The sequence below is a fragment of the Canis lupus genome, chromosome 3, assembly GCF_048164855.1.
Source record: "Canis lupus baileyi chromosome 3, mCanLup2.hap1, whole genome shotgun sequence".
Classification (NCBI taxonomy): Eukaryota; Metazoa; Chordata; class Mammalia; order Carnivora; family Canidae; genus Canis; species Canis lupus.
In genome coordinates this window covers 71,832,129-72,120,486 of record NC_132840.1, presented here as the reverse complement: position 1 = coordinate 72,120,486, position 288,358 = coordinate 71,832,129, and the positions used below count along the sequence as shown (strand labels likewise).

The 288,358-nt window shown below is 47.4% G+C and overlaps 1 long non-coding RNA gene and 1 pseudogene across 3 annotated transcripts; one reads left to right on the top strand and one right to left on the bottom strand.

The window, feature by feature from the left end:
* Positions 1-43,184: 43,184 nt before the first annotated feature.
* On the bottom strand, positions 43,185-43,809 carry LOC140625166 (small ribosomal subunit protein uS9-like; annotated as a pseudogene).
* A 35,814-nt stretch (positions 43,810-79,623) lies between these two features.
* LOC140631017 (uncharacterized) lies at positions 79,624-286,148 on the top strand. Of its 3 annotated transcripts, XR_012028691.1 has the most exons (4): positions 79,669-80,066; positions 262,927-263,101; positions 278,636-278,743; positions 279,381-286,148. It is a non-coding gene; the product is annotated as an uncharacterized lncRNA (long non-coding RNA). The 3 variants fall into 3 exon arrangements; XR_012028690.1 differs by lacking the exons at positions 278,636-278,743; positions 279,381-286,148 and adding an exon at positions 263,740-263,916 and having other exon boundaries at positions 79,693-80,066; XR_012028689.1 differs by lacking the exons at positions 278,636-278,743; positions 279,381-286,148 and having other exon boundaries at positions 79,624-80,066; positions 262,927-263,916.
* The last annotated feature ends 2,210 nt before the right edge of the window (positions 286,149-288,358 follow it).

The following is a 288,358-nucleotide window of genomic DNA, read 5'->3' as shown; positions in this document are numbered from 1 at the left end:
TGTGAGCACACAGAAGAAACCAACTCTGCCCACACCTTGATCTTGGCCTTCTAGCCTCCAGGATATAAATCTTTGTTAAGCCACCCAGGCTATGCTTCTTTATTGTGAAAGCCCTGGCAAGCTCATACACCCTCTTTCCCCTCCAGCCAGAAGGAGGTTTCTGGAATGCAGTGCTGACTCCTGGCACCTACAAGATAAAGTCTAGTAAGGCCTGTAGTCCTTTCATCATCTGATCCCTCCTCTCCAGCCTCATCTCTCCCTCATACTCCAAACCAACCTCAGACATCAAGGCCAGAGACATCAAACGGATTCTAGTTCCTCCAACAGACCAGGCCCCTTCACACCACTGTATTTCTGTTTGGCCCTTTGGCTCTTCTGTCTGCCCAGCTAACTCCTGGCCAGCTGCACAGCCAGCTCAGATATTACCTCCCCCGGGCAGCCTTTTCCAGCTGCTCCCTCTCCTGGGCACTTGGCACCTCATTCATCTGTTCTGCATGGCTCACACCCATATGATAATCCCTTTTCCTATTCCTCTTCCAGAGTGTGCGTGTTTGGAAAGTCTTACTCTTTATCTCTGGGCTTAGACTGACTGAGCAAGAGGTATCAATAAACATTTGTTGAATTGAGTTGAATTTTGCATCTACAGAGATCATGGGCCTATGCTCTAAGAAAATGAAGGAGAAGGGTCTGGTTATAATCTGGCTCCAGCCAAGCCTGGCGTTAGCAGGTGTGTCTCCTGAGAGTGACCAGTTGCTGCTCAGGATATGGAACAGGGGTGTTTGTTGGCTGCATGCACAGCACAGCTGCTCAGATGAATGTTGATCTCCATGTCAGGTAGAGTGATGTGGGCAAGGACATTTTTGGTTCCTAGTCACATCTGTCATGGGGCCCAGCACAGTTTAGTGAAAGCACTGAACAAGTTTAAAGGACACTTCAGGGCAGAGGGTAGAGATTTGAGAGTACTGTTTTTTTGCTTCACAGAGATGTGGGTTTGAATCTCAGCTCACCACTTAGTAGGTATGTGACTCTGGGGCAAGTCACTTAATCCTACTAAATCTTATTTTTCTCATCCATCACATAGGGATTGTAACACCTACCCACTAGAGGTATTGAGAGATTAAATGCAATAATGTCTCTTTAACGGTTACCAACCTACCAACCTGCTCTCTTTACCTACATCTATCAATTCATCCATCCAAAAAAAAAAATTCATCCATCCATTTATCTACCCAACTATTGACTCATCAATCTATCTAGTGCTTTGTTCAGATCATGGCACATACCAGGGTTTCACGGTTGCTAGTTTCATAAGCAAAGAAGGGAATATTTTCATTTCCCTCAGCTTCAATGACAGGGTTCGGGGTGGGGGTGGAGCTTTCCCAAAACTGTTCAGATTTTTAACCTGTGCTCTTACATCATCCACAGGCCCAGAGGAATAATAATAGCAATGGCACAGTCTGTGGAGCACTTGGTAGCTCATAGAAAGCTCCTGTTCACCATCATGTGATATCACCAAGAAATGCACTCAATCCCATGGCAAGAAGACCCTGGCATCCAAATAAGAGATGATGAGAGCAGTGGGAGCAGTGGTTTCGCATCCCCAGCCCAGCTGTGGTTCCTCTTGTCCATCATATTGGACTCTTTTCCTTGCCAGGAGGCCTGAACAAAGAAAGCTCTTTCATAAGCCACCTGAGCTTTTAGGAGTGTTTGACCTTGAGGGTCCTTCTCCAGGGTTTGGAAAGAAAGCAGGGGTGGCTGGGACCCTGAGCTCCCTCTCCCCACCAGCCTGCAACAGTACCTGCCTGCTTTGCAGAGGTCGGCTCTCCCTGGCAGCCATCCCAGGCAGCCAGCCCCTCCCGCGTGCCATCCCAGAGGGCCATGTCCTCGTTCACGGACCATTGGGTGCAGGCTGCTGCTCTCTCCTGCCTAATTGCCGTTGTCCTTGTTAACACCCTCCCTCTGCCTTCATGCCTCACACCCACCCACTGCTCTGGCTCCCCCAACGAGTGCCTCCTACTTGATGAACAAGATGTAAGTATACAAGTTATTAATCTTCCTACCAAGGCAATTACAGCCCTGCAAAGTTCCTCCTTGGCCACGTTGGCTCTTCTATGACAACCTTATCAGGTTAGCAATTTCAGATCTGCATTAAGTGTTCAGAAATCAATTTTCAGCTTATTTTGTGTTGCAAAGTTTGCCATGCCTGAAACCGCACTGCTAATTGAACAAGAGCAATTGATGTTTTAGCAGTAATTAAAGATGGTAATTATGACCAAATCTCCCCCATGGCCCTGCCGTGTTTGCTTTTGGACCTGTCAGAATGGTGGGCAGGCCAAATCAATCTTAATAAAGTTGGCACTTCAGAAGTCTCCCCAGAAATGGTGCCACCTTCAGGATGGGGATGATGGAGCCATGGGGAACCAGGGGGACAGCATACTTGGGACTGTAGGGTGACCAGTTAGCTGGATAGTCAGGCAGTCATTAGGTATGACCTGTTTGGCCTCTGAGTGGTTTTTGAGGGAAGAAATGGACAAAGTAGGGTGAGCAGCTTGGCGTTGGCTAGTTTGAATAATTTCACTGGGCTCTGGGGCATGGGGGCTGTGCCTAGTTGTCTGACACCTGGCCTTGCGGAGATTAGGGGAGAGTGCTAGTGGCCTGGAGTGTAAGAGCCTTGTGAGGGCCCCATAAAGGAGGGCTATGGTCTCTGGACTGGTTTGTTTGCATATGACAGGTGTGTTCTAGGTGTTTGCTATTTCTAGGAATTACCTAGCACTGGGAGAGGCAGTCTCCCCAGAGTTAGCAAGGCAATAATAATCCAATGTCAAAGCATCAGAATAAGAAAATATGCTTACTACATGCTTGGGCTGAGCATACTGTATGCATCATGGGTTGTGCTCCAGAAGAGGAACGCCATGCACTGCTATTGTTCCACTGTTTTAGAGGGAGAATTTGAGAGCAACTTTGCAAAACAGTCTAAGCATGGTGCCAGCTGCTTAAGGGAATGCATACCAGAGCTGGACATGCCAGGTTCCCAGCATTATAGCTTCTGGAAACCATGAAGAACCTGCAACTTCACCCAGCTCATTGCAAGGCAAACTAGAGAGAGCCATCAGGTCATTCAGTGGGCATTCCTGTCTGCATCTCCACAATGACTAGGATGTGGTGCCTGGCTGCAGGAGCTTTAAAGTCCAGCAGGGAAGAAAGAGCATAAGCAGATAATGAGGAAATACAATACAGTGTCTTGGCATAGTCATGCTGGGTTTATGGAACTACTGAAGAAGAGCCTAGATGGGTGAGAGAGGGATTCCTGAAAGCTGGCTTTTAAGGCTGAGTAGACCTTGAACCAGTTGAGGTTGGAGGGGTCTTCCTCAGGCAGCAGAGCTCAGCATGAGCCATGTCATGGAGGATAGAAGCATTATGGCATGTCTTGGGAGGTGCTGGAGTATAGACGATGAGGCAAGAGGCACAAGAGAAGAGTTTGGAGAGGGAGATATCCCATCAGGGCATTTGGGTCATGCAAAGCCATCTGGGGAGTGGGAAGCCACCAAAGGAGTAACACAGAAGATGTCAAGTTTGCTTTTGAGAGAGTTCATTGTAACAGTTGTATGTGAAAAAAAAAAATAACAGTTGTATGTGGATGGCAGGGTGGAGCCAGATGTAGCCCTAGAGGGCTCAGAGATACACAGTCTGGCAGCTCTTAGCGATTCCTGGATCTCTCTAGAAAGGCTAGATGGATTCCTTGGACAATTGCCCTCCCCACTCTTGTATTTGGTCACATGTAACAGGTCAGTGGGATTGAGTCTGGCTCACGGCCAAATGATCCACAGGTCTGTACTCAAAACTGCCTCATTCAAGCCTCTGCTTCAGTAGGGTTGGGAAGAAGCAGGCACAGGTTGGTGGCAGCCTGCCTGGCAGCAGTTTTGGGAAACACTGTGAAAAGGACTCTACCAGATGAGCAAGATCTCTGGCCACAGAAATGCCCACCATTTCCTGCCTAGCAGGCAGCCTATCCTAGCCACAGGAGGGTTTGAAAGCATAGTGATGTAGGCCCCATTTACACACACAAACCTGTTGAAAGGCACATGCATACGTGTATGTAACAAACATGTCTGTAACAAATACATAGACCTGCCTGAATGTGAACACACTAAGCAGCAGAGGTCTGCACATTTATAGGCACACAGCACTACACGCAGGTATGCTTGAAGTCATGCATTTATGTGTGTGCTCTGAAACACCACCCATGTGTGTGCCATCTGCATACATGCCCAGGCACCTAGGGTGGGTATGTGTGCACACTCTCAGCCCTAATGGAAATATTTGCCCTCTGGTCCAGGTGGCATCAGTTTAAAAAACGAGGTAATTTGGGAGCCAGACAGGTCTTCAATCAGAGGGCTTACCTCTTCCAGGGGAGGCAGTGGGGGTGAGTGGGGAGCGAGTGCAGAGGGAGGGGTGGGAGAGGAGCTAAGCGTGGTTCTTTGGGTTCCTCTGGGGACATACACCACTCTTCCCATATCTGGGTTACTTGGTGGGGAGAAGGGGCATGTTTTGGCCCTTCAGACAGGCCCACCTTGGTCTTCAGACTCCAAATCCTCAGTGTTCCGTGGCAGGGTCAGGCCAATCTTTACTGATGGCCACAAAGGTCTAGCAGCTGTAATGGGAGGGTACTGGTTTCACCTCCACAAGGGTGGGGAAATCGGGATGGAGAATTTTTGAGTTTAGGGTTCATTTTGCTCAACTCTTGCATTGTCTAGATTGAGTAGACAGGATCGCAGAGGGGACAAGTGACTTGCCCAAGGTCACACTGAAGCTGTGTGAGGATGCACCTCACCATAACTCTGAGGTCCCTCTTTAGCAAACCATCCACCATGGGCTGAAGAGACACTATACAGTCTGTGCATCCAAGGCTTGGAGATGTGTGCCAGGGGAGGCTCAGATGTTATTTGCCAGAATGATACCCCTAATAACACACCTTAGTACAAGCTGAGGACCTATGACTATGTGGCCAGCCCCTTGCCACCAGACACCTGCACCTTGCTCATCAGCTACAGCGTATATTTGGGTTCCTGTTTTAAAAGCTCTTCCCTGGCAGGCCTCTTCCCTGTCCCCTCAATACTGTCCCTTGAGTCCTATTTCTTTCCCCTAGCCAGGACCCTCTCCTAGCAGACAGGAACCCTCTCTCTTCCCCAGCTACTGAAGCTGCCTGTTACCGCTTATGCTCCTCTATTTTTGGTGCCATCTCAGGAAAAGAGAGAACACCTGGTCATTTCTTCCTTATGTTTCCTGATGCTAATCCTCCAGGCCAGTCCAATTTATAGACTTAAACCTTGCACGAACTTTTTAATCTTTGACTTCTCTAGGAAACCACATCCACGGGGGAAGATGTTGGGGGTGGTGGGAGTTTCAGCCAGGGGGCTGGTTTCTTAGCACTGGAGCTGATTTTTTGCCTTGATGGGACCCTGTCCCCTTTCTTGGGCAGGGCTACTGTGCAAGACCCTGTGGGGGCCCATTTAGGTGAGGTGGGTGGGTGGGAGGTCAGGTCAGGGGCCCAGGACCAGATGTGCCCATAACTTCGGGTTTGTTGACCACTGAACATCCTCTGTCACCTTGGACCCCACATTCTCTCTAGCTCCACTCTCTCAACCAGCCTGTCTGCATTCCTGAAGCTCCTTCCCTGGATGGGTGATTGATTAATTGATTTACATATTTATTAAAATGTATTTTAGTAGCGTCTTTGCCTTTGATGCCAAATCTCATTTCCTATTGTGGGGCTGCTGACAGCCGGCATTGTAAATGCAAAGACACTTTACAAAACAATTTAAATAGCAATTGCCACCAGCTTAAAAATGAGCAAAACAGACAAATAAAATACTGATGAGGAAATTGGCAGCTTCAGGACAAGAAGGGCCAGGGGTTTCTAAGCAGCCAGCAGCTCTGGGTGCTGGGATGGTAAAGGCTGTGTAATTGTGTCTTTGGAATGGCCCAGATTTTAGGTGTGGATGAAAGGAGGTTAACAGTTGCTGCTCAGGGAGCAGAAATGCCTTGCCCTTAAAGGCAACCCGTCTTTGGGGAATTTTTCTGAGCAGAGGGGATGTATGGAGGCAGGGAGCAGTGAGGGCTTCAGCCCCCGATCTTTGCCCTGCAGTCGCAACTTGTGAAGACGTGTCTGCTTGTTGTAGGGAGCGCTGTGGGCACTGAGTCAGGTCTGAGGATCTGGGAGGTCAGTGGGCAGCTGACCAGCCCATGGAATGGGAAGAGTGTGGACAGGAAATTCAGTCTCTGGATTCTGGTCCCAGCCTGGCCCAGCTGTGAATCTTGGGCAGGTTATGTTCACCTCCCCCCACCCCCCACCCCTACCCCAGGGTTTCCGTTTCTTCTGTAGCAGGCACTGTGCTAGAAATCCAGGAGCACTAGCTTGGGACACTTGAGACCTGGCAACTAGTCTACTTCCTAGCTGCGTGACTTCAAGCAGGTTGCATTCCCTCTCTGGGCCTCATCTGTGGTGTGAGAGCAAGGGATGTGATGCTTCGTGAATCCTTCTTTTTAAATCTATGATGCGGTAGGGGCCCATGACACCATGTGGTCCCACTGATGGTCTGATTGGAGAGAGGGAGAGAGGGGAAGGTGAGTGGGTGTGTGATGGGAGGAGCAACCTGCATCACAGGAGGCCAGGACCAAGCCAGAATTTGGAGCAGGACATGATTGTATTGCCCCTGAGAAAAGGCAGAGATGAAAACTGTCAGGAAAGAGGCTAAAATCTCCAAGGGCGAGTCAGATATTACTCATCCTTCTCGTCCTTTTATCCATCACTGGCCTCTGGTTGCTTCGCATCTCTCTGGTTATGCTTTCTCTGTCTCCATGGTATCATTTCCTCCCCATCCTTGGGGCTGTCCCCCGAGGCTCCTCCTGATGCTGCCTTTTCCTGCTGCTAGATTTACTTCCTGCATGAGCTCATTTTGCAGCTATCCTCTCTTTTTCCAAGATGCTCAGATTTTCATTTCCAGCCTTGACCTCCTACCAGAACTCTAGTCTCATAAATCCAGCAGCCTGTAGGACATCTCTCCTTAAATGTCTTGCTGTCACCATAAAATGTCTAAAATCACATTCCGCATCTTCTCTCATAAACCAGTGCTTCCCCCTGTGACCCCCAGCCTCCTTGTCCTCCTCATCTTCCTTCTTCTTCCTCTTTTTTTTTTTTTTTTTTTTTACTGCATTCTTCTCATTTTAGTTTCTTATATACAGGCAGTAATCAAAATAAACCTTTGTATGGTGTTTCCAGATTTTAAGGCACCTTTCTGTGCATGGTCATAATTCTTACAGCAAGTGTGCATCGAGTAGCTATTATCTGCCATGGTGGGGTAAAGGAGTGAACAAAGCAGACCCAGCTCCCTGCCCTCATGGGGCTTAGGTTCTAGGGATTTCTCTTTGCTCCAGGCCTCTGACTGGCCTGCCTTATTCTTGAACACAGAAACCATGCTTTGTTTGTCTTGGAAAGCTTCCAGAGACTTCAAGCACAGATTCTGGTTCAGAGCACCAGATTCTTTGATCTGATCCAGATTCATTCTTTCTTTCTTTCTTTCTTTCTTTCTTTCTTTCTTTCTTTCTTTCTTTCTTTCTTTCTTTCTTCTTTCTTTCTTTCTTTCTTTCTTTCTTCTCTTTCTTTCTTTTTTCTTTCTTTCTTTCTTTCTTTCTTTCTTTCTTTCTTTCTTTCTTTCTTTCTTTCTCTTTCTTTTTTTCTTTCTCTCTCTTTCTTTCTTTCTTTCTTTCTTTCTTTCTTTCTTTCTTTCTTTCTTTCCTTCTTTCTTTCTTTCTTCTTTCTTTCCTTCTTTCTTTCTTTCCTTCTTTCTTTCTTTTCAGCCAAAAGCATGAGAAGCACTTTGTGTAAGCATGGCACTGTACTAAACAGGATTTAGTAGGTTTAAAGGTCCAGTCCCCACCTTTAGGGAACTTGCAAACTGGAGGAACACTGTACCCACAGGGAGTTTAGTAGCAAACCAAAATAATATGCAGGATATTCACAAGCCATTCAGGGATCCATTCAATTAACAGATAATTCTTAAAGACCCCAAATGTGCCAGACACCATGCTGGTTGCAGTGAATGACCAGAGAAAAAAAGTAGTTCCTGCCCTCAAGGAGCCTGTGTTTTGGTGGAGGAGAAAGATTCATCCTCAGGGATCAGCACAGAGAGGGGCAATGGAGGCAGGAAGCATGAGCAGCTGGGGGGACAGAGATGGCTCCCTGGGGAAGGGAAGGGCTGAGCGGGGGGTGGGGGGGGTGGGGGGTGGGGGGGGTGGGGGGGGGGCCCTGAGGATGAGCACACATTCATTAGCAAGCAGAAGCTGAGTGGTCGGTGGGGCAGGGAGGCCAGTTCAGAGGGAACGGCACATGTGCAAGGCACACTGGTGACGCAGCAGTTCTGCAAGGCTGGTACAGGCTTAAATATCAAGGGAGTGGTAGTACCTGGAAGGGCAGATGACCTCAGCTGAAGAGAGAGCTCTCCTGGAGAGACCAGCAAAGGCTTCCTGGAGGGATGTGAGCCTTCTGCTCCTCGCTGAAGGGTGAGGAAGATGTGGACAGGTGGGGATGAAAGAGAAAGGCCCTGAGCTTTTGGGGGCTCCCCTTGCACTGTGGTGGCCAAGCCCTCCATGTTCTGGCCCCAGTCCACCTTTGGCTTTCTCCCCCACAACCCCCTCTGCATGGCATACTCTGCCCTGGGCAAACGGGATGGCCCGTAACTCTCGTGCTTTCCAGCAGCTCACTCAGGCAGTCCCTCCTCTTGGAAGAGCCTTCTCTGTGTTGCTAAATGTCAAGATCATAACCATTCTTCAAGATCAGGAATTCACAGACCTCTTCTTCCATGAAGCCTTACCCCCCCCCCCCCACCTCCCAATGGACAGTCTCTCTTCTGCTGAGCGTGCCCAGCTCTTTTCTCTGACAGCTGTGGCTCTTCTCTGCAGCTTGTACAGACTATCTGTATCCTTGTTATTTAGAGCGTATCTCACCTCTTCTGGTGATGCCCTGCATGGCAGGGCAGGGTTTCTGTCCATAACTCTGCTGGTTTGCCAGTTGTGGTTGAAAGAGAGAACCCCAGATGCAGAGGCCACAGTGGGCCAAGGTGTGGTGATGGGAGCTGAGTCTGGATTGAGGGGTCTTGGAGGGTGTCTGAATCTCTTGGCTCAAATCCAGAGAGGGAAGTAACTGTGGATTAATTATTACAAATGTGTATGAACCCTTCTTATCTTCATGGTTCAGGGAATGTATGGAGAAGATACTACACTGGGTAGCTCTCATGAGGAAAGCCACCTCTGACAGTGGGGAAGTGGGATCTTGTTGGATAGGTGAGGGCTTTCCTTGTGTGCTAGTCGGTATTTGCCATTCTATCTGTCCCAGTGCACCTGGTGGTGGCCTGCTAGCCTGGAATCCAGCACCGAGTGGATGACCCAGCTGTGTAGGAAACTTAACCTGTGCCTCTTTTGATTTTGTCTAATGAGCAAGCAAGCTCTTCATCCATCCATCCATCCATCCCTCCATCCATCCATCCATCCATCCATCCATCCATCCATCCAACACTTGACTAATGATAATACGTGCACAGGTGCTGAGGTGCAGTAGGAAATCAGGAGGTACTTGTCATTTATATTTGCTGTCATTATTTAATTTTTGTTTCCCCTGAATATTAAGAAAAGTCTTTATTTAATGCCAGCCTGCCTCAGCTGTGCCATGGAGAGGAGAAGGAGGTCCAGGGTTCAGCTGGAGTTTTAAGAGCATGAAAGCAGGGGAATCCCAGTGCACCAGGGAGACTGTGAAAGACGCGGCCTTTAGAAGGGTGGAAGTCAACTGCTTTGTTTGCCCATCTTCTTGTCAGAGATTCTGCTTCCTGAGGTCTTGTCTGTCAACCCCCTGGACACTTTGGGTTTGTCTTCCATACGAGTCCTTCCTTTTTACGAGGCAGTGTCATGGAGTGGTGAAAACACAGGCCCTGAGGTGGCATGTCCGGGTCTGCATCTTTCCATGAGCCAATTCTAGGGGCTCTCTGCAGTGACATCTCCCTTGGGGGGGGGGGGTGTAAGAATGACAGAGATTGTGTGTGACCTACTAGGACCTAGTGCATACCATAGTATGCAATTTAATACTGATAACTGTCATTGCCATTACACAGAGGTGCACAAGACTTGGGTTCTCTATTGTCAAGCAGAAGAGAGAAGTAAATAGGCAGGTGGGTTTGCATGCTCTCTCCTGTACTCTCCCTGTCCCATCCTCCAGTGGCCTTAGTCATGGCACAGACAGCTTAGTCAGGGTGATAAGTTCACACTGGGGCCCTGAGCACAGTGAAGGAGCTAAGTGACCAGTGGGCGGATCAAACCCACACCTTGGCTTTGTTAGAATCCTGGCACACAGAGCTGGTGCGCAGCCCCGATACCATCCAGCCGCGTGGGCCTCCCTGAGTGGGAGGTGGCTCAAGTTTCACAAATGACCCCCCCACCCCAAGGAGGCCTCCCCAGTCTCCTCTCTCCAGAGTCCCCAGGCGGAGCTCCCTCCTGCTCCCTTCCCAGGGAGCACCATCCATGGCTATCCCCATGGCAACTGCAATGGAAACCCCGATGGGGGGGGGGATAAGAGAAGGATGAAGGAGAATAATCAAGAATGACTTGTTTGGGAAAAGGCAAAAAGGAGCGGAGAGGGAGAGTGGGAGGGAGAAAAGACAGGAAGGCAAGTAGAGACAGAGGGGAGAGAAAAAGCAGAGAGAGAGAGAGAGAGAAAGAGAGAGAGGGAGAGAGAAGAGTCTTTTCTTTGGGGAAAAATGGAAATTTAATCAGATCAGTTTTTATAGTGCAAATAGAAAATCAGTTTTAATAAAGCCAAAAGGAAATGCAAAACAGCCGCTTGAGATGGAGATTGTGTTAAACAGACAGCTCTTTCGGAGTAGCCGAGTCTGGGATGTTTATTGTGCACACACAGAGCAAGGAGGGGGATTTCTGGCTGAATTTCAAATAGGCATTTGATTTGGCTTTGGGGGTGGGTGATGAGCCCCTCCCCGCTCCCCTCCTCCCTATATTCAGGCCCATCTGTCCAGGAAAGAAACTCTCCCAAAATAAGAGAGAGAAAGAAGGGGAGGGTGGGGAGATGGGGAGCACCATCCTGACCCTCCTGACCCAGTGGAGCAAGAAGGGTCACCCTCCCCTTCCAGAGGGATGCTGCTCCCTGCAAGTCTGACCCACTCCTGCCCAGAGACTGGACTCTGCCCTCCATGAACACACCCACTGTTTTCAGCTCCTGATTCTTAATTATAGTTCTGGCCCAGCTCTTGGTTTTATTGCTTTCATTTATTATAAAAAGACCAGTGTCTGTTTTTTTTTTTGAAACGGCTATCTGGTCAAATCACGGTTGATAAGCAACACTGAGCTGTCTTTTTAAGACAGGCCAAATTTATCACACTTAAAAAAAAGAAAAAAAGGCAAGCCTTCGATGGCCTATTAGAAAATTTCCCCCCCTTTTCCCAGAGTGACATTTTAGTAAAAGGCTTTATTTTTCCCCTCAGCTTTCACAAAGCCATCGCCTTGAAAAAGAGAGAGGGGGAGGGAGAACGAGCCGCAGAGCACTTTTGAGGCTGTTCCATAAAATATATGGAGAGGGCACAGAAGATAACAGGATCTGTCCTAATGGGGCTGTTAGCTCAGGAGGAAAAGAGGGGGCCTTTGGCACGTGTTTGTCAGCTGTTATTTTTGTAATTAGAAAAGAAACTGCACTTTACATTTCAGAAACTCAACGATTTGAGGCTACAAGGAAGATATGGGGTCTGGGCCAGAAAGATAGGTTGGGAGGAGCGGGGGATGGGCAGGTCAGCTGTGGGGCTGGGCTGGTGGTTCCTGGGGTTAATGAGCTCATCTGTCACCTTTGAAGCTGGCCTACAATGAGAGAGGAGCCCCGCAGGCCTCTGTCCTCGCTGCGCAGCTGCCACCACCCTGCAGTGCCCGAAGCAGGTGAAGTCAAGCAGTGAGTCCACCGGGCAGCTGCGGGAAGGGGCAGGGTCCAGGCAGCAGGTCCAGGCCCTGGAATCCTCTCACCCTCTGCTGGGACTAGGACTGGAGCTGCGGAGAGGCCATCCCATGGGCCCAGTCTGAAGTAAATAATCACCCCTCGTGGCTTGCAGAGTTGGCTGTAGAAAGACAAGAGGTCCTGGAGATGAGGGCAGGTCCTTGGTCCTCTTGAGTGGGTGGGGGCATCCTTGGGGCTAATTCATGCAGACGAGTGGCAGCAGCAGTAGCCATGGAAGGGGTGGAGGATGGATGAAATCGCCAGGCAGGAGGAGACCCGCCTCCTGGACACCTTGACCTCCGTACCCCTCCTTACTGCCATCGGATCCTCCAGCCAGGGGAAGGCTGCTCCATTCCTCCTCTGCCTCTTTCTCTTATGCTTCTCTCCCTAGTGCTATTTCTCCACACATCATTTTGAACAAAGGAAGCTTTAATTGTTAAAAAGCTACCTTCCTTTGTTCTTCCCCTGAGATCAGGGCTTCAGAGGTCACTCCTCTGCACTCTGCTGAGGCCCGGGTGCCCGTCTCTTTCCTCAGGGTCTCCCTCTTCTCCCTGGCGCTGAGCACCTGACCCAGCAGCAGTGGCACACCTGACATCTGCTGCCTTGAGATCCAAAGGAGGCAAGATTTGGAGGAGCCTGGACCACAGAAAGCAAGGGAAGGGAGCGGAAGGGGTCTGGGCTCTGGTGCCAGAAAAAGCTGGTTTGAAACTGAGCACTGCTATCAGCTAGGTCAGCTTGGAAAAATTCTTGGACTTCTCCAGGCTTCAGTTCTCTCATCTGTAACATGGCAGAGGCTCATTAAATAAAATGGAGAATTAAATAAAATGGTGAATGCAAAAGTTGTGTGCCAGAGTCCAGGACTCAGTAGGCACTTAGCCTGCATCTCCCCGCCTTGGTAGGAGGTGGGTGGGAACTGGCATGTTCTGCATCTCAGAGGCGAAGGTGTAGGCTGGGCAGGGCAGCATGCGTGTCCCCGGGACTAGAAGGTCTAAGACTCTCTTCTTGTGTCACTTCTGTCAACCCATGGTGTCTCTCAACCCCCCGCACCCCCAAGGCCATCTCGGGTAGGCCTTTCCAGTTCACCAGGCCTTGGTTTCTCCATCCCAGATTATCTCTGAGGTGGTCCAGTTTGAAAAAGTCCAAATCATATGAATCCATTCTGGAACTCTCTGAATGCTTAGATCTGTATATTGAAACCATGCCCAGAGGCCACATGGCTGAACTGTGTTTGACCCTTCCTTGCAGACATCACAGACTTGGAAAACACAGCCTCGAAAACAGGCTTCATAGTGTTGGACAACTACAACTCTTGGCTCCCAGGGAAGAGACACAGAGGAGGGCCACCAACCTGCCCATTCATCAACAATGATGGGGTTCTCCAGGACATGGGACTTTGGTGCTAAAAGTAGGGGAAGTCCTGGGCAAACTAGGATGAGTTGGGAACCCTAGGACAGCACTTAAATTCGATTCTACAATGTTAGGTGGTGCCCTACTATGGGTAATAATAATGACAAGGACACAATAATGACAAAAGCAGCCCTTACCTTGAGGGTGCTCAGAGTGCAGAGGAGGAGCAGCCTGATGGACAGATGAATTGCCCTACAGTGTGTGAGAAGGAGGCCAACTGAAGCCCGTACAAAACCCAGGAGGCCTGGAGAAGGGGAGGTGAACTCCGGTTTGGTGGTGATGGGGAGTAGTCACGAAAGCTTCCCAGAGGAGGTGGTAGTGGAGGTTTTGAAGGCTGAAGAGGTGTTTTCCAGGCAGAGTAGAGGGAGGGCTGAGGATGGAGCTTAAGAGGCAGAGCTTGAAAAGGTATGAAAGGACATAGTTAAGCTTGGGAGCAAAATGGTGCGTGATGGGGGTGGCAGGGCAGGAGGCTACAGAATGAAAAGTCACTCTTTCCCTTTCCTTGCCACGTGAGGGATGGGGTGGAATGTGGTTTGGAAGGAAGAAGTCCTCAGGACCAGGGAAAGATTGGGATGCCCTCTCTGCTTAAGGATGGAGACATAATTTCTACAGAATGTCCTGGTTCCATCTCTGCCTTCCAAGGCCTAGGAGAATGTTACAGAGTTCCCCATGCCAGCGCTGCTTGGCTCCCTGGCATGGCTGGGTGCCTGGCCCGTGGCTGGAGGCCAGTGGCCCAGAGCCCAGGGAAGCCAGCTGGTGACAGGATAGAGTTGTCCTGGCTTTGGCCAGGCAGACCAGTGGGCTCTGACCCAGGCTGTGATCCCTGCAGGACCTCCTCTTGGAAATTTTTAGCTCTGCAAAGAGGCAGAGATGCTGTTTTAAGAGTGCTCCCTTGCCACCTAAGTCACCAGCATGGGGAATCTGAGGACCCAGCCTCTTTTGGGGGGCTGAGCCATGCCATCTGAACAAGGCTGATTCCACTCTCTTTGCCCCTGTGTCAGGGGGCCTGGATAACTAAGAAGCCGTAGGTCAGAGTCCGATGGTGAGCTCTGGACCTTCATCTGAAGACCAGACCTGGGGATGGGAGTGTCTAATGAACATACCAATGACTCTCAGCCAACCACACTCCCCTCATTCTCGTGGGAGAGAATGTCTTGTCCTGGTCCACCTCGAATCCTTTTTGGAATGAAACAGGGTATTACCACCAACTAATCAGTTGGTTACAATCAGTCAACCCTGAGAAGTTGACCAGAAGCTTCCACACAGCCCCTCACAGGAAGGAAGCCCAGATGTCAGGTGCGCCCAGTGAGGACCAGGATCTGGCTCCACTGGTGTCCCGTGTCTTTTTTTTTTTTTTTTTTTAATTTTTAGTTATTTATGATAGTAACAGAGAGAGAGAGAGAGAGAGAGAGAGGCAGAGACACAGGCAGAGGGAGAAGCAGGCTCCATGCACCGGGAGCCCGACGTGGGATTCGATCCCGGGTCTCCAGGATCGCGCCCTGGGCCAAAGGCAGGCGCCAAACCGCTGCGCCACCCAGGGATCCCGCCCGTGTCTTTTTTTATGTGGTGGTAGTCCACTGGGTCTCGAGAGATTCAGTGTTAGAGACTCCCACCCTTTTCTCTCCTGACCCACAATCGTTTACCAATGTGGATAATTTTGGGGGCCCAGAGCTAGAAATCGGTTTATATGGGTACTTAGAAAAATGGACCAGATGAAGACAGTGATGGCAATATAATAACAAGTGAGAGTGTGTGTGTTTGTGTGTGTGTGTGTGTGTGTGTGCGTGTGCGCGCGTGTGTTGTGGGGGAGGGCACACGTGGAGCCCAGTGCAGCAGGTTGGAGCCCATCCCGGCCCTGGCCCCCAGCTGATCACCCTTCTTCCTAGTGCAAAGGGAACACCTATCCACCTAGGCCTTAGAATTTTTCCGTTCACTTAGTAGGTCTCCCGAGTAGTCTGTGAATTCCTTGAGATAGGAGGCCTCCTTTTTTCTTGTCTTCACATCCCCGGGGCCTGGCACAAAGTAGAAACTCAATAAATGTTAGTTGAATGAATGAATAAACGTTTGAATAACAGAACTACCTGCTCTAACGACCTCTCTCAGGATTATTGGGAGGATCAAATGAGATAATGCACATGAAAGCACTTTGTAAATTGCAGAGCTCTATACAAATGCAAATCATTCACAGCTTTGGTGGAAATTATTATTCAAATTATTATTATTATTTTCACTGTGAAGGAGGACAGGAAGGAGAGGGCAGTGGGATGGGTCCCCAGTGGTGGAAGCCCGGGGCTCCGCAGCGGGCACTGGGGCAGCACCCCCAAGCCCATCTCCTGGCCCCTTCAATCGTCCCTGAGCCCCGCTACCTCCCTCCCGGGGGGCCTGGCAGCAGCTGCCTGGGCGGGGGCAGAAGTTGCCGCTGGAATCCTGCCCAGTGTGGGGACGGAAGCTACAAGCACATCTTACCCTGAACAAAATGAATTAAACGCCAAGCTCGAAATGAAAAAAGGTTTTCTTTTCTCTACTGTTTCCTTTCCTTTCCTTTTTTTTTTTTTAAGTAAAAAAGGTGGTGTGCTAGAAATAGGGTGATAGCAGAGAGAGACACGGGGCACCCCAAAACCCGGAGTTCACCGGGTCTCCAGGCGGAGCTCCTGTTTCCAAGGCTATTACCCAGCCTCTTCAACCCCTGGCCGGCGGGAGGGAGGGCTCCCCGGCTGGGCAGCCAAGAGACTCAGAGCAAAGGCGTGATTGATAATTGGCGACTGTAATTCTATAATTCATCTCCCTGCACCGCAGTGAAATTAAAAGAGTTTAGGTTCCCAAGCATAATGATCATCAATTAAACGCCGGGGAGATTTAGTGTCCTCATTTGAATTTTGTTTTATTTATTTAAATGTCTCTTTGGGGGGAGGGGGGAGGGGAGTGTGGGGAGCGGGGGAGCGGGGGAGCCAGGAGCTGGGGCGGGCGGGGGGAGGCAGGTGCCAGGCAGGGGGGCCTCGGGCCGCGCCGGGCTGCCCGGGGGGCGGCGGAGGGTGGAGCGCGGTCCGCGGGGCGGCGGGCTCGGCCAGACAGGGGATCCATCATCCCGGGCCTAATCAGTTAATACTGATAAACTGCCAGCAATAACTGCCAATTGCGCCGCCGATTTGGAGCTGCCAGTTCATTCATTCAGGGAGTGCGGTGGCACGTCGGGGGACCGCGGGCCCGGAGGCTCTGTCGTGCCCGTCCCCCGCGGGGCGGTGGTGCATCTGGCGGTGGGGCCAGGCGGGCACCTGTCGGGGAGAGGGTGGCCGAGCGCCCTGCGGGGCTGGATCTGGCCCGGGCCGCCCCCGGAGAGGCCTGCCTGGGTCCCCTTTGGCACCCGCAGATGGCACCGGCTTTGAGGATGAGTCCCAGACCAAGCGGTGGGCGCTCCTGGCCCAGGGCACGACCCAGAAGGAAGCCTCAGGAGTCAGGCTACTTCTGGCCACCCTGCCCTGCCCTCCACCTGGTGTGTGGGACTCAGTGGAAAGGAGGGGGCTGGGCTAGGTGGGCCTCTAGGGGTCCTTCTGTCTCTGTGGCTTTAGAGACGTGACCTTTCCGTGCTTGCTGGTCAAGAGGAGGGGTGGATGACACACCCTCTGCTCTCCTTACCAACCCTGGTAGTTTGAGATTCCGGTGCCTCCTCTCCACCTCCACTCTGAGCCCCCACCTCCCTCCCCAGTTGCTGTCCATTTTTCCGGGTTGGTTACCACTGGCAGTTTCCTGGCATACTCTGATTCTGACTTCTCACTTGCAATCAAGTAACTAAAAATAGAGCATAAAGGAGCTCTCTGAGGGGGGTAGGGGGTGGTGGGGGTGGGCAGAGGACGAGGAAAATGCTTGGTTCCTCCTGGGAATGAGACCTCATCAGCTCTACATAGAGAGTTAGAAATCCAATCCAGACCATGGGCAGGAGTGGGGAGTGGGATGGGGAGCCTTTCTGATCACCAAGTGGGGAGCTTGAGAGAAAATTGAATGTGTGTGTATGTGGGGGATGTCATGCCTGGAAGTAGGGGAAGAAGGAGGGTGAGCCCTTTAGATTGTTGGGGATGAGGCCCATAGCATGTCTTGCACAGTGGCTCCCCTGGGATGAAAAGAACTGAAGCGCCGCAGACCCTGGGGGTTTACTTGGATACCCGAGACCTTGTGCTGTGATTCATAAGCCAGGAGGGGGCGCCCTATTCTAATTTTAACAAAGACCTCTTGTGTAAACTGAGGCTCTCAGAAGGCTTGTGGTGACTGGTTGTATAGTTGGCTTATCTGGCTTGAGACACACAGGACTCCCCCTCCACCCCATCAGAGATTCCCCCCCTGGGAAATGGTGTCTTTTGACTTGCAAGGGATGACTGTTCAAGCTTGACATAATAAGATTGGAAACTTTGCAGGTAATGGGGCAGTGCTGGGTATTCAGCCCACAGGAGGGAGTGCGGACCCTGAGGGGGAGCTGGACCCTCAGACAGCTGGTCCCAGAACACAGGCGACCCCTCTCCCTGGTAGAGGCCCCGGGAGCTCAGAAGGGCAAGTGGATGTGTGTAAATGCCTCAGCAGGTACTGGGGGAGACAAGTCTGATTCTGGATCCAGAGCACTAGGCTGCAGTCCTAGCTGTACCACACCATCCCTTGTGCATGAGGTTTTCCCTCTGAGTCTCAATTTCCCCTCCTGTCTAATAGGATGTATTGCATTAAAGCTCTGGGAATGGAGTAGTGCTGTGTAAATGCAAGGGATCCTAGCTATAGCTTTCACCTCTCATGCGTAACAACAGGCAGCAGCTCAGCCTTATCTTCCAAGGGGCAATGCAGAGGGAGGACTTTATCTGCACCCCTGTCTGGGGCTGCCTTATAGACCCCTTTCTCTCACGGGGCTAACTTTAGGACCCATGATGTCTCCCCACCAGAGGGAGGAAGCAAAATGGCTGATATTAGAATCCAGAGACTAGCCATGTTTTGGTACCACTGATTCGAATCAAGATACTGTCTTTCAGTCTCCCCTCCATCTTGCTGAACTCATCCCAGCTCCCTTACCGAGCCCATCTAGATAGAGAGACAGTTGGTCCTTGAAAATGTGGCGATTTCTCTAGTGAGGGAGGGCTGAGCTGCGGGGAGCCAGGCCCTGCTGGGGGCACCCCTACACACCCTGATGAGGCCTCCCCTGGCTCCTTGCAGATGGATGTTGTCTCCTTCTAGTTCCTAAAAGAGCCCCATCATCGCTCCTCCCCAACTGTCCAAGTAAGCCCCCAGGGTCTGTGCATTTCAGGCTGAAGGTGTTCTGGGTTGATCCCAGGAGAGATGAAGGTGACTCCTATCCCCAGGGAACACCCACTTCTGTTTCTGGATCCATAATGTTTCATCCTGTGTCTGGACCATCCACCCCAGCATGGCTTCTCTGCCCTGACTGGGTCTGGTTTGAGGGCTGTTCGGCATTTCCCCAGAAAATGTCTTTAGCCCTTTGGGAGGACCAGCAGGTATAGTTAGGATGAGGAGCTCCAAGGGGCAAAGATTCTATAATTTTTTGTGTGGAATCTGTAAGAGCACCAAGCCCAAGTGGGCATGAAGCCCAACAAAGGCTTTTTAAAATTACCATGTGCTGTCCTTTCTCTGATTACAAAAGTAATACATATTCATGGTCAAAAATTTGGAAAATACAGAAAAGCACAAAGAAAAAAAAATTCATCCATATTCTACTACCCAGAAGCAACCACTATTAATATTTGAGGTGTATCACCTCGCTGTCCTTTTCTTTCTTTCTGACTCTTTATCTCTGTCTTTTAATAGGAATCTCATGCAGTAATACTTTTTTGTCTCCAAAATACTTCATAACAGCGTGTGGGGAGCCTTTCCCCACGCAGCAAACGCTAGGCAAAAAGTGTAGCCAGGTGTTTGGTCTGGGAACTGTGGGAGAACGGGCTCTCAGAGGGGATCTCAGCTGCCAGATGGGGATCTTTCCTGGTTCCAGTGAAGGCAAAGGACTATACAACTCAGGGGTTGGAGGGGTAGCCGGAGAGGTGGGGTAGGGTGCAGTTCAGTGTCCCATGGCATCTAGGGAGTGCACCACGCTGACCATGTGGCCTCACTGAAGGTCCCTTCCACTGCATTAGCTTCCTTCCTGTGTGGGCTCTTACTCCAGCCCCAGGAGGCCAGCGGGAGGAAGGGAGAGGACTGAGATGTCCGTCACTTGGAAGCTCAAAATAACACTAGAAATGTAAGGCACTTGGAGTGCCGGTGGAGTCGAGAGCCCTCTCTCCAAAGAGACATGCTTGAGAAACAATAGTGACAAAGAGGCCAGTCCCATTTAACTGCAGAGCTTTACTGTAGCTAAGGGCTGGGGCAGGGAGGAGGTGTGTGTCTGTAGCCCTCGGACTCTCCAGATGCCTGACAAGTGGCTTCAGGATCTTGGTTTGGAGACTCGGCCCATACCCATTGCCCATCTGGTCAGCACAGCATGCCCGGATTCACCTTCCTTAAAGCATTCTGCCTGGGTCATCTGATCCCGATCCAACAAAAACCAGCCTCCTTTCTACGAGCCCAGATGTTCTTCTGTCTTCCAACCCCACTCAAGATGCTCTTCCTTTAACAGCAGCAACAACAACAAAAAGCCCTAAATAACCTGATTGAAAAATGGGCAAAATACTTGAATAGATGATACACAGATGGCCAACAGACACATGAAAAGATGTTCAACATCACTAATTATTGGAGAAATGCAAATCAAAACCACAATAAGATGTCACCTCACACCCATCCATTAGAAGTGTCACTATTAAAGCAGAAAATGACACGTGTTCAGGAGGATTTGGAGACATTGAAATTCTCGGGCACTTTTAGTGGGATTGTAAAATGGCACAGCCACTGCAGAAAACAGTATGGTGGTTCCAGAATAAATGGATCTATCTAGATAGATAGATAGATACATCGATAGATACATAGATAAGTAAAATAGAACTACCATACGATTCGGCAATCTCACTTCCATGTCTACATCCAAAAGAACTAAAAGCTAGATCTCAAAGAGATATTTGCATCCCCGTGTTCCTGGCAGCATTATGCCCAGAACCCAAGAGGGAAGGAACCCAAATGTCAATTGAGCAATGAATCACTAAGCAAAACGAAGTATCACATACAGGAGAATATTATTCAGCCTTCAAAAGGAAGGACATTCTGATGCATGCTGTAACTTGGGTGAACCTTGAGGCTATTGCGCTAAGTGAAATAAGCCAGTCACCAAAAGACATGTACTGTGTGATCCCACTTTTGTAAGGTATCCAAAGTAGTCAGATTTCCAGAGACAGAAAGTAGAATCGTGGTTTCCAGGGGCTGGGGTCGGGGAAGATGGTAATGGGGAGCTGTGGCTTAATGGATATAAGGTTTGTTTTGCAGAATGAGGAGTTTTGGAGATGTATTGCACAACAGTATAAATGTACTTAACTACTGGATTGTACACTTAAAAATGTTTAAGATGGTAATTTTTTTAAAGGATTTTATTTATTTATTCATAAGAGACACAGAGGGTGAGGCAGAGACAGGCAGAGGGAGAAGCAGGCTCCATGTGGGGAGCCCAATGACTTGAGCCAAAGGCAGACGCTCAACCATGAGCCACCCAGGTGCCCCTCAGATGGTAAATTTTGTGTTACTTTTTTTTTTTTTTACCATAATTAAAAAGAAGAATAAAGAGAGATTTTTCTCTCTGCTATCTCTGGCCAGTCTAGTGAGGAAAGAGCTGCTCCTTTGCAGAGCTTCTCCTGTGCTTCCACTTTTTCCAGGAAAGCCTCTAAACTGACCTGCTACCTTGGTACATGGCCACGTTAGAGCTTTCAGACAAGTTCTTTGAAGCAGGGGGTAAAATCTTCACCTCTTCATTCTCCCCGTGACATCTAATGCAGGGCCTCACGCGTAAGGGCAGCCCGGTTAATGTTGACACACCGAACTGTCACTTCCCTCCATAAACTCTGAACTGTGGGCTGGAGGGTGATGGCAAGAGGAGAGAGGAAAAAGACAGGGCCTGGGTAGGAGTGGGGTTTTCACACATGCCTTTAGCCAGCTGCTTCCTACCCGTGGCTCAGCTCACACGCACTCACACTTGTGTTTTCCCGTGTGCACAGACAGTGCCGTTGTTGGAATGGGGAGAGACTTGAGTGAAGGTTACACCTACAGAGATGGGCTTTTGGAATCCCCCAGATACTTTAGACTCAAAGTGTTTGGAAGGCGTTAACCTGAACCACCTGGGACATGTACCCAATTTTCCTTTTCTTTGGAATGCCTAGAGCCGCAGATTCACTGCTGTCTCCAGGAACACAGGGCCGTGTCTTACAACTCTTCTGCGGGGGAAGCTCCTCCTGACCTCTCACCTCCCTCCCTCCGGCCGCCCTGTCCACGTCTCCTCAGCTGACATCGAGAACATTCCCCAGCACTGGGCCCCTTGTAGGCACTCTGAAAAAGCGGCCCTCGACCAGAATAAAGATGGCCTATATTAGGTATCTGCAATGTTCCCTTTGCAGGGCGGTTCCTCTGCGAAATTAATTGTCTGGTTCTCTCGAAAAGCAATCTTTTCCCCCAGTTCATGTTCCGTTCTTGACCTAACATGGCCATGCTTGGCCTTTGGAATGGGATTTGCTTCTAGTGGGGAATTAAATTTCCATAGCAACGCTGGCAGCCACCTTCGGAGGACTGTCCCCTATCCCGAGTGCGGGCCGGTGCCACCGCCGGGTGGCTTGCTGGGTTCTCGGTGGAGTGTTTAGTCTCCTGTTTGTCAGGTAGGACCACAGCCGCGGTGACTCAAGCTATCAAGGGGACCAGCAGAAAACAGGAAGGATCTGCCTGCTTTTCATGCCTGGGGACCCTGGGCTCCTGAGGAAACACGGGCTGTTTACTTTGTAGCCTCACAGCATTTTTTTTTTTTTTCAACTGGAGCTTGGAGATTTTCATCTTATTTCTGAATCAACTGGGCTTTTTTCTCTAAAGCAGGAGAAAGGCCTGAATCCTAGCTTTGGAGATTTGTTTATTCGTTTACAGTTTATTCTTTACAGCTGTTTTTAAGTGAACCGTAGGCAGTGTGAGGGTTTCTCCCCATTCCCTCTCTTCCCCCAAAAGTACTATTCAGCTCCCCAGCAGTTTGTGGAATCACTTCCAGAATCACTAACACGGTGGTCAAGTCCTCAACCTGCTTCCCTGGTCTTAACTGCACCCCCCCCCCCCTTGGGTCCCTACCCTCCTGCCAACTGGAGCTTAGCCTGCTGTCAGAACACACCCAACATTTAATTCCCCTCTGTCCTGCACCTGTGAGCTTGCAAACAAATGCCTTTTCTCCCAACCCCCCTGTTGAAGTTCTGGTTCCTTCTCTGACCTGGGTCTTCTCAACCCACGTGTTGGGAGGGACTCATTCTCCTCAGCCCTGAGGACAGCCAGATGGGGCTGCTGCCACCTGAAGCCCTGCTGGCCAGCGCTCCCATCCATGGGGAGCGCCGTCCACTTGTCCTGGCAAGCCAGCCATTATCTGGGTGTGCCCAGTCGGGAAGAGATGGGAAGCATTGCTTGAAAGCCTAGCTCAGGGCTGCCTCCCCCGCAAAGCCTCTCCCTGACCATCCAGCCGGAAGTCCCCCTGCCTCCCTTGGATGCCACCCCCAGTCCTTCTGGAGTGTCTTCTGGTCTGCTTTGTATCATGGATATTTATTGCTTTTCTATAGGCATCTTTCCTGCTTCCCTCCCCCAAAGGATTGGAAGTTCTCTAAAAATTGTGTTCTCGTTTAGTTACACAGTGTCTAGAACTTGTCTTGTGCATACTTGGGACTCCTTAAATGTTGATTCGAAATCTAGAGCTTCGATCACCATAGGTTGCCCTTCAAGCTGACCCCTCCTTGATATGCAACTCCTGTCCCAGTGACTCTACCGCTGTTGAAAATACTTTGGAATTTCTTTCCTAGAATGACTTTCAAAGAAGGTTTATGAGCCAAAGAATAAAACTAGTCTCTTTTCTTTAGAATCAAACAACTTGTATTTAATTTTCATTTTGTTGTCATTGCTAGTCAACAAATATTTATTGAGCCCCAGGCACGTAGTTGGTTTTTTTTTTTTTTTTTAATTTAATATAAACTACTTCTCTACCTTATTGGCAAGATTTGGCTCCAAACAAGTTTGGTCTTCTTCCAGAAATCGAATCTACCCTCAAAACATGAAAGGCTTACTGTCTTGGAGCAGATTCACAACAGTGAAAGCAAAGAATATAAAATTGCAAAGAAAAACCAAAACCAAAACAAAACAAAAAACAGAATAGTGAGTGTCAACATCATTGGGATTGATGCAGAGCCTCTCAAGGTCCCACCTTACAAGGGACCACATTGACTTGGATTAACATGAACTCTGGAGTGTTTACTTAAAGGACGCAGTCTCTCTGGCTTATGTCACAGCTTGTACAGGAATATGTCATTCAGTGAACAATGAGTCGATACTGTGTGTGGTTAGGTTATGGCATTTGAAGCAAGTGGATGCAGTTTATGTTTTTGCTGCGTCGCCAACCAGCTGAGCTACTTTGGGCAGTCATTTGACATTTCTGGTAGTTTACTCACCTTTATAATGGGATGGGTGGTGGTGGTGGTATCTACCTAATAGGGCTGTGGTAACAATGAGTCTTGGCTCTGGCATCCAGATATTCTGATTTTAAAGAAAATACGTATCAACATGTTGGATTATTATCCCCCCAAAGAATAGAAGGGCTAGGGAATAAATTGCTGCCTTCACACTGTTAGAGACTTAGATTACAGACTGGCTTTATGATACTCTGGTTCCCCTTTAGAAAACGGGTAGAAGTCCTGGCATTTTGGTTGCCGTAGAAATGATATGGGTGAGAACTCATGAAGAACTTCCTCTGAATATCGTTAGGCAGAGCCAAGGGGAAGTAAAGAAGACCAAGAAATCATTTATTAAGAAGCAGGATCTGGGGCGCCTGGGTGGCTCAGTCAGTTAAGTGTCCACCTTCGGCTCAAGTCATGATCTCAGGGTCCTGGGATAGAGCCTCCAAGACTGGGCTCCTTGCTCAGCGGGGGTCTACTTCTGCCTCTCCCTCTGCCCCTCCCCCTAGTTCTCTCTCTCTCTCTCTCTCTCAAATAAATAAATAAAATCTTAAAAAGAAAAAAAGAAGTAGGACCCTAGCTTGGCCAAGTGCATCAAAGTAATTCCTGACTTCTTTCAGCAGAGTAGTTATTTGGAAGACAGTTGGGACCTTTTTCCAAACTGTGGTCTCTGCTTTAGGTAAACCAGCTGCTCTCCTTCAGACCTAGGGGATTAGGACCTGCTGAGCAGAGCTCAGCTTCTCCAGAAAGCCTTCCCAGATGATTGTGCCAATAGAAACGGTGACTTCCTATGTGCTGGGAATTTCACACAAACCCATTTACCTAACTCAAAGAGGTAGGTACCATAATGGTGCCTATTTTATGGATAAGGAAGCAAAGGCCTTGGGCTAGCAAACTGACCGTGGTCACATAGCTCTAGGAGCAGAGTCAGGGTTTGAACTACCTAAATATCCCAGCATTCACCTCACTCCTTGGCTCTACCTACTTAAAGAATTTGTAAATTTATTTAAATGAATGAATTACTTCTTTATCACATTTATTGTTTGCCCTCTTTCCACAGTGTTTAGGCTCCATGAGGTCAAGAATTTTTGTCTTTCTTATTAACTGCTGAATCCCTGGTACCTAGAACAGTGTAAGCATGCATCAGGGATGCTTACTTAATAGATATTTCTTGAATAAATGAACTTATTCATACATTTGTAACATATTGCTTTTTTTAAACCTCCCTCCCGGGCAGCCCCAGTCGCACAGCAGTTTAGCACCGCTTGCAGCCCGGGGTGTGATCCTGGACACCTGGGATTGAGTCGGGCATTGGGCTCCCTACATGGAGCCTGCTTCTCCTTCTGCCTGTGTCTCTGCCTCTCTCTCTCTCTGTGTCTCTCATGAATAAATAAATAAATAAATAAATAAATAAATAAATAAATAAATATAATTTTTTAAAAACCCTCCCTTTTTTTTTCAAAGATTTTATTTATTTATTTGAGATAGAAAGAGTGAGAGCATGAGCAGAGGGAGGGGCAGAGGGACAAGCAGACTCCCCGCTGAGCAGGGAGCCCCATGTGGGGCTCCATCCCAGGAGTCTGGGATCGTGACCTGAGCTGAAGGCAGATGCCTCACTCACTGAGCCACCCAGGCACCCCTCACCCCCACCGCCCCCCACTCCACCTTTTTAAACACATTGCTTTTTAGGAATTCTGATCTGTGTGTCCCTGGGCCTTCTGAGAGCCCTGCATCGTACAGGTAGATTTCAATCAGTGTTATTAATCAATGTACCAACTGAATTCCAGGGAAAGCATAGTCCCAGCCTAAAGCTTGTTTTCTGTGGGCACTTTTCTTCCTTAGAGGTGATCATAAGCCTCTGAAATCAACTTGTCTCAGAGTCGTCATGATTAATAAGGCCTGCAGACGTGATGTTCTGGTGTTTAACTCTTGTACTCTACTGTCTGCCCAATCCCTGTTGTTCAATGCATAGCTATTCAGTTATTCACTTGCCATCCTGGTGCCTAAGTGGAGTTACGTGGTTCTAGTCCAACCCCCTTGTATTACGGTGGCGGAAACCGAGGTGTGAGATTGTCTACTTGCCCGTGGTCATGTAGCTGGCAGAGCCTGGCGTCAAATGCCGACCTGCCCTCCAGGCTGGTGTACTTTTGCTGTCACCGTATGCCCTGGGCAGGAATGCCTTGTAAGGACAGGGATGAAAACAGGTGTCATTGGTCTCAGGGATGTTGAGTTTGGGATGAAGGGATGACAGAGGCAACAAGCACCTCTCCTTGCTCCCCGCCACCACGGGGTCATTGGCAACCCCTTCAAATGATGGCATTTTCAGCAAATGGAAGGGAAGTAGGTCCTTCTCCTGCCCTCCCCCCACCCCCATTGTAATTAGTTGTCAAAAAATTTTAGATGGAAGGGGGAACGCTCAGGTCCTGATGAGATGATACAGCAAAGATTTCATTTCATCTTGAATTTGACATTAAACTTTAATAGTCTCAAGGACAAGAAGCCAAGAGATATCAGATGTAATGAGATAAAGCAAAGTTTCTCTGACAGCAAATTTGATCACAAATGGGCTCCGAGATTGCTTCTTTGATATAAATGAAACATAATTCATCTTCCAGCGCCCCGAATGGGCTTTCAGGCTGGGGATGAGGCTGGCATCTCTCTTGCCTGGCTCTGACAAGTGGCAGCACAGGGAGGAGGCGGAGGGTTCGCTGGACCCAGCCTGGGCAGTCCAGCCAGCCTGTCTGGGAAGAGCTGGGGCAGGCAGCTGGCGGAGTAGGAGCCGGAGCGCATCGGGCTCCAGCTGGTGGCTGTACACACCCTCTGTTCCAAGCTGGGTTTTGACTTGAAGGAGGTTCTCCTCAGGCTCAGAATGGCAAAGAGGGTGTCAAGGACAGGATGCCCTTACACATCGGGGCCCTGTGGGAAACTGCTCTTTGATCATTTCCTGGTGTGGACATGAGAGGGGCACAGCAAGTTTATTTTGAACAACCCCATTCATCCTCTTCTGATGTATCTTCTTGAGACAGTTCCTTTCCACACTTCCTGTGGCTGCCCAAATTCAGAGAGGCTGGTGCTAGGTGGAGGTAGGGTGGAGGGCCAGGGTGGAGGGGCTGGGTGGAGGACTCCAACCTCCCAGTCTCCAATAGCCCCCTACTGGTTTTCTTAATCTTGCATAAATTACCATGTTAATGCCCACAGGGCCTGTTCCCTACTTTCAGCAAAGTTGTTGCCCTCAGCCTGTCTTCCACAGAGTACCCACAGATGCTGCTGGGTCAGCTGCTCAGGGCTGGGCAGGTCCACTGCCGCAGTCTCCTACCTGGCCTGTCAGTCTCCAGACTTTGCCCCTTCTGATACTTCCCCCTCAGGTCACAAACCTGCAGATACTTTAGGATAGATGCCTTATTCTGACGCCCCAGGCCCTCCACAATCTGGTGGCCCTTGCCCTTGTGTGTGTCTCCAGCCAGTCTTCCATTGCCTGTCCAGAGCATCCCCATCATGGCCACAGCGGAGTCAAGCACTTTCCAAGCAAACCATAGTCTTGTCATGCTTTTGCTTTTGAAGTCCACTCAAGAAGCTCTTCCTCTGGTCAAAGAGTGCTCACCCTCCTTCAGTCCTGAGGTCACATCTTGTTCTTTCTTTTTTCTTTTTTTTAGATTTATTTTATTTATTTGAGAGACAGAGCGGGGGCGGGGGGAGAGAACACATGTAATGCAGGGCAGAGGGAGAGAGAGAATCTCAAGCAGACTCTCTGCTGAGCATGGAGCTCAACAACATGGGACTCGATCTCATGACCCTGAGATCATGACCTGAGCCAAAATCAAGAGTCGGATGCTGAACTGACTGAGCCATGCAGGCACCTTCTGAGGTCACATCTTCCGAGAAACCTTCCCTTTCCAGTTCTGCTAGAAGACAGCTCCCCTTCTCTGGGCTTCTGGACCATTATAACTCAGGGTCTGTCTTCCCTGTCTTACTAATACTATTCCTACACATTTCTTTCTCTAGACTGAGAGCTCCTCAAGCCATGTTTCATTGATTTTTGTATATCCCTGGGTATATTATGGTGCCCAGCTTGGAGCAGGTACTCAGTGAGGGCACATTAGATGAAAGCAAATCCTGGCCTATATAGCTTGGTGTTCAGAGACATGCAGGCTCAGTTTGGACAATAACCCTTCCCAGCACTTGAGAGGATCAGAACACTCTTATGCTTATCTGTCTTCCTCAAGTAGAACAAATACACCAAGTATAGTAGTTCAACCTAGATCACTTTGTCCAAATTCTCCTTGATTGAGAGTTTGGGATTGCAAAATTGAGACCAGACTGCAGGCAGCTCTGCATTTTCCCTTCTTTCCTAGAGGCCCAGAGTGAGGGCTCAGGTTGAGGTGTCTATCTTTTTCAGCTGAAGACAGCATGGACATGTGATGGGAAGGGAGTTCTCCTTGGAGTGAGAGTGGCGGCAGAAGAGAGCCAGGAAGCAAAGGCTGGTGCACTCATTCTGGGGGCAGGTGGCTTTGAGAACTCTGAGTCCAATCAGAAATATAGATCTAGCCCAAATGTCCATAGACACATAAATGGATAAACAAATTGTGGTATCTCCAAACAATGGAATATTACTCAGCCACAATAAGGAATGGACAACTGATACACATGCTATGTGATGAACCTCAAAAATACCATGCTAGCTGAAAGAGGCAGACCTAGAGGTCCTACACTGTACACTTTTATTTGTATAAGGTGTCCAGAATAGTTAAGTCTGTAGAGACAGAAAGTAGATTGGTGGTTGCCAGGAGCTGGGAGGAGGGAGTATAGGTATAGGGTTTGCTTTGTGGGGGATGAAAATGTTATGGAACCAGACAAAGGTAGTGGTTGCATAACACTGTGAATGTATTAAATTGTCTATTTTATATAAATTTCATCTCAATAAGAAAAAGTTAAAGATAAGCAAACACGAAAGAGAATGTAGGCTTCATTCTGGGGGATCTGGGGAAATTCTGCTGGACATCTTTGCTGTCATCCTGAGTTGTCTTATGAAGCTGCCTGCGTATGTGTAGGTGTCTATCAGAGCTGTCACTCTGTGGAACTCCAGGGGACACCACTGACATGATGGTCCATACACATGGAGCATAGTGGGCCTGTGTCCCCCCTGGAGTGTCGTGGGACTTCTGGCCAAAAGAGGGGGATGGCAGAGGCTCCAGGCCAGACTCCTTCATCCACATCTCCTGATTACATAGTCATGATATGATTTACTTCCCTCTCTGCAGCTGCCAACCAAAAGGCCTGACCGCTGATTAGCAGGAGCCAGTGGGTAGAAAGAGGGTTTGCTTCTCGGAGACTGATGTCTCCATCCTTGCCATCCTGCCTGTCTCCCCACACAGTGGTCATTGCTAACACTCTCGAGATATAGTGGCAAGGGAGGGGGGAAAAGACCCCAGGTGATGACAGAAGAGACCCAAAGTCATTATTTTTTTTTTCAAAGTCATTATTTTAATGGAGTCATTGGCTGTGCTTCCGCATCTCCTTATCAATGTCATTAGAATTAATTTGATTGCATGCTCTCCCTCTTCTCTCTTTCTCTCTCTCTCTCTCTCTCTCTTCTCATCACAAATGACTTTCCTCATGGATATGTGACTCTTGGGCATGACAAGCCTCCTGTTGGGACCTTTGAGGCCATGATGGCAGTATGCAGGAGCTCCAACTCACTCAGGGCTGGTTGCAAAGGCCTCTCGCCCCTGGACACTGGCTTCTCTTGCTCTCAGGGCCCTGGGGTTGGAGAAGATCGTAAAGTACTTTTAGCCTTCTGTCCTAAAGAAGTATGATGTCCAGTGTCCTCTTCCCATTCACCACAGCGCAATTTAGGGACAATAGCTCAAAGAATATTGTTTTGCTCCTTAATGAAGAATTCTTAAACCATGTGGATTTCTCTACCCTGGTAGTGGACTCCCCTCCCATCTACTCCGGGCCCTATAGACCAGAGGCTTGCAAAACAGTTTCATAAGGGCTGTGGGGTGACCTGATACTGTGGAGGGGCAGAGGTAGGCATCAGGGGGTTGGAGACTTTGGGCACCCTACCAGTGGCCTGGCCTCAGAGGGAAGGATCTGAAGGTCAGGGGGAGGATGGCTCTTCATTGGCAGATATTGTCTCCTGTGTGAGCCCCCAGTGGTCCTTATCACAGTGAGCGACTCTACCTCTCTGTTTTCTGCATGTGGAAGAATGCCTTAGAGAGAGCATTTTCTCTGCATTTCTAGACAGCTTGGGGTCATGCCTTAGAGAGATGAAGGGTGAGAATGAGACTATGTATGTGGCAGTATGGTGGCAAGAGATGACCTCGGGCAAGTCACGTTCCATTCTTTACAACATCTGTGTATATCAAAACATCAAGTCACACACCTTACATAGATAGAATTGGAACTTGTTGATTATACCTTGGCCAAGATGGGCAAAGAAAAAAATACCACCATGCGTCTTGGTCCAGCCTCAGGCACTGTCCTTACCTAGGAGGTGGAACAGAGGTTCTGGAAGGGCCGGCTAGGGGAAGAGCAATCTGAGCTCAGCCCCTGACACCTTGGATGTGCTGCCTGGGGCCTTCATTACGGTGCCACCCGGAGAGACCTGTGGCAAGGGGACGCTCCGCACCACACCTGCTCCCCCGGGTCTTTTCTCAGGCCCCAGCCAGAGAATCACGGCCTTGGGAACCAGGCAGAGGCCCGTGGGACAGGCAGGCAGTTCCTGTCACCTCAGGGCCTGTGACAAACACCTTTCATTTTTGGTGGGAGGAATCAGCCACGTTTTGTGGTCCCAGATATCTTTCCTTAATTGGTGAGACGGGGCTGATTTATTTGTTAATTAACAGATGGAGACGCACGCAATAATGTGGTTTGCTTTATTTATACTTGACAGTGGTGGGTTTCTGGAGAAGCGCCTGGGGATGAGGGAACTGCCTGAAGTACCGGGTGTGAGGGGAAGATGAGTCATCCTGGGGGAAGATGCGTCATCCTGGACCGGGGACTCTACTGACGAAGTCTCTTCCCCCAGGTGTGTCCCACTTTCCTCTTCTGACCAGGAAACCATTGTCACTGCCCCATGGCGTTGGCAAATGTGTTCGGTCAGGTGAAAACCAAAGGTATTACTTATTGAAAAGCTCAATTTTTCCACCTTTCTTTGGTTATTTCTTTATTCTCTCCTTCCACAGATACTGAAAGTTGAGGCACTGCGTGAGGAGCTGGGGAGCCGGCACAGCTCTGACTTTCAGAGTAGTTGGCCTCTTTTGTGCAGTTGGGTAAGCCCCAAAAGGGCTGCTTTGTTGACCCTCTTCCTTTGTAGGAAGCTTTGTAGCAGCTGGGCCCTGGGGCAAACCCGACCCTGTGAGCCACTTGACAGACACCTCCTCTGCACTAGACAGTCCTTTTGGGGAGAGGGAGTATCCTCAGTACAGTTCCAGAATGAATGATCACAAGGCTTCCCCCTCAAGCAGCTCACATGGGGATAGAGGCCCGGGGCTGCCCACACTGAGCGTGTTTGCAGGCCTCCACCCTGGCATGCGGGCAATCCTGGACACGCCGCTCACCCGGGTCCAAATCTTTTAATTCCAAAGGTGGGACCAGGCTTCCAGGGCAACCTTTCCTTTGACCTACAGCTCTAACTCTCTTTAAAAGACCTTGGTCATGGGGCACCTGGATCTCTCAGTTGGTTAAGCATCTGCCTTCATCTTGGGTCATGATCCCGGGGTCCTGGGATGGAGCACCACATTGTGGGCAGTGGGGGGGGGGGTCCTGCTCAGCAGGGAGTCTGCTTCTCCCTCTCCCTCTGCTCTTCCCCCTGCTGTGTGCAAGCCTCTCTCTCTCTGTCAAATAAATAAATAAAATCTTTAAAATAAATAAATAAATGAATGAATGAAAGACCTTGATGAGACCATGGCCTCACCAAGTAACCTCTGGCCGAGTACCAGAAGTCAGCCATGTCTCTACATATTTTGTAATTTGCAGAGTTGAGAGGTGTTCCTATGACAGCGTGCCTTAGGGTGTTTGATCCCAGTACCCTGGGAGGTGGGTACTATGCTCCCCTTCCTTTTACAAAAGAGAAAACAGAGGTGTGAAGAGGTAGAGGTCTCCCAGGGGGCAAGGGGGTGGAGTGAGGCTTCAGTTCTGGGTGCTCTCCATCCCCTCTCATACCGTCCTCCCAAGATAAAGCCTTGTCCACGGCCAGATCCATTTGGGCACCCATTCCTAATATACCTTCTCTTTGTCTTCCTCTCTGCACACGCTCACACCTAGATGAGTATCAGGAAGCAGCCTGGGCTCATACAGACATGCCGCCTGTGGGAGGCCAGATTGGCTCGGTACAGAGCTATTTGTCCTTTCCACTCTGCCTTGCTGTTCCCCCTTCTCTGTGGACTGAGGGCCATGTTAACATTTCAGATACACCGAAAGAACAGGAGCCTCCAGAGAAACAGCAGTTGCGGGCAGGTGGCATAATGGCTGTGAGCTCGGGCTCTGGAGCCAACCTATTTGTGTTCATAGTCCTGCTCTGCTGTGTGCCAGCCATGGGAGCTCAGGCAACTTACTTGACCTCTTTGGGCCTCAGTTTCTCCCTGGGTTAAATGGGGAGAGCATAGTTCCCGTCTCATATAGTTATCGTGGAAATTAAGTTAGGTGATGCCCATCAGGCACCCATCACAGTCGCAGGCAGATAGCATGAACAAACCATGATAACAAACGATGATGTGGATGAAGGAGGAGAATTGGGGGGGAGGAGGAGAAGGAGGAACAGAAGGACAGGAAGAGGTCAGGCCTGTTTTGAAGAGCGCTGTGAATGTCCTCATGGCCAGCGTTGGGGAGAATATGCTCATCTCTCTGGCCCAGAAGACTGCCTGACAGCTATGGGGGAAGCGTCCCTTAGCAGATGTGCAAGCGTAGGAGCAGCTTCAAAGTACCCCCTCATGGGGGTCAACCACGTGCTCACACACATGCCCACTCCCCCTTCACTCTGGGGAGCACCTTGACAGTGAGTCATGCAGAGTTGCAGTGCCAGCTTCCAGCTCCTTCTACTCAACTCTGCAGAGCCCTTTGCTGCAGTCGATGGAAACAGATGGTAGAAGTAATTAGGAAGCCAAACTGCTCTGCTAAGACCCCCAAGAAGGTAACTGTTTCTGCTGAACATTTGTAACAGCTACCATCGTGCCCCAATCGGGTGGCAGGTCCTCCACACAACAGTCAAAGTGACCCCATCAAAGGGCAAATCAGCCCTGTCCCCTGCTCCTCAAAAAGAATCCCCATTTCACTAAAAGAAGAAAAGAAAAAAGCCAAAGCCATACTGTGTCCCATCAGATCCTATGGGGTCTGACCTCCCATTTTCCCTTGGACCTCATCTCTAGCTACTCTTCCCTTCTCTCTTGCTGCTCCAGCCACACTGAATGAATGGCTTTGTGCAGCCAATGTACCAGGCATGCTCCAACCCCAGGGCCTTTGCACTGTCTGTTTCCTGTGCCTGGAATGCTCTCCCCTAGATGTCCTCTCGGCTCACTCCGTCACTCCTCCTTTGAGTGTTCTCATCTCTGTAAGGATCACCCTGACATTTTGGAATCTAATATCACTTTCGAGCTGACGCTGTGGTCAATTAAACTATGCTGCCGCCTCCAGCCATCTTGCTACCATCATCCACCCACCTCTCCGACCTCTCCCCCTCTTGCTGTCTCTCTGGCACCCTCTAGCTTGTACCAAGCACCCTGATGGGCTTATGGATTCAGAGAAGAGATGACACAGAACTGAGTGATCATTGCCTTCAAGGGGTACACAGCACAGCAAGGCAGACCTCTAAAGGGCTACATTCAGGTTTTCCAAGAAAGGAAGCTGGTTATAAGCATGACTAAGCTGAAAAATTTGGGATGGTTTTCTTTGTGATCTGGCTTCTAGTGTTATTAATCTGTTCTCATGTTGTCTGTGTACCACAATAGCCACAAACTCTTCACAGAAATCTCTACATAGGAAGGCCGAAGTCTTAACATGACTATTTCATTGGGTGCCTAGCACAATATTGGGGCCGTGAAAGCTCCTGATAGAAATGACAGGGGGTGGGGATGCTTGAAGTGGATGATCATCCTATTGCTGCTTTAGTTCAAGATCGACTTGGCTGAAAATCACAAGGCAGGAAAATAAACAAATTGTTCTATTTATGTGCAATCCCAAAGGCTAAAGGTTAGGTTATCCTTTAAAGTCTTAATCAGTCAAGTGTCCACATAGGAGAATAATTGAACCTAGTTTCTTTCTTTCTTTCTTTTTTTTTTTTAAAGATTTTATTTATTCATTCATCAGAGACACATAGAGAGAGGCAGAGACATAGGCAGGGAGAGAAGCAGGTTCCCTGCAAGGAGCCTGATGTGAGACTCAATCCCCAGATTGGGGATCACACCTTGAGCTAAAGGCAGATGCTCAACCACTGAGCCACCCAGGTGTCCCTGAACCTAGTTTCTTGGTAGGAGATGCAAGTTTTATGAAATTCTCTCCTACTAGTGAAATGTCAAACACGATTCCATGTGTAATTTTTATTTCCAGGAATAATAGTTAACTTACGTTGAGCATGAACACTGTGCCAGGCCTACGTTAAGTGCCTCATCTATGTTATTTCATTTCATGATTACAACCCCCACCCCAATAGGTGGATGTTAAGAGTTCTTTACCTAGAAGGAAATAGACTTGGAGAGACCAGTTCTACAGAGTTGTTCTGTGTAGCCCAGTGCCGGGAATATAGTGGGTGCTCAAACAATGTCAGTGGCCCCCTTCTTGGCTACTCTCCTCAATAATACGCTATGGTTGTAGAAACCTTGAACTTTCCTAGACACACCTGGAGTCCATTAGGATTTGCCACCCGTACCACCTCTGGGGTTAATGAGTTTTATAAGCTGACAACCAGCTGTGCCAAGCAGTAGTTCTCCCTTTCATTTGTTTTAAATTACCTATTTCAGGCTTCAAGTGGTGCCTCTGTGGGTCCAGCAATTCCAGAGCTGATGAGCACATTCATGTTCATCTTTGATAACCTTTAATCTTGTGGCCACTTATTGTGTACGTGCTATGTGCCAGGCCTTGTGCTGCTCTCTGTGGGCACTCAGAAGAAATCTTCCCTGACCTTCAGAAGCTCTCACTTAAAAGACTCTGATGGTTGGACTCCAGCATATAGCTGTGAGGAAATGGACTTTGGAACCAAGTGAGCAGAGGCTACATCAGAGCACACAGGCTGTGCGCTGCACAACTCCAGGTAGTGTCATCCACAACCGATACAATTATGCACTGTGGAGTTGTGCAGTGCACGACCTATACATCCATATGTGGTGAGCTTGTCGCTGCTGGGGGCGGGGTTGGGCAGGGAGGCAGGGTGGAGGGTGTCATGAACAACTAACTAATATTTTCTTTAAAATTCCATTTCCTTATCTGTCATATGGTAATCCCACTACCTTCCTCACAGAGTTGCCTTGAGGATTAAAGGAGATCATACATGCTGAGTGAAGATTATAGTGTCTGGCACACAGGGGCTGCTGAGTAAATAGGAACCTCTATCGTGGTGTCTTTCCAGAGTCAAGAGTGTGCTTTGCTGTGGAGTGAGCTCTAAATGGGTCTGATCTTATCTGGGAAGGCTCAGGCCTAAAGTCCTACCTGAGAACAGGCATGTGCTTTATTGAGTCCTTGGCTCTAATCAATAGAAATAGTGCTCTCGACTGCAGCTGGAGGTTAGAAACCTCATCTGAGATCCTAGTGATGAAGCGGCTGCAGAGTCCTCCCCAACCCTTTCCTGCAAAGCTTAGACAAAATGATAATAAAAATCACTATTATTACTGCTATCTTATAAGCATTTGACATTTTTGGTTTGCCAGAATCTTTGAACACCCTTCCTGGATATGGGCAGTTCACACAAATTTTGGATGATTCTTCCTCGAGTAGAAGACTTGCACAGTCAGCCTCCCTTGCTGGTGGTCAAGTGTGTACTTGATCCCACCCCTACCAGATTTCCAAGGGTGTTACTCCGCAATTCTCCCTACGGTCTCCCCTCTCATCCACACTCCCACTCTCTGCTGCATTATTTCTCTTAGAATAAAACATACTTTTACCTCTCTTACCTTGAAAAAAAGTTACCTTGACCCTTTGTCTCCCTTTAGCAAATCCCTCCAAAGAGTTGTCTATGCCTGTGCCTCCAATCTCTCTCCTCAAGTTTGCTCTTCAAGCCATCCCAATTAGGCTTCACTTCCCCTCTGAAGCTGTCCTTGTCAAGGTCACAAATGAGCTTGGAGTTGCTATATCTAATGGTCAATTCTTTGTGTTCATCAGATTTGGCTCGTTGCCAACATTTGATAGCACTAATGACTTTCTCATTCCCTAAACATGTCCCCCATTTGCCTTTCAGGATATCACCTCTCCTGGTTCTCCTCCACTCCTCAAATGCTTTCTAACTCCCTGTCCTCTTAATGGTGGAATGTCCCAGAATGGAGTCCTTGTACCTCTTCTCTATCTGCCCTACGTGATTGCAGCCAGCGCCCCAGCTGTAGGTTTACAGCAGAAAAGATGACTCTCAAGTGCATGTGGCCAGTTCAGTCCTCATCCCTCAACTCCAGACTCCTGCCAAGTTGTTCATTCCACATCTCCACTTAGATGTCTGAAACTGAGCTGCTGACCCTACCCTCCAAACCTGCCATAACAAAGTACCACAAATGGAGTGGCTGAAGCAACAGAAATGTATCATCTCACCGTTCTGGAGGCTGGGAGTCTGACTCAAGGGCAAAGTTGTCAGGGCACTGATCCCTCTTAGGACTCAGGGAAGGATCTGGGCCATGTCTCTCTCTCCCTGCTTTGTCAGTTCCTTGGCTTGAGGCAATGTAACTTCATCCTTCTCTCCAACTGCAACCTGTGTGCATGTGAATCAGTGTCCACAATTTTCATTTTTATAAAGACATCAGTCTTCTTAGATCCCTCTCTAATCACCTGATCTTAACTTGACTACCTCTGCAGAGACCCTATTTCCAAATAAAGCCACATTCCAGGTATCAGGGGTTAAGACTTCAACCTACCCCTTGTGAGGGTCATGGTTCACCCCAGAACACCTGCACCTCCTACTTTATTCCATTTGGGTAAGTGGCAGTTCCCTTCTTCCATCTGCTCGGGTCGGAAACGCTGGAGTCATCAATGACTTGTCGCTTTCTTACACACTGACATCCAAATCCATCAGCATATCTACCTTCAGATATATTCAGAATCCAAATACATCTCATAATCTCCTCTGCTACCTTCTGGTTCAAGCCACCATGTTTTGTCATCTAGGTTAGTGTCACTAGCCTCCTAACTGGTCTCCCGTCTTCTGCTCCTGCCCTCCTCTAGTAGCCATAGTGACCCTTTGAAAATGTAAGATTATGTCACTGCTCTGCTGAAACCCTCTCATGTTCCATGTATCCTCCAGCACACAGAGTCAGAGCCAGTGGCCCACAAGGCCTTACATGGCCCACCACCCGCTTTACCTCTGGACTCATCTCTTGCTTCTTTCTCCTCCCTCCCTCTGCCCATCCACTCTGGCCTCCTTGCTGGTTCAGTCACAGGGTCTTTGCATTTGCTGTTCCCACTGCTCAGAATGCTCTTTCTCTATAACTGCCTGGTTTGCTGCCCCCCTCCCCACCCACCCACATTCCCTTTAACCTTTGTCCAAATATCACTCACTCTGTGAGGTCTTCCTGACCAACCTATGTAAAATTACAGCCCTCTCACCCTCCTTAGGCCACCTCCTCAACTTTATTTTCTGTCTACTATTAAGCCTCATTTGATTGATTGTGTATTTTGCTTGTTTTTGGTCAGTTTTCCCCACTTGAATGCCTCCTGGGAGACAGGGATATTTATGTTTTTTTTTTTCCTTAAAGATTTTATTTATTTATTCATGAGAGAGAGAGAGAGAGAGAGAGAGGGACAGAGACACAGGCAGAGGGAGAAGCAGGCTCCATGCAGGGAGCCTGATGTGGGACTCGATCCTGGCACTCCTAGATCACGCCTTGAGCTGAAGGCAGATGCTTGACTGCTGAGCCACCCAGTGGTCCCTATTTATCTGTTTTTATCACTGTTGTATCCCCGGGGCCTAGAACAGGCCCGGCACATAGTAGGTGATCAGGAAATATGTGTACAAGGAACTGATTAATTGAATTAATAATTACCATTATAATAATGGTAAATCAGCAGTGATTAGCAGCTGTCAGAGGATGGTTACCACTGATTGTATCCTTCGGGGAGCCTGATGAAGTAGATCTTATCCTCATGGTGCAGGTAGGGAAACTGAAGTTTCCTGGGATTACATGCTAGGTCCCGGGCCATGCTGCTGGTAACAAAGCAAGAACTTGACTTTGGAATCAGACCATCTAGGGTTGAATGCTTACTTTGACTCTTTCTGTATGTGTGTCCCTAAGCATTTTATATCATCTCTTGAAGTCTCAGTTTCTTTTTCTTAAACTGGGGCCAAAAATTCTCATTTCATGGAGATACGAAGAAAATTAAATGAGCTCATTCTTGGGAAATGACTGGTAAGTAGTAAGCACTTGATAAATGTTAGTTTTTATTGCTATTATTTCGCCCATTTGCTCCTGTGACTATTCCCCACTGATGAAGCAAGGAATAAAATTGTGGGCAAGGGATTCTCTTTCAACACCTTTATTTTCTTTTGGCATCTGCTCAGGGCCCAGCTCCCACATTCTCCTGAGATCTGGAAATTAAGAATTAAAAAAATAATAATAATAGCAGCTGTATGCTCGTGTGTTAGTGTTAGGGTGTATGCGGGCGGGTATGTTGCTTGTGCCTGTGTGTCTTTATTTTCCATTTACCTAGAAAATTGATAGATTTCCAATTTAGAGCAAGGGGGGACCGGGAGGGAGAAGGAAAATAGAGCTGCCCATCAAAATTAGCAGGGAAGTGGGTAAAGGTCATTTGATCACAGCTTGGCTGCGCTCAGAATTAACCTGCATAACAGAGACTTGTTGGGTTTGCAGCTCTTTAAGGAGCATATTAACACCGGGAGGGAGGCAAGGAGACACCCAGAGAGAAGGTCAATTTGTGGTTGCTCAGAGCAGCAGGGCTCCTGCACACAGTTGGCTGCAGAAGACAGCTCTGGGCCACTGGGGTGGGGAGCAGGGGAGGAAAGCCTGGCATGTGGAGGAGGCCCCGGAGCCCTCCCAGGGCTGCCTCCGAAGTCTGGCTGGGCCTGGGAGAGTCCTGGCATCCGAGCAGGAGCCGTGGCAGAAAGAATTAGGGAAGTGAGCGTGGCATCCAGTTGTGGCAGTTGCAGACTCATTAATTGTCTGTGGGGAGAGGAATGGCAGCATTTATATGATAAAGATGCTGGGAAATTAGAGGGAGCAGCAGTGCTGTTTACTGTTTTTATTTTATTTTTATTATCATTAAATTGCTTCAAGTCACCTGTAATTTTCCTAGGCTGTCACAATTACAAATCTTTGAGGATTACACGAGACACGCACATTCCGAAAGGTATAATTTAAACTTTCAGAGGTCTGAGGGCCTCAGCTCTTTTTCATTACCTCGCTGCCAGTTGGCCCTGATGGGTTGAATGCGGTAACGGTAACGCAGCCTCTCCCCACCAGCACCGGGTTCCGGTTCCAGCCCCTAAGCTTTGTGTTTTTACCAATAACTTGGGGGCCTGGTAAACCTTGAGGCAGCTGTGCCCTGCAGGGAAGAGGCATGACCTGAAGCCAGGGACCTAATTGCATATTCCTGCTTTGCTCCAGGATAGCTCTCTGCCCCTGGGTAAGAGGGTGGCTTACCCTCCCTCCCTGGGTCTCCGCATCTGTAACCTGAGGATACTGATATGTAACTTGCAGCATCATGGTTTGACTTAGACTATGATTCCTTTGTTCTGACACCAATTCTCTGACACCAACTGAGTTTCCTGCAATTCAATTTAATTTTGACACTACCCAGAGTTCCCGTCAGATCCCAACGTGAAGGCCAAGGTCCCCAACAAGACTGTCCTAACCTCAGATGCCTGCCACAAATGAGGTCCCTGTTCTACCCGCACTTTCGTCTGACATGGCTACGAATTCAGGGGTTCCCACAACATCCCTTCAGGTTTGATAATTTGTTAGAACTCACTGAAAGGACCATACTTATCACTACAGTTTTATTATAAAGGATAGAACTCAGGAATAGCCAAATGGTCGCAGAATGGCGGGGAGGCAGAGGCTCTTTCCTCAGGTCAGGTCACCCTCCCAGCACATCAATATGTTCACCAACTAGGAAGGTCCACTGAGCTTCAGTATCTGGAGGTTTGATGGTCTCATTATGTTGGCATGATTAAATCAACGGCCATGCAATGGAATTCAATCTCCAATCCTTCTGCCCTCCCCACAGGTTGTGGGGTAGAAGTGAAAGCCCCATTCTGGCCCTGCTGGCTGGCCATAAGGGCTCACTATTAGCATAAACTCAGGTATGGCCCAAAGGAGCTCATTATGAATAACAAAAGACACTCCTATCGGGGAATTCCAAAGGTTTTTGAAGCTGTGCCAGAAACTAGGGACAAAGATCTTTTTTTTTTTTTTTTTTAACTGTATCTCCAGTTGCCAAGTTAGAGTTTTCTTCAGAATCACCCCAGAGCATATTAAAAGTTCAGCCTCTAAGGCCCTGGATCTCCAGGTAATTGATAATAATAGGTCTGGGCTGAGACCTACAAATTTGCATTTCTAATGTGCTCCCAGGTAATGTTGATGCTGGTGGTCTATGGATCATACTTGGAGAAATGCTGGTATGATAAAATATACGGTAATATGCATGAAATTGTTGAAAACTGTGACATTCATCACCAACATTCGGCATTATCGTGAAGACTGTCTCCCCCTTTGAACGGATCTGATTGTTGAATGTGTTAAATGTAATTGTAATTAAATATCAGAGCTGAAGGAAGCCTAGAAGCCTTAGGGTGTCTAGTTCCCTGGAACTCCTGGAAAGTTTCTCAAGGATTGGGGAAAGTTAGAAGATGAGGTCAGAAATGAAGATGTGCAGGCCTCATGGAGATTGAGAGTCAGGCCATTTGCAATGCTCCCTTAGTGATGCCTGCAGCAACCCCCTCCCCTCCCCTGCTCTTCCCTCAGTGCCACAGTGATGGGGAACCTCATGCACTGCTCACATACTCTGAGGCTATGAAGTGCAGCCTGGCTCCGCTACATATCTGGAGCCTCAGCCACGACCCCAAAACTCTCACGAACTTTCTTACGCAGCTTCTCCAACTGTAGTCTCCCAAAGAACCACCTCAAGATTGATCCTGGACTGATCTTTAGGGGTAGACCAAGGACTTGGCATTTTTAAGAAGTTCCCAAGGACCCTGCAGCTGCCCCCATAGCAGCTGTCCTTGCCTCTAACTTGCTGGGGAGGCTGATACAAGCTCAGAAGGGCTGGCTTTCTGAATGGCAGATAGTAGGCACTCAGTGATGATTGTGGAAAGAATGAGAATATTGATGAATAAATTTGTTTTACCTTCTTCCCAGCTTAAAGTTCTTCTGTGTCTTCTTTTGTCTTGCCACTCCCCCACTCCTTGTCTTGACCTAGGGCCCTGAGATGGCTTCTGGCCTCATATAGGATCTTACTCTACCAGTTTCTCTCTCCTGCATCTGCTGTGTCTTACTTTCCACAGCTCTTTCTACATTACCAGGTCTCCCTAGCCCTTCTTCCAAGGTAACCTCCTGGTCTTTCTCTGCGCCTCTGATCAACTTTTGCTACTTTCCCACTTGGATTCCTGGCATCTCCATTTCTTCCTTTCCTCCTGCCCTCCCTTGCCCTCATTTCTACATCCAGTCTGTGATTCAGTCCTCTCTCTTTTACCTCTGATCTTTGTCTTGTCTTCATTTTTATCTTTCCCTTCCATGTTACACCCCATGTCAGGCCTTCATTTGCTCAAGTTGAATCCATTGCAATAGCTTCTACTCTCATGTCTGCCCTCCAAGTAATGCTAGACATTTGGCCTAATGAATCATTTTAAGTCTCAGCTTTTTTCATACCATTACCCTATTTGAAATGTTTTTCTGACTCTGCATTGTCAGCAGAATAAGATCCGCAATCTTTAGCATCACAAATTGACCCCTATTTATTTTTCCAGATTTATCTTCACTCCCTTAAACTTCCAGTCTTCCCAAAATTCTAGGTCCCTATGCTCTTGGAACTAAACACTTGCTGCATTCTCTTGCCTCCTCATCCTTATCTTTGCTCTTTTCTCAGCATCACTGCTTCCCCATCAATCTGTGCAACTCTTTCAACTACTTTGGCACCTGTTCTGGGAAACCTTCCATCATCCCCAGATGTATGGGCATGCCTGAAACCTCCATGGCCCACTGCTGATCTCTTCTCTGCTTTGCTTTGTGGTTATGTATTTATGTGTCTTAACTTCTGAGATGATCGGCCTTCAAGGAGCTGATCAATAGCAGCATGTTCAATGACAGGAACTGCTATAATTGGCTGAGCACCTACTATGCATAAGAGGTCCTTCACATACAATGACTTTAAAACTTACCACCATACTCCATTAGTTATTACCTCCGTTTTAGAGATATGACAACAGAGGCTTAGAGAGGTAAAGGCCAAAAAGCTGACAGGTGGTAGGTAGGGATGAGGTTCAAATCCAGACAGATTCTAAATCTACTCTCTCTACTCTGTCCTCAGCTCCCAAGACAAAGAGGAAACTTTAGAGCAACTACTATGTGCCAATGGTGATGGGAGTCCAACACTGAACAAGACAATCCCATGAAATAATATACACGAAAGTCACTAGCACAGTGTCTGGCACACAATAGATGCTCAATGTAAATCTCACTGAGAAATGGATAGACTCAATGTCGACTTCTGTGCTAGTGTTTGCTTGCTGAGTAACGGCTGAGTCTCCCCCCCAGGGAGCTGTGGAGGGAACCCTTCGCCAAATGCAGTTCTGATGACCTTGGGCAAGTCTCATAGCCACTCCAGTTTCATTTCCCACAGTGAAACCAAAAAGCCAGACGATTTTTTCCTAAGGTCTTTCTAGCTCTAAGAAGTAAGGGGTCAATGAGTGGTAAATAATAAAGCAAATAAAACCAGAAGTGATTATTTTCAAACTTTAGGTTTTTAAGTCCCATGACAATAGTTTATTATAGAGATAAACCCTGATCCTCCTGATAGGCTTATTGGTAGGATTTGTGGTAGCGAGCCTGGGCACCAGGACCACCAAATTTTTTGGATTTGCAATGTGGGGGACTAGCTACCAGCAGGGTCTGGTTGTACTGGATGAGGAGGTCTTTGATCTCCTTCTTAGAAGCTTCATCCATGTATTTTTTTTTTAAGATTTTATTTATTTATTCATGAGAGACAGAGAGGCAGAGACACAGACAGAGGGAGAAGCAGGCTCCCTGCAGGAAGCCCGATGTGGGACTCAATCCCAGGACTCCAGGATCGCACCCTGAGCCAAAGGCAGATGCTCAACCGCTGAGCCACCCAGGCATCCCTCATCCATGTATTTCTGATAAGGGTCCACCAGGACTTTGGAGATGGATTGGCAGATTGCATAAATCTGGGCATGTGACCACCACTCTTCACAAGGACTCAGAAGTCCACCCAGGCAACTTGCTCCTTGCCCAGAAGCAGAACAGTTTCCAGTAGCTTCTATTGCTGTGTGTGTGGCTCCATCATCTTCAGGGGTTGCCCATTCACCTCGTTGAGGCTGTTGCCCTGTTCACAGTGCACCATGGTTGTGGCAGTCTTCTTGCATCAGAAGACCTGCGTGGACAGCAGAAGACCCATGGACACCATATCTGTGAATGCTGATTATTTTCATACTTTGATCCTTCCCTCAGCAAGGGCATTTCTCTGTTGTTTTTGTTTTAAAGATTTTATTTATTTACTTGAGAGAGAGAGAGAGTGAAGGAGAGAGCACGAGTAGGGGGAGGAGCAGAGGGAGAGGGAGACGCAGACACCCCTCTGAGCTGGGAGCCTGATGCAGGACTTGATCCCAGGACTCTGGGATCATGACCTGAGCTGAAGGCAGATGTTTAACTGACTGAGCTACCCAGGCACCCCCATTTCTCTGGTTTTTAGGAAGACAGGATAATTCCCTTCTTGGAGGCTGAATTTCTGAGGCCAAAGTCGCCAGCTCTCCTGGGCCCTCAGAGGATGCAGGGGAAGAGGACAAAAAGCTACTCCTCCCCAATGCATGAAGGGGTGGTACTTGGGGACCCCTCTGTCTCATGGGGCACTGACTTTTGCAGGATCTGGCCATGCTTGGTAGAGAGTTAATTAATGTCTGCAGGGTGAGTTAGCAGAAACAACAATTGCTTTGATTAAGGGAGAGAGATGGCTATGAGCTTTGATTTAAGCAAAATGGAAAGAGGGAATAGGAAATCATCCGCTCAGCTTCCTTCACTGGGCCCACTGACCTGGCCTTCCTCTGTCCTGGGTGCTGACCCTGGGAAATGAGCTCCCCTCCCCAGTTGTGCTTTACAAGGACTCTGGGTTTTGTTGTTGCAGATAAGGAGGATTGGTCCTGCTGTGGGCTTTGTGAGTGTGAATTTGGAGAGGGCCCCAAGATGCCCTGGAAGAGGCCATGATGGCAGAGCTGGTGAAGCTGACCACAGGCAGGAGAAAGACATTCAGCAGTTAGTGTGGCTCACCTTTGAGAGGTAAGTACCTTCCCTGCATTTTCTCATTTAATCCACCCACCTATTCTAGGAAGAAGGGTATTGACCATTGAGGATGGAAAAACAAAAGAAAGGGGAATGAAGAATGGTAGGATTGAGAGGGGGAAATCCTGAGCCCAGTGGTGCTCAAACTTGTTGAGGTTGACTGCCAGAAGCTTCTGATGCTAACATGGGCTGAGACCTACTAAGTGAGAGGCATGGTGCTAAGTAAGGAGGACCATCTGTGCCTGTTCACTGGATCATCACAGTGATTGCACATGGCAGGTGGTATTTCTCATAGGAGGATTTTGAAGCCTGGAGAGGGTCAGTTCTTTACCCAAGTCACAGGTCTGATGAGAACTGCCAGACTTTGAACCCAGTTCTGTCCCCTAAAGTTCATGTTGGTTCCACACTCCAGCCACTGTCTTCCTCTCCATAGAACATCGCAAAAGGCTGATAGGTCCAGCTTTGGTATGAAGCACACTTCTCGCCCCAAGGCAGGGAAAGGAGTGGGAGATAGATATTCTTGAGACCTTCAAAGTGCCTCCACTTGGCCAGGCACTCCACATTTGTTTGATTTGTTTGAGTTCTTCTAGCACCTGGATGGGAAAGGCGTAATTGCACACATTTTGCAGATGAGTGTATTGAGGCCCAGAAATGACCACCGATTTGCTGAAGGTCACAGAGCTAGTACATGGTAGACCAAGGATTCCGATCCAGATGAGCCCGACTTCAAAGCCCAGGCTCATTAAGAATATAATTTTGTATGAAATCAAGTAACGTCACATACAAGATTCTATTAAAGGCAACCTGCAGCAGGGGCCAATGTTTAAAAATAAATTTGTAGTTGAAAAATTTATAATTAAGGGAATCATCAATTAACTTATTTTTCTGGGAATAGAGAAAGGTTTGCTGTTACTGAATCATGGCTACGTTAGAATCTGGAGCCTCATTTAAGAAATGTGGAGTGTGTTCCATAAAGCAAGAGTTAGAGAGAGAGGAGTTCAGGGAAACTGACCCAGGCTGCATGCCCAGAAAGGGGACTTGTTCAAGAGCTTGGAGAGCAGGCAGGAAGCACAGCCAGGTTAGCCGCTGCCTGGGAGAGTAGTTTGGCTTCCGTCTAAAGCTGTTCATAGTATCTGCCAGAAAGGATCATATGATCTCAGAAAACAGGGACTGGGAACAAACTAATTTGATCATTTGTCTTCCCTGCTCAATAACCTTCAACGGCTCCCCATTGTGTCCCAAATAAACCCCATAAGCCTTACCTTGACATTCAAAACTCAGCATAATCTGGTCCCAATTTACATCCCCAATGCTAGCTCCCACTCATCACCCTACATAAACTTCATGCTCAAGTTAAACTGGCCCACTTTTCATTCCATTAACCCAGTTCTGAGTCTTTCTTCTTTCCCTGCTGTTCCCTCCAAATCGACCTAGTAAAATCCTGCTTGTTCTTCAACTTCCTCTCCTAGGAGACTCCTCCAGGAAGTCTCCTCTGATTGCCCACCAGGAAGCAAATGCTCCGTTTCCTTTTTCACACTGTACACGTGGCACTGATCACCCGGTGCCTTGAACAGAGAATATTTAGGTACATGTCTCATCGTTCCTACTAGGCCCGACGTCCTTGTGAGCAGAGGCAATATTTTACAAGTGGGAGGGTAAGAATAAACCAGTAACTAATAAGCTAAAAGGTTCATATCTTACCTATGACATTGTTATAGTTACATAAGGGTAAGCATTTAACAGTTTAAAAGGACTTAATTCCACATTGAGACTTGAAATATTTTGAGAACTAGATTTTTTTTTCTTGAGTTTACAAATGATAAATCTTCATTCATTCAATATCCTCAGATAATTGTAATTGTTCTTTTCTTCTGAAAACCTCGTTTGAGGGTTTGAGGGTATAAGTCTTTCACTGAGACTGAGTCAATGAGGAACCACGAATGCCATGGGGCCCTAGCACCGTTAGGACTGCTGGGGTGTGTGTCTGCGTGTGCACACGTGTCCTGCAGCTGCGTCCTCATGATTGCCGGTCACCGTACCAGGCTCTTGATTCACACGGCTCCATTTACAGCTATAGAGAGTGGCTTTCTGAGCAAGATTCATGGCTTGCCAGGCATCCATCTCCTCCTGTGGTTAGGTCAAGCCCAGGGAGAGAAATTGAAGGATGTTGCTATTAAAAATACTTGGTAACAGGCCAAGTAATTTCTCCTGCTTTCAGCTCCCACACTGCACTCCATTTACGACTGGAAGGGATAGAAATTCCTAACCAAGAAAAACCTCTTGCTAGCCTGCACATCGGCACTGGCACCCACCCTGTCTCTAGTACACTTGTGAGTTTGCAGAATTAAGTCCGCAATGTCCCAACTTGGATCAGTCACAGTCGGTGGAAAGACAACCACACTGACTGGCTGGAAGCCAGGTGCTGCTCAGCTTCATCATTCACGGCATAAATCTGGACTTACCTGAATGAAAAAAAAATCATTCTTTCTGGCTCTTTCCTTTTTGGAAAGTTGGAGAGTGGTCTCATTTTGAGTAGAAAGTAAGAAGACTTTTGCTCTGCTTGCTGTATCCGGAGACATATTACACAGTGGTCAAGAAGATGGGGCTTCAGGGCACCTGGGTGAGTAGCTCAGTAGGTTGAGCATCTTCCTTCAGCTCAGGTCATGGTCCTAGGATCCTGGGATCAAGCCCCACATCAGGCTCCCTGCTCAGCAGGGAGTCTGCTTCTCCTTCTCTCTTGCTCCCCTTGCTTGTGTTCTCTCTCTCTCTCTCTAATAAATAAATAAAATCTTAAAAAAAATGTACCACCCCAACACCCCTCCCCCCCAGTAAAAGAGAACATGGGGCTTCAGAGTCAGTGCAAACCTCAGTCACCCTTTAGTAAGCTATGGGTTTTGTTTTGTGAGGACGGGGTGGAATCAAGTTTCATGACCTTGCTGGGCCTTTGCTTCCTCATCTGTGAAGCAGAACTACTCATTGTACTGTATACTTATTGAAAGAATGAGATGAACTGAGCATAGCATCAGACAAAGGAAGTAAGGTCATTGAGTATCATCTGTTGGCATCACAACGGCCAATGGTGAGGTGGCAGGCTTGGCTCACCTGCCCAAACCACCTTACCCCAAAGACATCAGCCTCCTATGTTTGCTTCTTTCTCCCAAAGGATCCCTCAACCAAAACTCAAGTCTAAATGTGTAATTTTTAGTGTTTTTGTTGAATGTGACCCTCATTCAAGCTTCCTTTATGATTGAGACTGAGGCAATAAATGCACCATTTCCTTCCAGCGAGGTGCTGTGCTGAGGCCATGGTGAAAAGGTACTAGAGACACCATCCTTGCTTCAGGGAAACCTGTAGTCTGGCTGGACTGAAAGGTGCCTCACTTCTATAAAACACACCCCTCCCGTGTGAACGCTGTTGAAAATGAGAAGCAAACCCAACAACCAGGTTATTGGCACTAAACCATGTCACTGTCCTGCCTTATTTTAATTATGGTTTCCCTTCTCTGCTATCACCAAATTAAAAAATCCTTGACATGGTAGTCTAGTAACATTGTTATATTGTCACTCTGCAAATTATGTGGAAAGAACAAATTGTTTTCAGGGAAAGTTTCAAGCAAATTTATGAGCTTATGGACAAATTGCCCATTATTGCTTTCAAAAAAAAAAAATTTAAACACAGTCAACGGACTAATTTTCAACCTTCAAAAAAAAAAAAAAAAAGAATAACATCTCCTATGTTTCTGGAGCTTTAAGATTTAAGATTTATAAATCTTGCTGCTGTGCATTTTCTCTCCAAATGCCTGTGACCACAGTGATGGTGCAGAGTGATCCTCAGACTCAGGTTGGCAACAGAGGCAGAGGCTCAGAAAGGTCAAGGGTCTTGCCCATGTTCGTGTTCTGAACAACTGGTGAGGTTTTGGAACCCAGGACCCTTCGAATCCAGCATTCTTCCTGCTACATTACTCTGTAGTCAACTAGTTATGCACCATTTCACTAACTGTTTAATTAGCTAAAAAGGGGAAACAGATAACCTTGAAATTCATTCAAGTTAATGCTAAATGTTGCTAACTTTTTATTAGTTGAATGTTTCCATTAACTTTTCCGGTGGCTGCTTTTTTGTAACCCCTCACAGCAATGAACAAAATGGAACAAGTGCTCAATAAGTATTTATTGGATAAACAAAATAGTTTGGCGGCGGGGTTTGGCTGCAGGGTGGGGTTAGAAAGTTGGATGGCTGAAGACAAAGTTGAGCATTCAACTCACTTTTTCACTTGGCAAGTATTTATGGTGTCTCTGCTCTAGGTACTGTGCGCCATGGAGCCGAGCGTGGCACAGAGGTGGCCCTTGGCAAGTTATTTAGCCTCTGTGAGCCTCGGTTGCTCTAGCTTTACAAAAGTGGGATAATCATAATACCTATACTCGAGGGATTGCTGTTAGGATCAAGTAAGGTAATATCTCTAAAAAGCCGGGAACAGAGACTAACTCGTGCTCGTGGGTGCTCAGCCAATGGTAAGGATAGTAATCATCCATGTCTGTGCCACATACGTCTATTGGGCCAGACCCCACAGTTCCAGAGACTCTGTAAAGCGCTTGGCTGCACTCTCAAGAGAAGGCGCACGATGTCACAAGTGATTTGTTTCAGAGCAGAGGTGAGCAGAGACAAGCTGTGGAAGCCGAATTGGTTTCCCATGGTCCCCACAGAAGCAAGGGGCCTTCCTTCTCCCTTAATTTTAGATGAAGAGGTGGGAAAGGACCCAGATGGTGTGGGTGCTGGTCACATACCACTCACCACATGGGGCCTCTGCTTAGCCTCCTTTTGGGAATTCTGGGCCTGTTGGCCCCTTGGCCAATGTCTGGATCAGATGCAAGGATAGGGCCTGTAATACCAACAAGGACCACAGTGGGTTCATGCCATAGGAAGACAAAGCTGGCAAAGCAGGGTACAGATAGTTAAACCCTCTTCTGCAATCCTCTGTCCCCTCCCTATGGTGGAAGGAAAGAGTCCTCCTGCCTGGGACCCTGAAGTGCTCCTGCCTCAGCCCTCCCCTTGAGCACGACTCTCCTAGAGCTGAATACTGGGAGGGCAGGGAGATGGTCACAGTGTGGCAGGGAAGAGGGGACTGTAGGCCCAGAGACCCTTCGTTTTGACTCATCCCAGCCCCTGCTGCCGTCTGGGCCTGAGGCACTGCATTGAGTTGCTCTAATGAATGGAGCTGCCGGACAGCTCATTTACAGCCTGACATTCTGCTGACCCTGCCAGCAGCCGCCTCCTACCATAAGTGGGGGGAAGCCACTTTAGGAAGACAGCAAAGCAACCTGCCACCAATTCATCAGCAATTGGCTTCCATTAGGGATAGGACGGCCTGTGAGGTGGTAGAAGGACAGGCTGGGATGGAGTCAAGGGAGCAAAGACAGCTCTATTTGTTTAATCTAATCAGGTTTCCAAATCCCTTGGGGATTCTAGGGGGAGCCTTGGTAGACAGGACAATGGTTGATTGTCTCTTTCACGGTGGCCACCAGGTTCACACGTGTCATCACCTCTTATTCCCATTAAAGAAAATAAGATACCAATTTGCTGATGGTATCAATCTGCAAGTGTCTGTGAGGTTTATCATAAATTGTCTGGGCTGCACCCCCCTCCCTGATTGTCCCCATTTCTTTCTGATCTGTGGTATCTGTCCATTCCCAAGTCCGTGTCTCTCAGATGGCTGATCCTTCATGACTGGTTCCATGTTTTTCTTCTCGAGTTGTAGTTTGAGCGGTGGTTCCAACTAAGGAGGCTGTGTTACACACCAGAGAGGTGGTGCTTAGAGCTGTGGGGACGTTGGTTGTGCTGATGACAAGGACAGCTTCTGGGTCTCACTCCGTGGATAGGCACCGGGGATGCTAAATACTCTGCAAGGAGCAGGAAGGTCCCATACAACAAAGACTCATCCCACCCCAAATGCCAGGAGTGGCCCAGTGCAAAGGGTAGGGCAACAGGTACAAGAGCGCTCAGAGGCAATTGGGTTCAAGGGGAGCTGATTCATGCTAACTCATCAAGAGACTGAGAAAGAAGGATTGGCAATGGAGTGATTTGAAAGGGGCTGCTCCTTGCAGTGGATGGAGAATTTCTATCTGCTATTTGGAGCTTTTCCTGGTTCTAGAATAAGAGAGAAATGACCCAACAGCCCCAAAGAAACATGGACTGGGGAGTTATGGAAGCCTGTGAACAGTGAGGCCAATGAATCCATGATACCTCATCATTGTCACAACCTGCTCTTCAAAACCTGGAATGCTGGGTGGGTCTGGGTCTCTTTCTTTTAGCCAGTGCAGCAAAAACCCCAACAACACTTGTTCGTCTGGCTACTACCATCACAGACCTAGGTAATAAAGCCCTTGCCCTGAGCTTGTGCCTCACAGGGTGTCTGGCCCTCCTCTCACCTGGGACCTTGCAATTCCCTGTCCAAACAGCCCGAAGCTGGCTCCCAGGGCCTCTACCCCAGACCCTGTGCCAGTGTGCACATCCTGAGGCTCATGGTGGCCAGGGAGCAGCTGTTTTGCATTCGGCGGAGGGGAGACAGAGCTTTGACATATGGCCTGGGCACAAGGATAGAGCCAGCTAGGAAGAGAATGGACAAGGCCTACTTTGGGCTTTCTTTCCCAGGATCCAAGCCTAGCACCTTCTCCTGTTATTGCAGCCTGTCCATCCCATGGATTCCCAGACCTTAACTACCAGCACAGCCAGTCCTCCTGGATTACTCTCCACTCACTCAGATCTTTGGTTTCTCTGCAATGATTTCTCAGAAGGTTGATCACATAACTTTTGTTGGCTTCTATAAGTATGCACGTCCCCCCCTGAGATTCTCTGGGGGCAGGTCAGGGGTAAAGTGGAACTGGGTCAGTGCAACTCCCCACAGTGACAATGACTGACCCTGTCATTACCCCAGCTCCATTATTAGGTCTGCTCCTGTCTGTTGGCCCCAGTTTATCTATTATGTTTTCTTGAAAATTTTACCTTTTGGGGACCAGGGTACAGGGCTATAAACTCACCCCATCGAGTAACAAATTTGCATGGTTGGTGTAGCTTCCCTATAAACATTAGAGGTTTTGATGTTTCAGGCTGCAGTTCTAGCAGTTTCTTTGATCTTTTACTGACCAGTAAATTATTTATTGGGTCTGTCATAAAGATAAACCAAAGCCTATAAACTATATTTATAGTATCACAAAAATCTCCTTCCTACCTGGCATCTTCAGAGGTAGACTGTGCTCCTGATAGTAACGAAGTTTCCAGGGCTGGAGTAGCGTTAGGCCCTTACCCACTTTTTTTCCTTTCTTATACCTTTTCTTCTTTCCTTTCCTTTGAGCCGATTGCCTTCCTTCCACTATTGGCTTTGTTTTCCCTTCCAAGTTAGGGAGGTCCAGAGCTGAGATGTTTGTGAGGGTTGTTCTTAAGATCCCGTTGGCCCTCCCTGGCCTCCCCAGGCCACATTCCTTCTCTGCCTGAATCTGAGGCCAGTCTCAGCGACTCCCTGGGGAAACGACATCCCCAGGTGTGAGCGCCCTGGCGCCAGGCCCAGTGACCGATTCCTTCCTGCGCAATCCATCTGCCTTGAAGCCCAGAACACCTGTCAACCCCTGGGAGAATGAACTGTGCCCAATCAGTGGCCGGTTCCAACTGACACTTTGGGTTGTTGTGAGCATTTATTCCAGAGAGCACGCGTGTGTGTGTGTGTGCGCGCGCGCGAGTACATGATTGTGTGTGCATGGGAACAGATGCCTGCCAGACATTAAGCACCTTCTTTCATTTTATTTTTCCTTTGGCTTTTAACTAGCACCTTCCTCAATTAAAGTGGCAGGCAGAGCAGACAAGGAAATCAGTGGATCTCTTCCCGAACATCAATAAAACAAATTTCTCTCTGGGATACCTATTTGTTATTTGGATATCAGACCGACTGTAATCTGTTTCCATCTTCCTTTTACGTGTCCCCCGCCAGAAGCTAGAGGCTCAGCCATGGATATCCTGCTGTTTCCATTTGGCTGAACGAGGGGATAGATTAGATTCCTATTTGCTATGCGGACGTTCCCATCTGATATCCATTAGATGTGTCAGGGGAGAGCCTGGAAAATGTGTCTCCCCTATTTACTTTGGGTGTGGCGGGTTGGGATAGCGGTGGGGGGGTGGCTCTGGGAGGATGTCCTCAGCTGCCTCAAAGATACCGACATAGCTTGGTAATAAATCATGGCCCACAGTTTTTCGATTCTGATAGATAGGGACACCGGGGACGGTTCCCAGCTGCTGCAGGGGAACGAGAAGCTAGACCCTGGTTGAAAGCTGGGGACAGTGCCTTTGGTGCAGTGCCCCAGGGAGCGCAGGGGACAAGGTGCTCTGTTGTACAGACGAGGAAACTGAGGCCCAGAGAATTTAAATAGATGGTTTCCATGGAATCACCCAGCTCTCTGGGCTTCTTTCCTGTTGCCACGTGTCCTGAGGGGCGCCCTCCAGCCTAGCCACGCCCTGCCCACCCATTCCCTGTGAGCCCTGAGAAGTCAGGCAGGGTCATGCCATTTATATACGTATTTGCAGCCAATCCGGAAGGCAGGGCCACATCCAGTATTGTGCTGTCCCTACAGGCTGCCTAGCATGGGGCTGGGCACCAGGTGGGCTCACGGTACATCCTGGTCACTTGATGGCCCTGGGAGGCACCTCTGAGGTGGCTGTCCTCTATAGCAATTGCTTGTTGAGCCCTTGCTACGTGCAAGTTTACCCAGATCATCCGGCCCCTGAAAACTCAGGTCCTGTGGGCCTCATTCTGGCATTTCTGACGGGCCCATTCTTCGTGCCTTAGCCAAGCTGCTGTTACAGGACAGCCTCCTGCCACTGCATGATCCCACCCCTGCCCCCAGCCCCACCACCGGCTACTCTAGTTTGGGCTCCCCCACTTCAAGGGGACGGCTCCTTTTTAAAGAGACTGTTGTTTCCTGTGACACTGACAGTCCTTCAGAATTGACAAGACCTGTCTCTGCATCTCATAGTCTGCCACCGGCTCTCAACCCCGGGCCTAAGTGACTTGTCATCTTCTCTTGGCTGTCTCCAGCTCACGCTGGCGCTCCTGCTCCTCCCTCCCTGCCGGAGCCCTAATCCTCTCCTTTTGATATCACAATTGTCTCCATGGCACTGAGCAGCCCTCCAGGGCTCTGCGGGGGGCTCTCAGCCTGGAAGAAAGATGGAAATTACAGCAACAAAGACCCTCTTAAGAATGGTGTCCATCTCCACCCTCTGGTCCCCCATCTCTCCCCCCTGCCCCCAGAAGCATTTCTAGGAGAGAGGATCCCCAGGAACGGGGAGCAGGGCAGAAAGGCCCTCCGACCAAAGGCTCTGTTTGCTGCTGCTGTTCCAAGTGGGACAATTTATTTTCCTGCATAAGCAGCACACCCAAGAGAGCCTTACCTTGTCCTTGGTGCGACAGGGGGAGCAGGGGGGAGCTGTTCTAACAGCAGGACAGGCCAAGTTTCCAGAAGCTGATGAGAGCAGCTGGGCCTCTGGGAGGCCCCATGGGTACACCCCCTTAGGGTGCCATAGGACCCGAGTCTGGGAGGCAGGATGTGCCAGGAAGGTAGTGCAGGCCTTGGAATTCCCAGCTGTCTTCGTGTGGTGGTAATGGCTTGGCACGGGCGGTGCCCACGCCTAATCAAATCAGGCCCCAGTGTTTTGTGTGTTGTAGGGGTTCTGCTTGATCCCCCCAGACTCCAAGCAGGGTGGTTTCGGAGGTTTCTTTTGCTCAGCCTGCCATGCCAAGGGTGCGGGGCCAGCTCTCAGAACCTTGGAAGTCCACTCCTGGCATGGCCATTTGCTCCTTCTCTGCAGATGTGAAAATAGGGTGTAAAGATGCTCCGGCCTGTGCTGTCACTCCCTGGGGGTGAGCGCTGGGCCCCTCACCCCAGCTGAGGCCATCCATAATCTATGTTACAACGCAGTGTTAGGCCAACAGGAAGCTCTCCATGAAACTGTATTTATTATGCAGTTTCAGATGAGTTGTGTTAACTTCTGAGTCTCAGTTTCCTCATCTGTAATATGGAGAGTGATCTTACCACCTTCTCACAGAACCACACGAGATGGGCATGAAAATCCTTTCTGAAGTATGAAGTATGAGGGACAGTGATTCAAAACCTTCTTTTATACCCAAGTGGGTCTCTCAGGTAAGGAAGGAATGGGATAGAATTTTCCATAAATGCTCAGAAATGGTTTCCAGGCTGCCAGAACTACTTATTGTCCCCGCCTTGCCGATGCCCTCCTCCCTAACTTGCTTTGGCCTCAAATATCTCCTGAGCCCTGTGGTTACTCCCTGTGGGACACCCCACCTCCCGGTGGGACACCCCACCTCCCTGGAAGTGCAGATTCCATGCCTGGCCCCCCACCCTCCTCTCTGGCCACCCTCCCCTTTACAGATCCAGCTAGTCTGAATTTTGATGAGTTGGATGGTGCCATGCTTGCTCTGGCTGCCAGGTCTGTGCTTGAGCCTTGGCCCCAGCCCGCTGAATCCTACTCTGGTTTACTTGCTAGGTCCTCCAGGAATTTTGATCAGGTCGGGGTGGGAGGGGGGCTTGATTTTGCACCGGGCGGTGCCTTTACCTTCTTGTTTATATTTCCCACTTGACCACAAACTCCTTGAGGCAGGGGCCATGCCTGTTCTGGCATGTTCTGCACCCAACACGGTGCCTGCGGCATGGCAGCTGCGCCATAAGCAATGGCTACTGGAAGGAATAGTGGGCTGGTCCAGAACAAAAGAATGAGTTCGCTTCCACCCTAGCCACCTTGCGTGGAGCCATTCAGTTCCTGGAGCATCCATGGAGAACCACTGTGAGCTCAGGCTGCTCCGGGGCTGCACACCTGCCTGCAGCGGTGTAGTCACTGTGTGGGCAGGCATCGGGTCAAGCAGGCCACGACGAAGCCCTCTGCACCCAAGGCCTGACCAGGGGGCGGGGGTGGGGGCAGCCCTTCTCCCACAGCCTAGCCAGCTGATTGGTCCAAGGCCAGTCTGCCCTTGGTAATCCCCAGCAGAGGTGTGTGGGCCGCAGCCTAGACTTTAGCCTGATTGCTATTTCCCGTAGCAGTGCGGGAGGAGAGGCAGGACCACACCCAGCTAGCCAGCCAGGGGCTCCAGCCTGGCTCCTGGGGAAGGCCTGTTGGAAGATTAACATTCTGAGGAGGAAGCCAGTGATTACATTTTAGACTTGCAAATGGGTTTGGTAAATAGGCTTTGCTGAGAGGTGGGGCAGACAGCTGGACGGAGTGAGTGGTAGCGGAGCAGCAGCACTGTGGTGATTAAGGAAGAGATTTGCTCCCCTAGAAAGGGGACTCTCTAGGGGCTGCTTTCTGGTGAGAGATCTTTTAAGTGAATTCATTTTGGCAGTTTCTGCCGTCCTTCAGAGAAGTCCCTGGGCATTGCTTTTGCTGTTTCTCTCTGAGGACCAGCTGGAGCAAATGCACCAAATGTTAGGAGACACCCATGCATTCCTCAGGTGTCTGTTGAATCTGTCCATCCATCCATCCACCCATCCATCCCCTCGGCTCACTTGTATTGGGCATCCTTTTTGTGTCTGTTGCTATGCTGGGTCCTAGGGACAGAGCAGGGAGAAAGACATTCATTCCCCACTCTTTCCTCCACTCCAGGATGTGATCAGGGACCAGGGTGGAGGTTAGAACGCAGTCAGCTAGACGCTTTGCCTCTGTCTCTATCTCAAATCAAAGTGAACACAGGCCACAGCGGACATGTTATCAGGACACAGGTTGGGACGGCCTGGCCTTCTGACTGTTTTTGTACTCTGAGTACCATTTCTCTAAAGAAAAGTGCCCAAGGTCAAGTAGGTGAACCAAACACTCTGGGTATTACAGCATGGCCTCTAGCTTAGACAGTGCTTGGTACAAATTATAGTAAGGGCTCCTTCCTCAAGACGCATCACTGCCATCTGCTGGAAAGTGGTCACAATGAATATACCACTCTACGTGACCAGGGCATGAATGGCGCCCCCTTGACTTGGTCAGTGTGTCGCCTGCCTATCCATGTGGTCTTGGTCTGTTGTTTAGTGGGAATGGCTCTGCGGATCCGCTGGGCAGTGGCCACTGTCTGATATCTCAAGAGAAAGATGCAATGCTCTGTCCAGTCCCAAACAGCTGAGATGCCAAAATCCACCTTTGTTTGCTATTAGCATATATTTCTAAAATTCTATTAGGTAGAGGGTGACTAGGGGTGGAAATTTACATGATTCCAAACTATTTGAGAGAATCTGACTAATGAGGAAGTGGACAGTTATCTAAGAGGGTCAAATTTCCTTTCCCCTCTTCCTTATCCATTTCTTATCCCTACTCCATACTGGGAGTAGCATCAACACTCAGGCAAGTGCCAAACACTTGGCCGGAATAACTCCCCACTCCTTGGCTCCAAGTACTCGCACATTCTTTGGAGGAAATCTTGAAGTATTTTTGTTTAAGATCCATTGTTTTATTGTTTAATTTAAAAGATAAATCTCTGGCCTCAAACCCCTTCATCCACAAAGAAGGTAGATAAGCAAAGTAATATATTTAATCACGAAGAAATGGAAACCAAGGTTTACCTAAAAGAATACAGAGGTCCTCTATTTCCAACCCCATGGGGGCTTCAATACACACACACACACACACACACACACACACACACTTGTCTGCACCTGTGTATGCAGGGATTCAGAGTCGGTGAGCCAGTATCTAACTTAATGCCATTTACCAATGTCTCAACAAATGTTGGTTGACAAACATGGTCGTGGTACCACTAATGAATGGAGCCTTCCCTTCCTTGAGCTTTGAGTTCAACAGGTAAAGTAAAATAAAGATGTTAGCACTCTGTGATCTTAATTTGTTAGGGACGCTATCACAAAGATATCACAGACTAGGAGGCTTACACAACATTTATTTCCAACAGTTCTGGAGCCTGGGAGGTTCAAGACCAAGGTGCTGGCTGATTTGGTGTCTAGTGAGAGACACTTCCTGGTTCATAGACAGCTGTTTCCCTACTGTGTCCTCACTTGGCAGAGGGGAAATGGAGCTGTCTGGTGCTTCTTTCACAAGGGCACTAATTCTATTAATGAGGCTCTACCCTCACGACCCAAGCACCTCCCAAAGGCCCCGTCTCCTAAAACATCACACTGGGGGTTAGGATTTCGACATACGGACTTTGAAGTCTGTAACAGTGTGCTCTTATTGCCTACTCTGACTTCTATGGTTTGGAGAATTGTTTTGGGTGAGTGTCCAGGAGCATATTCCTGGGGGCTGCTGGTGCCAGATGCAAAGGCACTTACCAGGCCCTGAATGGCAGGAATAGGCTGACCCAGGAGGCTGAATCAGTCACAGACCACACATTCCCAAAATGAGCATCTTTGCCCTGCTTTTTCCCAGCCACGTGGATGCAGGGACAAGAGCTCATCAACCTTGAATGCCTCCTCACCTCACCTGCTTTCTGCCTTGAATTCACCATCCCTTCCCTTATTTATGCCATCTGTTCATAAGAGCCCAAGCTTCAAGTGAAAGCAGCTCACTGAGCTTGGCTGTAGGCGTAGGTCTGGGGCAGTGCAGCTGCATTGGCAGTGAGGTACAGCAGGCCCTAGGCTCCACAGGCCCTAGGGAGGACCAGTGCATTCTGGGGCTGAGATGCAGAGGATGCTTTACCTGGGTCCTGGCATGTGTGTATCCATTGATCTACTTGGGTGCTGAATAAACACCAACTAAGCCCCTGTGTACAAGGCTCTGTGTTGTAGGCTGTGGGGGCTACGCAGATAAATATGATTCTTGCCTACAGAGCTTACACACACTGCCCCCATATAAAACTGATGTGATACCCAAATGCCATGGCAGCGGTGGGGAGCAGAAAGTACCCCCAGCTACAGATTAGGAGAGGTTTTACAGGGAGCTAGCATTTGAGCTGGCACTTAAAGGATGGCTGGGATTTCAATAAGTCTTGATGAGGAGAAGAAGAGGTGTTGCAGCAGAGGGTGGTCATGGCTTTGGGGAGGGCAGAGATGAGGAGGGGTGGACAGCATTGTTGGTATGTTGCAGGCTGTGAGTCCTGGCTGCAGTGTCAACTGTGGGAAAGGAGTGTGGAGAAAAGGCTGGGGAAGGGTGACTGGGGACAGATCAGCAAAGCCCTTCCACCTTGACTGAAGGAGTCATATCAGCCGGAGTGGTAGACAGAACAATGGCCCTCAAAGCTGATCCTCAGGAACTGTGGATGTTATCATACATGGTAAAAAGGACTTTGCAGCTGTGATTTCTTTTAAGGTTTTTTTTTTTTATTGTTGTTGTTGTTTTGTTTTTAAAGATTTTACTTATTCATGAGAGACAGAGAGAGGCATAGGCAGAGGGAGAAGCAGGCTCATGTCCTGTCAGGGAGGCTCAGTCCCTCCCTGACATGGGACTCGATCCCAGGACCCCAGGACCACGCCCTAGGTTGAAGGGGGCATTAAACCGCTGAGCCACCCAGGCTGCCCTGCAGCTGTGATTAAATCAAGTGTTTGCCTTGGGGAGATTACCCTGGGTCATCCAGCTTGGCTCAGTGTAATCACAAGGGTCTTCATAAGAGGGAGACAGGAGAGTCAGGGAGATGGGAAGGGAGACATCCACAAGCCAAGGAATGTGGGCAGTTTTCAGAAGCTTGAAGCAGCAAGGGACAGATTCTCTCCTAGAGCCCTCAGAAGGAACACAGGCTTGCCCACATCTTGATTTTAGCCCCGCAAGACTCCTTTCAGGCTTCTGATCTCTAGAACTACGAGATAAATTTGTGCTTAAGCCACTAAATCCATGGTAGTTAGTTAAAGCAACAGGAGCAAAGTACTTAGAGTTGGAAACTCCAACTGGCCCTTGTGGTTTTTCTAACCTCAGGCAAGTTATTTAAATTTTCTATCAGACACCAGTCTTCTGTGTTTTGAGGAGTTTAATTTTAGTACCCACCTCATAGGGTTTTAAGGATGAACTGAGATAACACATAGACAGCATGCAATAAATTGTCACCATCAGGATTGTTATTCTTGCCAGCTCTGTGGGGTTCAACATCCTGTTCTTGCCTTCCCCTCTTCTCCCCATCCTGGCCCTTTCTCAGTCTTTCTTGCTCTCTCTCCTCCTCTGACCCAGTGATTTGGGGTTGTGTTTAGGTGATGGTACTCATCTTCACCAACCACCACACCCTGCCCTGCACGCCTGTCCTTTCCCTCCTTCCTGCCCACCGTATCAGACTACAGATCATTGAAAACCTGTAATGAGAGACCACTTGTCTACTGATGTACCTGCCCCAAAACTCACAGATTTTAAAATTAATGGAAAGATACTGACATTTAAAAAATTAGTTTTTTATTTTCTTGTAAACACAAATTTAAAAATGTTCATTTTATGCACCACATTATAAAGAGGTCAACCAGCGAATCTGAGAGATCTCCATGGAGTTTTATGTGACTATGCTCAGGTTTTGAAAGGTATGTATGGATTGTGCTAGAAGTCTACAATGTGACAGACCCAGAAACACATTTTGTTTTTATAAACAAATCTTTTTAACGGCTTTATTGAGCTATGATTGACATGCAAGATGTTGCACATACGTAAAATGTACAATTTGTTAAGTTTTGATGTGTCTATATACCTGTGAAATCATCACCATAATTAAAATGGTAAACACATCCATCACCCCCAGAATTACCTCACGCCCCTTGGTAATCCTTCCCTCCACCTCTCACTGCCCCCTCCCTTCTGGCATGCTTTCCCCACAGGCACCCACAGATTTGCTTTCTGTTACTACGGATCAGTTTGCATTTTGATAATGTTATATACATGTGATCATAGGAATCATATAGCATGTGTTCCTTTTTATCCAGCATCCTTCATTTAGCATAAGAGATTCATTCTGTCACTGAGTGGAATTCCCTTGTATGGGTGGACCACAGTCTATTAAGTTCCCCAGTTCATGGTTCAACAAAGTAGATCTTTGGGGCTATTACAAATAAAGTGCTAGGAACGTTAGTGTGAAAGTCTTTGTATGGATATAGGCTTTCATTTCTCTTGGGCAAATACCTAAGGGAGGAATGGCCAGGCCAAATGGTAGGTGTGTTTAGCTTTTTAGGACACTGGCATGCTGTTTTCCAGAGTAGTCAAACTACATTTCCACCAGCAGTGGATGAGAGCTCCTTACCATAGTCAGCCTTTTTCATGTCGGTCTTTCTACTAAACATGAAGTGGCATCTCATTGCGGTTTTTTTTTTTTTTTTAATTTTTTTTTTTAATTTTTATTTATTTATGATAGTCACAGAGAGAGAGAGAGAGAGAGAGAGGCAGAGACACAGGCAGAGGGAGAAGCAGGCTCCATGCACCGGGAGCCCGACGTGGGATTCGATCCCGGGTCTCCAGGATCGCGCCCTGGGCCAAAGGCAGGCGCCAAACCGCTGCGCCACCCAGGGATCCCTCATTGCGGTTTTAATTAGCATTTCGGCAATGACTGAGGATGCTGAGCATCTCTTCATGTCTTCAGATCTTTTGCTCCTTTAAAAAAATAGTGTGGTTTGTGATGTAGGAAAATACTTTAGGATTCGAAGCTGATGGCCAAGAAAGAATTCTTGAGATATCTTTGGAGCAAAAAGGTGATTTTATTAAAGCATGGGGACAGGACCCCAGGGGCAGAAAGAGCTGCCCTGGGGTCATGAGGAGTGGCCTGTACTTTCAAATTGGGAGAGGGTTAGGGACATCCTAAATCTCTAAGGAATTTGAAAGCCCGGTTTCCAGGACCATAAGAGGGCTAGGCTAGCTATTGTTGGGAAAAGGTCATTTATTACTGTCTAAAAAAACCTAAGTCATGAGACCCTTCAGATGTATATCCATGGGCCATATGCTTGGGGGATGATCACCAACATGTACCTTGGGGAGTTTAGAGATAAAGGACATTTCTAAAGGATTTTTATATGTTAAAGTAGACTCACAGGATCCTGGGGGTCGGGCTAAGATTATCTCTTGCCCTTAGCGAAGTATTAATATTGAGGCAGTTGAATCCCTAGACGAGGTCGCTCTGCCTGTTTCAAAGATTTGTCAATGGACTGTAGATAGTAAGGAAATTTAATAATTTTTCATCTGTCTTTTTGTTTCTCACATCAGTTTGTTTTATTATTGAATCTTAAAATCTTTTTATTTATGCTGGATCCAAAATTTTTTTTTAAATAAATTTATTTTTTATTGGTGTTCAATTTGCCAACATACAGAATAACACCCAGTGCTCATCCTGTCAAGTGCCCACTCAGTGCCCACCATCCAGTCACCCCCACGCCCTGCCCACCTCCCCTTCCACCACCCCTAGTTCGTTTCCCAGAGTTAGGAGTCTTTCATGTTCTGTCTCCCTTTCTGATATTTCCCACTTATTTTTTTCTCCTTTCCCCTTTATTCCCTTTCACTATTTTTTATATTCCCCAAATGAATGAGAACATATAATGTTTGTCCTTCTCCGATTGATTTATTTCACTCAGCATCATACCTTCCAGTTCCATCCACCTCGAAGCAAATGGTGGGTATTTGTCATTTCTAATGGCTGAGGAATATTCCATTGTATACATAGACCACAGCTTCTTTATCCATTCATCTTTCGATGGACACCGAGGCTCCTTCCACAGTTTGGCTATTGTGGACATGGCTGCTAGAAACATCAGGGTGCAGGTGTCCGGCATTTCATTGCATCTGTATCTTTGGGGTAAATCCCCAGCAGTGCAATTGCTGGGTTGTAGGGCTGTTCTATTGTTAACTCTTTGAGGAACCTCCACACAGTTTTCCAGAGTGGCTGCACCAGTTCACATTCCCAACAGTGCAAGAGGGTTCCCTTTTCTTGGATCCAAAACTTTTGTCAGATATATTCCAAGATTTCTCCTTGTCTGGGGGTGTCTTTCAAAGAGCAGAAATTTAGTTGTGATGAAGTTCAATTTATCAAAAAAAGTTTTTTTTTTTATGGGTAGTGTTTTTGATGCTACTGTTTTTGAGCTCTTTATTTTGATAAAAAGTTTTTGCATAACCTAAGGTCACATCTTATTCTTATGTTTTCTCCTAGAAAGTTTATGGTTTCAGGCTTTACATTTAGGATCATGATTCATTTTGAGTTAATTTTTGTACATGGTGGGACACATGGATAAGAGTTAATATTTTTAAAATATGAATGTCCCAATTGTCCCAGCACCGTTTTTTCTAAAGATCATCCTTTATTCACTGGCTTGCCTTTGTACCTTATCACAAATTAGTTTTCCAGGTATGTGTGGACTCTTATAAATATTTCTATACAGTCTTTCAAGTATAAAATAAACATACATTTAAAGTTACCCATTGTAGAAACTCCAAGGTTGTTTTCAAAAGGTTTAAGTTAACAAATGCTCCCAAATGAACATAATAAATTTACCTGTCAACTATTTGTGTCAATATTTATCATATTTATTGTTCATTTTTATTAGTACTTTTGCTGGAATGAGTCCTGAAAACCACACCTAGTGAAGCCTCGGGGAAACACCTCAGCATTTTATAAATGCCTCGCAGTCAAATTTTGATGTTAAAGGGGCTCTCGCTACTCCTTTAACCCTCTCACTGCTGGCTATACCTTGTGGTGTGCGGCAGGGCTTTCTCTGGCATTGCCCTGAGGGTAGGGACCATACAGAGAGAACAAAGAGTCCCTTTCCTGGCTTTTGAGCTCTTAAGTAGCCTTTTGTAAATCTATTGTAGAGGCAATGGTATTGAGAGCCACGGATTTCAATTCTAAGGGCAAGGTGCTTGAGAGAAAAAAGGGTATTTTTGAATTTCTAAAGCTTGGCTTTAAATATCAAAAGCCAAAGCCAGAGGGCTCAGAGCACAGATTTTATATCATGAACCAGACTGTGGAGAATAACAGTCTCTTTCTCAGTCCAAAAAGAGATAAGATTTCAACCCAGGGCTGCGGTGGAGTGAAGGAGGGAGAAATGGAAAGAACTTGATTATCAAGTTTAAAGTGGTGGGTCCCTTGGCAAGAGTCTTCACACTCCAGCCTGCTCGGCCCAGGCTGCAGTGTTGGCAGGAGCACAGACAGGCCTGAGGGGGTCCTCGAGGACCAGGGTGATTGCCTGGCCATCAGGAGTGTAACCTGTGTCCCCGGGACCACATCTAAGTGGTGTTGGAACAGAGGGTGAAGATGTGTAGGTAGGCCTGCCAGGGCCCCTGCCTCTCAGAATCCTCCCATTCCAGCATGGACTGGGCACTGTCGCAAAGGGCCTGGTGGTGGCCGTGGGGGCCTGGTGGCCTGGGAGAGGCACTTTAATTGGGAAGAGAAGGATGCAGTCTATGGCTGACAGGGACTGATGCCCTTGCTCAAAGGTGGGAATCTTGCTCCCCCTCCCACTGCTAGCACTCCAGAGGCAACAGGGTCCTACAGTAGGGGAAAAGGGACTTGACACCAAACCAAACTGAGCGTTGTGGGTGCTTCCAAACATTCAGATTTCTGAATGGAGCTCCTGACATGGATGCCCTCAATTCTGAGAGTGGCAGACTGAGGCCTGGGAGTCAGAGTCCCTTTGGGTGGCTTTGCCCATTTATCTCACTGTCTTATATAAATATTACTTTCCCTGTATGATTTCATAGAAAGAATGCCAGTAAGCTATTTTATTACAGTTGACACTTGAACAATGTGGGGGAGTTGGGGTGCCAACTTCCTGCCTAGTTGAAAATCCACACAGAACTTTTGACTCCCCCACAACTTAACTAGTAATAGCCTACTGTTAACTGGAAACCTCACCAATAACATCAACAGTCAATTAACACATATTTTTGCATGCTATATGTATTCTATGCTGTTTTCTTGCAAGAATGTCAGCTAGGGAAAAGAAAATGGTATTAAGAAAATCGTAAGGAAGAGAAAGTACATTTGCAGTACTGTACTGCATTTATTGAAAAAATCTGCATTTAAGTGGACCCGTGCAGTTCAAATCCGTGTTGTTCAAGGGTCAGCTGTAGTTTCTGGCTGCTGTGTAACACATTACTACAGACCCAGTGGCTTGAAACAATACCCAGTTATTATCTCCGTTACCATAGGTTAGGAGTCTGCCCCAGCTTGGCTGGGTTCTCTACTCAGTGTTTCACAAGGCATTGAAATTAAGGTATCTGCTAGGCTGTGCTCTCATCTGAAGCTTGGGAACCTCTTGCAAACTACTGACAGAATTCAGTTCCTTGTGGTTGTAGGAATGAGGTCCCCATTTTCTTGCTAGCCATAGGCCTGGGGTCCTTAGGACCTAGTAGGAGAATCACCATCTAGTCTGCTAGGAAGGAGGCTTACGTAGTGTAATGTACTCAAGGGAGTGACTATCCCAGTCTATTTACAGGTCCTGCCCACACTCGATGGGAGGGGATACAGGATGTTTGCACCAGGGGTGGCAATCTGGGTGGCAATCTGCTCTTCGTAGCCACCAGTCTATGGAACATGTCCAGGATCAAGATTATAACCATGGACAAAGGGAAAACTAACCCCATTAAATAAGTCATTAAAGGGATGGTGGGAAACAAAAATAAATTATGATACATCCCGTGAATTATTCCTGGGTAGTGATCCAGTTACGTGCAAATGAAACACTTTCACTTGAGCTTGGTTTTCCTGAGATTGCTCAGGCCAGTGAATCACAAGTATCCAATGACCCTGTGAAGACGGTGGGGGTTCCCGAACTCCGGTATTGGATGGACTTTAGGGAGATAATTCGGTTGAAGAGAACTGACAGGAAACCTTTCTTATGTTGCAGCAGTTGTTATTTAGAATGCATGCATGCTTAAGGCAGATGTTAAAGATGTCTCCAGTTATTTTTTTGATTTCCCATCAGTGAATGTATTATTTGAACTTTGGAAAAATATGCCTAACTCTTCTGGAGGCTTAGGTTGAGTTCTGAGTATCCTGGTATTTGACATCTCTGAGGTTGACACAACAGCATAGTGAAAACCAAAAAGTGCATCAGAATCACAAACCTTGGCTTCTAGTTCCAGATCTGTTCTCCTGTAGTTGGCTGTGTGACTTTGAGCAAATTGCTCACTCTCTCTGAATCTCTGTAAATTAAGGGGTTAGGGTAAAATGCTCTCTAGAGCCTGGCTTGTTGGATCCTTCTCTTTGTCCTTGGTATCAAGGGCATCCTAGAGCCCCCAAAGATCTGGAAAACTCAGGAATAAGAGATCTCTCTGACTATTGGGCCATTCGAGGATACTTGTCTCTAGACACATCAATATTCACCCAGAATACTGACTGGGCTTATAAATGTCTCTACAAAGAGATGCCATGGCCTCTTCCTCTAATCTACTCAAGTGTTCCACCCTATGCTCACCCCTAGGATGATTTCTCATTATCCCCCCAGTGCCACCTGGCCACATATGACACTGCGATAGGATGCAAGTTGTACCAACATTTGAATTAGTAGCTAGAAATGCAGTCAAATTGGCAGCTGCCCAAGGGAGTTGGCAGGTTGGGAACAGGAGAGAATATTTACTCAACAAAGACAAAATTCTTCCAACCAACATTCCTTGAGTACATCTCTTCTATACAAGGAACACTAGGTTAGGTGCTGCTAGATACAAATATAAAATACAAAATCCTAGCCTTTATTCTTAAGGAGCTGCTGATCTTAAAGAACAGTGGAGCAGAGCAGCAGAATTGGCTTTGTCGGCTCCTTAGACCCATTTAACTCCACGGAGTGGGCCGTTCTAAGAAATTGTCATCTACTCCAACATGTACAGAGGCTTGCGACAGAGGACTGGGTCCTTAGTGAGCCACCTCATCTGTGTGATGGTCTCTTTGACACATCTACGTCGTTAGGCTACGGCTCCCGCTTATTCCATCAAGCACTCATCTAGGTGTTGCTGTGAAAGTACTTTGTGGATGTGATTAAAATCCATAGCCAGTTGCCTTTAAATAGGGGACAATATCCTAGATCATCCGGGTAGGTTTGATCCTGTTGAAATATCTGGAAGACAGGGTAGAGACCAACCTGAGAGAAGAGGAAATTTTGCTCACCAACAGCAGCTTCAGTCCATTCCTGAGCTCACCCTGTGGATGCCAGACTTGCCCAGCCAGCTCCCGCGATCCTGTAAGCAAGTTCCTCGCAATATATCTCTTAATATATACCTCCTGCTGATTCTGCTTCTCTGGCTGAACATTGACTGATACGAATCATGGTACCAGAAGTAGGGTGAATGCATTAGTATTTTACTTGTAGGATGGACCTGTATCTTTGGGGATCAGAGACCGAAGAGAATAACGTCCATGCGCCACCAAAGATATCCACATTCTAACCCCTGGAACCTGTGCCTGTGTTACTTCGTATGGCGAAGGGGAATTAAGGTTGCACAGAGAATTAAGGCTGCTAATCTGGTGCTCTTAAGATAGGGAGACTACTTCAGCTTATTTAAATGGACCCAGTGTAATCACAAAGGCCCTTAAATAAGGTGGAGGAAGGAAGTAGAAGAGAGAGAACCAGAGATTTCAGTCAATGTTGCTTGCTTTGAAGACAAAGGAAACTGTACAGCTTCTAGAAGCTTCAAAAGGCCAGGGAATGGATTCTCCCCTAGAACTTCTGGAAGGGAACGCAGCCCTGCTGATGCCTTGATTTTAGCCCATTGAAACCCTCTCTGAGCCAACCTCCAGAACTGTAAGATAATAAATTGTGTTTCAAGCCCCTAATTTGTGGTAATTTGCTATAGCAGCAATAGGAAACCACAATCCGCATCTCTCCCAGGGGTGGACTGTGGATGGCTAGGCCACCAATGTTGGGATAGAGGGTTTGTTCTTCCCCGGCCATGTGGCAGCTCAGCAAGCCCACCACTCAGCCTCTACCTCACTCCTGCCCCGCAGCTGCCCTCTCAGGGGTTTCAGTGCTGCCCTCAGCTCTTTGACACAGGCCACCTCACCACCCCACATCTGGACAACTCTGGGAAGATCCAGAGCCTGTAGCCTGGGACTGGTACCCTAGTCTTTACTCTTCCTCACCATGATAGCTCCCACACTAGATGCACTGTCTATTTATAGGCTATTGGTACCCAGAAGACACTTAACAGAAATTATGCAATGCTGCCTCTCACCATCTTTTTTCAAAATGTGTTTCCTTCTCTCTCCAAGCTTATGAGGCTATAGGGATACTCCAGCTTTATAACCTCGTATTATTTTTGTCAATTGGTGATCTGAAGAAGATGTTTCCTCAGCTTCACTCACTTCCTTCAGGAGAATGCTTGAAGCCCATGTTTATGATATTCTTTGGAAGAAATCTCTTCCTGTGCCCAGAGCTTTAAAAAAAAAACAAAAAACTCCTGGTAACTGTCTAGAAGGAGATCAAACAGGAAGAAGTTGCTTTCATCTTCTTCCTTCTTATTCTCCTTCCTCCTGTCTCTCTCTTCCTTCCTCCACTCCACCCACAAATTCTGATGAACTTCCAGCTCTGGAACTATTGTAAAAGCTGGTACTTGTATGAGTTCCTTAGGGCTGCCGGAACAAAGTGCCACAAACCAGGAGGCCTGAAATGACAAATGTTTATTTTCTCACAGTCTGGATCCTGAAGTCCAAAATCAAGGTGTCAGCAGGGCCATGCTCCCTCTGAGACTCTGGATGGAATCCTTCCTTGCCTCTTCCAGCTTCTGGTGGCTGCCGGCCACCCTGGGTGTCGTTGGCCTGTAGCTGCCTCTCTCCAGCCTTTGCCTTCATCATCACATGGCCTTGGCTCTGTGTGTCTCTGTCTTCACATTATTTTCTGTCTGTGCATGCCTGTGCCCATTTCTCTCTTCCTGTAAGGCTGGAGAGTCATATTGGATTAGGGACCCACTGTTTTCCTATATGACCTCATCTTAACCAATCGTATCAGCAATGACCTCCATCTAAATAAGGTCACATTCTAAGGTACTGGGGGTTTGGACTTTGACATATTTTTTTTTGGAGGGGGGACACAGTCCAACCCATAACAGTACTCAAAGGTCAATTGACTCACTCCTGCTTCTAGTTAGGAAGAGAAAGGAAAATGTAAACGGACAACGGCAACACAGCCTGCTGGTGGAGAGAACAGGGATTATCACAGGGTAGCTGGGGGCATGGCATAGAGGAGTGCTGGCTGGTGCAACACACACATTCATACTAGGATTTATTGCTTGCACACATAATAGCTCAACATGCCTATATGGTGGTTCAGGGATTCAGGCTCCTTCTATCCTGTGACTCTGCCATCCTCTAGGGCTTGGTCTTCTGCCTCTGGTCAGTGGAAAGAAACAGGAAGCCAAAAAAAAAAAAAAATAGAAGGCACATTTGGGGAAATCATAGTAATCATGACATTATAATATTTATGTAGCACTTTCCAGATTAATCTGGGCACCAGTTCTTTATATACATTAACTCATTTAGTTTGCATGGCCATTGTATGGATTAGATACGATTAGTATTCCCACTTCACAGATGACGATGTTGAGCATGGGTAGGTGAAATGGCTTGTACAGTTGGTTGAGAGTAGATTGTAGCAATGGTGAGGGTAAGAGGGGTCAAGAGGGCCCAGGAGAGGAACAAGTAAAAGGACGAAGGGTTATAGAGGAGGTAGAAACTGGATCAGGAAGGGTGCCAAAGGCCATACTAAGAAATTGGACTTGAAATTGATGCCAACGAGAAGCCATAGAAAGGCTGACATGGCCAGATTTACCACCAGATCTCTCTAAAGTGTGGTCAAGAAGGACTCGAGAGTTGACACCGGGGGTGGGAAGCTGTATCAGTCAGGATGCTGCAAGTCCTAGAGAGCCCAAATGAAATCAGCTAGACACTAGGAGCCACTTATCTCACATGGAGAGAAGCATGGCAGCAGCAAGTGTCCAGGCTTGGTTAATTGGGCAGCCGCGCAATGCCATGAGAACTCAGGGTCTTCCCATCTTCCTGCTCTACAGTCCTCAGGATGTGGGCCATGATCCCTCACATGCAGGATGCTTCCCACACAGACAGGATACTTTCCAGTGGAAGGAGAGGTGCCATGTTTCTTCCTGTGTGTCTCTATTTATCAGTAAGACAAACTTTCCCTGAAGCGCCCCGGCAGATTTCCTTACTCTTCTCTGGCCAGGTTTGGGTTCCCTGCCCCTTCCCAAGTGAATCACCGACAAGGACAATGAATTTGCCGTGATTGACTTTGATGAATCCACTTACCTTTGCACCATGTGGAAGAGAGGCGGATACTTGTGTAGGTGGCTGACAGCATCTGTACCGAAGATGACTCTACAGAAGGTGGCTTTTGTGGGAAGTCAGTCTAGAAATGTGGCCTGGATGAAGAGGTTCAGAGCAAGGCGGCAGGGAGAAAGATAAGTGAACCCATTTTAAACTAAGAAGGGGATGGTATGACCAGAGCTTGGTGATTAATTAGGTGAGGAGGTAGGAGAGCAGAAAAGTCAAGGGTGACCACGTCTTTGCGTGGGCAATGGGGCAGGAAGCCAAGGCAGACAGCTTCTCTCTTTCCTCACACACTCATTCATTCACACACTCAAAAATGTTGCTGATCGTGTCTCAGGAGCCAGGCACTTCCACCTGAGTATTTTTAGAGATGAGTATTTTTAGACGAGGAAATGGATGTTTAACAAAATGTAAGTTTGTCCAAGGTCATAGGGCTGGTGGGTAAGCAGTGGGCCTGGATTTGGATCTAGGCCTTTCTGTGTGGCTCCAAAATCCATTTCATTGCCACAATTCCATCCTGCCTCTGCTGAATGAACATAAATCATAGCCCTTGCTCCGTAAAGAATAAGAAAGTTTAGCACACAAGTAAATATACTAATGGCAGAATGTGACAAGCACAGAAAGGACTCAGAAGAAACAAGTGCTTTTGAACACCTACTATGCTTCAAGCCTGATCCTGAGCATGTTACACAGGCTGTCTCATTTAATTCCCATGACAACCCTAAGTGATGCTTTTCCTGGCCCCTCTCCACAGATGAGGAACCAACCTGGGCAGCACTGCGTGATGTACTTCAGTGTGAGTCTTCCTATCACCCGTGAGGTATGTGCTCACCTAGTTTGAGAGGCTAAGAATTACGGGCACACACTGAAGTCCATCCCGGATTCCTTCACAACCCCCCCCTCCACCCGCCTGTCACTTATAAGATGAAGGCCAATCTCCCTTCTCTGCACACAGCCCTCCAGGACCTGCCCCAACTCTCTCTAGTCTTATTGCTCACTAGCCCCTGCTTTGAATCTCTTGCTCCAGCAACACTGAACCAATTGTGGCTCTGCAGGGCTGGAATGGGGGTGAGGCAGTGACATCCTTAGGGCACAGAATTTAAGGAAGCATTACTCTCAATCACATCAATGGGCAATTGCAGGATGCCAAGTGTGGTGTCTCACCCTAGTCTCTGCCTTGCCACATGGCTGCACTTCAACACACTTGGGGGTTTGTTTCTTCTCTCAGGAGTATCCTCTTTTCCCTCTCTCCCCAACCTCAATTTGGCTTATGTTCATCCTTAGTAGTCAGCTAAGATACCGCCTATTCCAGGAAGCCTTCCCTGACCACCTCCCACCCCTCAGGCTAGGACAGATGGCCCTTGTTGGCACTCCCACTGGGTCGATTCATTTCTCATTGCACTTCCACCAAAGAGAATAGTTATCTGTTCCTGTGTCTATTTTTCCCCGCTAGATTGTGATTGTCTTGAGGGCAGTCTGAGTTTTTATGTGTTCCCATCACCTGGGACAGTGTCTGCTGTGTAGTAGGTAGTTATTAAATGTTTATTGAGCTAATGAACTGTTATGAGTTATGTGCTCACAAATCTGTATGATGAAGCCCTAACACCCAGTGCCTCAGACTATGAATATATTTGGAGACAAGGCCTTTAAACGTGTAACGAAGGTAAAATGAGTCACTAGGATGGGCCTTGGTCTGATACGACTGGTGTCCTTTCAAGAAGAGAGGATTGGGAGGGAAGTCCATGTGAAGATGCAGGGAGCAGGGGGCCACATACAAGCCAGGGAGAGAGGCCTTGAAGAAACCAACTTTGATGACACCTTGACTCAGCCCCCTGGGCGTTCATGCAGTTGTTACTCAATAAATGCGTCTGATGTTTGTGTTGTTCAGGAGTCGGGATAATTCTTACTTGTTCACTGGGGTAGCCTGTCAGCCTTGTTGGATGAAAGTTGAGCCAGGCTGTGAGAGGTGGCACCCTGCTAGTCTTAGGGAGCCTGACTCTGAGTCTGCTTGGACCCTCACCTCATGGACACCCAAGGTGTCCAGAAGTGGAGCAGCAGTGGCCTCAGACCCCAAACTCAACACCACCCCCTGGCCTGGCTGCACAGATGGACTTGTCGCCGTGTGAAACTGTCATGCTTTGGAATGTTACAGATCACTCATCATTTATGGATTCAGAAATAATTACTGGGAGCCTATCATGTGCCAAGCAGTGCCCAAAGCCCTGAGACCACTGTGGTGAAGGAGATAGACCAAGATGTCTCCTCTCCTGAAGCTCACTTTCTAGTGCAATCAAGAGCTTTCCCAGAATCAGCCTTCTGATACTGCACATGGCTCATGTTTTCATGTTTCGTAGTTTGCAAAGCACACTGATGCTCATCATAGCTTGATCATCTTCAGAGCCTAGTGCAGAATGATCACATTTTACAGATTTTCACACCGATACTTCTTCTCATCTTTATATCTCTGACATCAGGGTGGGTCTTACAGTTGATGGCATGTCATAGTTTAATTGACAGTGTTGACTTTCTCTTAGCGGTACATAAGTCAATGGTATCTTAGATTTAGCAAAATATAGACTTATCCCTCTTTTGCAGAGAGTGAGGCTAAAGTTCAGAGTTGGTGGCTTTTCAAGGTCACATGGCTATGTTGTCTCTGCAGGCTGGAAGAGCCTTGGAAAAGTATGGCTATGTGGAAAGCCACAGTACCCCTGGGCGGAGCATCAGCCCTGATCTCTGGGGATTTGATTTCCAAGCACATCACAGCTTGTTGCTCTCATTTTTTACAGGGAAAGGAAGCTTTGCCCAGTCTCAGGATGAGCTTCAAAGGGAGCCTGTCCCCTCCTAGTTCCACCCCACCAGGGGAGCAGCAGGAGTGTGGCTAAGGCCAGAGTTAAGCACGTCTGGGATCAAAAGAGCCCCCATCCCTCCAGAGCACCCAGGGGGCTTGACTGAGCTCTTTCTCTGGTCTGCTGAGTGATCAGTTGACAAAATACATCTGGGTAAGGAGGAGGCCTCTGTGATCACCTGTCATCTCCCCTAAACACCCCTGATGCATTTTCTCTCTTCATTACCCACGAGGTGTCAACCCTTGTGTGGTGATCTACAGTCTGACACACCCGCTTCACTGTGGCTGGAAGGCAGTCATGCAGCAGGGGGAGCCGGGAGAAGCAGGGAAGGCATCCTCTGCGGAGACCAGGAGAAAAGGAAGAGGAGGGTAGGGAGGAGATGGCTGTTGGAGGGGAAAGTAGGAACTGGCAATTGATGTTGCTTTGTCTTTATCCCACAGCTAATCCCAAAGCCGAGCCCTAGACCCAAAGCCAGGTGTGGGGTGGCATGTAAGCATGGTTCTGCTTCTCTGGCACTTCGTCCTATACACACACACACACACAATCACACACACACACACACACACAGGGTCAAGGCCTGGGTCAATCCCTTCCTACCTAGAACTCTCCACCTGGTAAGCAGCCGCAATGAGAGGTTTCCTACTCTCTCCTTGGATTTTCCATAGATGATGTGAGACCCTATGGGGCTACTTCCTTTATATACATTCCTCCACCTCCACCCTCTATATATCCTTTCATTGGTTCTAGAGTTCCTCCAGAAGAATTCCCAATATCTCCCCTTGTGATCTAGCCCTGGTTCCCAGATGTGATTAGCTCTTACTCATTGTCCTAAATATTCTATTCTAGTAGACTGTCTTTTTTTTTTTTTCTTTCCTGACTGGACCAGAAGAATGCCATAAACCCCCCACCTCTGTATCTTTTCTCACTCTACTATCTTTCTCCCCTCTCTTTTTCTCCTTTAACACTCAACTGAAGTCCCACCTGTTCTGGGAAGACCGTGCCTGGACCCTGCCTAGGACCCTGCCTAGGACCCCAGCCTCTAGCAGGTCCTGTCCATAGCTGCCCTGCTGGTCCTTCATTTAAGGGGAGCCATATCCTGTGTCTGGAGCCAGAGCAAATCTGTGAGCAGGAGGGCTGCTCCAAAAGGCCTTGTGTGAGGACCCTGGCCTCCTCTTTGCTGGTCCCACATCGATGTCATGTGCCAGTTCTGATGACTTTGGTTACATGCCTGAGTTCTTGTTCTGGCAGTGGGCTTAAAGCCTTGTGCTCTGTGCCCACCAGTCTCCATTCCAGGTTTCAGTTGAATCCCAGTCCTTAAATGGGAGCCTTCCAAAGGTCATGCCCTCTACATCTTGGAACTCACCCTGGAAGGATACTGGAGACAGCTGTGTCCTATGGTACCTGCTTGTTCACCAGACTGAGCATCAGGAGCCTTCATCTTCGGAACATCAGTTTCCACAGCATCTTGGCACCCCTGGGGGCAGGTAAGTGCTGGCTCCCAGTCCCTTCCTGCCTTCCCCATCCTGCTCTCAGGGACCTGCACTTGTCTGCTGCGTTCTAACAGCTCAGAGGCCTCCTGACTGCTGTGGTCCATAGTGCTTCCTCCATGCCACTCTCTTGCTTCTTAAGCGAGATGAGTACAGGAAGCCAAGTTACCTTTGACATATGTTCTAATCCCTGGACTTCCACACATTACCTGGGATCAGAGAGCCTCAGATCTGTGAGCTCCCTGCCTCCCACACAACGGGTACAAAGAACACTTGTCTGCAATGCAAATGCTGACATCCTGGGAAGTCCTTGCTGAGATTTCACCTCAACTTCTCCTGTTGTGGTGATTCAGGCCACTGTCTACCTTCAGCTCCTACCTGTCCTTCCCTTTCCTGGGGGTCCTTCTTCCCTTCACTCTAATCATCCCTAGTGACGTGTCAATGAGTTGGATGTAGAATTCTGTGGGGGCAGGGACAGCGCTCGGTTCAAGTATGAATCCCATCTTCCGGCATGGAACCTGTCATACAGTAGGTAACCAGGAAACAGCTGACCAGAGTTGTGAAGCTGAGCTCAAGAATCATGTCTGGAGCCCCTAATGTGTGCAAAGCATGTACCTAAGTAGTTTAAGTTCCAGGAAGAAAACAGAACCGGACAGGGTATCTGAGCTTCAGGAAACTGTCTTTGCCCCAATGTTTGGGCAAGGGTGTCTGTCCCAGGGCTGGGCAAAGACATGGATTCTTTCCCATTAACTGCAAGTGAGTGTCACGTTGGTTGAAGATTCATTCTGGACCAGGGGTTCTCAACTGGCAGATAGAGATGGTAGTCTTAGATGAAGATGAGGGTCACCCCGAGCACATAAATGCCATTCTTAGAAAACACGCATCCCCTGCTCCTGCCCCGGTGAAGTGCAAGCTCTCTTCAATATGGTGACTAGTAGGACAGGTCAGAGAAAGGCCAGGAGCCATGAGCCATGAGCCATGAGCCATGAGGGATTCCAACCCATGTTGGTCCCAGGAGGCCTGAGCGCCCAGTTCTTCCTTTTCCTTCGGGTGAGGAGTAAGGGTTCTGATGAGGGGAAGACAGCCTGCCGGTGGCTGTGTAGGTGGCAGCAGGCAGTCTTGTCAGCCATTACCCTGCCGGAGTAATCCTCGAACCTGTGCGCCTCTCCATTTGATCTGCCGGAGACCGCAGGAGATAGTCAAATGCTTTTGGCTAATATCATATGCACGCATAATTAGATGGCAGCAATTGCCATCTGGGTTCCTAGCACTTGTTCCAACATCCAGGCCCTGGGCAAGGAGCTGGTGGGAGTGAGGAAGGGAGGCCTCCCCCAACCCTGCTCATCCTCTGTCAGCCTCCCAGAGAGCAGATTGGAAGCCTGGAGCCTGGGAGCGCAGCCCCGTGGAAGGCCGACGATGCTCAATGAAGAGTGACAACAGGCAGGTGGCAGAGGGAATCGAACTGTGGTAGTGTTTCTGGCAGCTCATGGGTTGGCATGGCATTGCAGGCTGGGTGGGTTGCCATGAGCATGGGGGATGAGGCTCGTGGGCAGCCCTTGTTTCAGAGAGTTAGCCAAGAGTGGGTCTGAGGGTTCTCAGAGCAGTGACGAGGCTGTCGTGATGCCATCTGCCCCGCCCCTGGCACCGGGTCCCTCCACCTTCCGACTATTGGAGCTCCCTGCGGGTGCCAATGACACAGGCATATGCTTGGCCAGGCCTGGCTGACATTTTCCTGAGGCTGGTGCTTAGATTTCCTCGGTGGGAAGGGGAGGTGGGGATGAGGGCAGTCAACAGAGCCTGGGGGATGGCCTTCTGAAGCAGAGGAGGCCAAAGAGCATGGACAGGCGTGCAACCCCAGGCCTCACACACTTCATTATTTCCTATCCTCTGACTTGGGGAGGGTCCCAGCAGCGGTGGGTTTGGCATGATTCCTTGTAACATGTGCTACCTGCTGGGCCACATTTTCATCAACCATTCGATTCAGGTGGATGTCCAGCAGCTTCTGCCCGGAGGTGCCGAGGCATTGTGTGGTGGAAGGATTATTCATGGGCTTTGGGGTAGGCAGGACTGGGCTACAACCCAGCTCTGCCTTTCCCAACCGAATGACCCAGGTTAAATTACGGAGCCAGTCTGCGTCTCCTTCAGCAAAATGCTGCTGTGAGGTCGGAGGGGGTGCCTGGCACATGGGAGATACTCAGAAAATGTGAGCTTCATCTTTCCTTTCCTTCCATGTAGGGTTGAACCTACACTTTCTCTTCTCTCCTTGTTGGCAAAGGGGTAAAGTGGAAAAAAGAAAAGTCATGGAGCGCCTGGGTGGCTCAGTGGTTGAGCATCTGTCTTTGGCTCAGGGCACGATCCTGGGGTCCTAGGAACAAGTCCCACGTCGGGTTCCCTGAAGGGAGCCTGCTTCTCCCTCTGCCTGTGTCTCTATGTCTCTCTCTGTGTGTCTTTCATGAATAAATAAATAAAATATTAAAAGGAAAAAGAAAAAAGAAGTCATTCCTTAGAGGGTCTCTTGGCTCAGCTGTTTGGCATCAGGAGACTGTGTGTGGTCCATTTTGGCCAAAGAAGCTCCCTGTATTCCAAATGCCCTGTTCTCTGCTATTTGCCCCAAGACAGAACCTTATGCCATCCCAAAGCTCTGTGGATGCTTGTCTGCCAGGACACCCAGCCCTGGGCCATTGTTTGTGTTGTATTTGTGTCCTCCATCTCTTGCATAATTCCTGGCAAATGGTAAGATTTTGTGAAATGTTTGTTGAGTGACTGCCGGTGGCCTGACAGAGTTGATTTCACTACGGCTCCCTACTGGGTTGTCAGGAGCAGATGGGAGGAGACCAAGATGAACGTGGAAGATCTCCAGAGTCTAACATATCATAGAGGAGAACGTGGTTTTTGGATTCCATTGGCCAGGGTAGCAATCTTGGCTCGGCCATGCAGTAGTTGAGTGATTTGGGGGAAGTTACTTAACCACCCTGAACCTCTGTTTCCTCATCATTCAGATGGGTATAATACCTCACAGGGTTATTATGAGGATTGAAAAAAGCACGCAAAAACTTGCCATATAGTAGGTGCTCAGGAAAATGGTGGCTGTGATAATTACACTGTAACATCTGAGCTGAGACCTCTTGACATTTAGAAATCCATTAAATTTGACTGGAATTTCAATTCTGTGACATGAACTTGGGATTTCTTGAGTTTTTGCTTATTTTTTTTCCTGTGTCTGATGCTCCACTCCCTAGGGCATATCTGTATTTTCTCCCTCATTCGGTTCTGTATGCCTTTTAGTCCCTTCCAGAATTTGCTGAGTTTTGTAGCCTTGTTGAAGATTAGGGGAGGCAAGATTTGAAGAGAGGGCAGTAGGTGAGACAGAACTTGTGGCGATCTGGCCAGCTCTTTCTCTTGTTTCCTTTTTTTCCTCTTCCCTCTTCAGAGTATCAAACACATCCTAAACTTTGCTTCATGTAGAACAGTTCTGTTCACTTCCAGACCTCTTGGGGGCCTCTTCTTCTTTGATAGAAATTTGTAAGATGTTCTTCTGGAGGAAAATTCTGGAGAATGAAGAGCTTACTGTTTGGTTACCTCTTGATTATCACTCACTCAGAAGTGTGGCTGGCTGCTGGTGAAGGCCACTAGATACTCCATTCATAGAGTCTAAGAAGACTCAGGATGACCCTAGGCTTTACTTGGGTTGGTGTCAACGGCTACACTGAGCTGGGGTGGGGAACAGCAGTAGGGGGGGTCAGGAGTTGTAAGTACAGGAAATCAGGTAGGGGTTGTAGATACGGATGGTTCATCTGGTTAGTGTCGGGACTCTGCCAGCAGATAATGAGTCCTAGAGAAGTGCTTCCAGACCCCTGCATGGGGCAGGGGGTTGGCGAGAGCTAGCCAGGAACATTAGGACTCCAGCCAAGCAGGGTGGGCTTTATTGCCGTAGAGAACAGGAGTGATGATGGGTAGGAAACCACACTGAAGACTGAGTCTTAATCCTTTGTGTTAAATATATGTTTCTTGACCCTGTGTGAGGTCATGGGGCTGCATTCCTATATGCTCAGGCTACTGAGGCTTGCAAGGTCAGGTGGGTAGATGTGCTCCCTCCTGGAGATATTTGCTGGATGGTCCCTGCCTTAATTGTCCAGGCAAGAGATGGGTTCTGGGATAGAACTCAGAAGGCAGGTCCCAGATAGGTTGGAGGGTAAATCCTATCCCACTTACTTGGATATGCGCCTCCAGGATCCTGGATGTGCAGGGGAAAGATGGCCTCCAGCGAGGGTCCAAGCCAGGAGTCCATCCTGGAGGTGAGAAACCCTATGAAACCTCCAAACTGAACATGAACCAGATGATTTGGTTTTGTATTCTTCTGTTTTTTTTTTTTTCCCTTTTGTTTCTCCAGAGCTTTTGATTAAAGTTTTATTTAACCATTTCAGCTTGATCTTAGCTATACTGTAGAGAGCAAAGAAAATGTTCATGCCTCCACTTGGGATTGCAAGATAGAGTGGGGAGCATCCTGAACACCAGGACTTTATCATTCCCAAAGGTCTAGGTGATCCAGGGCACCATGAGATCCAGCTTCCTTCATCCCCAAGGGTTCTCTCCATTGTACACCGTGGAGGAGCAGAACTTTAGTTTGCTAAGGCAAGTGGTCATTTCTTGGTTGTTGGCAGTGGCAGGGCTGTGACTGACAGTGTATAGGCTTCTTGAACATAATATTTATTAAGTTGGTAGCAGCTCAACCCACTTGTTTGTGGACTGAGGCCCCAGAAGTTCTCTGTGTCCTGGTGAGGGTCATCTTCACAACCTGGGGGAGGGGGCTTTGCCGGGCAGGGCTGAGGTCATTGGGGGCACGGACTCCACCTCCCATCTTCTCCCTGGCTCCCAAATTGAGTTCCCAGCCTGAACTGGAAGGCTGCCCTCCTCTGAGTTACAGGTCTGTGCTCCCTGCCTGCACCGAGGGGCCTCAGAAAGGTCCCTCTCTTATCTCCCTGCCAGCACCAGGCCCCAGAGGCCCACGCCAGCCCCCGCTAGAGCTGGCCTCGAGTGTCAGGGGGCCGAGGTGGCAACCTCCTTGCACGGAGCTTTTCCAGAGAATTCATCACAAGTCCACATTCAATTAGGGAGAGCGCGCTGGATGAGACAATGGTCCAAACTCCTTGTTAAGTAACAGCCCTAATTGATGACAGGGATGGTGCAGTGGCTTGGAAGCCAGCTCAGATTGTGTTTTTAAAATTTTCCTTTCTCCCGGGCTGCCTGCCAGAGCTCCATGGCACGGTTCTTGAGGAGAACAAAGGAGGCTTTGAAAATCTTTCTCCCCCTCCTTCAAATGCTTATCTGAAAGGACATCTTTTTCCCCTTAGTCGCTGCAATCATAAAAGCACAGGTGATAAACTGCTTCTTTGTAATCATCAATTGTGAAGGTTTCCTCCCCCCAAAAGCAGGAATCTTGGCGGCAGCAAGGTAGAGAGGACCATCTTGGCGCCCACACTGATGTCTATCGAGCCTCCAGAAAGGACAGGGAGGGGGAAATGAACTTTGTTCAGTGACAACTTTTATCTCCGGGTCTCGGGCTGCTGAAATGTCAAGCCGGGGCTAGATGGGCTCTCCTGACAGCGTTGCTGCACGGAGGCTGCCTCCCAGCCCCAGGTGGGTGGTGGTGGTGGTGGGGGGTGTTGACTATAAGTCAACCGAATACATCTTGAATTCTCGAAGCTGGAGTTCGGGACTTGTTGCGTCTCTTCTGGAGAGGAAGGCTGCAGAGTGGAGCCATCGGATCCCCTGCTTGCAATGACCTTGAGAAACTGTCCCCGAAAGGACAGTGCCTAAGCCCATTTGAGAGGAGAATCTGTCTGGTTTTTCAACTCCCCAGGTGGGTAAGTGGAGAGTGAAGGGTAGGTAGGCCTGGGGTTTGGATTGGATTCAGGATCCTGGGTTCCCAGGTCAGCTCCTGCCCTGGTTCCTCCTCTTAGTTCACAGTCTGTCTGCTGACCCCCGGTCTCTGGCCCATGATGCACAGGCCAACTGGGGGCCATGTGGAGGGGAGCCCATGGCTTGGATCATTTACAGGTAAGAGCCCACGAGATCAGCTTAATTCAGTAACATTTCAGTTTTTTCAAGCTAGCAGAGATCATAGGTGGCTCTCTTACCTTTTAAAAATTCACAGAGTAGGGCAGCCCAGGTGGCTCAGTGGTTTAGCGCCAACTTCGGCCCAGGGCATGATCCTGGAAACCTGGGTTTGAGTCCCTGCATGGAGCCTGCTTCTCCCTCTGCCTGTGTCTCTGCCTCTCTCTCTCTCTCTCTCTCTGTCTCGCATGAATAAATAAATAAAATCTTTACAAAAAAAAAATTCACAGAGTACCTACTGTATCGTAGACACTGGTCTAAGTGCATTATGCTTATTAACACGTTTTATCCTCATGACAGTCATGGGAAACAGAGGAGGAAAGTGAGGTACAGAGAAGTTAGGTGCTTTGCCTCATGTCACATAGTAATTGGAAGAATCAAAATTCAAACTCAGGAACACTGAGTCAAATGCTTGTACTCTTTTACTACTTTATTCTTCTAAAGTATTTTCACATTAACTCCATAAAGTAGGTATCATCCATCCCCCTTTTCTCAAGGAGGATATCATGGTTCAGAGAGGTTAAATAAATTGCTCAAAGTCACATACCAAGTGCTGATCTTCCATACTGAACTGATTTGAATAAAAATAGAACCAGTTGGGACACCTGGGTGGCTCAGTAGGTGAGCGTCTGCCTTTGGCTCAGGCTGGGATCCTGGGGTCCTGGGATCCAGTTCCACAAAGGGATTCCCCCCAGGGAGCCTGCTTCTCCCTCTGCTTGTGTCTCTGCCTCTCTCTGTGTCTCTCATGAATCAATAAATAAAATCTTAAAAAAAAAAAAAAAGTAGAACCAGTCAGGACTTCCCTTAGACAAGGTGTGGCCTTGTATTTTCTGACTGATCCCAGGACACCAGCGTTTCCTTGTTTAGAACCTGATTTGATCTTATAACCGATGTTTAATAGTTACAGTGATCAGTAAGCTCCAGGAGGACAGGGTCACTGTCCGTGTTAACTGCCGACACTTCTCCAGTACCCAGGATTCTGCTGGGCACACTGTAGCCTTGTAAATGCCTACCAAATTAATGAGTGGAAAATATCAACTGTGTGCCAGACAGCGGCCCGGTTCTCTGTCTTCCCTCCTCCAACATCTATTTTGCTAGGCAGGGTCCCCAGTCTCATGTGACTATCTGATCTCCACACCCCTATGGATGAAGCCATCAGATGAGGCCACAGTGGCCATCACTGTTGACACTCAGATAATTCAGATGATCTGTGAGAGAGCCGGGCCATGGAGTAGCCGTGGTGGGGATGACCATCATCCCCATTTGCTCAGGACGGTTCAGGTTTGCACCTGCTGTCCTGGTCAATTAATTCCACTCCCTTTCACTCTTGAAAGATCCCCAGTTTGGATGATAACAATCTACCTGGACCCTGGGCCAGTGGCTGCCCACAAAGAGGCTTCTGTTCTTCCCAGTGCTGACAGAAGTCTGAGGAAGAACAGAAGCAAAGCGAAGCTCGGGGTGTATGTGGGGGGATAGGAGCACATGGAAAATTCTAGCCATTATCCCTTTCATCTTCCCGGAAGCCCCACCTTCTCCCCTCTGCCTGGCCCTCCTGGGTGGGGATAATCACCTCCCTCTGCTGGAGAGCTGATGTCCTTAGTAAGAAGACTCTGCCATGGGCCTTGTCATCTGGGGTTCAGGTTCTCGGCCTGAATCTGAAGATGAGAGAAATGGAATTTGCACCTTGTCATTTGTATTCTGTCCCAAGGGGAGACTCTAAAGGAGTAGGTGAGACTCTGGCCACAGAATCAGGTGCCTGGATGATCGGGAAGGTGGCATCTGACGCCTGCATTTTTAGAGCCTGCTCGGAGGTCAGGATTGAGGTTCATCATTCAGAAAATGTGCCCATCATTAGAGCCCGTGCACCTCCTCTCGCTAGCTATGGATCTAGAATTTTTTTTAAAAAAGATTTTATTTATTTATTTATGAGAGACACACACACACACAGAGGCAGATACATAGGCAGAGAGAGAGAGAGAAGCAGGCTCCATGCAGGGAACCCGACGTGGGACTCGATACCTGGATTCCATGATCAAGCCCTGGGCTGAAGGCAGCGCTAAACCACTGAGCCACCCAGGCATCCCTGGATCTAGAATTTGATCCTGCTACTTGGATGTGCAGACTGGGTGGGAAGAGTGGCTCTGTGGGGTGACTACAGGGCCCAGGAAGGGGGCAAGAATTTGCTAGCTGGAAGGTCTTCAGCAATAATTAATAAGCCAATCAATTCTCATACTCATTTATCAGGCATTTACCAGGCACACCAGGGGCCCAGCTCTGAGCTAAAGGGGTCCCTGTCAGAGAGAGCTCTGAGTGCACGAATGTCAGGGCCCGATGCCTCGTTATCCCCAGCCTCATCTCTGGCCTGTGCTCACCTGGGGGGCCTGCATCCTGGGGTTGGCGCTGACTGCACAGGAGGGCTAGCAGGAGAGCTGAGGGAGGGAAGAGGGGTGCCAAAGCCTGCCAAAGGAGACACGAGTGGGGGGTTAACTCTTCCTCTGGAAGCCCAGCGTTTCACGGCCTGGGGAGCCCCTCCAGAGGAACAGGCTGTATGTAGTCTGTGCTAGTCTCTTCCATCAAGTGGCCCAACTTCCCCTTCCCCTACTTACCTCTCTCCCAGACTACTGGTCTTCTGCAGGCTCAGCCAGCTCCCCTTTGCCCTCTGGAGGTCTCTTCTGGCATCTCAAGTCCCTAAGAGATCTGGGAAAGGCTGATTCAGTTTGCCCCAAGCGCCAGCAAGCGACACTCTTCTCTGCCTTTCTCTCTCTGCTCTACCATTTGATCACTTTCCTCTTTTGGCTTTCCCAGACTCCAGCCTCAGACCTAGAGGGTCCTGGGGAAGGGGCGTGAAGACCCAGTTCCAGGAATGTCTGGGCAAGGTCTGAATTGGAAAGGAATGGGGAAAGCAGGGGGCATTACTGGTGGGGTGTCCGTGGGGGCTCTGAGGTGCTTAGGAACTGTGTGGAGTCTGTGGGGAGAGCTACCCTTGTGTCGGCCTGCTTCCTCTGGGCCCCAGATGTGGACAGAAATCTTGCGCCGAAGTTCCAGATGCGAGACCCAAGTGATATCTCCTTTGGATGCTGTCTGGCCCTGTTTCGTATGTGCAGTTGCCCATCTCACAGGACAGAGGGGCAGGGAGGTCACGGTGAGATGGTGACCTAGAGCAGGAGTGGGGTGGGTCTCAGAGACCCGAGTGCTAGGTCACAGCACGGAAAACTGCTGTGGGGCCTTGGTCAGAGCCTATGACTGTCCCTGCACTGGAGTTGTGTGGTGCTGTGACTTCTAGATCTAGGAGTGTGCTTTTGCCCCTCACCCTTTTCACTTGTGGGGGATCAAAGAAAGAAAAGTTGTTGGCAGATGCTCCTTGGGGAACCTGGGGAGTCTGGAGCACAGGGGCAGGTGGTTCCCGGATGGCCCTAGGGGGGCAGGGGCCTGGCTTTGGGTTGCTCAGGCAACTCCTAAATGCGGTGGAGAGTCCTGGAGGAGAGGTCACTCACTCTGATGTCTCTGGCTGCAGAGAGATTAACAGCTATTCTCTAAGCTAAAACGCTGGTGCTTCTTTTCAAAAGTACTAGAGGCTCATTTGCATGTCATTTGCATCTCATTTAAACACCAACTCATTTAATGCTCAGAAACCACTGAGATTTCTTCCTAGGCCTTGCTTCTTTCTCTCCCTAGGTTATTTCTTTCCCTCTCCCTCCCCTTCCTGCATCCTGCAGCGTCCAGCTGGACAGGCCCAGCAGACTGGGGCTCGGAATCACTGGGCCCAGTGGCCTGAGGAGCCCCACCGCGGGCTGGGGCAGGAGAGAAGCCGGTGAGGAGGTAGGGGCAGACAGATCTGCAGCCTGGGCAGCGGCAGCGGGAGGGGTGGGCCTGTCTTCTTCTCTGGGCTCCTGACCCTTCCCGAGCTCTCCAGAGCTTTCCCTCATCTGAGTCTCTCAGGCTGCCTGCCACAGCGGAGAGTGGGAGGGGAACGGCAGGTCCAGGAGTTAGCCAAGAATGGGTTTATGGTGCTCTGGGGAAGAAAAAGAATACAATTAAAGAATTGATAGTTTTGTTTTATTTTGCCACCCGCAGGCTCCAGGGGAAATCCCATGTGGGAGCTGGGGAGAGAGCTTCTTTTCCAGGGGACACTAAGCTCGCTGTCAGAGCCACTGGGCGAATCAACATTGTATTAGTGAAAGAAGGAAGCTTCCCCTGCCTCTCCCTGCCTCCTTCCTCAGCCTTGGCTGGGCTAGAACCTAGCCCCAGAGAAGACAAGGCTGTGCCCTTGATCCCCCTCCCAGTTCAAAGAGCAGCCCAACACCCAGGGCCTTGGAAATGGCAGCTGGCAAGAGCTGGGCATGGAGGCTGAGTGGCCAGAAGGCCAGTTAGAAGGCAGCTGGGACTGGGACCCGCCTCTCCTGATCCCACCTATGAGGCTTTAGGAAACCTCCACATCTCTAAGAACTTACAGACCTGTTTCCAAGTCTGGCTTGCCAGCCCTGCCCCCTCCCAGCCCCAACCTTGCTTCTCCGAAGTGGGACAGGAGCTCATGGAAGGGACATGATGTTGTGACCCGGCTGGCCCTCCCGCAAGCCAGAGCGGGCACCAGCTGTCCCGTGGAGAGTGACTCCCCTGCCGTACTTCAGACACCACCTGATACCTGTAGCAGGGTCTGGTGTCTCCTCTGGAGCCAGGTGTGGCTCCCCTGTCCTCCCTGTGGCCTCCACCCAGGTCTTGGCTCTCCCTGACAGCCTGGCCCTCCTGGAATGTGCATTGTTCATCAGGCACTGTGTGATGCACGAGCTCTATCTCCTGGACATGGGCAGCAAAGTTCAGCCTCTCTCTCTCTCTCTCTCCCTCTCTCTCTCACACACACAGGAGTTGAGCCAGATCCTTTAGAGCTCCTATGGGACTGGTGGATTGACTCAGTTTCCACCGAGAAGCAGGGATGCGAGGACATAAGGCTCTTGTAGCTCTGTCCATTCCCACGGGGAGCCAAACCTCCAACGTCGTGGCTGGCTTGGTTTCTGGGCCTGTTCAGCAAGAGGGAGGCTGGGGCCAGGAAGGAGGCTGGCGCGGCCCCAGACTTGCAGCAGTGGAGACGCCTCCTCTGGGCTCCCTGCACTGCGGTACCTGCGTGAGCCGTGTGAGCAGCTGTCGGGCAGAGCTCATTATGGGGGATAATGTGAGCCGAGTGACATGGAATATCTGTTCTCTCCCCACTATTACACTTGTCGCTCGCTCTCTTCCTCTGGCAGGTGAGCTAAGGGGTTTGATTGCCTGTGTGTCGGATCTCTCCATAACAACCAGGCAAACGAGACAATCGGCTGCTCAGAGCACCTTGGCTGGAAGCTGCTTCCCGGCAACCCCGGAGCGGGAAGGGGCCAGGTCCTGGTGGACCGCTCTGGTGGAATGGTCCCCTGCCCCTCCCTGTTGAGGTGGCATGACAGAAAGGACACTTTCCTTTATCCCAGAGAACAAGGAGGATGCCATTACACTCAGGCAGGCTCGTTGCTGAGATGGAACAGACATTGGAAATGACTTAAAATGCTTTAGAGAGCTTGGTGGCAAAGGCCCCTGCCTCTTCCTCAAGAGGTGTTTGTGTCCAGCTGAGGGGCCTCAGGTGGGGGCGGGGGGACACGAGTTGTCTGGCTCGTTCGTGGCCTGGAGGTTTTCAGAACATAGGAGGTGAGATCTGGAAGGACCAGGGCTCCCCGGTTGGCTGGCCACCCAGACTTGCCTCCCTGCTAGTAGAGCTTGGAGCCAGCAGGGTCTCAAATCACTCCTCCCAGTGAGGGACCCAGAAATCTGTGCTTCTACCAATTCCGCAGGTGGCTCTGATACATAGCCAGAACCGGGGACTGCTTATCATGTCTTGTCCCTGCCCCCATGTGACAAGTGTGGAAGCAGGGAGGTAGGCCTGCAGAGATGACTGGGAGCCATGTAGCATGACGCTGACAATACAGAGGGCAGCCAGCCTGGGGGACCATGGGGGGTCAGAAATGTGTTCCAGAAGGGGCCCAAATGGGAGGTTGACCTGAAGGGGCTGGTCCTGGGGCATGCAAGATGTGGCTTGGTACACAGGAGGCAGGCAGGATGATGGCAGGGTGCATTGGGAACAAATGCCTTAGAGGAATATCGGCTGTCAAGAGACGGGGGTCTTGGATGAGTGAGGTTTAACGTGAGGTGAGCTTACTCCACAGCCTAGGAGACAGGAGAGAACCCCAAGTCGGAGCTCCAGCCATGGCCACAGAGGAGTCACGAGGTCCTGAATGGAAGCCAGCACAGGAGAGGAAGAAGATGGCTAACTAACAAAAGGCTTTCCTCCTCCAGATGGGAAGGGCACTCACAAGGTGGCTTAGCCTGCACTGGGAAGGAGGAATGGGAAAACCAGGGAAAGGGAATGCAACCAGGAGCCAAATGAGCATCTGCCTCCCCGGGCACACAGTTCTGGGTGACAAACACCCAGATCAGCCCCACTCTCCAGTCTCCCCTGGGGGAAACCAGGGATGGAGTGTATTGACCTGCATTAGCAATAGCCCTTCATAATGACTTTCCCCTCCTTGAATTGAAGGAAACACACCATCCCCAGGGGGTTAACAGGGCCCTACAGAGCCCTCATGTCCAAATCCTAAACGTAACCCCCTAATGTCCTATCCTACCCCCCTAACATCCTATCCTAACCCCCTACCGTCCTATCCTAACCCCCTAACATCCTATCCTAACCCCCTAATATCCTATCCTAACCCCCTAACATCCTCCATGCAGTAGGCAGAATCCTAAGAATGACCCCAATGATCCTCACCCTTCCTTGCGAGGATGACATCACTCCTGGGATTATATTATGACACAGTTGACCTTGAGATAGGGAGATTATCAGGGTGGACTAACCTAATCAAAGGAGCCCTTTAAAAGAAGGGCTTTTAAAAGGGAAGCATGAGAGGGATTGAGTGAGTCCTGCTGCCTTGAAGATGGAGCAGCACCCAGGCTGAGGCATGTGGGCAGCCTGTGGGAGCAGAGGGTGTTCCCCAGCTGACAGTCAGCAAGGGAAGGGATGGGGACCTCAGTCCTACAGCCACAGGAACTGAATTTGGCCGACAACCCAAAGTGGATTCTTCCCCAGAGCCTCCAGGTAAGGGACCAAGTTGACCCACACTTTGGTTTTAGCTTTGTGAGACCTGACCAGAGAACTCGATTGAGCCCACCCAGACTTCTGACCTACAGACTGAGAAATAGTAAATAAGTGATGTTTTAAAGCTGCTACATTTGTGGCAATTTGTTACGCAGCAGTAGAAAACAACACATTACCTCTAACATCCAGTCACCTGGCCTGGAATCCACCCTTCCTAATTTCTGGCCTCATGTGACCAATCTGGTTTCCTCTTGGTGGAATAAAGCCCAAGGACTTGTGGGCCCAAGGACCAAGGACTTGCTACCCCTTGGGTGAGTTTTGACCTATGGGTGGAGGGTCAATTGCCCCTAGTTTTCATCGTGAGAGCAGTGGTGATGGCTATTATCTCAAACCTCAGGAATGAACTAGCCTAAGGTTTCCCAGATTTTTTATCCTAACCCCCTAACGTCCTATCCTAACCCCCTAACGTCCTATCCTAAGAACACTTGTAGTAAGAGCAGTAATAGCGAATATGATGATGAGAGCTGGTGTATGATGCATGCTTCTTACGTGCTCGACAGTGAGCTAAGTACTGTCTCTACAGGATCTCATTTAATCCTCATCAGAACTCTGAGATGGATACTGTTATGACTCCCATTTTGTGGGTAAAGAAACTGAGGCTTAGAAATTTAAGAGATGGGTTCTACTTACTGTGCAGCCAGGATTTGAATCTGAGTGTCTGGCTCCAGAGTCTGCATTCTCAATGGTCACGTAATCGCTCCCTCCCTCTGCACCAAGCACCCTGTATTTTTAGAGATTTTTGTCTACCAAACAAACTGCATTTATCAAGTAATAATTTGTTTTCCCATTTTTTATTAATCAAAGCCATGTATGACTGCCAATCAGAGGTTCAGATCAGCGTGAGATTAGTAGTGTTATCACACTGAGTTGATATAATTCCAGCCAAAAGCAAAGAAATGATGTCTCAGTTAGCAGTCTGTGCATCCTTATCTCTGGTAAGTGTGTCATTTCTGCTAGGCATACAGAAATATTAAAAACAGCTCCCGAGCACCCATTACTCCCTGTGGGAACCTGTAGGAGTCTGAGGACCACAGATTGGGGCCACTGGTCTAGATCTTCCAGACCCTTCTTATCTGCTCTGCTCAGGCCTCCATATCTCTGTGACCTATTCAGGTACCTTCTGTGAAGGAAGGGGCTTCAGAGTGAACAGTGTGATGCTCCCTCCAGTCCTTCCCCAACACACACACAGGCACAGACACATGCACACACATGCACATACGCATGTACACACACACACACACACACACTCACTCACTATGGCCACCACACTACTACCACTGCCGTCAGGGATGTAGTTTTCTTCTTTTTTTTTATTTTAAAGATTTTATTTATTTATTTATTTATTCATGAGAGACACACACAGAGAGAGGCAGAGACACAGGCAGAGAGAGAAGCAGGCTCCATGCAGGGAGCCCGATGCGGGACTCGATCCCAGGACCCTGGGGTTACACCCTGAGCTGAAGGCAGATGCTCAACCACTGAGCTACCCAGGTGTCCTGTGATGTGGTCTTCTTCAATAGTCTTCTACCCCTAATCTCCCCCTACTCACTCCTGCAGACACATCACACACACACACACACACACACACACACACACACACACGAGCACCATCCTCTACTCTAATAGAGGGTAGTTCAGTCTTAGTCTAAAACATACAACTTTCCAGTCTCACAACACCCTAAGTGTACAGAAGTGTCAGCATACATGAGGAGGGATGCTCTTTTTCCATCCTGACTGTGTATACTCTGAGTTCTGTTTCTCATACCATGAATCCATGATTCTAGTATGATGAACTCCTAAGTGTCACTCATTCATTCAAAATATATTTCACACCTAGCATGTGCCAGGCGTTGCTGGGTACTAAAGATTTATCATAAATAAGGGCCAGGCCAGCACAGGCAAAAAGGATGCCCTCTGACAGCCCAGAAGCCAAGCCGAGTCAAGGAACCTATGACTGAGGGCAGGAAAGCCTGGGGCTACCTTGGTCTACACTGTCTCACCAAGTAAGATGTCATTGTAATTGCAAAGATCCTATTTCCAAGTAAGGCCATATTCACACAGTGGGCATGGATTTTGAAGGGGATACTTTTCAACCCAGTACAGGGCTCATGAAGGAACAGGGTGATGGTATGGTACTGAATTGGACTGAGGGGTTCCAGGTGTCATTTGGCTACTGGGGTTCTTTCTTTTCTTTTCTTTTCTTTCTTTCTTTCTTTCTTTCTTTCTTTTCTTTCTTTCTTTCTTTCTTTCTTCCTTCTTTCTTTCTCCCTTCCTTCCTTCCTTCCTTCCTTCCTTCCTTCCTTCCTTCCTTCCTTCCTTCCTTCCTTCTTTCTTTCTTTCTTTCTTTCTTTCTTTCTTTCTTTCTTTCTTTCTTCTTTCTTTCTTTCTTTCTATGAGAGACACAGAGAGAGAGAGAGAGGCAGAGACACAGGCAGAGGGAGAAGCAGGCTCCATGCAGGGAGCCCAATGTGGGACTTGATACTGGGTCTCCAGGATCAGGCCCTGGGCTGAAGGCGGCACTAAACCACTGAGCCACCCGGGCTGCCCGAACAGTTATGGTTTATTGAGCAATTGCTATGTGCCAGGTCTCATACCAACAGCTTTATATGCATATTTCCTTTAAGCCTGATAAGCACTCTGAAATAAGACCTGTTCTTATCCTCATTCTACACTTGAGGATATGGAGGCTTCGGAAGGCCAGGTCACGTGTCTGAGATCACAGATGTAGTAATAGTGGTGTGGGTGGGATTTCAGCCCAGCTCACACTAGAAGGGGATGGGGGGCCCAAGTCACTAGATACTCTCGACTGCCCCCCGTCCATCCCTGGCCTACTATTTCCTGGGATTTGGGGCATGGTCTGGGAGAACTGTGGGGATCCCTGGATGGAAGGGCTGGGGAACAGGGAAGCTTCAAGGGGCACGAAGGGGGAATGGAAATGGGAGATTTTCCATGCCGAATGGCCTTGAACTATTACTAGCTAACCAAACTGGCATCTTCTTTCTCCCTTTCTTCTGGGGCTGCTGGGAACAGTGAGAGGAGGAAGTGAGGCCTCTACCTTCCTTCTGTTTCTGTGGGGCCTGGAGTGGTTCCTCACCCTATTTTCAAGACCATAAATAATCGAGATGTATTACTCAGGGATTGCCATGGTAACATCTTCAGGTTACCAGGGAGGCAAGATCCAAACAAAAGTATTCGATTAAATATTTCTGGCCACTAGAGGAATCCAGCCCTGTAGCAATGGGAGGTGGGGAAGGGGAGGGGCAAGGAGGCCTTGCTGCTTCTTTCTTCTTTCTGTCCCCAGCCTCCTCAGAGAGTGATGGCTCTGCCAGGAGGGCCTGTTGTCCTACACTCTTGCCCTGCTCTTAAGATAGGGTTCCCACCTACCACCCGTATCTCTAACATTCAACCAGCGTCCCAAAGTCTGCTCTGAAAGGGATGCCCCCGGCTCTCTCAATAAACACACCTTCTTCTAATTGCTTTAGGATTGAGTTGGATATCCAGCTAAAAATCGTTCCCACATACATCATCCTTTTAAATGGAGTCAGCGGGCCTGCGAGCTGGTTTTCCCCAGACACTGGGAGCATGATACAATCATGGAATTATGGCAGTAGCAGAGAGAAGAAATCAGGGAGCAATCAATCTGGGGTGGGATGCCTCCTGTCCTGGGGGTGGAGAGAGCTGCTCAGCGGGGACAGTACCAGGCCTCCCTGGAGGCTGGGCCTGGGAGGGACTCCATCCCCATTCCCTGAGTTGCACAACCACTATAAATATGTTCCTAATAACCTAGTGGTGTTTATTTAACATAAACTTGCTCTGCCCTCTGAGGTAACCCAAGAAAGTGCCGAGTTAAGCAGAGTTTAGGAGGTGTAATTTAATGTCGCGCTGGCAGGCCTCCGTGTGCGGCTGGGGTGAGGATAAATCTCTCAGCAGCCTAGTGGCCTTCTCCGTGGCTCCACCTGTAAGCGGCCGAGCGGGGAGACATCTCAGAAATCATCTGATCTAGTACTTCAAGGTCTTCATTTCAGGGAATGGCACTGAGCCCGGAGGTCAGGTGACTCAGCCCAAATCACCCAGCCAGTGACCACCACTCTTTCTAAAACTCGATTTCCTAATGCAACGCCTCTTCCCCTCTCTGTGTGAGATTATGAGGGATCCGTTACATAGGCTGGGAACTCTAGGGAAAGGGGGAGAGCAGGGGGCAGTGACACCAAGGCGGCCTCCAGGCCTGTTGGTGATCTACCTCAGCCCACCTAGGCCGCTGGAAGCCTCCAGCCTCACCCAGGCCCTGTCGGCCTTGTAAACAAAGCCCTCTGCTCTCGGATATCTCCAGCGATCAATATGTATTCCTTGAGCAGCCTGGGCCGTGTAGACCGCTGATGAGTCTTCTTCTCCAAGAGCAAGATTTCTCTCATCTGGGGCCCTTGTCTCACCCAAGTGCAGGCAGCTTGGCTACAGGCGGGGTGGGTTAGGGGAGCCTGGCCTGAGGCTGGACCGATGGCCACCTCCTGATCCACCTGTGTGCTCCCACCCAGCCCCCAGTTAGCAGCTCATACATTGTTTATGAAGCCTTTGTCCGGGCTCAAGGTGAGCCAGGAATCAGTGAGACAAATAAATAAATAATTCTAAGCAGCACAGAGAGCAGGGCCAGGAGAGGGGGGTGGCAGGAGTTGTTTGCCTTGGGGGTTTGCATATTTTATCACCATGCAATCTCCTGACCCCGCACCCCCTCCCCTCTCTTCTGATGCCGCTGTGAGGAGAGTTTATATTATCTAGCACACTCGTCGGAGAGTCTATTTACAACCCAGGCGTCGTTGGTGTGCCTGCGAGAGAGATGCCCATCCCCAGATTAGTTAAATTGGAAATAAATTGGTTGTTAAATAAAAGCCCTCTGCGGGATGTGACAGTGATGAATGAGGGATGGATATGCCTGGGGAAGGGAGTGGTGGCTTTCTGGATTGAAACCGTACAGCCAAACTGTCCCTGGAAGCTTGGGTGGCACCTTTTAGCAGGGGTGGAGTGCAAGCAGGGCGGCCTCTGGCCTGTATCTTCTTTGGAGGGAAACCGAGAGTGGGCGACCTGAGCGCCCTCCAGAACTCGATTCTCTTATGCTTCTAAAGTGCTTTTACATACACTTTGTCTTTCATTTTACGACTTTATGGTAGATTTTTCCTACTTGAACAGATGTGGAAACTCTAGTAAAATGACTTGCCCGTGGTCATTGTCAAATAAAAAAACAAATCCGAATGTGGGAAGGAGACATTTTATTCGAAAGGATTCTTCCCTGGGTAGGGCAGGTGCCCCTGCTTTCTGGAAGTTCGAGTTAGGCCACTTAACGTTTGCGAAAGACCTGCTTTAGTACTGTCTTCACTCCCTGAAAGCATCCAAAGAGGATTTTTGCTTGTATGAGAAAAGGCAAAAAGCCAAAGCGTTGTTCAGCATTTGTTTTGCGGCGAGCCATTATAGAGGCAGCTGCACGTGAGCAGGGGGGAGAGCAGTCCCCCCAAAGCTCCTTCCCGGGAACTACACTCGGCACTGAGCATCCTGCTGCCAGGACTTTGAATCGTCCGCGAGCATTATCTCCATTTATTTTGTGCATCTCTTAGCAAGATGTGTCCTAAGGTATCAGAAAAGCCTTAAAGAGGTTATTTTGTGGGTCTGGGGAATGCTCAAAAATTTTTCCATATAAATTAATATTAATTGCTTCTTCACTTTGTACCATTTCCACTTAGAAAAGATTTCATGGGAATGCTTTACTTTTGGATAGCAGGGGATACCTCCTAGCATAGGAACGGGAGAATGATCTGATCCTAAGAACCCCAAGCCGCAATGAGTGGGACAACAGGGGTTTTCTTTCACAGACAGGAGTCCACAGGCTAGAAGAAGCAGGTGTGGGGCAGTGAGGCAAAAGGTGATGTGATGGGAGAGTAGACCAGAGAATGGTTTACCTCGAGGCTGGCCTGTCCTCAGGAGGGGCTGTCTGCTGGCTCAGAGTGAAGGTGGACCAAAGTTCAGGAGCCTGGAGGGAGAAGCAGAACCAAAGTTTGATGAAGCAGCATTTTGTTCCAACTGCTCAGTGCAAACAAGCAGTTTGGCTAATCATTTAGGAGGCAAATGAAGGGAATTTTGAGGGTCTGCGTCTGGCCCTGTCATAGGAAGGGGGCCAGGCATCTCTGGGTCTCTTCTAAGACCCAGATGAGGAAGGAGGGTTTTTGCAGCAAGATGTTTTCTGGGACACCAAAGATGGGCGGCATCTTCACCTCTAGAGTTTCCCAAGCTCACAGCTGCAGAGGCAGCACCTGCACTCAGGACTCTGGGCTCCCACACCACTGACGTCACTCCATTTTTCTGTTCTCTCTCCTCTTTTGTCTCTGGGCAGTGTTAGATTTTTCTTTCTGCCCTCCTCCTGTTAAACCTACTGTATAGCCTAAAGAAGCCAGCGGCTGCTTATTCCTCCCGGGGATGTTTCTGTTTGGCTGAGGCCCCGAGCTTTTAGTTTTGGGATCAGAAGAGGAGAGTCCTTTCCAGGATTAACCTGTCCAGACTTGTCCTTTCTCCCATCAAAATCGGAGGGTCACTTTTGTCTGGACCTGGGAGGGATAATAGATCAGAGTAGAAGATGACAGATGATAAGCACTTGGTTGATAACAGGCCATTGAATCACAGACTGTCAGCTGGAAGGGGCCTTAGACTCTGCACAATCCCCATTATACAGATGGGAAATATACGTGGGAGACGGGACAGTAGCTAGGCTGGGTAAGAAATAAATGTCCCCACCTGTTCATGTCCTGGAGAGGCTGAGGGGACTGCACTCTCCTCCCTGGGCTCTTCCCCCATTAGCACCAAATCCTCCTCTTCCTGACACTCTGCCCCAGCGCACAAGGTTAGGAATGGAGAGTGGCAATCAAACTTGAGTATGAATAACCATCTCCAGGTAATGCTAAACACAGCAGCCAGCGATTCCGTTCCTCCCCTGGATTATATTGGAAGGGAGCCCAGGAATCCACCAAGATTTTTTTTTTTTAAAGATTTTATTTATTTATTCATGAGAGACACCCATCAAGATTTTTATCAAGATTCTGAGGAGCCTGCGAAGCAGCCATTTGGGAAACATTGATGGGGGCCATCACAGGAGTCAAGAAGGGCGTCGGACAGAATGACCCCCAAGAGGTGCTGCCAACCCAAGCCAGCAGGGATGCAGCTGGAATAGTGAGCCAGGTTCGGAGGGAGGGTGAGGGTGAGGGTGAGGAGTGATTTTCATTTCTCATGTCTAGAGGTTGTCCATGGGAAAGGAAGCCTTCTTTCCCACCCACCCTCCTTTTCCTCCTCAGCCCTCACAGAGACAGAGTTTTGGGGAGGGGAGGTGTTCTTCAGGGGGATTAAAGACTCTTCCCTGAAAGGTAGCAAATTCCTCACTAATTATGCAATTATTTTATTATGCAGCCTTAATGAAAAAAAAATACACACACCACTCAAAGCCTAAAGAGAAAGCTGTAGCCAGGACTTATCCAATTTAATAAATCCTCTCCATCCCTGAATTATTTCCCTGATTTTTTAAGTACAAGTCTGCAAGCGGGGAGGGGGATGGTCTCTGCTTGGCTCCCCCTTCTTGTCCTCACCCACCCAGTCGCTCTTTCCAAGTGGGTGCCAGGGTATATACCCACCTCACCTTTCTGCTTCATCCTGCCATGTTCCCAAGAGAAGGGGTGTGAGAGGGAGACACTGGGGAGGATTAGAGGCCAGAGGGGAAGAGAAGGCTAGGCTGGATCATGGCTACTTTAGTTGAACTTTGGCTTTGGTGTTTTGCCCCTAGCAGTCCCCACCTTCCACCTGTGCACCTGTCCTGCCCCGACACATGTCCCATTTCCTTAGCTTTTCCTCCCAACCAACAGCCACAGCTCCATTCCCCACAGGGTTAGATGATAAAATGTGCACGTGTTACTTCTTCAAAGTCACAGATGTTGAGTCCAGCCGGTCTGGGTTCAAAGTCAGGCTGAGCTAAGCCCTGGGGTGTGCTCAACTTCTGAATCTCAGTTTCTTTAGTTGTAAAACGGAAACACCAATACCTTCCTCATCAGGGATGTGGTGAGATCATCAAAGGAGACAGACTTCGAGGTTGTAGCACAATGCCTGACACAAGCTAGGGTCCATCAACCCATGCCCTGCCCCCTCCTTCACCTCCTTGAAGCCTTACAATGAATATCTGCAGGTGGCATTTATAATGGTGAGGGAGACACTGGAGGCAGTGGACACTCTCTCGGCTCTCCTGAATTTCCCTCGCTTATTTTGTCTCCCCTTCCCATAGTCTTGTGATGGTGTTGGTAGAAGGAGGGCTTGGTTTCTGGGGGGAGGGGGAGGGAAGTGGTGGTTCAAGGCTGGGGAATCAAGAAGTGCCAGCAGAATCTTATTTCTCTGTCTGTAGCAGAAGGGCTGGGTCCTGAAGAGCTCATTGCTTGATGCTTCTCCATCACTATCGCCATGGCGACTGGCTATAACTGAATTTGTTAGCATCCTGACTGAGGCAAAACCACCCATGTGGGATGCCATACCCAGGTCCTGCTAGCCCTGTACTCTTATTGCCATGGGTGAGGGCTCAGTGTGAGAAAGCTGCTACCCCCTAGCTGGAATACCACCACAGCCCTTGAACCTCTGTCTGCCTTTCTATATTCATTCTTTCACTGCACACGACCCCGAGTACACCCTAACAGGCATCACCTCTAGGCACTGCCTTGTCAGCGGGGTCCCAGCCAGGCAGCCTGGACTTTGAAGTCAGCTGGACCCCACTGGAAGGCTGTTTCTAGTATTTACTAGTGGTGTCATCTTGGGTTAGAGTTACATCAACTCCCCAGACCTCTGTTTCTCCACCTGTAAAACAGGTATACTAACAGAATATGCCTCATGCGGGGTGTTGCAAGGCTCATGTAAGGTGGTGTATAGGAAGGAGTTTTGTTACATTAAAAGTACCAAACAAATTTGTGGGGTGGGTGGAAACACATATGATTTTATTGAATTCAAAACATGAGGTAGGGCTCAATTACTTATTTATTGTAGTTTTGATTGAAGCATATTTGACATATAATATTCTATTAGTTTCAGGTGTGCGACATAGTGATTCAACAATTACATACATTATGAAACCCTCACCATGCTAAGCATAGTTACCCTATGTCACCACACAAAACTATTACACCGTATTGACTGTATTCCCCCTGCTGTACTTTTCATCCCTGTGACTTACTTATTTTATAACCGGAGGTTTGTACCTCTTCATCCTCTCCATCCTGTCCCCCTACTTCCTGCCCCTCTGTGAGCCACCAATTTGTTCTCTGTAGCTATGAGTCTGTTTTGTTTGCTTATTTATTTGTTTGTCAGTTTTTTCATTGCACCCACGAGGAAATGGAGGCTCAGAAATACTACGTAAGTTGGGCTCACCTAGCAAAAAAGAGCCAGAGTTTGAACCATTTTACCAGTTCCTTCTCTGTGAGAACCTGTAAGATACCACTGGTTTTATTGATAGAGATTTACGAAGAAGTTTTTTATTGAGCATGTGCTTACAGGGGCCTCAGGGGACACTAGAGCAGTGTATGACAGGGTCAAGGAGCTTACATTCCCTTTGTGATAATAGGACATGAAAAATGAGCCAGCCTTTGAGAGGGGAATCCCATGACAAAAGCCACATATGGAGACAGGTAACATGAGTTCTCAAGATCAGGAGGGGGCTGACCATGGCAGGAGGTCATGAAGGATAGGGGACTAGGGGTAGGCTTTAAAAGAATGGATAGTGTTTGAAGAGGCGGAGAACGTGGTGGGGGACAAATCTGGTGGGGACTTGGACCACCCAGAGAGAGCCCTAGAAATGTGTCTAATGGTGGGGGAAAGCTGTGGATTATTTTCCACGTGGCTCTATAGAGAGTTGGCTGTTATTTGCATGAATCAATTTAGTAGTAGATGCCAGTGTATATCCCAGGGTGTACTCAGGCATGTGCCCCTATAGCCCCAGCTTGTCTCAAAGTCACCCTCTTTTCTGTGGAAGCCTGAAGCAGACCAGGCATTAAATCTCTTCCTTCCACGTCTGCTTTGTCACTTCAAAGCAACCTATCCAACGGCTCCCAACCTGTTCCTCTCACTCTTCAAATGTTAGGCTCAGCGTGACCAAACGTGATGGGGTCAGAGGAGGTGACTGTATGCTGCGGGGCCCTGGGGTCCTGAAGGCCCTCAGAGCAGGCATAGGGCCTGGCCTCTTCCCTGCCATCTGAAGCCCAATGGTAGAGATAAGCAGAGTCAGTCTTGGATGTTGCTGGTGAAATAGAGTGGATTTGGGTAGTTCCAGGATCAAGATGAGGGTGAAGGTGAAGGTAATATGAGCAAGATGTGGGTAGCTCAGAGTGGAGTGAGGACGGGTGCATGCTGGAGAAGGTGGGGAGATCAGAGAGCAGGTCCCTAGTCCCCCAGCTACTTCCTTTGACCCCATGTCTGTGCTGGGCTAAGGATCTCTCTGGGTGACTTCTACCCCCTCATGTGAATACATTGTCTTGTCTCCTAGCAAGGCATCCATGCACCCATGATGGAATTAGGTCCATCAGTTGTGTGTAAAGGAATCCCGGGTATAGAATATGTACTGGTTGGCAAGGTCCATAATCACAAACTTGATATAATACAAAATTTATTGTGACACTGATGACACATTTATAAGCTGGCCAACTTATTCCTCATGCCTTGAACTTTGGGCTACTCAGTCCCCATGTCCTTCTAGGCTCTTGAACAAATATGCCTTTAAAGCACTATTTGTTTGCACATCTCCCTGAAGTCTGGCTTTGGATGGTCCCATTTTCTATTCCAGGCTCTCCAGTGAAGTGTCCAGGTCCACTGTGGCCCCCATACTCCAGTATTACTGCCCCACTTTCTCTCCCACTTTTGCATTTAGAGACTCTGTTTCAAGTGAGGGAGATGTCCCTCTTTCTCCTCCATTCACCACCTTCTTGAACCCATGTCCCCTTTTTCCCCCTCCTTTTTTTATTTATTTATTTATTTATTTATTTATTTATTTATTTATTTTTTATTGGTGTTCAATTTACTAACATACAGAATAACCCCCAGTGCCCGTCACCCATTCACTCCCACCCCCCGCCCTCTTCCCCTTCTACCACCCCTAGTTCGTTTCCCAGAGTTAGCAGTCTTTACGTTCTGTCTCCCTTTCTGATATTTCCCACACATTTCTTCCCCCTTCCCTTATATTCCCTTTCACTATTATTTATATTCCCCAAATGAATGAGAACATATAATGTTTGTCCTTCTCCGACTGGCTTACTTCACTCAGCATAATACCCTCCAGTTCCATCCACGTTGAAGCAAATGGTGGGTAATTGTCATTTCTAATAGCTGAGTAATATTCCATTGTATACATAAACCACATCTTCTTTATCCATTCATCTTTCGTTGGACACCGAGGCTCCTTCCACAGTTTGGCTATCGTGGCCATTGCTGCTATAAACATCGGGGTGCAGGTGTCCCGGTGTTTCATTGCATTTGTATCTTTGGGGTAAATCCCCAACAGTGCAATTGCTGGGTCGTAGGGCAGGTATATTTTTAACTCTTTGAGGAACCTCCACACAGTTTTCCAGAGTGGCTTCACCATGACCAAGTAGGATTTATCCCTGGGACACAAGGCTGGTTCAACACCCGTAAAACAATCAATGTGATTCATCATATCAGCAAGAGAAAAACCAAGAACAATATGATCCTCTCATTGGATGCAGAGAAAGCATTTGACAAAATACAGCATCCATTCCTGATCAAAACTCTTCAGAGTGTAGGGATAGAGGGAACATTCCTCGACATCTTAAAAGCCATCTATGAAAAGCCCACAGCAAATATCATTCTCAATGGGGAAGCACTGGGAGCCTTTCCCCTAAGATCAGGAACAAGACAGGGATGTCCACTCTCACCACTGCTGTTCAACATAGTACTGGAAGTCCTAGCCTCAGCAATCAGACAACAAAAAGACATTAAAGGCATTCAAATTGGCAAAGAAGAAGTCAAACTCTCCCTCTTCGCCGATGACATGATACTCTACATAGAAAACCCAAAAGTCTCCACCCCAAGATTGCTAGAACTCATACAGCAATTTGGTAGCGTGGCAGGATACAAAATCAATGCCCAGAAGTCAGTGGCATTTCTATACACTAACAATGAGACTGAAGAAAGAGAAATTAAGGAGTCAATCCCATTTACAATTGCACCCAAAAGCATAAGATACCTAGGAATAAACCTAACCAAAGATGTAAAGGATCTATACCCTAAAAACTATAGAACACTTCTGAAAGAAATTGAGGAAGACACAAAGAGATGGAAAAATATTCCATGCTCATGGATTGGCAGAATCCCCCTCCTTTTGTTTAGGCTTTTTCCATCCTCCATTTGGTGGCTCAGCCAAGCCCGCCCTCCTCCCTCTGGACTCTGAAATGTTTTCTAAATTATGTTGCTCTCTAACCCTGTACTGAGTTTTCTTTCTCTGGAGTCTTCTTCCAGAAGAGGGTTCTTCTTGCAGATTGCTAAATTGAGAAACTGACCCCTACCAGAAGGTGAATATGTTATGCCAGCAGTAACATCTAATTTGGCATGGCCCTTCTGAAGGTATGTCTTAATCCAATGAGATGGGAAGCAATCCAGGCAAAATTTTAAGTCATAGATTGAGATTCTTAGGGAGGACATCTTCTGAAACTCTTCATATTTCAGGTGGTCTTAATATCAGAGAGTGTTCCAGATTTGGCCTACCATCGTGCTCACTCTGTTTGTTCTTTTGTTTGCCTTTGTCCTTCCATTGGTCTTCATATTTTGGGCTAGAGACTAGGGTGTGGCATACAGGAATGAGAGGCATGGCTCATACCATTCATACCCACCTTCCTGTATGAGGAACTTAGTAACAAATAGCCAGAATGCCTTGCACATCCAGTTGTTCTTCAACTTCCTTTCTCTTTACAAATCACCTTCTTGGATGTTCCTGGACATCCTGGGAGAAGGGATGGCTCTTTATTCTTTACATCATCAGACATCTAGGATTTGATACCTATGGCTCAGAACCGTCTGGACTCCACTGTTATAATGGTTCTCAACCCTTCCTCTCTACGCTCCCATCCATCTATCACTCTGTGGACCCCACCATGATGGAAAGCAAAGCCCCCCTTTTTCTGAGAAGGCCATTTGTTTTGTTTACAGGCATTCTGTTATTATAGTTATCACTTCCAGTAAATTTTATAGACATAAAAAACTACAAGAGTATTGTTGGAGCCTATTTTATTGCTCTGGCTTTAAAACAAACAAAAACAGTAATTCCATTTAGTTGAAAATCATAGGAGTACTGTATTGTTGAGTATAAATTTTACTGCTACGGTAACTCTGTGCCACAAAGATAATAAACACAATCGAAGAGTGATTATTGGCAGGCCCAGTAGACAACACATCATACATGCAGGGCCAGCTGGGACTTGAGGTGGAAGGTTTTTTTAGTGTCCTGAGAACTAGGTATAGTAGTCTTCCTTATCCGAGGCGGGTGGGGGGAGATTATGTTCCAGGACCCTCAGTGGATATACGAACCTGCGGATAATACCGAACTCTATATACGCTAAGATTTTCCCTATATGTATGTACCTATGATAAAGTTTAATTTGTAAATCAGACACAGTAAGAAATTAACAACAATAATTAATAATAAAATAAAACAACTGTAACAATATATTGTCATAATAATTATGTAAGTGTGGTCTTTCTTCTCTCAGATTATCTTCTTGTACTGTATGTACTTGCCCTTCCTATTCTTGTGATGATGTGATATGGTAAAATGCCTATGTGATAAGATGAAGTGAGGGGAATGATGTAGGTGTTGTGACGCAGCATTAGGTTTCTATTGCTCTTCTGATGAAATGTGTTGGAAGGAGGATCATTTGCTTCCAGACTGTGGTTGATCACAGATAAACAAATCATGGAAAACTAAACGGCAGATGGCAGGATGAGGGAGTTGGGGGGGGGGGGGCTACTGTAGGCTTCCTTGTACTCAGAGTGACGTGGGATGGTAGAAAGAGCCAGCCATCTGTAACCAGCCATCTTTTGCCCACTTCTAACTAGGGGAAGTTCACATAACCTCATGAACAAAATGAGGATTTGCTTGCTTCGGCAGCACATATACTAAAAAATGAACAAAATGAGGATCATTCTACCAGGTTGCAAAGATTAAATGAAAAGGTTCTTATGACTGCTCAACTATAAATTCCATGAAGGCAGGACCCCTGTCCTCCTGTCCCTTGTCCCTCATGCTACCTCTGTGCCTAGCTTGTAATAGGTTTATCAACTTACCTACTGTTGTAATATTTTTGTTGTTGTTATAATTTATTTTATTTTATATCACTGGTAGGTAATCAAAAGTCTTCGATGTAGCTAATCCCTCTGCCTCCTCTCCTGCCTCAGCCAGCAACTTATCTCTCTAAATCTAGTGCCCTAGAGTCTACCTCATAACCGGTAGAGAGCTACAGTTGGGAAATGGAAAGAAAACTTGAATTATAAAGAAAAACCAAAAGGGCTTTCCCACCAACCCATGAGATTGACGAGCTACGAATATGTATATTTTAACCTTTTGGCAAAACATTTCTGAAGCAAATTACAATACTTGATTTAATAGCAAGACTCCCAGACACAAAATGTGTCTCAGATAGGCCAGGGATTTGTTGCTTGATTTATGGGAAATAGTTTTGGTGTAAATGTTTATTACAGTCAAGTTCTCTTTAAAGGTGATATATGGCATTATTACACATTAGCATGAAAAGTGGTGTCTCCGGATCTCGCAGATTGCACCAGGTCAGAGCTTCACGTCTTCCATGGCTGGGAACATTGCTCTCCATCATCTCGCCCAGCAGCACTTATAGTTCTTTGTCAACTTTATGTCTCAATTGTCACACCTGCACAGCTCCTGTCACGCATCAAAAGTTCTCGGTTTGCACCCTTTGGCATTGTAGATGACCTTCTGCTTTTTGGGATTGTTAATTCTCTTTCTTGGAGAGAGCTGAGCAAATGTAGCCAATAAGGAAACCTTACTTTCTAAACCTGTAAAATGAGGAATGAGGATAGTGTGCTTCCTGCCACTACTTGGCCCTTAAAAGCAGGTTTCCTGTTCTATTTCCTTCTATACCCAATGCTATGCATGGTACCTGACTCTTGGTGAATGAGTGAATGATACTGTCTATGGGAGATTTAGGATGATGAAGACCTGTATAATTTGTTTTTTCAAACATTCAGAGAAGAGGATTCTATTAAATATCAATGAAACTCTCTTCCTTCTTTTCTTTTCTTTTCTTTTCTTTTCTTTTCTTTTCTTTTCTTTTCTTTTTTCTTTTCTCTTCTTTTCTTTTCTTTCTTTTCTTTTTTTCCCCTTTCCTTCAGATATGTCCAACTGATTTAGCTTCTAAACCCTGATGCTGCTGTGAGTTTCAAGCTCCTGTCCCATACCTCCCCAGGCTGCTCCCATTGTCTGCTTTTGAGTCCCATCCCTCATGGATGGAGTTGGCAAACACTATATAATTATATTGGAAATCACAGGTTCCCAGAGACTGGGGAATAATTATGCTTAATAGGAATAAAATGAATTCCCAGTTGCCCTCTTCGGGGTGGATGACAGTCCGACCCTATATTTACCTTGTAATGATATGGCAATTACCATCTAATAATTACCCTACTGCCTGGCACCTGCCCAGCCATTAATTGGTTAATGGCCATCATGCCATGCAGGGAATTGAGGAACATGCCTGCTCCTTAATTTCCATAACTTAAAAATCTTCAGCAGAGTGGGGAGGCTCTTAGAAGACAGTCACGTGGGAAACTGGAAGGAACAGAATCACCTGCAAAAGGATCGGTGTTCTTGGGTCAGTGTCTTTTCCCCAGGAGGGCAAATCCAGCCTTCCTAGGAGTGGTGGCAGGTGGAAAATACACAGAGGAGAAGTCCACTGAGGTTCAAATGACTCTTCTCACTCTCATCTTTATGGCAATGGAGGGACCAGAGATGTTGGGGCAAGTCCTAATTAAAGACCAAATTAAAGCCCTCTGTACCCCGTAAACATTAATTAAATCATTTATGCATGTAGTCTATTTATTGAGCACACACAGAAAGCAGTGTGCTTCCAGCCCCCTTAGTGCACATTGATCTTGTTCTTTTCTGAACCTCTCCTTGGAGCCTTGACTTGCTAAGCCTGCCTTCCTTATTCTCCTTGTGGTTTCTGGGGTCTGTCTTACTTTGAAACTAGATTGGGAGCTTTTGCAGGGCAACATTTGTATAAACTATCTTTTATATTCTCTTTATGACAAAACCATAAAACCCATCACCCTCTTCATATTCATGAAGATACATAAACACATATATATATACACACATATAACAGGGTAGGCATTTTGTTCTTGTTTTCATGGGAGCAGAGGTAATGGGGGTTGGAGTCCCGAGTAACTATGAATATATTTTGTGGTTAATTTCTCTCTGACTTGTGAGTACACCAATACTCTGTCTCAAGCCAGAGAATCATTGGAGATCATTCAGATCCCGCCAGGGAAAAATTACATCGAGAGCGCCGTGCAATACAACTTTCACACATGTTATTTCATTGAATCTTCATATTAACTCTGCAAGGGGAAAAATATTGTGGAAGTCAGGATGCACTAGGCAATAAGAAGATGATTTTATAATGACTATTTGCAATGGGGAGAATGGTCATTAATGAGGAATGTCTCAAAGAAAAGGAAAGGGGCATTAATTTTATAGAGTCAAGTAGGCATGGAAACCATCAGTAAATCTTACAGAAGTCATGAGGAAGAATGGAGGTGGGTCTTAAACTAAAAATAATAGGAAAGGTTAGGTACCTTGCCCAACAGCTCATCACCAGTTTCAAGTGGAGATGCCTCAGAATCCCAGCCTGTCTGGTTCCAAAGCTGCCATCTTATTGCAGTGTGAGGGCCTTTCCTTGATTTCATGGATTTATTCAACAAATAATGATACACTGCAATGTGCCAGGAACTGTTTTGGGTCTTGGATTCCCCAAGAATCACTGAAGAGACAGCAAGAGCTCTGACTTCATGGAAGTTCCATTACAGTAGGGAACTTGAGTATATGAAGAGAGTGATGGGTTTTAATTTGAGATGGGAATTAAGCACTACAAGGGAAATAAAATAGGTTGATATGATAAAGAGTGACTCGAAGTGGGGCAGGCTTCTCCGAGGGGTGACAGTTGAGAAAGGGCCATGCACACAGCTCAGGTATGGATGTGAAGGAAGAATGTTCTAAAAAGAGGGAGCATTGGGACAACTGGGTGGCTCAGTGGTTGAGTGTCTGCCTCTGTTCAGGGCATGGTCCCAGGGTCCTGGGATTGAGCCCCACATGGGGCTCCCTGTAGGGAGCCTGATTCTCCCTCTGCCTCTCTCTGTGTGTCTCTCATGAATAAATAAATAAAATCTTAAAAAAAAAAACATAAAAAAGAAGAGGGAGCATCAAGTGAAAGACCCTACAGGAATGAGGTTGGCTTGTTTGGATATTACTCAAAGCACAATGGAGGAAGTCATCAGCAAAGCAACAGAAACCATCAGATGATATTAGAACAGAATGTTCAGATTATGAGCATTTGCGCAAGGCCAGGAAAGGGCGTTCCTGAAGTTGGGCTAGCCTGTAAACTATGTGCTGTCCCTACCCCTGGGCATGTAGCCTGCTGACACTGAGGAAGGAAAAAACAGTTATCCTTTGGTCCATAACCTGGGTACCGGTGGTCGGCCTCCTGTGGCTGCGCCTTCTCCAGCTTGCTAACCATCTAACTTCCTTATTGCACTGAAATGTCAAAGCGTGCCTACCTCTATCATTGACCCTCATGCCTTCTGCAGTGGATAGAGCAGGGAATATTAGCCATCCCCCACCTTAGAGATGAGGAATCATAGGAGTTACATGGTAGCCCAAAGATCCCAAAGCTAGTTAATGAAGGAACTTCTACTGGAAACCAGGGTTTGTGGCCACTGGGCTCAGTATTCCCCATTCCACCAGCCCCCACCTTGGGGGCACTTATAGAGACTTCAGGACAGGCTTTCACAAGGGTGTCCCTGTGAGTCCTAAAGCCATTTAGAATAATAGATGGAACCAGAGAATGCTCAGCATTTCATGGTCTGCCAGGCCACTGCCTATGAGCTATCAGCTGTGATCTACAGCCAGCCACTATTATCTGCTATTAGCACTGCCCTCTATTAGCAACTATTATCACTTACCAACTATTAGCCACCATTAGCTACTATTATCACCTAGCTCCTATTATCCATTATTAGCTACTCTTATCAACTATCCACTATTATCCACTATCAGCTTCTATTATCTTCAACCATTATCTAGTATCTTCCATTTGTTATCTGTGATCTACTATCAGCTACTATCTATTATCTGCTGTGTGCTATAATCTATCAGCTACTTTTTATTCTCTACTATCTATAGTTACCTACCATCTACCAGCTACAATCTATTATTTAACATCCATCAGCTGCCATCTAGCTATCATTCTCCATCTGTTCTTTTTTCCTAAGCTCATACACAATAATTAATATCCATTAGAAATCTCAAGCCAGAACTTTGCTTATAGATATCCCTCCGGGGCGAGAGAGACTCTTGTCCACCATATAAGTTTTGAGTGGCACTATATATGGTGGATCCTGAATATTAACATCCATAGACCCTTTCTTTTCCATGCAGCATCCCTAGCATGTGCATCTGCCAGACTCCTGACTACCCGACCACAGATTCAGGGGAGTTTTTGACTGCAAGAGTCAAAGATCCACTTATGGGACTGGAGGAGAAACACAGCTTTAAATGACACAGGTTCAGTTTGATCAATTAAAGCCTGCATGAGGTAGAATGTCTGCACCCTCGGGACTAAGAATTCAGAACCATTGCCTATGGACAAGACAGATCCAAATGGTCTGGCTTACCTACCCCTCGTCCCCAAGCACGTTCATGACCCAGGTGTACCCAAACAGATGTCAGTGACAGGATTGGGAGCATGTGCTGAGAGGCAACACAAAAGTGAGGAGTGCTGGAGGCAAAAGGACAAGAACAGCTCTGCTTTTTTGAGGAGGCCGATGGGCCAGAGGCAAGTGAGGTGGAGGACTTTTTCCTGGGAGGCCGTGGGTGTTGCTTGACCTCAGGGTCCCTGTCTCATGAGGCAGATGGTGGCATAGAAGATTCTGGACATGTGGTCATGTTGTTTGGTTTCAAGTTCTTGTTCCAGCTACTAGTGTATGAGCTTGAGTGAGTCATTTCTCCATCGGGGCTCATGAAGGAGACTTGCATGCATGGGAAACAGGTTGCCAGGAGAACCATTCTAGGGAACAGAAAGGCAGCAGCAGGCTGGAGCTTATCAGCTCAGGAGGAACCCCTCTGGAGGCAGAGGAGGCTGGGTAAAGATTCATCAAGTGCTGCAGCTGGGATGGTTGTTAAAGAACGTCAAGAATGGGATCTTCCAAATTGTGGGTCATGACCCCTTAGAGGAGTGCAATCAACTGAGTTAATGGGCTGTGACCAACATTAAAAAAATAGAATAAAATAGAAAAAATAGCAAAATACATCACATATAGTATGGATAAGCTTTGTTTTGTGAAAAGATAATATTAATATGGGAACTGGGTCATAAGAGAAAATATATTTCTTACATATTTACATACCATGTGAGTCATGGTAAAATAAATTTGAAAACCAATGACCTGGTCCAGTTTTCCAATTTGGAGATCAAGGCTCAGAGAGGTTAAGTGCCAAGGATATGCCACTACTAAAAATGGATGATGGCTTAGCCAGGGATAGAGTCTGTCCTCTCTTGTACCTCTTCAGGGGAAGGAGCTGTTTGAGTGTGTTGAGGTGAGGACTCCCTTATTGGAAGGCAAGAAGAAGAGATCAAAGGGATTTCTTTTTTTTTTTTTTTTTTTAAGATTTTATTTATTTATTCATGAGAAACACAGAGAAAGGCAGAGACATAGGCAGAGGGGGAAGCAGGTTCCCTTTGGGGAGCCCAATGTGGGACTTGATCCCAGGACCCTGGGATCATGACCTGAGCTGAAGGCAGATGCTTAACTGCTGGGCCATCCAGGTGCCCCTCAAAGGGATTTCTAAACAGTGAGTCAGAGGTACCAGGACTGCTATGACAGTGACATGGGAGGTATTCTTGCAATCAGGGCAGCACTGTGTTTTACCCAAGGCTCCAAAAAATGAATCCAGCAGCAGCCCCAGCCCCAAGGGCAATCTTAGTCTGTTAGTGTCCATGGCCAGCCTTCGGGACCAGCTGTGGATTTGGAGTCAGATAGACCTGAGATTCAAGTCCTGCACCCCCACTTACAGACCAGGGCAGACATGCCATGTCAAGTTCGTAAGTCTCAGTTTTTCCATGTGTAAGTGGAAACGCCTGCCTTGGGAATTTTGTTTTCTTAAATAAGAATTTAAAAAAATAACCAGAAGGAAAGAGCTTGGCATTTGAATGCATTTAATAAATGCATGCACCTGCCACCTCCCTTGCACCCTCGACCCCAGTGCTTCTTGGTTCACAAAGGCTTCCATATTCATTGACTCTCAGTTTTAGCCAGCAAAGACAGTTCTTACACAAATAGGTCAGTAAATACATTTACTATTTACATTTATGCAGGCAAAGAGGCCAATGTCTTTCACCAAGACAGTAATGACATAAAGAGATCCCAGCAGACAGATTCAGAAGCCATACCTTCTTCCAGACATCTCTTGCGCTCCTGAGATCTCTAGCAGTGGACACCCTTGGGTCACCCTCCAAGAAGTTTTGATGTTGGGCAACAAACATGGAGGCCTGTTTTGGAATGGCTGGTGCTCCTCTTCCCTCCCTCCTCAACTTGGCTTGTATCAAAACCACTGACCAGGCAGATCCACTTCCTTTCTTGTCCCACGGACCTAAGATGAATCTAACCAGGAGGCCCATTAATGAGAGACATGATCTAAACCTGGAAGGGCTTGAATGCTCTGGGGAAAAATATTGTTTTTTTCCACATTTTAAAAAAGTGCTTCTATTATCTCCCTCAAGATAAATTCCAGCTATTTACTCACAGTTTTCTCTATGAAAAAAAGCATATGCATTCCCTAGGGGCGTCTTTCTTGCTTGATAACCTCATAACCGGATTGTAGACGTATATATATATATCAAGATGCTTGTTACGAGGCACCTTCTCTCTCTCAGGTGTGAAGATAGATAGATGAGGATGAGCTTCATGTACTCAGAAGGCAGGCAGCCCAGGTCCTTGCTTTTCTAACAGGCCAGTTCCCACGGGAGTTCCCTGCCTGTTTGGATGATGCTGTTCTCTCCGCAGTGACCCTGGCCCCACGTGCTGGCCTGAGGGCCTAGCCCTTGAAGAACCAGGCCAGGCCCTAGCCCAGGATTGTCCTCCTTGTACCCGCAGGGACAGGCTGTAGGCAAAGATGAATATGCCTGTACTAGGGGCTGGGGGTCTTCTTGGTAGGCATGGGTTTCGTATAAGTTGTCCCATTGTCTTTCAAATATGTTTGCATTTGCCTTGTGTTCTGGTTGGAACTTGTGGGGTCTCTAGGTAAACTTTCCTCTCCAAATTCACTTCCCAGTCTCACCTCCCTCAGTGAGCACTCTCCGGCAGAGATTCCTATCTCTGGGAAGCCCTGACCAATCTTGTCCAATGCTGTAGGCTACTGAAATAAAATCAAATTCTATATTTAATCTCTACGAGGATCCCAACTAGTTCACTATGGATGTGAATTCTCAAAGCACAGCTTCCTGAGGTTGATGCCCCACCCCTGTTGGTAGAGGTCGACAGAGTTCTGATCCTTTGTCCCCTCCTCCTTAACTTTACTTGGTATAATTTACATACTATAAAATTCACTCTTTTTGAGTGTACAATGCAATGATTTTTAGTATATTTACAGAGAAGCACTGCTACAGTACAATCTAATTTTAGAATATTTATGTTACTCCATAAAAGTAAACCTGCACTCTCAGCCATCATCCTACCACCTCCCCGGCTCTTAGCTCTGAGCAATCACTAATCTACTTTTTGCAGTTATAGATTTGTCTATTCTGGACATTTAACTTAAACAGAATCCTACAATACACGGTCTTTTATGACTAGCTTCTTTGACTTAGTATAATATTTTTGAGCTTCATTCAGTTTGTAACATGTATCAATACTTTGTTCCTTATTACTTGTTATTATTCTTATCTATTTTGTTTGCATAAGTTGATCATTTGAATTATTCCCACTTTCTGCTATTAAGAATAGTGCTACTATAAATATTTACACACAAGTCTTTGTGTAGACATATGCTTTCATTTCTCATGGGTAGATACCTACGAGTGGAATGACTGGGTCATATATTTATATCCTCTATGTTTATATTTATTATATACTCTCTGTTAAACATTTTAAGAAAGTGCTGAGCTATTTTCCAAACTGGCTGCACCATTATGCAGTCCCATCAGCAGGGTATGGGCTTTCCAGTTTCTCCATATCTTCACCAAAACTTATTACTGTATGTCTTTTTGGTTATAGCCATCTTAGTGGGTATAAAGTGGCATGTCCTTGTGGTATTGATTTGCATTTCCCTAATTGCTAATGATGTTGAGCAACCCTTTTTCTACTTATTAACCCATTCACGTGTGTTCTTTGGTGAAATGTTCATTCAAATCTTTTGCCCATTTTTATATTGGATTATTTATCTTACTGTTGAGTTGGAATAATTCTTTGTATGTTTTGGTGTATTAGTTTTACCGCTCTAACAAATTACCTCAAATGTATCATTTTATGCTTCTGTAGGTTGGAAGTTTGACACAGGTTTCACTGAGCTAAAACCAAAGAGTTGGCCGACTCTAGGGGAGAATCTATTTCCTTAACTGTTTTCAGCTTCTAGAAGTTATCTGCATTTCTTGACTTGTGGCTCCCTTCTTCTATCTTCAGAGCCAGAAATGTGTCATGTCTTTGGCCCCTTTTCCATTGTTACATCTTTTTCTGACTGCAACTTGGAAGTACTCTTTGATTTTAAGGATTTCATGTGATGAGGTTGAAGTTATTTGCATAACTCAGGATAATCTCCCCATCACAAGATCCTTAACCTAAATCACATCTGTAAAATTCCTTTTGTCACATAAGGTAATATATACACAGGTTTTAGGAATTAGGACATGGACATCTTTGGGGTGGGGTCATAATTCTGCCTGCAGAGAGGGTCCATTGTCAGATATATGATTTGTAAATGTATTTACATATTTTCTCCCAATCTGTAGCCTATCTTTGTATTTTCTTGGTGTCTTTTGAAGAGAAAGTGTTTTTAATTTTGATGAAGTCAAGTTTATTAGTTTTCTTTTATTATTTGTACTTTTGGTGTTCTATCTAAGAAATCCCAGCCTAATTCGAGGCCACACATATTTACTTATATGGTTTCTTCTAAGAATTTTGTGGTTTTATTTCTTACATTTATTTTATTTAAAAAAGTTTTTAAAGATTTTTATTTATTTATTCATGAGAGACAGAGGGGGGGGGGCGCAGAGACACAGGCAGAGGGAGAAGTAGGCTCCATATAGGGAGCCCGATGTGGGACGCAATGCTGGGACTCCTGGATCACACACTGGGCCGAAGGCAGGAGCTAAACCGCTGAGCCACCCAGGAGTCCCTATTTCTTAACAATTAATCTGTGATTGATTTTGATTTAATTTTTGTGTTATGGTGTGATTTAAGGGTACAGATTCATTCTTTTACACCTGGATATCCATTTGTCCCAGCACCATTTGTCGAAGAGACTGTTCTTTTCCCATTGAATTGTCTTGGCACCACTGCCTAAATCAATTGACCATGAGTATAGAGGTTTATTTTTGGATTCTTAATTCTATCCCAGAGATCTATATGCCTATCTTTATGTCTGTTCCACCTGTCTTTATTATTAGCAGTGTAGTGAGTTTTGAAATTGTTAAGTGTGACTCCTCCAATTTTGTTCTTCTTTTCAAGACTGTTTGGCTACTCTGGGTCCTTTGGATTTCCATTAAATTTGATACACTGTTTCCCTGGTTCCTGTGTGTCTGTCACCCATAAAGAACACTTTTGGATGTATCCATCTTGTCCTTCACCTAACACATTAAAGGTTCCCAGGGAGTGGGACTCTATTCTGGTGTTCAGTATAAATCTCCAGGGCTCAGCAGTAGTGTTTGTTGCCTGGCAAAGCAGAGCTCCATCTGAGAGATGAGGAAGAGGCACTTCAGGCCTAAGAGGTTAAGGCTCAAATCCCTCATCTTGGTTTTCCTCTTTCCCAACCCAAATGGAGGGCCTCTACTCTCACCATCTATCCCTTTGCTTTATTTTGCACCATCTGTATGCCATCGGTAGTGCTTAGGCTGGATTCATTCACCCATGTATTTCATCATATGTCAAATGCTTGCTCAATGCTTGGGACACATCTTTAATAAGTAAAAAATATATTTTGGTGAAACCAGCATAGTCAGTCTTCTGCAGAGGCAACTAAACTCAATCCTAAAAGACCTCAGACTGTGGTGAGGAGGACCCTCTAAGTATTCTGGCTTGCAGCTACATTTTAGTCAGGAGAGTGATAAATCCTTTTCCTAGACAGACAATGCTTAGCAGGTGTACTTGAGGGACACCTGGGGGATTAGACTTCTCCTGGGTCCTAATCTGTCTTCTGCTGAGTTTCTTACTTCCTACCTCCACTTGCAGGAAATTGAGCTTGAGGTAATGAATGTAGCTTTTTGGACTCTGCAAAGGCGAATTATTAATTGCCAGACCCCTGGGGAATGTGTATTGCAGACCAGAAGCTAAAAAGGGCCTTTCATAGCAAATCTATATTTTCTTCTGAAGCTATTTTCAGGTGGACCAGTTTTAAGTCATACTGAAGGCTTCAAAAAGTAGTCTTTACTCTCTAACGTCTTGAATTCCTGCAAACAAATACTGAAATGCAGGAATCCTTACAAATACGTAGTTTGAGGTGTTATATTGTTTGTTTGTTTTTGTTTTCGTTTTTTAAGGTCATAGTTAAATTAACGGTTTTGCTACCTAAGAGCAAGGATTAGCAACCTCCTGACCCAGGGTAGAGGCTCCTCCACTGCCTTCCTCTCTACTTCCTCAGCTCAGTCAATTGCATACAGCACACCACTGCTGGTATTTCATTTTATGTGTGGTGAAAGTAACAAAACTCAAGTTGAACCATCTTAAACAATATAGAAGAATTATTGTTTACAAAACTGTGAAGTCCAGAGGTGATGGGAGACTTCAGGCATGGCTCAATCTAGGTGATCAACATGATTTATTTCTAAGACTTTTCCATTCTCTGATCCACCAGCCATTTTGTTGGCTTCCCCACAAGCCAAGATTCTTATAGGGTTCCAAGACAGCGGTAGCTCTCTTAAGGTGTCATCGGCCTTGTGCCAGGGTAGCTTTAAAAATTAATGATGTCTGAATCCTGTTCCCAGAGATTCTGACTTAATTGGTCTGGGGTGTGCTGCCAAAGTTGAGAATCAAGACTAATCTTAGAGGTGAAAAAAATGTAAGAAGTGAAATCCTGAAGGAACTGGTACTGAAAGGTAAAATCAAAAACAGTTTGGGATTTACCATATTTCGTAGAATTTAAGAAGCCATTAACAGAAAGATACACCATTATTTTATGTACCACTGAGAAAGAAAAGTGTTGCCATTTAAACAATGACCCTCTCATTGTCATTTGTGTCCTGATTTCAGAGATAAAATGTGAAAATAAGAATGTGTCTCCGAATGCACAAAATAAGGTGTGTATCTAAAGGAGAACTATCTTTTAAAGTAGTCCTCTTGGATGGAGTGATTGTATACAGATTCCTTTGAAGCAACTTCATTCAAAACACCTGTGGAATGCTTTTCCTTTGCCTTCAGAATCCATTTTCTATTTATACAAGAAAATCATAGTGTGTTGGAGCTGGCTGGGACATTAGAGGCCATCCTGACCAACCCCCAGATCGATCTAATTATAGTTGCACCTTGTTTTAGACTAAAAGTGGTATTTCCCAGCTTTAATCTCCCACTCTGTTCACCATTCTTGGCTCTGGATAGCTTTGGGCTGTTTCCAACAAGCAAATCCACCTTCCTAGGATTAAGATTTACCACCAATGAAGTTATTTAAAGTAATGTGTAACACATTCTTCTGGTGGTTCCCAGGATGGGAACTGAGTAACAGGGTAAGTTATGGAATCACATTTGGAACAAGCCCCTGGTCTCACTTTGATGCTTATCTTATATCATGTCAAGATCAGTCACATGGCTGAGCTTCGTTCCATAGAGCAAAGATGCTAAGGATGGGATGTAAGGATACTCCAAATGATGCACATCCCACACTCCCCAGTTCTTCAAATATAGGACACCCAATAGTGACTAGAGGTGAAAACCTTCAATAAAGGGCAATCTAGTGGATATGAGGTAGCTTGCTACCCCATCCTTGGGAAACCAGCAAGGATTTCTTTTTCTCTTTTGCAGAGAGAGAAATTAAGACCCAGAGAGAGTAGGTGACTGGGCCAGGGTCACGGTAGTTGAAGTTGAGCCTAGGGTAGCACCATGGCACTTGCCCCCAGGCTAGGGCACTCCCAACCAGCCTGTGTTACCTGCTCTCTTCTTAATGTTTCATGGCATTTATGCAGCTCAGGGATTGAGGAGGTGCTGTGGCTAGATACCAGGCATCAGGCCAAGGAAGTATACCTGCCAGCCTGCCCATGCCAGAGGGGATAGCATCAGTACAGACCACCCATCCAGGGGCAGAGGTGAATTCAGGCTCTGCCCTGGGGACTCCAGGCAGCCATTCAAATCACATATTCTTTTCCACTTGTAGAACTTGGACATGATGGCTTACGGGGATGCTGAGCCAGGGATTTATGCAAATCTAACACCTTAAGAAATATGGGCTGGGGGAGGGTCTTTCATGAAAGCCTTTCATGATCATGTAGAAATGCAAGGGGGGAGAAGAGATCGCCAAGAGGAGCAACAGTGGTTGGGCTTGATAGCTTCCTCCCCTTCCCTCTGCATCCAACACCAAATGCAGCACTGACTCCAGCTAACATGTCCCCTCTCTCACTGAAGTTCCCTCCTCTACCCTCAGCTCCTCCATCCACATCATTCACAGGATCACCACCATCCTTTTTTTTTAATCAAATGAAGGCACATTATCTTAAAGTGTGTAATTAGGCACCTTGATTTGCATTTCCAATGAGCACGGTGATGCTGTTGCTTCTGCTCTAGGGACTGTGCTTTGAGTGCTGTTGGTTTGGGACCATGGTTCTCAAAGTATTGTCCCCAGAATGGCAGTATCAGCATCACCTGGGAACTTGTTAGATATGCAAATTCTCAGCCCCCCCAAACCCCCCTCCCCCCGGTCCAGAACTACTGCATAATAAATTATCAGGGCAAGGCCCAGGAATCTGTATTTCCATAGGTCATCCAGTTGGTTCAATACAAGCTAAATGGCAATATTATTTATTCAGGCCTAGCTAGACTTTAGAATGACCTGGTAAGTTTTAAAAAACTGCTATTGACCCTTCTACCACAAATTAACTCCAGATCTCTGGGCTTGCTTGGGCAAATGTGTTTTTAAAATGCTTTCCCAATGATTTTGATGCACAATGAAGGTTGAAGCTTGAGAACCTAGTCTGGCAATTTACAGATTAGAAACAGATTCAGAGGAGGCAAGTGGTTTGTTGGGGTCCCACAGTAGCTATGAGCCTACTGCAGAGCCCCTGGTTCCCTTCTTCTGATTTTGTGATTGTTTCCACACATATGTGGGGGTCCCATGGCTCCTAGAATGCACTCCCACATGTGTGTACACCCCTGGGATCCCTTGGTCCACCTTTAAGGATTTCTTTCCGTACAGCAAGCCACATCAACATGTCTTGTCAGGGAGCACCCGCCTTTGCTGTCAACACAGGGGCTGTTTTCCTGGACTGAGTGCCCTTTAGCCTCTCCTACCTATATGTGAAAAGGACTCTGAAGAAGGAGATGGTTCCTGCTGGGATATCACTTTGGTTCCTGTCTTCCCTGAGCCCACACTCGCGGTCCTGGGAAGTGGAGGCCTACAGGGAACTTGCATTAGCAACTCATTTATAAGTTCCCCAAAGTCAGTTCTTCATCTTAGGGTCAAGCTGGAGTCCGCTCCATTTCTCTGATGGAGGCTCTGAGGCTGGGAGACATCCTCACTTGCCCTCAGGATGCTCCAGGCTTCCCGGCCTCACTCTTACCTAACACCACCTGTTCAGCTGACTTTTCACAGGGTCGGAAGCAGGATAGCAGAGGAAGGGGGATAGAACTGGAAGATGGGAAATAATAGGCTTCTGGAAAGCAACTCTCAAATGACTGAAATTAATCCCCAAAGCCAAAGTGCTCCCAAATTGTTTCTGTTCAGATTTAAAATTGGTCATAGAATTGTTGGTTATTTCCCCCAAACAAAAGCTGATTAAGCTTCATGATTATGTTGAATTTCCTCTAATATTAAAATGGATTCTCTGTGCTTGTTCAGGGAGCAGGGATGGTGGTTTGTGGGCATGGTAAGTGGCAGGGAGAAGCCAACACAGGATTCAACATTTGCTGTGAGTCATCTAGCAAGTGAGTTACCCATGGCCCACTAAGTCGATTCTGGATGTGTGTGTGTGTGTATGTGTGTGGCCAGGGCACCAGGGGGCAGTTACTTGGTCTGTCCACCTGCCCCTCAGTAATGTTTGGTGCCTGTGCCATAAAGGCAGCTGGTTTCCTGGCACCTACTGCCTGGCAGATGGGCCTTGACCTTTGTAGCAACTAGCACAGTGTTAGGTAAACAAGACCCCCTGCCCCTTCCATGCTCCTGCTCCTGCTGCCAGCGAGTTCTATTTTTGACAGGCTTAGGCTGGGGAGGCTGGGAGAGTTCACAGGTGGGGGCAGAAGAGAGGGCACCTGCTGAATTGGGGCGAGAGGCAGATGGCAGCTAGAAGCATGGCCTCTCACCCCAGCCAGATTTGGTCTGTCCACAGGAAGCAAGGTGCCTCCACAGCCCCCACTAAGCAGTTCTGAGGATGCAGTGCAGTGGCTGAAGCCATCAGGAGAAAGGGGCAAGACAGGCAGGTCAGTTCCTCAGCCACATCCTTGATCTTGAGGCTATGAGAACTCTGAGCCAGATGTCCCCTGATGGCAGGGCCCAGCTACTGGCAGGAGAGCCAGACCCAATCCCAGGCCCCTATTAGTCTGATGGATGGTTCTAGTGCTGCTAATGTGGTTAGGGCAGGCCACAGCCTGGGGGGCTGGGAGCTCAGAGACTGGCCAATACAGGCCCTGGTGTAATCATATTTGCCTGTACACAGAAGGGGTCCAGATTACCCACCCAGAAGCCCAGAGGACATTAGTTAAAGTCATTGAGAAATATTTTTTTGTATCAAGTTTCTCTTACCTTATTATTATTTTAAACAATTGGTTTACTGCCCAGGGCACATACAGAAAAGGAGCAGCTCTAAGAATGGATTATGAAAAAATAGCTAATACAGAGCACCTCCTGGAAGCCTGGAGTCTCTAGGGTTGGCCCAGATCTGCAGGTGGGAGGGGGGCACCTCATGCTTCCTGGCTGATAAACCAGTTGAGACTCTTCCATTGCCTAAGCCTGAATGGCCATGACTTTTACAAATATGATTTCTCTTTAAGATAGCTTTAGTTTTATTAAAATTATGAAAATAGTACAAAGAGCTCTCATATACCCTGCATATAGCACACTTGTCACAGTTAATGGACCAATACTGATACATTGTTACTAACTGAAGTCCATACTTTGTTCAGATTTCCTTAGTGTTTACCTGATGTCCTTTTTCTGTCCAGGATCCCGTTCCCCCCAGTCCCTGGCAACACTAATCTATTTTTGGTTTCTATGGGTTTGCCTGTTTTGAACATTTCAGATAAATAGAATCTTACAAGATGTGGCCTCTGGTGTCTTGAGCCAGCCACTCGTACACATGCTTTAATAGCTTTAATTCTTATCTTTAGACTGGAGACAGGATTTTAGGGAAAACAAATTCAAGGGACATAGGCAAGACTTACCTGTGAAATTCTTACTCCAAATCCAATTGTTTTGACTTTAAAGCCTGATCATGTTCTGGCTGTCGTCTATCCCAGTGTTCATTCATTCAACATTTATTCAGGTCCTCTAGGTGCTAGGTGCTGGGATACAGAGGAGAATAAGCCTCACCCTAGTCTAAACAGTTGTCATATTTTTAAAAAATTATTTATTTATTCATGAGAGAAACAGAGAGAGAGGCAGAGACATAGGCAGAGGGAGAACTAGGCTCCCTCCGGGGAGCCTGATGCGGGTCTCAGTCCTAGGACCCCGGGATTAGACCCTGAGCCGAAGGCAGACCCTCAACCGCTGAACCACACAGGTGTCCCTTGTCATATCTTTCTAACTGATCTGCTTCTGCCCTTGCTGGTCTACAATCTAGAACCAGTCTACCAGCCAAGAAGTTCAGGTCATGTCTCAATATTCTACTTTTTAATTTTACCCAGAGTGTGAACCAAAGCCCTTACAATGGCTATAAGGTTCCTTGTGACCCCTCTGACTTTCTCTCTTACTGTTCTCCCCCTTACTTTGATTTAGGTACACTGGCCTCTGTGTCTTTTTCACATGCTGCCAGGCATACACCCAGCACAGGACCTTCCCTACTTGCCAATCTCCTCTGCCTAGAGTCTTCTTACTGCTAAGTATCAGCATGTTCTTTCCCTCCCCAACTTTGGAGCTTTGTGCAAATAGCTTCTCAAAAAGGCCTTGCCTGACCACCTCATTTAAAATAGCAGTCTTCCCTCATGTTCCTATTCTCCTTCCCTGCTTTATTTTTCTCTGTTGCATTTTTCACCATCTGGTAGGCTGAATGCTTTATTTATTTTTTTGTTTGTTATCTCTCTCTTCCGATTAGAGCATAAACTCTATGAGGGAAGGGACTTTTTTTTGTATTTATGGTATTTAAAACCAAATAATATGGTATTTTGGTATTTATGGTATTTAAAACCATAAATATGTTTGGCATATAATATATGCCCCAATACATTATATGTTATATGAGTTATACATTCTTTACTCTCAATCTCTTATCTCTTCTATTTAGAAACTCCTAGGAGCCAGTTCTCTACTACTCTGGAATGTGAGGGAATGATACAGGGAGGAGAATTGTTCTGTTGGACCCCCAAAAGATAGAATTAATACCATTTGGGAGGGAGGAAGTTCAGGAACAGATACTATCCTGTTTGTTTGTTCATCCACTCATTCATTCGTTAAGTGAGTTCATCTTTGTTAAGTGAGGACTACATGAAAGATTGTCAAATAAAGTGAAAAACAACTTGTTCATCTATCTAGTGAATATTTATTGAATGCCTATTAATTTGCAGTTATCATGCTAGATATTGAAGATATAACAGTGAACAAAAAAGATGCAGTCTCTGCCTTTATGAAGTTTATAGTGAAGTGTGGGAGACAGACATTGAACAAATTATGACACAAATAACTTTGAAATTATAATTTATAACATATACTCTGAAAAAATAGAGTGCTATGAAAAGCTTATAAATAGGGAAATTGACCTATCCTGGGAGTGAGGGAAGATAAGGAAGAGCTTTCTTACAATCTGAACTGTCCGAAGTTGAAATAGGCTGCTTTGCAACTGACTTTCCTTTGACTAAAGGGTTTAAGTGGAGGCTGGAAGACTCTAGATGGGGGTGTTGTGAAGTGCATTAAACCCTGGGTAGGGCAGAGGGGAAGTTTCTTATTCCTCAAATCTAGGAATTCAGCTGAATTTTTGTTGTTGTTGTTGTTGAACATGAAAGAAGTAGTATCAAGTTTCCCCTTAGAAGATAAGTAGTTTTATCAATATAACCCAAATACTCCTCCTTAGCTGTCTGGTATCCCATTTTAGTTAAGTATACAGGATCCATGGTGGAGACTATGAATGTACCAAGATGTTGGAGAGACTTATGAATGAATACCAGTCCCTAATCATAATATTCCTTTATTTCTGTGTTGCTGGCTAATTCACTGCTGTGCTCTCTTACCCTTAATATCACTTGAAACTGACCATGATCTTTGTGAACTAGATTGGTCAGAAATTGTTGTCCAAATTTTATAGAAGAGGAATTAAGGCTCCGAGAAGGTGAGATGCTGACCTTCATAAACCATGATCTTCGGATTTAAAAAATTGTATGTTTTCCTCTATGTGTTGGTTAGCTATTGCCCAAATAATGCTATGTAACAAATCAACTCCAGACTTAGTGGCTTAAAACAATAGTCACTTGTCAGTCATGCTTCTGTGCGTCAGCTGAGATGTGGTTCATCTAGAATGGGCTTGGCTCGATGGTTTCACTTTATATCTTCAGATCAATGGGTAGCTGGGGCAGCTCTGCCACAGTTTGTGGCAGCATTGGTAGCTCTGCTCCACATGGCTCCTTTCCTACTCCTGATACCAAGGGCTATCTGGAGCATGTTCTTTTTGTAATGAAGTCAGAGGTGCAAAGCTTCTGAAGTCTTAGGCTTGGAACTGTCCCACTGTTATTTCTGTCTCATTATATGCCTAAGGAAACTCACATATGTAAACCCAAAGTCAAAGGAGGGAAAATATACTCCACTCCTTGAGTGGGAAGAATTGCAAAGACAAGAGCATGTAGATATTGAAAAGGACCAAAGATTGGGGCAAAAAATTGCAACCCATCACATTCTATTTGTTCCTTTGTTCATTTGTTTATTAATATACTTATCTATTCAGGCCCAAATAATGTGCCTGGATTCCGCAAGTTACTGAGGATACAATGGTGTTTGAGACAGTCTTTATAAAGAGACAATTTCAGTAGAACATGAGATGTACTATGAGAGATGTACTATGAGTACATCTATAGTACTATGTACTATGTATAAACACAGAGAATCTTGGGAACACAGGTTTTCAAAAACAAAAACAGAAGAAAGAAAGAAAGAAAGAAAGAAAGAAAGAAAGAAAGAAAGAAAGAAAGAAAGAAAGAAAGAGAAACATTTGAGGGGAGTCTTATTCCCTAATAAAGATCCAAGGATGAATCAATGAAGGAACTTAAACCAAAGCTGAAAAAAGTGTAGAGTTAACTTCACTTATATTTCAACCAGTGAAGTCAGTTAGTTGTTTTGTTAACTCTTGTTTTGTTAAAGCAAAAAGCCTTTGAGGGAAGCCTGGGTGGCGGTTAAGCATCTGCCTTCGGCTCGGAGCATGATCCTGGAGTCCCGGGATCAAGTCCCATGTCAGGCTCCCTGCATGGAGCCTGCTTCTCCCTCTGCCTGTGTTTCTGCCTCTCTCCATGTCTCTCATGAATAAATAAATAAAATCTTAAAAAACAAAACAAAAAACAAAAACAAAAAAACCTTCGAAAACCTGTATTCACTCTAAAGTAAAGTGTTGGAAGAGAGATGAGAGTGGCATCATTTATGCAAATACCATTTAGCTATGGATTTTAGAGGGAAGAATATGTCTGGGAAATGGCAGTGAGTAAATAGGATGTTTGGGACAGTTGCTGGGGGTTGTAGAATAATAGCATAATAATAACACGTATTACCTTTTATTGAGCTCTCTGTGCCAGGTTTGATGCTAAATGCTTTGCATGTGGTAATTACTGTTAATAACCCCATTTTAGAGGTGACAGGAGTGAGGTTCAGAGCAGACAGCAAGGTGATCCAAATCCCTGCCTGAATGGTGAATCACACACTCAGGATATACTGGAGAAAGGATGACCCCGCTGTATAGCCTCCCAGGTCAGTACCACGGACAGCAGACTTCTTGGCAGGCAAAGTCCAGATAATATTCTGCAGGATGAAATTGCGCAAGCAGGATATCAGAAATGTTTTTGAGTCGGTTATTTGTAAAGTATCCACCTCTTCTCCTAGAATGGGGTCTAGTAACCAGGGGACACTTTTTGCTAAAGACCTCATAGTATGTATGTGTTTTTTGGTTGCGGCGGAGGGGGGGGGCACCTTGAAATGTAAAAGTTTGATGACAGGATCTGGGGAGGGTCACATTCTTTTGCAAAATAAAGCAGCAGTGAGAGAGTTGGAAGTTAAGTTGGATTAAGGGGTGAGAAAGCATGTGGGTAGTCAGAAAAGAAAGGAGGGGTCCCATATGGGGACAACGAAGAGAGGAGGTTGGGGTAAAGAGAGAGAACTAGGGGAATGGTACAAGAATTTTCAAAGGGGTGTGTGAAATAAATCTTCTTCATCTTCCTTACCAAATGTTCAGGAAGTCACATACCATTGATTATGTGCAGCTAGATTTATTTGAGAGCTCAAAGAGAAGGTGAAAGGGACAGTGAGGTCAGTGTTCACATATGAACACCTGCAAATTAACATTAACTGTTAGAGAATATTTTCTTGGCTATGGTAGTGGAGAGTTTCTAGGGATTTGTCTCCTGTGCTTCAGCTTGGTCTCTCTGATCAGCTTATTGTCCTTTGGAGGACAGGCACGGTGCCTCCTTTGCCTCCCTCCCTTCTATGGATGGTACATCGGTGGGCACACATCACACGTACAGGATATACTGAAGAATTGATTTGTTTCCTCTGGCTAAGATGCATTCAGAAAAGAAGCATGAGTTTTCCTCTGTCTACAGCAATCAGAGTTCTCAGGGTTTCCAGGTCACTTACAATTTTAAATATTCTTTCCTCTTGTCACCATGAGTGTACCTCAGCTGGTTAGACCATGCAGCTGGATTTCAGGCTTAGAAAAAAAATGGTTCTAGAATCCATTCTGCTAGGATCAATATGGGCATGTACTAAGAACCAGAAATGACCCGCTTGTCCTAGGTCACAAGCAAAGTCCTAACTTAGTGATTTGACCTAGCAAGGGCAATATGGGATGCACAGGGGAAGTTTGAATGCTGGTCCCTCTTCCCATTCCCATGTTTTTTAAATCTTAATTCAGTGTCCTTAGGGAGCAACTGATGGAGAAGCATCTCTTTTACTAGGCCTGGATGTGAGTTCCAAAACATGGAGGTGATGTAGTGGTGATGGGATATGTTCTGAGTCAGGTGTTGAGCTTTAATTGTCCCATAGAAACCACTATGGGCAATGGCTAATGGTAGTTGAAAAATGTACTGGCTATTTTGTTGGTAAAATAGATTTTTGTGGCTGGTCTAGGAACTTGGTCACCAGCTGTGTAGGCAACTTGGAAAATTACTGGCTCTGGAGTCTGACTTTGAATCTTGGCTTCACAGTGTTCTTGCTGTATCATCCTGGGTATGTCATGCTATCTCTCTGAGCCTTTTCCCTGTTGTCAGTGTGGGCTGTTGCTATATACTGGGACTTGCTGAATTCATTAGGGTAGATGAACTTCAAAGAAACAAACAAAACCCACCAAATCTCAGTGAGATAATACAAAGTTTTATTTTTCACACATGTTGTGGTCCAACATAGGTCAATAGTGGGGTCTGGCTCCATGCAGTCATTTATGGACCCTGGATCCTTCAATTTAGTGGATATAATTCCCTAGGGCCTGGGAGCCTTCCACTGGATCTTCTGCACCAGGTGGATGGACAAAGGAGGAGAGAGAGCATGGAGGATGGAATAGGAGGCATTTGTATGGGCCAGATTAGGAAGTGGTGCACATGATATCCATCTATATTCCATTGTCCCATGGCTGCAGCTAATATAAGGAAGCCAAGGAATGACTAAGTTAACTGCGAGCCTAAGAGGAAAGAGTCACTGATTTGGTGAACAACAAGCCAGTGTCTGCCACTTCTACCTTGTAAGATTATAATGAGGTGAGGATGTAATGAAAAAAAAATGCAGGTGGAATGCCTCGATCCCATCTAGCACATAGCAGGGCTTAATAAGTGTTCGTTCTAATAACATTGTTTACACAGGAAAGTGAATTTTGAATTCCAAACAAGCAACTCAGAAAGCACTTCTAAGAGTCTCCGTGAATTTGTTAGATGCCGGCTGTCTTGTCTGTTTGTCCTTGGCTCCCCAGCAATTCTGATGACTAGGCCACCAGGGGTTAACCTACCCTGGCTTCCACTGCTACTCGACAGCTGGGTACCTTTCCAAGGGCCTTCAGCACTCTCATTCAGTGCAGTAAATACATCTGGCATTCCCTATTCTGGAAATACAAGCGACTAGTCAATTGAAAAAGGCGTCTGCTGATGGTAGCATGACAAGCAATATCCATAACTGCTTGTAATCTCCTTCAGACATCCGCTCACTCCCACCCAGCCCCACAGAACACAAAGGGGCTCCTATTATCTCAGCAGCCTTCTGTCGCCAAAAATGCAGATGAACCCTGACCTGATATTCCACTCAACATGCCCTCTGAGCAAAGGGCCTTCTTCGAGTGTTTACCCTGCCAGAATAGCAGATGAGTGGGCCACAGGGAGCAGCTTTCAGGAGGCAGGCAGCTGCAATGTAGAGGAAGAGAGCGTGAGTTTTTGTGATTTGGGGATTAGAAATCTCAAATCTGCAACTCATGAACTCTATGGCCTCAGAAAAGTCACTTTGCCTCTCTTGCCTCAGTTTCCTCCTTGGCATAATGAGGATGACATAATGCTGCTTTACCTATGTCACAGGAGGTGTTGGGGCTCAAAAGATGTATCTGAAGTATGCCTATTCCTACATTCCTGATCCAAAGTTACCTAATGGGAACATGGGAACATGTGCCAGGCAGGTGGGATTGGGATTCAGAGGTGAATAGACAATTATCATATTTTAGGCTAAGAGAATATCCCTTGAGAGGGATATCCTATGGGCAAGGGGTGGTAAGAATGTCTCCATGTCTAAATTCTCTTGCTATAGTCACCAATTCTGGAGCCCATGGAAGAGAAGGCAAGAATTCATAGGGTCATGGCCTGGTAGGGATGGACCATTGCCTCCTCCTCTCCCAGAATAAGTCCCATGAAGGGAGAAATGAGAAGATCACCCATTCATGGCCAGGAGTACTCAGGGCCTGTATCATTGCTATGGTAATGACCGTTCCATATATTTGTACTATGTTGTATCATTTACAAAGGCTTCTTTTAGCCATGGTCCCATTCAGCCCTCACAGTCACCTTCTGAGCCAGGCATTATGATCTTTGTGAAGCTGGGGCTCAGAGATGTTGAGTAATTCATGCAAGGTTCTATAAGAAAATCTGTTCGATTCCAAGTTGCATCTCCTCCCACCATACCGCAGCTGTTCTGCCTCTCTGTTCCCAGATACAACCAAGAGAAAAGGTTTATCTTCTACAGACTAGACATGGACAGATGTGTGCTCACTAATCCTTTTTGGATTAGACAATGGGAACACTTCTTTGGTTTTCTAAAACACCAGTGCCTGCTACATGGTAAAGAGCTCCTACATCGTTATTAAAAGATGGATGGTAGAGAGAGGGAACTGGAAAGGGACAGAGAAAGCCTTAGGTGTTGACCAGAGTTCAGGAATGGATGGTTGACCACTGGTGTGTTGAGGGAGAAGTTATGAAAGGGGCAGACAAAAAGAGCCAAAATAGGCACAGTTTCCTCACATTCTGTTTAATATTAAGAAAAATCCAGTGTCCCTGGGCCCTCCTTTTCCCAGGGAGAGAGGATCCAAATGGGCCACAGGGATATTTGGAGGGGTTCTCAGCAGAGGAGGTTTCTCTGAGGGCCACAGGGCAGGATCCAAAGTTCTTCTCAAATAGACTTGGGGAAGCAGGGATGAGAAAAGAGGCTGCACTGAATCCTGGTCTTTAGAAAAGTGCTAATTAGACTCTGACTGTGGTAGAATATGGATCTGGGGTCTTCTCTTGCAAGAGGTGGAACAGGGGCAGGTAGAGCACAGGCAGGGCAATGTATTGGGAGAGAAAGCACAAGCCCAGACAGAGAGGAAGTCTGGCTCTGAGAACAACATAAGGGGCAGAGCTAGAGGACCATGAGGCCATTGGTGAATGTGGGTGGCAGCTGTGGAGCCAACCTCCACACAGCGTTGGAGGGATCACGGAGTTCGCAGTGTGAGGGCCTTGCCCACGCAGGCAGCAGCAGCGTTGGGAAGAAGAGTAGGAAGTCTTGAAGAATGAAAGGAATAGAGGCTTTTTCTGAGGGAGTCTGGATGGCAAGATGCATTAGCAGGCAGGGTGTGGCGTGTGTGTGCCCGATAGAGAGAGAGAAAGAGAGAGAGAGAGAGAGAGAGAGAGAGATGGGGAGACTTCACCACGAGCTCACTGTAGGATTGGGCCTTTGAGGGTCCCTAACCAAGTGGGGAGTGACCCAACTGCCAAGGAAACAGAGTAGCAGCCCCATGATTCTGCCAAGGAAGGGAACACGTGGCAAAGCTCTGTGCAGTGGTTTTGTTGCTTCTCCTCTTCCCTTGGACCCCCGCTCCTGGCTGGGGTGGGGTGGGAGGTGTGGTAGATGGTGGCCCCTGTGCAGCCATCTTGCCCTGTGAGATCCATGGCCCCAGGTCTGATGAGTATGACCTACCACCGAAACCCCATCAGCCACCAGGCAGCGGAGGTCAGGCCCAGTGGCTGCAGACAATGGCCTTCTTGGCTGCTACTAGTGAGGGTATAAGCAGGGGATTGGATGGTATCATTCTAATTTACACGGGATTTTGTTTCTTTCCAGGTACTTAGCATGTGGATCTAGGTGATATCAAAGACAGAGCATTATACAATAAGTAGGCTTAACCTCCATCTTGCCCCCTCTCATCCTTCTGTCTCCTCATTGAGGCCACGAGGAGCTGCAGCTGGGGTTGCCATAGTGACCAATTAGGATTACTGAGATGTTCTTGCAGAGAAAAAAGGGAGTATCGATTTAGCTTTGACAGTAGGGCATCAGGGGACCAGGGGAGCCCAAGGGTGTTCAGCATTAATAGGGGCAGAATGTGGCATCATTGAGGCCGACCTGGGATTGCATTGCTTCAGGGCTGGACTTCCTATGTGGTGGAAACCAGTGGCAAGCTCCTACCTGCTCGGGGCTTACTGTCACCACGACGGTGCCGAGGGGCATGTGAGGGTATCTGGGGTGAGGTGGGAGGGATGCCATCCTCACTAGGATGACTGTCAGGAGAAGTAGAATTGCCCAGCACTGTCAGTGGGAGGCTCAGGCGCCTGGATAGGTTTGCCCCAGCCATGAGCTTCCCGTTGTCACTTAACCAGTATTTCCGGGTGCTCTCGTATATTGCCCTGCATACGGGGACATTACATGGACCTGGACCCTTGTGAGCTTTGAATAGGGCAAACACCTGGCATCATTAGTGTAAAATCAGCTCCCTCGGATCACGACTCCTTCAGGAACTCTGAAACCAAGAGCATACATGGGCCCAGGAAGCCTTCAGAGTGGAGGGTGCTCAAGGCTGGCATGGTGCAGGTGTGTGGCTGTGGACAAGCCATGAACATACTGGAACCTCAGCTTGCCCTCTGTAAGCAAAGGATAATAACCATCTACTGAATAGGAAGGTCATAAAGATTGGGACTTGGGTTGGTGACATGCTTGGTGCGTTGTACGAGCGGGAGGCTAGATTGAGAGGAAACTGGGACAGAGAGCCGGTGACTGGATGAGTAGGAGAGAGGGTGGAGGATGCATGTTTGGAGACACACGGGAGGGATTCAGGGGCTTCTGGATCAAGGAAGGGAGAGGACAAAGTGCCCCTGGGCACAGTGAGATGAGAGAGGCAGGGAATACAGACTGGGGAGCATGCTGGGAGGAGGCTGATGAGGCAGGAAGACTGTGCAGCGTGGAGGGGTGAAGGAACCCCTGGCTTCAATAGGGGAGACATGTTTTCCTTGTCCTTAGCCCCAAATTCAAAGAAATGGATTCTTCTAATATTTTTTGGAAGTAGAAAGGTGTGTGGGGGGTGACAGTGAGTGAGAGGAGTTCACCAGCAGGAGCCTCACCACCAGTGATGTCCTGGGGCTAAGCAAATGTTTCTGGTTCTGTAGTGAAGTCTGTCCTGGTTGGTATGGGGACCACTGGTTGTGCCCCTCCTTGGTCTTGGGCTGGGAGAAACCAGGGCTGAGCTAACCAACTGCCCCTCAGGGGCTGTTCCAGACCACATCCTGCCTCTGCTCCCTACCTGCACTCCACTGGCGGGCCCTGGGGCTCATCATTAGAGCACAGCAGGAGAAGGACCCAGGAAAAACAGCTTCCCCTCGTCTGCATCCCCTGCCTCTGCAGGATTTAATAACTGCCCTCCTTAAAGATCAGGAGACATGATTAATTCTGACTTCAGGATTATTAAAATGCCTCCACCAAGCATCTGGCATTAAAAGTTTTAAATCAATTAATCTGTTGTTTGGGGAAGAGTGTTCTCGTTAGCACAGCTTCAAGAGGCCATTCAGGTTGCTGTGGGGTTGGGAGAGGTGGCCCTGGAAGGAGGGCCTGGACTTGCTGGGAACTGATGGGACACCCACTGGGCTCCTGGAAATTCTGGCTCCTGATCCCGGGCATCTTTCATTGTGCACCAAATTTCCAAGTACTTCTCCCTCCTATCCCCACAGGATTGCTAAGGAAAGTACAGGATGCCCAGTTGAATTTGAATTTCAGACAACAACGAATTTTTTTTTTTAAGTCTAAGTATGTCTCATGCAATATTTGGGACACACTTATATCATGACATTATTTTATCCATGGTTTATCCGAAATTCAAATTTGACCAGGCCTTGTGTATTTTTCTTTGCTGGCAACCCTGGCAACCCTGCTCCCAAACCCTGTTTTAGTAAGCCTGACATCATAGCTAAAGTGAGACTCCTGGGTTTGAGCCCTGGGCCTGCTATCCACATGCCAAATGACCTGGAGGAACATTGCTTCCTCTTTCTAGGTCAATAAGAAATGAGCAACCTTGAACTTGGGAGCACGGAAGCATTTATGGGACTCTCACATGGCGGTTTGCAAAATCTCCATTTGACTGATAAAATATATGGAAAATTATACCGTTAACCAAGAGTGCAGGCCTGGCATTGTATTTGGCTTTTAGCCCTGCTGGGGTTATCTAACCAGGAACTCCTTGATGTCACTGATGTGTGTGGTCCACATTTGCTTCCTCAGAACCCAGCCCAGGGCTAATACTTGGGAGACTCTTAATATAAGTTGATAAAATGAATACATGAATGGATGAACTTTCCTTGGGTTCTCATCCAGGCTTTTGAATACCTAGAGTTGTCATTTATATATTACAAAGGGTTATGTGTACAGAAATGGCAGGGGTCAGAACCAGGCACTGGACCAGGGGCCAGGATCACTAGGCTTAAGTTCAAGATGCAAGTCCTGGTTTTTGCTAATATTTTATGCCTTAGCTGAGTCCTTACCCCTCTCTGGGTTCTGGTTCCCTCACCTATAAATTGAGGATGTCATGCATGGAAGTCCTGATGGCGCAGGCATTCTGAGACAGCTCCCCTGTTGCTGACTGCAGCCCGGCTTTGAGTGGAACAGGTGGAGGTTGAATGCTAGGTCTATTCTGAGTGCCAGTGCCTGGTAAGGCCAGGCATGGTAATGCTCTATCTTAGCAGTCCAGGGAAGGCCTGGCTGCATGGTATCCCCTGGACCCCATTACTGATTATGTTTTGGGTTTCAATTGCCTCTCTGCAAAGGCACATCAGGCTTTGGCTCTCTTGTCCCTAAGCAGGCAGGGAGAGGGAAGAGACCCCACCCTCCTGGCTCTGTACCCCATCCAGGGCTCCTTTGACCCCTGGCCATAACTCAGATATTTCTTTTCAGCTTCTGCAGTCAGCCTAGATTTATCCTGCCTCGTGTCTCTCATGTAAAATGCATATCCCGACACTTTGCCAGGTTAAATGATTTAACAGCCGAGGCAGAAAGAATTAGGGGTCCGGGAGCAGGAGGCAATGCCTGCTTTTCAGATGAGATTGGAAAGAAGATGGAGATCGGTGGTGATGATAATCTCTTATTTTAATAATATAAAATAACTGTCCCACTGAATCAGAGTGAGCGATGAATTCTGTGGCCTGGGGTTAGAGACAGCCCAGCCGACAGAACAGAGCCAGGGGGATGCAGGGATGCCTCTCTTCCTGTCTGTCGGTTCCTCTCTTTTGTCTTTCTCTTTTGAAGATTTGTGCTTGTTCCATCCTGTGACCCCCTGAATCTGGCGTCACTAAGAGTGCAGGAAGCTAGGGAGGTTGGAAGGGAGAGTGGTGGATTTGGGGAGGGTGTGTTTATGAGAGAGAGGAAGAAAGGGAGGGAGGGTGTGAGGGAGGGAGGAAGAAAGGGAGAGAGGGTGGGAGGGAAGGAAACTGAGCTCTGCAACCCTGCTTTGAGTGGATAAATTGAATGTTGAATCCTGGGTGTAATCTGAGTCCCAGTGCCTGGCAAAGCCATGCATGGTAATGCCCCATTCATGGAAGTCCAGGGGAGGCCTGGCTGCTTGGTTACTGGTTTTGGTTTCAGTTGCTTCTCTGCAAAGGGGAATCAGGAATAAAAAATGAATGAAAGAAAATAAATCTAGGGAAACTCATAACCACTTTTCCTTTGTGATTGTCAACAGAAGATATGGGGATTGCTAACTGGGGCACAAAGTCATAGGATGCTTTGTCCTGGCCCCAGTGAGCTTAGAAGGAATGGCACTCTCTGTCAGTCCCTTAATAGGCAACTCATATTGAACACCTATCATGTGCTGGTCTTCTCTGAGATTGGCTGGGTCAGACCCAGGAGGCGTTAGGTGGTGGGGAATAAACTCAATGGCACATGTTGGCTCAGCAGGGCTCCCCTTCCCAGCGGGCTGCTAATAGCTGAGGAGCTGCAGACCTGTCTTCTTCCCTGGGATTAATTCATTACTCCAGCCCTACTCAGATTCCGTCAGGTTCAAACGTCAGAATTGAATATGCAGCTAATGAGTCAAATGCTCTCTCTATCTCTCCCTGTCTGGGGCTTGCTCTTTCTCTCTTCTGCAGACAACAGCCAGCTTACAGGGTAGACCAGAGGCTGTGACCGCCTGAGCCAGAGAGGGGCCTTTAAGGGGCAAGTCTGCTCTATTTACTGTGCTTGTTTGTTGTGGAGAACAAGTCCCCTCCCACTGGGGCTCCTGAGCTGAGGGGCCTGTGGAGAAGTGGGGAGAACTGATCTCAGGGAGGGGCCTCATTCCTTGCACTGGCCAGTTCTGTTCCTCATCAGTCACTAGCCATTTACGGTAACACAGTACGTGCTGGGTCCAGGTTAGACACTAAGGATAGAAAGCTGAATGGATTGAATGGTTCATTTTTTTAAAAAAATAAATGTTTAATGACTATCTAAGGGACCAGTGAGGTATAGTCTTTAGGGTGAAGGCTCTGGAGGCAGACTTCCTGGGTCTGATCCTACCACTGACTGGTTGTGTAGACTTAGGCAAGTGAATTGACCTCATGGTCTCTGTTTCCTCATCTCCAAAACTGGGAGAACAAAAATACCACTTTTGTGCAGTTGTTAGGGCATGAAGTGAGTCGGCACAAGTACAGCTAGCAAATGTTGAAGCAATGTTGATCCTCTGTAGTAAGCACTTAGAGTCTGAGACTATACAATAGACCAGATCCACAATGAGTGGTGGCTTAGTGTGTACCAGGCAATACGACTTACAGATTTGACTCATTTGATCCTCACAGTGACCTTTCTAGGGCAGGTCTCATTACTCCGCTCCCATTTTATATAGGAGGAAACCAAGACTAAGGTCTGTTCTTGCATAAGGCCACCCAGCTAGTACTTGATGGAGCTGGAATTTGATCTCTGTTCTGTTAGACTCTGGAGTCTGAGCTCTTGCCCATAATTTATGTCTTGGGGAGACAGAATATACATAGAGTTTTAAAAATGGTATAATCTTGTAATGCAGGTCCAAAGACAGAGCCATGGGATCCACAAAGAATAATGTGGTTGCTTCTGGATGTCTAGGGAAGTCCAGGAGGGTTTTCCGTGGAGGTAGTGTTTGCGCTGGAGGTTGAATAGGTATTCTCCAGGTGTATGGGCTGGGTTAGGCAGGAGACAGAGGGATGGGCAAAGAGCAAGGCACATTTAGTAATCTCCAACCCAAAGTGCTGGAGGGAATGAATGTATGCTCTGAGGAGTGCCAGGGATGAAGCTGGGAAGGCTGGTGATGAATGCGTCAAGCAGGCTATTGTCAGCTATGCCAAGGAAGTTGGTCTTCTGTGAGGACAGTGGGGGACACAGTGAGTCTGAAGCTGTAGAGTGGCACAGATGTGCCCTGGAGAAAACTCTTTCTTCAACTGCACCTCGGAACACAGACTAGAGATGAGAAGGCTTGAGGCAGGGACCACACTTGGCATGTTGCTGCAGTTGTCAACTTGTTTAAGGCCACCCACCCAAGGAGACTGAAGAATGCGCACAAAAGGAGAGGTGGGGCTTACAGGCAAAAAAAGGACATGGTGTCTGTTTCTGATCTACGAACAGTGACAGCATGACACAGCTGAGCAAGATGATGCCATTGTGAAGGTTGCCTGGAAGCTGAGGAGTGGGAGATGTGGATGAACAAGGGTGCCAAAGCTGAGCTTCCTTGGAAACAGAATGGGTTTTAACTGCTACTTGGTGATCGGTAAAGGGGGAGGCTGGGTGAGAGGGCCACTTCAGGCTAAGACAGGAGGGTCTTCAGAGGGAACAAAAGATCTTCTGGCTCAGTCTGGGGAGACCCAGGCTGGGGCAAGGCAGGAGCAGCATCCCAATCAAAATGGGCCACGTGGAACACAGCTAGGTTGTTAGAGTAGCAGCTGTGGCCCAAGGAGGGGTCATGAGGGACCCCAAATTCAGAGACAAGACCCTGGAGCAGGGCCAGTCCTAACCTGCTTGGAAAGAAATCTGAGCATCTCTTAAACATTCAGGGAAGAAAAGATGAAATGACAAAGAGAGGCTGGGGCCGGGGGTGGGGGTGGTGGCCTCACAGGCTGTACCCACCAAGTCAATATTTTGCTAAATGTTCAATTTGCAGTCAGAAACAAGCACTCTGCAAACATGTTTCTTTTTATAGTCCTTGGTATTTTTCTTTTGTTTTCCTTGAAAGGTTCTCCCCACCCCAAATCCCACTGTGGGTGTGTTTGCTGACCTAAGAGGGGGAGCTATGCTTCAATGGCCAGGTGGGGTATCAGCCGTGACCTCACAGTCAAGAAGAGCCAAAGCAGGAATCTGGATCATGCCGAGAGATAGAAGCAGGAGGCATAAAGTCAGTCCAGGAAGGGACTTTGACCACTTCCATGGCAGCCGTTCCTTCACAGATGGGTGACAGGAAGCCCTGATGGGAATGGTCCTATTGGCCAAATGCATGGAGACCTATGATGGCTTTGCAGGTTCCTTTTTTTTTTTTTTTTTTTTGGAAACAGCCATAGCTGTTCAGCCAAAAGTGTTTTAAAAAGCTCTTTCATTTATACTTGACCTTATTATCATTGTCCTTCTTATACATGGCTTCCCTACTGTACTGGATTGCAAGTTTCCTGAAGGCTGTGAACTTGTACCTGCTTCTGCATCCCCCACAGCACTTATCACAGTGCCTCGCATGTGGTCAGCAACAGGCTAAATACTCTCGTGAGTGAATTTGAGGTCACAGGAAAGTCACTGTCATATGGCTGTTTTCAGCATGATGAGTTAGTTATAGCAGGGTCCCAGGGACAGGGGTCCCGACCCCAGGAAGGCACCAGTTAAGATCTGTCCCAGCTCAGATTAGAACCGTGTTACAAGTCAGGCTAGTAGAATGGGAATCCTGGCTGGGGGAGGCCCCGTGCCTGGAGTGTGCAGGGATGTCCCTGGGCACTCCAGGTGAGCGTGGAAGGTGGGCCTGGACACCTGGAACAAGTTTGTCTGAAATTCCTCCCACAGTGCACTATTTGGTTTCCTGCCCAGCCACCTTTCCATGGGCCTCGTTCCACAGCCCTACACCTACAACTGCTTCCTGAGCCTGATTGATTGATTGATTGATTGATTTTTACATTTTTTAAAATTGAAGTTCGATTTGCCAACATATAGTATAACACCCAGTGCTTATCCCATCAAGTGCCCCCCTCAGTGCCCATCACCCAGTGACCTCATCCCCCCACCGACCTCTCCTTCCACAACCCTTTGTTTGTTTCCCAGAGTTAGGAGTCTCTCATGGTTTGTCTCCCTTTCTAATTTTCTCCACTCATTTAAATCTTATCTTTCCCAGGAAGACTTGTTTGGCTTTTCTGGCTCACATTCCATTTGAACCTGACATCTGTTGAGTGTGGACCAGGTGCAGAGTGCTCTGCGTGGGTCATCTCAGGCATTCCTCTCCAGAGCACTGTAACCCCAGTTCTGCTGTCAATCCCAAGGGTGAAGTCTCTTGCTCAGAGTTCATAGCTCTAAGTTCAATAACAGTATTGAACTCAGTATTTTTAAATCCAAAACATTCTTTTTAATCCTGTCATCTACAAAATAATCTGTTGGTCTTTTTGCTTGTTCTGCAAAGAGTAAATTGCCTCTTCTTCTCTCTGTGATGCCAAGGGCGATGGGTACTATATGAAAATGTGGAGTTTAGGGTTTATGATTTGGAGGCAACATGATATTTGATTAAGAATACCGACCCAGGACTCAGGGCTCCAGTCTCTCAGCTCTGTTACTGGGTACATCACTCAGTCTCTCTGAGTTTATTCGTTTGTTAAAAGCAAAAGAGAACTCCTATCACCTAAGCTTTGGTGAAGAGCAATTTAAATAAAGTTATGCCACCACTCTGTAAACTGCAAAAATAAGGTGGAAGTTTATTATTGGTCCCATTTTTATTGTTACACTCCAAAGATGAACTCTGTCCTGAATAGAATAGTAAATGGTAGTCAGAAAGGGTGATGTCCCAAATAGTAAGGAACACGAGATGGAAGGGGACACTTGGAAAACTTCCTACAGTCTATTGGTACTGGTTAGTCTTAGCCAACACCAGCAATCAGACCCAGATACCTCTACTGGGGAGTCATAGAGCCTTCAAGCCATCTGTGAAGCTTCTAATATTGGACAATTCTGGGAAGAAGACCCACTGGATTCATGAGATTCTCAATGGTCCCCAGAAGGAAGTGGAGGTAGTAGAGGTAGCAGCCCTGAATCAGGCACGAGCTAGTAGCTAGGAAGAGGGTCTTTGATTCAGAAATGGAACTTAGGGATGGGGAAGTACTGGGGGTTACTGGGAGTACTGCCTCTAGTCCAGCTAACTTGGAGCCCCCCTGGTAGGGGCCTGGATAAAATGACCCAGGATAAAATGACCCAATGAAAAAGTGAGGGTTCTTTGTGGGAGGCAGCCTTGAATCCACACAGGAAGTCAGATCTGTCCAAGGATGAGAGAGACTCCCGGGAAGCAGCTGACCCCTGTCCTGAGAAGGGCTCAAGCCCTTGAATGAACCCAGCACAGGTTTTGTGGAAGGGATTCGCACCATTGGATGGGAGGTTGGGCTAAAAGGTCCTTCCCAATGCCTTTGCATTGTTTGGTTCTCTGACTATTGTGTTAAGCAGCGTCAACAGACATGATCACTTAGCTGAGCACTTGTGTTGCATCTACCTTGGGCCCCAGATTCCTCAGCCTGTTGTGAATTCAATGCTGTAATTCTTAGCTGGCTGTGTGTATGATTGTTTCCTGGCTCACTCTGAAGAGATCAATGTGGGAGAGAACAGAAGGTTTGGGGCAGGTCTCCAAGGCCATGTCTAAGGAGGAGAAAGTGGTCCTCATGGAGCTGCCGGAGCCCAGAGCAGACTGTGTTCTGTTCAGCGGTGGATAGACTTGAATATTAGGTGTTTTGACAAAAATGGCTTCACTGTCAAATATGTTTGGGAAATTCTGGATGAAACAAAGTTAAACAGTTTTTGTTTGTTTGCTTGTTTGTTTTAGTTCTTTGAACCTTATGACTTTCCAAGAAGGGAGCATGATTTGTGGCATCTCCCTAATTTTTTTGAGCATGGAGCATTCTTCTCCCCAAGGAGCAATTCTCAAGGCTGATGTTCCAAAGAATACACTAACATTGCCCAAGACAGCTTTGTCAGATGCCCTGTCTTTTCTACCTCCCGTCTGTCTTTCCTTTTATTTTCTGCAGTCAGGATTCTGTAAGGAGACATCTGGAGCCTTAAGAAGACCCTTCCTCAGCCCACTAGGATTTCTGCAAGTGGTATAGGTTTAGGCGTGTAATGAATTTAGATTTAATTTGCAAGTGAAAAAGCTTGCTTTCTTTTGTAGCTTACACCAAAGCTCAAACGTCTAAGCTTCCAGGGTTTAAGTCTAATTAACTGCATTTCACAGCTTATTTAAAGAAAAGAATGGAGGCATTAAAATTGTAAAATCTAATTTTTGAGTAAATCTTTCAGTGCAAAATTAATGTCGCAGTATTAGAGCCGCCTTGGCAATATATCTCTTGTCTTCAAATTTCAAAATGAGCTTTTGCAAACATGAAATTATTCATTAGACTGTCTGGTAAAGAGATAAATAAGTGTCTCTTCAAATCCTCAATCTCCTCTTCTCTATTTAGCCAAAGACGGAGTTATTTGGTTTCAGGGCAAGTGAGTTGATCAGATATGTGAATTTCGACAGGTAAGGAGAGCAGCAAAAGGAATAGGAGCTGTGTGTGTTGAGGGAGCCGAGGCAGAGATTTAGTCCCTTCTTCGTTCCCCTGTTCTGCTCCTGAGGCATTGGCCCTGGGAACAAGGACTTGTCTTGGCAGCCACACTGCAGTGGGGCTGGGGGCAGGAATCTGCTGAGCAGCTAGCTGCTCTGGCTGAAATGCCCAGGTTCTCCAGTACCTTCAGGTGGACAATAGCCCATTGATTCTCATAACCAAGTGATCACCATCTTGTCTAGCCCATCACTTAAACATCCTTAACATCTGTTTCCTTCTCTTGGACCCATTGCTATGGCCCTAATTCAAGGGCTCATCCATCCACTGTCCCTCACAGATTCCACATCCTGGTCTCCCTAGATGTGTCCAGCATGGGCAGCACTCTGAGCCTCTGCTTGCATTCCTGCAAAACCCTAGGGCACTTTTCTTTTTTTTTTTTATTTTTTTATTTTTATTTTTATTTTATTTATTTATGATAGTCACAGAGAGAGAGAGAGGCAGAGACACAGGCAGAGGGAGAAGCAGGCTCCATGCACCGGGAGCCCGATGCGGGATTCGATCCCGGGTCTCCAGGATCGCGCCCTGGGCCAAAGGCAGGCGCCAAACCGCTGCGCCACCCAGGGATCCCCCTAGGGCACTTTTCAATCACTCCGGCTCCCCACAGGAACATAAGTTCCTCCAAGACAGAGAACAGATCCACTTCTTCTTTGTAACCCTACTGTCTAACACAGTGGTTGGTAGATAGTAGGTGCTCATTAAGTGTTTGTTGGGGGATGACGAAGGTGACTAATAAAATATCAGAATGAAAGTTCAGGAACTTTGGGTTCGTGATTTCCAACCTTTTCTTTTGCTGGTAGCTATTTCCTTTTACCCACAACACAAAGCTGGGGCTGCTGAGCATTGGGGCACCTCAGAAAGGGTCACTCTGAGAGTCAGTGTGGTGCAGAAAGAACATATCTGGGTGGGGATTTAGCTGTTTCCTATTTCCTAGGAGAATGTGAGCATGCTACTCAACTGTCCCCTGACCCACAAAATGGAAATAAAAACCACCTACATGCAGGACTTTTGTGATGCTTAGAGGTCATGCAGAGATGATGTATACGAAGTGTCTAATTCTTGTTGCCTAACACATAGTAGGCCTTCAACATTGGTAGCCACTGTTTTTGAACATTGTGCAATGGAAGGATGAGGTTTAAGCAAGCTAATGTTTATGTACCGGTATTTGCTTAATTACTAGGTCTTTTGTTCATTACATTTGTACTGAGTGTCAGGAAGTATGCTGGGTGCTAGGGACATGGAGCTGATCTAGGTGATCACTCTGTCCTCCCTCTCCTACTCGTCATTGGAATCAAGCTCTACTTCCTACTCTGCTTGCCAGTAACCCAGCCCAAGCCACAGCTGTCTCCTGACTGCTATATTCTGATAGCCTCCTAGTCTGCCTACCTCTGCATTCCCCTCATTCCAGTCTATTTCCCATGGAAAAGAGAGAGAAATATTTTATCTAGTTATTTTTTAATGATTTATTTATTTATTTGAGAGATGGAGAGAGTGCATGCTTGCGGGGGAAGGGGCAGAGGGAGAAGGAGAGAGAATCTCAAGCAGACCTCCTGCTGTGCACAAAGTCCAGTGCTCTCATGACCCCGAGGTCACAACCTGAGGTGAAACAAGAGTTGGATGTTTAACCGACTGAATCACCCAGGTGCTTCCAGAGAAATATTTTAAAACAGCAAATAAGGGGCACCTGGGTGGCTCAGTGGTTGAGTATCTGCCTTTGGCTCAGGTTGTGATCCTGAAGTTGGGATGGAGTCCCTGGGGAGCCTACTTCTCTCTCTGCTTACATCTCTGCCTCTCCCTGTGTCTCTCACGAATAACTAAGTAAAATCTTAAAAAAAATAAAAGAACCTAAAACACTAAATGGCCACCTGACCATCCTGATTATAGCTTCAATGACTCCCAATTGCCCACTGGATGTGGTCCAAGAGCTGCCATGTAGCTCAGAAGACCTGGCAGGGTTCTAGCCACCCCTTCAGCCTCCTCTCACCATACCTCCCTACAAGGTCCAACTGTCCTGCCACGCAGAACTGCTTCCACAGCCTGGGGTCTGCCCTCTAAGTCTTCCCGAGACTACTCCCACTGCCTGGAGTGCTCCTTGCCTTTCTTTCTCTCACCACATTCTCCTCATGCTGGCCCAGCATCTACCTCTCCATGCCTTAGGTTGGAGGATTTCTCCCTGGGGGCCTTTCTTGATTCCTGGCACAGGAGAGATGCTCCTCTCAGGAGGCATGGTGGAGCCCTACACCCCTGCTATCTTGGCTCTGACGGTGGTTTACTGACCTTCTCTCCCCACACCCACCTCTCGGGGGCACATTCAAAAGAAGCAGAAGATGGACATCCAAAAAGCATTGAAAAATAATTTTAATCTTTTATGAAGCTGTTTGAAAATGCCAAAGGGACATTCATTCCTAACACACAGTAGAACTTTACAACCCCCTTCTTCTCCATCTCTCTCATGACCCCACACAGGGCGGCAGCATCACGGCGCTCTCCTTTCCCTCCCTCTGAATATTCCCCAGCAAGGAACACAGCCCTTGCTTGCTTTTCTCCCCAGCCCCCTTCAACCTTTCTAGATCTTCACTCACAAGTAACTCTCCTCACTTTTGTTCTTGTTTTTCAATTAACAAGGGACAAAGTACCACTATTCAGACAATCACTCACACACCCACCACAGGTTAGAGAGAGGTTAGCATTTGTCATGCGTACTTCGGCTTTCTACCCTTTCTGATCAGCCCCTTGGTGGAGGAGGTTGCAGCTCAGTGGCCAGGCACAGATCTAGGGAAGGGTAAAGTTGATAGGGAACCAGAGCAAACACTCCCTGCTGTGCATAGGCCCTGAAGAGGTTCTTCTCCTCAAGAGCTGTGACTTGGATTTCTCTGATCCCCTTGGTGTTCCCAACACTTGGAGGGGTGACCAGCCCCACCACTGAAGGCAAAATGAATGAAAGGAAGGAATGGGGGCCCTGTGTTACCAGATCTCCTGGGCCAGGTGCCTATGCTGGCAAACGATTGACCTCTGACTTAAATTGTTGGGCTTCTTGAATTCCGTCTCTACCCTTTACTTGATTTCAACATGACAGAAGGGCAAGCTCAGAGGCCCCTTAGTTTTAGATGGCAGGGCAGGTGGGGAGGAAGACTGGAAGTTGTGGCACAGCTGTGAGTTTAGGGAGGCAGAGGAGTCTCCTGTTTACCCTGGCCTCAACCAGGGCCAAGAACACAGTAGGTATTTGGCAAATATGTGCTGAAGGAACCAGCATCTCATGAATTCTGGCAAGTGGCATCATGCTTGGAGAGTGGGGCTGCACACCCAGGGGCCCAGTTCTGCTAAGACTAATGCTGCTGTGTCTGAAAAGGACTAGCCCCTCTCCCGCTCTACTTACAGGTGAGGGTTGGCCTCATAGTGCTCATGCCTTTCAACTCAAATGCCTCTGCTACCAGATAGGGTCAGAGCAGAGGAAATTGGGTGGGAGATGGCCAAGGTGGGAGAGAAGGAAGCCAGGGCTGGGCGGGGGTGAGGCTGTGGCTCTGGCCACCCCAGTCAGTCTTAGCAACCCCACCTAGAGGCAGGCAAAAGATCCATCTCTGGGCATATCAGCTCTCCAGGTAGGGGGGAGCCTGAGTGATTGCTGTTTGTTTTTTTTCTGAGAAGTCTTGGTCCAATGGGAACTTCTTTGAAGTAATCACTTCTCAGGGCCAATTAGTGTCTAGCCACACTGTGTGGAATGGCCCAGAGGGGAGGCAGGGTGGGCTAATTATCTTGCTGTGGCAAAGGTGGTGGGCAGCAGGTTGGGGAGGGAGAGTTTCTGGATATCCTGGAAGGGATGCAGGAGTGCCCTTTTGTACTGTTGGTGGGAATGTGAACTGGTGCAGCCACTCTGGAAAACTGTTAGGTTTTCCTCAAAGAAAGGTTCCTCAAAGAGTTAAAAATAGATCTGCCCTATGACCCAGCAATTGCACTGCTGGGGATTTACCCCAAAGATACAGATGCAGTGAAATGCTGGGACACCTGCACCCCAATGTTTATAGCAGCAATGTCCACAATAGCCAAACTGTGGAAGGAGACTCGGTGTCCATCGACAGAGGACTGGATTAAGAAGCTGTGGTCTGTGTATACAATGGAATATTATTCAGCCATTAGAAAGGACAAATACCCACCATTTGCTTTGACATGGATGGAACTGAAGGGTATTATGCTGAGTGAAGTAAGTCAATTGGAGAAGGACAAATATTATATGGTCTCATTCATTTGGGGAGTATAAAAAATAGTGAACGGGATTAAAGAGGAAAGGAGAGAAAATGACTGGGAAATATCAGTGAGGGAGGCAGAACATGAGAGACTCCTAATTCTGGGAAACGAACGAGGGGTAGTGGAAGGGGAGGTGGGTGGGAGTTGGGGTGACTGGGTGACGGGCACTGAGTGGGGCATTTGACGGGATGAGCACTGGGTGTTATACTATATGTTGGCAAATCGAACTCCAATAAAAAATATACAATAAATAAATAAATAAATAAATAAATAAATAAATAAATAAATAAGTGTGCTGCTCTAATAGGGTGGCTCACCTATGGTCCAGGCCGCCTCTTCCCTCACTCAGCCTTTGCCCTTCTTTTCCAGCATGTGTGACCCCAAGGCAGCTTCACCCCCTGGGCCTGGAGAGGGGTGGGAGAAGGCATCAGACCGCAGAGCAATTGGGTAGCTAGACCCAAGCCCCAGATCTGCTTTTTATCGGCTGTGATCTTGGCAAATCACTCACCTGTCTCAGCCTCCAATTCTTTTTGCTAAAATGGGGACATCTGGCTGCCTACCTGGCAGTCCTGTTGTGAGGATGAAGCAGGTGCCAAGGCCCTTTTTGAAGGCAACAGGAGAGCAGATTACTTAATCTTCTTAAGCTTCAGTTTCCCCTCATCTGTAGAAGAGGTCATGTCAAGTAGGAGAGTGTGTAAAGTGCTTGACGTATAGTAAGGACTAAAGAAATACTAGTCTCTGTTATTTTTTTAAAAGATTTATGTATTTAAGAGGAGGGGAGGAGGGGCAGAGAGAGAGGGAGAGAGACAGAATCTCCAACAGACTACCCACTGAGCATGGAGCCCGAGGTGGGACTTGATCTCATAACACTGAGATCATGACCTGAGCCAAAACTGAGTTAAATGCTTAACCAACTGGGCCACCCGGGTGCCCCAAAGTCTCTGTTGTTATTAACTGTGGCAGAGCATATAGGTATGTAGACTATGGCCCACAAGCAACAAGTTCTGAGTTTCCATAATGAGAGGGAAATGCCACAGGGTACCACAATGAGGTTTCCAGTTGGATGGTTGGTCTTGGATGAGGATGTGCTGACAGGTACAAGGAGGCAGCGACCTTGCAGAATGAGGTCCAGATGGCCTAAGCTTGGGGCGGACTGGAGAGAACAGGGGTCAAGAAGGAACCCAGAGTGAAGTCACCTGCTTAGAGAGTGATGGGGTCAATTAAGGCAGAGTCCAGAGGCATGTCAGAGATTAGTTTTTTTGAAGATAAGACTCAACAAGAGTGAAGTGGTTCAGAACTAGCCCTTCCAGAGTGTGCCAATTTGGCAGGTGGATTATTTTGAGCAGAAGAGAGTCAAGGCCCAAAAGACTCAGGAAGAGCTTTTTACCTTTCAAACCTCAACTGCCTCTAAGAGTTTAGATGGAAGGCCAGGTGCAGGAAGCGAGTCATCAGCAGAGATAACTACAAAGACCCCAGGCCAGATCTGGGGAGCTGAGGGGTGCTGCAGGGCCTGTTTGTGCAAAGTCCTCTGTGTCCCATGGTCTCTGCTCCAGTGAGGAGCTTCTGTTTACCAAACATTCACTCTTCCTATCTTCCTATGAATTGTCTTCCTCCTCCTTGAAGCCCAGACCCCTCCCTACTTCTCCTTCATTCAGGATGCATGTAAGCCTCAACTGCCTTTCTTTGAACCTCTCATATCTATGTGGGGCTCCTGTATATATGAAATTAAATTTGTTTTTCTCCTGTTAATCTGTCTTATGTCAATTTAATTAATAGACTAAAAGAACATAGAAGGGTAGAGGAAAAAATATTCCTCCCCTATAAGAGGAAGAAGATTAGCACCAGGCAAGTGAGGGGTAGCCCGGGCCTAGGCTCTGGACTTTAGACTCCTGGTCTAGGACTCTGTTTTTAACCACTACAGAGGGGATGCCCAGAGGGGATCCAGTGGCTGCATCTCATAGCTACCTGTGCGTTGTCATTCTCCCTTTACCTGGAGTTCCCTTATCTCCTTCTGTGTACCCCAGAAGGGAAGACTCAAGCCTGGACTCTCCCCCTCCCCCATTCACTGTACCAGGAGAAACCCTCCAGGGTGCCAGTGCGACTGTGCCCCTTCTGTGTTGAAATGGGATTTGGCCCAGGGAAGACCGGTGCCATCTGGCCTATAGTAGCCAGAAGAAACATATAGGGACATTTGAAACCTTCAAGCTGGTAGGCTTGGGCTTCTAAGAAGCAGGGTAAACAAACCTGGGCCCAAGAGGAAACTCATTCTTTCTTTCCTCTGCTTTTCAGATTCATCAAAGTCAAGTTCTCAGAGCTCTACTGTCTCACAAGTGCCTTCAAATGGGTCTCATTGTTTTATTTATTGTGCTTATCACAAGTACAGGCAGCCTAGAGATTTCTGGGCCAGTCAAGACCTCTTTCAGAGGATGTTGACATTTCTGGGGGATTTGAATGGTCCTTTGGGCCTTTCTTTCCCTGGGCAGGCCTGATTCAGAGAGAAGGTACTAATGGGGGTTTCCCAAGTGGGTCATTCCTGCCCTGCTTTCCATGCCCAGCAGGCCTGGGCACAGATCTCCATCCATGCTCCACTGGCCCCAGACAGCGAGGTCTGTGTCCAGCTCGGGAAAATGTCCCAACAGCTGGCTCTCCCCTCTGGACCACTTAGGTAGGCTCAGGAATAGCACTGATGAGAGTTGTAATCTTCGGATGAAACAACATGCAATAAATATGAACCGAGTGCTTAGTGTGTATGTGTGTGCGTGTGTGTGTGTGTGTGTGAGTGCATCAGGGAGGGGGGAGATGCAGAAATAAAAGAGGGCTGCCCTGTGGTTTCCTGTGGCCCATAGCTCACTGCAGAGAGAGGGAAACAAGCACCAGTCACCCTGCCACTGGGCAGGCTGGGCCAAGTGCACTGTTCAGAGGCAGGGAGCGCAGGTGAATTTGGTGGCTGAATGGTGGGCAGTCTGGTGCTGCAGAAGAAAAGACATGGTCAGGGATGGGTTGTGGGAGATCAGGTTGGGTCAGACAATGGTATGCTCAGCTTTGCTCTATGGGCACCTGGGATCATCTGCCAGTTTTTGAGGAGATCTTTGGGGTTACTATGTCCTGGGCACACAGCTTGACACTGTGCTGGGGCCACATTCTTGGCAGTTCCCAAAGGGTTTGCTGACACAGAAGTCTGGCCATGGACTTTGGGGGACATCTGGCCTCCTCCCATTCTTCTGGATAATTGGTAGAAAGGCATACCATGGAGAGATTAATTCCTCAGAGCATTCACTTGCTTCGTCTCAAATGGGCTCAAAGTGGGTGCCCATGTGCCCTTCTAGGCACTGTGGCGTGGTAGCAGGTAGAGCCTGGGCCAGCTGTGGAATCTTGGTTGACCCCCTATCTCTCTGAGTCTGGTTATTACCTTTGCAATGCGGTCGATGCTGCCTTTTTTTTTTTTTTTTTTTTTTTTTTGCCAACATGACATAATGTGTGTAGCAGTGCCTTGAAAGCTGTATTATACAGATGCAAAGTATTATTTTTTTCCTTTCCTTTTATTATATCCTCATCTATTCTTAACCTGCCCTGCATTTGGGCCAGAACCAAAGACCTGTCTCTTTCCATATCATAATGGCTGTCGGTTGTGGAGGGCAGATTGGATCACCTCTATGTTTTAGCGATTCCAGGAAGGCTGGAGGCTGGAGAGGTAAAGAGGCGTGGGCTGAGTTAGGCAGTAATGAGCAGAGTGGCTGCGTCTGGGCCAAGGAGAAGATGCTAGAAATGGACAGGGACATTTTTATTGATGTCATTGAAATCTCCCATCCTCTCCTTCTCCTTTTTCATCTTCATAATGTCCTGGACCCCAAACACCTTCGTATCCTTCTTCTCCTTTCAGATTCCTTTGTTTCTTCACTCTGAATGATTCATCTTGCATCTTCTCTCTCCTTGAAGCCTTTCTTGATTTTCCTGGGTGAGTGGCTTCTCATCTTCCACGGCACTTGTTGGCTTCTCTCTCCATGGTGCTTTTCCATTGTGCTCTGTGTTGTAGACCTTTGTGGAGATTTCCTTTCCTTTAGGCTCCTCCTGAGAAGGGATGATATCTTCTGGAATTCTGTGTCCCCTTGTCAACATTCTTTGTTCCCAAGCAGCCTCCATAAGTACTGGAGGGATTAGGAATTCTCTCTCTTCAGGAAGCATCAGTGAGACCCAGCTCTAGGCTGGATGCTGAGGGAGGTCCTCCAGAAACTTGTTTTCTAAGGTGGCTCCAGACTTTCTCAGTTCTATAAAACATATGTCCTGCTGAGTCCAAGGGAAGGGGACTGGCAAATCTGGGTCTTTCCTGTCAGCCATTTCTGTACTCCTGCCCTGAGCCATGGGCCTTTCTGAATTCCTTTGTCCTGATCCGTTCCATTCCTGTTGCAAGGCTGGAAGTGAGGCCTGCCTGGGCTTTCAGGAGCTAGGGAAAGAGAGGGGACAAGAGAAGATGGTGTGGGGAGGGTGGTGAGGAGGAGACTGGGGGCGCTCTTGCAGCATGGCACCTACTCTCCTCTAAGGAATTCTGAACTCCTTCCCAACCCAGTGAAGTGGAGGAGAAAATCCCCCACTCTTCTTATTCCTGGCCCTGGTAACCCCCTGAGCTCCTTCTTTGTCCTGGTGAAATAATGGCTTGTCAGAGAGACACGATTATTACTAATTGCTAGATTGCTTTGCGCCTGTTGTTCCCAGACAGGCAAGGCGGGGCCTGTCTGCGAGAGCGGGGGTGCCTCTGGGTGACCTCCTCGTGGAGAGGGAGAAGCCCATGCAAGAGTGAAGAAATGAGAAAGACAGGCTGTCCCTCATGTCTCTCCTGGTTTACAGCTGGTGGCCCTTTCAGGATGATCCCAACAAATACAGGCACCCATGAAATCACTCACCCCCACCTCAAAATACCTCTACATGCAGGTATTATGTGTTCAGCCATTTACACGAATAAGTGCAAGTCCTCAGTGATCTGTGGGCACAACCAGTAGCCACAGACAGGCAGGCTCCACAGTCCAGCTGTGATGGTTGCATGCACACAGATACCCACGTGTGCAGAGATGAGCAAGTGCCTAGAGATTTGAGGGTGATAATTAATTGCACTCTCTTCCCGTCAGTTTCTGAATCAAGTGAAAAATAGACGCAAAAGGCAGACAGTGACCCAAATTTTCCTTTATTTCCTCCCTTTTTAAAGACACATATTTTCACATTTCTGAAACTGAGGTGTGTGTGTAATCAATGACATATTAGATTTTGCTGAAATATTCACTTTATTGCCAGCAGAGTTGATTTCAAAAAATGAGGCCCACATGGGCTTCCTCCCCTTCCCTCCTGCTTGGAGACTGCTGAGTCACCAGCCAAGACCCCAGAGACCCGCAGGCCACCCTGCTTCTGAGTAGAGCCTCCAAGGAGGAAGGATGTGTGCATTCTACACCAACCCGGGCCGTGCAGGCACCATGCCCCAGTCTTCTCCTTGTCTTGCCAATTAAGTAAGTAGAGAAATTGCTCAGAGAAGGGAGGTAGGCGGAGAAGAGCACAGATATTTTCCCCTGCTATTTCCTGGTGGGCAGAACTTCCCAGTGTAGGAGTCAGAGTGGGGACACAAGAAATGGTTTTCCCTCTAGGATGGATACCTCTGGGTACCAATGAATGGGTAAAAATACACAAAAACATTACACACAGATGGTGTACATATTTAAGTGTGCATTACACAAGCACTTTCAGTTGGCTGAGAACACACTTGTGAACAGTTACTCCTGTGAGGTTTTCAGCATCAGGCACATGCACAGAGCCTCAGGAAGCACACACACACAGATCTTCTCGTGTGGGCATGTGTGGATGTAGGTGCCCACACTTTGTAGCATTCACCTCCTGGATTTGGGCCAGCTTGTCCTGCAAGGAGCCAAGAGTCATTTGACAGTGGAACACAGAGTGCACACATCTATTCAGAGGCCGCTTTATGGAGTTCCTTAAGCCAGAGGGCTGCTGTGGGTGGGGTGTTGGCAAAGTGACTGGCATCCAGCCTGTCACTATGGTCATTGCTTCCAGCTCACTGCAGGTCCGGGCCTCCTGGTGTTGGCTGTTAGCCTCCCAGAGGACTTTTGGACAGATTTGCTTGTTCCCAGTTGTCCTGCGGCCTGGGAGAAATCCCTGTCACCACACCCTCTCCTTTCTGAGTCCCCCTTAAAACCTGCCCTCTGCAGGCTTCCCTAGCATGCTACCACTGGAAGGGCTGGATGCCCTTGGCTTTACCTCTGAGTTGTCAATTGAGGAAGCCAAGTCTTCTTCTTTTTTTTTTTTTATTATTATTTTTTTTATTTTTATTTTTCCAAGTCTTCTTTAAAGGAAACCCTGATGCCACATTTAAATTTTATCTCCTCAAACCCTAACCATTGGTATAGATGCCCGCCTTAGTTACTCAAAAACTGGAAGTTCTCTGTGCCTCCCGTTCATTTCTGGGCTGTGCTTGCCCACTTTTCATTAGACTGGGGGGCAGCCCATGGACAGGGACCATGCCTTCTAACTTAATTATAACTGTCTGTCAGCCAGTTAGGACTGGCATCTACAGATCTCCCCGTCCGGCCCCCCTATCTAACTGTTGATGTTTCTAAAGCCTGAAGACAGGCAGCGACTTGCCTAGAGTCAACACATCTGACTGGGGTTTAAGACAAACTCTCAGCCTCCTCTGTGTGTGTGTGTGTGTGTGTGTGTGTGTGTGTGGTGTGGTGTGTCTGAAGTTAGAAGCTTAACTGTGAGATGTTTCCCTGGGTGGACTCTGTGTATATACCGTAGTGCTAGTCACCTGTGGGTGGTGGTATTACATGTCCCTGGGTGTGTTTCCATCTGTGGGAAGTATGGGGGCATCCATGTGAATGTTGTATGTAAATGAGCTTTTGTATACATCTATATATACCTGATGATGTATCTACCACAGATTCTGGTATAATATCCAAATGTACCTCTATGTGTGTCTGAGTGTGTATACCCACTCATGAGTAGCTATGTGTGTAAAAGTCTACTCATGTTTGCCCTGGACAGGTATGTGCCAGCTGTGTGTACCTATTTATGTGCACATCCATATTTGTGCATTTCTGGTATGTACCTGACTTTGGTGTCCATCCATGTAAATGCCGTATGGGTCTGTGGTTGTGTGTGTTTCTGTATAGCTCTGGCATTTTACCGCCTGCATGCAGTGTGCTCACCTTTGTGACTCAGGCAGCATGAGCCCTTCTGCTCAATCCTTGTGGTCCCTGGGGGCAGCCCAGATCCTGGTACAGTCTGCCTCCTCGGTCACTCAACTAGCAGCCTGCATCTTTCCACTCAAGGAAATGTCGCTTGGACCCCTGTGCAGGCTCAAATCATGTAACCTTTAATGTTTCCTCTCCTGTGGGGACCGTTCAATTTTCAGTCTCTCTGGGGTCCCATTTATGTGATGTCAGGCTGAGAGTGAGACTGTGGCTTGGTACAATCTTCCCAAGGCAGTGTGACTCCATGCCCAGGAAGGTGACTCACTGCGGGGAACTTTCCATGGTCTCGGGTAACTAACCCTTTCCGATAGGACAGCCTCAACTTCAGCATTATAGTGCAAGCCTGCCAGAAGTTTTGAAGTCCAGCCCTTCCACCTTAGGGAGGAAAAGGGACTTATTTTAGATCATACATTTACTCTTGGACTCCCGTTCAATGCTCTGTCCCTTTTTTTGCATTAGGCTGCTGTGGGCAAATGGCTAACAGCCCAACAAGATTCATGTTTCTCTTCCACAGTGTACCATTGTCATGGGTTAGTTCCTGTGCAGACAGTGACCACATTCTCATTATCCCTTATATCCATGGGCCATGTGACTGAATTCTAAACATGCCATATGAGTGGACGTGATGGATATGTGCCATTCCAAACTATTCATAATAACCTCCCAGACGTGTATTCTCCTAGTCTTCCCCATTTGCTGGCTAGAAGTGAGAGTCCAGAATGACCATGGGGTAAGCACAGATCGATGGTGGCAAAGTTGTTACCAGTACCCTTAGGAAAAGACTCCGAAATCCCATCTCAGTGCCATTGTCTCTAGATCACAGGATACCATGGATTGGGGTCCCTTCTTTAGTCACCTGGAGCAGCCCAGCCCTGGAGGGGCTGAGTGGCCATGGTGACTTTCTGCAGCATATGATAAAATTGATGGGTGTCTTCCTTATGGCACTTCTGGCTGTCCTTTCAGCAAATTTCACTCTTCAAAGGATCCACTGGCTTTTCTCGTGATGCCCAAGAATCATCATTTAAGATAATGGATAGGATCAACTCTCTTCGCACACCTCAGCCCACTAAGCCTTTGCCCCCTAGAGGACTGACCGATGTGACATTTAGTGACCAAAAGCTCATGGTTGATTTTCTTTCTGCAAACCCTCTCCCAGCTCAGGACCCCTGGCTATTCCCAAATTCCCAAATTCCTCGATTATATTCTTCTCTATGTCACCCCCATGAGCTGCAGAGAGTAGATTTTACTGCTCTGGCCAGGGTCAGTGCTAATGATCTCAGTAAATGCTTCTGAGGATTTCCTCCATGCCAGGCCCTCTAAGTTGGCCATCTATGCCACTCTTGGAATTTCAACCCTGCCAGAAGCAGCGGCAGGGGAAGCACCTAGGAAACAACATGGTAGTGGTACAAGACCAGGAGTCAGAAGATCACTGAGCCCTGTTCACTTAGCAGAAGTCCTTAGCAGGTGAGGAACGTCAGGTCTGTGGTGGGGGAACAGACAGGAGCTGGAGTCGGTGGGTGATGTCCTGTATTTCATCAATTCTACATTTGCTCACATTTTAGCAGCTCTGAAATCAGAATGGATTTTTACCATGAGCAGAGCATATCATAGTTTATTTGGCAGTGTGCTTTTCTTCTTTAGTGATCCATAATGTGATGGCACACTTTAGAATTGATGTCTTAGACTTGATGGAATAGGTTAAGTGACCTGTTCGCAGAGGTCAGGGCTGAGACATGGATGCTGAATGAAGTCAACACTGGCGTCCAATTTGGATTTCAGGAAGAGCCAGAGCCAGGGCTCTGGTGAGCCAGAGAGGTGTCTAAAAGAGCAAGCAGGAAGCAGGAATGTCCTTTGGTGTCTCACTGTAGATGTGTTTCTTTTAGGAGGGGGAGGTGGGCTTCCCCAGCACTGTGAGCACCCTGGGAGGTGAAATGTTGGAGGGGTGACTTTCATCCCCAGTGTCTCTTGTCCATCTCCCACAGGCGAGGACTCTTTATCTCCCCTACAAATCTCTTTCCACAGGCCCATTGTGGATGGGGAGATGAACCAAGAAAGTAGATGGAGGAGGAAGGCAGGGCCAGGGGATAGGTAGATGATGGTTCAGTAAAAATGTCAAGTACAAATCACTGGCTCTCAACTGGCTACAAAGTTCCATTCAATACCTGGGAGCTTTTCAAGAATAGGTTGCTTGCATCTTAACCCAGACTGATGAAACCACTGTTCCTCACCCAGGGCTGAGAATCACTGGCCAAAAGTATTTCGTAAATATTTAATGCTAATCATGGAGGATTGACTTCAAAATGCAAATTATATTGTGAATCCCTGAATTGGAGAAATAAAATAATTTACATATAAGTAGCCCTTTCAGTGTGCAAAGCACTTTCACAGTGTGTGGTTATATTTGCTTCTCTGAGCTAGGTAGGCACGGTGGTTGCTATTATCATCCTCATTTCACGGAGGAGAATCTAGGGTAGGAGGTCAAGAAACCTCGTAAAAAGAAGATGATGTTCCAGCTGAGTGACAGAGGAGATCCTACACTTGGCCGCTAGGCCTGAGGAAAGCTAGTGGTGGGTGTTTGGTAAAAGAGAGAAGAGAAGGAGCAAAGACTGGCAGGGATAAACAGTTAACAACAGAGCCAGGGAGGGACAGGGGATGGAAGATAGCAGGACTGACACGCAGGTGGGGAGGCAGAGCCTTCTAGAATAACTAGCTCAGTCAAGGAAATACAAAATGGCCAAGTGGCTTTAGCAGATGGAAAGCCATCTTTAGAAATCTGCTGAGGAGATCAGCTTCTATGAGGGACTAGAAAGGTGGGACAGAGGGAAGTCATGGCTGTTCCAGAGAATCTGTACTGTGAGAAAGACAAAATCAAGACCAGAGGCCAAAAGGATTATACCAGCAGGATGCTAAACAGAGAACATGGGGCTTTTCCAGCGACCTGCAAGCAGTGGTGTGAGAAGGTGGCTGCAGAGCGAGTCAGAAGAGGGGAGGAACCCCAGAACCACCTGCAGGTCCTGGGCTGAGAGCAGGGTCCTGGGGAGGGAGACAGCAAAGCTCTCAGAGGAGTGGGAAGCTGGGCCAGGCTGGGCGTATGGTTGGGCATCCTGGGTACCCCGCAGCCCCTGTTCTTATCTGGCCCTGGAGTCAGCTGTGTGGCTTCCCTGCAGAGGATGAGAGAGTGAGGGTGGGCACCAGAGGGGTCCCTGGGCTGGAGTCTGGTCTCTCTTAACTGGGAGGTGGTTTGCAACAGGAAACTCCTGGAGCCCGTGAGATGGGGTCATGTCCCCAACATCCGTGCCCCTCTGCAGAGTACAGACTGCAGGTCCCGGGACGTGACAGGCAAATCATCAGCTCCTTGTTAACACAATAGATACGGTCCTCTTAGGGGGCAGCTCCCAGGCCAGGCGTGGGTGCCTAACAACGGGCAGCCGCAGCCACACGTCCTTGTCCCCACCCCCCCACCCCCGCGCCTTCCTGTCTTGTCTTCTTTTTAACGAATTCTGAATCATAATGAAAATTTTCCTTGGATGTACTGTATGCCTGACAATCAAATCACTACTAAATCAATTCTTTGCAATCAATGTTTTTCTAATGAATTTTGCATTTCTAATGGCAGGACCTGACACTACCTGTTTATTTTGTATCTTGCCCTTGGCTCCCTCTCCTGCCTCCTTCTTCGAAGCAAATGGTAGAGGAGGCTGCAGGAGCCAAAAGCTAGGCCCGCCATAATTTCTCTTCACCCTTTTCGTTAGCAGCCCTCACTGAGAAACTTAATGGGGTGTTTCTGGAATAATTGGAATGATCTAAATGCCCTCCCAACCATGTTTGTCAGAAAAAACCCCACAACCCACCAGGGCTCACCCTTTATGTCTGTTCTGTGCTGGACAAGGAAGAAGTGGACAAGAGATGTTAGGGAAATGGTGAGGGTATCCCCCCTCCCCACTCCACTGTCCTTGCACCCTCCTGAGCCCCCCATAGCCTCCCAAAGCACATAAGTGGTGTTGGATTGGATGCCAAATCATTTTTCATTTCAGACTTCTGCAGGATTTCTGGGCCAAAGAACACATCCACTAATAAAGTACAAACATTGCAGAAGAGGCAGGGAAACAACTCCCAGACCAGGGCTGGTTCCTAAGGCCCAGATTCCTGAATGAATGAATGAATGAATGGATGAATGAATGAATGAATGAATGAAACACTGGCTTAAGGACCCGGCTTATGTAGACCCTGGCCTAGAAACCTAGACCCACTGTGGTGGACACGGCGCTGCACTGCCCCCACCCTGCTGCCAAGTCCTAGTCCTTGTACCCAGTGAATCTGGAATCATCAGCTGACCTTAAGATGAGAGAGTGGGCTAAATTATCCAGATGGGCTCAGTAATCACAGGGGCCCTAAAAGTGGAAGAAGGAGGGAGAAGAGAAGGTCAGCGTGGTGCCATGTGGAAAGCACTCAGCCCGTGTTGCTGGCTGTCAGGGGTGGGGAAGGAGCCCTGAACCAAGGAAGGCAGGAGACCTCTAGTAGCTGGAAAAGCCAAACTCCAAACTGCTTGTTTGCTTGTGCCCTAGACCCTGGCACATTGTCACTCGCAGCCAGTGAGACTTCTTCCAGACTTCTGAGCTCCAGAACTAGGAGGTAATAAGTCCGTGTTGTTTCAAGCTACAAAGTTTGTAGTAATTAATTAGAGCAGTAATAGGAAACTAATACAGCAATGCTTCTAGGTGTCCTGAGTCTGGCTGACGTAATGGAGGGAAGCATCGGGTACGTTATGATTGTTCTAATAGACCATGAAAAGTACCATCTTTAATACGTATATGTGCAAAACATAGTCAGAGCCCAGAAGAGGGACCTGGCAGGTGTGGGAACACCTGAGCAACTCACTGACGGATGCATTCCCTCCTGGGTCTTTGAGGCAGCCAGGCCAGCCCTCTCTTCCCTGGGCCCATCACTGGCCACCAGGTCCTTCTGCTTCTGCATACCACCCCTGCTCCCACCTTCCAACGCCCACCTTGGGTCAAGGGCAAAGTCTCTGCAGTGAGTCAGGCTGGGGCTCCGGCTAGTTGCTCAAATTCCATGAGGCGTGAATCTCCGTCTTTACAGAGTATATGATAACCAACCTCTGGGGCTTCTTGTGAAGATGACACACATTAAAAGCTTAGCCTATGGCATGAAGCAAAAGTGCAATCAACACCATATGTCATAACCCCATATTGTGATGAGGGCGTGCACTACGTTTTCTTGTGAGACCCGTCCCCCATCCTCCACCCCAGCCAATGACCGCTCCCTCCTTCACTGGGAAAACAGAAGCTATCAAAACAGCTCTTCCACACACTTCTAGGGGAAGTGCAGTTGCCACCCCCAGCATCTGCCCCCACACACGCTACCATGGATGGTACTAGAATTTCTTTCCCTCTTCCCTCCAGCACATCTTACCACTCTTATACATGACCAATTTCTATCTCTGTATGGGACCATTCCATTGGCATGTTCACACGCTATTCTCTGGTGTGAAGAAAATCTCTTGATCCCACCTCTCTTTCAAGCTACTCTTCATATCTTGGCCTTTACTGCAGGTCAAAGTGAGCCAAGTGAGCCATTGGAGTCTATGGGACTCCAATGCATCTTGAGGATGCTGATCCTCAAGACAGTTGGCTCCACCCACGAAGGCACCAGGGCACTGCAGCTGCTCTTATTAAGGCGGCAACGACCTCCTTGTTGCTAAGTCCAGTGGACAGTGCTCAGCCTGCATTTTGCCTCACCTGTCAGCAGCACTTTGATGCAGCTGGTTGTGCCCTCCCTCTTGAGTTCCCACATGTGACAGTGTCTTGGTTCTCCCTCCTCTCTCTCTGATGATTCTTTCTTGCTCCTTTTGCTTTCTCATCTCTTTTTCAAGATCCCCTGATGTTGGGCTTACAGTGCCCCCAGGGAGGACTCCTCAGTCCTTCCTCAATATACTCGTTCCTTTGGTGATCTCACTTCGTCTTGTGACTTGCAAAATCGGCTATACAGTTGGTAACTCCAATGTTTACCTCTCTCCTAAACGTGAGACCTGTTATGCCCGTAGCCTCAATGAGCCTATCTGACCTATTTAGAAGTTCAGAGTCTCCCCCACATTGGCTTGAATTCTGATGTTCTCAGATTCAGCAAGCCCCAAACAAAACTCCTGAACTCCCCTCCCTGCTACTCCATACCTGCTCTCTCTACAGCCCCTCTCTATATTAGCTGATGACAACTCGAATATTCTAGGTGCTTAGAACAACACATGTGCCAGGAAATTATCCACTTTTGGTTCTACTTTTAAAAAATATGTGGAATTTGATCACTTTTCACCCCACTTCCGCTCCTACCCTGGTTGGAGCCAACCTCCATGTCACATCAGAATCACTCTAGTAGCCTCTGGACAGGGTTCCCTGATGCTGCCCTTCCCTCTGTTCCAAATATAGAAACCAGAATGATCCTTTTTCAAAGCTAAGAAAGATCATGGCCTGCCCTTGCTCAAAACCTTGCAGTGGCTTCCTAGTTCTGTCCGAATTAAAACCAAAAAGTCCCTATATCAGGCTTCTTACCTTATATTCTCTTACTCTCTTAAGAGTATGCTGATCTAGCAACACTGACATCTTTGCTGCTCCCAGAGTCTTGCCATGAGGTCTTTGCTCTAGCTGTTCCCTTGTCTGAAATACTCCATTTCCAGGTATCTGCTGAGCCACACCTCCTTCATTTCCTTCAAGTCTTTTTTCAAATCTCTCCTCTCAACGAGAGCACATGGATGCCTTACTTACAATGGTAACAACTCCCTGCATCTGCAATCGCTGTATTGATTTATGCTACCATATTGATTTATTTACTAAAAAAAAAAAAAATTGTATCTACTGTTTATTGTTTGCCTCTCTCTGCCAGGCTGAAGCTCTATAAAAGGAGAATCACGGTCTGTCCTCTGATGTATGCCCAGCATCTAAACAATGTCCAGGCACATAGTAATCCCTTTGTATTTGTTGAATGAATTTGCCAGGATGACTCTCTGAGTCTCCTACACAAGTGTTTCCTTTTTATTTTTCTTATTTTTAAAATTAATTAATCTATTTACTTATTTGTTTGCCTGGGGTAGGAGTGATAGGAGACAGCGAGTACTCATTCACGGTGCTACTCTCAATACTTTTCTCCCCACAGACCATCCTTGTCTATGGATCAGCAGATACACCTGATTCAGGTTCTTTGCCTCCATTCAGGATGGGATCTTCCCTTAACTGAGTGTTCACTACCTCAAAATTAGGGGGGTAAACTTAGTAATTGAACTGCTTGGAAATCTTATAACTAGGCATCTGATGGTCACCCGAATGAAATAGTCATGGGTTGCTTACAACTGAATGGGTCTATGGGACTTGCTTACAACTGAATGGGTCTATGGGACTCCAATGCAAGGCTGGGTCTCTGATGGGAATCTTATTGTCACCACCCGTTTGCACCCCTCACACACTGGTAACTCCTTCTGGGCATGGATGCTTATCCCCAGCACCTCACATAGGCCCGCAGAGAGTGGGTACACAGTAAGAGCTTTTTAAAAAAAAAAAAAATAAGTTCTTATTATTGCATGGATACAATAATAAGAACTTATTGGATGCTTGATTAACCCAGTGGACCTGGCTGTTGACCTGGTGGGTGGAGGTTGGAAACTTGCAGACCTTTTTGACTTTGGGGCAGTCAGATCCATTAATCCATTATTGACAGATTTCTTTCCTTCTGTGGTGAGTTATGGTGTGACCCCACTCAGCCCACCTCAATCCCGTGGTTTGTCCAGAGACAATCCAGGAAGGAAGTGAGAAAAGACAGGCAAGAGAGTGGAGGTGAGGCTCTGGTTTCCTTATTCTAGAAGGCAGCTCCCATGTGAGGCCCACCCAAGACAAACACCCTTTTGGTTAATTCAGAGTCAAATGATTAATAATCTAATTGCATGAGTGAGGTCCTGCACATGATGGGGGTATGGATCATACAGGGTTTGTATGTCAGGCATGGGATCCTTGTTTTGGAAATTAGTATGCCACACCAAGGCTCAGAGGATTTCTAGGACTTATCTAAGGCCCCATCACTATAGGCAACAGAGCCAGACCTGAACACCACTCATAAGAGCTAATGGCAACTGTGCTGCTGTAAGAACCATGGGTAGAAGTGTTGAGATTCCAGAGTATAGACATTCCAGAGTGTAGACCTTGAATCCTTTCCTCTTTCAGCTGGTAACTACAAAGACCCTTCAGTTTCCCTGGACAGGGCTTGATAGACCACAGGGGCATATTCTGGAGACCCAGAGGGGTGGTACTCATCTTTGACCATCTGACATGATTACTGTAGAGGGTTAGATTATACAATCATAAATTGTCAGGGCTTATGGGGGTCCCAGAAAGTCAGTCAGTCCATAGTTTGCAGGGTTGTGTTCCGTGGGATCCCAGTTCCAAAATGTCAATAGTCATCCTCTGGAAAAAGAATTCCATGGTTGAAAAAGTTTGAACCTTGAGTTGAATCCAGTAAGAGATTCCACTTCACTGCAACCTTAGGATGTCTTTCAGATGTTAACAAGCTTCAGGAATCTGTAAGAAGAGGAAAATGCATTTGGCCCTAGAACTTTCCTTGTGTGTAAATGGGTACTAATGCCACATGGATCAAGGGTTGGGAGAGGATGCACTAGTCTAGTCTAGCTAGTTAGTGGCAACATTTGGACTGGGTGGTCTCTCAGGCTCTCTCTGAGCCCCAGAAGGATGGTCAGTGGTTTGGGATGGGAATGGGGTTCTGTTGTGGCATGCTGTTTCCTACTGAGGAAAAGCAGGGGGCCAGGTCCCAAGGAGTGTGAATGGTACCCCTTTCTAAACATGACCTGGAGGAGGGCTTGCAGCCCCAGGGAAGGAAGAAGCTTGTCACTCTTCTGCTAGTGAATAAAGGAAAGGGAGCTGGGCCTTGTTGGTTTAATGGGAAGACACCTGCTCAGAGATTACTAGGAGATAAGCTGCTCTGTGGAGGATTGGAGAAGCAGAAGCCCCAGATGACCCCGTCAACGGAAATGGCTCAGGGACCGCCTTTTCTTCTGTTTGTTTTGTTATATTTGTTTTGTCTTGTTTTCCTAATCATAGGCTTCTAGTTTTCAGGGGAGTAAGCGGATGAGGATTGGGAAGCATCGGAGGCTCTGGGACTCAGTCCCTGGCATTACTGGGGACCCAAGGAGGGGTTTGCAGGGGGCCAGGGAGCCCGGGCCACAGTCTGCCTGGGGGAGCAGGGGAGCAGTTTCCTACCCTGGTGGTGGTGGGGTGCGGTGGTATTTGTCTGTTCCTTCCCAGAAGAGCCCTGGGAAAGGGAAAAGAGAATCAATCTGAATATTCAGCTCCATAAACAATGCCATAAAAATCACATCCATTTGCAGACGGAGGCTCAGCGCTAATGTGCCAACACAATGATGTGCACTTACAGCATGAACCCCTGATCAATCTTCTTGCCCAGCCAGGAAACTGTTGTCCTCGGGAGGATTCTAGCTTCTGTGTGGGGGAGTTGGCTCCAACCCTCAGCAGTCTCCACCCTCTTTCTTGCCCCCCACCCAGCTCACGGGGAACCCACCATCCCCAGCTCCCTTACCAGAGAGGAGACTGTGAGATTTTGGCTCGGAACATATGGGCGGGGTTCTGGTTATCCTGTGAGGAGGACAACTGGAGGCCAAAGACCTGGGTGTAGGTCTCATTTCCTCTGCCCCCTGACTCTGATTTTGAGTAAATTACTCACCTCTCTTAAGGTTTCCTACTTTCCTTCTTGTACACTATAGGATCTGGCCGGCCTGCCTCCGGGGGTTGCTGGGAGAGTTAAACAGCCAAAGGCTCTGAAGTTTCCTGGCAGACTATGTTTGAACAGGAAGGAGCATTTGTGGTCACCCCACACAGACCCTCATTTTGTAGATATGGGAATGGAGGCTTAAAGAATTGAAACCACTTGGCTCAAGGTCACCCTGGGAGAAAGTGGTCAAATCATTTAATGAATTCCAAGCCGAGGCCCAAAGCAGAGTGGGATTGGAAGCATTTCCCACGGGATCAGAGCTGCAGCCACCTGCTCCCAGGGGGCCGGGGCTGTAATTCAGTCATGCCTGCCACTGGTGCTTTCACTCAGGGGCCCAGGCCAGGCCAGGCCAAGGTGGCCTTTCTGTTCAAATAATGCTGGCCTAAGGAGAAAGCGAGCCGTTTCCCTGGAGCTTCCAAAATGTCACCCTTGGACCTGGCTCTGAAGCCTCTGTTCCCGGGGGAGCTTGGTGTCTCTCGTAATTAAATCTCATTTCTGTTCCCGCTCTGAGGCCCCCTAAGCAGCTGGCCTTTTCTGGTGTCCACTCATGGCTTGAGGGCAAGGCCTGAACCTTCTCTGTGGGGCTCAGCTGCTCACCAGGAAGGCACCTCCTCCTTCCTCAGGGATGCCCAGAGCTCCTGGCCTGCCTTGTAGACTCTGCTGGGATGAGGCATTGTCTGAGTATCCCAGTGATGGGGAGGGGGGCATAGAGGGCTCTGCAATGAGCCAAGGCGTATTTGAAGCCCCTTTATACTGAGTGTGAAATTGGTGTTGATGCTCTTGCCCTCTGTATAAAAGGGAAAAACTGCTCAGCGTTCCCAAAGGGTAAGGGAGGGGAGACTTCCTGATGTCTCCAAGGATCTTGGAGTGAGGGGACCTCATGTGGAATCGTGTGCAGGCTTTCAGCTGGCACAGAGGTTTCATCCACAGCATCCAGCCTGATCGACAGTCCTGACTCACAGCCCTCCCATCCCACGGGAGCAGCAGTTCTGCTTGTTAGTAGTGCTGGCACCATTGAAACAAGCCTTCTGGTAACTTCTACATTTCCATCTCGATCTGTCTTGTGGATTCACAGCATAGTCGTAGCCATCATTCATTGAGAGTTTACCTTGTGGCTCTCTCTGTTTGAAGATCTCTGCATGTGTTAACTCATTTAACCCACAAGCTAAGCACCATCCCGTCTATGTTATAGATGAAGAGATTGCTACAAAGAAGTCAAGGAACCTGCCCTGGGTCACCCATCTGGCAAATGGCAGAGCCTGGGATTTAAACTCAGACTGGTCTGGCTCCAGATCTTACCTTTTTACCATCCCCCACCCCACCCCCCCCCATGCCTCCAGGTAAATCTTGATTTCTCTCTCCTCCAAGAAACAACCTGTCTCATGTTTGAAACTAGCTGTCATTTGTTCTGGGTGAGATACTCCAGGGTCCTTTCCACTGTTCCTAGACTCCTTGGTATCCTAGTCACTCTTTTCTGCTCCTTTGAAAATGAGCTAGTAAGAGTATAGCCCCATGGTCCAGACGGGCTCCACCAGGCTAGACTTACAGAGAGGCTGCTGTTTCTCCCTTCTGATTGGGCACCTTTACCATTTCTTCCTCTTCCTAGCAGCTGTACCACCATATTGCACTTGTGGTTCACTCAAACACCGAGATCTTTTTCTCATGGGTCTCTGCCAAGCCAAGAGCTCCTCTATCTTACACTTGCCCAATTGATTTTTTGAACCTAAATGCAGGTCTTGACACTTAATACACCTAGATTTCATCTCTGTGGTTTTGGCTTGTGTTCTAGTCTACTCAGACAGTCAGATTCTCTGTCTGCCACGCTGTTCATCTCTTCACATTTTGTCATATACAAATTAGGTAATCATCCTTTCCAAGCTTCATCCATGCCGTTGATAAAAATGTTGACTGAGACAGAAGATGGGTCAGTGTCTCTTCTCTAGAGGGAGCTCTCCTGCTCAGGAACCCATTATCTTGGAAGAGAGGCACTATAATATTTGATTTTGTAGTTCCATATTAATCCTACGTTGAGTGCCCATTAGGCTTCAGGTGAAGTACTCAGCACTGACGAAATGCAGATGTTCAGGTCCGAATCTGCTTTCACAAAGACCCCGTGGAGCTGGGGACACGGGCACATAGATGAATTGTAATAATACATAGGTAGTCCATCTGGGGTGCGCTCTCAAGGGGGTGTTTTCAACTCTAACAGCTCTCTGCTTCCGTGCCGTCATCGTTGTAACTCACCCCTTCACTCTGTGACTCCTTCTTTGACTCTGTTTCCTCTACATTTAGCACGATAGCCCCCAAATTCATCAGTAGCTGGGGGAGTGGGTATGTGCAGGTGTGGAGAGGGCTGGAGATCTGAGCGCAGGAAAGAGAAGAAAAGCAAGGAGAGTTGACTGTTCCTCTTTGGACTGGAGACAAGGGGTGAGTCAGATGCAGACCATGTCAGAGACAGGATGGTGTGGTCTGGGCCTGTACTTTGGAGGACTTTGCTGCTTTGAGGTTGCTCAACCTCAGAAGAAAGGAGATGGGACAGCTGAGCTGGGCCCAGGGCCCCGTGGAACATAAGGGAGGCTGGATATTTTCCTGCTCAGCCCAACTGAGATTCTATCCGTGGCTTCATTATGGGATTTGAATGTTGTGAAGTCCCAGGTTCTCAGACACACTGCTATCTCTAAATATACAGCAAGTTACTCCAAAAGCAATGAAGATGATTTCTGAATCGCCTAGGCCACTGGCCCCTTTGACTTCTTTTGGCACTCATGCCTCCATTTCGTGTGGGGCAATCATTACTGCAGGCCACCGTTGACCATGTCTGGCCAGGAAGGAAACTGGATAGGAAGGCTTTGCAGCAGTTTTCCCCCCTGGCTCTGAAACCTCAGCTGGGTGTTAGAGCTCTGTAATTCATGCCAAAGGTTGCTCCTTGCAATTTCTCTTTTCCTCCCCCTTCCCTTACCTCCCTCCCCCAGTGGGAAAGGAAAAGCAGCTATGCTTATAGAAAGATTGATTAGTTAAGCAAGTCAATTATATCTCTTGCCGAGAGCAACTGTATATTAAGTAATGCAGCAAAAATGATTGTCTGTACAGATCCATTTTGTCGAACAGCTGTTCCAGAGGCCCGGAAAGAGAAGACGAAGGTTAAAATCCCGTAATAGTCTTCACTCCCCATCTCACCCCACCCCATCATGCCTGGCCCTCCAGGGGCTCCATTTATTATGAAATGGAATAAGGTTGGGTAATGAGCATACTGGCGGCCTGTTCCATTTTGCGGGAATACTCTCCCACCATGCCGTGGGCCCTTGGGCCTCCATCAGCGCTGGCCTCGCTGCCCTCCTGCCATGTGGGAGTTGACGAAGCCTGCTCATAAGCTCGCCTCACTCCACCCTGCCCAGCCCGGTGGCTCTGACACAGAGGAAGGAGTTCCAGATGTAGACTCTGGAGTCTGGGTTCAAGTCTAATTACTGAATGTCTGATCTTGGCTAACTCTTTTAACCTTTTGGAGCTTCAATTTTCTTGTTAGGAAAATGCAATAACATTTAAATGAGATAATGAGTATGGATGAAATGTGGGGTCTGTAATTGTATAATGAAATCATTCATTAAGGCTGGGCATTGTACTAGACAAGGAGATGGAGAGGGGAACGTCTGTGAACTACTTGTAGTGGCCGGGCAGGGCCGCCAGGGGGTTCAGCCAGAAGCCATGCCACATAGAATCAGCCTGTACCTCTTTCTCCTTAACCACTGAAGCAATGGGTAGGTGGTGTTTCTACCCGGTTATGCCTCTTCCTCTCCCCTGGATTGGTTGTACCATTTTTTAAAATCATCCTGGAAGACAGTCCTTAATGTTTATTTAATCGAGTATCCCTTGCATACAGTGTGATTTGCAGAAAGGTCATGGCACTGGCAGGAAACAGCCACCCCCTTGGCCCCACCTAGACCCTCAGGCGACAAGACTGATGGTGGGTGAGTGGCAGGAACACTTGCTTTGTCCATTTCTGGAGTTGTCCACAAGAGGGCTGGGGCCTGGGCCAATGGCCATCTCCTTCCTCTTCCTTATTTTTGGGAGAGACTCAACCATTTGGCTGAGTGAGTGAGGTTCAAGTTTCTATGCTAGGCTACATCTTTCATTCCTTTTTTTTTTTTTAAGATTTTATTTATTTATTTGAGAGAGAGAGAGAGAGAGAGTATAAGCAGAAGGGAGGCACAGAGGCAGAGGGAGAAGCAGGCTCCCCACGAAGGAGGGAGCCTGACGTGAGGCTTAATCCCAGGACCCTGAGATCATGACCTGAGCTGAAGGCACACGCTTCACCGACGGAGCCACCCAGGAGCCCCTACACCTTTCATTCTTATCAGAGGACACCTTGTACCTATTTCCTCCATCTCAAGAGGGTGAACAGATTGGCTTATTCTCCTACCTGTAGTTCTATCACCGTCTCTTCATTCCTTGTGAGAGAAGTTTTTTGTCCTAAGTTAGGAAAGGAAATGCTTCAGCCTTCTAATTTACATGCACCTCGCTATAAACGAGTCTCCTGTTGGGGGGGGGCACTGTGTGGAGTCCCTTGGGGTCACAGAGGCCAACCTATATGGAAAAACTGAGGCCCATGGTGGGGAGAACCTGCACGACTGGGAGAACCCATCTCCAGAGTCCTGGTTGTGCTTCTTCCATGGGGCATCCCTGCCTCCTGTCAGAGAGTGGGTTTTGAAAAGGAGAGGATGAGAGCAAGCTGGCGGTGTGCAGTCCTGGCTGTGCGGAGGGGTTGTGTGCTCTTTCTGCTTCTGGGCACAGCAGTGTTTTAAGTGGAGTCCCACTGGTCTCTGGCTTCCACGGCCAGCAGCCCTTCCCGCAGTGGGATGGGCCCTTAGTGTCCAGGGCCAGGGCTCCAATCCAGGTCAGACCCAGGTGGCCAGGGCTCTTCTCAGCCTTCAGGGCTCAGGGACTCCAGCTTCACTGATTTCTGAGCAGTTTTGTGGTTTCATTTTCCAACCCCTTGGCCACATGTGGGCAGTTAGCATAGAAATGGCTGTTTCCCTAGTCTGCCTGCCTCCTCCACATCCATAAATAGGGATCTGTAAGTGCATGCACAGGGGGTAGGGGTGGTGGCGGGTGGTGGCGAGGCTGACCGTGACCCACATGGGCATCTGGCCTTGGAAACTGGGCCCTGAGCTGACGGGGGCTTTGCCCAGCAACAAGCAAGGTGGGGACCACAGCTATTTCAGGGATCCTGATGGCCTGATCTAGGCATTACTTCTCATAGAGTTCTGGGGCTTTAGCAGTTCACAAGTCTAGCCCCTGTCTGAGGCTTGAGTCTCTTTGTCAGCTCTCCTGCCAAGCCCAGCTCCAGTTTTCAACAGAAATGGTTTGGTGTAGCCCAGTCTAGAGAGGAAGCAAAGTGTCATCCTGGCCTCTCCTTGTCTTTGTATCTTGTCCTGGAGTAGACTCAGGACTGGATGCTTATTCAGGTTAGGATCTGATTGGGTTTGGGTACCAGGTTCAACCTCTGGTCCTTCCTTTCCCTTCTCTTCATCTAGACCAGGAGAAAAATTCTTAATTGACCCAATTAGAGAGATTCTGTTCCTACTACCGGAAGTCTTGTCCCTCTAGGCATCTCCTAAATGCCTGCAAAGAAAGTCTTTGGGCATGTATCGTCTGAATCCCTTTTTCCTGATGAGGGTGGGAATGTAGGTCACTAGAGAGAAAGGTATGGGAAATGAGGAGGACAACCTTTCCTACCAAGAGACAAGTGTCCACTGTGGCCCAGATATCCACATGATCAGTGTCAGCGAGGAAGTGGGCCTAGGAGCCCTTTGTCTGACAGATGAAATAACGAGCCAAGGAGGGGAGGAGGCCTTGCCAGGGTTGTTCAGTGAACCTGTGGTTCTGCAGGAATGGGATCTGTCAGGGCTGTCTATGCCTGAGTGTGGGCACTGCCCCCAAATCACCTTGGAAAGCAGGGAAAAAGGGAACTCAGCTGTCCTTTTGCTGTCATTTGGTGAGATTCCCAGCTCCAGCAGTATAGCCTCCTGGGACTCAGAGGAGGCCATTGCCTACTATGGGACCCTGGGATCTTGGAAATATCCCCTTTTGCTTTCTGAACCAGAAATATTCCCCCTACCCAACGTCCTGGTAGCCAGGATTCCATCATTTGAATGTTATTCCTTTCTTTAATGAGTTTGCTCTTTATAGGCAACATAGAAGTGTGGATGAGTTTATCAGAGTCTTCCCTGAGTGCCATTAGCTGGGGAATGGGTAGAGGGCACTTGGAACTGGGTGGAGTTAGAGGGAGACCTGGGACAGCAGAAAGATAGGGGAAAGGAGATAGCAAGTGAAGAAAGAGAGTCCTTACTTTACAATGTTCCCTGGGCCACTGGTCTGGAGGTGGGTGTGCTTGTGTGGCTGGAGGTGAGGGAGCTACATGCATGGGACTGAGAGTATTGTGCAAGGAAGCGTTTCCTTTTACCTGACCTTTTACCTGACCCTGACCCGGGCCACCATAGTTGGAATTACTAGAGCAAATGCATTGGCTCCAGTGATTGATTAGATTTCCCATGTGTGTCCTCCCTGAAGATGCCACTTGCTCTACAAGATTCCCTCCAGCTTTTACTGTGTGATCAACTCCCGTGCATGCTTCTTCTACAGAGTTTGCCAGAACTGAGGTGATGTCACAGCCAGGCTAGGGGAGGAGTGAAGTTGCTGCTCTTTCTCATACTTCTCCTGCCTCTCATGCAATGGTATAGTCTAGTTGTGTAACTGTGGGGAGCAGGAGATTGATCTGCATGTGGGGGTTCAGGCTGGATTTCAAGATGTGCATGCGCCCTCTGTATCTGAGGGAACTTCCCCAAATGGATTGGGTGATGGCATGTCCTGCTACCCCTTCAACTTTGAGCAAAGGGCAGCTTCTCTGGGTATCCTCACATGACTTTGTCATGAGCCTCAGCATCCCAGGTGATAATATTGGGCTTTTCTTACCCTCTAACCCAGTCTCCTGTGCTTTAGTCATGGTCCCCCTGCCATGTTTCTCAAGAAACATAAGGAGTCCTGTAGCAGAAAGGAGAGCAATGTCTCTGAAAATACCCTTCCTTCTCAGCTCTAGGGGCAGTTGACAAGGAAGTTATTTGCCCTCAATTGTCGCATTGTATTTGGATAAAACAAAGTTGAAGAGGGAGGTTGTCCCACAACTGGTACCCAAGGCATGGTGAAGGTTTTCTGAGCCCATGCTGAGTCCTGGAGAATTAACGTTTCTGTGTGCATGTGTCCATCTTCTCTAGCAACAGCTGGTGGCAAATGCCTCTCTGAAGTAGTGGCGGAGGTTTGGAGGGAGAGCCCCCAGGTGTGCTTGTGGTGGTAGAGATGCTGATAAATTGGCTGCCAGGGTCCTATGGGAATGCTTGGGGATGAGGACGCAGGATCTGAGCTAACTTTCTCTGTGTGGTCAACTTGGGAGGAAGAGAAACAGAAAGAGAGAGACAGAGAGACAGAGAAGAAAGAGGAGAGGATGGCAGCACATACCGGCCTCCTCTTTACAATACATTCTCAGAGACACCTGCCACTGGAGCACATTCAGTGGAGAGTGATGGAGATGGGGTGGAAGGTAAAAGCTGTGTCTCATAAGGAATGGTTGAGGGAAATGAAGAGTCTGGTCTATAGGCCAAAAGACCTACAGGAGCATTATAACCATCTCCCAAGGGCTGTTATGAGCAAGAGGACACCCTTGCTCTCCGCATCCCTAAGAATAGAAATAGGACGTGTGTAGAAATCCCAGCAAGATGGCCTTGGGCCCAATGCAAGGAAGAGTTTTCTCCAGCTGGGGCTAACCAAGGGGGATGTTGGCTCCCCAGGAAGGTGGCAGGTTCCTGGTCATTGGAAGAAGGCCATCAAGCAGAGTTTGGGAAGTTTCTTAACATGAGAGGGGGAGATACATTTGGATTTCCTGAGGAGCCACTCCAACTTGAGTTGGGGAGTTGGAAAGATGATTTTGAAGGCTCCTTCCAATTGCAAGCTTCTCAGTTGCAAGAAGACTTAGGTCATAGATTGTTTAGGTTCCAGGCTGGACTGGACTCATCGCAGCTTCTCTGGCCCTGCTCCATTGTTGAGGAGGAGGCCGATTCCCAAAGGCTCTTGGATAGATGCAGGGTGAGTCTCCGGGGGATGAATGTTTCTTGTGTGTGAGACCGAGCACTGGGGGGTAGAAGCACAATGGTTGAGGGATGTAACTGAGTGAGGTGCCTGTGGGGGAGATTTCCACCAGAATTGCCTCCTCAATACACTTTGAATTACTCAGGTACATTCACTTGCTGGGCTCTATGAAGCAAGTAGGTGTGCATGTAAAGTTTAGAGACTATTTATAGTGAAAAAATTGGTGAAGTCAGAGACTTGATTCCTGATATGGACTCTGCCAAATCCTGGAGGGATGGCTTTGGATGAATTACTCGCACTCTGAATGGCTTTCATCTGTCCAATGGGGCTAATAATTTCTATCTCACAGAACTGTGCTGGAGGCTAAATTAGGTAACACATGGAAGGCACAGTGTTTGGACCAGATAGGATTAAATAAATGGTAGTTCCACCTTCCCTGTGATCTAGGCTTTCTCATCAGTCCCTTTGGCTCTCCCCTCTTAGGTCTCATTCACTTTGATATCCCTGATACCTAGTGTGGCACATTTTATGTACTAAATCCTTGGTGAAGGTTTGATCGGCAGGTACCTGGGAGCTATTTCTGGTGTCTGGCCTGTCAGAGATGGGCAGCAGGACTGGAGAAGCTCAAGGTCATGGCCGGCCTTCCGCAGATGTGCTCCAAAAGATCACCTAATGGTGATGAGTGCAGGGGGAGTCCAGCTGCTAGGAGAGAGAAGGAAGTGGGAGGCAGATGGAGGTGCTCACGGAGGTGTCAAGTGGGCTGGGACAGGAACAATACCCAAAGGCCATGCAGATCAGCAACCACCATTACCAGGCAGTGTGAAGTCCCCATGGCACTTGTGGGCATGCACCTATAGACTGACACCATGCTCTCCTGCTCTAGACCCTCGCTTCTGCTGATACAGCAGGTGATAGGCTATTTAGCTGCAGCTCTTCAGAAATTAACTGGCTCGTCATGGCACTGTGTCCCCTGCTCTGCATTGGCAACTTGGAAAGGGACAGGAACCCCAAAACATGGCAAAAGGAGATGAGGGAAATAGAGGTGACCCAGAAAGTCATGAAGAGGATTTTTGGTAACTGTCTCTAGAGCCATTATTTCACTCCTATGATGTTGAGTGTTCTTGAGTGATCACCTTTAGGTGATCAGGACACATGCCCATCCATATCTGCTCTCTTTACCCTCGAGAAATTTTCCCTACTTTTCCCTGAGTGCCTTGTCAGAAGACAGGATAACGGTGAATAGTTTGGACAAGGCTAAACTCCTGAGACTAATGTGTTGCTCTGGAGATTTCATAAGTGAGCAGGACACAAGCAACAATGCAGAGTCTGGAGCAGCAGATTTGGGTAGAATCCTTTCTCAGAAAGGACAAGCCCTTGGGATCCCTGGGTGGCTCAGCAGTTTAGCGCCTGACTTCAGCCCAGGGCATGGTCCTGGGGTCCTGGAATCGAGCCCCACATCGGGCTCCCTGCATGGAGCCTGCTTCTTCCTCTGCCTCTCTGTGTCTTTCATGAATAAATAAACAAAATCTTAAAAAAATAAAAAAAGAAAGGACAAGCCATCTGAGCAGTCTTCACTGCCCTCCATTCACTAATAGCCTTTGTATGCTTTATTTTTTAGCATGTACTATATATTGGTTGTTCAACAAATATTTATTGATCACAAAAATTAGATATTGCACTTTTTTGCATCTGCTGCCGGCAAGGCACTTGCTGGGCACCGTGTTAATGCCTCGTTTAATCCTAGCAACAGGTGAGAAGCAGATATCATTATCCCATTTTACAGATGAGGGCATCAAGGCTTGAGACACCTCAAGGTCAAACAGTGTGGCTCCAAAGTCCATGCTTCTTCATCACACCATCCTGCCCCCTTACTTTGAAACTCTAATTAATTTGCACCATGTTATATATATATACAATGTATTACATATGTTCTATATATATTATATATATATTTCCTAGATGTATCTTTTTAGTATTTCACTTAGCTCTTCACATTTTGAGGGCTTAGCTCTGCAACTTCTGCATATAGGAATGTGACTATATTTTTTTCAGGTACTTTGGTAGCCACTGTCAGGGGGTCGTTGTGGTTGGAATCAGTAGGTTTTCAATGACCTTTAAGAAGTATTAGCATACCTTTGTACTTTAATTATGCTTTAAATATATAAATTATTTAACTTCATTGGAATAGCCAAGTACCATCATTCAAGAAGAATAAGTAGAGACTAGGAAGAGCTTGATAACATTTTTACCAATTCCAGAGTTATTGTAAGTTATTGCTTCTCATAGGTCCAATGTTATCAGAGCTTGAATAGAACAATGGATTCTCCAGGGCTTGGGGATGGATGGTGCTTTGGCGGCATTAGGGAAGCTTATGACTGAGAGCCCAGCCCCTCAGCTGTAACAGTCTTTAGTGGTCACAAGGGGTACTATTCTTCACTTGCTTCCAGAGCTGTGCTTGTCCAATGGTAGAGGCACTAGCCACATGTGGATTAAGTTCTTGAAATATGGCTAGCTTGAATTGGATGTGCCCTATGTATAAAGTATACACATTTCAAAGTAGTACAAAAAAGTATATACATTTCAAAGTAGTACAAAAAATGTAGGAATATCTTATTAATATTTTTTATGTTGTGTGTCAAAGTGATGTTTTGGAAATATTGGATTTAATAAAAACATATTATTAATTTCCCATGTTTCTTTTTTTTCTTTTTAAACTTGCCTGCAAGAAAATTCAACTACATATGTGGTTGACATTTGTGGCTTGCACTATATTTCTGTCGGGCGGCATTGTTCTAGAGAATGCCTTAGTTTGTTGTCTTTGATCAATCAATCTTCAAATTCTTCTTTAATCTTCTAGATTGCCCTCAGATTGAAATCAAAAGTGAAACATAAATTTTTATTTTTAAAGATTTATTTATTTATTTATTTATTTATTTATTTATTTATTTATTCAGAGAGAGAGAGAGGCAGAGACACAGGCAGAGGAAGAAGCAGGATCCATGCAGGAAGCCCGATGTGGGACTCGATCCCAGGTCTCCAGGATCACACCCCAGGCTGCAGCCGGCGCTAAACTGCTGTGCCACCGGGGCTGCCTGAAACATAAATTTTTAGATAAGAGTTTAATTCTTCTGATTTTTGTGAAGAAATATGACAGTCTTTCCCCTGTTTAGAAAGTCTCTCAGTTCATTTACTGACTCCACCTACCTAGTACTTCTTTCCAAAAGAAAGATCTTTTACTTGTACTTGGAATTTGTTGAAAATTCAGCTGATGTCAATTTTATCCATTAACCAAAAGAGGTTATGGGAAAGACTGTAGCATCCTAGAGTGTCAAGGCCAGAATGGTCAAGAAGACAGATTGAAGTATAGTCGCATGTCCACATCAAGGCTGATCAGACTTAGGTGAAGAGCAGATGAAAGTCAGGACAAGAGCCAACCAGACAATGTAGGATCTGAGGGCCGCCAAAGATAGCACCCAAGGGCCTCTAATTCTGGCTGGAACTCACAGCAGCTGCTGCCTTTCCATTGAACACAATCTAGGACTCCTCTTTCCTTTATCCCACCTCCTTACTAATTCCTTAATTCCTGTCCCCAGTACCTTACTTCTAGGCTGAAAGGACAAGAAACTTCTAAGGGAGGTCTTGACTCCTCACGAAAAAAAAGTCACTTCCTTGTCTCTGTTTAGAGAAACTCTAGAGTAGGGGTCAGTATTGGTGCTCCATCTTCTAAGTCGCCACGTGCTCCATCAGACATGGATCCTCTCTGGGCTGGAGGGAGGTCAGGGTCCCATGAGTGGTCTTCTTCCTTTGGGGCAGTGGCTCTATGAGCTGGACTCTTGATCAGGGTGTGAAAACTGGTGGATCTTCAGTGTGCCATGAATGCAGTCTCCATGCTAGACTCTTTATGGAGTTCAGCTGCCCTCCATCCAAGTATTGAGAAAACCTTCTCTAATAATTCCCCCTCACTCTGGCTTATACAGATTATGCATAGCTTTTGTTGTGGGTAATATCTGTCATGCATAAGTTCTATGTTTATGAAATAATATTTGTTTGTTTTTCAACTTTTTATTATTCAAACATAGGTGGAAGGAAGAGTATAATGAACCCCTGTGGACCATAATTCAGCCTCAACAATTACCAACATATAGCCATTAAAAAGAATCTATACCCCCCACTTCTCCCTGCCCCCTGCTAGACATCATACTATTTCATATGTAAATGCTTCAATTATGTATTTGTAGGAGATTAGGACTCTTTTCTTCTTTAAACATAACCACAATACCATTCCACCATCTGAAAATTAGAACTTTATTTAAAGCTTTATTATTTTTAGTTTTTATGAAAGTAATACATTCTCACTGAAAATATTCAGACAATACAAAAAAGTATAAAGAAGAAAATGAAAATTACTTATAAGCCAATACCCAGACATAATTACGGGTAGCTTTTTGGCGTATAGAATTATACATGTTTAGCACATATTTTTTATATAGGTTTACATATATAAAATCATGCTACAAATGATGTTTGCAATCTTGTTTTATTTTAATTTTGTTGCATTTAAAAAAACTGAAGCGAAAAGTGCATGCAGAGAGATGCATACATTGTAAGTATATAGCTCAATGAATTTTCACTGTCCTGTAATCAGTTACTTTCCAGATCAAGAAACCTGCGTCCCAACACCTCTCTCATAGCTCTGTTAGTCACCAACCCTACCAAACATAACCACCATTCTGACTTCTATCACTATAGGGGAGTGTTGCCTGTTTTTGAGTTTTATACAGATAGAATCATATGGCATATGGTTTTTTTGTGTGTGACTTTTTTTGTTTCACATTATATTTTCAAGATACATTCATGCTGTTGTATATAGCAAGTTTGTCTATTTTCTTCGCTGTGTAGTATTCCACTGTATGAATATATCACAATCTACTTACACATCTTATTATTAATGTACACTCTCTCCTTCCCCAACCCCAGTGTATTGCCATTAGGGATATTTTCTGAATATCTTCTGGTACGCATATGTATGCACTTCTATTAGGTATATACTTAGGAATAGATATGTGGTTGTATCAATTTATACTTGTAACATCAATCTGTGAGCATTCCATTTGCCCCACATCCTTGCTAACACTTGGTTATTATCAATAAAGTAGTAACTCATTGTGGTTTTAATTTACATTTCCCTAAGGAGTGTCCTTTCATCTGCTTGTTGGACACATAGATATCTTGTTTTGTGCCTGCTCATCTTTTCCCCATTTTTCTATTTAATTTTCCACGGTTTTTCTTATTGATGATAGGAGTCTTCTATATATTCTAGATATTAATTTTTTGGTCAAACATATATTGCTAATATCTTATACTATGTGAGTTGCCTTTTCACTCTTTTAAGGTATTGTTTGATAAATAGAAGTTTGTAATGTTTTTTTAAAAAAAGATTTTATTTATTTGATTGAGAGAGAGAGAGAGAGAGAGAGAAAGAGTGAGAGGTAGAGAGAGCATGAGCAGAGGGGAGGGGCAGAGGGAGAAGCAGACTCCCCACTGAGCAGGGAGCCTGACATGGGACTTGATCCAACCCAAGGACCCTGAAATCATGACCTGGGCTGAAGGCAAATGCTTAACTTACTGAGCCACCCAGGTGCCCCAGAAGTTTCAAGTTCTAATGTAGTCCCATTATCAATATTTTCCTTTATGATTAGTACATTTTGTGCCTATTTAAGAAATATTTGCCTATTTCAAAAATATTGATATATTCTATGTTTTAGAAGGTTTATTATTTTATCTTTCACTTTTTTGTTTACAATACATCTAGAACTGACTTTTATATGTGGAATGAGGTAGAGATAAAGATTTATTTATTTATTTTCCCATATAAATATCCAGTTGATTGAGCTCTCAATTTTTTGATTGTGGGGGATATATTTGGTACCTGTTACTTCAAGCAAATATTAAGTACATTGTTTTGATATATTTTTAATTAGTTTAATATACTTTTAATTAGTTCAGGCTTTTTAAGTACATATTTCAAATCTTCCATATCTTTTATATATTTTTATATGTTCATTCTATCAGTTAATGAGAAACATGTAAGAAATTCTTTATTTCTCCCTGCTCCAAATTTTGCTTTTTACATTTTGAGGTCATGTTATGAGCTGCATACAAATTTAGAATTCTTATGTCTTCCTGGTAGATTGATCCTGTTGTCATTAGGAAATGTCTTTCTTCATCTCTGGTAATTGTTCTTGCCTTAAGTCTACTTTGTTTGATACAAGTACAGCCATACTAGCTTTCTTTTGGTTAGTGTTTTCATAGTATATTTTTGCTTATTTTTCTTTTACTCTTTCTTTGGTCTTATATGCACTTGTAAGCAACATACAGTTATTTTATCACAGTTGTTAAAAAGCAATATAAATATTTTCATATTTCTGCATGGTTAAAGTTTTCTGAGTCTTTCTAAGCAATGAAAATTGACATGCTATAATAATGGAAAATGTCTCTTTTACCCAGATACATTTGCTTTTTATATTCTAAGGTTGGTAAGCCTGGAGCTGCTTTTATCCTTTATAATGGAGTTATCTGCTCCAATTCAAAGGGTAAATAAAATTATTTACCCCAGAGTCAAATACTTGCATTCTAGAGTAGAGACTTTGCCATTTCTCTTCCCTGAGAAAATTTGTTTGCTTTAGAGAGATAAAGTTCCTTTCCTTCTCTTAGGAAGAGAGGAAGGCAGCTGTATGACTGTTCCTATATAAACACTTAGATTTATAACTTTGGGATTTCTCTCCTGTTGTTCCAGAACCCTCTTTGCATATAACAGGCCTAACCATCTGGCTTTCATTATACCACCCTTAAGGGGAAGAATTGGGCGTGGAGAACCAATGCAGTTATTACTTTAAGTAATAATAGTCTGCCCCAATCCAGAAACCTATTTGTTTCCAGAATAACATAAATAAATAATAGATATTAAAAACTTATCTGGCAAATTAAAAGCTTGTCTGACAATTTTTGTTTTCAATAGAAGAATTTATTGTATTTACTGATATGTTTGGGCTTAAATGCACAATATTTTCTATTTGTATCTTTTCTTATTTGTAATTCACCTTTGTCCTCCTTTATTTTCTCCTTTTGAGTTAATTAAGTATGTTTTATTATTTTTATTTTTGTGTTTGCTGTGTACTCTTGTTTTTTTTTTTTTTAAATATTGTATTTATTTATTCATGAGAGAAGCAGAGAGAGAGAGGCAGAGACACAGGCAGAGAGAGAAGCAGGCTCCCCACAGGGAGCCCGATGTGGGACTCCAACCCAGCACTCTGGGATCATACCCTGAGCCAAAGGCAGATGCTTGACTGCTGAGCCACACAGGCATCCCTGTTGTGTACTCTTGTTATTCTTTTAGTGGTTACTCCTGATAATATAACATGCATCTTTGATTTATTACAAAAAAATGGAAAAAAAACCATCATTTGTACTACTTTTATCATTTCTATTAAGAAGTTATTCATGTTTTATTGTTCTCATTTGAAAATATGTATTTTTTTCTGGCTGCTTTAAATATTTCTCTTGGTCTTGGGTTTTCAACGGTTTTGCTATGATATGCCTAGATACACATTTATCCTGCTTGAGGGTCTCTGAAAATCTGTGGCTTAATGTCTTTCTTCAGTTTTAGAAAATTCACAGCCACTACTCTTCAAATATTGTTAATGCTGTATCTTTTTCTTGGACTCCAGTTTCACATATGTTAGATCTTTTCACCATGTCCCATATGTCTCATACTCTTTTCTACATTTTCAGCTTTTAAAAATATTCTCTCTTGTTATCAGTCTAGTTATTGTCTTCTAACAATCATTCCAATCTATTTTTCCTTTTAGCAGCATCTAATCTCCTGTAACCCCAAATTATTGATTTTTAGGTATTATATGTTTTTAGTTCTTGAATTTTATTTTGGTTCTTTTTAAAGATTTCAAAGGGTTTTTTTTCCCCTTTTAAAATTTTTTTTTGCTAAAAAATTTTCCTTTTGATCTATTTCCTTGAAGATATTCATCATGGATATTTTAAAGTCTGTGTCTGAAAACAATATTTGGTTCAGATGTGAATCTGTCCCTGTTATCTGATCTTTTGATTCTTATTCATTTCATTCTGTGTCCTAGAATGCCTAGTCATTTTTTTTAATGAATGCCAGACATTGTTATGAAAATTGTAGCCTCTAGATGATGTCTTCTTCCAGTTAAGATTTGCTTAGTCAGTTAGAGTAGGGAAGGATCATCTGGTTTTGAAGCTGAGTTCCAGTCTCAGTGAAGTTTGGCATATTTCCTACTCACTTTTATTTGTTGGTTTTAGCCCTTCATGGGTCCCAGATGAAATCCTGAAATGTTTACCAGAGCTTCTCCTCCTTGGTGATCTTTCATTTTTTATCTCCTTAGCATTATAAGACTACAGTGCTAAGAAACCTATTTTTAAAAGTATAATTTCCTTTCCCCCCTGCCAGAGCACAGCTTTTCTTTGGTCCTTAGGACCCAACTTTTTTACATGAGCTTTGTCAGGGGCCATGGGGCAGTGCCCTTAGGTCTAAATTGGATGGGGGTATTCAGGTCTTCAGGCTTCATGAGAATGATTCCTGACTACCTTGCTGTGGATGGCACAATTCACACATAGTAATGTAGTTTCACACAGTAAGGCAGTTTCACATACAGCTTTGGAAGCATGTAGGTGTCAAAGAGTATTGCTTGGAAATGTCCCTGACAGCTGTGGTTTGTACTGTTTTAAGTGATGAACTTCTTAATGGCCTCGTCCTTGGGCGCATTTAGGGTACTGTTAGTGCAGCATATAGGCAGCATATGGCCATGGTTTTTTGGCGACACCATTGTTACTTCTTTTCTTGATCCACATCAGAATGAAGATTCTGGGGGCACCTGGGTGGCTCAGTGGTTGAGCATCACCTTTGGCTCAGGTTATGATCCCAGGGTCCTGGGATCAAGTCTCATATGGGACTCCCCACAGGGAGCCTGCTTCTCTTTCTGCCTGTGTCTCTCAGGAATAAATAAATAAAAATCTTAAAAAATAAAAGGATGAAGATCCTATCAGGAAGGGGGTGCGGCACACTCGGCCTTAGTCCCCCTCTAACATCTTGGAAGTGAGGACCTGAGAGTTCAAAGCTCTTTTTAACTTCCCAGCCCATGGCCACCTTTTGGTGAGGCTTTTTAGCCTCCAGGCTGATGCCTATAGATTACAAATACCTTATGGGAAATTGGCACTAAATATTAGACTCACTTCTCTGATCGTCTCTTCCTTCTAGGATCTCAGCCTTTATATCCTGGATGCCTTGGTGGCTCTGAACTCCAATTTATGTCTTCTCAGCCTCATGAGACTGTCAAAAGCTCTGTTAGCTTCATGGTGTTTTAGCTACTACTTTATGCTTGTCTTCTTAGTCTCTGCTTGTCTTCTCAGCCTCTGAGCTACTGCATATGAATCAATGAATGCCTCAAGGGAAAAGCAATCATGAATGTAGGGTGCTTCTCAATTCATTTCCCTTCTTTTTGAGATTTTGGCACATAAGTCCTGGCTGCCTTGGTAGCTCTCTGATGATTTTTAAAGAGTCATTTTTTTGTTTTTGTTTTTAAAAGTTTTTAATAGGAGAAAGTTGTCTGATACAAGCTAGTCTGACGGAGACAAGGCCAGAAATCTTGTAACCTGCTTTTATGAAGGACTTTTGTGACCGATACTTGGTGCCAGTCTGGAGATTAAGTAGAAAAGGAATCAAATACTTGTGAGGGAGAAGAGTTACAAAAGAGTTACAAAAGGATTAAGTTACTTGACATCCAAAAGGCTTAGCTTTGCCACAGTCCACCTTGTTCCTCAGAGTAGTAATTAGGTGTTGGTCATATTGCAGGATTGGAAGGAGCCTGGAGGCTGTTTTCAGATATCTGAAGGACTCTGCTGTGGCCTTGGCATGACTAGGGGCAGGAATAGGGATCAGGGAAACAACGGCCAAGGGTACAACTCGAAGCTGAAGAGATATAGATTCTGGCTTGATTAAAAGGAACAATTTCAACAAAGATTGGTTACTATCGCTAGGGACTAAGACCTTCCCATCCATAAATAGCCAATGTGGGACGGGGGTCTATAGAAGGGTTACTGGATGTGTGGTGGGCTAGATGACCTACTCTATGTTACACCTGGTCACAGTAGGTGAGGAACTCAATAAATGTTGAATGAGTACGTGGTCTACAAAGTCCTAGCTAATGCTGAGATCCCATGATTTCCCAAGTGAGGACATTGGGATGGTGGGATAACGAAGTATGTAGGACTAAAAAACGCTTTGTTCCCAGAGTAGTTTAGGAAGAAAGAATTGGGAGAAGCCCATAATTTCTATTTCCCCTTCTTATCACCTCAAATTTCAGCTAGACCTGTAAGCTTTGGTGAAACTTCCCATGATAAGCTGAGCCTCAGTGTACAGCTTCAGGACTTAGCAGAAGTGTGGATGGATGGAGAGGACGGGAGAGTTCTGTGTGGTGGTTGGCACCCCTGTCTCATGCTCTCCTAGGGGCTGCAGGTGCAGGTTTTGTAGAGCTTGGCATCCTGCCCTCCTGAGGCAGTCTTGGTCCGCCCTGGGAATGGTTCCAGCCAGGAGGTCACGTCCTGGTTGGGCTTCCCCTCCCTCCTCTCTGCAGCATTTTCTCAGCCTGAGCTGGGGCTGGGGCCCCTCCCTCACTGCAGGCTGGAACCAGCTAATCAGTGGCCCTAGCTTGGGGAGCTCAAGTTGGAAGCCCTCCCCCACCCCCATCCCCACACAGGGCTGAGAGTACTGTTCCGACCAGCTGAGTCCTGCAAATGGTGCTACTAAATATTTCATTCAGGCTTAACAACTCAATCTGCCTGCCATTATCCTGAGGGCCCCCGCAGCCCCCAGCCCCTTTCTGATTAACAAAGTAGCTGGCCGGGAAGATCTGCAGAAGCCGTCATTGAAGGCTGCGTTAGCCGCTGCTCAGGGCAGGCGGGCGGAGGCGCAGCATTAAGCAGGAAGCATCGATTGCAGCATTAGCTAGCTTTTTACATTCCCAGGCAGACAATGCAAGTACCTTCAATTATCTTCAAAGCAACTGAAGGGAAGGAAATTGGTCTTAGATGTGGTAAATAGACTCCACAAAGTCCGCTGAAGCATGCAAAGATGTGCACACCGGGGGACCTGGAGGCTTAGCTGCCAAGCCTGCTCCATGTTGGTTCAGAATTTGGACAGCCATTGTAGGGTTCCATTCCTCTGTCCCCAGAACATGAGGAGTCTGGAGGCTGGGCTGTTAAATGCCAAGGCAGCTGCTGGGAGGTGAGGGGGCAAGATGGCATTGAGCCTGGGATTGGAGAGACTTGTTTTTCAATTTTAGCTCTACTGATGTGTGACCTTGGTCAAGTAGCCTAACCTCTCTGGGCCTCCTTTTCCTCATTAGTGAAATGGGACTAATAACATCTACCTTTGAAGGGACTGATCCTGACTTCAGGGCTCTGTCCTCTGTATACTGGGTTCTCTTCTAAGTCCTCAAACCATCTCATACTCCTCTTGGTCCCAGGGTTTATCACACTGTGGTGATTGTTAGCTTTCGTGTCAATCGAGGCTTCTCCATTAGCAGTCAATAATTTTTTAGGGAAGCATTCATAACTCCATGAAGATGCTGGTGAAAGCCATGGGCCCTCTCCCCGTAGAAAATCATCTGAACATAATTTGCCTATAATTTCCAGGACCTCCTAGTAGCTGGGTTAGAATCCCTATGCCAGTATTTACACAGTGCCTGGCACATGCATCATAATCAGAATATGTGGTTGACTGCTGGAATAATTTCTGAGATGCTTTCCTAGTCCTATAATTCTGAAATTCCTTCTATCTAAGAAGTATTCGTTTGGTGAGCATTTGCTCTGTTCAAGGCTGTAGACTGGGTTTTACGGAGAATACAAGCATGTATGTCCTGCCTACAGATGGAAAATTAGACATAAATACTATGTCAGTGACTCCAGGGAGCATGATTTGGCCCATCTGAAAGGTCGCTCAGGCAGACAATATATGTGCCTTAGACACCTCCTGGGAAGGGCTTTGTTCCTTTCCCTCTCAACCCTGACCTTGGAGGTCCTACATGTTGGGCTGTTGGAGAGAGATTGCTGGAAAAGAAGCAGGAGTGGGGGATGAGGAAGATGGTATGGTGAGAAGGCCATTAGCAGCCTGGTTTAGAAGCAATGTCACCGCTTGGTGCTGGGGCAGAGAGTTAAGGGCCTGGCAGCCGGCACCTGCTTGCTCCTGTCCGGTACCCCTGCTGGGTTAATCTATTCAGTGAGGACATCATTATGCAAAGGCAATTTGCATAACTCTACCAAGCATCTGATTGCAGGGCATTGGAGGGCCTGTTGGGGAGAGCTGGCAAGAGAGTATCCCTTTGTCCTTTTCAGATTGTGAGGCAGGTGGGGTCTGGGATGCTGGGTCCCAGCTCCAGGAGAGTTGGATCCCAGGTTAAGTCTAAGAGAGTAAGCTGGGGCTTCCTGTAGGCTTGTTTCAGGGGAGTTAGCCCATTCCCACCCCATTGCCTGTTGCATTATCTCTGCTCTTAACAACTTAATTTTTAAATAAAACCCCTCATGGATGTTTTTAAGGAGTTAAATAAGTGCCAGTGATGGCTCCTGTTGGAGCTGTTTGGATTTGAAAAAAGAATACTGAGATGTAAAGATATCAATATTTAATTGTCTCTTGAAGCCTGGGTTTTCAAGCAAGCGGCAGGAAGCCAAGTCTCCTCTGTGTGTGTATGTGCGTGTGTGTGTGTGTGCACGCACACATACATATGGACATATGTGCATGTGTGTATATGAGTATGTGTGTGTTTGCATTTAATAAAGAATTTTCCTGTAGCGTTGTGCATGTTCACTATTCTCTCCCATTTTACCTTTGCTCTCCACCACCCAAGAGTTAATAAAGAACAAGACACGAACTCTGTTTAGTTCAATTTAATTCAACAAGCAAATGCAGAATACTTATCTAGACCCTTCTTGCCTTTAAGGCACTTGCTATTCAGTAAGAGGGTAGGTCCTTTACCCAAATCGCCATGCTACCCATTAGACAGACTGGAATAAATTGCCCAAAGATAGACAATCATTGGAACTGACCTGCAGGGTGGCTGCTCTGTCCTCGGAAGTTGGCTTACTGGAGGGGCTCACCCAGCCAGAGCCCATCTTTGTGTGCCTTGCATAGCTCCCAAAACATGACAGATGCTCAATAAATAAATCTGTGTTGAATGGTTGTTGGATTCCTTAAACATTCCCTCTAGCTCTGTGGTCATTTCTGCCCACACTGCCTCCCCAAAATGCTTGGCAGTTTTGAAGAAAAAGATAAATACAATCCAGAGGACGAAAAGAGACTGAAAGTAGTTAACGGGGCTTTGGGAATTGCAGAAAGTTGGAGCAGGAGGGGCTGAGTCTAGATGTAGAGTCATTTGCCCTACTTTACAGCACCATCAGTGGGACTTAGATAAGATACTAGAAGAAGCTCCTGGTCTCCTGATGAGAGGAGTCGGTAAAGGGTCCACTCCAGGAAAGGGGAACTGTGGGGTACTCAGAGGCAGGGCAAGGTAAAGTGACCTCTTTATTTCCTCCCATTGTAGGGTCATTTCTAACCTTCCCATCTTGGAAGGACACTGGAAAAGACATTGGTTAGGGCCCTCTGGGATTTTCACAAGTCATCAGTGGGGAGCAAAATGGCATGAACAGTAGAAATGGAAAAGCCCAATAACTGGCTAACCATGCCTTCATTGAGCTGGGGCCCTGATTAATTTTTCCCCTCTGGAGGTTCCAGAGACCCCAGGGAGATGTCAGACAGGCCTGGGTTAGAAGAAGGCAGTAAGGTACTATCTTGTACCCAAATCTGGGTTCCAAACATGAGATAACATAAAGTAAAATGCAGTTTAGGTGCTCACCTCCCTTCCCCTGGCATCTTTGATGTTCTGGGAGCTAGGCAAGGCACACAGAGATGGGATCTAGCTGAGTGAACTCCTCCAGTAAGCCAGCTTCTGAGGACAGAAGGTCCACCCTACAGGTCATCAATATCCCAGCATGCCCAGTGGAGAAGGAAGCAACTGGAGTTTCAGAAATGGTGTAGAAGAACAAGAGGTTACCATAGGATCTTGGATCCTCTAGCTGTGAGCACCGAGATTGGAAGGAGGGTAGAGAGAGGTGGCAAGATGGAAGTGGGGCCTTCTCTTTGCCCAACTCCAGAGAGTACCACAGACAGTATGTGAAAAGCAAGCCCAGCACTTGTGTTCCAGAAAGCTCCACTCACACAGAGCTGAACAAAGCTCTCTGGTGTTGGACAACGTGGAGGATGGGAAAAACTGTCAAGAAGCCATTCATACCCTCCTACCTCCTTCAGGGCAAATCAAGACCCAGGAGCCTTGTGTGGCAAACCACCAAGATTTCACAGTGTTTCTCAGTGGTGTTGATGCTTCATCTTACAGGGGCACTTTAGTGTCCTTTAGTAAGATCTCTCTTACTCTGATGCATAAAAGACTCTGGCCCTATCTGCACAGAGATGTGGAGCTATGACTCAGTATCTTTATATCAGGGTTCTTAATTCTTAATCTCAATTGATCACAGACTTCTTAGAGAATCTGTTAAAAGCAATGGGTCTTCTTCTTCCTCAAAATGCACATACATACCCAGACAATTTGGTATTAAATTCTCAGAGCATTTATGGACCTCATAGAACCCATCAACAGATCCCATTAGTAAGATACCTCCCTTAGAAGAACATCTCTGAGCTTTTAAGACAATATAATAATGTTTTTGAAAAGTATTTTTCAGTTTGCAAAGCACTTTCACCATGCATTGTGTTAATTAATCTTCATAGTAACCCCATTGAGGTAGAAATTATTACATTGTCCGTATTCTACAGATAAAGAAACCGAACTTCAAAGGAATTATGTCACTTTCCCATAGCTGGTAGAAGATGAAGTCAAAAGTGGAATAAATCTTCCTGCCTGTGCTCTTGCAAACTTTCACCAGGCCATGCTTGCACCTTCTTTTGAGCATCCTCCACTTTTCACAGCTGTGTTAGCCTAAAGCTCTCTGGTGAACCTTGTGTCTGTTCTTGTTTTGTGAGATGTATGATGGGTAGAGACTTGGGGGGTCTGGCTCTGAGAATGGCCAGAAAGTCCCTGAGACAGGAAAGGAGAGAAGCAGGGACATTGGTCTTCAGGAGCCAAGACTATTTTCTCAGTAAAGATTGCACCTGACATTCTTAAAGCATGTTTATGATTCCTCATGATACCAGGGATGAACTCAGGGGGTGCAGAATTCTAGCACCAGAGGTGGATTCACAAGTTCCTTAATCCAGCTCTGCCTCCCAGATCTCCAAATCACTGTGGAAGACAACATCTCTCCCATCTCCATACCCTCTGCATCTGTGGAGTCACTATAGCTATGCCCCAATGACCTTTTTAGTGTCCTTTGAAAATTAACAGGAGTTCCCCTTGCCTGATTTTCTTAAACCTGTAGCCTGGCAGAGAATAGTGATATTAGAACAACTTTCTCTTTAATTCTTTTGTATAGATTTCCAAGAGAGTTTTTAATAATATCATTTGCTCAATTCAATTCTAATGAATATGGATTAATTTTCTGCATTATAGCTATTGATCTTTGGCCATTGATCTGAGGAGGGAGTGTTACTAGTTATAAATCCCTCCATTTTGATTGGGGGCTCCCTGGGGGTAGAGATGGGGAGGTAGAAGTAGCAAAAGATGAAAAAGCCAGAGGAGTAGGTCAGTTCCAGAAGAATGAGGCTGGGGAGATGATTGTGGGGGGCCATCTCTACCCCCAATGTGGGTTTTGAACTCATGACTCCAAGATCAAGAGTCACATACCCCTACAACTTTGCCAGCCAGGTACTCCTACATACATTTTCAAACCCAGATCTAATGTGATATTTTTCATGAAGCTTTTTCTGCTTCTCTCTCCATCCACCTTAGTTGAAATTTCTTAGTCTTTTTTTTTTTTTTTTTTTTTATTGGTGTTCAATTTACTAACATACAGAATAACCCCCAGTGCCCGTCACCCATTCACTCTTTTAGTCTTTTGTTTTCCCACATTGCTTTATCTCTTAGGGCACCTAACACTTTATGTTATCTATACCTCTTAATTTCTGGACTGTAAACCCCATGAAAACAGGCATGCCAACAAAACCCAGTCTTGTTTAATACCATGAGCCCAGCATTTCACATAGCATAGATTCATTTAAATACTTGTTGAATGGATGAGAAGTTTGGGACCACAGAGGTTAGTTAGGAAGCTTATTTAAAAGCTCTTCCCTCTGTTCTTGGTGGTCCTTATATAGGAAGCCCTAAGTTCTACCTGCCTTTTCTCCATAACTAGCCTTTCTTTAGTCCCATCCCATCATCCACTGTTTTATAAAAAAAATGGAATAGATCAAGGATAAGGTTGTTGCATTAGCCATCTGTGCTGTTATATAGAACATCATAGGCAGGGTGGCTTATATACAAAGAAGGTTACTTCTCACAGATCTGGAGGCTGGCAGTCCAGGATCAGGATTCTGGCACGGTTGGGTTCTCATAAGAGATCTCTTCTGGGGAGCACACCATCAACTTCTCTTTAGCCTTTTTTGTAAGGGCACTAATCCCATTCCTGAGGGCTCCACCTTCTTGACCTAATCACCTCCCACAGACCCCACCCACCTCTTAAACCATCACCTTGAGAAATAGGGTTTCAACACGTGAATTTGGTGGGGGACACATTCAGTCCATAGAGGTTGTCCTATGAGACTTCTCATTCCCATTAGATTTCTTAGTACCAAGTTGCCAATCAAGTTATTCTCAAATGGAGTATAGCTTTCTGCTAAATGAGATCTTGAGTAGTCTTTACTCTCTTTATTTAGCTCTGTAGTTACTGAATGAACTCATTATGTTTACTTTTTGCTAACAATACCTTATACTCATCTCTCATTTCTTCTTATATGAAAGTGTCTCTTTTCTACTAATTTCTCTTTTCCAACCTCCTCTCCCATCAGCCTCTACCTTCCCCTTTCTCAAACTTCCACCTCCTTGATCAACCTTCCACTAACCTCTGTTAACCTACAAAATATAGCAAATATATCACTAGTGGTAGTGATAACGAGGGTGGAGGATGCCTTGTCTGGGTGGCCAGAAATGCAAGTATTGTTCTCAGAGGAGGGATGGTAGGGCAGACAGAGGAAGGAAGACCTTCTAAGGATTTTGGGATAGTCTTTCCTCAGCAAGGATGTTAAGATGGGGAGAGGGAATATGGCTTCCAGATATAGCTCCAGAATAGCTGTTCCATAGAACTCTACATCTTAAAATCTTCCCAAGTCTATCTTATCAATAGCATAAATAGAGCTCTTTGTGGTTTATTCACAAAGCCTGGCCCAATCCATGCCTCTAGCTCCATCTCTCATTGCTCACCTTTGGACCAAAGAGATGGTCTTGTTATGATTCTGAGAATAGGTAGGTGACACAGAAGTGGAAGCCACATTATGAATGGGGAGCTCCAGGCAGTTGTGATGTTGCTTAAGCAAAACATGCAGTGGAGGCCAGATTTAAAGGTGGGGCTTGCACTTGGACACCTTATTGTAGAGATCCTCCTTGAACGATGTTAGTCAGGGTCTAGTCAGAAGACAGAAGCTATACCATGTATCTTGAAAATTTTAAATGTAGCAAATTAACATAAAGGACTATTACTCGCTGGGAAGTATCGCTGACTGAGAATGAAGAAGGGAACATGAGAGTATCACGGAAGCAGCTTATTTTTTTAAAAAAGATTTTATTTATTTATTCATCAGAGAACGAGAGAGAGAGAGAGGCAGAGACAGAAGCAGGCGTCCTGCAAGGAGCCCAACGTGGGACTCGATCCCGGACCCCGGGATCACACCCTGAGCCAAAGGCAGATGCTCAACTGCTGAGCCACCCAGGCATCCCACAGAAACAGCTTTTGTAGGAAGCAGATACCATCCCTAGAACTGGGGGAATAAGGGGAAGAGGTTAGAATAATTAAAAGCTAGAATCTTGAAAGAGGTGATCATCCTTTCTGAGAAAGGAAGCAGCTCAGCTGGGATTGGTGTCGCTGAGTTTGGAGGAGGGGCCCTGTGAGGTTGGGACTTAATCCTTCTCAGGATAGGTAGTCCAGCTGGCTGGAATCAGTGTCTGTGAGGGGGCACAGTGAGGCTGTATTGGAAAAACTTCAAACCATATTCAACTGCTGCCTTGAAACAAATTGCCATGGCCAGGTCAACGAGTCTGACAGAAATAGGAAGCAAACATGGCATCAACAGGAAGGAGCAAGTCCTTTCTTTATTCCTCCTCCAGCCGTGCAGTCTTCCTTCAGTACCTCCAATTGCCTGAGTGGGACAGTGAGCCAGTGGCACAGCAGAAACCCTAGTATCACAAAGCAGAGTTTAGAAGGATGGGATCAAATTGGAAAGACAATCACTGTGGTTCATTCACAAAGGCTGGCCTAACCTGTTCCAGGTTACTCCTTTGGGTACTCAACAGCTGTACAGTCCTTTCTACACAGATGAGAACTCCGTACAACCATAAAAAATTGTCCTTTCATCTAACAAGATGCATCTAACAACATCTTTTGCACAAAGGGGACATTCTTGCCCTCTCCTCAAGATAAAGAGAAGCAAAGTTTCAACAGTCATTGTATCCATCTCTGGGAGACAGTCATACTTTCCATCACCAGGTCGTGTGGGCTACTCTCTTCAGAGAGTTTCATCATCTGAGTATTTTCTTCTTTAGAGAGTAAATCGCAAAGTTACTCTCCCCACCACTTGTGTAATATAATAAAGGAAAGAGAGAAAAGGAAATGATATACACACATACACAGAAAGAAGAAAAAAATGTGTAACTACTGCAGTCCTTGTTTGTATAACTGGTCATAAAATACATATATAATTATACATATATTCATATGTATATATACCTTTATACATACATACATATATATATTAATCTTCCTTTGTGTACTATCTATTCCATGTTTTTGAGTTTTTATTAACCTCATCCAGTATATTCTCCGGTTGGTGGTTTTTTTTACCTAATGGAGTGGTAGAATGACTCAAACTTTCCTTCCTGAAGAATCTGAATCCTTAGAGATTCTGTGTATTTTCTGATTGCTGTGATATTCCATTAATGTTTACAGTTGGACACAAAAATAGTAAAGCATGCCCCTGAGAATCCCCTGGGCTCCAAACATTGTCATCTCTGCAATTAAATTTCCTTTTGGTATTAATCACCCAAAATAGCAGAGTAATTACCTCCCCCCCCCTTTTTGTGCCTGCTGCTTCAGTGGTTCATGGACCCCAGAAAGCCAGGGCAAGTCTCAGCTCGCAAGTCATCGGAACCATTGGTGTTTATCTTGGTGGAAGATTTTCTTCCTTGGAAGCCAAGACCTCCATATCAGCAGAGCTCAAAGTTGTGATGGCAGGAAGCAAAAATTCTGTGAGGTGTTAGGTATCCTAGTGAGAAGAGCCACTCCAGCTTCTAGCCCTTGATTCTGAGATCTCTACATCCCAGTTAAAGAAGAAATAGCATCATACATTGACCACCAAGTTACAGAATATACTGCTTTCTGTAGGATGGTCCCTGTTATTTCGGAGGGCCCTCTCCTGGCTGGAACCACAGCTGAGACTCCAGTGGCTTATTCTACTGTTCTTTTGGGCTAGTTGTTTCTGGGTGATGAGGTATATAACAAGAGGAATTCCACAGGCCTAAGCCTGTTGCCACACTTCTTTTGCTGAGAAATGAATTCCTTGATTAGAAGCAATGTTGTGAGCAATACCATGATGGTGAATAAGCCGTTTTATAAGCCCATGAATGGTGGTGCTAGCAGAAGCATTACAAGTAAGGGCAGCAAATCCAAACCCAGGATATGTGTCAGTCTCAGTGAAGGACAACTCTTTGTCCCCTTCATGTTGGAAGGGGTCCAATGTAATCCAATTGCCACTGGTTTCCACTTGAAATGGTGCCATATAGGACGTTCACTGTTGTCTCTGCTTTTGGCAATTTAGGCACTCAGCAGGAGTGATAACCAAGTCAGTTTTTGTGAGAGGAAGTGCATGTTGTCAATACCATGAGTAGGCTCTATCCATGCCACCATGGCCACTTTGTACCTAGGTCCACTGAGCAAGGACTAACAGGGCTGGGGAAGAGTCTGATATTTAAGAGGGTGAGCATTTATATGCCACACAAATATCCTCCTAGCTTCACTAGCTTCATAGCTGGCACAAGGACTACCTCAAATTAAAGGTCGCCACATTGACAAGGAAAGCCCTCCCCCAACCTCTGCTTCTAGGCAATGAGTATTAGCAAAGCCAGGTTCAAGCTCAACAGGTGAGGTCTGTCCACCTGGTCCTCCCTGGGGAAGTATTTTTCCCTCAGGAGCTTTTTGTAGTACTGTCTTCCTTTGTCTTTGGCACTTAGCTCTGGCTGCCTTGTGTTATTCTTTACTTGAAAATACATGCTTAAAGCCAAGTTTAAATTAGTCCTTGAGTGTAGCAACATGGTGTATACATCTTTATCTTATCAGAAGCTCACTCTGTGGCTCCTGCTCAGTAAATAGCGAGATGCAGGGGAAAGTTTGCTTTTTAAGAAAGAAACCCTAGGTATGAAGCCTCCTCTTCTGCTTCTCTGTGTCACCCTAGACAAGCCTTAGCACATTCCCTATGACCCTATTCTGCTTGAACAACACATTACTGTTTGGTGTTTATTGCTTCCATGCTTTGCTTGTGTGGACCCTCATTTTAATGAAAGAAGATGCCTTCTTTCTTACAGGAGAGTAGATACAATTCTAATAAGTTAGAGTTCCTTTCAAAGTTGAGGCTGGTCACCATCTTGAAAAGGCTCAAGGCAAGTGATTAGTAAGGCCAGCAAGTCTCCCTTAGTTGGTCCTGATGTTGTAACTAGTATCTATCATCTTGGTCTCTTACCAAGTATTCTAGGTTTTCCTAGAATTCTAATTGATCTTTATAGGAACACCCAGGCTTTTATCCATGAGGGGGTCTAAGTCTTTAGTAGCCCTTGCTGGGCTGTGATTTCTAGAATTGCATATTAAATATGATATCTGAGCATGAAAGCACCAAGTGGCATACCTACAAACACCCTGGGCCCCACCCTCCCCTTACCATGTAGCAGCAGCTCTAACTCCTCCTGATTGTCAGGGTAGGTTTCCCTGACATTAAACTAACACTTTTTTTTGCTTCTTAGTTGACATAAGGAACTCAAAATAGCCAGATGATAGTCACAGTTTTCAGTGGAACCCTTGGCAAAAGTAATCTGACTTTGGGATCAGGACCTCTAACCTGACTGAGTATATTACTGTGGAGTTAGGAAGGACAAATTCTCTATGTGAGTCACTGGAAATTATGGTGAGTATCCAATCCTACTTCTACCCCTTGGTTCCTATTTCCATAAATTTTAGCTATTGGGCTACAACATCAGATGTAGGTCATTATTTCTTTTACTTTTTCTTTTTTTTTAAAAGATTTTATTTATTCATGAGAGACACACACAGAGAGAGGCAGAGACACAGGCAGAGGGAGAAGCAGGCTCCATGCAGGGAGCCGGATGTGGGACTCGATCCCGGGTCTCCAGGATCACGCCCTGGACTGAAGGCAACGCTAAACCTCTGAGCCACCAGGGCTGCCTATAGGTCATTATTTCAACACATAAAATGTATCTTGGAGGACAGTATATCAATCCACAGGATACTGACCCTTAGCTAGCACCTTATGTAAAGCATTGAAGACCAGCCCACTATTTGAATAGATTGACTGTTTTGGGGTGATGCAGTACCTGGTTAGACCAGTGTGTCCCATGATCATGGTCATGTGCCTATTGGTAAACCTCCTTTGACATAAAAATAGGAGTTTTTATCCAAAACAGTGTTGGATGGGAGACCATGTTGATAGGTTAGCATCTGTAAGCCTTTGGATGGTGGTGCTATTGGGGGGTAGGCAGGGAAAGCAAATTCATGGCAAAGGTATCAATCCTTATAAGGACAAATTGATGTGTTTCTCAAGGTGCAAAGGGTCTGATGCAATAGAGGGTCTCCTTGAGAAACTGCCCTATCAAGGGTTCAAGGTAAATTTTTGTGCTGGCAATGTCAGGCAGGTATCAGTGGGAATAGCTAAATCAATCATGATGGGAGAAAGCCTATGCTTTTAGGTCCATGTATAGTGTCTATCCTTGTCACACTGTCATTGTTTATGAGATCATTGCATCACCACTGGCTGGCCGAGGAGATGGGTTAGTTTATTTCACAAGACAAGCCTATGAAGTTGTTGAGGGCTGCTTATATAGTGGGTGACCTCTGCTGAGCATGAGAAGATACAAAGATCTGGGTACTTTGTGCCCACCCCAGTAGGTCTATTGATGTTTCTCTTCACCAGACCTCCTTATCCCTGATCTTCCAATTGTGTTCTTTCCAGGCTCCATCCAGCCAAGCCATCTGCTAGCCAGATATTCTATATGTATATACAGCTCGGATTTCTTCTACCTATAATAAATGGTGAAGCCTAATATTCCTTGTCTGCCCACTGAGAATATTACCAGTGAGAAAATTTCCTTTCATCATTCTTGAATAGGGATTTATTTATTTATTTATTTATTTATTTATTTATTTATTTATTGAGTAAGGCTTTAATGCAACTGCTATCTTTGGCTAGTACTAGCATATTGCACCTTTTACAAACCAACCTGAGGTCTTTTTTTTTTTTTTTTCTTGGTTGGTCAGAGGAACTTCTCTACTCTATAAGATAATAAATGTGAGTAAAGGCATCAGTGAATAGGTATAGGAGACATGGGAGTCTGGCTCACCCTTTAGTGTAATTTACTTGTATCTTCTGAACTTGCTCTGCCTCAATCCAGAATGTGCCACTTGTACCATATGATGGATTACTGTTATGGCCACTCAACTTTGTAAGCTGAGGGCAGGAAATCTAATAAGAAGCACACCATAATGGACGGCTTTGGTTATACAGTTCCTTGATTTTATATGGTTCAGTCTCTTTGAGGGCCATGAGTCTCTTTGAGTCTCTTTGAGTATGTCAGTTATCTCTCCAGTTGGTGCTTGCAAAAGATCCACAAAACATTCTTCTATACTGTGGGTACTTCTCTGTGCCTCTTGTTCATTTGGTCTGAGTGGCATGACAACTTGTACCTGCAACCTGGATATGCTGCAGAGCATGTTTTTGTTGGAAGCCTTCACGGTCACTTGATAACGGAAAATGGATAAACAGTATTCTCAAGTGCATCTTATATACCAAATGCATGCCTCTCTCTTAGTGGTAGGAAGTATGAGATACAAGACTTATTTTAGAGAAAATGTCTCAGCCTGCCCCAGACCACCAGAATCCTAAAAATCCCATTATATGGCAGGATCCTGAATCTTCATGGAATTTCTTACTTGTTGCCCTCACTTTTCTTACTAGGCCATCCATAGTGTGGTTTGTGAACTGTTTGTTATTGGTCTGCAATGAGATAAATGTCGAGATTGAGATATAAGCCTTTAGAAAATTTTATAGCAATTTGACATTGCTGTGACATCTAACTTCATGATTGGTGCATTTGTCTTAGTCAACCAGGTCAGTCATTATGAGCATTATTGAACTCATACAAACTGTTATATGATAGTTAAAGGCTAGTTTGTCAGGTATAACCCCTATGTGTAAAACGATGGGTATATTTCTTTTATTAGAAGATAATCCAAATTTAAGTATAATTTTACAAGATAAAGAACTAAAGAATGATTTTGAAAATATAGCATCATTTGCTTCATTTTGAGAAAAATTAAATACCCGGAGCTTGCTCAAAATTATTTTAAAATCTCTTCTTGAATCCCTGGCCATATCTCTATACAACTGATTTCTCTACTGTGGGTGTTATAGAATTAAATAAATCATAGAAATGGTTTAGATATACTAATTTCTTGCAAGCAGAGTTATCATAAATCCAACCCGATTTATGTAATTTTTACAAGCAAGAAACAAGTATGCTTAAAGGTATTTAATGTAGAGGAATCAATATATCATCATAACCTCTGTTTAGTTATAAATGAAAAATGATAAAACATTTTGAGTGTGAGAGTGATTTTATATTAATAATCTTATGTATACTTTCAATAAACATGTGTAATTTTAGTTGTCCTTTTCCCCATATTTTATATTTTTTTCTGATTCTATTTATCAAAATATAATTTTATAGGTGTTGAATCTGATAATTTAAAAATTGTTTTGTATGTTTCTGTTTTTTATTTCATTTTTTGAATCATTCATTTGTATTGAAGTTCATAAAATTGTCAGTCTGTGATCAATTGACAAAAAACAAAACAAAACAAAACCCTGGCCCTTCACAGACTGTTTGAAAAGCACTCACCTAGTTTGCTGGGTACTTCAACTCATGGAGTATAATCATCAATATAGTGGACCACTGTGAAGGTCTGCTGAGTGTCAAAATGAACAAGTTCCTTGCACACTACGCTATGGCAGAGTTAACATAGCCCTTGGGAAATTGGCTGCCTGTGTACTGTTGTCCTCATCATGTAAATGCAAGCTGGTTTTAAATTTTTCCTACTAATGGGAAAGGACTTTTGCCAGATCAGTAGCTATATTCCAAACTGGGTTGGTCTAATCTTATGAAGATACTACACTGGCCCCATCAGCTGCAACTGGAGCTACTACCTGGTTAAGTTTACAGTCCTATACTATCCTCTGTTACAATCCACCAGACTTTCACAGGGCTAAGGCAGGTAATTGAAAAGGGATGTGATGTGGACTATCACTCCCATATAGAATTCTCTGATGGTCACAGTTTGCAATACCCCCATTGCAGCATTGTTTCTGATATACTGTTTTGGCCAGAGATGAAAGTGGGGAGGTTCAGGGGGTTCCACTTGACAATTTTTGCCTACCTTCATAACCTCCATTCCACAGGCTGAGGAATCAATAGAAGGGTTCTGTCAGGTGCCAGAAAATAACCACAGATGTGGATGGGCTTGGGCCCAAACTCCGTTTATTATTCATCCTTCATAAATCTCTACTCATGATGCTGTTTTGTGTTCCCTGGGATCAGAGTCAGTGCAAATCCTGTATCTAATGGTCCTTGAAAAGTCAAGGTTACTTCCTTTTCTCTAGGACACAAGCACTCTGCCAAATGTCCTCATGTCACTTTGGGGAAGGATTGGTGTAGTACGTGCCATATAAACTTGTAGTGACATTATAGGATCTTTCCATAATATAACAGACACTACTTCATCTATGAGCTCTGGGTCTGCCCAGTTGTGAAAAAGGGGTGGAGGCCTACACATTTTCATTGTGGCAACTGATGGCAGCCTTCTGCTTGCCAGATCTTTGTTTTATTATTGTTATTATTTTATTTTTCTTTCTTTCTTTATTATTTTTATTTTTAATTAAAAAAAAAGTTATACAAGCAGCATGATACCACAGGTAGTTTTCTGTTTCTCCATAATCAATTAACCAATACCAGAGATCCTTGCAGTTCAAGGCTTTCTGATTGCTCAGGCTTTGCAAACTGTTTTGGTAATTACACCCACTTTGCTGCTGATGGTTAAATGCTGCTTCTGTCCTATGTCATTTAAAATCCCATGACCTCCAATTCTGTCAGTCAAAATTCAATCAGAGAAGTTGAACAGGTAGGAGATATATATTGAGAGATTTGGCATAAGGAATAAGGATAAGGAGTAGGCATAGATGAATGTAGGAGCTAGCTAGGCAAGTCTGGAATCTATAGAGAAGGTATCAGGAGTCACATACTGGAACTCTCAGGCATAGTCTGAGACTGTGGTCTACAGGCAGAATTTCTTCTTTGCTTTGGGAAACCTCATCCCTGCTTTTTACGGCCTTTCAACTGATTACATCAGGCCTACTCAGATTATCTAGGATAATCTTTCTTACTTAAAGTCAACCGATTATGGACTTTAATCATATCCACAAAGTATCTTTATACCATCATCTAGATTAGTGTTCTATTGAATAACTGGGGACTGTAGCCTAGCCAAGTTGACATGTCAAAAAGACCATCACTGACCACCCCTTGCCAACTTGGTGCCCATACACATCTCCCTAAAGAATGTGTAATATCCAAATCAAGACAATAACAGAGTCATGCTTCTGCTTAACATGGTACAACTATCCTGAGAACAGTAAGAAAAACCACTGACACTTTCACCAGAAGAGATTGCAAAGTCCTTGGATAGTGTTTACTCTTTTTTGTCTTGTTGAGATATAAAGTTAGCTGTTATTAATATATCTGATGTTAGATGATAGGAGACTAAGAGAAGGAAAAATATATACTTATATTAACATATTTATATAATAAGTATATCGACATCTATATTATAAGCCATAATTATACATTTTAAGTATATTTATTATATATACACATTTATATATGTATTTATATATTTATATTAAACATTATATAAATAAATATATGCATATTTTTTCATAACAAAATAAGGAAGAAATACTCTTAACTATCACAATCCTTGTTTCTAAAATGTCACATGGTCATAGCTGACATGTAGAGCTAATTCCTTGCACCCATTCAACATTCCTTTCGTCCTCAACAAGCACCTTAGCTGGTCTTGATTCTACCTGGTAAAGTGATCCCAAATTTCATTCCTGGAGGGTCTAGGCCCTTAGCAGTTGTGTTTGAATTAGGTTGTTGTAGTTTTCCATTGACTTCAATCACAGCACATGGTCATACTAAGAGAGGCCCTAAGAGATCTCTTGAATTCCAGACATACTTTTTGTCATCTCTGTTGTGTAATAGCAACACAAATTTCCCTTAATCATCAGGATCGGTCATCCCAGTTAGGAAGTAACCCCATGAGGAGCCTGTAGTGGTTGGGTAGCAGCTGTCTAATTCAATGAAATTATCATTGTTTTTCTTGGTGGGAACAACCTTCTCTTTGGAATTAAGATCTCTAGACAAGCCAAGCTCAAAGTCCCAGGGAGAGGAAGTAAATGTGCTATGTGCTATCCATCTGCTAGATCCACTAAACATCTGGTAGATCACTAGGAATATTAGTTAATGGAACTCCCATTTCTAGTTTTTGATCCCTAGATCCATGAATCCTGCCTATGGGAGAAACAGTATCATATATTGAATGCTGATTCAGAGCATAGATAGCCCTCTGGAGAGCCTTGCTTCAGCCCTGCAGGCCATCTAGTGCGCACTGTAACTGAGTCTTCAAAGGGCGGTTCCACTGTTCTATCAAGTCAGTTGCTTCAGGATGATTGAGAACATGGTAACACCAGTGAATTCCATGGGCATGGACTCCTTATAGCACTTAATTTTCTGTGAAGTGAATTCCTTGATAAGAAGCAACACTGTGTAGAATACTATGACGGTAGATAAGGCATTTTATAAGTCTATGAATGATAGTTTTATCAGAAGCCTGGGGAGCAGGGAAGGTAAATCTTGATCTGAGTAAGGGTCTGATAAGAACAAAGCATGCCCCTGTTACGATGAAAGTGGGCCTGTGTAATCAATCTGCCACCAGGTAGGTAACTGATTATTTTGGTGAATGGGTGCTGTATCAAGGACTCAGTGTTGGTTTCTGATATTGGCAGATTGAGTATTCAGCAGTGACTAGTCAGGTTAGCCTTAGTGAGTGGAAGTCCATGTTGCTAAGCCCCAATATCACCCCTACCTTTGAATAGTGACCACTTTGTTCATGAGCCCAATTGACAATGACAGAGAAAGAGGCCATTCATATCTACAGAGTAGTCATCCTATATAATAGATTATTAAAACTACCCTCTGCTGAGGTCATCTTTTGGTAAGCACTCACATTCACATTATCTTCATGTTCTTGCCCAATTGGAGAGGATCTATTCATATACATAGTATCCAGAACTCTTTGTTATCCATTTTCCAATTGTGTTCCTCCAGGTCCCTGACCACGCAGACAAACCATTGGCTATAGACTATGAATTGGTATAGACTTATATGTCTGATCATTTCTACTTCCAGGCAATATGAATAATCAGGTATGTAGCTCAGAATTTTACCCACTGAGAGGGTTTCTTATCACTGTCCTTCTGGGATGTTCCAGAAAGGGGCTGTAAGCACTGCACCTGTTCATTTTCAGTTTGTGCCTGCATGTCAGGCAAAACCGTTTATAAACTAGGTTGAGTTTCTCTTCCTCAGGTAGCTGACCATATGGAACTCCCCATGAGGCCATAGGTGCAAGTCTACAGAAAGTAATGTAGAAGAGGTAGAGACCATGGGCACTTGAACTGCTTCCTTGCAAAACTTACTTGTGTCTTTAGGAACTGCTTGAGCCTTATTCCATATATACCATTTCTATTTGATATGGGATGCTGGTTTGCATGCCCAACTTTATGGCTTGGTGAGTCAGATAACATCTAGTTCATGATAGCCAGCTCAAGTTGAATACATAGTAACCTAGTGGCCCATAGTTAGATGTTGTCTCTACTGAGGTCCAGTAACAAGCCAAACACTATTTCTTGAAAGGACAGTAGTTACTCCCAGAAGATAGCAAGGCTTTGCTCTATAACCTTAAGTTCCCTATAGGGGCTCACAAAAGGTTCCAAACATATCTCTATTTTCTACTGACACTTCAGCACCATTGGATCTGCTGGATCATATGGCCCAAATGGCAGAGCAGCTTGGATGACAGCCTGGACCTGTTGTAGAGCCTTCTCTTGTTCTGGGTCCTACTAAATACTAGCAGATTTTGGGGTCACTTGGTGAATGGATCAGAACAGCACAGCCAAAAGAGAAATATATTGCCTTCAAAATCCAAAGAGACTTCCTATGTATTGTGCCCTTTTTTTTAATGATAAGAGGGGTCAGTTTAGAAAAGATGTATAGACTTGCCCCACACACTGCCTTCTAGACATTTTATTGAAGTAGAAAGCCTCTGAATTTTTATGTGATTTATTTTCCACCTTCTGGCATGTAAATGTCTTAACAGTATGTCTAGAATATCTGCTACTTCCTGCTCACCAGATCCAGTCAGCATAATATCATCAATATAATTGACCAGTGTAATGTCCTGTGGAAGTGAAAGGTGATCAAATTCCCTGTCACCTAAATGATGACATATACCTGGAGACTTGCTATACCTCTGAGGTAGGACAGTGAAAGTATATTGCTGGCCTTGCCAGCTGAAGGAAAACTGTTCTGGTGGTCTTTACTATCAGGTATACAGAAAAAAGCTATTGGCAGCTCAATAGCTGCTTACCAGGTTCCAGGGGATATATTAATTTGCCCAAGCAATGAAAATGCATATGGAGCAGCAGTTGCAATTGGAGCCACCACCTGACTAAGTTAATGATAATCCACAGTCATTCTCAAAAATCCATCTGTTTTCTGCATAGGTAAGTTAAATGAGGATGTGGTGGGAATCATTTTAGTGGTAGCGTTAATCTCTGTATTTCTAGGAATCATGTATTACTTTTGGTTTACTATTTCTATAGATAGAGGCAGTACTAGTGGCCTCTTCTTAATCTTTCCTATCATAATAGCCCCTTTACAGAAGACAGTGAACCAATGTGGGGCATGTATTCTACTTACGCATTACAGAGGATTTTTGACAATGTAGCAGGATCCTTCCTTAAGTGGACCCAGGCTTCCTTTCATTCAAAGGGTTCTGAGTCTATAAACTGGTACAAGTCTGGGAGTTGACTGAGGGAAGATGATCATGTTTTTGTCTTTTATATTAGGCTTCTGTTCATGAAACTTAGAACTCTTCTGCTTATATAGTAAGAATTTAGTAGCCTGAACATCTATTTCTTTTCTAGGGACATCATGATCTATTAGCCGAAGCCATGAGTCAGACTCTTTTGGTTACTGCTTTGTCAATGTGCTGTCCATTATAGAAACCATGCCCCCCAGTCTTTGGCAATTAAGTGCCACCATTTGGGTCCTGCTACCCAGTATCTTATTATACCCATTGCATTTATAGATCTCAGTTCAATGGTAGCAGTTTCCCACTGTAATTTCCTACTTACAGAGAAGAGTGACTAATGAACTCTTTAATGATGCTGGCACTTCTCTCATTGTTGATTTGCAAGCTCCTTGGGAGCTTCCCAGGTGTAATCTGAAATTGGCTCCCATATGCAGAGAGCAGGGAGAAACTGAAGGAAGAGGCAGGCCACTCCAGATTGATAGCTAGCAGGTTTAATAAGCAAGGGAACTTGCATATGAAGTTTGTCTTGGGTGGCCATAAGGTGAGTAGAGCTCCACACCCGTCCCTCACATCTTAAAGGTTTATACAGGGGCCTTAACTGGGTTCATTCATGTATAGCATTCACATGGTCTCAATACCACATCAATATCTCAAGGCTATGTCTTTGAAACAGTCTCTAACAGCGGGGAAGGCAAATAGAGCCCACATTCCAAGGATAGAAGAGGGGGTATCGGCCTCTCATTGACTGGGTCCAACTCATGGGTCAACCAAGTTCATTTTTTCTTGGCAATCTCCTCCAACACCCACAGATTTATTTTTCATAGTGGTGGAAAAATATATGTCCTCTAGACCCTCCTGGGGTAGGTGAATAGGTCTTACATGATAAATTCACTTTAATATTCCAGTCTCCCTAAGTCTTTGAATACCATCCTCTACCATATCACCAAAGCATCAGGCAAAAATGGGCAAACCTCCTTAGCAACAGCAGAATTGCTACTTCTGCAAAGAAGCCTTAGCAGAATTTAGAGATTCCCCACTTTATTAGGATCTTCTCGTATGTCCTCATTTCAATTTTTGAGGTCTTATTTCTTCTCAGTCCATACCATAACTTTACCAGAAGACATCCTGCAAGATTGGGAATATGATTTTTTTTTTAAAGATTTTATTTATCTACTCATGAGAGACAGAGAGAGACACACACAGGCAGAGAGAGAAGCAGGCTCCATGAAGGAAGCCCGATGCGGGACTCGATCCCCGGTCTCCAGGATCACGCCCCAGACCGAGGGCAGTGCTAAACCGCTGAGCCACCCGGGCTGCCTAGGAATATGATTTTTGTAGTAATTTAGTAGTACAGGTATCTCACAGGACACCACTCTGGGTTCGATTTTCAGAAATCTTAGCACTGAGGCTAGGAGATAAGGGTTTCTTTTAGGAAAGAGAGAAGATTTCAGGATTTTATTCTAAGCTCAATGGGAACTTTGGAGAGGTTTAGACAGGGTAGTGACATGTATTGATTGATAAGTAAAGAAAATTTCTTTAGCCCCTGTGTTAAAGAGGACTTGCAGGGGGAAAATGAGGAGATTACTGTAGTACTCCCACAAGATGATAGTGGCTTGGACCAGAGTTGTAGCAGTAAAGATAAAAATCAATGGGTCAACTTTACTTTGAAAGTAAAGTCAACAGGAATTGCTGATAGATAGGCTGTATGGGTAACAGAAAGAAACAAAGATGTCATCTAGGTGTTTGGCTTGAGCAACCGTGGTGACATTAACCTACATGGGAAATATGAAACTTACAGGTTTGGGGGTGGAGGATCAATAATTAATAATAACTAATCAATAACTAATGGTGAGAAATCTTATAGATATCAATGTGTAGATGTCACGTATGCAGTTGAATTCTCCCCCTCACTCATCAACTCATTCCAAATAGGCTTCTGCTCTTGTCCATAATCTAGTCCATAATCAGACTTCACCAAATTATTCCCAGAACGTCCTTTAGAGTAATTCTTTTTCTGATATAGGACCCAATCCAGAATCGCATATTGCATTCAGTTGTGTGATCTCTTCTGTCTCTTTAATCTGGAACGATTTTTCCACCTTTATCTTTCATGACCTTGACATTATTGAGGAGTGCGGGCCAGTTGTTATGTAGAACGTCCCTCCGTTTGGACATGTGTGATGGTTTCTTCATGGTTAACTTCAGATTAAACATTTTTGGCAGGAATGCTACATAAATTATTTTGCATCTTCTTCAGTGGGTCAGATCAGGAGGCACACAGTATCATTTTGTCCCATTCTTGGTCTTGTTTACTGTGATCATTTTGTTAAGTGTTGCTTTTAAGTTGTTTCCCTACTGTAAGTTTATTCTTCCCTCTTTGTAATTAATAAGTAATCCATGGGGACATATTTTGAGGTCATACATATTCTACTCCTCACCAGATTTTCACTCCATAGTTTTAGCAGCCATTGATTATTCTTGCCTGAATCAGTTATTATTTTGATATTTGCAAAGCAATGATTTTTAACTGAAAAAAATCCTCCTTTATTGATTAGTTACCATTCAACCAAAAGGAATAGCTACTAGTGATATGTGTCTCACTTACTAGACTATAAGCTTCCTGAGAGCAGGCACTGTTTATTTAACTTGAACACCAATACTGAATGAACAGATGCTCAATAAATATTGAAATAAACTGTACTAAAGTTACCCTTCAAATGGGGGAGGATATGAAAAATATCTGCCTCAAAGGTTTCTGTGGGGCCAAAATGAGATGTTGTACCCTAGGAGAGCTTTGTAACCTGTACCAGGCTTAGCAGGTGGTGCAATCCTCGTTAGGGGCTCAAGCCATGACTCTTTGAGACTCTAGAAGGCGGGCGGTGGGGGGGGGGCGGTTAGTGGGATGATTATGAAAATCAATGTTTAAGGAAACGGATGCAGCAGCAGATTCTCCCTAGAGCCTTTACCCTCATCTCTCTCCTTTGAATTCTTCACTCTTCTTTGACTTCTTCAAGGAAGGGTGGGGCGGATGCTTCTGCTTTGTTGGTTCCCTCTCCCCCCTCCCCTTCCTCTCCCTTCTGCGGTACCACTCTGCCTGTCTCTCCCGCTCTCTCTTTTCTAGAAAAGCAGAAACTTTCCTGCAGCTGTCAGGCTTCTTTCCCTGAAGAATATCTCTAATCGCCCCGCCTGATTGGGTCTCGTTAGCGGGCTGGTGGCATTGATTGTACTCAATCAGCATCCTCCTGCCCAGCTGGGAAAATGTCCCATTTATTCTTCCATTTTATCTACTCTTCCTTCTACAACTATTTTACAGTTTTTCTGGGATTAAAAAAAAAAAAAAAAAAAGCAAGCTCAAAGACCAAAATTTTCTGCTGTCCCTGGTTGTGGGATCTTCTATGATTTTACTTTGCATAAAGAAAGCTTTTCTGGTATATCTATCCCAAGGAATTTCTGAAAGTTCCCAGTGGAATCTCTGGGGATAGTCACACCCTCCTTCCCAGCCTTCACATGTCATCAATAATACCAAAGATAAGAAGAGCAGGCATTTGCTTACACATACAATTGACAGGATGTATTTGCATAGATGAACTCATTTGTGCCTTACAACAATCCTGTAGTCCATATATTATCACCATCATCATTATCCCTATTTTGTGGATGAGAAAACCAAAGTCCAGAAAAGTTAAGGGACTTGTCTGGATCATAAATCTAGGAAGTGGCAGACTGGGACCAAACCAGGTTATTGGGTATGAACTGTGGTCCTATTCCAATACTATAAGCCCAACCCTTGGTTTAGGTACTGGCAGCCTCACCCTGTGGCAGACGGTATTTTGGTTTTGGAAAAATCACGGTGGCATATCATGTCCCTGGCACAGCTAGCAGAGATCACTCTGCCCACAGGTGGACTAGGCACCCTCTTGGGAGCCCTGATGGACCCCGCAATCCACATCTCTCCCTGGCTGACTTGACACAGTGGGGAGGTGCACATCTGCTGCATTCCTCTGAATTAAGGGACCTGGAGAAATGTACACCAAGACAGGTTAGTTTGACCCTGGTTGGAGAGAGGGAAAGGAGAGGAAAAGTTTCAGGTCATGATGGAAAATTCCTCTAGGCAGGTCAGACCCAGATGGAGCACAGGGCACCTCAGGAGTCTTTTCTTGCCTCTGGCACCTGGTACCGAGAGCAGCCTCATGTGCTTGACAAGGCACCAGAAATGACATCTCAAGATCAGGGGTCGACTTCCAGGTTTCCTGCCTGGTGGTTGTGTCACCTCGGGCAAACCACTTACAATATTTGCCTCAAATAAAGGTAGTACAGGGATTGAGGGGGTGGAAGCCAAAGACCATCTTAACGTCCTAAAGAAAAATAATATATAAATGTGAGAAATGTAGTAGACACGAGATTCAGAGTGTAGACTGCATACCGCATTGGAGTTCTAAGTGTTCTATGGTAATGCGAAAAACTGCAGAATTTCTATCAGAACTGAAAAGAAAAATGTGAGCACTTTAGTATGATTCAACTACTCATGCTTTAATCTAGACATTTCTACGCAGATGGCAAACTGCTTGTGCTCATACACCAACTCCTTTACCCACGTTCACGCTTGCAGTACTTTGTACCATTAGGATCTCTCCTGCTTTTCTTCAGTGGTCTGATGTTTTGTTTACAGCTGGTTATAGTTTCTTTATTGGCCACTATATTTCAAAATAATGTCAAAACAAATCATTTTTTCCTCCCCCCAATAAAACGTTTATGTTCCACATGACTGTGACATTATGGAAAGTAGGCCTACCTCCCACCAGCTGTGAGCATTTTAGCCATGATATTGATAATTTACCTCAGTTTCCTCATTAGTACGATAGACCAATAATACATCTTATGAGGTTGTTATGAGGCTTTAGTGGAGCTACTAGTTGTCAGTCTTCTTTAAAAATAAAAAGCACTATACGGATCTAGGGATTATTTGTACTTCTCCTATGCATTTCCTTGCATTTCATGTTTCCTTTTTGTCTTATCACTCTCACTTACCTGTAAGTAATTGGGGGGAGGGGGGGCCTATATTATTAATATTAATATTCTCAATGTATTGCATTTTATCTGGAACAGAACAGATGCTTAGTACATATTGTGTGGATGCATGGATGGGTGCATGCATGGATGGGTACATGCATGGATGGATGTGTGCATACATGCATGCCTAGATGGATGCACCCATGCGTGGATGGATAGATGGGTGCATGCATGCATGGATGGGTGCTTGAGGATTAGAAGAAATTCTTGAGCTGGAAAGAGGATACAGGATTCATTGAACAACAAATACAGTTATAATTTGCCTCCTTTAACCCTCACTACCATCTCTGAGGTAGGTATTATTATTCCCATTTTATAAAGGAGGAAGATGGAGCTCGGAAAAGCTCAGGCTAGTAAATAGCAGAGCTGGGATTCCAGCCAGATTCATTTCCAAACTTCAGACCTGTTTCCTGAAGACAGAGAAGAACAAAGGATTGCAGAAGAGAAGAATTTCCTATCAACACTCATCTGAGTCTCTGATACAGTCAGGTCCTTCCAAATTATGTGAACCAACGCATTGGTTGTTCTGTTTCTGTTCATTTGATTTGAGTTTCTGTCACTTGCAACTGAGGAACCTTGATTAATGCATCGCCCCCCTTAGCCATTTCCCCATAGCATGCTCCTTTTACTTTATTCTAGCATCAGTGTCTCTGCCTGATAGTACAATTATTTATTCATATCTTTCTCTCCACCAGATGGATCCCCCAGAAGGTATGGGCCATATCTAATTCATTTTTGAACACCATCTATGTGGCAGGCTCTTTGTTGGGTACCAGTAGCCTGCCATATAGGCAATGTTCAATACATGTGCGTATGTGTTTTAATAATTGTAATGTACAACTCCTTTATATTGGGAATTTGCCCTGGTTTCACCTGGGCACCTACTATGTGTAAAACCCTCCACTAGGCGATTGTACAGAGGCATCCCATGATCTCTGTTTTACCTCTCAGAGGTCTCTCAGACCAGGTAACATTTCATGATCTACCATCATTTCCTCTTTCTTCCTTTGGAAAGAACAGAAAATCCCCCTCAAGCCACTCAGCAAACACAAAGTCGGAATATGATGAAAATAGTTTGAATCTTTGTTTTAAAACCTTGTTAAATTTTCTGTTTAAAAATGTTTTGTTCACATAGTGATAGGAGATCTTTTAGAATCAGTTCTGAAGAGCAGTCTTCCTAAGGCAGTCAGTATTCAAAGCAGTTTGGAGAGAGAGCTGGTTGCTAGGGGCAACACTAACTTCTGAGGGGAAATCTCTGTATGTGGATATAAAACCAATGCCCTGGGGATCCTGTAGGAGTGGGGTCCTCTCACAGAGGAGCCAAGGAATGGAAAGTGGCTGAGAAGCCTCTGGACTGTGCTGGCTGCCCTCTTTTGGTGACTAGCAGGCTGTTGGAGCCACTTGCATGGGGGGGATGAGGCCATGACCCAAGCACGCAGGTGGTGGCTTTCCACCTTCTGACAAGACCACTAAGAAATCAGAAAGGCCTCAAGTGGCCATGGTCACCTTCTCCTGAAGCCCTATTCCATGGAGCAAGATAGTCCAGATTGGAGCCAGGGGGGTTGCGTCTCTGGTTACTGGCTTTTATGGTATTTATTAGAGCCCCACTTTCTCCTACCTTTATCCCCTGGCTCCACCCACCTGTTCTCCATCACTGTAGTTTTGTCTTTTCCAGAATGTCCTATAAAAATGCAACCTTTTGAGATAATCTTCTTATGCTCAGCACAAGACCTATGAAATTTATCCGCCTCATGTGTATCCGCAGTTGGTTCCTTTTTATTGCAAAGTAATACTCCCTAATATGCATGTTCTGCGAATCCTCATTATTTGTGGATGCCATATTCGTAAAGTCGCCTACTTGCTAAAATTTGTGACCCCCCCAAGCTGATCCCTGTAGCGCTTTCATGGTTATTCGCAGACACATGCAGAGTCGTGAAAAATTTGAGTTGCTTGATGCGCACATTGCCAGCTGACACCCTGCCTCCTTGTTTCCGTTCTCACACTGTAAACAAGTGTCCTTTCCGTGGCCTGTTTAGTGCCATCTTTTTCTGCATTTTTTGTGCTTTTTGTTGGTGATTTTACTGTTTAAAATGGCCCCGAGCGTGGTGCTGCATTGCTGTCTACTGTTCCTAAGCAAGAAGACTGTGATATGCCTTATGGAGAAAATACATGTGTTACATAAGCTTTGTTCAGGCAGGAGTTATGGTGCTATTGGCTGTGAATTCCATGTTAATGAATCAACGATATGCATGAAATAGGTTGTCTTTAAACAGAAAGCCGCGTAAAACAAGGTTATATATTGGACGGTTGATGAGAATGTTGTGACCTGGGGCTCACAAAACAGAGCCCCGTATTCCCCCTAGGGACAAAGGTTTGGGAATTGCTAATTCAGTGTTTGCAGTGACTTTACAGGATACAACTGCTGTGACTCACAAGAATCGACTGTAGTGATGGTATTTATTCAACTGAGCTCTGGGCTAGTTACAGGGGACCTCAAAACCCAGTTCTTGACCTCACGGTGCTTGCAATTAGGTTGCATCGATAGCTTTTTCAGAGCTGTGTTGCATAAGGAAATTTTATTTTACTTAGTTGATTTTAGTTAGTTTAGTTTTTGGAAGGAGGGAAGCTGAGATTCTAAGGTATCTATCTGGGTATAAGAGAAACTGTTGTTGCAGCCCAAGGGGAAGAATAAACTGGTTTCTCAGGAGGACAAAGTAGAGGAGGGGAGAGAACAAGTAGGATCCGGGAAGGCTCCTGTCTGCCTGTGGCCCCTCTCCCGGGTGCCACATGATCTCAGGAGGGGTTCTAACCTTGGGAGATGCTTGGTGTTCATGGGTTTCTGTGGGCATTCCATGGAGGCCCCAAGCTTTGTGCCCTGGGTGGTGCAGAGTAGAATGGAGGTGGCACTTTGGGAGGAGGAGGAAAGACATTGGGGACCAGGAATTAAGTAGCTGTGGGGAACTCATGGGGAGTTAGAGGTGGCTCTGAATTCTCACAGGCTGAGAATTGGCAACCTTGGTTAAGTTTACCTATATTTGGGGAGTGGGTAAGCATCAGCCAACATTGGCCTACACATAAGCCAGTGGTCAACAGCTAGGGGAACTGTATCATCGACCGCTGGAGTCTGGAGGATGAATTTAGGGATTATCTGAGTCAGATGTGGATGGGAGTTTCTCACTTTATCTGAGGTTCAAGCAAAGGCCCTTTCCTTCCTGTCTCCATAACGATCATAAAGGCAATAAATTATATATAGCATGTAAACTCACATTTTAGTGTGTAAGGACTTTTGTATATATTATTTCCATGACTACCATCTCTTTCTGAGATAGACGGCTTTTAAATTTACACAGATTACCAGTATCGAGTAGATTGGCAGTCAGTAGTGAATAACCCCTGTGGCACTAACGATACTACCACCCCTATCTTACCCAGGAAAGTATACTGAAGTGCAAATGACATTTTAAAAGGGAAGATTTTGAATCCCCTCTAGTTTACATATCTCATTGACTGCTAAGAGTAACAAGGCTACTTGCCACAAACTGGTGACTGTGCGCGGGACTGTAATATCCAAGTTGGGAATTTTGCATTCTCTTGTATGAATTTTGCAACTTCGTGATATAACTACTGCATCTAAACCTACTACTACGATAATTACAGAGATGTGCAACAGTCGTCACTGGGGCAAGAAGGTGTCTGGCATGCCAACATGGACTTGATCAATCTAGAAAATATACTTTTGCCCCACCTGCCAGGTTTACTAGACTTTTTTCAAACCTCTTGCAAGTTATAGGTTCTAGTTCACCAGTCATTAAAAGAAGGTTTCCAGAATCCCCTAGCATGCACCCCCTGCAGATATTGGAGGAGACCACTTCCCCCAAGCACCTGCACTTTCCAAATCTGGGGAGAGTGTTATGCAAGGAGATGAAAGCTGTCTGATGAGGCAGATGCAGAGGACGGCTGGCCCTGTCCTCGGACTTTGAGAAGTCAGGAGGTGAGCGTGGGCATCATGAAGAGGCCCCTCTGTAGGAACTCATGCTTCCTGTTCAGTCGCTCTGTTCCATGTGGAGAGAATTCAGTGAATGCATCTCTTGGCTTTGCTCTCTCTCCTTCCTCTCTCTGCCCCAGGGAAGGGGAGCAGACTCATCCACTTGGGGATCTGGGGTGAATCCATGGGACATGCTGGCTCAGCCCCTACTGGTTTTGCTGCTCTACTAAAGCTAAGACCGATGGTGAGAGCCCAAGATGCCTTCTGCGCATGCCTGACACCCATCACATTGGGGCAGCCTTCCATTGTCACCTCCATGTGTAGAGCCTGCCAGGCCTTAGGGGTCCAGGAGGCCCATCTGCCTTCTCACTCAACCATATCCACTGCTTCAGTCTTTGAGTAACAAAGGTGGCATTTCTGTCTCCCACCTACCACCATTTGTCTTTTATTCCCTTAGTTTTCTTAGAACCTGGAGGGAAGGAGGGGACATAAGGGTTGGGCACTCTCTTCTGATGGGGACACAGCAAAGGATTCTTTCCTTCTCTTCCACCAACTAGGTCTGCCCCTCTTTTCCATCCCTGGCTCTAAACTCACTTCTCTCTAGAAGCATTCTCTCTAAGCTTTCTCTCTAGATTAGTTGCTAATTTAGGAGCCACGGCTATTGGTAGAATGGAAGGATATGCTGATAGAAACTAGGGGTTGTCTCGTCCATGCCTTACCAGAAAGCCTTGCTGCTTGGGGACAGCAGAAGAGTGGTAGTCTTCCACTTAGAAGACCTGGTGTGATTTGGGGAAGAGTCTTGACCTCTCTGAGCATGTTTCCTCACTGGCAAAATGGAGCTACATCATTTCTGGCCCTCTGTGTTGAGGTGAGGACTGAAAGGGAGCGTGCAGGATGAGGCCTTGTCAATTTTAAAGCCCATGCAAATATGGATTGTTGGTAGTGGCATAGAATCCAGGTCTTCTGGGGGTGGGGCTTAAAAGGGCCTGAGCTGGGGGAGGCTGAGGACTTTTTCAGGACTCAGAGGAATCAGGTCAGATAGCAGGAAATCCTGAAGAAAGTACTTGAGACCGTGGGTTTTGACCTGCCCAAACTGCAGTCCCTGGGGTGAGGCCCCTGGAGGCCTGTCCAGAGAGGGGCTGCTCCCAGTATCTGTTAGATGTGTGCCTGGAGGGGGCAGGCGGAGTATGGTGCCCAGGCCACTAGAAGGAAGGCCTTGAGAGGCAAGTCAGAGAAGGCTGTGCCCGCCCAGGCAGCATCAACACTGGCCCTGAACCCCAGGACCCTGTCATCAGGGTTCGGGGGAGGCTTCACCTTGAGACCTCACCCTGGCAGAAGGTAGCATAGGCTTGAAATCCTAGCATCCCATCTACTTCCTCATCACAGTGACTCACTGCCGTCCCGCCCCTGAGCTTGTAGGAGCTGATGTGAAACCTAGCATTGCCCAAGAGCATCCACTGTTCCCCATCCTTCTAAAGACCTGGAAGTGATCTTCCCTAGGGAGCTGGGTGACAGCAGCAAAACCACCACTCCTTTCTGGGCCTCAGTTTCTCTTCTTTTTAAGTGGAAACAATATACTCTTCTATAACCCCTGGTGCTTTGGTTCACCGGTATCACTCTCAGAAAGCTTTAATTAATGCTGATTTGTGCTTGACACTATACTGGGCATTGGGGCTTCCACTCCCCCGGAGTGTGGGTGTGCATGCACGTGTGTACACACACAGGTATTACTCACATCAAACAAACTTGTTATATGAACTTCTGGGTTTACACTAATGATAAATTAGGGGATGATTATTCACTCTACAAAAGGATTCATGTTAGGATTCCCTTCGTGCGTTTATAATGTGATTCAATTTATACCATATTCAGCCACCATCTATTGTGCAAAGGGAGGCCCTCTCTGCATAAACAAGAGAATGTGTAGGCAGTATTTTGAGCATTATGGAAGGGAAGAATTAGAGATACTGAAGGGGTTCGTACTGCTGATACAATGAGTAATACTAGCTCCTAGGAACAAAGGTGATTGTGGATTGTAGTTTCTGTAGCCTCCGGAGCACTTCGATACCACCAGGGCCAGGTAAGAAGTCCAGCTCCTCCCCGTGGGTCTGACCTGGGACTAACAGGGACCCATGTGAGGGCTTGGAGTGGTAGGGGCCTGGGAGCCAGGAGCTCTGACTTTGGTATCAAGTATAGCAAACGAGAGACGAAGAGGATGAGGTTACTTGGTTTCTCTTTCTTGAGACCATTAGGATTGGGGTGCCTGAGCTAAGGCCAGTTGGGGAGACTCTTAAAGGAGGATGAAGACTCCAGGATAGCTCAGGGTTCTGGCCAATGCTTAGCACTTCTTCTACACCCTCCCCCCCATTCCAAGCCCTTTCCCCAGGATCATGGGCTGGGACCCATTTCTAAGTTTTCCTGGTCCAAACCTTGGTCTCTTGTGGTGTTTTGCTGAGCCAGCCGAGCAGATGAAAAGCTCCTGTTTGAGGCTCTCCAGAAGGTGAGCTGCACCCTCTTCCTTCAGCATCTTTTCCAGCTTGTCCCCCAGCTCTCCAGATTCATCATCACTAGAGGAAGACAATGAATTCCAGGTTATAAAGCCACACTTCATCAGGCAGGCAATGGAAGAGCATCACAGATTTGGGATCAGAGGAGTGATTTGGTTACAGCCAGGGTTCATAAAGATTGTCTGGGGGACAGGGGTGGACTGTGCATGTGTGGGCAAGGCAGGGCTGTTGGAAGGCCACTGAGCAGATAAAGTTTTTGGGGTGAGAAGGTGGCATATGGAATGGATGTGAGACCCAGTGAAGGGGACACACCTGACAGGTGACTAGAGTGAGATGCAGGGATGGGCCTTTGTGTCTTCAAGAATTGCAAAGCTAACTGGCCTCTTACTTCATTCTTGGGGATGTCTCTGAGCCCCGGTCTTCTGAGCTATGCCCACTGGATTATGGCTCCCATTGATATGCTGAGACCTGGAGCAGAAAACACCCAAGTCTACCCTGGAGTTCTCTGGGGTGCCCGCCTCCCTGCCCGTATCACAACTTGTGCCTGGCATCATGGGCCTCGAGGAGGGCTGACGGCCAACTCAGACTTGGAGACCCCTACCACTGAGCCCTACTCCCCCACATTGGGCATCTTCAAAGGAATCTTTGGTGTCACCGACCAAGTCAGCAGGGGCTGGGAGGAAGCCTGGAGCTTTATTAACTAATCTCGGGCACTTGAGTAATTTATTATGTTTAAGCTGGTGCCATCAAGTCTCTCAGCGGTGCCCGCGTGCGCTGGGAAATAAATTAAAGGCTGTCCAGAGATACTTGGATCATCTGTGTGATTGCCGGGCTGGTGAGATGGAGGTTTAAGGCTCTCTCTTCTTGCAAATTGGAAATTAGGAATTAATAAGACAGCAGGCCAAAGAGCTATAGTGGTGGTGGTGACTTGGCTGTGGGGCCAGGACTGAGGGGGGGGAGGGCTGCTGCCTGGGAGGGTGGGGTGGAGTGAGGGGGGGGCAGGCCCAGGTGGCCAGGTGGTGGGCCATGCAAGGTGCCTTACGAGTGGGTGAGGGGCCCTTGGTTGGCCTGTGCTGGTGGTGCCTCTTCTCTCCTGAGAGCAGTTAGGTGGGGGAATGGAGAAAGCCTTAGTCCGGGGGCTGGAGGACCCGCTTGTGGCCCCAGCCTGGCTCCTGGCCTGTGGCGTGACCTTGGGCAGGCCCTTGCCTTTTCTGGACTTCAGCCTCTCATCTCTGCCGTGAGGAGATCGTAGACTCAGAGCTGACTTTCCATCAGCCACACATGAAAAAAGTTCTAATTTCTTTTGAAGTCAGAAGAAAAACAATGAGCTTTTAGGTAGAAGAAAATGCTTGAATCTACAGTATAAATATATTCATCTTTACAGCAAAGCAGTTGTAAAAGGTAATTTTTAGTAGGAACACGTTGGCGTGGAAGAAGGGGCCCGTGGAACTCCCCACGCAGCTCCGGTTGGGCGAGCTGACCCCCAAGGCCCCTCCTGGGGCTTCCAGAACCGGGGTCCGCTGGGGCTCCGGGCCCACGGGGCTCGGCAGGTGCGCTCCCCAGGGCAGGTGCGCTCCCCAGGGCAGGAGCTGCGTGCAGCCACGTCTGTGCTCTGGGCTCCTGCAGCAGGAGCTTTGGGTCGGTGGAGGGAACCCCCCGAGAGCTGCCCGGTGGCGGAGGCGGGAGGGGCATCCAGGCTGGCGGCCCTTCTGCGGTCGCAGCCCCAACTCCCTTCCGTCACAAGCCCCCCTGCGCAGGCCTTGCCCATGGGCCCCGGCCTCAGCCCTGCAACCCAGCCTCACCCCTGCCCTCTGCTTTCCCGCCCCCGCCAACTCCTCCAGCAGGGAGCAGCGCAGGCCTGGGCGGCTGGCGCCGGGGGCCGGTGTCGGGGTGGGGGTGGGGGTGGGGGTGGGGGGCCAAGTGGACCGAACCCCCTCCTCGACCCCCCTCCGGGCCCGGGCCCGGGCCTGTAGTTGGGCGGCCTCACCACCAGGTGGCAGGCTTGCTCTACACAGGTGGCTTGGCCGGAGCATTTGCCTGGCGAGGGCTGGAGGTGTCAGAGGTGCCAGGTGAGCCCGCGGCCCGGAGCGGGGGGGGGGGGGGGGGGGGGGGGCGCACCAGCGCGGGCGGCCGCAGAGGCAGGGCTGAGGCTGCCCACTCGGCGCTGGGCTCCCCGCGAGATGCTGGCTCCAAGGGCACCTGGCTGTCCTCGACAGAGCCTCCGGGAGAGGCCAGGCACCTGGTAGAGAGCGCCCCCTGCAGTAGGGAGGGCCGAGTTGCCTCCCTGGGGATCCACGGGTCAGGGTGGATGGGCGGGTGGGTGGACAGAAATGGACCCGGCATCTTCAGAGGCATTCCAAGGACCCTGGTTCCGGAGAGAAAGGCAACTGGGCATCCCTGACCTGGGCAGGGCAGCCTGAGTGAGCCTCCACCTGTGCCCACCCCTCTGACCCGCCTGGCTGGGACCGCTGCCCCTCCAGCACACTGGGCTTCCCTGGGGGGTGGGGGCTCCTGGGAACCAAGGATCAGAGCATACTGGAGTCCAGGCCCTCTTTCCACCAGGAGGGAACAGGAACAGATTCAAGCCCTGGTCTAGGGAGCATCAAGGGGAGAAGATGAGAGCGAGGGACAGAAGGGAGATGTGGTCCCAGCAGCGGACCTAGGCGTACCAGGGGCACGGAGAGACGGGTGGGGGATCCCAGGTCCAGGGATGGAAGTGGGGCCACCCAGTGTCACCTGGCACCACTTTGTTGCAGGCAGGACAGGTTCTCCCCAGGCCTGGTGTCCTCCTGGGACTGCTGAGTGTTGACCAGATTGCTCTGTGCCACCACCAGCAGGCCCCAGCCCCACCCCGCTGCTGACTCACACCCTCCTTTTTTTTTTTTTGTTTTTTAATTTATTTATTGAGAGACACAGAGAGAGGCAGAGACATAGAAGCAGGCTCCATGCAGGAAACCCGATGCGGGACTCGATCCCGGGTCTCCAGGATCCTGCCCTGGGCTGACGGCAGACGCTTAACCACTGACCCACCGGGGCGTCCCTGACGCACACCCTTCTTTCAGTGGCATCACTTGCTTGCCATTCAGGTCGCAAGGCCCAGAAGTAAATGCCGGACCTTTCTCCCCTGTCTCTCTCACCTTGCCTGTGCTCCCTCTTGCTTGGGCCGGTGGTGGTTTCTGGCTCTGCCTCCAGCCCTTAACTCACCATCCTGATCTCTGATCCTGTTTCAGAAACAACGGGATTGTAAGTGCCATGGATTCTGTCCCCTGGCATCCCGCTAGCGTCACATCTGGTGCTCCATGTCAGCGCTCCCCTGGACCCTTCCTCTGTGGGCACCGTGTCTCCTTGGGACAGGAGGAGCCCACTGGGCCTGGACAGGGAGTCCGTCGTGGTGGGGCACAGGTGCTCAGCTGTCCCTGGGTCTCTCACACTTACAGTTCACAGGGATGAGATTGAGCCAGAGCCTTAAAGAGACCAGGAAAACAGAAGCAGAGACGGGAGGCTGGGGGCCACGTAGACCGTGGCCAACAGAGAAAAGATACGGGGATACGGGGTGGGGGACGCAGGGAAAGACAGGAGGAAGGAGGAGCAGAGGAGGAGGAGGGGAAAGAGAGAGAGAGAAGGGAAGAAGGGACAAAATAGAACCAAAGAGAGAGAGAGAGAGCGTGAGAAGGATGGAAATGAGATACATTGCAAACCAAGGAAGGAGGAAAACAAAAGGAAAAAAAGAGAAAACAAGTCAAATATCAAAAAAGGATAAATAGATAGACATACGTGTGTGTGTGTGTGTGTGTGCTCGTGGGCGTACATGGACACACGTGTGCACGTTGCCCTGGACACTGTCCTGGCCACTGGCTGTTCCTCCTTTTGGGGAGGGGGCTTGGTCTCCATCCCCTTGACCTGCCCAGGTTCCTGAGGAGGGCGTGGTCTCCAGGTAAGGCCTCTCCTGCGACCCGCCCCCGGCCCAGCCCCTAAAGACCCCGCCCCGTAGGCTGGAGGCACAAAGAGGACCAAAGTCTTTATGCCTCTCACTTGTCACCCAAAATTGGATCTAACCGCCTCTCTCTCTTCCTCTCTCCCTCCTAGTTTCCTTAGTAACTGACAGTTCCCCAGTGAATTCCAGACCCCGGGTGACAGACTGCTGTCACCGTCAGAGAAGCGAGCTCTCTCCACTGCCCCTCCCCCCCACCCCACCCGGATTCACAGGCTCGGGCGGGGGTGTGAGGACGCCTGGGTAGGCTCAGGGGTAATTAAAACATGTACCATTTATTCCATAACAGGGAGCAGAACTTTAATTACTCACTCTGAGGGTGAGGGCGTGAGTGAGGAGGTGGCCATGGGGTGGGGTGACTAGGGAGGGGGACCGGGGACGTGTCTGCTTTTCTTCTTTCCTTTCCCTTTGCCCAACTTGGAGGGGAGAGGCGGGGAGGTGAGTCCCGGGAAGCCAGGGGGTGCTGAGTGTGTGGGGCGGGGAAGCAGAGGGTGAAACCTGATTGTGTTCATTAAGGCAACACAAAACTGGGAGCCGTAATAATAATTAAATTAATTATAAAAGCAATTTGCTTTTGAAAATTTGATTTGACAGCTTACTAGTGGCTGCACTGATCTAGCAGCTCTAGCTTAAAAATAGTCAGAACAAAAAACCAACTAGAAGAACCATCAGCTAATTTTAATTAGATGCCAGGATTGGTAAACAAAATTCCGCACCACCCTTTCATTGTGGCTGACTTCGATTTAAGGAGATGTCGGGATTGATTTTGGGAAAGGCAAGGGAAGGGAAGGTGCCTTTCGGGGAGTGGATGGAAGCTCTGGGGGGTCCTAGAAGAGGCCTCCCCACCAACCCCCGGGCTGCTCCCTTCCTCCCCACCCATCCAGGAATATTTGTTCAAAGGCCCTTCAGTGGATCCTCACCGACTCAGAGAGTGACTTGCTGTGTGACCTTGGCCAAAGGCAGAAATGGCTCTGCTGTGTGACCGTCTGTGCGCGTTTTGTGTGTGTGTGCGTGTGTGTGTGTGTGTGTGTGTGTGTGTGTGTTGGAGGGGCCATCACACTGACAGCAGTCACTGAGCTGGGAGAAACTGCCAAGAAGGAAGGAGGGGGAAGACGTAGAGTGTTGGTCACACTCTCTCCCCATCTACCTGGGTTCTAGAAAGCCTGAGTCTGGGAGTTTTGATGAGGGTGGAAGAAGGGCTGGGTTGTGCAGGGAGAGGCTGTGGCGTCCTGGGGATCTAAGGTCTCCAGGCCCCACTGTGATTGACCCCGACCTCCCAAGGCCCATGTAGCGCCCAGAAGTGCACACATTCCCTGCCCCAAGAGCTATTCCTGCCTTGGTCAGCACTGGCCTCATGGTGCTCCTCTGCCCTCGGGTGGGGCTGGACTCATCCCTGGCTCCCCTTGCCCCGCCAGTGCCCAGCCCGAAACAGTGTCCAGGAGACCACGGAACAAAGGACGAGTGGTGACCTAACGACCTTTCCCAGCTAGCATCTGACGACCCACCTCCCTCTGTCTCTCTCCCCTAAACCTGATATTGCCGCTCCCCATTCATTCCCCCCAGGATCCTCTGCAGGTGAGGTGCCGTCGGGTCCCCCTGAAATCGCTCTCTGAAAGGTCGCTGAGCATTGCCTCATTTTTTACCCATTCCCTTGTTCCTGCAGCACCTGCACAGCTGACCACCGCAGGACGGCCTTCCCCGGGGCCCACCCTGCTCCCGGACCACCCTGGGGTCACATTCAGGATGACATCACTTGCTTCATTGGATGGGCCCCTGCTAAGCTGTGCTGACTCGGCTCCAGGGGGGAGACCCAACTGGGGGGGGGGGAGCAGATTTCAGCCCCGCCTCCTGTGCCTAGCATTCTGGGCACAATGTGGTCTTTCAGATCCCCCACCCTGCCTTTTCCCTGCTACTCTGGCCCCATTTCTCTGACCCCCCCAACAGGCATTTCCACTTGAAAATCCCAGTGCTAGTTCAGAACTGGTGTTTGAAACAAGGTTTTCTACCCTCTTCTGCCCCCACCCCAGGCCTTGCTCCCGGCAGCCCTGTGTCCCTGAGGCCTGCCACACCATTCCCATCACCTTACATTTTTCCTTAGCCTTGGTGTCATCTTTGAAGGCTCCCTCTTCTGGTTTTCCAGGTTTTTCCTGGCCACCCACTGGCCTTCTCTCCTGGGTCCGGGGGCAACGTGCCCTTTTTCTGGCTGAGTGTGGTCCTCACCCCCCTGTATGCTCTCTGGCCACCCTGGCGACAGGTGAGCTCCTGCCTGGCACTGAACAGGGGTTGGGGCGCTCTCCTCTGCTCTCCTGCCCTGGTGTGAGCAGCCACTGGCCCGGCCCACTGAGCTTGCTGCGGGCCCATGTGAGGAGGTGCAGAGAGAACGCGGCAAGAGGGAGGCTGCACACATCAGCAGGCCGCGGAGCCCGGAGCCCAGGGCAGGGGAAATGCGACTGAAAAAGATAAAAAATCACAGGTGTAGGGAGAACTGAAGTTGTGCAGCATGGACAGCATGGGTGGAGCCCCCGGGAAAGGGGCTTCTGGTTGGGGGATGAGCTGTGAGCAGGGACCTCAGAGGGATGAGAAGGTAGAATGGGGGAAAAAAAAGAGAAAGGGGGGGGGCTCGTGGGTGGCTCAGTGGTTGAGCATCTGCCTTTGTCTCAGGGCATGATCCTGGGGTCCTGGGATCGAGTCCTGCCTGGGGCTCCCTGCAGGGAGCCTGCTTCTCCCTCTGCCTACGTCTCTGCCTCTGTGTGTCTCATGAATAAATAAATAAAATCTTAAAAAAAAAAAAAAAAGGGAAAGGAACAAATGAGAAGACAGCGCATGGAGCCATTTTCTCTGGAGCCAGAAACTGGAACTGTGATCTGACAAGAACCTTTGACATTGAGAAGGAACCTGAAAGTTCGGGCTGTGCTGGTACCACGGGAGGAGAGGGAGGCCCCATGTAGTCTAGAGGCTGACTGGGTGAGACGGGCCGGGCCCCCCGTGTGGATGCAGCCGCCACTCGGAGTGTCCTGGCTCCAGGCAGAGTACATGGTGTGTGAGTGTGTGAGAGTGTGTGTGCATGGGTGTGTCAGAGCGTGTGAGTGTGGGAGAGTATGAGCGTGAGAGTGTGTGAGTGTGCGAGTGCATGAGTGAGAGTGTGTGAGTGAGTGTAGTGTGTGAGCGTGTGTAGAGTACATATGTGAATGTGTGGCTGTGGGAGTGTGACAGTATATGTGTGTTGTGTGTGTGTGGTTTATATGTAAGTGTGTAAGCATGTGTAAGTGTATCTGTGAATGCATGAGTATGTATGTGTAAGACTACATATGTGAATGTGTATGTATTTGGGTGGGATGTAAGTAAATGTGCAAGTGTGCATTTAAATGTGTATGTTTGAGTGTGTCTGCATGCACATATGTGAGTGTATGTATGCATATGTGTGTGCTATGCATGGGTGTGTAGATGTGTATCCTTGTGTGTGTGCGCGTGTGAATATAAGAGTATGAGTGTGTGCAGGTGTGTGTATGTAAATGTGCATGGGTGTGCACCTGTGTAAGTGTGTAGTGTGAGGGAGCAAGTGTGCACACACGTGTACATGCATTGCGCACGCATGTGTGTAAGAGTGTGAGTGTGTGTGTGGGGTGGGAAGGTGAGGGAGAGAAGCCGGGTGGTGCCGACGTCACTGACGATGAGCTACAGGACTTTGGACAATTACTTAATTTCTCTGAGCCTCCTTTGCATCATTTATGAAATGAAGATAATTATAGCATCTTGAAAATTGTTGTGAGGATCAAAAGAAGGAATATGTGTGAAGCCCCGAGCTGGGTTCCCAGACGTCACCCGTGCTTAAGAACTGTTACAACATGAGTGTTCTTCACGCCAACTCTTCCCGAGTCCACACTTACCCTCCCGCTCCCTCCCCCGCCTGCCCCACCGGCCCTGGGCCACCCTCCTGGCCACCGCGCCCAGGTGGGCAGGAGACCAGCCCGAGGCTTGCGAGCAGCGCGTTCAGACCTGAGGCTGGGCCCGGGCCTTGGGCCTCCCACCAGTGCTTTCTCGGCCCATCCCCTCTCCGAGTTTTGGGATTGTTGAGATCGGGTTAATGCAGGGAGCAGCCAATGAAGCGGAGGCTGCAGTAAGGCCCAGCGTGGGGGACAGAAGCCCCGCGTGGCCTCCTCCTCCGGTGCCGCGTCCTGGCAGTGTCTGGGCAGGCTCTGCCCCGAGGGGTGCGATCCATCCCGGAGCGCTGTGAGGCGCTTACAGTCTTCTGGCTGAAAATCCTTCACACGTCTCCCGTGATGCCTGTGAGGGGAGAGAAGAGTGCAAACCTGCCTCTCCCTGGGAACCCCTGCATGCTCCCCTCCGACTGGCAAGAGCGCATCATGCGCCCCGACCCCGCCCCGCCTCCGCCCGGAGAGAGGAGCGCCGCCTGGGCTCACCATCCAGTACCTGGGTCCCAGTAGAGGGCGAATCCTGGTTCCGCCTTGCTGTGTGATTGTGGACGAGGTCCTCGACCTGTCTGGATCCCACGTCCCTCACATGTGAAACAGCATCAGAAAATGTGCAATGGTCTATGGTTCTAAACCCCCTTCCTCAGAACCCTCTCCAAACTCCGTGGGTGGAGGGACACTTGGTTCAAGAGGTCAGGGCTCATAAAGCTGTGCATTCATCCCCTGCAGAGAGCTGTGGTTTACGAGTGAGGGTGGATATGTCAGCCAGGAAGGCAGAGCCAGAGTTGAAAGGAAGGGTGAGGACAGAGAGGAAACCCACCGCCCCTCAGCCAAACGGGCGCAGGTGGTCACGGCTGGTCCGAGGTGAGTGGAGGGGAGTGCGCTCTTGGGTGATCCAGCCCCGCTAGGCATTCTCATTGACTTTTGGAGGAGGACAGAAGCCAAGACATGGGCTGGAGCTGTACAGTAGGTACTCAGAGAACACTGGGAAGAATTTTCAAAGAGCAAAGGACAGAGGATCAAGGAAAGCTCCTTCCCTGAGAGGGTTTGACAAAATGAAGGTCTACGTCTTCCTCCCCACTTTTATGTTTTGAAAGCTGCACAAACCATGCGCGCCTGGACATTCAAACAATAGCCTGAGTGTAGTGAATCATGGATGCTGAGCTGCAGAACTTCCTCCGTCCGACTCCTGCCCCAGAGGTAGCCACTGTGGGCACATGGGGTAGAGCCTTTCTCTGCCCTCAACTACATGTGTCTAGAGCTTACTATATGCCAGACACTGTGCTAATTTTTTCCATACATTATTTTATCTGAAATTGTATATCCCCCAACACACACATACAGATTTTTAAAGAAATATACCAAGTATATCATCTTGTGGCTTGCTGTTTTGCTGAATGTGTCTTAGGGATCTTTCATAGTAGGTCAATTTTTCCACTTCACTCTTTTTAATGGACCTGCAGGATCCCACAGTATGTCTGTGCCACGGATGATTTCATGACTCCCCCATTCATGGATGTTTAGGAGCTGTCCTTTAATTTCTTTTTTTTTTTTTATAAACAATGCCGAACTGAACATCCTTATGCACTTGACTTTTTGCAGAGGAGATAAGGGTTTTGTAATGAAATCCTTTGAATGAAGCTCTGGATCAAAGAGCAGGGGCGTTTCTTAGCTTGTGAGATCCTGGTGCTGTTTGCCTTGAGCCTAGATGTTTGGGTTCGTCTGGAGGTTTAGTCCTGCCTGAATTAGGAGGGGTAGAAATTGGCTGAGCCCTGGCCCTTCTGTACTGGCCTTCGGTTAGATGACCCATGGGTGAAAAGCAACAGGGAGGGAGGCAAAGGGAGCTCATGGCCACCACCAGAGCAGTCAAAGGGAGCTCCAGCCAAGGGACCTGGAGGTGGCACTGGCACTCAAATCCTCAAAGCCCTACAAATCAAGGTCCATGGAGCCAAAAAGGAGGTGCTTTGCTGGAGGAGCTTTAGATAACTGCATTTGGAGGGCAACCGAAAGCCACAGGATAATCCACAATTAGTTTTGTCTTTGCTTGGAATTTATAAAATGATTAGATTTTCAAAAGAGATTGACCTACCCTTAGATGCTTGAATTTGATGGAGATTAAAAGGGTTTATTTGCATCCCCTGAGCACACCCCTGAAGTGGTAGTCCCATGCCATGCTGTGGAAGGGGGAGGGTTGTGGTGTTGACCAGCCCCACCTACCGTGCTGATCCACGTAGGTGCTGTGAGGGTGGAGACTTGTGTTTATGGCTCTATCTCTAGGTGCCTGGAACAGTCTAGCATCCACAGTGGGTGCTCACTGCATATTTATTGAACATATACAAAGACTCTGGGAGGCAATAGAAAGTAATTTAGAACTCAGACTCTTGTTTCAGGCAGAGACCTCACAGACTAGCCATGTGATTTTGAAGAGTTTTAGAGTTAATGTGTAAAGTTACATTGTCACACCTGTAAAACGGGAATAGTAGTATCTCCTTTTTTTAAAAAAAAAATTATTTATTTATTTGAGAGAGAGAGAGAGAGAGAGAGAATGTGAGCAGGGGGAGAGGGAGAGGGAGAAGCAGACTCCCCACTGAGCAGAGACCCCCGACGACATGACGTGGGGCTGGATCCCAGGACCCTGAGATCCCCACCTGAGCCCAAGGCAGACGCTTCACCAACTGAGCTACCAAGACGCTCCAGTAATATTTCCTCATACTGCCAACCTTATAGAATTGTTTTATAAGAAAAATTATTAATACCTTCATTATTTTAATGACAACAAGCACCTTACTTTGCAGGTTTTCAGATTCTTTCTAGCCTCTCGCCCAGCTCATCTCATTTCACTTGAACATTGTAACTGTCCTAAAATGTTCCCCACATTAATCTTTCTTCTGTCCGTTGGGCACCATATTCAGTGTTGTGCTCTTTTGATGAGTAGGGGTAGAAAGCCATGGGCCGGGGGGTGGGGTGGGGTGGGGTGAGGTGGGGTGAGGGAGCGCCCCCACCATCACCACCCACTTTCTGCAGAAGGTCCTTTGTACCTCTTTGTACCTTCCACCCTGCTCCCTCATGAGCCCCCTTAGCTCTGATTTCAGGCTGCCTAGAGCCTTCTTTGGGGTGAACTTCTGCTGTTGAGTCTGTCTCTTCCTTGGTCAGCCCAGATTCTGCTCCTGTTTTCATCACTGGGCATGTAGAGACCCCAGTTGGCATTGATCAATCCAAGGACTCTGTGAGTGGGATGGGATGACGCCTCCAAATTCATTCCAGAAACTGTGTCCGCCACTGGGCTAGGAGGGTTTCCTTGTGGCCCGTCCTCTGAGGTGGAAACATGATAAGAAGGACAGGTCTCTAAGCGTCTAGGTCGCAAAGCCAAGGTTACACAGCTAGGTGGTGTCAGAGCCAAGGGTGTGACCAGCAGGTGTGGGGCGGGGGGGGGGGGGGCGGGGAGACCGGCGGGTTGCCCCCTGCCAGTCTGCTTGCCAGGCACCCCCTCTTTCAGCTGTGGCTGTCTTACTTTGGCAGCCCATCATCCAGAGCCATGCATGGTCCTGGAAGAAGAGAGGCTGAAATCTTATATAATTACCCAAATCATGGTGCCTAAATGGTCTCTGATTACAGCACTAAAGCCCCTTTCTGCAGTACAGCCCCGGTTCTCCTGAATAGAGCTGTGGCCACTTTGTGCGGGATTTTTTTCTTTTAAAGTGAAAGAGATGGCTTATCCGCATGCAAAGTAGGTCAGAACCTTAGCAAAGATCTTTTCAAACACTTGGCTTTTTTGAAGTCCTGCTACGAAACTCCTTTTGTTTCTCCTGCCTTTGCCTCTTTCCTCCCACCCTGCTCCTTTTTCCAAAAGGCTCAACGACATCAAATGGCTCTAGCGGGCAGCGACAGCCAGCGCTGCACACGATAAGCTCAATTATAAATAATGCCCGGCTGGCCCAGCTGGGCCGAGAGTGCCCACCGCAGCCAGGCTGCCTCGGTCCAGCGCCTCCCACACCCGGCCACCCTTACGGCATCACGGGCTCCTGGCCGATCTGCCAGAAAAATGTGTGCCCTTGTCCTTGGTCCCACCAGCTCAGGCGAGGCGTGGGTGGACTGGGATTGCACCCAGGCCCGGGGGCCATTGGCTTGAGTTTGTGGCGCTCATTATTAGTCCAAACTTGCAAAAAAAGGGTTTTGCTTCAGCGGGAAATTAATTCAGCCGGAACGGTGTGGTGCTTTGCCGAACGGCCTGCAATCTCGGGGGTTATTTCTCTCCCATTTGCTCTTGCTTTTCCAGTCCCCCAGTCCCACCCTCACCAACTGTAGGCAGAGATCGACAAGAGTCGCATGGGCATTAAGGATGCTTTTCAGGGGCACCTGGGTGGCTCAGTGGTTGAGCGCCTGCCTTCGGCTCAGGGCGTGATCCTGGGGTCCTGGCATCGAGTCCTGCATTGGGCTCCCCACAGGGAGCCTGCTTCTCCCTCTGCTAATGTCTCTGCCTCTCTCTGTGTGTCTCTCATGGATAAATAAATAAAATCCTTTTTTTTTTTTTTAAAAAAAAAAAGGATGCTTTTCATCAGGATGCTGTTTACCAAGGTGGCCACGCCCAGCACCACCTGAGAGCCTCACCCTACTCTGATGAGCACTGTTGGCTCCATTTCACGGGGAATAAAGCCAGGCTTCCGGAGCTGAGTGAGATGCCTGCTGGCCCTGGAAATTGCAGGGAGTGATGGCTCAGGGGCTGGAACCCATCTGTGCTGACTCCAGGGTCCTTTTCTTCAAACCGCAATAACTTCGAAAAGAAACAGAGATGTGTGTGTGTGTGTGTGCGTGTGTGCAAGATAAGAAGAGACTAGTGAGCAAGATGAATTTGCTCCTTGCACGTGGTGATGGCACCATTGAGAGTTCAGTGGGATTTCCAACCGAGGAGCATCTCCCGCACCTATGTCCTGTCTTCTCGGGACCTGGCAGGAGAGGATCCCCACTCTGGCTATCCCTGTCTCCTCTCTCCTGTCTGAGTCTGGATTCAAGGCGGAAGTTATTTTCTAGGCGGGCTGGCATCTTCAGAGGAACTTAGAAGGGGCACAGGGGCACTGCTGGAGGCACAGCAGGGGAAGGCTGGGGGGCAGGCTTAGGGATGTTTCTGTCGTTCAGTGTGTAGTTACTTAGGACCTACCATCTGCCGGGATGCTTCTAGGTGCTGGGAACAAAGCAGACAAACCCCCAGCTGCGGTGGAATGTGCACTCCAGGGAGGGACACAGACAGTACACTATGTGAATGAGTGACTAAGAGGTGGTCATAAAAGCTAAGAGGAAGTAAAGCACGGAAGGGGGCAGGGAGTGTTGGAGTGGCTGCAGTTTTAGGTAGGGGAACCAAGAAGGCTCACTGAGAATGTAATGCTGAAATGCAGGCCCAAGGGATCGAGCCATGAAGACATCTGAGGAAAGTGCTCTGCCTAGAGGAAATAGCAGGTGCAAAGGCCCTGAGGCCCACAGGCACTGATGTGTTTGAGGAGTACAAAGGAGATGCTGCAGCTAGATCAGAGCAAGTAAGAGGCAAGGTGCCAAGGGATTTCAGAAAGCTAATGGGTTGGAGGGGTGTGTGTGCAGACCCCATAGGGCTTTGAAGAGTGCTCCTCTTCCCTAGTCTCCCAGTTTACTGCTCTTTGCTCAGGAGCCAGGAGGGACTGGGCCAGACTAGAGGGGAAGTTGGGTCCCTTTTTCCTCCAGGAGAAGGCAGAGGAAGCGGAAGGGAGTTCAGATTGGACTGGGAGACTTGGCCCACTGTGTGTTCCTGGGGCTTCGGGAGTGACAGCAGTGCTGGTTTGCCACTCCAAGGATTCTGGCCATTTGGGGGCTGGATAGCCCCAGGCTGGGCCCCATCCCTTCCTAGATGTTGAAGCGCACGTACGTCTGAGTGCAGCCCTTCTCTTCATTTTCTCACCCTTCGGGGTGTCCGGCTTCCATCCTTCCTGTGGGCTAATGGCTGTGAGATGAGGTATTGCACACAGCACAGACGCCAGCAGTGTGGGCAGGTCTGAAGATGCTGGAGTTCTCACCTCTCCTGCCTGCTCCCCCTTGGTGCCGCCTCTCCCCCTCCCCTCTTCTCACCCCTTTGCAGAGGAGAACGACAATGCATGTGTGAAGATTGCTTGCTGGCTGGAGTCTCCTCCCTTCCTTGCTTGGAAGCAACCATCTTGCTTCCCACATCCTGCCCCCAGCCCTGTTTCAGGGTCCCCGGCACCCCCATCCCCTCTTTCCTGTTTCCTTCTCCACCATTCAGAGGCTATCCTGGCCCTTTTATATGCAGTCAGGATTCCCTGGGCTGCTAAGTGGGGGCTAGCTGCACCTGGAGGCTTAATCCATGAGGCACCTGTTGAGTGTGGACGCTGTTGCAAGCCTCCTGGTCAACCCAATTTGCGTTATTTACCCCAGGATAAGGGAGCCAGGTCTTGGAGCCAGGTCTTGGAGACAATTATAAAGGTTGTTTGCATTTCAGAACTCCAAGTCAGTGAGCCCGAAGGTATGTATCAACTTACATTCATACACATGGCTCTGAGCTTGTGTCTTCACTTGGGTAGGAGAAGGTGAATAACCCTGGGTTTCCTATTGGTCTCTCCATCCCCCTTTCTCTCCAATGACCATCCTGTCGTTGACCTTTGGGCCCAGACTTCTCACTCCTTCTCCTAGGTGGAGGTCAGCCACCATAGAAGGGTAGGCTTAGCGGCTTCTTTCCAGGACAGGGTGGGGTTTGTTTGTCTGTGTAAATTGCCTCTTCTTTTTGAGAGAGAACAAGAAGAAGAGAGAAAATGAAACACTTTTGCCACCTCCTCGTTAGCTTGGAGTCCCAGGTGAGCTAGGGAACTCACAGCTCCTTTTGTGTGGCTGGCGGCCTGGAGCGTCTCCATGGTGATGCCTTGAAGCTTCTCAGAGCTGGAGACCAGCCTCTCTCAGCAGCATCCCCGAGCTGCCAGCCTCAGGGATAGGCAGGGAAGAGGGGCCCGTGGGATCAACGGAGGCCTGGGTGGGGCTGGTCTGGGTGCTGGCCGTGGATTCTTGGCCCTCTGCTTCCTCAAGGTCGGCCACAGCTTAGAACCTGGGACCCAATGTAAGAACACACCCGTGGTGTGTGATGTTTGTGGGCTTCTAGAACCTGGTTTCATGCTCCCTATCCAGGTTTGTCTCCTCCTGAGGGTCCTCTACACAGAGCTGCTATTCCAGCCTGGCCTGGTCTCTTCACTCCCCACTAAAAGAGCATTTACTTCCGCTTCTGTGCATTTCCTCCAGCTGTGCCTCTCTTGTTTGGGACCCTTCCCTTCTTTAGTATTTCTCTGAGTTGGTTCCAAAGCCACCTTCTCTGAGAAGCCTTCGTTCATTCATTCATTGATTCATTCATTCAGAGAAACCTTCTTTGATTAAGACCTGAGCCCTTGGGGATTTCCCTCTCTTCTAAATCTAGACACCCACTGCCTCTCTGGGCTGGTTTTCTCTTGGGAACACATAACAGCTTGTGTTAGTGATTGACTTGCGTGTGAGGGGCAGGTGGCACAGTGGGGAAGGCACGGGCCCAGCGTCTGTCGTTCCTGGACTTGAATCATGGCTCTGCCAGGTACTAATTTGCTCTCATAGAATGTGTGTCACTTATTAGTCGTCTCACAGAACTGGCAAGCAACCTGTGAGCCTCAGTTTCTCCACCTGCAAAATGGGAATCCCAGCAATTTCCTGCAAACTTGTGGGGATTAAATAAATTATTGTAGGGCCACCTGGGTGGCTCAGTTGGTTAAGCGTCTGACTTGATTTCAGCTCAGGTCTTGATGTCAGGGTGGCAAGATCGAGCCCTGGGTCGGGCTCCATGCTCAGTGGGGAGTCTGCTTGTCTCTCCCCCTCTGCTCCTCCCCCTACTCATGCTCTCTCTCTCTCTCAAATAAATTAAATTAAATTAAATTAAAAAATAAATCATTGGACAATAATTTTACTTACATGAAGGTAAAAGTGCTGTTACAGGGTCTGGTGAGCAGCAGGCATGGCCCCTGCCCACTGCCTCCTTCTCCAACCGCTGACTTTGGTGCTACTCTTTATGTCCCCAGCACCCTGGATTTTCCCTTGCAGTCCCCTGCACATGCATATTATTCATGATTGACTTGTGGTGCTGATTCACTTGATGTTTCTTTTGGGGGGCTTGCTTGTCCATCACTGCCTCCCTGTGCTCGACACAGAAGCTGGATGGGGAGGTGCTCAAGGAACATTTGCCGACTGGCCATCTGAACATAGATTAGGGCCCCTCTGCGACTAGACTGTTTGTTTCTAGAATGCAGACTCTGTTTTTTACTGCTTTGGATCTCCACGGAACCTTGAATATAGTAGGCGTTTTGTAAGTGGCTCATTAGAGAACAGTCTTTGGCTGAACATTTTGCCATTTAGGAGAGAGTGGCCACAGAAAGACTCTCCTGGGTGATTCTAGGAACTGAATGAAGGGTGGCCCCCTCCTATAGAATGGCTTTGCGGGGAGACCTATGGTTTGGAGGCAGAGGGGTAGACCAAACAAATCCCTTGGTGTCTCTTCTAATCCTGCAGTTTGAGGTCCATAGAAGCCGGAAGCACTTTGTTCCAGAATACATTCGTCAACTCCAGAGAGACCACACCCTTGGGGCCGGATGGAGAAGATGGGACCGTGTTCTCTTGGAGAGCCCGGCTAGTAGGCCGATTGGCTAGAGTTGATTCCCATGAGCATTGCTGAAGTTGGGACAAACTCAATTTTAAGTTAAGTGGAAATATTTTTATTTGAGTTAATGTACATTGAATCTGGTAAACACACAGAGTATATTACTACGCACTCTGGAAATGTGCAGTCCGATCAGCAAACAGATTAGTTTTAAGTGAAAAGACACTGGCAGGCGCTTAAATTCATTGACTTGTTGAGAACGTCTAGATTTGGATACAAATGCACTGGAACGCTACATCAGTTTGGTGTCTCAGCCCATCCGCACGGAGAAGCTATTGATTTTAGTTGATATGCATTGATTCCCAGAAAACAGGACGGCTTTTGAAAATGAACTTCCAGTAATTTCAGGGAGAAGCTGGCGCGTTTGTCTCCACGCGAGGCTGACTTGTTTTGTTAAACGTGTCTCTACGCCTCGAAGGAACAGAGCAGCAGACAAATATCTTCGTATGAATTAAAATGCATTGATTCTTGGAGGGAAATGATGGTCTCTGTTAAAAGCTTTTTTGGAGATGTTAGCACCCCTTCCTCCCTGCCTTCTGCTCTCCCCCAAAACGGTGGCAGTTTTCAGAGCCCATCTGAAGTTGGAGGTGGTGGCGGGTGGGTGGGGTGGGGAAAGGAGGAGGGACGCGTGGCACTGCCAATCCCCTGCAGGGATTGTGCGAGCAGGAAGCTGCTTCTCTCCGGGGAAAGGAACATTGCAGGGGTTCAATGTTGTCCATCTCCTAACCAGCCAGAGACAGATGCCCAGGTAGAAGCTGAGGGGAGGGGAGACCAAGGTTCCACTGATAAGGAAAACCATAAGAAGATGAAGGGCTTGGGGGCCAAGGATGGGTTGCAGAAATGAGGGTGCCTATGCCGTTTCAGTCTCTAGGTCAACGGCCTCTTGGTGTCGAAGGGGAAATGAGTGGAAGATAATCACCAAAACGATGCAGGAGGGAGTTATCTTACTTTCTTACCTTCTGAATGAGCTGGACATGAACCAGAGGTGTAATTTAGGCATTTCTCACCCTCATTAATGAATAGCTCCCATGGGGTGTGCAGACAGCAGGGCTAGAAAAATGATTCCAGGAGCCAGGAAGGAAGCAATTGGCCCGGAACTTATTTTTCATGTGCTGAGACTCCCTGGATCTTTCTGGATCAGAGCCACTTGGGACAAGTTTGAGGGTTGATCATGGACTTAACTCCTCATTAGCCATTCCTAGCTCCTTCTCAGTTGCCCGATACACCCTGGGTGGGGGATTAAATCCATCAGGGGGTGTTTGTTGGCAAAGGGTGGGCTAGAAAGTGCTGACCAGTTGCCCAGGTAGCGCTACCCATGGGAGCTAAACGTTCTCCAAGGGTGACAGAAGGGAAGATTGCTAAGAAAGACCTTGGAGGGATGGTCATCTATGAAGCCACCTATTTTCACCTCTGGCTGCAGCTATTATAAATCAAGAGTCACATCTATTTACCCCGGACAGTAGATTCTCTCCCCCTCACTTTCTTCTACTTCTCTTCACTCTCTTCCAGTTGTCCCTACTCTGCTTTGGCAAGGGGATTGCCTAGCCTTAGAAAGAAAGGATCAAAGCACTGGAAGGGATTTTATGAATCCTTCATCCAACCCTCATCTGACGCTTTATCCTGTGCCTCTGTAATACCTTTGCAAATATAGTGTTGGCTTGAATGCTCTGACCATGGACTGCACATCATCTCCCATGTGTCTTTTTCAAATCGTTCTAGTCAGTTCCAAGATCCCCCTGCCCCTAGCCCACCAAATTAACACCAAACCTAAATGAGCCTCAACCTGGTGTCTTTGGTTCCGTCCTCTGGGGTAGCACACAGGCAGTCATATTCTTCTCCCACATGGATTTCTTTAGACATTTCAGGATAGTTACAATGTCCCCACTGAGGCCTCTTTTCTCCAGGCAAAACACCCTAAGTTTTTCAGCTGTTTTTAATATGGCATGGTTTCAGGTCCTTCCACCATTTTTAGGGTCAGCTGCATAATTTGTGTGAGTCCCCAGTGCAAATTGAAAATTCAGGGCCCTGAGTTTGAAATTATTAGAAATTTCAAGATGACATGAGGACCCTTCTGAGTGACTATAAAGATTGCACACCCATAAGGCAGCCTTGACCATAGGAGACCTCTTTTTCTGGATTTCAGTCTGCAGTGTCCTTCTAAGTGATGTTGCAGGGTTAGTCTGTCCAGAAACAGAGTGACAGTCACTTTTTTTTTTCCTGGATATATCCATTAGCGTTAGCAAAGCACTTGACGATCACATTAACTTTACTGGCAATCAGAGCATACAGGTGAGTCATACTCAGCAAATGTCTGCTCTAAAGTCTGGGTTTGATTCATATCTACCATGGCCAAGTCACCTCTCTCATTTTTGTGCAGTTGGAAGAATCCATACTGGTGAACTTTGCTTTGCCTGTTAAAATCCATCCCAGAGCTTAACCACATTATTATTTTTAGATCATTTTTCATTCTTCAACCTACAGAGAAACACTTACCAAGTTCCCACTGTGTGCTAAGACAGTCATAGGTGTTAGGATACACCTCTGAATAAAGCCTGACCTTGACCTTAAGGAGCTTTAGTTTAGAAAAGATATTTAAACAATAATTACATGAAAATGTACTAATTCCTACAATAGGATCATACTATGGGAGTGGAAAAGATGGGAAGTCTTCTTTTTCAAAGAAGTAGCATTTGAGATAGCTCTTGAAGGATGAGCAGAGGTTTGGCACATGGGAAAGGGAGAGGGGGGAAGCCCAGCTTTATTGCCTGGTTTCCTCCCCAGAAACTCCTGCCTCATTTGTTTTGGCCATTCTTCTAGGGCAGCACCAAGGAACTTGGCCCATGTGGTTCCTCACAGATACCCACAGCCTGTTCCATCTCTGAGGCCTTTCAGGCAGACCCTGTGCCTTGATGAGAAGACATTGCTGAAGTTTTTGCTGCAGTTTTAATTTCTTGACATCATCTGGGTGCGTTGGGAAAAATGAGATCTAATAATGAATGATTACAACTCTCAAGTTAAGTCTAGTTGGTTGACTAATCAATTTGGTTAAGTGAAAATCCATAGCAAATGAGTCGACCGCAGTATGACATTTCTCCATCCAATTTAAATTAAAATCACCAACCATAATAATTTCACAATTACTCAGGGAGGGCACACTGGAGACTTGACCCCCGGAGCAGAGAAATTGCAAATGCCGCAGAGGATGGGCTAAGAGTGGGGTGATGAGGAAGTCACTTGAGCTGAACTCTGCTTGAACTGCTCAGCCTCGTCAGCTCGTGGGGGTGGTGGGGCCACAAGAGATGCTGAGCAGCAGTTTTATATTCTTGGGTGCAGTCCTGCATCTCCTCCCCTGGGGAGACAGGAGTTTCTAGCTTCCTGGCAAGAAAGCCTACAGATAGCTCCCCCAACAGGAGAACAGAGAGTCTCTTTTCTCCAGTCACAGGATGAGGAAAGAGGTGAATGTTATCTTGGCATGTTAAATCCCCAATTTAGACTATAAATTCCTGGACAGTGGATGCCATGTCTGTTTATCTTGAGTGAAGAGTGTTAAGTGGGTGTAATAGGCAATTAATAGGTTTTTGATAATGAGGATGACAGAGCAAAGGAAAGGATTAGATTTTATCTAATGTGATAAATGTTTATTTGCTGAATGTCCCCTTTATGCCAGGAGCGGTATTAGGCACCATGGAGTGAGAAATGGCTTAAACATATAGCACTGCCTTCCAGGAGCTCATAGCCTCTTGTGTAGCCTGAGAGATAAACACTTAATATGAATACAAGGCCAAATGTCATTAACGTTCAGTAAGGAACTTGAAAGATAAGAATGTTTTAGATCGGGGAATCTCATGCAAACATTTTGTCTGCCAGTTCCCTCATCTGTAAAAGGCATTTACTAGCTCACACAGTGGTCAGATGAAGGAGGTGGCTGGTACATGCTGCTGGTCCCTCAGCCATTTTTCTCTCCTTCTACAGCAATAAAACACCCAAATGTCTGCGTGGAATCTCGACTACATTTCCCAGGCTCCCTTGTGTGTGTGGTCACATGACTGAGGTCAAGGCAGTGGAATACAAGTACATGCAGCTTCTAGGAAGTGCCCTTAAAGGGAGGGGTCAGGTCCTCATCTTCCCTCTGCTTCCTGCTTCCTTCCTTTGGGCAGGAATTCAGGCTGAGTGCCTGGAGCTGGAACAGTAGTTGTCTCGGAACATAAAGTGACTCACTTCCAAAAGTGGAGGCCATGCAGGCAGAGCAACAAGATAGAAGGAGCCTGGGTTCTGAACACTGTGGTGTGCATACTAGGTCTCAATGCTGAACTTGGAAGTGAAAATAAACATGTCTTACTTAAACCACTTTTATTTTGGGTTAACTGTCACTCGAGGCTGAGTCCGATTCTAATTAACTCAGGTGAATTGTCGCATATAAGGGACTTAGAAGGCTGCTTAGCATATAATAAAGACTCAAGAACTGGTGGCTCATACTAGTATTTTTGGTCCTTATTCTAAAGGAGACAGAAGACAAAGACTGCCCACTGAGCTGCAGGACACCTGCCTTATTTCTCCATAGGGATTCTTGGCTGAGACCCTCACCCTTCTGCATCATGGTCAAGGGCCAGCTCTGCAGCCCCTCCTCTTCCCACAGTCCACTCTTCCTATACTCTCAGCTTACCACCCCCACCCCCGGCTTAAATCCTGCTGTCACCAGCTCAGCCATTACTTACAGAAAGAAGCAGCAGCAGCCTAAGGAGAAGTATGGGCAGAGAGTCAGGTCCTATGGATCAATTTGTAATTTTTCTTGTGGCGGCAAGAGGAGCATGAGCGATGTATGCACTAAATCCCCAGCATGGCAGCAGCATGGCAGCATGTCTTGGCTTGAATTATTTATCTTTGCGTGGGACTGGGGCTTTGGAAGGAGGGGGAGCACTGGCTGGATAGAAGTGCTCCTTCAGCTTAGGCCATTATGGGAAATGGGGGCAGTGGCAGCTGGCGATGATGTTGGTCCTGGACACCTTGCTATAGGAGATGGTAGAGCAGTTGCCTGTGTAGGTGGGCCAAGGTGCTTTCAGTTTCTGGGCAGACAAGAATTGGAAAGTCACCCCTTTGCATTGCTGGGAACCATGGCAGAAAAATGATGAAGTTATTAGCTTTGAAGTAACAACTGGCTCTTTGCCTGTTGTTGAGTATATACATTGAGAAAGTGCAAGTACATATTCCATTCGCTAGAAGGGAATGTGGGGGCTCTCCTGGCTCTGTGTGGGGGGGTGTTATGGTTACTAGAAGGAGTGTCACTTACCTGAAGGTATGAGTTTGATAGACTTACTATTGCTCACCAATACTTCCAAATCTCTTTCTTTTCCTGTTTACATGGAAGAATTTGTTGCCAGAAATGATGTGTGAGCGTTTAGGAGTTGGCAAGAATTTTTCTCCATGTTTTTTTCTCTCTCTCTCTTTAGAAAATACTATGGTGGTGATATCACAACCTGGTGGAACCTACAGTGGCCTGGGTCCCTGAATGATGGTATGGAGCAGAGTCCCAGGCCCTACAGCATTGAGTATGGAGATGAATGAGAAATAAATTGGTTGTTTTAAGTGACTGAGATTTTGGAATTCATGGTAGTTGCAACACAGTCTAATTGATCTCGATGAGTGTTGCCAAAATCAAAGGAGTGGATGAGTTCTTTAAATTTTAGCAGAAGGCCAAAGTTAGCAAACTAGGAATTGGAGCCTGGATGGGTCACTGGATCTTTGTACATGTGGCTGGATCCAAGAAAAGGCCAATTACAAATGCTCATACATAGAACTAGGGATGGGTGAGGCAAGAACAGCGCCAGTAATGTCAGGGTAGGGGCGTCTGGGTGGCTCAGTGAGTTAAGCATCTGCCTTGGGCTCAAGTCCTGATCTTGGGGTCCTAGAATTGAGCCCTACATTGGACTCCCTGATCAGTGGGGAGTCTGCTTCTTCCTCTCCTTCTGCTCCTCCCCCCAGCCCTTTCTCTCTCTCTCAAATCAATAAATAAAATCTTTTTAAAAAATAGTGCAGGTTCAGTTGATGGGACCTGAGAATGTACCTGGGGCAGATGCCAGTGCCACTTCTCACATTTTGCTGCAATACAAGTTATAGAGGGCAGATAGATCTTTTTTTTTTTAATTTTCTCAAAGATTTTATTTATTCATGAGAGACACACACACACACAGAGGCACAGACACAGGCAGAGGGAGAAGCAGGCTCCATGCAGGGAGCCCAACGTGGGACTCGATCCTGGGTCTCCATAATCACACCCTGGGCTGAAGGCAGTGCTAAACCGCTGAGCCACCTGGGCTGCCCTAGGGCAGATCTTTGAACCAGAGATCAATTCCAGAACCTTCCCCAGACCTCATGGACTGAATTGTGTCCTCTCCTTTCCCCAAATTCATATGTTGAAGTCCTAACCCCCAATGTGACTGTATTTGGAGATAGGACCTTTAGGGAATTAATGTTAAATGACATCATAAGGGTGGAGCCCTAATCCAGTAAGACAGATGTCCTTAGAAGAAGGGGAAGAGAGATCAGAAATCTCTTTCTGGGTGCATACAGAGAAAAGCTGTGTGAGGATGCAGTGAGAAGGGCAGCCATCTGAAAGCCAGGAAGAGAGATCTCCCCAGAAACCAACGCTTGTGGCACCTTGATCTTGGGCTTCCAGCATCCAGAATGGTAAGAAAACAAATTTCTGTTTCTTAACCACCCAGGCTGTGGTATTTTGTAAGGTGGCCTGAGCTATTACAGACCTGGACCTAGGACTTGTTACCTGATGCCTTCTTCTCTGGGGGTTTCCTGGGGGGGAACTTTCTGTTTAGAGTCAGATATTTTGAGGTGGAGAGGAAAGAGAGGAGAGGGGAATGATGCATGTATGAACACCTCCTTGCCCTTCTAACAACATGCTTTTTTCCATGTATTATACTGGACTTCAATTGTAGCCCTGGAAAATAGGGATAATTATCCTAGGTTTACTGATTTTATTCATTTGCTCAGCAACAATTTCGAAGCATCTACTATGTGTTGGGGTATGATGCTGAGTTTGGGGGTGCAGAGTTGAAGAGGCAACAGCTCCTGCTTTCAAGTGGCTGCATGAATTGAGGCCTCCAGGATAAGCTCCAAGTTCAGTGAGAAGAGGCTAGTGAGGACTCGGTCCTGGATTTTAGCTTTGTACCTGGGCTCTTGGAAAAGAGAAGCAAAGCAGAGAATTCTCTGTAAGAGATGCTGGTGGAGCCTTGCATCCCAGGAAAGCCTGTCTCTTCTTTGTCCCCAGGAAGCTGAGGGTCAGCATCACGCTTAGGCAGCTTGTCCAGTTATAGGTGACCTGCATCCCAGCCAGTCCCCACCTTCTTCGTTGCTGGCAGAACCTTTACTTTGTCTAGATCTCTTGCACCCACGCACTTCAGGGAAAGCTGGCTTCTCCCAGTCCCGAGGGTGAATCCTGTAGGCAGCCAGGCAATCAACACACTTGATCTATTCTTCTTGCAATTCTAACTAGTGAAATATGATAGAGCCTGCAGGGATTCTTGGATTTCTCACCCTAAAATGAACACAAAAGGGGGACATTCTGGTTTTCTTGAGAGGTATTGCTGTGTGAGTGCATGATGCTGGGAGCTGCTGCAGCCACTTTATGACCATGAGGAGACAGGCCAAAGAACAATTGCTGACAGTCTAAGCACGGCGGAGCAGAGGGAGGGAAAGAACTGGTTCTTAATCTTGATCAACTGAAATAACGGGGCTTCTTGTTAGATCAGATAATAAAAATCATCTCACTGTTTAAGCTCTCTTGGGTTGGGCATCCTATTACTTGCAGCCAACAGCTGCCCAACATATATAGGCAGAAACAATCAACCAGCATATGTGCACTGAGGTCCCCCGATTCAGTGTGTGGCTTTGGGCAGGTCTTGTGACCTCTCTGGGCCCCAGTTTTCTCCTCTGTAAAATCAGGGTCTTTCCAGATCTACCTCTTCAAATTACGCATTGTGCTCAGCCCTGGGATATGTACCCTGGGTGGGGGGTTGCGGGGAGGTGCAAAGAAGGATAAGAAGTGCTAATTGGAATCAGAGAGAAAGCCATCTCTGATGTGGCTGATGGGGGGAAGAGGGAGGGGAGGGGGGGTCTCTCTCTTCACTTACTGAAGGAAGGAATATGTGTGTGAGAGGACCCATGGACTGCCTGCTAAGGAAGGTGCCTGGGTTACACATCGTCCCTTCAGCCATTCTGGGATCCCTCATCTAATTTTGCTCTGATCAGTGTCAGCCTGCCACATGGTTTGCTCACAGCCCTTCATGCCTGGCACCTCTCCCTTGGCTGGAGCAGCTCTTCCTGCAGGGGAGTGGGGTGGGGCAGATCTTGCTGGAGTTTGCTAAAGTCAGAGAGGAGAGGGTATGGGAGTCGGTGATAGGCCCAGTGTACCGCCCAGTCTCGGAGCCACCTGAATCAGAACTGCCGGGATCCCTGGGGAAAGCAGATGCAACTTCTACCCAACACCCGATCGGCTCTGCTCTGGACCTTCTGTGCATTACTGCTCCTTGTCATCTTCACACTGATGCTGGAAGCTGAGTGCTTCTAGTGGAACAAGAAAGCAAGGCTCAGCCAGGTGAGATGTCCAGGTGATGGAGCCTGGGACCCAAGCTCAGATTTGTCTGATGATATCGGGAAACAGGAAAGCAAGGCTTCATAGATTCATGGAAATCAAGGCTCAGCCAGGTGAGATGAAGAACAGGAAAGCAAGGCTCAGCCAGGTGAGATGTCCAAGTGATGGAGCCTGGGACCCAAGCTCAGATTTGTCTGATGATATTGGGTCTCTGGGGCCAACTTACTTCTTTAGCTTGCTTGCCTGCCCAGTCCCATGCTTGAGAGGCCCCAGAACCCCTAGACTCCCATGGCTCTGCAGGGGCGCTTTTCCCAGCAGGGAGTTTCTTCTTTCATGCCCTGCCTCCTTCTATGTGATCACATGTCTATGCTCTTCCAGGGTCAGCAACACAGCTATCTCGGCTTCTAGGTCTCTTATGTCGTGGGCCCTCCCCAGCTCCTCTCCTCCTCCTCCCCCAGGCCAAACAAAATAAAACCTAACAAACAAAATCTCTTTCCATTATACTTACGGGTCTTGATATTCATTTATTTTCACTCAATATTCATCAAGTATAATTGAGCACTTATTATGTGCAGGTATTGTTGAGTGCTAGAGATATCAAGAGTGCACCTAAATGGATATGATGCCAGCCTTCGCAGAGTTATGGTCAAGTGCACTTCTCATATCGAATCTCGCTCTCTTTCTCTATCTATACATATCAACCCCTCAGAGCTGTGCTGCTGGTGATATGAAACCAGGTTTTGGAGTGCTCAGGACAATGTCTACCATTAGTAGGTGCTGCGTGGAATAAATAGATTAATGAAATGGGGTAAAGGGTCATAAAGGGTAAGGTGAGCACAAGAGGCACATTTCGAGGAGGTCAGGTGGCCTGCCTTCTGTTGCTGCATCCTTAGAAGATGTTAAATTGTCTAATAAATGGTTTTCTAGCCCAGGGCCCTGGAGAGGGCAGCCGACGTGCCCTAAGGCCTGAGGCCGGCGCCCAGCCCAAGCCCATGTTGGGAGGATGCATTATGAATGCAAGGTATAGGAAATAGAAATTATTAAACTCGCAGATAGGGACAGAAACGCCTTTGTGTGGCTGCAGAGTAGGGAAATCGTGCTAAAGCAATGCATTGCAAATCAGCCCACGCTCAGCAGAGAGGGGCTTTTATTCTCTGGGCCCCAAAGTTCCTTTGGCAGCTTTTGTGTGCAGCCGAGGAGGCCCTTCTGGGAGGAGAGAGAAACCAGTAATTTTGTGGCTGATTGGCAGACTGTCCAGAGCCAAGAGAGATATTTGTTTTCTTGCTGAAGTGCTCACAAACCCAAATCTCTGCTCTTCAGCTCCCCTCTTTCTCTTCTGGTGATCCTCCCACTTCTTTTCCATTATGGAGAGAAGTGGAGCCAAGGCCATCTTCCCCGATTCACATGGTTCAGTGTGGACCCTGTGGGGATAGGGTCCTGTCAGGGAGACCCATGAGGACAGAGGACATTTACCCAGGGTCTCTGGACTTTTCTCCAGGTATCCAATTTGCTTTGGCACAATCTACATAGATTTACTGTGGCCACTTTGGTGCCTTTGGGAGCTTGATGCTTACACCTCCATGAATCCGTCCCATGTCCCTGAAATGTATTTTATTACTTTTCCCAATTGAAGGATGAGGATAAGTGCCTTGTCTAAGGTGACAGAGTTGTAAATCATGGCACTGGGATTTGAAGTTGGATTTCAAAGTCTGGGGTCTTGGGTTTCTTGAGCATTCCCAGTGACATCTCCCTCTGGTATTCATGGCACCACAGCTCTCTCGGGTAGCTGGGTACTCTTTTGCTGGGTTCTCCAACTGGTCAATCCTAAGTCACAGAGCCATCTTGAAATCAAAACAGAAGTGTCTGGTTTGGAAATTGAATGGACTTTTTAAAGTTTTTATTTAAATTCTAGTTAGTTAACATACAATGTAATATTAATTTCAGGTATACAATTAATATTAGTGATTCAACACTTCCATGGTGCTCATCAAAGCAAGTGCACTTCTTCATCCCCATCACCTATTTCCCCTCTCCCCTCTAGTGACCATACATTTGTTCCCTATAGTTAAGAGTCCGCTTCCTGGTTTGCCTCTCTCTCTCTCTTTTTCCCTTTGTTCATTTGTTTCTTAAATTCCACATAAGAGTGAGATCAGATGGTATTTGTCTTTCTCTGTCCGACTTGTTTCACTTAGCATAATACTCACTAGCTCTATCCATGTCATGTAAATGGCAAGATTTTGTTCTTTTTATGGCTGAGTAATATTCCATTGTGTGTGTGTGTGTGTGTGTGTGTGTGTACACCCCACATTTTCTTTATCCATTCATCAATCAATGGACATTTGGGCTGTTTCCATAATTTGACTATTGAAGATAATGCTGCTATAAACATCAGGGTGCATATATCCCTTTGAATTAGTATTTTTGTATCCTTTGGGGTAAATACCTAGTAGTGCAATTGCTGGGTGGTAGCTCTATTTTCGACTTTCTGAGGACCCTTCTTACTGTCTTCCAGAGCGGTGGCACCAGTTTGCATTCCCAGTTGTGCATGAGTGCCCCCTTTCTCTCCATGTCCTCGCCGACACTTGTTGTTTCTTGCGTTGTTGATTTTAGCCATTCTGACAGGTGTGAGGTGATATCCCTTGGTTTTTATTTGTGGTTTGATTTGTAGGAAACCAAGTGGGCCTTTGTGACTATGTGATTTATTCCCTTTCCCTACTGCACCCATTTTACAGATCATGAAGCTTATGTCCAGAGAATTTAGGGACAGGCCCAGTGCCACAGTAACCCTAATGGCAGGCTGAGGACAAGAACCTGTACCTTTATTTCCCATCCAGTGTCCTATCTACTTCATCTGCAGTATCAATGAGGACTAGGTTTGGTTGTGAGTGACAGATACCCCGAAAGCAGTGACCTCACTCCCTGATGTAAAAGAAATCAGAAACAAGCAAATCAGACATAAAAGCAATGAGAAGGCATGGCAGCTCCATAGCATTAAGGACCAAGACTCTATCTTGCCACTTTGCTGTGTGTGGCTTCCTTCCCAAGGGCACCTCCTGGTCCTAGAGGGCTCCTGGAGCTCCAGCCATCACATCCAGCAGCTGGAAGGAGGAGGCCCCTCCCTTGTAGAAGATTTTCTGGAAATTTCACACAACACTTCTGTCTCACTGGCCAGATTTTCTTCTTCGGCCATGCTAGTTAGGTAGGAGGCTGAAAAAATGTCATCTTTTAGCTGGGTGCCTAGTTAAGAAGTCAAGACTTGGGTTCAGTTCCTAAAAAAACTGGAGGGAGCAGTTACTGGGAAGTGAGTAGCACCTTCAGTACAGCGCCTTCGTCTCCAAACTGGCTGCCAACATCATCCTCCCAGTCTGCAGCTCCAGGAATTCCCAGCCGAGAGGGAAGCTGAACCAGCAGATCTTGATTGGCAGAAAAACAAGTGTGTTTGTTTGTTTTCCTTCCTCGTTCAGTTAAAGGCACTTTAGCTCTGCAAGAGTTTGCATCGTGGGATTTTTTAATATAATGCCACCTAGCATAGTTTTTTGGTACGCATCTATTTTGGTCCATGCCAAAGACAACATTGGCATAGCTTTGGTGCCTTCCTGGATTTTGTAAAACATGAGGGTAGAGGCTTAGGCTGACAAAGGAAGATGTGCTGTATATGAGTGTGTCACTGTATATATGCATATTTCTTTCTTTTTTTTTTTAAAGGGTTTTATTTATTCATGAGAGATGCAGAGACACAGGCAGAGGGAGAAGCAGGCTCCCTGCAGGGAGCCCGATGCGAGACTGGATTCCAGGACCTGGGGATCACAACCTGAGCTGAAGGCAGATGCTCAACCACTGAGCCACCCAGGCATCCCTGTATGCATATTTCTAGAAGGGGAGGGGAGCCTCCACTCCCATGAATCCTGGTACGGTTCCAGTCATATCTCAGGCTGAAAAAGTGTGAAACACTGATTTTGCTCATGTGCCGATTCTTCAAGTAACAAGGAGCCAGGGCTGCTTCTTTGAATGCCTAGAAAAGTTAGGGGCTCTGAGTGAGAGACATGGAGTGTGAAGCAGCCTCTAGGAGAGTGAGTCCAACCACCTGCTTTTACAGAGAAACTTGAGGCCCAGAGATGTTATAATTTTGACCAAAATTAACAAAGGTGGGACTACGATCCCACCTTAAAACTCCTAAGCTAAGGTCTTTTGTTTTGTTTTGTTTTGTTTTTGTTTTTATCTGTACCTGTCATCTTCCTGAAATATACAGAATTTATATTGTTCTCTAGCCATTTTTTTTGTATGAGACTATTATTTCCCCAACTAAGGACTCTGAGCCACTCTTATATTTAAAGCACCACACAAGGCCTTGGTGTAAGGAGGATACGGTTCTTCTAAAGAGTTTGCAGTCTAGAGAGGACTGCTGATGTATCAGCAGGTAGCTGTAAGGCAAGACAGAAGTACCGAGGATCACAGGGACATATAACACTGCTGTGGAAAGACTGGTTGATTTGGGGTGGGTATTATGGCAGGGGTCTTTGAAGAAGATAGAGACGGGAGGAAGAGATCAGGTGAAGGGCACGATAGAGTGTGAAGGTCACAATGCTAGTTATAGCCTAGTGCCCTGGGTAATATTGCTGGAATTTGGAGGGCTCAGTAATAGGACCCAGTGAGAGTAGCCCAGAAGGGTCTCATCTGCCTCTGGGTGGGGGGCATTCCTGTCCCACTAACTTGTTGGGTACTCTTCTTCATTCTGCTTGGCCATTAATATGCCTGAAAGGGACCCAGACACAACTGGGTCTTACCAAGACCAGTTGAGCCCGAATCCCTAGGAGTGGCACCCAGGAACCAGCATCAGCGATGCTGATGTACGAGGGGCTATTTTAGAGCTAAAGAAGGAGACCAGTGAAGCCTGTCTATAGGCGACATGAGGAGGCATAGGGTGTAATGAGCTGAACTCCACAACGGAACCTCCAAAGGGAAGAGACCAGGTAGGAGACCTGAGCCAGCAGGTGCCAGGTCATACTGGACTCACCCCTCACTTTGCAGACGGGGAAACAGAGATCCAGAGCAGTGGGGAGTCTCCCCAAACCTGCCCTGCAGCTTGTTACGGAGCATGGTGGTTTGCACCCTCCTGCTCCCAGCGGGTCCAGGGCCACGTTCCTGCAGCATGCCACCTCCCTCTGCCAGTTGCTCGTCTGCGATGCAGCCTTTACGCAGCAAACGATGAGAAAAAGACTCTCTGTGGCTGTGGGCGACTCTCTTCATTTGTGTGCAGAGGGAGGTCCGGCTGTTTCCAGGAGTGTTAATTAGGAAGTGGCCTGCTTCTCATTTCAGCTTGTCTTTCTTCTTGCTTCTGAGATGGAAACGCGAGGCTGGGGCTTCAGAGAAGAAATGGCTGGTTATGGTGGTAACAGTGGGGGCGGAGGTTATGACTTGTTGGGAGGTGGGTACGGGGGCAAAGGCCATGCTCCACAAGGGATTGGCAGGAGGGACGAAGGAGGCTTGCTTTCGACGGAGCTAGCAGAACATGGCAAAGGATGCCCCAGGGTAGAAGGGACAGCCGGCAGCTGCTGTCGGTTTGCAGTTGGTTTCTTGGCTGTGGTGAAAGGCATCGCTTGTTCTTTTTTTCCCTTGGGGGCCCTGGAGTCCAGACTTGTCCTGTTTCTCTTCTTACACACTCCCACGAGCCCCCTACTCCTTCTTGGAAATCCTTTTGTCAGTATATCTGTAACAATTTGTTCACTGTCTGTTTCTGGTGACAAATGGGGGCCTCCTTGAGGGTCTGGCTTGCTTCTCACATGCCCCCAGCGCCTCGCACAGAGCCTGGCAAGCAGCAGGGGCTCCACGGACATTTGTAGGTGCCGCAGCGGGCTTGCCAACGAGAGAAGCACTCCGTTGGACCTTTGGGACGCAGGTCTTTGCCCGATTCTGTCCCGACGCTCTGCGGGATCGTGAGCAAGCGGCTGTCTCTCTGAGCCTTGTGTTTCGCCACCAACAACAATAAATAAAACTAAATTGCAAAGAACATCACAATCTGTTTCTCAATATCTGAATATTATCAGATGGGACATTTGCCTGAGTTGTGGGGGTCCTGATTCCAGTTCCAGACCTGCCACTCCCTCGTGCTGCGTCAAGGGAGGTGCTGGCTTAGTCCGTGGAGCGGGGGCAAGGTACTTGGAGAGTAACCTCGAGAGGCCACACACTTGGACGGTTTTATTTATGCAGGGGTGGCCTCCCATTTGTTTTAGCTAAGGACAGAGCAGAAAGTCTATTCAAGAGAGATGTGAGACGTCAGCCAGAACTCACAGGCCCGACTGTGCTAACTGGGGGTGAGGAAGGGAATGGTACGATCAAAAGGACGCAGCGTGTCTAGCTTATCGGGGGCCTAGATGAGAGCTGGTCTTACCTGGATGAAGGGTCTGGATTATGGTCCTTGGGAGGCTTTTGTCGATCAGCGTCGATGGCTGGATGCATTTGGGGACAGGCTTCTGCTCCTTTGCCGACTTTCCCGATGCTATAGGTAATGGTGTTTGCGCGGCCACAGATTTGCAGCGAGCATCTGCTGAAAGCCCTGGCCTTGGGAGAGGCTCCGGCAGGATCCAGGAGCTTTGGGGGAAAGCCTGCCAGGCTGGCCGTTCGCTTTGCTCCTTCCTGTAGGGCCCCTGGGTCCTCACTAACAGAGGGACCAAGGACCCAGGTGTCCCCCCCCTCCATGGGCCTGCCAGGCGCCCTCCCCTCTGCTAGTTTGGGGCTTATCCCTCTTGGCTCTTGCGTGGCTCGGGAGGGACCCAGCCCGAAATCATCTCGGCTCCAAGAGAGAAAAGGAAGAACATCTGTTAACACAAATGCTTTTCTAATTTCTTTTTAAATCTCACTCAGCATCTGCGTTAAACAAGGCTGATCGGCTTGTACAATATTTAATTTTGGAACCATTTCTAAAGGCACTTGTAAGAGGGGAGCAATAGGGAGAGCAACAGCCTCCTAAATCTTTAATAGCATGCCGGTTAGGAGCTTCCGCCAGGCTCCGTCCTAATCACACAGAGGAGAATAAGCAGAGACAGAATTTCTTAATAACAAATACCTTTGCAGCACCTCATTAAATCACTGCATTTCAGAGACACAGCAGGACACTTGGGTGAATAAATAGTGCAATCTCCCAGTCTGAAGGATTTTCACATCTGACTTATTTCTCTTGCATATGATCAGTTCTTTTTCTCTCTCCTGCCCTCCCTCCCTCTCTCTCTTTCTCTCTCTTAAAAATTTCCACAAATGATTTTAGCTGATGAGTTCAATTAACGAAGACATTAGAGCAAAGTTGAAAAGCGTCTCTTTTCTCTCCCCCTTTCCCTTCCCCTGGTCTCCCCCTGCCCTACAACCAGAGAGCCGGATTTTGTATGTTTTTGCAGTTTAACAAATAGCACTGCCAAATGAGAGATGAGAGAAGAAGAGGGGGTGGGGAGGGCGATGCTGGCTGATGGGAAAACAAAGCATTCCCTGGCTGGTGTTTATGAGGATGGTGATAAATGGAGCCTGGGCAGGAGAGGCAGGCGGGTGCGGGGTTCAGAGGCGCCTCCGGGCTCCAGACCACCTGTGGATGTGGGTCCCTTTCCACGGGCCACACCCAGTAGGACTTGCAACCGGATAGGACAACTGAGGAAAGCCATCTGTTTTCAGCGGCCCCAAAATATTATTGTGCACAGACTGTGCACCAGGCCCTGTACTAGATGCATAGAGTTAATGCTGTCATGAAAAATATAAGCCAAAGCAGCTCTTCCCACATCCTCTCTTATGGTAGAATCAATCAATCCATTGATCAATACATCAAGATTTTAACGAAGAGGTCACAGGCTGGCAGTCCAGGGACTAGCTCGAAAACGGTTTTTGTTTGCCCTAAATACCGTCAGTTGCTTCTTTTTAAAAATAGAATCAATTGCTCCAGCGCAGTGTTTTTAGAACTGTGATTTATGACCCCTTTGTGGGCCTCAAAATCAGTTTAGAAAGGATCCCAAGTTGCCTATTCTTACGTTTTGATTTTGGGGAAAAATCTATCTGTAAGTAAGTCCTTAAGTAGTATATTTTCTGAGTCTTTTCAATGCATGGGGGATATTTTCTCTTACTTTCATAAATAAACATCAGTCTAGGAATGAAAATGGAGGGGGATAGGGAAGACCAGAATAAGACAGAATGAAATGGGATGGAATAGACAGAAACGAGAAGAAATAAGAGAAGAGGAGAGAAAACCGTCCGCATGTGTGGTGCACAGTCAGGTAACTGCTGTTGTGAGTTCGTGCTGTGTTTCTACGCTGGTCTGGGATCTAAAATGCGCCTCTCACTGTGGGTTGCAAACACCAAAGCTGGGAGCCTCTGTCCCCACGGGGAACGCCCAACACTCAAACATTTATTGCAGAGCATCCCTCCCTATGCTCCTTATGTGGGTGAAGAGGGCAGGCCTCCGAAGTCTGACTGCCCCACTCGCCACCAGCCTCCCTGTGACACATGCTTTCCTTGTGACCTGGGGTCCAGTAGCGGCCAGCGATGTGGCCACCAGTGGCCAGCGGCATCGGTGTCCTAAGCGAACGTCCCTGTGGTCTGGAAACGGCAGGCTCTGTCTCCCTCGGATCCTGCCTATTTTCCATCTTTTGTTTCTTAGCTTCTCCTCAATTCTGTGAGCCCATCAAGCTGCTTCTCGTAAAGCAGTATTGTCTGTTCACGTTGGCCAGAGTTGGCTTCAATGCTGGCAACCAAGAACCCAGCCATTCTTAGAAATTAGGAGATTTTACATAAAAAGGTGAATTTTTAGTTCCTTTTGGACGCCCCAAAAATAGAAGGTCTATTTCTAGGTCAGTGTTTCCCTATGACAGGCCTGGAAGTGGTACTAATTAGTCTCCTATGGCTGCTGTAACAGATCACCACAAACTGGGTGACTTAATACAACCGAAATTTGTTCCGTCACAGTTTTGATGGCCAGAAGTCTGAAATGCAGCAGGGCTGTGCTTCCCCTGCGTTCAAGCAGAGAATCTGTTCCTTACCTCTTCCAGTTTCTGGTGGCTGCCCCGTCATTCCCGGGCTGGTGGCCACGTCACCTCATCTACCTCTGTCTCCATGTCACATCACCGTTTCCCTGTGTTTCTGTGTCATCTCCCTTTGCCTCATTTTGTAAGGACACCTGTGATGGAATTTAGGGCACACACTGATAATCCAGGATGATCGCTTTATCTCGGGACTCTTAATTTTACTTCTGCAAAGACCCTTTTTCCAAATAAGGGCACATCAGAGGTTTTGGGGATTATGAGTGGACACATGTTTTGGGAGGGGCACTGTTCACCCCACTATAGGGGATGATGCTCCACACCATCACCCAGACTGCTACCTTCATTCCTAGAGCTGCCTGGGCCTGCTGGTTCGTGAGATCCCGACCCCCTGGTTTAATGAATGCCTGCTCCGTACCCAGGCACGGTGAGGAGGAGATGCAGAAAGGCAAGACGTGCTTTCCACCCTCAATAACCTGTCTTCCTGAGCACGAGACTCCAGGGAAGGCTGGGGTGGTAGGGAGGGCTTCATGGGGCCACCGGTCTTGTATAGTTCTTGAGGGATTTGGACCAGTAGAAGCAGGGGGGACTCTCAGTCTCCTAGTGTGAACTGCTCCAAGTGCTGGGGTGATGGTAGTGAACAGAACAAAGTCTATGCTGCTGTGGAACTTAAAAAACAACGGTGTACAAACATCAGACAGTATAGGTGTGTTTGAGAACGGGGGTGTGAACACAGAGGGGAAGGGGGTGTGGCTAATTCTCACGGGGTGGCCCAGGGAAGGCCTCTCTGATCAGGGGACATTTGAATAGGGTCCTAAAAGAAGGGAGGGTGGGAGCCATGTATATATTCTGGTAACAGCAATCCCAACAGAGAGACCAGGATGAGCAAAGGCCCTGAGGCAGCTGCATGCTTGGCATGTTCCGGGGGTGGCAAGAAGCCTGATGGTGTGGCTGAAATGGATCCATCAGACAAGTGGTGGGACATGAAGATGGGAGGGGGCTGCGGTCATGGCCAGGACTTTTCGAGAGTTGAGTATCAAGGGAACATTCCTTAAAGAATCTTTCCAGCAGGGGATCATGAGCACAGATGAGAGGGAAAAAAAGAAAAAACTCTTCAATTTTACTAACCTCTAACCAGAGTTTAGCATTTCCTTTGATTACAGATGGAGGCCCCATCCATAGCATGGAATCCACAGTGATTTTGGCAGTTCCTAAGACTTTCTCACCAACAGAAATCACAGATAGTTTTACATCATATTACAGTTATTACACTTAATCTTGAAATATTGTTTTCTCCCGGCACTACTTCAAAATTATGTAATTAGACCCGCCACTAGAACTTATTATTTACTGCATTAATAAAAAGCTCATATATTACTATATCACAAATTAGTTTTTAAAAAATATTTTTATAACTGCACTTCAATATAATTTATTTCCTATGTAATCCTATGTATTTTATTTTATGCGTTTAAAGACATTATTCTGGGAAGAGGTCCAAAGGCTTCACCAGACTGGCCCAGGGTCCACGTGCATGAAAAGGTGGAGGACCCCTGTCTTTGCGCCTTCCAGCTGTAGCCCCGGCTTTACCCTCTGGCCTCATTCCTGGCCACCCCTGACCCCTTGCCCCTGTGACTCTATATTTCATCCACACTCAACCACAGACAGTTGCTCCAAATGTTGTGCTCTTCCTGGCCTGAGAGCCTTTGCAGATGCTGCTCCTTCTGCTTTGGACACTTCTGCCCTTTGGCATCTCCCGCTGGTCCTCCAAGTCTCAGCTTTGCTGGCACTTTTCTGCAACAGCACTTCCCCGACTCCCTCGCGGTCATGGGAGCGTCAGCAAGCCCAGGTGGACTGTCTCCGGCTCTGTTCTCCCCTGGACCCCCTGCTTCCTGAAGGCAAGGGCTCAGGGCGGCTGCCCACAGGCTCCCCAGAGCTTAGCCCTGGGCCTGGCACACAGCAGGGCTCAGTGCACACAGATCTATGGACTTCCAGAGTGAATCATCTGATTCACTGACTTCTGAGACAATCTGATGATGTAGTTGCTCTTCGCTGCCTTTTGTGAATGAAGAAAGAGGAGGAGGAGGGGTGAGCCAGTGAAGGAGGGTAGCTGGAGGAGTGGGACTTGGAGATTTGGGGGCAGTCTGGACCCTGTTGGAAGCAAGGGGAACAGAGGAGGCCCTGGGCTGCGGGGTCAGGGCCTGATGTGGTGGCCAGGCCTGTGGTCCTTCCTCCCGTCCTCTGGGGAAGGAGACCGGGGGACTTGGGTCACCGGGTTGGTAACAATTCTGATCATTCACACCTCCGTCTCTTCTCTGAACTTGGAATTCCTAGGTCTTTTCTGCCTTTACCACCTGACTGATGTCTTGTTTCTTCGGGCAGTATGGAGGTCCCATCTTGGTTTAGTAAAAAAGTCAAAAGAGATCAATTCGACTTTCCTCTCCAGCGCTCATTAGCTGTGTGACCTTAGGCAAGTTTCTTAGACCCTGAGAGCACCTAGTACGTGTGCGTTCCACACTACACTCGTGCCCCCGTCCTGGGGGTCTCCTGATTTGTTTTTACCCTCCCTGATCTTGCTCATCATAGGTCCTCTGCCCACGGATTGGCTCTGCTCTCAAGGCCTCCCGGGCCAGCCTCTATTTGTAGAAACCACAGCCATCTTTCCAGGCCCAGATCGAATGCCACCTTCTCATGCGAAGTCTGTGATGCTATGTATGTAGCACCAGGTATGTTATTTAACCACTCTGGCCTCAGTGTCCTCACCTGCCCGGAGGGAAACTCTGTGAGGGTCACATGAGCCAACTTATGCAAGGAGGCTTGCACACGGGTGGCATCCACTGCACGTTGGCTTCTTCCCTTACCAGGATGTTCAAAGCAGCTGGCTCTGTGTGCACGGAGGCTCTGCTCTTGTCTCAGTTAACACGGGTGGGCACGTAATCACCTCTCTAAGATGTTCTGTCCCTGGGCACGTGTGCTTTCTTACTCCCCGGCTCGCTGTCCTCTTACTATGTCCCACACAGATCTCCTCTATAAATTCTTCATAAGCAATGAGGCTGCAGGCCTGGGTCGTAGCCACATCAAAGGGCTGTTCTGGGAGCTGGATGAGTTCTCTTCCGAGGTAGCTAAGGGGCCTCTCCATTTGTTTGGGCCTTTGGGGGCAAGGCTTGGGACTCCCTGTTTTTATCTGGGCTGATGCTTTGGGCAAAACATAAAGGCCACCAAGTGGGTTTTTAAAACCCTGGTCAACAAGAGTGGTGAGGAGGGAGGCCTGGCATTTACAGAAGGCCCTTTGGGGTTGACATTTATCAACCTTGTTCGGACCCTTGCACTTCCTCTATTCTGTGTGGTCAGTATTATTTGGCTCCATTTTACAGGCTAGGAAACTGAGGCCTGCAGAGATTAAGGGATTTTCTCCAGGCTGCACAGCTTGTGAGTGTCACGGCCAGGAATCAGATTTTTGTTGGTCTGCCTTCAAAGCCTAAATTCTTCTCCTATTCTGCCCCTCTGTCTGGGCCACCCCCTACCACCAGTAAGCAAGAAGTCTAGGCTGCTGCATCCTCTTGGGGGCAGGAATCTGCTGGCTCATCCTGGGGAAGGTGCACAGAGATGCGACAGGGCTGCACCTGTTCCAACCCGCACAACAAACACAGGCCAGGAGTTCCGTGAGGGCTGCTGTCACAGGGGGTCAACAGTGAGGAGAGCATCAGGGTTCCCAAAGTGACCCGGGGGGCAGAGAACCTACCAGGGGTGCTGTGGCATCTGGGGCCTGCGGTGCTAACCAGGCCGTCGAAGTAATGACATCGTCTGCCCACATGAGGCCTGCCCAAGCTGCTCCGGCTGGGGGAGCGCACACAGCTGGGACGCTGGCCGTGTGCGCTGGGAGGGAGTGTGCCATGAGGGCTAGAAGAGGCCTCAGACACGTTTAGCTGGACTTCTGATTACTGGTTCTCATCAGTGGGCCCACACATTGAGTTTCCTGACTCCTCCAACCCCGCCTAACTCCTCCTCCTCTATCTTCTCATCTTCTTCTCATCCAGAGCTGCTGTAGGCACCCTCCCACCCCCCACACCCCCCAACCACTTCCCAGGGCCACAGTTTGAGATTGGTTCATGAATAGTTAAGAGCGTGGACTCTGGAGCCAGACCCCAGCTGACTGCAGCCCTGCTTACTTGCTGTGTGATTCCTGTAACCACTCTGTGCCTCAGTGTCTCCATCTGTCCAATGGGGATGATAATTGTGCCAGCTTCACCGCCTCTCCCCTGTGCCCTTGGGTGTGCACACTGCAGTCCAGCCCCCCTGGACTCTGCCTGCCTGAGCCTTTGATCAATCTGTGCCTCTCCCACTACTAGCATCCTTCTCATCCTCTTCTGGAAAGCTGAGTCAGTGCAAATGCCTCCCCAGGAAATTCGACCTGTACCACGAATCTGGTCTGTGAGCACCACAGCACCCCATGAGACACAGCATCCCTTTTCTTGGTCTCATCTTGGAGTTGAATATGTGCCTTCGAGACAGCAGACCCTCAATACCCATGTGTCAAATTAAACCTGGACATTCTTACAATGTACTTCGTCTACATAAGTACCTCTCAACGACAATTCTTTATAATTATTGATGTCATGGTGGAGAAAGCTCACTTTCATAGACAGTATCTAATCTCATCCTCAGAGCATCTCTGCTAAGGGAGTTACTAGCCCATTTTACAGATGAGGAAGTGAATATCAGAGGCGTTTCCTATGTTGCTCAAGGTCACACGGCTAACAGGTGGTAGGCCAAGGCCTGACTCTGAATCCCAGTCTCCTTCCTTCCAGACATTCCCCCATCTCTCCCGTTTTTTTTTTTTTTTTTCTCCCGTTGTTTAGATGTAGACATGGAGAGCACCCCACATCAACTCAAAATGTTTCAAAGCAACAGCTCTTCTCTTGAGATTCATGGGTCTCTCCTTCTCGGTGTCTCTTGAGGGCTCTCTCCCCACAAGGAACTTGGGTGAAACAATGCTGCCCAGAAAGCACACGTGGCACCTGGGGTGCCTGACCTACTGGGCAGCACTGTTCAGTGGTTTGGAGCCACGTGGATCTGGGATTAGAAGCTACTCACCGTGCTTCTGTTTCCACCCGTGTGAAATGGTTTACTACCACATGCCACGTGCAAATGGCATGTTTGTAAGTCCTCGAGCACAATGCCTGGCACACCAGGATGCCCAATAAATAGTAGCTAATGATAATAGTTAACACTGAGGATTTACTTTGCACCAGGGACTGTATTATTTCCATGCCGGTCTCATTTATTCCTCCCTGCAATCCCTTGCAGTAAGGTTACTACCTGTCTGCCTCTTTCCTACAGATGAGGAAGCTGAGGCTCACAAGTTACATAGCTGCCAAATGCCACATGGTTTTTAAACAATGCCACCAGAGCAAAGCTGTGCCTGTTTGCTCAGGGATGTATCACTAGCTTTTTGCCTGGATACAGGGCCCACAGTTAGCGTCTATAGATGGAAATTATATTATATTATTGTGGTGCCAGCAACCAAATCTGGAGGATGGTTTTAACATGCTTAGCCTGCCAACGTGGGGTCGGAAGTTTGAGCTCGGGAATGTGTTGCTAGGCATGCGATATGGATGCGAGGTGGGGGAGGCTGGGGCTGGGTTGTGGACGCTGCAGGACCACAGAACAGGGCAAGAGAAGGAGCCCCCTTTCGTCCCTAGGCACTGAGGCTGGAGGCAGAGCCCTGGGCCACTGCCTGCGGATGCACCACGACGCCCTGATGGATGGAATCTGACAGAGTGTTCTCGTTGGTCCCAGCACCGGGAATCCTACCACCAGCCAGCTGGGGAGGGAGTCCAGCTGAGCTGCGGCCTCAGGCAAAGACAGACACTTTGTGCAAACAATGCCTCCTCCCCGGGGGCTCTATCTCCCTGGGCATCCTCTGAAAGAAACGATTGTGTAGAGCAGAGAACCAGCAAGGCTGGACCTACAGAGAGGCTGCCTGCCCAGGGTGGCCCTACCAGTGGCAACCATTGGCCAGTCCTGCTCAGGTCTGCTCGGATCAGGAGGCCTCCATGGACTCCCTCTCTTCACCTAGTTCAGGAGGGGCAGGGAGACCATCAGAGGTGACACTGCTTGGTGGTCTGGATAGAAGGATACGGAAGGCTGTTCTGGATCTGGGTCTGTGTCCTTAACCACCCACTGCCCCCAACTGTAATACGATGGCTGCCTTCTTTCCAGGCCTTAGTGAAGTCTAGCACTGAGGGGGCCTCAGAGTTGCCTACAGATCATGCTCATCAGGTGCCAAGAGGACCTTCTGTGGAATTTGAAGCAGGACTGTCTCTTGGACACATTTCTGTGGGCTCGGTCAGCAGGTGATGACCTTGCGAGGCTGTGGAAAAGATGCCATCTCTTAGCAGACGTAGTCCTGTGCCAGGATGCCAGGCTCAGTGAGCAGAGAGGAGCTGGGACTTCGGTCCCGACTCGTCCCCTTGGGAAGTTCACACCCGCAGCCTGGTCTACAAGTGATCTGATAGCAACCAGGTTTCAGCAACTAGCAGCCTCTCCTCCCACCCACCTTGTAGCCATGCTGGTTCCTTTTGCTGCTCCTTGCCATCTCAGAGCCTTTTGCATTGTCTGCTCTCTCTCTCTCTCTCTCTCTGGAACATTCTTTCTTTTCTTACCAGGGTAACGCCACTCACCCTGTTGGCCTCAGTGCACATGTTACCTCTTTGGGGTAGCCCTCCCTGACCAAGACCCCATTGCACACTCTTGTGACAAAATCTATGCAATTGTCATTAATTACTTGTGTATCTTCCCTCCCCTTCTCAATTCCGGAGTCTAAGCTCCATGAAGGATAGGACTAGTTTGTTTACTATAGTATCTCTAGAATCAGGAGCAGTGCCTGGCACAAGGTAGGCATCAATAAATAAGTATTTGTTGTGTGACTGAGAGGTCGTTCTCTGGTTTCCTGGCCCTCCAGGAAGCTTGGGGTGAGCTTTGGTAATAGCATTTTCTAGAGGTCAAGTACCTGCCATGGCAAAATGGCTCATCTGGGCACCTGGCATCTGATGCAGCTCTTCTCGCCCTCCCCTCTGCCCCAATGGGCCCACACATTCACAATCCCACCATCAGCCTGCAAATTCTCTCATCTCTCCGATGAGTCTTTGCCCTTTTCTTGTTCAGTGGTGTCCTGGGGAAGAAGGTTCTGGCTATCTATGCACTGGGCTTGGGAAAACACAGCATCAGCACCACCTTATCTTTTATTTTTAACCAGCAATTGATCTTGCTTCCAGCAGACTTATTTTCAGTGTAGGGCCTGTGGGCCAGTGCTAATTTGCATGCCTGGCTCTGCCCTTGGGAACTGAATGTCTTAGATGATTGTCCTGAGATACAGAGACTCTCCCTGACCCCTTCTTATTTCCTTCTTCTAAATACACAGTCAGAATTGAGGTGTTGACTGCAAACAAGGAAGGGTCCCAAGTGAGGAGAAAGAATGTCAGAAGCAAGAGAGTAGAGAGATGGGGACTGCCCTCTGTTGGATGTGAGGACTGGGCCTGAGATCCCAGCTGCTCCTCCCTCTGATCTAGACTTGGCTGTGGAGCTACATCCAGCTCTTATCCCTTCCTCTAATATGTCACAGGCTCTACTTATACTATTTTTTTTTCTTGATGGACTTTATCCTTTCAACTAACATTTGTTGAGCACTTACTTGGGGAAGTGCATGGTGCTAGAAGTTAGGATTGGGGTGGGATGACAAATGGGCTTCCAAGACATTAGTCAGCCTTTGCCTTGCTTCAAACTCACAATCTGGGGCGAGGAAAAAGATTTCAAGATAAGTATTTATAATTGAAGCAGTAAGCAGAGAGTAACAAAGTGAGCAGGGAGAGGAGAGCTGGTTAATGTGCCTAGAGACTTGTCAGGGAAGGCGTCACAGAGGGCTTGTTGTTGGCACTATGTCCCTCTCTGTAAGCCAAGACCTCGTGGGGAGAGAAATGTTCCAGGTAGTGGGAACAACACTTGTGAAGGTATGGAGGCCAAAAGGTGGGCGATGAACTTGAGAAAGAGCCTCTTTAACGTGGCTAGAACGTAGAGCTCATGACAGCAAGTGGTGACGGTTGAGGTGGAAAGAAACACGTCTCTGCCAGTTTGCAAAGTTCATGATCACTTCTAAATCTTGAAATGCTGCCCACCTCTCTAAATAGACTGCAAGGACCTTGAGGGGAGACACCTCTGCTGGGTGGTGGTGACCTTGGCCCTGCCTCTCAGCTCCAGGCCCAGGGCTTATGCGCAGTGGCCAAAAGAGGAGTCCAAGCCTGGCCGGGCTGGGAGGCAGGGCCACCTGGAGCCAGAATGGATCCTCCCACACGAAGTTTGAAAGGAAGCATCTTGCAGCTCTGTCTAATTACAGGGTAAGTGAGCGGGCCTCCCTCATGGTTAATTTGCTATGTGCCTTTATTGCCAACAGAAGACAGATGACTCACAGAGGGTATTCCATATAGGCCTGCCAGTAATTGTCTTTATGACTTCATGAGTCTTTTATGGCCCCCGCTGGGAAAGGTGTTTTATTTTTCTTCTTTTAATTCTCCATTTCCAGTCGGTAAATAACCAACTTCCTGGGAGCAAGAGGACTGTCAAGTTCAGGATTGAGGTGAAATAATCCCAACAAGTTGGCCCTGGTCATCAGGATTGAGGCTAGGGGCAAAGGCAGAGGACCAGGTGACTGGCTCACCCAAGAGCATACGGAGTGGATAATCCCCAACAGTGATTAATATATACATCATCAAAATTTAAAAATGAATAAATGTTTCTTTTCAGCAGATTTACTTTCTCAATGATGCTTGGCTTAGATTAATGATAATGTGAGTTTATGTTTCCAAAGTACACACAGATTGCTCTGCTTGGAGGGTTGAGGGAAGGAGGTGGGAGTGGATGGGTAGGGAGTGAATTTGTGGAGGCCACAAAGAATGCTGTGTGAGTGGGTGACCACAAATATGCTATATTTAACTAACATGTAGTCTCTACACCTGCAAGATGGGCAACAGTCAGGTACTAGAGAATGGGTGGCATGGCATTTATCTGGAACTGTCCCCTACTGGCTTGCAAAAGCTAATCGCTAAATTTTCAGGAATTTTGTGAGCTGTTTTAGATCTTATTGATAGCTTGAAATCCCCCATAGTGGGATTGCTTACACCTAGGTAATTGGCAAACTCTACAAAGCAGAACCCCACACCACCCCACCCCTATCTGGTCGTTGAACTATTTTAGCAATCCATACCACTAGAGTGTTCACACAGGGGTGAAGGACCACTTGGCAGGATAAAAATAATATAAACTAATATTTGTTGATCGCTTACTATATGCCAGGCACTGTTCTAAGCAAGCAAGCAAGCAAGCTAGCTAGCTAGATAGATAGATAGCCTAGATATCTCCATGGATATTCCCAACAACCCTGTGTGGTTGGTGTTTCTTGATCCTAAAACTATGCCCAGAAAACTGAGACTTGGAGTCAGAGCCAGAGACATTATTAAGTCCATCCCCATTTCCTTGTTTTACAGAGGAGGAAATTGACAGCCAGAGAGGGGAAATGTATTGGCCAAGGTCAGTGGCCAGGTGATGGGTCCACTGACTTTCCAGGTGATGGGTCTACTAACTTCCCAGCCAGTGCCTGTTCTCTTGCTCTTACTCTTCCAGCTTGTCATGCTATAGCCCTGCCGAAGTCCAGGCAAGAGCTGAGCCTGAAGGCTGGGATCTGACCAAAGGAGGCTGTCCTAGGCGGGAGTCCATGGAATGAGCCCAGTGGGCTCTGTTTGTGCTGGCTGTTTGATAGGGCTTGAGTGCTCCCTGATGCCCCGGTTTCAGTCAGAGCTACCATTCCTTCCACTCTGCCATTGTCTGAGGATCCCGGTGGAAGCAGTTCAGACTTCAGTCTTTCTGCAACAATCATCTGGAATACCAAGAAAAAATAAATAAAAGTAAAAACCCAGCTCAAATTCCTTAGCTGAAGGAAGTGGGGAAAGAGATAGATGGGTTGAAATTTTCACGGCCAAACGATCAGCCTGGGCAATTCATCATTAACTGCACAGGGGTTCAAGGTAAGCCTGGTGTGGACTGGAGTTGGCCGCTGTAGCTTGCTTTGATGATTGCTTTTGGTGTGAAAAACGTGGCCTGAGTCAAGGAAAAGAGACTCGAAATGAAAATCCTCTCAATTCTTAAATATATAGGGATATTCTAATACAGACTTCATTCTAATATGGTAAACATTCCAATGTAGACTATAGGATCAGGTAATCCCAGAACAGAAAGGGCTTTCTAGAATGTTCTCCCTGCCTCCAAGCTGGGAAACCAACTGTCTTCTGGGAAGAATGAGAGTGTGGGTGCTTTTCTGCAGAACAAGGTCCTCCCACGCAAGGACAATGGAATGCTTTCCTACGTCAGAGGGTGTTGCTGGCAGATCAGGAGCTGTAGAAGAAAGACAGAGGTTCTAGTGCAAGTATGCCCAGGCCACCTCGCATAAGGAAACTCACCTCTTGGAGGCTGAGTTTCCTAATCAGTTAAACTAGAGGTTTCAGACTATGTGGTCTCTTCCAGTTCTTTCATTCTATATCCTAAACAAAAGGGAACATTTCAAAGATGGAATTAAACACACACACACACACACACACACACACACACACAAATTGACAAATAAGGAAAGCTTTCAAAAATCTCATTCAAATTACTGCTGGATTTGTCTGTTAGTGAGATTTGTTTCTTTGCATGTGCTAATTGGTCTTGGCATTAATTAATCTGATTTCATTATATTCTCTTTAATTTGTCAAGATATCATTTCGTTATTGGGTGACAGAACAGTTTGGAGGATTGTTAGAATTGGAATGGGTCCCCCCCCCCCTTTAAAGTTCCTGGAGAAAAGTCGTTATCAATTAAGTTAATTTGCATACACATTAGGTTAATCGTTTTAGTTTAGCCAAATTTGTGGAAATTTACATAGCAAATTGACCCTCCACATTTCACTTAAACATATGTAGCACACCGAGCAGTGCATTTTGAGTTGCTAATGAAACTGGGGTTATTTTACACGCTTCTTTTAGTAAAAGAGGTCCAATTAGACCAAGTAATTTTTTATTTCATCCGTAATTGCAAAACAAATAAGCTTCTTGGCATTTTTTTTTCTAGCAGCAGCATCACACGGACAGGGACGTTAATAGGGAAGTCATGTTTTCCTAATTAAGCCCGGTTTGATTCCTGCTCACTGTTCGGCGTCAGCCCTCTGCAGCCTTCTTGTAGGTGTTCTTCTGCCTGAGTTGCTAAGCCTCCTGGTATACCTATTAATAGAAGACTCCCCCGCATGGAGCCAACTGAATTAAAAAAATGTAACTGGGAAGGCAGGGTGGGAATTTTGACAGATTTGTTTTTAAAATTTTTTTTTTTTTTTTATGCCAGAGAAGAGAAAGTTGAATGCAGAAAGGGGTCTTGGTTCTCTCCATCAGGGGAAGAAAAGAGAGAAAAATAGCTTTTGTTCTCCCCCAGAAAAGAAGTTGGCATAACACATTGGTGATGTTTCAAAAGTGACTCCAGGGGCTAGCTTGTTCAATGTTGGAAAATTGGCTGCCGTCCCCCCTTCTAGGACTGTGGAGCGGTTGGGAGCTTACAGTAATGTGGGATAGTTTCAAAGAGAGAGAGAAAGAGAGAGAGAGAGAAACTGGAACTTGAGTTTTTGCTGAAGAGACAGGGAGAGGAGGAATTGTGGCCTCTGTCCTGGAGAGGGTGGAAGTCAGAGGTGAGGGATGTGCTGGGGTGTTAGGGTTAGACTTATATAGGGACCGTGCTCCTACTCTTTCTTCTGATTCTACACCAAGCATACAGAAGTGCTTGATCCACTGTCCTTTGCTTGTTGTTTTTTCTTTTAGCACAGATTTTTCTGAATTGTAGAAGAGGAGACTAGAATGGACAGTTGATAGGATTTGGGCAGATGGAATCAGAACAGGGTGCTGTGCCTTCAGCATGGAGTTAGGAGACTTGGATTCCTGCCCTGGCTGAAGATGGCAAAAAGTGATCACAGTGCTTCATTCCCTCTCTGTGCCCCATCCTTTGCAATGGGACACTGTAGCTCTTCTTATTAAGAAGCGGAGTCTATTTCCATCCTCCTTGAATCTGGGCTCTCCTATGACTGGTTTAAGCCAATAGAATGCAGCAATAGTGTTGACATGCCAATTCCAATCCTAGGCCTCAAAAGGCTTACCTGCCTCTGTTCACTCCCTTGGAACGCTGCTGCCACCCAGACCGGCCAGCTGGACGAGATGGTGAGAGACATGTGGTCCATGTATCTCCATTGCCCAGCTGACAGTCAATCCCCAGAAGCAGAGCTGTCTAGCTGACCTGCAAGAGGTGCCCCCCCCCCATTACCAGCTCAGCCCAGCCTACATTTCCAGTATGCAGAGCTGTGAGCTAAATAGATGATTATTACTTTTAGGCACTGGGTTTTGGGGTGATTTGTTAGGAAGTGATAACTGATAGAACCATTAACCAGTTGTGTGTCCTTGTGAAAATTCTTCTTCATGTCTGAACTTCTGGGCTCCTAAATTTATAAAACCAGAGGAACCCTAAATTTCCTTCCAGCTCTATAAAACACTCTGACATCATCTTGCTATGTTGAAGGCATCCTGGCATCTCATCAGAAAGGGCTCCAGCTTGGGCACTTTGGGCTGTGATGAGCACTGTGTACCAGGAGGATTTAGTTCATCAGCTCCTCTCTAGATGAGAAGAGGATGTGATAGGTAGAAGTGGAGAGGAGAACGTTGTCTATCTTGGAACAAAGAACAGAAGCAGGAAGCAGTATTGGGGCTCTGGGACGTGATGTGGTGATCGGGAGGTATGTGTGCATGTGAGATTTTTGAAGACAAAGTTATGAACCCCGAGGGGTCAGTGGAGGGAGCTTGCTTTGGATAACCATGAGTTTGTTGACATCAGTTACAGAGCAGGCTCTGAACCTGGAATGTCATCAAGGTAGGGCACCCAGCCTGGGGCCTGCAGACCCATGGCACCAGGGCCATGTGAGCTGGTGAAGAAAGTACGCAGCCAGCCTGCAGAACTCAGTTTCTCAACCATGTTTTGCCATCATATGTACAGATGCCAGGCACATACAGGACACTTCTGTGGCATGCCTGAGTTATACACAAAACCTGGGTGGTCACCACCTTTACTTTTACCATTCAGGGTACACTCAGTAGTGCAATAAGAATGAGAGGCACAGTGCTTAACTTCTATAATCAGGGCTTAGTATTTGTGAAATGAATGGATGGTCAATGAATGAATGACTGAGTATTATTCTATAGGTACATTTGAATTCACTCGGATTTAATCAAGCAACTTATTTGCAAAGTTTAATTTTTTTATTATTTGTAATGCATTACTTCTGCAATATCTCTCCAGTGATAGAGACATGCTCCTCCAGAAGTAGCCCCATTATAGGAAATTTCACCTACTGGGTTGGGGCCACTGGCTATCAGCATGAGCTCAAGATAGGTCTGTGCTTTCCCTGCTCTCTTGGGTTTCTGAGAACCCACAGACCCCATGAGTTCCTGTTATCCCGGCTGCACTAGGCTCAGGCTCTTCCTCCTTTACCACCAGCCCTTGGTACCAAAGTCCCAGCATTCCTTGTGTTCAAGCAGGACTGGCTCAGGGCAGAATCTGGTAGCTTCTCTCTGAGTTTCCCTCATGCTAAGCCAGAGAGGACAGACACTCTATTGAGTATAGCCACTGTGGTCAAATGCTTGAGCTGGCAAGGCGAGGCCCTGAATCTTGACACGAGAAGCCTAAGCACCTCCAGGTAAGGCGTGGGTAAGTGTCTGGAACAGGATCCTAAGCCAGTTGGGACTCTTGGGTGGCTGAGAGCGAGCATGGCTGCCTGTTCCAGTCTCTGAGGCATCACAGGAGAGAGTCCTTTGGTGTGAGTGTCCTCCCACCTTTCCATCAGCACGTCCACCCACGTCACCCCACCCCCCTCGGCTGCCATGTTTCCATGACATCTTTATACCCACACCACTGGCTTACGATATGATTACTTTGTCTGTTTTCTGTGACTGACTACATTGCCGGAGGGAAAGGGCCACACTTACTCATCTTCCTATCCACTCGGTGCTCAACAGACTGCCTTGGACGTAGACTTTAATATGCGTTAATGATGAGCATTTCTGAGCACAGGGAGTTGGCCAACATCCTGGAGATCACACTCCATTGGTGCCTCTCTCCCCTGTACCGTGTGAATGCAGAACTTTTGGCAGGAACCTCATGCAGGGGACTAACTCTAGAGCCAGGCAGGCAGTGAGCAGATGTGGACGGGTCAGTGTAATGCAGTGGGGGGTGGGGGTGATGGGGTGATGAGGACAACTGGAGCATGTGCACCGTGCCTAAGACATCCAAATTTCTTTCAAAACACCTCTGGCCAACAAAGCGTGTGTGAGGTCTCCTGCGCTCAACTGCTGCTACAGGATTGAACAAACCTTAACTCTCCAATCCCGGGGGAGAAGTGACTTTGCCTGCAGTTTCCCCAGCAGCTACAAGGCCAGGTGGTACAGCAAGGATGTGCAGTCAGAAGGTGGAGTATTGGCCTTGGCTCTATCATTACTACCTGTGTGATGTCCAGGCCAAGCATTTCAAATCATCGTGCCTCAGTTTCTACGTATGTGGAGTGGATGCCCAAATGACGAAATAAGGTAGGCAAAGGCACTTAGTAAAATGTAAAGATTGCTATTCAAAGGCAAGGTACTGGGGTACTTGGGTGGTTCAGAGATTGAGCGTCTGCCTTTGGCTCAGGGCTTGATCCTGGGGTCCCGGAATCGAGTCCCGCATTGGGCTCCCTGCATGGAGCCTGCTTCTCCCTCTGCCTGTGTCTCTGCCTCTCTCTCTGTGTCTCTCACGAATAAATAAATAAAGTCTTTTAAAAAACCAAAAAACAAAGGCAAGGTACTGTTCTTAAGGTTCGTAGTAGAATCCTGTATGGTTTCTCTTTGGAACTGCCTATGCCCTGACCTCATCATCGTTGGGCAAGGATCAGTACTGGTTGGGTGTGCCACCCCTCACCCCATGGGCCCCACCCCTTGTCCTCTTGCTGATCCAGGAGCAAAGTAGAAAATGGCATTTCTGAATGAGGCTGACAGTTCACCAGGCACGAAAACCCACCCAGTTGTGACTCAGAGTTTTGGAGGCACAGATAGAATTAAGGAAATGTTAATGTATTCTCATTGCTTTGCCTCCTGCCTACACAGGCATAAGCAGTAAGAAGGGAGGCTGGGGTGGGAGAGAGGACAGGGAGATGCGGAGTTGTGTTGATGGGCTCTGGGGGTGGGGGCTGGGGGTCCGCAGGGTCCCAAGGCTGCCTGGCTGCTACAGCTGGGCCTGAGGTCCCCAGGGGACAGGGAGGGATGTGCTGGCATCTGGTCTCTGCCAAGCGAGTCGGTGGCCGGGAATGCAGGATGGGCTTAGGCATGGGCTAGAGCACAGGGGCTCCGGGGTGCACGTGCGTGCCCACGCAGGGGATGGAGGGGTGGAGGGGTTGCAAGCTGGATAATCCAGAGCTGTCTGCCTGGGTGCTGTGGCTTGTCAATGGCAAACAGCCATTTAGAATCAATGTCTTTTCCAAATGAGGCCCCCGAATGTTGTATGCTTAATAAGATCCGTCTATCTGTGCATTTATGCAGGGAGCTGGTTCCCCAGGGCACGGCAGCCAGTATGCTACCTCAGCATGCAACAGTCCCCTGGGAAGCTGCCTCTTTTTCTTCCCCTCATGCGGGGGGCTCCAGGACCAAGCCCCGAGGGGTTGGGATGAGTGGCTGCCAGTTTGATGGGTGTATGTATAGGTGCCTTGTATCACTGGCTCTGTTAGCTCACTTTTTACTCCTGAATGGAAGTCTCTGTTGTAGCATTTGCCAAGCACCAACTGGGTGCTAATTGAGGGTGCCAGAAAGGTAAAGGAAGCATAGTCCCATCTCTGGGGCTCACAGGCTACCTAAAACCTAGGTCTGTGATCCCCATAATAGCTCTCTCCTCCACGCATGGTACCTGACTATGGAAGGTGCCCAAGCGATGTTAAAGCTCTCACAGCCAGGCTCAGGAGTGGTCGCTGTTCAATTCAATCTTGGGGCCACTAGGGGGATCCCTAGGCACCACTGGGAGTGTAGGGAGGCCGGACCTTTGGGGTTCTAAGAATGAAGCATGCTCTACACTTGGTTCGGGGAGGCTTCCTTGTAGAGCAGGGGGTGCCGCAAATGACCTGGCATGTGTGTGCTGGGGACATTCCATCTCGTCCTTCCCTCTGGCAGCCTCAGCATCATCCAGCTGAGCCGCCAGACCAAGGGCCTGGTATAGGGCCAGTGACCCCAAGAAGAAAGGCCAGAGGAAGGACTTGGTGAGGCTCAGCCAGCAGCATCAGGCACGGACTCTTTGGACAATCCCGGGACTCCTCCCTTGTAGGGGAGGCTGGGAGGCCTTGCAAACATTACTTGCCAGGAAAAAGCTCTGGTTCTTGCTTTCTCTGCCCTCTCCTCCCCTTCTCAGGCCTTGAATGTTTTAAATGCCAGTCTTCATGGTTTGATGGAGAATTTTACACTAATGCAGAGTATTACCTAGTTAATTTGACTAGAATAGACAGTGATTTTACACGGTGAGGCTGTTGCCTCTTGAGCTAACAGTTCCATTACCGTGGGCTGGGCAGCCCGCTCTCCTGGAATCTGATGAGCTGAGGGCCGCCTGCAAAGGGGCTTCCTGGGAGCTCCCTGGGAGGCTGGCGAACAGGAAGGGGCTGCGGACAGGCCGGTGATAATTTACTCCTTCCTCCGGTCATTTGCTCGTTGATGAGTTCCTTCCTTTACTCAGTAACTGATTCATTTGTTATTTCTTAATTAAGCTCATCCCTGTCACCCCTCCCTTCAATGAGCTTGTAGTGTGTGTCGGTGAGGTGCCAGACCCAGTGGTAGGTCCTGGGGGTACAGGGATGCCTGAACCAGCTCCTTTCGTGTTAGGTGCTCACAGTCATGCCAGAGAACACTGTTGCAAACAGCTAAGGGCACCACCAGAGGCCCGGAATCAATCCAAAGTGCTGTGCGAGTCTGGAGGAGAGGCTGGCTTGGGAGGCTAGGGCAGGCTCCACGGAGGGCTGAGACCTAAGTGGCCTTCAAGGTCTTCCAGTGGATAAGCGTGATGGGGGCTGGACTGCCAATGGGATCAGCAACTGGGTGCACAGAAATGCAAAGAGAATCATGTCCTACAGAGAGGCATCAATGACTGGGGCTTATTAAGAGGTAGATCAGGACCTGTCACCCCCCCACCCGCCCCACAGCACACCTTAGAGTTCAACATCCCAGTCTATGGGGGAAGAGAGAGGGACCAACCACTGACTTTGTGGAGGCTGTTTAGAATTCTCTCTCCTTCCCCAAAGCCAGGAAAGAGAGGCTCTGAGGCAATTATTCAGGGAGGTTGGGAGTGCCTGTAGGAGGAGAGACAATGCCTCCCTCCTCGGACAAAAGAGACACTCCGGTGCTTTGACTGGAGTTGGGGACAGCCAGGGGTTCTTGCAGAGGTTTGACTTATGTCCCCTGTTTGCTTCTTTCCTGGAGATTTCTGAAGTGGGGGCCAGGGAATGGGGAGTGAGGAGCACAGTGGTTGAAACTCAGAGTAGCTTGGGCCAAGGCCAGAGGAACCACAGTGCTGTGAGTCTGGGAAGGAAATGGGGTGGGGGCCCCCACCATCCTAAGTCTTCCCAGATCTCAGAAAGTACCAAAGAAAACCAGAAGACCTCATGGATGTGAAAGGGCAGGGTGTCTGGAAGAGGGGCACATGCCACAGGCCTGTGCACTATGTGAAGAGTTGGCCCTCCCCAGGGGTAGACCACTGGCAGGGGCGGAAGGCAGCTCCGCCGCCCTTCCTGACATGATCGTCAGGACTGGGGAAACAGGTGAAGCCAACACTAATCTAAGACCACCATGTGTACCTGCACATGGGCAAAGTTACCAGCAGGAGATGGAACCCGGTTGAAGCCTTAGACACCAAGGCGTTCCCCATGGGATAAGGCTGCAAGTTCCTCACAATGACCCCAGCCATCGCTGCCATCATTCCTAACTCCCAGCACTAACCGTCCCCCTCCCCCCCCCCCACCTCCGAGTCCTCAGCACCAGAGGATCCAGATCGAAAGGGACCAGAAAGTTAGGGTATCTATTAAGAGAGAATCCAGAGAACATGATGGAAGGTACGGCTAGAAAAAAAAATGTTGTATTTATGCCCCACTGAGCATAAACTGTTTAATAAACCATTTCATAAACCAGTAAAACAAAGAGAAGGAAAGACATTCTAGGCAGATGTAACCACCAGAGCAAAGTCACAGAGGGTTGTGAGCACACGACAGGGAAGTCGGAGTGGTCTGGTGAGACTGGTAGGTAAGTGACGGGACAGGAGGGGATGGGGCACGGGAGGCTAATGTGTGCTCCCAGAAAGAAGCTGGAAATGATTCTGGAGGTTCTTGTCCCTGGGCAGCATCAGGCGGCCTCCCAGCCTCATCCCTTGTAGCTTTAAATTTCCAGCAATACTCTTCTCTGGGCAAGGCGAAGACCTCTGCTGCCCTTCAGAAAGCCCCACCTACCCCCTAAGCCCTCCTCACTAATGTATGTATTAAGGAGCACTTGGTCGCCTCTGTTGGCAGTTTCCAGAGCTCAGTGTTGGTCTGGGGCACCTGCAACCCTAAACAACCCTTCTCGGGACTAACGGGGGGCATGCCCCCTGGGAGACGCCTGTCCCTCTATTGCCTTCTCTTCTTGAAACAAAAGGTGGCTGAGTCAGGTTGCCATGAAGCTGGTGGATTGTCCTGCTGCCTGCCTCGGGGAGACAGTGCTTTGGGGTGGGTGGTAGGGAAGCTGGGGTTTAGGCAGTGGAAATGCTGAGATATAAGACCAATTAATTAACTTGTCAAATCCCTCTTCTCAGATAGCACAGTGCAATAGATTCTTTCATAATGAAGTGTCTATAGTGCGGAGCATCCATTTTCTTGTTTTCTTTGTGTTCAAATTCAGATTCGTGGAAGTATTCATTAATTAGTGTGGTATTTGCAATAGTTGCATGTAAAAAGTCAGAAACACTCTGCAATATTAAACAACTCTGATTTCACTTAAATTTGTATATACGTAAGCCTAGATGTAAGCTACACAAAGTGCCGTGCGGTATCTCTACGTGACTGTTACACTGCGTGAAGAAGGATGAAAATCAACGATTTTGAATTATCTTCTGAAGTGATAATTTATCACGTGGGACCACATTAGAGTGTTTGGAAATACGTAAAATTCGATGCTTATTTCTGGATACATAGATGTGGGGCTCTAAGAATTTCATTGTCACTTCCAATTTATCCGGCCTCCGCAGAGAAGTTTCTTCAAATTGAAATTAACAACAACAACAACAAAACTATCTAAGAACTACAGTGACTCGAGATGTCTAAGTTGGCATTAATCTCAACAGAACACAAATTATGTAAATGTCTCGATTATGACAACATAATTAGGGACTGTTTAAATAAAGGCAAGAAAAATAATTTTGGAGTAAATACACAATAGTTTTTGAATTATTTCGTCTTTGTTTATTATTCATCCAAACACTGTCAGCACCCAAACATGTGCAATAATAATTAAATTCATCTATCTTTAAGAGTTGCCAACTTTCAGTCATATTAAAAGAAATCCGCAGTCTTGCACTTATATTCGTTATTTTGTCATCATGAAGGTGCATTTGTCAAGCTAGGAGAGTAAGCATATTTTATCAGTGTGTTAGATTAATTTTACCTCTTAAGTATTTAGATCATGAATTCTGGGCTTCAGTTATTCTGTCCCCAACCCTACCGCCAGCACCTATGTCAGGAGAGGGTCTGCTCATCCCCTGTGACTGCCTTGGTTGACTTCTCCCAACCTCTGCCTGTGTACTGACATCGCAGCCCTTGAGGGCAAGGTGAGAAGGTTTGGCAAATGACCTAAAGCCTCAGCTGGAAAAGCACAGGTGCTGAAAGATTCGTGTCCTTACAGCCTCTTTTCACCAGTAAAGAAATTGAGTCAGAGAGGCAACGTGTCTTTCAAGGTCCACACAGGGTCCCTCTTCCCCGAGGCCCTGGAAAGTAGGGACTGTCTGGGAAGGGAGTGGGTAGGGACGGGATGAGGAGATGTTTGCACAAAACACCTGCACTTCAGCGGCCTCTGAGGCTTTAACGCCTTCTCCTGGGTGGCCCTCCGTGGGCCTGCTGCCTACACGGCTCCGCCGTCTCAGGGATGATGGATGCCAGTGGGGGATGAGGGGGTGCAGTCTGGGATACAGCCCCAGGCCCCCAGCCCTTCTGCTCACCTCCCGTCTCCGGGTCTGAGTTGCCCCCCTTGTAGAACTAGCAGGCGGGCGGGACGAGCTCCGAGATGCCTCCCAGCCCAGACATCCTGTGTCTGGATGATTCCCCGGGGGGCTGCAGGTTGGTGGAACCCTGAGAACCGGATCTGGCCTCAATCCACGTTCCTCCTTCATTTCTAAAACCACGTGCACTTGCTGGAACGCTAACTCCATCTGGTCTTCATTCCCTTCCTCCCGATTTCGCTCCCTGCTAGAAAGCGCTGCATCACGCCCCAGGCACCTTGGGGAGCTGCTCTCACCAACTCCCTGGTTTTTCTCCCTTGAGGCTTAGCAAGGCAAGCGTTGCCAAGAGCTCCCTTCCTTCTGCCCCAGCAGAGAGGAGCAACCGCAGTCTGGGGGAGCCGGCTTCTTCCCTTTCGCTTTGGGGAGGCTGGCAAGCTAGGATCACCAGCCACCCTCCCTCGGGGGCCCGGGGCCCCACTTGCCCTCCTTGGCCTGCTGCTGTGTCTCTACAAAGTCCAGCCTTGGGCGGCCTGGCTCCCTCTTCACAATCGCATCTTCCACCTGCCACCTCCATCCCACACTCCTAGCATGTTCTGTCCGCTTGCTCTTCGACTCCTTCTTTCTCAGGCAGTGGAGTGTAGTGGTTAAGACTGTGCCTGAGTTTGAACCCAGCTCCCCTGCTCATGGGCTGCAAGGCTTTCTTTGACATGGTTTTCTTATCTGTCAATTGGGATGATGATTCCTGCGTAACGGGACGGTTGTGAGCCAGGGACCTGGTAAGTAGACGTAAATCGCGTCCAAAATCATTGGACAAAATCGTTTGATCCAATGTGAATTTGTGAAGCACTTTGTCTGATCTTCATTGCTCGCCCCAGGTTTCTTCCAGATTTTATTCACAGACCTCCCCTTTTTCTTAATTTCTAAATGAAGTAATCTGAATCAACATCCCACACGCCTCTGGAGAATCACTTATCCCAGTCGTTTTGAGGGTTCTCTGGGTGGCTTATGCCCTGCTGGTTCCTCGTGGTCCTGAATTCCTGTCCCCAGTCTATGCTGGAGTCCCCTCTTGACGTCTGGCTTTCAGCTATCGTTTGCCGCCTGTTCTGCTATCCCCACGTGTGATCAAAGGCCTCCTCCCTTCCCGCTGGTGCAAGTTACGATATTAGTGACGATGTTTATAGGGCTTTTGAGAATGGAAAGGGTTTACATGTACAAGAAGAGAAAAAGGACACTACAACTGTCACACGCCATTGTTCATAAAGTCACAGAGTTTGTTGCATAGAAAGTGGGGAAGTTGGGCCAGGTAAGGGATACCAAGCAGAGGGAACATGGTGGGCAAACACCCCCCAGCGCCCACTGTGACAGTCTGTTGGCACCTCATCAAAGCCACAGCCTCTGGGCACTCTGCTCTTCCCTTGGAGTTCCGTGTGGCCTGTACGGAGGTCCGGTCATTAGCACGTGAACAGAAGTGGTCCCTGCTACCCGCAAGCCTGGCCTGTGAAAACTTCCCACACACTCTTTCTTGTTTTTTTCCCTTTGATAGATGGTGGCTGTGACCCCCCAGGAAGACTTGGAGGATGCGTGTTGAAGAAGGTGGAGCCGCTGTTAGTCTGTCTCTTAGAGAAGTGAAGAGGAGAGCTTCTTTCACCAACCAGAGGCACTGGTTTTGTCCTGCTACATGAGTGAACAGTGAAGTTCTGGGTTCAAGGCATTATGGGGTCTGTTCGCTTTGGCAGTTAGCACTACCCTAATACACCCCCAAGCCTTTTCCTTCTCTAAACTCATCGTGCTTGCAAGTACGTGTGTAATACAGCCTTCCTTGGTAAACCTCAGGCTACACAAGGACGAGGACCATCTTATCTACCAGCTTATCCCCCATACCTGGTTCACAGTAGGTGCTCCATAAAGATGTGTCTTCGAATGGAGCGGAATTGATGTTTGGGGAAACATCGTGTGATGCCATCTGGGGAGTGCGTGGAGTAGCAGTGCCTTACTTTCAAAGCTTCGTGGTTCTTGCCCTACTGCATCTCTTCCTCCTCCTCAGGCCAGACTTCTGCCCTGGGCCTATGTCATAGCCTCATTCTGACTTAAATGTATCATGTGCTCTTAGACCTGATGCTTATATGACTGGATCCCAAAGGTTTGCCTTTGCCTTTGCCTTCAATGCTCTATGCTGCTGGGCAATGCATGGATCTGCTTCCTGTTGCCCTGTGCTAAGCCCAGCCACTTCTAGGAAATGGTCTCTATCAAACACTAACTGATAATAGGTGTATAGCAGATAGGATTAATATGCCAGAGATTTGGGGCACTGGGTAGCTCAGTCAGTTAAGTATCCAACTCTTGATTTTTGTCTCAGGTCATGATCTCACAGGTCATGGGATTGAGCCCTGCATTGAGCTCTGCAATCAATGAGGAATCTGCTTGAAGATTCTCTCCCTCTGCCCCTCCCTCACTTGTGTGCACTGCCTCTCTCTCAAATAAATAAATAAATAAATAAATCTTTAAAAAATAAAATAAAATACTATGGTTTGAAGACTGACTCCACCTACTTATTAGGTACAGGGTACATCTTTGGGAATGGATTGGTACATCCATCCATTGGTACATCCTTGGGAATGGATGTAATCTCTTTGTGCCTTAATGTCCTTATCTGAAAAATCGGGTTTTAAATAGGACCTGCCTGTAGGATTCTTGTAAGAACTGAATGAGATAAAACATGTAAAGCATGTAGAACGGTGCCTGGCACATAGTAAATGCTCAATAAGCATTGCTATTATTACTACTGCCCTTTCTAGCTCACAAAGTAGCCTTACCAATTTCAGTGAATACCCCTCCTGCAACTGTAGGAGAGCTCCATTGTAAGTAAAATGGAGCACATTCAGATTCAAATACTATTATTGAGAAGTTCATGGCCAGTTTTTTTACAGGCTAAATTAGTTGGAGAAACTAGGCCCAGTAAGTTTGTAATAGTGGCTAGTGAGTGGGAGGATGGGACTCAAACCCGGGTCCTGGTACAAAACCCCACTGCGGTCAGCTCACTTGATGTCTCCCACTCAGGATGGTAGTGCCAAAGGCATCACAGACTCACAAACAAGCACCGTTGTGTCTTAGGCAGGGAGCTCTCTCACACACACACGGGCACACCAGCTTCTCCAACCTGAGTCCAGGGGACAAGTCACTCAGTGATACTTCTGTTACTGACCACTGTCCAGTTCATGCCATGTCAGGAGTCTGCCCATCTGTAGGATGTTTCTCTTCAAAATGGGTTTCTGCCCTTGTATCTAGCACCATCTCTTGCTCTTCATTGGTCTGCCTTCCCCAGTTAAAGCCCCAAGCTCTTAACTTCCTGACTTCTCCTTCTTCATGAAAGAGGACTCAGTATGTGCTTTAGTAGGTCCTTCCACAGACCCTGCTAGGACAGCCAAACTGATACATGGGTCCCTGCAATTTCCAAGGGGGCAGTAGTGAGTCATCCTATGAGAGGATATACAGGCAATGAGCATAAGTGAGGGTTTCAGGCATGGCTCTGGGTGGGTGGACTAGGAACGATGGCCTCAACAGTGAAGCCTTCCAAAGAATCTGCTTCAGCCCATACAGCCACAGGACTGGCCCCCACTATCACTCACCTCTTAACTCATGTCCTACTTCTCCGATTGGGGCACCAAGAAACAGATACCCTGGGACTGAAGATTTAGATCCTGCAACACTCTCTCACCTGCACCTTCCTAGATTCCTGCCAGCTCCCTGGGCCAGCCCGTGGGGCCACCTTACAGTCTCCCTGCAAAAGCTTCTGGGGAGGGTACCGCTCCAGCAGCAAACAGCTGCTCTGGTTAATCCATTTTCTCTGTGCATTTGCAAGATACATAATTAAGAGTTCTGCTGAGGGGGGAAATAAAGCACACCATTAGATTTGTTTAGCATATTACGCCAGGTCTAGTGCCCGCCTGGGCCCCTCTGCCACACAAGCCATTAAGGTAAGACTCCAGAAACAGCCCCAAGGACGCTTGATGGGATCTGTTGTGTGTTAATTGCAAGTAAATATTTGCTATTCGGGTTTTCATACGCTTCCCCATTGGTGGGGATTTTGAAAGGTGGGCTCCCCCATCAAATACTTTTCATTTAATTATCAGACCACTTAAAACTAGAGTTCCTAAGGCTCTCCCCATTTGCCCTTTTATTTTGTCTTGCATTTTGCTTGCTTCCTTTCTTTCCCCTGATCCTGCCTTCTTTCTTGCTGCCAGCTTCTCATCTCTCTTGCTCTTATCTGTGTCTTTGATGTCCAGAGCTGGGAAATAAGCCCTTGGTGGGATGGAATGAACAAGGAGTGGGCACCACGAATCCTGGATTAAGGGTGAGGCCAAACTTTGACATCCTCCTTTGAACCTTCTGCACGAGAGGATCATGCATGGCCCCTTGGACACCATCTGAGGGACTGGTGAGGAGAGGGGCTGGAAGACTCAAAAAAGAGATGGAAAAGTTTGGAGCTTGGGAGAAGAGAGCAAGTGGAAGAAGGGTGGGTCCAGCATGATGAGAAGGGAGGAGGAGGTTCTCAGGATCTTCCGAGAAGCTGAGAAATGGTATGGAAACTCATTTTTAATGAGTTTAAGCATGAATGCATAATGACCAGAGGAGTTGTGGACACCCTCACAGCACCCTGTGGCAGGAACTGTTCATGGCCCACCCAAGGGCCAGGTTGGGAGAGGTTACCATCCCTTATGTCTATCACTGGGGAGCAGAGGATGCTGGGAAGGGGAAGGGAATGTTAGCAAAGCTTAGTCTAATGTGTCATTTTGAGAAGGTGTGGTGAGACTTACCCTTGGGCTCAGAAGTCATGTAGGCCAACCCCAAGCATCAATCCCCTCTATTCATCCCCCAAAATAGTGTTCCTTCATTGATATGAAGTGCACAAGCTTCTGTGGTACAAAACCTGTGGTAGGGCAGTGCTGAGGGTTAAAAGCTCCTCAAATCATTGAGACAGAATCTTTCTATGTCTTGTGATTCCTGGCCCCAGGTCCCACTTTGGAAGGTCCAGAGAGCTTGTCCAATCTTTCTGCCATGTCATTCCCTCACATATTTGAGCCCACCTGTCCAAGCACTTCTAAGCTTGTTTTCCTGGCTTCAACACTCCCCATTTTTATCTCTTCTCAGTATTTATCACAATGCTCACTCTGCAGTCCTTGGGTGAGCTGTGGTTTAACGTCCTCCATTAGGCTTGTTTAGCTCAGAAGAACAGGAACTGTGTTTAGTCATTGCTGTAACCTGGTGCCCAGCAGAGTGTCAGTGGGTGAGAGACACTCAATCAGTATCTGTGGGAAGTGGTGTGGATCACTTTCCTTTCCATGTCTTCTCCCTTTGCATTCTGAAGCTTCTCTATTTACTTCTTAATATGTATCATGTTGTTTAACCAGAGAAGACCAGAGCAGGACTACCACCTCCATGCTTGATGCCAAGTTGGCCAATTTTTTGTGTATAGTGCCAGATATTGAATATTTAAGTTCAAGTAGCCATAGTCTCAGTCTCCTATTGAAATCTGTGGTGACAGCCCCACAGCAACCATAGACAATATTTAAACAAATGGATGTGACTATGTTTCAATAAAGTTTTATTTACAAAAACAAGTAGTGGGCCGGATTTGGCCTGTGAGGCATAGTTTCTTGACCATTTTTACTCTAGACACTAAAATTCTAGGAATTCAGAATGGAATTGGATCAGATTTTTTTTTTTTAATTTATGATAGTTACACACACACACACACACACACACAGAGAGAGAGAGGCAGAGACACAGGCAGAGGGAAGAGCAGGCTCCATGCACCAGGAGCCCGACGTGGGACTTGATCCAGGGTCTCCAGGATCGCGCCCTGGGCCAAAGGCAGGCGCTAAACCGCTGCGCCACCCAGGGATCCCTGGATCAGCTTTTAAAAATAAACTTAGAGAGCTGCTAGGGCCAAATACCCTAGCAAGAAAGAGTGAGCAGGAAAGATCCCTTGGGCTTGTCATGGCAACGTAGCCTCTGTAGAAGGCAAAGAGTGGGGAGGGTAACTGCAAGGCCTGTGGCTTGTCTGAGGTCAGGCTGAGAGTGAAGTTGGGCCATTGTTGGAGAGAACACTCCGTGTACCAAGACTCTTCACTGATAGACTAGGTACTCTGTGAGCAGGCCAAGTGAGGAGATCCAGTCCAAGCATTGACAGTGCTCATAGAAGAACATTTTCACCCTGACAGCAGCTTTAGCAGGAGGGAGGAACCCGACAGAGGGCTTCTTAAGTCCCTATGCCTAATTGAAGTGACTGGTGATGGTTAAAATTATGAGGAATGGGCACAGAAGGGATATGTATGAATGTGCCCATTTGTGCATCTGTGTGCATGTAGAATGTTCCTGTCCTTGTGTGTGTGCATACTTCTAATACTGAACTAACCTTTGTTCTTTGTTATAACTGTTTGCCATCTTGTCCATTTCTCTTCCCAGACACAGAGCTCCTTGAGGGTAAGGCCCTGTTCTTTTCTATCTCCATATTTCCAGCACTTAACACAGAGTCTGCTCCAGGCCCAATAGTTTAGTTGAGTCGTAATTAAATTGAACTGATGGTGGGCATTTGACACAGCCATAGGGTGTTCCAGAGAGTTGTACACGGCTGCCTTTGCATACGACAATGGCCATGGCTGCCTTTGCATGTGGAAAGTCCCCTATTCATGTACTGGGGACTATGTAAGCAGATAGGAATTACTGCAGGGCACACGTGCATGTAGAACAGGGCGTTCAGGGGAGTGCATTTGAGATGTGCATGCAGACAGGAAGATGTCAGAGTATGAGTATGGGCAGACTCGGGGTCTTCTGTGGGTACAGATGATGTGAACATACAGACAGTGAAATATTGTGGGGATACAAATCAGGGCCGAGGGTTTATATGCATGGGATATGAGCATGTAGAATGGGATAAAGTTTGTGTGTACACAAAGCGTTTGCACATAAATCTGAAATATATAGTAGAGGCTGACCTACAGAGCGGCTGCTAGGGGTGTTGGTTTATATGACTCTGCCACAGATCTGGAGGTTTGGGGATCTGCCCAGGAAGTGTGTATGTAGGGCATGCACATGCGGACATGGCCTGCCTATGGTAAATGTATATGCAGAAGTGTACACTGCAGATGCAGGCTGCTGAGGCTGGGCGATTCTGCAGTGTGTGTATGCAGATGTGCCCTGTGAAAGGTGCATACACATTGGAAGCGTGCAAGGAGCATTCAGCTCATGGGAGTGTCTGTAAATGGTTAGGGGGTGTGCATGCAGAAATAGACATTTGTGAGGATACCTGTAGGATTATGACTAACATCAGTACTCAGGATGCATCTACCTGGGGCTGTACGTGAATAATGGCCTTTTGATGATGTGTCTACGGGGATGAATGTACACGTGGACAGTTAGGGGTGTGCTGATGTAGGAGTGTGCGTGAAGACCTATGCTGTTAAGAGTATGTACACATGAGGAGCGTATGTGCAGGCTGGAGCATGCACCTTGGGGAGATACAGCGAGAGAGGTACCTTACAGGGTGCGCATGCACTCTTTCAAGTGTAAATCCTCATGAGTACCGCCTGAAATGTGGACTTTTTGAGAATGTTTGTATGGTGGGGTCTGAACATGCAGATGTGGGTTGCTGAGTATGTGCATGCAGGCGTGGGACTTGGGAAGTGTGGGTAGGTGGGGGTATGCGCGGTCGTTGCCTGCCAAGGGTGGCGCTGGCAGTGAGCCTGCCCTGGTGGGCAGTTGAACATGTGTGCACAGCCGACATTGGTGTCGGGCATCCGGCAAGTGCTCTCGGCCACGTGCCTCTTCCTTTGTTGGACTGAAGCTCTCTCTGGGCTGTCACTGTCCTTGATTGTGAGTGTCCCGGGAAGGGACAGATGACAAAACATTAACTTGGCAGAGGCAGCTGAGCCGTCAAGGCTCAGGCTTCTCAGGAACTGGCTGCCCAGGAAAATGATTAAAAATAAATAAATAAATAAATAAATAAATAAATAAATAAATAATGTTCCTATGGACCCTTTAGCTGTTTGGGGCGGTGCAAGGAGGGGGAGGGGGATATACAGATTGGGGTGATAAAAAACAAAAACAAAAAAACACCAGGAAAGGGAGAAGGAGGAAGACAGCAAGCCGAGGAGCAATTTAGTTGAGCCCGAGGCGGGAGAGTGGTGTGGCTGTGGCAGCGGCCAACAGGCTGACAAGTGGTGTGTGTTTTACCTACCCATTAACCCGCTAACTCAATAAAAGATGCACAGTTACCACCACCCAGACTTGCCGCTGCTGGAGGAGGCTGGCCCACCCTGCCTGCCTCCCATCTAGAGGGGAGTCATCAACCTGGGAAGAGAGAAATTAGGCAGGATCCCAAGGAACCCAGGCATCAGCATCGCAATAACCCCAATCAACTCTGCCTCTCTCAGATTCTTTTTTTTAAACTTTTAAAAAATTTTAAATTCAATTTGCCAACATATTGTATAACACCCAGTGCTCATCCCATCAAGTGCCCTCCTCAGTGCCTGTCACCCAGCTACCCCATCCCCCCACCGGAATCTTCTATGCGATGCTCGCTTCTCTAGGGACCCTGTCTTGGGCTGAGGCTGTGCTGTGTTGTCAGAGTTAGGGTGCTAGGCTCCCTAGGGTGCTAGGTCAGTGATGTAAGCAGCCTCTGCCTAAGCTCATTTCCATTTGTGAATGAATGAGCCTCAGCCGGGTATCAGCAAAGGTTGGAGCCACATTTCAGTGTGCTGCTACCTCACCTGCAGAGAGTTAACACCAGCATGGTGTCAGGGATTGAGTGAGCACCTCCCTGTGTACAGGGGCCGCTCTGGGTGCCTTGCGGGCTGTACCAGAGATATGGGACGTGGTCTCTGGGCTCGACCAAGGGCCGTTGGGAAGGTGACGAGCAGGACGTGCTAGAAAGAACTCCAGGGCAGCCCGGGTGGCTCAGCGGTTTAGCACCGCCTTCAGCCCAGGGCCTGATCCTGAAGACCTGGGATAGAGTCCCACATCGGGCTCCCTGCATGGAGCCTGCTTCTCCCTCTGCCTGTGACTCTGCCTCTCTCTCTTTCGCTCTGTCTCTTTCATGAATAAATCAATAAAATCTTTAAAAAAAAAAAGAAAAAGAACTTGAGACTGAGGAGTCTTGGATTCTAGTTCTAAGTCCATGACTTTCTAGCTGTGTGCCCATGGAAAAAGACTTACCCTTTCTGGGTAAGTCTGACTCAGTTTCTCCGACTCATTGGCCTTTTAGTTTCATGTCACAGATAAGAGAATACACCCAGCTTACATGATCAAAATAAATACTTTATTCATCAGCATTCAAGTTAACAACGGCATCCGGTGTCCCCTCAGAAGAATAGCTGTGGAAAACGAACAGGTCTATAGTGATGTTTCTCCAGAACAAAGGGCCGTCTCTCCATAGTTCAATTCAAGTCACCCTGCTGACAGATGGAGCGGGACATCAATCTGCAGGCAGACGACTCAATCTCTCCGAGCCGCGGCCTCATCCATAAAGTGGAGACAACGATGGTTCTTACCTCATGGTCCTGTTGTGAGGCTTAAATGAGATAATATATGGAAAGCTTTTAGCAAAGGGCTTGACACATAGTAAGCACTGAATAAATCTGAGCTGTTAGAGCTGTCACGAGCTGTTAGAGGATCTCTGGGGTTCTTTCCAGGGACGTTCTGGTATGCGGATGGTCTTGGAAAGTTCTAAGGGCTCTAAGAGGGCAGGCAAATAGGCACCTGGGCCGGGGATGAGGGAGGTGAGGCGCTCACTCTCCTAGGCTGGGGCGAAAGGGTATGGGGTTGCATTAATGGTCCCCGCCGGGGCGAAGGGGAGAGGGAGCAGCAGCCTGGCACAGGCACCAGTGCGGAGCTACACGGGCCACAAGATCCCACACTAGATGAGGTAGCTGTGCATCTTCCCTTTCACCCCGGCAAAGACAGAGCCCTGGATGAGCCCCGTTTGGCTTTCTTTTTTCCCTGCTGGGCCCTGTCCTGCCCACTGGTTACACAGCTAGGTGCTTGGACAGCCCCACAGAAGCTGAGCTGCGGGGGGCAGGGGGGTGGGGATGGCCATGCCGACTCCTCTTTCCCCACGGGGAAGATAGTGCCAATAATAGCATGTGACAATACTCCTACTAATGCTATCAGTGAGGCCACCACCGCATTCAGTTCACGTGGATGCCACGCCAGGCACTTTTCTAAGTACTTTGCATGTATAAAATCATTTCCCCCTTCTCACCACCCTGTGAGGTCAGTGCTATTACGGTCTCCTTTTTATAACTGAGAAAGTGGAGGCACAATGTTAAGGCGGGCGCCCTGATCACCCAATAAATCTTGTGCTAGAATCCCTCCCCTCTCCCAATGCAGGGCAAGAGAACACTTACAGGTCTGGTATAAGACCAAGGCCAAGCTGGAAGGCGGTACATGCAAATGTTACCTGTGGTGGATGCAAGTCTCCCCTTCTATGGTTTTACAACATCCCTATTTTTCTTAAGTATGTTTGTCGGTAACATGAAAAAGCACGTAACCAGGTTCTGATGCAACAGTGAAGGCAGGCCTCTGCTCCCCAAGCTTTACCCTGCTCTCTGGGAGCCCCCAGAGCTATGGGGAAGCTGCACGGCTGGTGGGGTGAGGGGGTAGGGGGTGAATGGGTGAGGGGAAGCTGCAGGGGAGTGTGGTGGGCGGTGAGTCCCACAGAGCGGCCCCTCAGTGGGCAGCAGCAGCCAATTGGCTGCATTCACCATCTCAGGTCAGTTAGGGTAGTTTTCTGGAGTCAGAGGCCAAACTGGGCTCTGACTTGCTGTCGCTCGAGGGAGTTTGCCGGGAGGTTCAGGCCGAGGCTGCCAGGCAGTTTACCTTGCTGCCTCTCAAACAGGCTCCTGTATGAGAGAGGAGGCCTCGGAGCTGCCCCAGAGCCAGTGCGGGGCCCCTGCTTGGCTCCCATAAACACCACGCAGCCTTGAAGACTCAGGGGTGGGTTAGAAGTAGAAGGACGGAGGCTTCTGTGGTGTAGACCGCCCTCATCCACCCATACATTTCCTTACCCCTGGGCCCAGACCTCTGGTTCTGTCACTATGTGTTGTCCATCTACCCCAGCACCACCGACCCCCCCGCCGCCGCCACTCTTCTGGTCCTAGGTCCACCCGTCTGGGGTCGCTACTGGCCTGGAGGGTCCAGGGAAGGATCCAGGGTGGGATGGAGCAGGAGAGGGTAAGTGGAAGAGCAGGAGAGGGGTAGGTGGAAAAGCAGGAGTGTGCAAAGTCTGGGCAGACTGGGTTTGGGGATGCTGGGAGGGCCCAGCACAAAGGCCAAAGTCTAGGTCTCTGCATTCCTTCCCCTGGCTGCGGAGACCCTCCACCCATGCCCACCTTCCTCCGGGGAGAAGGGAGCTGCCCCCAGAAGAAGGGGTAAGCAGGGATGTAGAAACAGGGCTGCCTGGAACAATCAGCAACCAGGGGGCTGTCTGACCAGAGCCGGGCCTGCATCCCCTCACCCCCCAGCCAGGCCCAGCTGGCTGACTACCCCTGCCCCCGTGAGGCTGCCCTCCCTGCCCCTCTCTGCAGGGAGAGAGGGGGTGGCTCAGGGGGCCTGAGGGGGTCACCCTCGTCTCCCTTAACCCCCAGGCTCATTGTCGTCGTAAGGTGCAGGGGCTCCCTGGGTCCAGGCGTTCTGTGCTTGAATGTGTAGTGTTTATTATGCCTGGTTAAAGATCATTAAAGCCTTTGTTGGGGGAGCTGACTGACAAGGAGAGTGGATTAATATTAGAACACCCTGTCACAACTGGTGAAAAGGCGGGATTGATTTTATAGGGAGTTTAGTCAGAGCTGCGTGTAAAACCCCTGGGGTTGCTCTGGAGTGTATCCATCTCCTCCATTAGGAAGTCCCTGCGGGAATATTCAGCTGCCGTGTTTATTACAACCAAAGCTGCATATCATAGATATAGTATTAGCTGCTTTTATTCAGCTTTCTTGCTCTCGACTGCCCTGGCTCCTGGTGGCTCAGTCCTGTGTTCCCAGGCAGCTGGCTGGTCAAAGGAGGCAGTCATGGGCTGGACCAGGAGCCACACGTGTGTGTGTGTGTGTGCATGTGGGTGTGTGTGTGCACACCGTGTGTATGCGCACCGTGTGTATGCTCACATACCTGTGCTTTGGGGTGGAGGTGGGGCAGCTGCAGAGCTCCCCCTTCGGGGGGACAGTGGGAGAACCTTCTACTGTCCCTGCTGGGGGACGCACCTGCAGGGCTCATAGATTCATTTCTCTAAGAGACTGTTTGCCTAAGAATTCACTGAACACTCCTTTGACTAGATAAAGCAGAGTGACGGTGTAGACGGTGTGCCAGGCCAGGGGTCAGCTCTGCCACCTACTAGCTTACAAGTCAACTAACTTCTCTGGGCTTGGTTGTATCAGGATAGGGAACATGGTACCCATCTTCTAGATGTGTTCTAAGAATTAAAGGGATATTACAAGCAAAGAACCCGGCACGTAGTGCGGACTCAATGCAAGCTGATGCTACTGTATCATTAGCTAATTATTCTAATATATTCAATTTACAAACATTTAGTTTGGACAAACTTTTCTGGAACATCTTTATTGCAGAAAACATGGCCTACATATGGAAGCAAAAGGGATGTGGAGCAATTTTCACCATTCCTTCTCCAGTGGGAGGGTGGGAGGGCTCATGGCTCATTGGGCAGAAACCCAGACCCAAGCAGGAGAGCTCTGGGGTGCTTGGCAGGCTGGATCTCAGATGATGTGGGATCTCAGATGCATGTGCAGCTAGGTGGACAGGGAGCTGGAGGCCACTCAGAGTGATGCTGAGTCTAAGTCACAGACGATGTGTCACACCAGGGCAGAGATAAAAGCAAAAGTTTGGTTAGGTGGGCAGCAAAGAGGAAGCTGGTCACCTGCCTGAGTCTCATGCAGGTCAAGAGTTTGAGAGCGAAAAGAATGCATGACTCACTTTTGCTGAACTCCTGAAGTCTTTCTAAAAATGTCTCCACAGCACTGAGCAAGTGGCCTCCCTTCTTTTCTAGCACATGGTGTTTACGACTGATATACCTCTGGAGTTGGGTTACTACTCAATTCTCTGTGACTTTGGGAAGTTATGCCTCAGTTTCCTTCTCTATAAAATGGATATAATAATAGTACCTCACAGGGTTATAGCGAGGGTTAAATGAGATAACACATGTAAAGCATCTAGAACAATGCCTGGCAGTTACAGACTTTCAATGTCAGCTGCTATCAGAGGCCCTGTGGCTCCCTCTAGAGTAGAGACCTATACTCACAGTTTCTGTGCCCAGAAGAACCAGCCCGGGGCTTGAGAACATAAGGAGCACACAGTAGGTGTTTTTTGAACTGTTGAAAACAGTTCTTTCAGTGGGATAGAGCTCTGTCACACTTGGCACGGTGGGGATGACTTGAAACTGCCCAGCAGCAGCAAAGTGAAAAATGAAAGACAGCAAGGTCAGATGCCAAGTTGGGTATTGTCAGAATAGGATATGAGGGTAGGAGTGGAGGCGATGGCAGGAGTTTCCACATCCAGTGAGTGCCCTCTGGTCGAATCAGAACCTAAGAGACAAGTCTAAGAAAAGGATGGCAGAGGAAGGCAAGGGACAAAGGTCAAATGTGTCCCTGCTCAGCCTGGATGGAAATGTGTGAACACCATCCTTCTGCCGGTGGTGGGGGAGAGGCAGACTGTGCAGGAGTTCTAAGCAGGTAGACTGTGAGCCTGGAGCTTGCCCACAGGCTTGCACCTACCAAGATACCCCAAATTTGGCAGGAGGTGACTGGGGTTCTTGGAGGAAGGGCAAGAGCAAGGTGAGAGAAGTTAAGATTGCATACAGGGGACACAGAAATCTGAGCTCTCGGGATATTATGAAAGAAAGAAAGAAAGAAAGAAAGAAAGAAAGAAAGAAAGAAAGAAAGAAAGAAAGAAAGAAAGAGAAAGAAAGAAAGAAAACAGCACTTGTGAGCCTTCCCTACAGCAAATACTGCAAAATCCTTTTTAAAAAGTATTTAAATAATACTAAAAACTCAAAGAAGATATTAAGGCATACTGAATCCCACCTTCAAGAGATAATCACTGCTAATATTTTGGGCAACACCTGTCGGCAGATGGAGGTGCTCCTAATCTCCATATCAGCGTCCCTCTCTGCAATACCAAATGAATGTACATTCTAAGAAAACACACACACACACACACACACACACACGAAAACTTGATGGCTAGTTGGCAAATGCAGTTTCAAAGTGAGTCCTTAATCCTCTCCTCGCCCCACCCTCAACCAGACTGCCACCCTTAAGCCTCTCCTATCTGAAGCCAGCAGTGCTTGGGGCATTTCGTTATCTAAGACACACATACAGATTTGTGCATATAAATTTACACTGATGGGCTCAGACTTTGTAGGCTGTTCTGTTATCTGATTTTTTTTCACTCCACAAAATTCCCAAGACATCTTTCCCAGTCAATACACATAGAGCTACATTATCATTTTTAATGACTGCATACTATTTTCCCATTTCGTAGATCTCATGCTTATCTTAAGCATCCTGCTACTGCCCGAAACTTAGGTTGTCACGAAAATTTTGCTTTTATAAACAACGCTTCAGCAAACCTCCTCGTACTTCTATCTTTTCATGCTTAGGTGGTTACTCTCACAGGGTCAATTCCCAGAAATAGAACTGGCAAGTCAACAATCGTACACATTTCATATCTTGATACAAAAAAAAACTCTTCCAGATAGATAGATTCCCAGCCTTCAGCCATATAAAAGATTCTCCATTTCTTCATCCAGGTAAAGAACCTGAACCTAGTGTCAGCTTAAAAAAAAACAAAACAAAAAAAAACTATACTAACCTGATATGTGAAAATAACATCATGTTGCTTTCCTTTGATTATTCTCGAGGCAAAGTATTTTTCATAGGTTCTGGCCATTTGTGTTTCCTCATTTGCAATTTTCCTGAATATTAAAAATCATGAGAAAAAAGAATAAATGTTAAGAAAATGCCATGTTGCGGGAGAATATCCATACAAGAAAAAAACCTGTATGGTGTATTCCAAAATGATTACAGACTGTAGAATCTTATTATAGTATAATATTTCTACTTAAAAATATATGGATATGCAAGACTAGAAAAACACATTCCAAAAGTTAAGAGGGATTATATCTGGGTGGTATTTGAGAAACAGGTGTTTGTTTGTTTGTTTAATGCTTAATCTTGGTTTTCAAGTTTTCTGCCATTAGAATGATTACTTTATAATTTGAAGAAGATCCCCAGAAGTACTCATAAAACCATGCAATATCCTTTATGTAATCTACACCACTCTGCTACTCCTTATGTGTAAATAGTCATAAAAGGATAGACTTTTTGAACTAAAAGGAGCCCTGAATACCATATCCTGCCTGCACCCCATGGTGGAAATAAGAAAAGCCCAGAGTAGGCAGGTGAATTGACGTGGCCAAGGTGTGCCAGCCATCAGAGCCAGTGGAGGAGCGAGGTAACATTTTGTGAGACACCAGCAGAGAAGGAAGGACACCCTGTCCCCCTACCACCCCGGTGTGGGACTAGGACCATGTTGAAACCGCAGCAGCCTGAATGTGAGTTAGACTTTAGACACGATCTCAGAACTGGTGGTGGAATGGTGTGCCAGGAGTCTGAAATCTGGAGGTTTTAAAAACCAGGAGAGGGTCTGGAGGAGGCTCAGTGTAGTCCACTCAAGGGGAGAGAAACAGGTGATTCTGAGGTCCAGGGATCTGAGGTGATGGACGGCGGAGGGAGGTCCATGCACACCAGTGTCTTTGGGAGGCTGCCCACACCTTCCCACAGAACAGAGCCCTCAGGGTGACCCACAGCCCGGCATGCTTCCCCCTGACTCCAGACTCTCCCCAACCCCTTTCCCTGCTGCCCTTCCTCGTGGACCTTGAAACCAGGGTTTTGTTTTGCAATTTGTTGCAGATTTTTTTTCTCCCTTCCTTTTCTTTCAAAAGCCTGTCTGGGATTCTGCTCCACGCGGAGGTTGGAAAGAGCAGCACGGCTGCCTCTGGAAATCTTGTTTCCCCTGCCACATGACATCAGTGGGTTATATTGCAACTTTCCACATGGCTGCCCAGACACAGACAGTTGTGTTTATGAAAATCCTCTTGATACCGACTTGGAGCCTCCCTGGCACTCAGGGCTCCTTCTCAGGCTGCGTGCAGTGTGTTCTGCTTTAGAGGAGCAGATGACAAAGGGTGGTTTGGAAGGCCAGCTTCCCCACCAGGTGCTCCATGCAGGGGGAAGGCTCCCCTCCAACCCGAGCAGGAGCATCACTGCCGAGGAGGAGCATCTCTGCCCCCGGAGGCTCCAGTTGCAGAGGATCAGGGTGTCTGGACAGTGGGCCAGTTGGGGTGTGCAGGGAGGGGAGGTGGGCAGGAAGGGTAGCAGCTAACTTTGGGGAAAAGTTCTGGACTGGGGTCAGAGGCCCCGGGTTGACCGGTTCTGTTGCTGACCTGCAGGGGGGCTTCAGGTGGGCCCCTTCACCAGTCCGGGTCTTAGCTCTTACTTTGAATTCCCTCAAACTGGAAAAGTGATTTCTGTTCCTCTCTACCAGTGGTGAGGATGGAGAGTCAGTGACAAGCAATAAAGGGACACACTGGGGAGAGAAGCTCGGCAGACTTAGGAAAGCCATTTCGACTCTCTGACCTTTAGCTTCCCCTCTATAAAATCACTGGTAAAAATGTTCGTTCCTAAAGCCGCTCTAGTTCTAAGGGGAAAAAAAAATCATGACTTTGTGGCTTTTTCTTTTTTTTTTCGTTTTAAGATTTTATTTATGTATTTGAGAGAGAGAGAGAGAGAGAGAAGAGAAGGAGAGGGAGAAGCCAACTCCCCACTGTGCAAGGAGCCTGACACAGGGCTGGATCCCAAGACCCTGAGATCATGATTTGAGCCGAAAGCAATCACTTAACCAAATGAGCCACCCAGGCACCCTGGCTTTGTGACTTTCAGACCACCGGCCACGAACAGTAAAAAAATCCTTTGGTTCATACTCTGGGACCAAAGTCACCTGGGAAATCTTAACCATGCATCAAAGCTTGGGAGAGTTAATTGAGGGTAAATCCAGTGAATTGTGGCCCCTATACTCCCTTGCATACCATCCCTTCGGGCCTCAATCCCATAGATATTCACTAGAGGGCAGGACTGTTTGGGGGTATCTGGGGTCTCCCTAAGCTCAGACAGCTGGTCTTTCCCTCCCAGAACTCCAGGTGCTGATGGCCTTCTACGATCCACCTCTGAGTTCCAGCTGCTAGACTGGCCCATGGAGCATTCTCCCTGGGATGGCTGTCCTGGCTGCTCAACTAGAAGGTAAGTACTTGGGGTCTTGCATCCCGCATACTCCTATGCTTGGTGCTATTCATTCATTCATTCATTCATTCATTCTAAGTCTTGGACACATAGGGGGGACAAGGTCTACTGGAAAGGGAAAATACAGTGCCCTTCCTGAGCCCCTCATCCCTAGCTACCCACCCCAAGGAAGGCTAACAAGAGGAGTAGCAGCTAACGCATGTGGGAGTCTGCTCTGGGAGCCATATATGTATAATTCTCACACTGACCCTGAGACGCATGCACTCTCGTTACCTTGTACTAGATTTCTAGTTGAGGAAACTGAGGCACAGAGAGGTGAGGTCATGGTCTAAGGTCACACAGTCAGTGGTGGAATCTAGAAATCTAGATAGTTGGACTTCAGAGCTCGAGCCCTCAGCCACTGCACTCTTTTTTTGACCCAAACGCTCAGAGGAGGGAGGGAGGGATTATGGGGAGGAGATGTTAACAGTGGAGTTAGGAAGCCAGAATGGGTTCCTGGAGTCACAATGTTGTACTCTCTGCAAACAGACGTGACTGAGCCCCCCCCCCCCCCAACTCTGGCCAGCAGCTGGGATGGCCCAGTCTACTGAGTGAGGGAGCCAGCAGCTGCTCCACTCCCTATCTTTCTTCATGGCAGGAGAAAAGAAGATGAGGTCACAGGAGCATCCAAGTGGCTCTTATCATCGCACGGAGGGACTATCATCCTTGTGCTTTTTATCTCCATCACCATGAGTTTCCCACCCACGACAGCATACTACCTTTTCGTCCCCAACTACTTGGAATCCTGCAAAAAGAGGAATGGATTTGCTGGAAAGACTGAGAAGCAGAGTGTCCAGGACACAGCAGCCATGGGAAGGCCCAGGAGGGGTGCTGGGGGCTCTGAGCACAGAGGAAATGTAGTCCAGGCTGACAGTCCCATACTTCCGCCCTCCCGGCCACTGTCTCTGCCAGCCAGCCAGAGTCCTGCTCCGGAGTCGGTGACATGCTTCTCAGGCGTGATTTAGAAGAGACTGTGCAGAGCGGTCATCCCTTCCTAATGGGCCTGGGTCATAATTCTCAGCAATCATCCTCCCCTTCCCCACTCCCACCCTTCCTGTGGCTACTGCTCAGCGGCGTTTAGAGCAGATTTAAGATCAAAATCAAATCAGATTCACCAAACAAGGTGTCAGGCCAGGCAGGAGGGGCTGGGGGCTCGGAGTTATAGCTGGAAGGCCTGGCAGTTCCTTGGAGACTATTAAGTGTGTATATTTTATGGCCAGACACAATGCTGAGAGAACCGTCCATAAACCAATTACAGGAAACTCCCCCGCATGTCTAGGGGAATGCTGGTAGATGGCCAGCGGGTGGTGAGTAAGCACACATTTGCACCCACTGGGCATCCTCGGGGGGTTCCACCTGCTGTGACACACTGGCTGGCTCCACCCTTAGGAGCCAGGCAGCGTCTCCAGTAGGACTTCCTGGAAAGGCTCAGCAAACATGCTCTGCATTTAGAAGCAGCGAATTCTCAGTATGGATGGGGCCCATTTGGCCAAAGGAAAAATGGAAACTTGGTGGAGACAGGGAGAGTCCTCGCCCAAGGTCACACAGCTCCTGGGGACTAGAAACGGGTCTCCAGACTCCCAAGCCCAGTGCTTCTTCACCCCACCTATGCTCACAATCTCTCATGGAAAAGGGCAGAGAGCACATTTGCCCGCAGATCCTGCCTGCCACACAGCTTCGAAAGTAATTTCCAGGAATCTCGCAGATCTCTGGCCCAGGTTAGGCCCCTGGCATGTGCTGGGGTGAAGGTCATAGTTTCTATTTCTGCCTCACATCCTGTGAGGTACACCCTAACCCGGGATCCCCTGCATACCTTGTGCCCAAGTCCTGGAGACTGAGATGTGAGGAGTGTCCCATCCTTCCTACCAGAATGCCAGTGCCTCTGAGGGAGAGGCTGTATTTATTCACCTTTTCTCATTTAATACGGTCTCCTGGCACAGGAGAAGTATTCAGGGCAGATACACTAAATAGATGAGTGCATCTAAATGGCCACCATCACTACTGTTTTACAGAGGAGGATGCTGGAGCACAGAGGTACGGCGACTCAGCCCAAGTCACACAGTGAGAGACGGACACAGGCTGGGACCCAGGTCTTCATCCCCTGTGCCCCGTGCTCTTCCCTCCATGACTTGTTGCCTCCTGTCAGATTCCTCCAGCCAGGGTCCCTGGGGCTGAACAATTGACGGAGAATGAATCCTCTGCCCCCTTCCCACTGGGAAAATCCAGTCGTGCCATCCATTCTGCTATTGGGCCCCCCTTTAGAGTGGGTGGGCGTTAGGGGAGGGTGAGATCTCCTCTTATCGTGCTGGACATCTCTGAGGACCTGGGCGGGGCTCAGGGGAAGCAAAACCCAGGGGACCCAGCTGCTTCCCTGTCAAGTCCAGCTGCCCTGAGTGCTGACGGCCTGACAAGTGGCATTAGCATAAAAACCTCAGCGGTGGCAGCTGCCGGCTCTGTGCCAAAGCCCTGGGCGTCCCTGCTCCGTGCCATTCGCTGTCACCGGGGGCGGGCACCTGCCAGCCAGAGATGCATGGCTGTCTCTCACGCTGGGCTCTGGACTGCGGGCATCTCCTGCTCTCCGGGCTCCTGCTGAAGCTCTTCCAACAACCAGGCAGTCCCCTCGGACACCTTTCCCAGGGGGCAAGCGGCCTCCCTGCCTCGGTCTCCAGCGTTTCCTTGTTCCTAGAAGGGCCACCAGTTCCCCCAGTCCCCTCCACTGTCCAAGGGGAAAATTCTGCTCTTGCAGGGTGACCCAGCCTAGTTTTTCCCAAGTTCTCTGCATCCTGCTTTTAAATTCCTCTCTGTCTCACCAGGATGCCCTGTGTCCACCCGGGCATCATCCTGTCCAGGCTGACATAAGGGGGCCTAGCAAGCACTGCTGGGGATGAGGACCCTGGGTCTGGTTCAAGAGCAAGGGCACACACTTCCCTGGAATCTGAGCCTAACACCCGGCGACAGTGGAGTCTGCATCATGGGAGATGTGGGAGGTGCCTTTCGTCTGGGTTAATGTTAACTGAAAGCAGGATCTCGGAGGTTAAACGTGGGAGGAGGCCCCAGGGCTGGGATGGTGTGGGTGGGAGGCTGGGGCCAGATGGACCACCTTGGCCCGGGAGCCCTTGCCCCCAGGTGCCAGGACCGAGGTCTTGTTGCCTCCTCCCCAACCTTCAGAACTCAGGCCTAAAAACCTTCCCTGAGATTCCATGGCACAGACATTATAAAAACAGAGCAAAACTGTTGGGAGACGAAAAAGGCAGCAATTACAGTTCATCAAAGAGCCTATGAATCCTCTTCTGCTTTGAGTCCTGCTGGTCACCTGGGGCTTTCTACCTGGAGCTCCTTCCTCGCTGTCTTCCTCCTGTTCTCCCTCACCCCCACCCTCTCCCCCTCCACCTCCTCTCCTCCCCCTGACTCCCCACCCCTCCTTTCTCCCACCCCTCCTCCCCTCCCCTCTTCCTCCTCCTCCTTTCATCCTCTTTCTCCTTCTCCCTTACACCAAGGACCACTGGCCTTCTTGGACCTTTGTGATATTCTTTCCTTTACCTGAAACCCCGCCTCCTGGGGCTCAGACAGGCCCTCCCCAGCTCGCGGCCTCCAGGCGCACCCCACTTCCCTCCGGGCATCTTGCTCTCGTCTTTCACAGATTATGAAATTGTACACATATTTTTGCAAACAGTTTTCATGTTTAAAAATACTTATCAATTAAAGAAGGCCCTTCTTTTCCTTTTTAAATTAGGCTTTTTAAACCAAAGGAATACATACACAGAACTGAGAAATCAAATATAATGTCGAGAGATATTTCATGGCAGGCAGCAGGCGCTGATCACATCTCTTCCTCCCTCCAGAGATAACCACGTTCAGCTCTTGGCCATTTCTCCTTCTGTATAGAGCCCTTCACCCAAGGAACATAGTCATGCTTCTACTTTTTTTCCCCACATTGTATAATAAAAAAATTCCAAATGTATAAAAATGTTGGAAGGTGAATGCCCAATAAACCCACCAACAGACCCTACAATTAACATTTTGTCATATCTGTTCTGTCACATAACTTTAATTTTCTGTCCTTGTCTCCAGCCATCATTCCATCTTACCTTCTGGTGCATTTCCAAGAGAGCTGCAGTGGTGAGTACACTTCACCCCTAAACACTTCACCAAGCATCTCATTAACGTTCGATATTTGCTGGTGGTTCTTTTTCTTCTTTTTTTTTTTTTTCTCCTTCCTTTTGAAATAAATTTTATAGGCAATGAAATGTGCACATCTGACATGTACCAATCCATGAGTTCAGACCTAGGCATACGACTATGGAACCAAACAGTCCCTGAGAGGCAGCGCTTAAGTCGCCCCCGCCCCCGCCCCCGCCCGCCCAGGGGAGTTTCCTTACGCACCTTCTTGGTAAGTGCTGACTGCTACCCACACAAGGCAGGCGAGGCAGCTCCTGCTCTCTTTCTCTCACTCTGTTTTTTGACAGAACAATTTTTGACCTTGTCTACTGACTTCGTATTATGGCACAAGTCTTAGCTCATAACTTTCAGTTCCCATAATATACTTATATCACACTTTAAAAAATTAAATCAATACTCTTCCTACACAACAGTAAGTAAAAACTCTTTGCTCCCGAGACAGTATTGTACTCAACACTGATTATGTTTCCTTTCGTGTGCAACTTTATGCTTTTCCTCATTTTCGGCTTGCTTGCTTTCCCATACCCCTCTCATAATTTTTTCTTTATGAATCAACAGAACTGGGAAACTTCTATTGCTATTATTTGTCACATGAGCAAGTGTATCAAATAATCTATAACTTACTTTTATGTTTTTCCCCCCCCAGGGAGACTGCCCTCCAATCTCTTGAGAGTGGCTCCCCTGCTGTTCCCTTTCTTGAAGCTTTTAGGAACCTCTCATCTCTGGTGTCTGAAACGTCACAATCATATGCCTTGGACCTCTAATGACCCTTCAGTCTGGAAACCAACATCTCTCAGTCCGGGGAAATTTTCTTCTATTATTTCTTTGATAATTATCCCCTCCATTTTCTCTAAACCTTTCTAGAATCTCCAATGGTCAAATGCGGGACCTTCTGAACTGATCCTTAGTGTTCTCATTTTCTCTCCCATTATCTGTCTTTCTCTTATTCTCTTTTTTTCTATTCCACTTTTGGGGAAATGTCCTCTATTTTATCTTTCAGACCTCTTATTGAATTCTGAATTTTTGCTATCATTTTTAATAGCCAAGAACTCTCCCTTATACTTTGGTTTTATACATAGTATCTATACATGCTTCTATCTTTCCTCCATCCATCCATCTATCTATCTATCTATCATCTATCTATCATCTCTCTTTCTCCTCATATTTTAGGTGAGAGGTCTGCTTTTATTCCTCTGAGAATATTGATATATATTTTTGAAGTTTTCTTCTATTCCTGATCTTGTCTCTGTTTCTTCTGAGTTCCCTTTTTTTCTCCCTTCCTATTTACTTGTCTGGTCTTAATGGTGGAGGCTTCCCCAGAATGTCTGGTGATCCTTAGTTGTCCATACTGAAGATTATGGGTCATTAGACAAACCTGATTGGCAGCTCTCTGGTCTCATCTGGGTCCCATACGCTGGTGGGCTTCACTGTAGAGGGAATGGATGGGGAGCTAGCTTTTTCTGTGGAGGACACTCAGTATTGCCTTTTACCCCCTTGGTCCACTTAGCTTTTTCAGAGAAGAATTCTCCTGCCTCTGGTCTGGGATGGTGGACCAGGGATGGGAGTTCAGGGCTTTCCTGGCATTTGTCATTATCAAAGCTCGTTCGGGGAAGGAGGGTGAGGATCTTGGCTGTTCAGGATGCAGAATTTACCCCAGACACCTGCTTTATGCTCAGTGCTGATACTTTACGTTCATCTGTCAATGAGCCTGGTGCTCTCTGGTTCAATTTCTTCAGAGGATGGCTTACTCCTCTCCTGGTTTGGGAGAAGGGTGCTAGCCTGACTGCACAGGGAGGGAAGAAAAGTCTGAGCAGGGCCCCTATTTTAGCCCCTTTGGAAGTCTGGCATGCCTGATGCTCCTGGGGCCTGAGCGGGGATCCTGAGGCCACACCTCCTTCCCCCCACCATGTCTCCCTGCAGGTGGGGGCCATATAAGCTTCCTGCATTCTATTAAGTCATTTTGTCACTCTTCCATTTGCTTTGTGTCTCCTGAATTTGATGACATTTGTCCTGTGCTGCTGTTGTCTTTTCCACTTGCCTTTTCCTGGTGGGTTTTAGTGACTTGAATCTCACATTAGTGGGATTTCAGGAGGGAAGAGTGATAAAAAAAAAAAAAAAAAGATATCAACCCACCATGTTTAGCCTGAAGCTTTTTATTTAATATCTGCCCCTCACACAAAATTGTGGAAGCCCCACAGATAAGGATTCTGTGTGTCTTGTTCAACACTTTTCCTGCACTTAGCAGCGGGCCTAACTCACACTAGGTTCTTAGAAAACAGATACTGACTAAATTAAAAGCGTGGAGGACCTGGGGGTTTTTCTGTGTTCTCTTATTTATTAAGGTCTGCTGCACCAAAAGTGGGGTGGGGGGATGGTCCTCGGTCTCTTCTGGCAAATGAGGAGCCTGACTCTGACTGGGGATTATTAGATTATCAGATGTGGTGGGGAGGGTCATATCTGTGATGTCAGAAAAAAAATCACAGATAGACAATCTCTGGACTCCCACCTTAGAGCATTATGGAGACTGGCTGGATGCCCCCTAGAGGATTTGTGGGGGTGCCTGGCAGTGAAGAGGCAGGGCGGAGGCTCCAGCCCTATGCCTGTCCCACTGTCCCCTTCCCTGGCCCCCTTCCCAGAGCAGGGCTTTCTGTTTCAGCTGGAGGGAAGGGAGTGTCACTGGACTGGAAACCTCTTTCCTATCCCTAGAAGGCCCCGGGAGGGCTGCAGACCTCAGCACTGAGCCTAGATGCCCCCGTGATGAGCTAAAAATATAGCCATTGGTGTCCCCCCTCCCCCCTCTATCTTAATGTGGTTTTAAAATAAGTCAGCCTCTTTCGAGTTCTGCTTTCCACTGTCATTTATTTCAGTTTTTATCTCCACAACAAAAATTCCTTCCAACTTTTTTTTCCCCTCTCTCCCTGTAATGCTCTTCACTTTCAAATGCTAATAATCTCCAGCTGTAAAAGGCTTAGAAGTGGCTCTAGATTGTTTGATCTTTGGCCTGTGATCTGCTTTCATCTCTCTGCTTTCAAATGTTACTTTAGATTTACTTTAACCTATTAACATGCTTGGTATTCACGGACACGCACTCTCCAAACCGGCTTCCAGCACCCCCCGCCCCATTATAACGAGACTAGGGAAGTGACACGGGGCGCGCGCGTGTGCGCGGGAGCGAACCTGGGCCCGCGGCGGGAGGCCTGGAAAGCAGGGACCGCGCAGGGGGGCGGGCGGAGGGGAGGTCCTGGGGGGGGGGGAGGGAAGGGAACAGGGGCAGGGGACCGTGACCCGGAGGCTGGAGAGGAGAGGCAGGACGAAGGCATGGAAGCCAGACACAGGGAGAGCGGGATGGGGACGGGATGGGGACGGGATGGGGACGGGATGGAGGGACCGGTCCCCAGGGCTGCTTAGACCCGATCTCCATCCGCTCCCGGGGAGTGGGGGGCACTGAATTAGGGCTTGAGATTTCTTGCTCCCATCATTGTGCTGGAATGTCTGCGTGTTCGTTTCCACAGGAAACGCCAGGCATGAATATGGATGAAACTCCTCACTGAGACCACAAGGGTACGGCTCAATTATTTGCCATATAAAGTAGCACATGAGGATTCTTTGCGCTTGATGGTTTCCTCTGTGTAGGGCTGGGTGCCCGCGTGCGCGCGCGCCTGTGTGTGCTGGGTGGGGGGTGCACGGGGTTCGGGGAGACCCTCACTGCAGGCCCGGCCGCCCGGGGAGGGGGTTGGGAGAGAGACCCCGCTTGTCCATGTCCCCCACCCCCACCCCCCACACACACCCAGTGACATCTGTGACTCCACAGCCACCCAATGGCCAAAGCACTGAAACCGCAAGAGGCTCATTGATACCAGAATTTCTGGAGAACCCAAGGGCAGAAGCCTGCTGGCCCCTTCCTTCTGAGCTCTTCTGCTGTTTGGGGAGAAAGCCTGAGCCAGCTGCCACTGCTCGGTGGGAAGGCAGGAGGGAGAGGCTGTCTTCGCTGGGCTGGGAGGGACACCAGGGAGGCCAGAGTTCCCCCCGGGGGGACAGTCTCCCCATGGAGGAAAAGCAGCCCAAGCAACTGGGGTCAGAGGAGTGCAAGGAACCCTCAGCTGGCATCAGAAGGTCTAGAGTTCAAGTCTTGGGCCAGCGACTTTACCCCTCTGACCTCAGTTTCGTTCTCTATGAATGGGCTAACAGTCAAAAGGCAGTTGTGGTGGCCCAATAATCCTAGCAAGGATTATAGTTCTATTTCACCAAGCACTCAACATGCAGCAGGTACTATTCTATGTTATTAATATTAACTCACTTAATCCTCCATTAATCCTCAGTTAATACTCATTTAACCCTATGAGGTGGATAGTATTATCAGCCTCATTTTGCAAATAAGGAAACTGAGACACAGAGGGTTTAAGCAATTTGCACAAGGTCGTGCAGATAGTGCTAGAATGTTTATTTTGGGCTAATTAGGCTCCTGGGTCACATGAACTCATCTGTTACCTCACTGAATCCTACAACATCCCCCCTGGGTGGGTATGGGCCCACCGACTCCACACAGAGCCTAGCCGCCAAGCCTGGGTTCTCTGCTGCCCAGGCCTACGCTCCTTATCATCACGCTCTGCCACGAAGATGCTTTTCAACTGTGAAGGGCTTAAAGTGTCAGTTATTATTATCCACAAATGTTGGGGATTTCTGCCAGAGGGAAGACTCATGTTCTGTGAGTCGGAGGTCTAGGGTCCTTAGGAAAAAGCAGAGTACCTACAGGCTTGTCCTCTCTCTCTGACCTTCTCTCCGGCAAACCAGAACCTTCCTGCTGTAGCCGGGCAGTTGCTTCTGGTCCTGAACAAAGAGGAAAGAAAGGGCGAGTAGAGGTTATCCTGCTCTGTATGTAACGCAACAGAATCAGCACGAGGTGGGGGGGACCAGGGACCCATCTTAGACCAGGGGACCACCTGGACTGAGCCCACTTCATGGCCACCACACCCCAGCTTCCCCCAGTGGACGTGATGGAGGAGGGCAGGGTCGAGGGGGGCTGACCAGAGCGGTGACGCTAACTGAGCCCACCTATGGACGCTTGGCGGTGGCTGTCAATCTTCCCCTGCCCATCAAAGCAGAAGGGAAATGGACCCAATCTGAACACTGTCACGTGCTGGGCGACACGTAAAGTATTTCCACACCGATCAGCATGTTCAAACTTGGCACCGACCCTGTGAGTTAGGCATCCATCCGCATCATCATTTTGCAGGTGCTGAGAATCTTAAGTGACTCGAACATGGTCACGCAGACTCTCTTTCCAGACCGCTGCCTCCCGTAGGTCTCAGTAGATGTAGACTGATGGTGATAATCCAGTAGTGAACTTGTAGGCAGCTTCGGGGGCCCGCCGGCGGCCTAGATATCGGTGATCCTGCA